This window comes from Crassostrea angulata, chromosome 1 (genome assembly GCF_025612915.1).
Source record: "Crassostrea angulata isolate pt1a10 chromosome 1, ASM2561291v2, whole genome shotgun sequence".
Classification (NCBI taxonomy): Eukaryota; Metazoa; Mollusca; class Bivalvia; order Ostreida; family Ostreidae; genus Magallana; species Magallana angulata.
Genome location: NC_069111.1, coordinates 8,114,022 through 8,396,737, shown reverse-complemented (window position 1 = coordinate 8,396,737; position 282,716 = coordinate 8,114,022). Strand labels below are relative to the sequence as shown.

Here is a 282,716-nt window from a genome sequence, read left to right as displayed (position 1 = left end):
GTTTCATCACAATTATATGTAATAGAAACATGTTCGAATACATTTGTGAACGATTTTTGATATATGCTGCAAATATTTTAGGGGGGGGGGGGTTACGGCAACGGAGCAAACTGTGTCTCACTGTATGACAACCGTCAATGAGGGTCCAAATTATCGAATACTAATTGTGTATCAAGAAAGGCAACTTACATGTACTTGGACAATGGACTACCATGCTGTAAGTTATGAAAGACAGGTTCTTGTGGGTTGAATGAGGCTGTTATCAATGTTTGGGCTGTAAACCTTGATCTTGTGGATTTGGAAAGGTAACGGAAGGGAGAACGTGATCACGAATTCAAAGCGTAAGGATTTTTTCATACGTTTCATTAAACAAGGAAGAAGTGTTCAATATTTTTAAACGAAATGTCTGCATGACATTCGTTTTTACATGTACAGAACCTAAAACAAAAAATTAACCCCCCCCCCCAAACAAGCAAACAAACAACCCCCCCCCCCCCCCCCGTCCAACCCCCCCCCCAACCCCCCCCCCCCCCCCCCGGTGATATAGTACGTACGTTTACAATGAACTATGATTTTTTTTTTCTTTAAGTATCAAATTTGTTTCACAATTACAAAGGGTTAAATAATGTCACACGGCATACAATACATGTAATTAACAAAACATGCACAGTTCAATAGGTTTTAACATGCCGTCGCGCCAACTCCTCTTCGCACAACATATGCCTCATCTTCGCTAGCCAAGGGTTTTCGGTCCACTAGTACTCCGCCATGGAGCGGAGTTGACCAAAACCCCTTAGCTATAGCGAAGATGAACAGGCCTACATTTACGTTTTTTTTAAAAGATAACGTGTTTTGCGACAGCGCGACGACGAGTTTAGTTGTGTTAGGATGACTCTGAACCTGTATTGTGTGACAATGCGACAGCTTGGCGATTTCCCCCTTAACCTTTGGCAAATTTATGGCCCTATCTAGACACCATAGCATGTTAAACACTTGTTCTTAAGTGGACTTTATTTGATGATAGAAGTTTGAATTATATACATGTAGAAGAAAGCTCCAGTTGACACATATACATATGTAAGGTACATTTACAAGCATATATTCCACTTATGAAGCATGGTATGCATATGGCGTTTTTTTTAAAATTATAGTCTATTCAAGTTTAGAGTTGTTGTAAAAACTAATTAAATTTATACGCACTGGCGTCGGAAGCAAATTGAAAGTGGGGGGGCTAGACTAATCCTCAGAAATATTGATATTAAAGTAATTCCCAAAATCATGCAAATCCTAATCCGTGGGGGGGGGGGGGGGGGGGGGGGGTATACCTATACTTCCAAAAGAAAAAAAAATTACTTTATACCCTAAATTTTTTTTTTAAAATCATGCAATTCCTAATCCGTGAGGGGGGGGGGGGGGTAGTATGCTTCTGAATCCAACTTCTCAATCTTTCAAGGTAAATTTAGGAACAATAATCTTCTCCTGCAAGAAAAAGTGTGTGGGGGGGGGGGGGCTGAACCCTCGATCATGCTATGTTTCTAATGGTAAGGTATAACTTTGAAAAAAAAAGTGAGGGGGCTTAGCCCCCCCTAGCCCCCCCCCCCCCCCCCCCCCGGTTCCGACGCCTATGATACGTAATCAGAAGAAACCGGGGGTAGGGGGTGGAGGAGGATTGCGGGGTTGTTTTAATATTGCCTGTTAGCAAACAAGGCAACAATTTATCCTCCCCTAAAATGTAAAAAAAAATCCTGTATGTCTCTATAGTAAAACACCCATTTATTTATTTATTTATTCTTAGAATTTTTGGACCCCCTTTCATCAAATGTGATAGAGTGCCATTTTTTTCTCATAGTTTAAACATTTCGAACTACTGTTGTTTCATGCATGATAGCGCTCTCTCTCTCTCTCTCTCTCTCTCTCTCTCTCTCTCTCTCTCTCTCGTGCGTAGTTTCACATACGATCTGCTGTGTTGGCTTTTTCTTCAGGGGTTGGTGTGATATCTTATGTGCCTCTATATGTACAATGACAGCATTTTGTAAATGAAATGTACCTGTTTATTTTATAAGTCAGTTTCATATAATCACATCTTTTCGGATTAAATTAAATAAATGTATATAAATAAAACATCAAGGTAATAAATAAAACAAAAGGAGATAACACACGATAAAGAAACATGTTAGGTTGTACTTTTTATTCTATTATTAAACAGAGGTACATAAAGACGTCTTGATCTTTTATAACACGTATAGAAATTTGTTATGAATTAGAATTTTTTTTTTATTTTAAACATAGAAAGTAAGGGAACAGTCTGAATTGTAAACCGAATATTACATATTCTGACGCACATCAGTCTTCAAGTTTTGTACAAGATAAAAGCCCTAATGAAAACATTGACGATACCCTAAATGCAACGGTTCTACATGTAAATATTTCTGCAAATGTACGACGATGCACCATTAGATAATAACAACAGAGCAGCAGGCATGTTCACGAAGCTATCTTAGGACTATGGTATGTCCTAAGTACATCTTAGGATACGTCTTAGTCTTAAATCTGTTTCCCGAAGCTCTCCTAAATTTAGGAACCGCCATAACTTTGTCCTAACTTTAAGACATCACCTACCTTGTCCTAGCGCTAAGACCATCCTAAAGCTATAAAATCACGTTTTTAGGTATATGGGGATGTTGTGAAGCCTTTTCTAAGATCGGTAGAATAAGGCAATATTTTCCACAGTTCCAGCATTTTCGACAAACACCAAATTCCTAATCCGGGAGGGGGGGGGGGGGGGCATAGTCAATTATTCTATCATGTATGTTCATTTTAACAAAATGATGTGGAGGGGGGCCCCGAACTTTCACCACTTCCCCGTTGCTACATGCCTGCCTTGGAGCTGACAAATTAAGATTTTTTTTTTTGCAAATACTATCTCTGTTTGACGAATGAAAGTTATTCACTTATTTTTTTTTTATCTACATTGTACACTAAATGAGTTACATTCATTGTTTTGATTATAATAATTTTGGATAAAAATTATTTAAATGTCCTTTTCTATAAAAAGTAAATTTACATCGGGTTACATATACCATGCATGATCATTCCTAATTTTTATCACTTTAGTCTGAAAAATATAATCTTTAAAACATTTGTAATGTTGAATGAACTGTATTTAAATATTTTCGAAATATATTACAACTTATTTCTTATTTAACATGTTCGTGTATTTATATATTGCAGATTAAAGGGAAATTGGTTGTGTTTGTACGAGTACATGTGTTTCCTCATGTAACGTTTCAAATTCTATGAAAATCGCGTGTTTATGTATTACATATACTTGAATGACAAGATTCTCAAATGTTAATTATGAATTGACAATACAGACGTCTTGTTTACATAAATATCTACTTGTAAGCCAATTATTTCCTGACAAATATATTTTTTTAAAGAACAGTTATTTGAATTTTTTGGGGCTTGTAATATTTTTAGTTTGTTTTTCTTTAAATGGCCCCCATTTAAAGAAAAACAAACTAAATTGTTATTGGTAACTGATATATATTTAGGTAAATGTAAAATTATTAAAATGCATACATTAAAATTACTGGTTTTAGTCCTTTTGTGTTAACTACCGAGACGTACAATTTTCTCTGGCAAAATGTTTAATGATTTATCCCTACACAAGTCTCTCAAATTCGATCTGAATGAATAATTGTGAAAAATAAGAATGGTTGTAGAAGGTTAGGATATCCTAACTTAAGATGTTTCTAAGCAACTGTCGAGCTACATCTTAAGACGTGTCCTAAGTTGATCTTAGGATGTTCCTAACTTTTTTCCTAAGTCATATCTTAGGAACACACTTATAGGTCATATCTTAGGAAAGTTTCGTGAACATGCCAGCAGGTACATATATTGATCTGCAAAGAATATTTTTCATGGATTACTTTCATTTGAACGGACTTGAGCTATGATTTTAAATACGTTAAAAATATCCAAAACAGTGTGATATCAAATTCAGCGTATCATGTGGCCTTTATTTTGTTATGCTTTGGTAAAATGCACGAGGGTTGTGTTAGCTGTTCTTGAATAATTAATACCTCTAAATGCAACCAGAGACATAAATAACATGTTAATTATGTCTCTGATGCAACTTCTTGGAGTTGACTGTGTTTGAAGATTTTATATCGTGCATGTGCGGCACTCATTTTCACCTGTATGCATATTATTAACAAGGTTAATGTTTCTTTATGTATAAAATAGAAAGTAAATCTATTCAGGCGTATAGGAGGGGTAAGCTCCCATCCCGGACCCCCCCCCCCCCCTTTTTTTGGGGGGGGGGGATTGACAAAATCTAAATGAATGAATGAATCAATGATTTTAATTTAATTTCACCACTACGTACTTTATTTCGGAAACAATGAACATTGACAGTAGCTTTCTAAAACCACATATACGTTTAGACCCCCCCCCCCCCCCGGCCCCTTCTGAATTAGGATTTTGAGGGTTTAACCTCTTTTTCCGCCAAGATTTCGGCATTAAATTCACACAGTAATATAACCGAAAATAGACCTCAGCGATTATCATTTGGAACCTTCCCCGAACAATTTCCTGGATCTTCTAATGCGAAGAGTAATTTCCCAAACAAGTTTTTCTTGTAAAGAATTAAAATTCCGGAAAAATTCATACCGGTATTTGTTTTAAAATTACTATTTAATGGTATCCGGTCTGTCCAGGAAACTTGAAGTTGAAAACCAAATTAGTGTTTCTCCGACTGTAGAATTGATCATTTTAATTGTCATTGAAGGTATTAGAATTTATGCATTAGAACTTTTATGTACATATTAGAGGTTTAGGCATTGGCCATGTTTACGCTACCCTGTACATGCTGTACTGAACAGCGAAAAACATGGCCATGGGGGCTTGTCATGAACTTTTACTTTATGATTAATTATTTAAATTACATTCCTGTTAATTTTTATGAAGGAGCCTTTTATAATTTTAAATGTGTTATCAAAATGGATAATTCATTCCTAATCTGAAACTGCAGACAAGTTTTAATTAAAAGACTTTATGTAACTTTTTAAAGGCTGTAAAGTACACAATAGAACATTTAATCCAATGCCCTGTAAATTTTTTGCCACAAAATAATCATAATGAAATCAATTTTGATTTCAATCTAAAGCAGAACTTAAAGTTGTCCCAGTCAGATATTAGTTTATACAAAAAGAGACTGTCCAAAAGAAGTTTTATATATGCAAAATTGCATGAGACAATTTGAAACATACGTGTTAAGGAAAGTTTGAGAGACATAACAAGAAAGTGAAATTAGTTAGGGCGATGGGAAAGACATAAATACAAGATTATCATTTGATGTATCTCCCCAAAACAATGTTCAATTTTGGAGTTAGTTGACTTGTCTCTAAAGAATCATAGGATTAGTAAAAGAAAACTAGTGCCAGAAAATATTGTAATAATGAGTATGATTTTTGACTGAAATTATTCAATATTGGATGGATGGAAATTGTTTTTTTTTCATTTTTTCTTTCCACTAGACATAAAAGACATGCATGCAAAAAATAAAACCTTTTCTACAATACAATTCTCTTATATTTTCTACCGTAACAGTATACTTAATGAGAGAAAATATGCAAATATCTGAATGCTGTGTTATGCTTTACAACTGATTACCTAAATTTGAATACATCAAGTTAAATTAGAATTAGGTTGCCTTTGTTCAAAAGTCTACTTTGAGCCGTGTAAGGACCAAAATATATGCATTAACCAAACAGTTGGGTTCAACTTTCTGGTAAATAAAAAAAATATGTAGAAAATGCACATTGTAAAGGTCTGCATGTACATTATTTCTTGTTCAACAGACTAAGGCAAAAGGATGGAAATGTAGCTGTGTCAGTAGACTGCAATTTTAGAAATGTTATTTATAGACCTCTTTGGACGTGTAAAGTAAAATAAATAAATAAGATAAATAAATTCTGCACATATTAAAATAATCCCATATAATCCAATTTTTTCGTCAATATTGCAGAAAAGCCACAGAACCCAGGATGAGTTACCAGAAGGTTTACATGAACCAGATTTACTCGAGCTCCATCATGAGGCAGGTGGCTCAGATGTGGAAAAACCAGCTGCTGTGTGACGCAGTCATCAAGACAGGAAACATTCAAACAAAGGTAAGTACACCATCTTATGATTGTTACTTTAAAGCTGAACACCACTCATAAATAGGCACCAGCACAGGGTTTACATAATCATTCAATTTTGTAAACTATTATATGTGTAGTATTCCTTACCTTGTCTGAGATTTTGCACATTTGTTCCTAGTTTTATGTGCATTTTTTGTTTGTAAATAATGTATTGACAAGATTTTCTGTTAATTTTCTGCTGGCTTTGAAATAAGTGCATAATATTTAATAAATCATTGCAACAGAGTAACATGGCAATGTAGTCTGTAAGTCCATACATATGAGACATGTACAGTTCAGTACTGGTACTTTTGTTTCTAGTTCTGCATTACACCATGGAATGTAATTAATTCCATTTGAATATGTTTTGTTATTTATTTCATTGCAGGCTCATAGACTGGTGTTAATTGCTGCCTGTCCAATGTTACAAGACAGAGAGAATGCTTCCGTGGGTTCACATTTAGAGGTGCGTCTTAATTCAGACATCAGTGAGGCAGCAGTGAATACTTTTTTGCAGTATCTCTATGAAGGATACATGATGTTAACAGAAGAAAACTGCAGAGAAGTGGAGAAAATTGCAAAGATGCTTCATGTGGATAGTGTAACAAAATGTTGTTCTGACTTTCAAAAATGCATGAATGCAAAGAGAGGTTACAGCTCATACCAAGGACTCAACTTTGATTTACAAGACAGTGTCGATTTTCGATTTGTCTATACAACAGATTTGCAAAAAATGGCTCCAGATTCTCACAACAAGAGACAGTTTGATGATGTGAACATGACAGGTCCTGCCTCAAAACGACCTAGATCACAACCTTTTTCCAGTCTTGTAGCAAATCGACCAGATGATCACATGTCTATGAATGACAGCTACAGTAGATCACATGACCAAGGTGCTGCTAGAGGTCAGAATGAAGGAGTGATTGACATTAGTGAAGAAAGTGTGGAGCTTGTGAACGTTGGACCAGCAGCTCGAGATCCAGATGGATGGCCTGTTAATACAGACTTGCCACCACTGAAAACAAGCTCTTCTGTGTCAGTGGCCCATCAGCAGGGAGGTAACTCTGACATACAGATCATTGATGTACAGTCAATTAGGAGAGACCAGCAGAATACATTTGGCAGAATGGAGGACTCTAGAAGTGACACTCTGGGGGCGGGGACCTCCTCGGGTTTATCAGAGAGACATAGTCATATACCAAGTACTGTGAGGCATATGGAAGATTCCAACAAGTACATGTCATCAACCACTGCCAGAGAAAACATTGTCAGATCATCACCATTAAGCTCTAGTCCACCAAAAAGTGTTCAGAAACAGCGAATAGGAACAGAAGATATACACAGATCATTTGCTTTAGGTTCAGCAGTGGCAGCAGCATCTGATCATGGGCCTTTTTCCATACCATCTAGCTCAAGTTATAAATCTGCAGATATTGCTCACAATTTGTATGAAAAGACACATAACTCTGATACAAATAGCACCAACAGAGTCAGTTCAAATAAGTCTGCAGAGGAACAAAGGTTTGTTATGATGTTTTTTCAGTAAACAATTCAATTACATTAAAAACATGATGTTCAAAATTACTTATTTGTACCTCATGCAGTTGAGAAGATTTTATTAGAAAGGTAAATGAATTAAATTGGTTTTTGATCATTTGATAGTTGGTGTGTGATGGTAAATGTAAAAGTATTAATGCCCTTTTCAGAATTTATATTTTGATTATTAAATGCTTTTGATGTAGCAGACCTGCACCATCTCCAGAGCCCATTATTGTGAAGTTGGAAGATGAGACCACAGAATCAGAAAGCATTGAACTTTATATCCAGAATCCATCCAATGATTCCTTTAGCCAAGATCCAGGCGGGGATAGCCTTGGAGAATTCGATCCGGATCTATCCAACGATGACAGCATGAGTATGGAGCATGGACAGCCTAATTTTACAATGGATGACCAATCACAAGGTGAGGATTTATAGCTCTCCACAGAGAGGACCAAGTTACTGCAAACACTTCCAGTAATCTCCATCCTTGTTAAAAATGATGTTAAGTTTAAGATTTTACAGAACTGTCTGTTTCTTGGGCATCAAACCTGAAAACATATTTGAATTTATTTTCTGTCATATTTATAGTATACACATATTTACAATACACAATTGTTAATAGGAAGGATGAGCATGATAGAAGCATTTTTTGATCAAACTATTCATCCATCTGAATCATCATTGAATTCCAAAAGATGTTCTTGTTGCATTTGTTCTGTACTTGTCATTAATTTGGTTGGTCAGTCTGTTGTTTAGCCAGGGATGGGGTAATGGTCATTTGTAATGGTAATTGAGTGTAATTAATTATAAATTATGATGTAATTGAAAGTAATGTGTAATATTGACGTATTTTTGAAATACACGTAATGGTAAATTAATCAATTACTTTCAAAAAGACATGTAATTCAAATAATTATTCAATTACTTTCATGTCAATCTGCTTATGTTCAATATATGTATTTTTCTTAAATGTAATGTGTAATTGAATTAATTACACTTGCAAAGTAATTGTAATTTAATTAATTACATTAGAAAATCCTTGTTAAGGTAAAAGTAATTTAATTGAAGGTTTAAAGCAAGTGATTGTAATTTAATAATTACTTTTGAATGTAATTGACCCCATTTCTGTTATGTTACCAGTATTCTCTGATCAAAACATGGTATTAAGATCTTTGCTCAAGGTGGTATTATACATAATTGTCGATATTAACTGGGATAAAAGTTAATCATTAATAAACAAAATACTTTCACCAGTTTAGAATTTTCAATTTTTAAAGTTTTTGACCACAAAATGTTTTAAAATTTTTAGAATAGTTAAAAAATGTAAAAGCCCCAGCAGGATTCGAACTTATGACTTACAGATTACATTTATTTAGTATTTTATGCTCTAAACCATTGTGCTACAGTGTGCAGTGACAATTTTTGGAAAGAAAATAGTAATAAAATTAAACTTGATTTTATTTTGTTGATTTCGATAGGAAATACGTCACAAAATGGAGGTGTCCTGTACCACCTTAACAGACATCAAAATTGTACATTTATACCCCATATTGAGGACATATAAATTACCTATTTGTTGAAAGGTCACAAGAAAAAAAGTTGAAGTGTCAAAATACTCTGGTCATTGACTTTAGATCAAGAGATTTCTGCTCAATATTTTGAGAAACCCTTTGCTTTATATACAGACATCTAATTTTGTACATTTATACCCCATATTGAGGACATGTAAATGACTTCTATTGTTGCAAGGTCACAAGAACAAAGGTTGAAGTGTCAAAATACTCTGGTCATTGACTTTATATCAAGAGATTCCTGCTCAATATTTTGAGAATCCTTTGCTTTACAGACAACAAACTTAACCCACACGTTCCACTGTACCACAAAAACAATGGTGACTTTTGGTTCTCATATCAGAAGGTGAAAGGTCAAACTACTCTTGGCATAAGATGATATCATCCACTTAATTTTTTGGGAACCCTTTGCTTGTCAGACCTCAAACTTGATACACCCCTAAGACATTAATGATACCTATATATGTGAAAGGTCAATGGGTTAAACTATTCTATATATTCAAATGTGTTCTGTTCATATCAATCAGATGTGTTCTTTATCATATGTCCAGTGGTAACCTTATAAAACACCAGGTATTAACAAGCTGGAGTGAAAAAAAATTGTCTAGAAAACATAATAGTAACATTGCAAGGTGTTTGACTTTTTGTATGAATAGGTACTACAATTACTTGAACCTGTAAATGAAGGATATTGTTAATATAATTTGAAAATAAATCAAAACAGACCATGACTTGATATCTACAGAAGATAGTGGTTGTGTTTGCAGCAACTTTCCTGCTATTATTGAAACAGTAATGTTTGTAACTTCAGAATGACAGATAATATTCAGTCATTCATCTGGTTTCAAACTAAAGTGTTTTATATATCATAGGTTATGTACTACATGTATATATAGTATATTAAATAGTGCTGAAACGAATACCATAAATAAGTATTCGAATATTCGCGAGTGCTATTCGATTCGTATTCGAATATTCGTAGATGTCAAAGACAAGGTATTAAGTTTGTGTTACTAAGTGGGTGTATGTGTAGACTGCTAAAACACGTCAGTTCGAAGTTGACACTAAATGCATGAGTATCCATTAAATTGGTTGTGCATTTATTTTTTAGCTCACCGAGACGTTGTAATATAATACTATATTGTATTATATTTTATGATATTGTATTATGTGATCAAATACAATAAGGTATAACACAATACAATGTCATATCATATGTTACAATATCATATCTCATTATTGTTTATTACGGTGTTTTATTGTATTATATGATATATATTATAAATATGACATGATGCAATATTTAATTTTATATCATTGTATTGATTAACATATGAACATATGATTATCATAAAAAAAATTTATCAGATGATATACGATATTTTGTCAAAACAGAATCCATGAATATCCAAGATCATAAAGTATGATTTTCATATAAAACGATAAAGGTGGTCTTATGAAGGTAATGTCTCATAAGGGTGATGCTCCGTCTCGGTGAGCTTAGTAATCTATGATTACCTATGTTTAAGCAAATAATATACCGATATTTTTTTTTAATTTCTTTTAAATACAATCAAAAGATTTATTACTTCTTCAATAATATACTGCAGTCCTGACTCCTGTGTGAGACGATATAGTATTAAAAAGAAAACTGATAACGCTCATAGTTCCGGAAATGTTCTGTTTATTTAAAAAAACAAAAACAAATTATATCGAGGTATCTTTTTAAAAAAAACTTTCGATATTAACTCTCCGTAGCTCACACACGTCCAAACATTTAAGCAAATTATTTCTTTAGCGTATATTATGAATTGATAAATCCAGAATGTTTGTCTCCGTTTGATGTAAACCCTGCTTTTACTTTCAAGGTAAACAAGCATGGCGGAAGAGTCTATTACTGTGTTAAGTAATAGATTCTACCAAGCATGGCAGTCATAGATGGCTTGTCTTTTCTTTCGTTCAGATTGAAATTTTCCAGCTTCTCCTTTCCATTGTAACTAAATAACACGATACTGCTTAGTTTACAATGCTTAATATGGGTGTTAAACATGTGATCAAATATTCAAATGCTAAATATACATTCGAATATTATAAATTAACTATTCATTTGCGAATATTCGGACATTTGTTTCAGCACTAATATTAAACGTAGCAGCACTATTATATTATAATTTTCTGTTTTGATGCAATTTGAAAATTCATGATTATAAAATCATGAGGATTTTCATAAATTAATGTGGTACAGCAATAGTTCAACCTCCACGTTTTCACATATTTCAAGTACTGGTAACTTCAAGGTTAATTTGTGTATTGTAGAAATGTAATACATATACAACTTAAATAGGTGTCCCTAACTTTCTGTGTAACTTGAGGACAAACATAATGATCCGAGTCCATTTGGTCTTTTTTCTCACTCATTACGAGTGACTTTCAGTAAGGTTGGTTAGTCTGTGAACATCTTAAAACAGTTTTCATTCAATTCTTTCCATTGGTACACAGAGAACCAAATTATTTATATTTCTATGTGTATTTTCATGTAACTTTATTTTGTGATCTAGCTTTTACTCCATTGGCATTGATATGTCACGTTGTGTTTACCAAATATTGTTTTGCATTCACATAGGTTAGGAAGCCTTTTTCATGTTTTTTGTTTGAGAATATAAGCATTAACTTATTTGGGAGTTCATCTGATTGATCATTACAAAGTGAGATTGTTTTGAATATGAAAAGTCTTTCTGTTTAAAACATTGGGCATCCTGTCTTTCTCACTCAGATACACTGAAGGCAAAATTCACCATCTAAATTAAATTTTTTGACATGACAGATTTCAAAAAACCCTTCAAATACATAAAATATTATGAATTAATAACCATGATCCATTTGTTATTAATTGAAAAAACATAAATTCAACATGTTCAAATTGTCTTAATCAAATCCTTCAAATTTGCATGTGTCCAATTACAACTGAACCAGACTCAGTCTGATGAAAAAAATATATGTTTACCTGTTGAATCTTTTTTTGAAAGTCTGAATTAATATCAAACAAATTTGTGCAGGAAGACATACAAAGAGTACTGCTTCAATATTAAAATTCAAAATTCATAAGCCAATTATGATCCTTATTATTTCTAAGTATGTCAACTACCAAGGGAATTTGTTGTGCTTTAGACCCTGCATATCGATCAACAAGACACATCACTGAAGAGAAAAGAAAAGAAGGAAATCAGGCATGCAAGCAGAGCTGTGAGTCTAAGGGACAAAACAGAAGTTATTATGATGCTGATAATGAAATAAGAAAGCTATCATCTAGTATGAATGGTCTCAACAACAGATTTTCCCAGCTATGTGAAAGCAGTGCTTCGATACAGTATATGGTTGAAGAGCTTGTTGACAGTTCCAATACTATAGAAAAATTGTTAATAAACATGACACCAGGTTTAAGTGATGAACCTGAAATGGAAGGAGAAGATACTATAGTACTGGGAAATGAAACGGCAGTTAGAGAAAGCAACACTAATGAATCAGTATCATTAGGCAAAGAACTCACCAAAGAAAACAGAAAAACAACTCCCACTGAAATGGAAAGTTTCATTGCTATGGCAGCAGAATCTTGTAAAGTACAAGCAGCAACTAAGACCAAAGACAGTTTTTCTGATATTCCAAAGACCTACAGAATTTCCTATGCAACCCTTAGAGAGCTAAAAGCAGGCTCAAAGAATGCAGCAGTTTTTGCAGGAAATATAATAAAGAAATTGTTTCCAGAGCTGTTTGGACCTAGTGGGTTGAGATTTAAGTACTCTTTCTTTGGTGGAGGAAAACTGAAGAAAAATGAATTGGACCGTCAAAGGAAATCATACATGAGACGATATATTACAGCAATGTATTCTGAAATCTCTTCAGAGGGAGATTGGAAAGATATTGTAAACAGGGTAAATGAAATCTTGAGACGTCCAGCCCAATCAGTACCAAGAAATTCAAAAGGTTCTGCTGAAAAAGCCAATGAGTAGATACATCAGCAATGGAAGTAAGGACCACATCCTTCAGAATTGAAACAGACTGTATAACTAAACCAATCCCATAGCTTTATAAAACTGAGTGCTTCTCAAAACTCAATAAATAATTTTTTTGCTTTATTTCCTTGTGCCAAAAGAAAATTTATTCATTATAAAGAAGTGATAAATTGAAAATATAAGGTTTTTTTTAGCATAAATATTACATGTGGGTGGTTTCAAACAATTTTTTTTTCACGTACTCAAATACTCAACCAAAAAACTTTGATTTATAAAAAACGTAGTGAAACTGGCTTATCAATGTGCATGGCTGCACATATTTAAGCAGCTTTTTTGTTTCTTGATTAACATCATTTTCATTCCATGTATTGCGCTTGATCATGATATGTTTTTTTAACCTGATGCTGAAGCAAACAATTTGCTATTACTTGGTGACTTCAGGGTTTTCACAAACTTTAATTCAACCAAAATTCCCAATTTTTCCAAAGAAGTTGATGATGTAATGGAAATTATTTAAATTAGGTCTTGTCTTTAAAATATTTTAAAAGAACTATTTCATTTTTATTGACACTTTTGAATAAGCATTTTCAAGATTGCTTAACCCTAACCCCAACAAATAAAAGGGAACAGGAGTTCAAAGTGAACAAAACTGTTTACATAAAAATATCTGATAAAGAACGATAATGGGCTACAGCTTAAAAAGTTATAGAAGCATTCTGTCGAAAAAAAAAATTATTCTGTTTTTGGTATGACATCAAGACTCTGCAAGCGACTTTCCTGGGGTTAAAATAAATTTATATTAACTAGTCTACTACTCGTTTTGAACAACATGAAGGCTAGAAAACTGAAATCAATATGCAAATAAGATGGTGCAATGAAATAAGCTTTGTTGAATAAAGTTGTCAAGACAAATATACAATGCAGAATCACGTTGGTAAATATTATACATAAATTAATAAAGTAAATGGAATCCAAATTTGCATAGGAATGATTTGAAAATTAACCTTAATTGCATTACACTGTAATGTTTCCATAAAAATTATTTTTCATTTCGATTTTTAAATGCCTGTTTTACCGTTGGTATTCTGGCTCAGGCGAATGATGTCGTGATTTTGTCCTGGTGGGTTATTTTTAAATTTCATTATGATATAGTGTTGGGTACTAACACTGGTTTTTCTATTGGTAGGTATCCATAGTTCCTTGGTTGTTGTTACTCAGGAGGCCTCTGTTTTTCCGATAGGCATGCCTATCACCTCCAATAAAGCGAGTTCTTTCTATTGTAAGCATTGCAGTGAATGGTTTGACTGTGAGCTAGACTTAGTGCAACACCTTCAAGCAGTGGAGAGACTTAATGTTTGCCGTGTGTGTCGAGTCTGTGGCAAATATTTCAGGTCTGCTAACGGCCATAAGTATCACATGTTGATGAACCACAATACCAACAAAAGTAACTTTCGCTGTCAAATTTGTGGACGATTTTGTCAAGGTGCTAGCTTTTTGAGGAAACATATGAGAACTCATGACAAAGTAAAAGAGTGATAGTTTTCCGAACTCGTAGCTCTTAACTTCTCATTGTAATCTTTGCTGTATTTCGAGTTGTATGTACACTCCTTAGTACTTTTGTATATTTTGTACAAAGCTGTTCTCATAATTTCTTTTATGTTGCTTCATTTTATATATTGTTTACACAATAAATACATCTCTCCACTAAATTTATTGATATTCGTAGTATTTATTTTTTTCATTTTCAAAAATTTGCTTGTCGCCATAGACCTTAATGTAATCTTCATTTATTAATTATTCCTCAGGAAATAACATTTTTTAAAAATTTTCTCTTGGTAAATCCTTTTCTATTCAAAAATGCTTCGAATTAATATCAGACTATAAAATATATGATATATATTCAGGGTTAGAAATTTATGTCCTAATATGGATTGAGTACCTCAAGAAAATTACAATCTCAAACGCCTTGTCTTATTTTAAGTTTTCCTGTCATTAAGGAATGTCTTACACTTACTAAAAATACGATGCAAACGCGTATAGTATCATTCTTTAAAAAGCATGTTAGATAAATGCGCAAACCATTACGTTACCGTCTTTGATGTTTAAATTTAGATTAGAGCGATTTCTCTTTTCTCTTTTTATCTCAAGAATTTTCTCTCTTCATAGGGATGAAGGGGAGAAGAGAAGTCAGATCGCCTTTTAAACAGTATTGTGCCTCATTCCAGTGTAAAAAATGCGGCAATTCTTTCTCCAACGCCGAGTCGCTTGTAAAACATCTTAGAGAAGTCGAAAAGAAAAGATATGTTAAAGTCTGCAACTGTGGAGAGGTCTTTTTCTTGATGAGAACTTATCGGTATCATTTGCAAGTCAAACACGGAGTTGTCACAAGCTGTCCCCAATGTTCAATTTGTGGGAGTTATTTTCAAGACAATTACAATCTCAACCGTCATATGATGACCCATCGCTCTGCTTTCATGTGTAATAATTGTGGTGAGATGTGCAAGAATCAAACGGGTCTTGCTCTCCACCTAAGATATTGCAAATCTCAGACTCAGGACGATACCAGTAGTGACTGTGCAGACAGAAAGTTACAATAACATTGGTGGTCATATTGTTTAAATACTAATGTGAGATTCAATTTAAATTTGCAGACGTATCATCATGTGGACTGCAATGTCGTTTCTGCAAGAGAGTGTTCGAACAATTCGGCAAGCTTGTCCAACATCTACGGGTAGATGAAAATTACATTGACGTTATAGAATTGTGCACAATTTGTTGTGAAGTGTTCTACTCGTCCCAAGCGCACCAAGATCATTTGATAAGGTTTCACTTGGCGTCCAAAAACCAGTGCCCCATCTGTAGTGTTGTAGTGAAGCACGCGTGTAACTTCCGTCGACATGTGGCGAGTCACTCGATGGAGAGACCTTTTGTCTGCTCGCACTGTAAAAGCAGTTTCAAAAGAAAGGACCATCTAAAAGATCATCTCCTCAAGTGTAACAGACAGTGACATTAGTAAAACTATTATATTTGCTTAGTTTCTAATACCAATATTTGCAATATCTATGAATTTACATTATCATACAAAATTATGTTTTCCTGTGGAATTTAAAATAAAAGGAAAAGTTATTTTTGTCGAAAATTGTTTCAGTGCAAGGAATGGGATGTCTTCTTGATAAATGGATATTCGTTACATAAATGTTTTCTAATTTATTTACGGAATAAAAAAGGATTTTTTTTTTACGTTTTTTTTCATAAAATGCTCATTGTTATTCTTTAAATGTAAAGTCCTTTTCTTCGAAAATATTTTTATATAAAAATAATGCAGTTATTTGAAAAATTGCTTCATTGTTAAGTCTGTGAGAAAAAATCACTTCAAAGAAGCATTCTACCAAAATTTTAAAAATCTTTATGGAGTGACTATTGATTCAGCATCGGAGTTTCATGAGCTCATCTTAAAAAATCCAAAGAGCAGATCCGAATGTCTCATCTGTGGAACAAAGATAAAAAAATGAGGGCATCTTTTTCTGGCATATAGCCAGTCATTTTTTGGAATAAAAAACCTTCCAGTGCGGGAATTGCAGAATAGATTTCAATAGGAAAGAAAAGATAAATTGCCATGAGCGAAAATGCGCTCCTCGCTGAAAGGTAGCGCGCCGTCGTATTTTCTGTGTAAAGCCACGTGTTTATTTTATTTTTAAGAATATTATTGAAAATTATTAACTGGAACTCATCTACATATAACTTTTGAATTACAGTTTTATGCACAAATTAAAAAAAAAGATACTTACTGATCTCTAACCTGTAGTTTCATAAACAAACTAATTATGATATTTTGAAGTGCACCTGTCTAGTTGAAACTACAATGTATCATGCAGATAAAAATTATTGACATTTTTGTAAAGTGAATCTGAAGTATAATGCATGTTTTATAATTGTTTTATATCTTACGTAGCCATTTTTGATGAATTAAGATTAAGCCATTTACCTTTCCTCTTTATTTAAGGAATAAGGAATCATTCTTTGAGTATTATGAGGTGATAATTTTGGTCGGGGCGTGGTCAAATCCAATAAAGCCCGAAGGGCATTATAATAGATTTGACCACGCGTCGACCAAAATTATCACCTCATAATATTCAAAGAATTATTCCTTATTACTTATATTTACACTGTATATGACTTCCAATTTCTACACTTTCAAACAACATAAATTAAAGCCAATATTTTTTCATGAAGCACATGTTATGTATAACTACGCGGCGCAGGCAATACCGTTTTTCGGTTATGCTATAAGATATGCCCATTTTGTGTCACTCATCTTTTATGAAATTATAAGGTTTTAGGCTTCAAATTTGATTCGTAATTTTATCACAGACAAAAACAAATGAAAATGTAAATATTTCTCGAGAATTTCTCTCCTCATAGGGATGAAGGGGAGAAGAGAAGATACATAACATTTACTCAATATTCCATATTGAAATTCATTATTTTTTGAATAATTGAAATTATTCAGTATTGTGCCTCATTCCTGTGGATTCTTTTTCAAACACCGACCGACTTGTAAAAGAAAGATATATCAGTGAAAATTTGCAGCTGTGGAGAGGTCTTCATTTTTAAAGAGAACTTTGTCTATAAGTGGCGGGTCGCTTTATTGAGATACGTTTTGTCTGCTCGCACCGTTAAAGCAGTTAAACAAGAAAGGACCGCTTAGAAGGTCATCTTCAGGTATCCCACTCCTCAATTTTTTGTATCAAGAATTTCTTGAAAAGTATACCATTGAAACCTGTAGACAAAACATACTTAAAATATATAAAGATAATGGGAGGTCAGTGTTCATCCCTCTGAGTTATGGCCAATTTAATTTGACCTTTTTGCACCAAAAATGCCATTTCAGCTTGATTAGGATTTGTTGTCAGAATTTTTGACTCGGCAAACTTATTTCTTCTTATATTGTTTTTAATTATGCACAATGGTCGCGCTAAAAGGGGTTAGGAAAAAATTGTACGAAGCTCCAAAAATTTTTTGTGACCTTTTTGCACTTAGAATAGACAATTTTCATAATAGTTAAAATTTCATGGGGAATAAAATATTTTGAATATTAAGAATTTTATATGATTAATCCAGTTTGTCCAGATATGTATTCAGTATCATTTTCACATGATAGGGGTCAATGATGTCAAATTTTAGATATATGGCATCAAAGGTAAAATTCTCGCAAAATTTGGCTTAAAAAAATTCAGACATTTTCTATACATTTGCATGATTTATGCTAAACGTCTATCACTCTCTCATAATTTAACTTGGTACATTTCACTCAGGACCTATAGAACATGTCACAAACCTATCAAATGTTAGAAATGTGAATAATAAGTAAAGTAAAATAAAAATAAAAGTATATTGAACATTCATAAAATTGTTTCTTTCTGTCTTTTTGTTCTAAAAACCATCCGCAAGAAAAAAAATAGTTTCCCCAAAACTTGTTTGTTTTTTCAATTTAAATTGATTTTATTTATGAATGTTGTGTAATTATGATATAATAATCTTTCTGTGATGATGAAATTAATAAAATCACATCAATTTAAAATATAATGATCATCTGCGCGATGAAACCAAAACGTGAGGTGTGAGATACCTTAATTTTTCAAATATGAATTTACATGTAGTTGTTTTTTTTCCTTAATTATTTGTATTATTTAAAAATCTTCAAAAAAATGTTTTTAAATTAATTTCATCGCATAATGTTTCATGCGTAGATTCGTAAAGCACTGTCTTGATTTGTAGGTGTATGTTAAACAAAAGGTTTGATAATTTTATCTTGGCACCTAATCCTACCTCTATCTTTTTGAAGGTCTGTGTTGCTCTGCTTTGAATTTGTATTTGCAATTGGTTTTATGGAGTTTTGAGATGGTTGACAGTTTGTTATTGTCATTTTTCATCAAGGAATAAAAAAGGATGTTGTTTGTCTGTTTTTGGGAGTTGATTTTAATCAACTCTCCTATGCAGTTACTCTGGCAAACCGAAAGTGAAACAGTGTTTGGACATAGGCACAAATGCTGAGCATTGTTTTTCAAGGAAACTTAAACAGTTTGAAAATAGTCAGATTTTATATAATACGAACAATTTAGATATTTTTGTAGTCTCATGTATTCCTACGCCAGAGTTTAATATAGTCTTGTTCAACCAAACGCTTGGCTCTCTCCGTAAATCTCCGACAAACAGAGAGGCTCTCTTGCTTGTCAGAGATTAACGGAGACAACTGAGCGTCTGGTTGAACGAGACTGGAGTTCAATATCAATAGTGCTTGAATCCATACAATTTGTAGAATTGTTTCGATTACTAATACATAGTTTATAATCTATCTTTAAATATTATACAACATGATTTAAATAAAGAGTTTCTCTAAATTCTTGTCTGAAAAGTCTAATTAAAATTCATATTATAAAAAAAGTGCGTTATTTAAATACAGACTAGAAACTAATTGCAAGATAAGATGATTTTAAAATAATTGATAATCGATAAAATCATCTCCCGTCAGTACTTCAGTACTTTGATTCTTTTACAAAGCCCAAGATGTAACATTTGGGTCATTATATGCTCATTGATTGTTACATTAAATAATACATCTATGTTTTGTACTTTGAAAAAAAAACCTTCTAAATAATGCAGTTATTTGAATTTGTAGAGCACAATTCGGAAAATTGGCTTCGTTGTAAACTCTGCGAGAAAACGTTCAATTCGAAGACGGATTTTATTTGCCACATGTCACTGGAAAAGCACTCTAACGAAAGTTTTAAAATCTGCACGGAGTGTCAAGTGACCATTGACTCAGCCTCTGAATTCCTTGATCACGTCATCTCGAAACACCCAAATAATAGGTCGGAATGTCTCATCTGTGGAACAATAGTAAAAAACAAATGCAACTATTTCCGGCATATTGCCAGCCACTTTCCGGAAAAACCCTACAAGTGCGGTAATTGCGGGAAAGATTTCAAAAGGAAAGACAAGATGAAGAGTCATGAACGAAAATGCGCCCAACGTTGAAAGGTAGTTCGTCTTTTTAAGAGAAACCCACCCACCCCCCCCCCCCCCCCCCCCTCGAAAACAAACCATAAAAAACTGCTCTAAATATCAAAATATACTATTGACGGCACTCATTCTTTTTTTTAAGTTTTAGACACAAACTAAAAACAGCTTATAATTATTCATTCGCTCTCCTGTTCAATATTTTATTTATTCAGAGGAGATTTATTCTATTTGGGTGATAAGCTACGTGTAAATTTAAACGGACACGACATTGTATGCTTTTTGGAACACTATCTTTTTGGAATATTAAACAAAACTTACCTCAACTTGGAAGTCTTCGTGTGTGGATTCCTGCCTTACATGGACGCAATGGCACAGGAAGAATCAGGCACATAGCATCGTTTTTGAAAGTGGGGGGGGGGGGGCAGATTCATCCAAAACATCTTGACAGGGGGGGGGGGGTGGGGGGGGGTAGGGGTAGTAATATACCTTTAACTCCAATTTCACTTATTATTTCCTTATTTTCAATTCAACTCCATCTTAATTAAATTTCTTGTATATAAATTTCAGAAAAATCTTTGCTGTGCAAAAAATTGGGGGGGGGGGAGGGGCAGCCCCCCCCCCCCCCCTGCCCCCCTGATGCAACGTGCTTGAGAATACATTTCATGAGAATACATTTGTGATATTCAATAAAAATATATCTAGAATTTGCACATATGTACTCATTTAAGTCCAAGTATATGTTATACCGTCTGTAAAAATTGACACATCAGCTTCTTGGAAATAATATACATAAACTATGGATCGAAATATGTGTGCTTTGATTTTAAATTTCAAAAAGATTTCGTAAATGCTTCTTATCAAATACACAACTGTTTATGTTTAATATGTACATGCATGTAACGTTATTCAGAATGATTTCAAACATTTAGAATGTATTCATATTCATGTTAAATGTTTTGAGAATTTTGCAAATATTTCTACATTTGAATACTTTGTTTACTAATTATGCAGCTTTATGCATAATGTTGTGTTAGTTCAACATTTTCTATTCGTTATAAAATTATGTTTTTTTGAAAGAAAAATAACAAAAACAACAGAGCATTAACAACAACAACAACCCCCTTCTTAAAATAAACTTTGCATTGCCACTTCGATCTTAGCTTTGGCATGGCTTCTTTTTTGGTAATTTTGACGATATTCGTTGAGAACACACTCCTTTTAACTTTCAGTAATTGCAATAACCCGGGGACTACAGTGCAGGTATTGCCAACAGATGTTCAGTCAACTAGAAGAGCTGTCAAACCATTTACAACTAGATGAACGCTACCAAGGAAGCATCCAACACTGTACCTATTGTAACTTATGTTTCTACTCTACCAAAGTGTATCAAAGTCATATCTTTGCGAAACACTCAGAGAACAGAAACCAGTGTCCGATATGTGGTGTTGGGGTGAAACACACGTGCAACTTCCGCCGCCATGTGTTGAGTCATTTCGTAGAAAAGCCATACAGCTGCGATAAATGTGGTTGTTGTTTCACTAGAAAGGACAGTTTAAAGAAGCACTTGAAAAAACTACATTTCTCAAAAAAGGACAAGAGTTATATAAGAATATCGGTTGAATAGTGTCGTATATCGAAAGATGATTGGCAAAAAAGGTATCGAAGTGCTCCTTTTAAAGAAAACGAAGTGAAATTTAATTTATACAATTTTGTTTTCTTAATAACAATTTAAGACAAATGAGAAGTTAAATATTTGACATTTGTTTATACTCAGTTTAAATCAACGAACACGGAGCGGTAATATACATGTATTATACATATAGAAAAATATTTTGTACTTTTACCCAAGTTTGTAGTGTACACATTGCCTTGAGTAACTCGATTCTTTGAGCAGGAGTAAAATCTAAATTTCAGGAATAGAGATTGTTAACTTCATGTACTTTATTCAAAATACACGAACATGTAACTTAACTTCATGTACTTTCTTTCAAAATCAAAAATTAAATTAACTTGATGTACTTTGTATGATTTTATTAATTTCTCCCACTGATTTGATAGCACAATCACATAAAGTGTTCAACTTGGCTACTGAAGTGCACGCCTCAAAAGCGAAACCCGCTGGAATTGGTCTTTCATTGAAAAAAAAATATCGCAATTTATGGTAAAAATCGTATAACTTTAAAGAAAAATATAAAACGTGGATTATATATTTGACATGGTGTGCTTTCTGTCACTTATTTACATTAATGAATGTGTTTTTTATAGAGTTTTATTGAAATTATATTGACAATATTTTATTGATTATGATAAAAAGGAGAAGTTCAACACAAGATTGGTCTATATTTTCATTCCTTTGCTCGGTCGAAAGAGGAAACAATTTCTTTAAGATGGCCTACAGTTTTTTTTATCATATTTGTTTAATGAATAATTTTTTCGCCACATTCTTCCATATATTTTATGAATTATCTTAAATTGCTACTTATATTTGATACAACTTATCACAACAATATTTATGTAATTTAGACGTTCATACAGACCCGATGTAATTTTATTGAACAGTAATAATGCGCTAAATAGATGATTTACTATTACCTAGTGTTTTTTTTTTTTATCAGTATTAGAAAAGGTTTCGGAACAGGAAACATACATTTATACGTTGGATGACGCTTGTTTTTATGATACTCGCAAGACTTCATTCATTTAATATAATTATGACCAAAACTAGAATATGTTGACTAAGTGTTGCGCACCTATTGCTCTCTAACTCTACATTCTATACAATGTCTATTGCGTTCATTGCTCCATAATCCGATTTTAAAAAGTCAAAAATGATTAAAATGCATGCATAACAATTATTTTTTATTTTAAATTCAACAACAATATGGAAAATAAGGGAATATCATCAATTCATACTGCCATTTTATCAAAATAAAACTCATTGCTTAATATTATAAATACTTGCATCATTTTAAATATAACGTATTTTGGCCATCATAGACACCATCTCTTTTTGATGACAATTTATATACTCCGGCATTCATTACGTGAAAAGCGAAAGAAGACCTTATGTAACGGAATGCTATTAAATACGATTGTCTAATATATTGAACAATTAAAAAGGAAACACAAAACACTTGAGAGTAAGAATACATTATGTTTAGGATGTGTCTATTTGCTGTCGTATTCAGTAATGTAACTAGATGTTAGTGACTTCAAAGGACTGTGGCAAAATGTCAATTCTAATAACTTTTGTAAATTCCAATCATTTGAAGATTATCTTATATCTGTGCATATCATCAAAGTTCAGTAAAAGATTCTCAGTGGGATTCATCATTTATCTAATATGCACTTTGCATCGTAATAAACTAACTCTGGTTTAATTAAATCTAATTGAGCGGAATGGATTGATGGGCATACCAGCAGCACCGTTGGAACATTTTAGCTTAGTTCAACACTATAAAACCCGTGCGGATGTGTTCGGAATGTTTTCTTTATCGTTGCTAGGTATATAATAAATCCAGAGATGCTCGAATAAAAGTTCACGAGACTTCCCAGAGATTTGTTCAGTTCCTGTGAAAATTCGAGCGGAAGTATAAGTGTTCGGATAATATTGTCAAAATACGTAAGTACTGGTCGTTTTTCATATCACATCCTACTTTGATTTATGTTAAAACAGGAAAATCTATTAAGATATATGTCTTATTTCATCATCTAGTGGTGATTTTAACTAAACGATGATATTCAGAACAGAGTTATCGTTCGTGTTGAACCACTCTACACGTGGTTGAAAATATAATCATTGGGTTACTAAATAAATTCATAGCCATGTTTGTTGCTTTTGGTTTGCAATCCCATGCTTTTTAAAAAATAAATGGGTGTCTGTTTTGCATTACAGTTTCGTATATCGAGCCATTTTCAAGGAACACTGCATAAAATAGTATACATGTAGTCTATTTCACTATTGATGCTATTACTAGGTCAGGCGTGGATCGAAAAATAATCCTTACGGGGGATCGATACTAAGCATGTTAACTGTTCCAACAGCAGAAATTTTTTTCTACTGTCACATTTATTTCTAGAACTAATTTTATCCACCAATCAATGAAGATAAATTTGAAAAGCAATAAACGTCTTTATTTTATATCTGACTACAAGTACCTAGATTCTAGGAAATAGACTGTAAACACGAGGCAGGGTTTTAGCTGCGAAATGAAAGGGTCAAATAAAACCATGTGGTCTAAATTTAAATGACAATTATAACATTCGCAGGGGTGTATAAGGACGTCTTGCTTTTCATTACAAACAATTCTTGAAAAACAAAAGAAAAATTATCCTTTATGGAATACGCTTCCAACATTCCTTTTATTTACCAGTCACTGAATTATTTCTGTTATGTTTGAATTCATACCAATATCGAACTAAACAAAGCGTCGAAATAATGACTTTTTAACCATTTTGGTTTCAATGAAAACATCCGTCTTAATTATTCAACACCCGTAAATAAACACTTGTATTGCGGTTAGTATTAAATTCTGTAGTCAACTTAAATGCGTGTTTCCAATCATTTTTCGTGGACAGGATAAAAAAATTATCTGCAAGTCTGCTTTGGATTTTATTTTTAATATTGAGCAGCACCTACATATTTTGTTTATCTTACATGGAGGTAGAATCGAGTCTTCAAAAATCTCTTCTCAGTAACTACAACGTGAATGTTTGTCCAACGTTTAACGGAAGTGAAAAAACTGTTATTTACTACACCTTTTACATTAGAAGTATCTACAGTTTTATCGAGTCAACTGGCAAATTTTCAATCACAGGTCTTGTTTCCATAGTCTGGAGAGATCCAAGAATAACTTGGTCGACGTCAGTTTCACCTTACAAATTTTGTTCTAGGAAACGGTTTCGGACAAATCGTAAACTTGGTGCGGACGATAATTTGGTCTACTATAATTCTTCTGGAGTTGCCGAAATGTATATAGGAGATCTGTTTGAAACCACTTGTTTATCAGATGTGACTTTATATCCCTTTGATTCTCAGAAGTGTCACCTAGAAATTTTTCCCTGGAGCGTAGATGGTAACAATGTTAGATTTATTACCCCGACCTCACAAATTTCTCTTCAGTTTTACACAATGAATGGCATGTGGGAATTAGATGAAACATATACATTTACATCGAAAGGATCTGGTTTTTTAATAAATCATAATTACCTTTCACTTCCATCTTCGTGCCTTGTACCACGTGGCCTTGTCTGTAATCCCGCTGTGAGTACTGAGTTTGATATCGTCCCTGGTATTCCTTATTCCAGTGGAGACGGGAGAGCGTCTAGGCTTTCCCATTACCAGTTTATAGTCACTTCTTCTGTATCAGACTGCAATAGGCTCCAGATTTCCCGAGTCGTCCTTGCCAGGTCTATCCATACTGATTCTAAAGACATTCGCCGAATTTCTATTTGGGGTGTATTCTTCTTGTCATGACAGTTTTTGTCATTAGGTGGTATCATAATGATGAAACCAGAGCTGTACCAAAAGCCTTACTTGTACTTCATCGGATTGATTTGCGTGAAAACAAAACCATACATTTCGATGACAGCCAAGAGGTTGGAAGCAAACTAGACGTAAGTAGAAAGGAGACGGTGGATTGCAAGAAACAAGTCACCTGGCAAGACTTGTCGCGTAGTTTTGACCTATTCTGTATAGCATTTTCAACAGTAGCTTTTCTATGTATAAACTTGGCTTTTGTCATCAAATATTGCGTTTAATTCGTTAAAGATATACAAAGAACGGTAAAGAATATTAACGTAATGATAATTTTGAACAGTTGGGTTAGTTTTTGATCGTTTAATAGTATCAAGTGAAACTCTGATGATTTGGAAGAATGTTGTCATATTGAAACTGATGTATTTGAACTGAAATTTTTTTGTATAGAATATTTATTAAATTGCCTCATTAATATGCTTTGACAAGTTATTCCGGTTTGGATACATGGGTATCATACAGTGAAAACACTAGATAGTTTTTATATGTTTTTAGTTAGCATTGATGCGTGTATAAGTGAAAAATATCTATTTTAATTACAACCAATTTTTTTTTATACTACAGCGTAGTTTTAATTCTTTCAAATTAATAATCTGTTATAAATTTAAAGATAAGATATACTACGAGATGTATAAAGAGATGCATAAATAAGCATGTGCTACTGTAAAAATACTGCACAGAGGAAATAAGTTTTCATTTTTCAAAATTTAATTGAAGTATCTTTTACCTAACACTGCAGATAATGCAATTTATGCGTTGTATATAGTGCTGCTTTAGGATTTCACTGCTTTTGTCGTTTGCTGGTGGGATAAGAGCAGTTACATTCGTCATCCTAGCTATTTGCCAGACAGGTGGTCTTTGAAATTGCATATTATATATACGATTTATGTGTCATGTTTACAACTACTTTACATAAACCCACAAAATTTTAATCTTCACAATACTACACATTGCTGAGACAGATCAGTAATATTTATTCCAGAAGATAGTGATTACAATAAAAATCAAATACAAGTCCGACCGGTTTTTTTTTTATTTTTCGGCCGGAAGAGACCAGCTATATCTTGAGTGTGACCTAAAGTAGTTGGTTAAATAAGAATTTCTAAATCTAAGTCAGATCATCATCTCTAACGCCGTTCCATGCTCTTTATAAAAGTCCATTGAAAGTTAATATTTTATGTCACCTCATCTAAAACTTTTGCATCATATTGATTCTATTTATGTATATATATATATATATATATATATATATATATATATATATATATATATATATATATATATATATATATATATATATATTACAATGCCAAATAAATCATATTGAATAAAATGGTTAAAAGAAAATTATGTATTTACCGAGATAAGTAAGTGACTATATTTTGAGGCAGAAGGTTTTCAAGAAGAAAATGAATATTTTTTATAACTCAATAGTTTTAGAGTAATGTTACTTTAGCCTCCTAATTTTTAGCGCAAATTAAATTTCCAGATTGTTTGTGTATTACGATATATTAATATGCTATTCTGAGAAACGTTTTTGAACAATATTTTGATATTTTTATTGATATATTATCGCATATTTGGCTTATACTTCGTAGAAGTCAAGAAAAAATTAACTCCAATTTTTGCCTAAGAGTTAAGCTTATGTCACGCTATAACTCAATTTTATGAGATGTGACCCCTACTTTTTTTTACTTTTATATGAGACATAAAATGTATGTCTATTAGTATGCGAAATTTTGGAAGTTGGCATAATTATTATTTTTTTTATTTGCGTTAGAATTTGATTACTCCAAAATTTTGTAACAATCTTTACATTTACTATGTTATTCATTATGTACTGGCATTTGAAGCCACCATTTAAGCAAGTCTTTTTTTAAACTTTGACCTGGATATTACTTTAAATTTATAAACACTACATGTGTTCAACTTCATACTGTATTGAAATATGACTACAAATAGTTCAAATTATGAATATTTGTTTGATTTCTTCAAATAATCAATTTCCATGCCAAATTAAAGCAATAGTTTTTGGAAAAATATCCTTTCTGTTTGGTCCCCATATTTCCAAAAAATGGCATGTGACATACATGTAGGTAAAAAAAAATAATAATAAATGAACATCTTTGGTCCCCATCTTCATATCCAAGAAGTGTTTGAATGATTGACATAACTGGTATTTCAGGTACCAAACTCCTTAATTAGATATATTTAATTGCATAGTTGATCAACTTTTTAATTACTGCTGATAATTTAATTGTAATGCGCGACTATATAAGGTATTCATGCTTCCAATAGTTATTATTATTATTTTAGTGTTTGAACTTGTTAACAATGAATATTGTATTCTGTTTTTTGACATATTATGAAATGAATATTTTCATCTTTGGCAGTTGTACAAATTAGAGCTATTAAAAACAGAGGTTAGGGGTGGTTATCTTAATTCTAACCGAATAAATGCATTATATATATATATATATATATATATATATATATATATATATATATATATATATATATATATATATATATATATATATAATCCAAAATAAGTAAAGTTAATCCACACAAGTAATAAATAATAAAAAATAACAGAAAGCCGATTCAAAACTCTACCGGTTTCATTAAAATCTTCATTAAAATCTCCTGAAGATTTTAATGAAACCGGTAGAGTTTTGAATCGGCTTTCTGTTATTTTTTATTATATATATATATATATATATATATATATATATATATATATATATATATATATATATATATATATATATATATATAAAATATGTTTTGCAGTTAGTGTTGCTTTTTTTCTTTTATTATATATATAAATATATATATATATATATATATATATATATATATATATATATATATATATATATATATATATATATGTGCAGTCAGCTACAATGTTATTACAACAACATACCATTAATTGTCTACTATTGAAGAATTTGCATAATGAACTTATTTACTTTAAGCTTGAGTTCTCGTTTTTATATCGATAATAGAAAAGGTATAGTGAAAGCGAACATAACTGTACTTGGCGAATGCTTGCTTTATTATCATACATACTCTCAAGACTGCATTCGAGTAACTTATGTCGTAGTATTGCATTATCGATCTACAATCTTTATAATCAGTCGTGTTCATAATTGTACACACTTTCAAAATGTTTTAATCTTATTTTAAAAAATTAAAAATTATTAGCGAGCGCAGCTCGCCGGCCCGCAGCGCCGGAGCGAAGCGAGCTCTACCGGCAAGGCGTGGATGAATAGAAAGTTCGGACTAGTTGCACATTCATTCAACGGATTTTTTTCGCGTCAGTAAATCGGACCAGTAATGTATTGTTTTAATCGTCCCAGTAGTTCCCTGTAATCATGGCAATTTTTATCACTTCACACTCTCACGAGAATCAGCAAGACAATAAAAACAATTAAGATGCATGAGCCTACTATACGACATACAGTCAGTGCTACCTCTAAAGTTCACGTCAGTACACTCTCAATCAAAAATAATCGAGTGACGGCACAAACGTTTATACATTGATCCGATAGATTTTTTCGGCGTCAGTAAATTTTGACCCACAATTCATGGTTTCCAACCTTACGTTCTCGCGAGAATCAAAGTACAACTTTTGAGAAGCATATATAAGATGTGTAATTTTAAGAACATCATGCTTTTTAAGTAAATACAACAGTATACTTCGCGTACTTTTATTTTCAGGAAAGTTTTAAAGAGACAGGCGACACTGAACCAACGTCAGCTTTGACGTCACAATAAGCACTGATAAGGGGAAATTACTCTAATTGAAGTTATTGTAAATCTGCTGAAATGACCAAAATCCTCTAAAAATCTTGCAAAGGCTAGTAAGCTAAAGAACAGCTGAAGAATAAGGACATTTCTTCAGATACAGGAAACAGTTGTAAATTGCACTCATTTGGATGAATGCTCACATTCATTTTATTCACTATAAGTACGGTAAATTCCTGGAACGTACACGTAGCATCGCCTTTTTTTAAAAGGGATTGGGTGGGTGGATGGGTGGATGGCAGCCTCATCATCCAAAAAATCTTTGCAAGCAAAAAGAAAAAAAAATCATGAAAATTCTAATCCTTCAGCTCTTTAGCAGTCCAAAGTTTCTTTATTTTCAAATCCATTTATTCAAAGGAAGGGGGGGGGGGGTCACCATGTTCTTTTTATATGATAAGCAAATATTTTAGAGTGTAAATTAGAAAAATAATAATCAAACATTAATTTTTTTTTAAAAGTGGAGAGGGGAAAATCCATGATAAGTCGATTTTCTATGTGTAAATTGGAAAAAAAAAATGAAATATTATTCTTTTAACATGGGGGGGGGGGGGCTCTATGATGAGTCAAGTTTTATATGTAGGTTTAAGAAAAAATGTCTTCTGCCAAAAAGGGGGATGAACTGACGTTACAATCTCTTTAAAAGAGGAGATCCAGTGCAATGAATATTTATATATTAAAATCTTTATTATTCAACAACATTGTATCTGAGATTAAACTACTGTTCTACTTATAAATAAATAAATTATTATAACAAATCTTATAAACTATGAATAATGAAAATTTACTGAAAATAGGTATGTTTTAATTTTTTGCATTCAAATCTTACGTTGTGTATTTTATTTTTATTGATTTATTATAATTCATTGTTTGATCACATGCTGTGCTCGCCCCAACAGTCGCACCGTAAAACATATTAAAATGCAGACTTAACTATTTAAGATTAACAGGTTAGTTCTTAAGTTTTGATCGCTATTGGTAAATTGTAAATTAAAATGCATTCAACAACTCATACAATCCTCATCCTCAACATCAGTTCTCGTCAATGTTAGCTCTATAATAGTTGCAGTCATGTATACTAGGGCGAGAAATGAAGTATACCTTATGTAATGAAATTCTAAAGTACACACGATTTGTTTCTTTATTTTGGGTATATTCCACGCAAAAATGAAACAGACAAGTATGTAAGAGTAAGGAAATATTATGTTAAGAAGACATCTAATTGATGATTACCTTTTTTATAGATATTTCCTACCCTTGAAAATACAAAGAGTTAAATTATTTTTGTGAGGTTATTTTTACACCAACTCCTGTTCAGTGTATGTAATTGGCCGCTGCAAATGTAAAATGTAGCAAAGTAAACCTGTGCAGATAAATGAACCAGCCAACATAAAATATATAGTTCTTTTTCATAGATGAGAGGATTGTTTCTGTTATTCAGTAAAAGCATAGTTATAGATGTTTTAATTATATACACTTGCCAAGACTTCCTCTAGCGTATCCTTATTGAATGAGTAATTTGGAAACCACGAAATACAATTATTTCAATTTTTCAAAAGATTGTAAACGAAATGTCTTCGTAACAATAGTACAGATAAATAAAAAAAAATAGGTATTTTGCATCTTCAAGAGCTTTGTGTGTAATGTTTAAATATTAAAAGAACTAGAGCCGTTGGAATATTGGAGTTTGGATTGTAACAGTTCTCATTTTTAATTTATTGTTTATTTCATCCTCGACTTTGTTTCAAGTAGTTGACAATCTGCTTAAACATTTATTTTTAAACTTTTGCCTTTGCAATAAGTGGCATGTCTTTTTCAACAACAAGTCAGAAAAAATTCGTTTCGCAACCGGTCAAGAATGCTATTGATAGAATAATGACACATGTACGTACATGTAATTGCTTACATAGCAACTCATAATCAATGTTTAGTTGTAGCTCTGCATATACGTGTGTTCACCAAGGTAGGAAGAGGTTTACCTGAAAAAGGTCAATATATGTGTGGAATATAATAATTCAACCGACAAATTATATATTATCCAATAATCAAACCAGTCCGCAATTACTTTTTTATTTGACCTGTACCAACAAACACTTGATCGGCTTTGCTCAAAAGTTGGTCAAACAATAATCTTAAATAATCAACTCTCCCTACTTTGCTTTACGTATTGTGTGAATCATCTAGTATGATTCCATCAAAGCACGCATCAAATAGAGAAGTGGGAATCTTTCAATTGCATTAAAAGACTCTTAATGGAATAATATCGAACGGTCATTTATGTAAAATGCACTTTGCATCATGACAGCTCGTTAAAACAAACCAAATACTGTTTTTAAAAAATGTAATAGACCAGAACCGTTTGATTGGCCAACCAATCATACCATAGAAACATACAACAATTGGTTTTTGCCATGTTATAAAGCCCTACACTCAACGCTACTTGATTGTCATTACAAATACTTTGGAGTAATATATAATTACAATGAATTTTATACGATATGTCTTAAACCCTTGTTGTATATTTTACAAGTATTAAATGCGGATTTATTCTTTTAAGAACAACTTAACAAATTGTTCAAACAGTAATACTCAAACTAATGGGGATTTAGCTTCGTGATTATTAACACTGCCTTACACAAAAAATCTTTGTGCACGTACTGTTATGTGCTGTTATTATTTGTCATTCATATCTAATCGAAATGATGCGGAAAGTGTCTGAAAATCTGCTTTGGATTTTATTTTTAATGTTGAACAACTTTTACGTACTTTGTATGTCTTACATGGAGGCAGAATCGAGTCTTCAAAGTTCTCTTCTCAGTAGCTACAACGTGAATGTTCGTCCAACGTTTAACGGAAGTGAAAAAACTGATATTTACTACACCTTTTACATTAAGAGTATCCACAGCTTTACTGAGTCAACTGGCAAATTTTCAATCACAGGGCTTGTTGTTTTTATCTGGAGAGATCCAAGAATCTCTTGGTCGACGTCAGATCCGCCTTATGACGTCATTTCGTCAACTTCATTTAAAGCGCAAGAAGTATGGTCTCCAAATTTTGTTCTAGCAAACAGTTTTGGACAACTTCGTAAACTTGGGGCGGGCGATAATTTTGTTAACTTTAATTCGTCAGGGGGTGCCGAAATGTATATAGGAGATCTGTTTGAAACCACTTGTTTATCAGATGTGACTTTGTATCCCTTTGATTATCAGAAGTGTCACATGGAAATTGCTCCCTGGAGCGTAGAAGGTAGCAATATTAGATTTATTTCCCTGACCACACAAATTTCTCTTCAGGTTTTTACACTGAATGGCATGTGGGAGCTAGATGAAGCAATAACATATGTATCAAAAGACTATGGTTTTGAACAAATCGTTTTTACTCTGCACTTCCATCGCCGTGCCTTGTACCAAACGGTCTTGTTTGTGATCCCGCCGTGTGTACTGAGTTTGATACCGTCCCTGGTATTCTTTATTCCGGTTAAATCAGGAGAGCGTCTAGGTTTTTCCATCACCAGTCTATTGTCTCTTCTCCTGTATCAGACAGCTATAGCCTCCAGACTTCCCGAGTCGTCATTGCCCGGTCTATCTGTACTGATTCTGAAGACGTTTGCCGAATTTTTGTTGGGCTGCATTATCCTTGTTATGGCCGTTTTTGCCATCAGGTGGTATCATAATGATGAAACCAGAGCAATACCAAAAGGCTTGTTGTTAATTCATCGGATATTTTCCAGTAAAAACCAAAACATCAATATTGATGACAAAGAAGAAAATGGACGCGAACTCGGTGAAAGTCGAAAGGAGATTGCAGACCACAAGAAAAGGGTCAGCTGGCAGGATGCATCGCAAAGTTTTGATATTTTCTGTATATCATTTTCAACAGTGGCTTTTGTGTGTATTAACGTAGTGTTTGTTATCATTTTTTGCACTTAACTCACAAGAAAATCTTCTGAAGGGAGCTGAATTGAATGGCTCAATGCATATGTTTACTCTCAGTGTTTAGATTATTGTAAGTTTGGATGCAAATTAAAACCAAAATGATTATCTCTTAGTAATTAGATATCATATTGATCTAGTAATTCTAAAGAATGCTGTCATAATAAATCAGAACTTTTTCATTTTAACTATTTATTACAACGTAGTTAAATGTGTTTGCTAAGTATCACGGGTTGAATGTTTGCGCGTCATATATACCTTCAAGAAATTTTTGAAACTGAAGATTTCTCTTGTTTTGGCGTGTAAACAAATTTATTTGATTTGAACATATTTTATTATGCAAATATACATTTACATAAATGGATTAGGCAGCAGGCAATGCCTATGTTAGCCTTCTTCATAAACAAATTGATTTTTTAAAGTGGCTTTATAGAAGTATTTTTTAATATTTAAAACTTTTAAATGACTTGTATTGTATCAGCATGCAAATCCCATTGTGATTGTAGACGGTGTATTGGTTTAAGGGGTTCACTGTTTAATATCCCATATTGTTATATTGTTTGGCAAATTATGGATTTTCTCTTCAAAATAATGGTAGCTTTAGTGAGATCCGTCAGCATGGTCATAATGCATTTTAAATATACACTTATTGTCCACGCAATATTCTAACTGTTTCATGTCAGAAACAGTAGACAAATGACACACGATTTATATGAACTGTTATACAATCATGATAAAAATTTTAATAAATGAAGGAGCTTTAAAACAGTTGAAAGCGGATTGCAGAATACATACATACTGTATGAGATTAAAAAAAAATATTTAGAATTTTTGTTGGTGGTTAACTTTATTTTTTTTTCTTGAATAAGAGTTGTTTAGTGTTTGGTTAAATTTCAGTGTACAATATAGAGTTCCACAAATATTTTGTATTTTGTTTGATTCCAATGAGATGCATGTCAACGGTTTTTTATATGGCCATTTATCTTATACGTTTGGTGTATACTAACCGTGTGATAAACCTTTGCTTTAACAAACGGGTGATGCGGGTGTTTTTTCAAGTCTTCAGTAATTCCATATAAGTTATTAAACTCTACGAAAATAATATATTTTGATAAAAAACCTATTTCTTGGTTTATTTTAGTGCAACTTTACATTAAATCAGCTAAAATAATATTTATCTTCGAAATGACGCACTAAATTGCATTGCGCAAGCTCAACTTAACTGCATTAAACAACGTTGCATCATCGATTAGGTAAAACAAATAAGTTTGTTTCAGTAAAGGGGGTTGTCTTAAAAGCTTGATAATATGAATCAAATATGACGAGATAAATAAGAAATCTAATATTTGGTGTTTTTACGCATGTATTTGCTTTTCCCTACTCGTTAAAATGGTTAAATTCGCTTTACATTAGCCTCGCGAACATATTTGCCATTACAACTCCTTGGTGATTCAAGTATAAAATCACACAACATAGATATCCTATATATATACAGATATTGCCAAAGGTTTTAAGTTACTATAAAAATTTGTTAACTTTGATACTGAAAACTGTGAACATATCCAGGAGTAACTATCGTTGATACAGTAAATCTTAAATAGAGGTAATAAACAATAAATTAAGTAGAAATTCAAAGACGAAACTCCAAAATATAACTATAGGAAAGCTTTATGATTTATCGCTCGTCGTGGAACTCCATTGTAAAGTTCATTATAAATTATATATTAGGATATCTTATTATTTCCAATGGTATACTATCGATAGGCATCGAAACCGGGGGGGGGGGGGGGGGGGGGGGATACCCACTTTTTTTCAAATGTAATAAAACATAACCATAACCATTACCCCCCCCCCCCCCCTTTTTTTTTTGCTTGCCAGATTTCTGATAAATCTAGCCCTCCAACTACTTTTAATCTGCTTCTGACGCCACTGCTATCCCCAAATTTTGACGGGGGATAGGTAAAATTCAACGAATTTGGTAGATATCATATGCATCGCAAATCATAATATCATTTTTATCACATGTTTTACTCCATCTAGTTCATCATCGATCTTTTCTATTTGAATTATTGTAGTGAGCTGTACAACAGATTTACAACGAGATGCCAACAATATTACGCAACGAAATAGTTTAAGCAAAACACACAAGCATATCATTTTAAACAAGCTATTCAATGAGAGAAACTTTAATAACCAGCATTTATTTGTTTCACAATTTTATCTCAAGACTTTTCAAACTGTTTTATTCTATAAATTTCAATCAGAATCAATAATCCAGGTCGATGCCTAATTTGAATCAATTTGGGCATAAAGTACAAATTTCCACATAAATTGTTTACTAAGTTTTGGATCTACCCTATCATATTTATTAATGAAATCAAATTGGGTTTCTTTACAGGTGTAAAAATAAAATAATAACTTTTATGTGCTGATTAAATAAATAAATTTTTATAAATTATTAATATCATACTCATTTTCGATATAATTAGCATATGCGCGATGAAATCAACACGTGACGAGTGAGATACTTAACATGTGATACAATTATATGTTTTCAACCTTCAAGCATAATGAAAGAAATACCCTTTTTTGAAAAAAGACAATATCTTTACGCATTGGCATTGTAGTCAGTATAATATTTTGCAGAATTTGACTCGTTAAAACAAAGAATGATTCCATAGTCAAATAGCAATTCTTTTTTTTTATTATTATAATAGAGCATAATAACAGCAATTTATCCTTGGTACAAAGAGTTATGTATATCGATAAGCATCCATGTTACATTACAAACATTGAAATCACAAGTTTGTCCACTTTACAAATGATGATCGATACGGTGCAAAAAAGGCGTTGCAGTTCCTATAGGTGTTACTAAATTTCCTTAATGGAAGAATTAAGGTAACAGAATTCAATCGAAATATTTTTACATGCAGCATTATACGTACAACAATTTTGTATCATATTTGGAACCTCATATCAACTTTTACAAGACCATGAAATGAATTTTAAAATAGTTATACAGAAAAATGTAACAAATTCCAGGCTTTTAAAAAAGAAAAATCCTCATTGAGGTGAAAAACTGCCTCTTCAAAAAAAATAATAATAATTATAATTTGATGCTGACATTCTGTGTCAGATTTTTTGTGTGGAAAAACTGCCTTCTATAGTCTTCTATAGTCATTGCATAATAAATCAATTTATGGCACACAGGAGTTTCAATGTTGAAGCTCAAAGCATCTAAACGACATTTAATTGTACGCACATTACATCAATTGAATCATGGGACAGAAAATGATATAGCGGGATGATCGATACTCCTCAAATACGACTGGGGTCTTTCAATATAGGGATTGTTACAGCCATTACAATATCGAAACCAATAACAGCCAATGCGCTAACCACCACAGACATGAATCTATTGGATAGAACCGCTCCGACCTTGCCTGAAATAAAAAGAGTTGCCAACTAACAGAACTGATTTAACTACGTGAAACTAAACTTTTATTGATTATTATTGAATTTGAGATTTCCAAGATTGAAATAAAAATTTCTAAGACAAAAGTTGGATCTGCCAACAAAGAATTATATATTTTTTTTTGTAAGAAATTTTAAGATTTTTAAGATTACGTTTGTAATTTTTACTTTGATTTTGGAATTTTTAACTCACCTGAGCTGAAAGCTCAATTGAGCTATTCTGATCGCATTTTGTCCGTCGTCCGTCTGTAGAATTTTTAGATTTTGAACTTCTTCTCTAAAACCGCTTGGCCAATTTCAACCAAATTTGGCACAAAGCATCCTTATGGTAAGGCAAATATAAATTGCAAAAATGAAAGACCGATCTTTATTCAAAATGAAGAAAACCTCAAAACTGTAGAAAAAGGGGTTCGTCGTGTTTTTTATTGTTATTTGCTTCTGTGCATACCTGTATTTGTTTTGCAAAAATCATTAATAATATCATTAAAAGCAGAGACAGCAACAACTTTCTTCTCATGATCGACCGGAATTAAGAGGAATTAAGAAATGAAGATAATAATTTTTCTATTGATCGACGTATCAAAGAAAAAATTGACCGGAAAACTTCATCAATGCGCGTAGCGCGTTGATGAAAAAGTTTTCCGGTCAATTTTTTCTTTGATACGTCGATCAATAGAAAAATTATTATTTTCATTTCTTATCATTTAATAAAACATTTTCAAATAAAAAAATGTGAAGTGTCATTGATCAAAAATGTAGATAATGTAAATGAAGCGGCGCGTATGAATACAAAACAACAACAGCAACAATATTCAAAATGGATGCGCCTTCAGCTGATGCAGAGCTATTGAGCTGAATTTAATGGATTAAACACAAATAGTGAGTTAAAATCTGAACCGGCTGAATTGAAAACGAAAGGAAAATACATGCGATAGCTTGTGATATTATGCACTGTGCAGGAAAAACTCGTATTAAAACTAGTTTTCATGTGAGATCGCTGGAATATGCAACTGGACATAACCATCCAAGGAAAGGCGATCGTGGACGAAAATAGAGGATATGTCGACAAAGAATAGTATGTATAAGCGGCTTTTGTAAACGTTGTGGTAACTAGATAGCCAGTGATGTACTTAAATGGTATATCTGCCGCTTGGAATGCGCCGAAGGAGTTGATGCATTACTCATAGCTTGTCTTTACGACGCTATTTCTGATGACCGATCATGTACGGGTGTAAATTTAAAACTTATCGTTACCAAATTTGAACAGCAGCGTGAAAGTTTATAGGCGTATATGTTCGTTATAATATTCCTGGAAAAGGAACAGCCATCCTCGCTGTAAATGTTAATTGATCTCAAGCAGACGAAATCGTGAGAGGACGCTTAATTTTCTATTTCGTGAATCAAATAATGTGTTTTGTTCATTTTTTGAAGGTTAAACTTTCAAGTTTTTATATTCACAAGGTTGCATTTTCGTCGCTGACAATAAAACAGAGACAACTTTACATTTTGTTGAGTGTTTATCTTGGAAATACCCGTTCTATAAATAGTGTTAGACCAGAACAGTTCAGAAAAGTAGATCCGGCGAAAATTTTATTGATGCAGGTATCAAAGAAATTTTTCGACCAATCAGAAGCGCCGATATCTCATCAAACGAATAAATATTAAATGATTGATAAATGACTGTCAAAACATGCGACGTTTTGATGGTAGCTTATCAAAGTTCGATTGATAAATTCAAATATTTACACCTACTAAGTTTGATTCCCTCTTTTTCTTACGGAAATTTATACCTCCGTAGAATCTGACAGGATTGAAATCTACATACCCCTTTTATCGATTGTTTGAAACCTTTATCAACCTACATGTAAGAAAAATCACTACGAAATAATCATTCTGATCTCAGACTCAAATTCGGTTTATGTATTTTTTCTGCAATGTTGCCACTTTTATACCCGCATGAATCACCAAAGAAAGCGTTTTATGGTTTAATAAATTCCTTTACATTACATGTACATTTACATGTTGCAAGTTCTGAGATAGCAAGGAGATATAAACTAAAAGTGGCATAAATACATAACTAAGCATAGATTCAAATTGGCGTAAATGGTAGAACATATTAAATAAATATGAAACCTAATCAATGAGGAAAGGAGAAAACGTTGAGCAGATTTTTCATGGGCAACCTCGCGCATTTTATACCTTCTATTACTATATACAGTATAATATTGAGGAGTGAATCAACAAATATTTTTTTAAAATTGTGACCTCGCGCCAGTCATAACTTTTATCAATAAGAATAGAGCAGCAAACAATTTGGGTATTTTAGTAAATTGAAGCAGAAAAAGATTTGCGTGTACCTTCATCTCCGGAATGCGCGGATATTGGGTGTAGGTATATCCCGATGCTGCTGAGTATCAGATTTCTTATGAAATTATGAATTAAAATCTGATTGTTACTATACTATAAATAAATGCCTTTGCAATAATGAAATGTCACAAAATTTTATGTACTGTATATATATATATATATATATATATATATATATATATATATATATATATATATATATATATATATATATATATATATATATATATATATATATATATATATATATATATAGAACCGTAAATAAAACCGTAAACATACCTGCCACTCTATTGTCTCTAACAGGTATGAGTTTTGCATATACATGTATGAATGAACATGTACACTACATCCGACAAATGACAATATCATAATTGCTATCATAAATCCGGAAGTAGAGTCTGGTTCAATATGTGACTTGATTTGGTAGAGAAATGCAGCAATTCACTTGTTCCACCACCTTTGTCGAGACTTACAGATGACAAGAATGAAGTTCTTTTACTTTTGTTTATATTTTTTCAGAACACTTCACATCGTTTTTAAAATTATTTTTCGCAACATTTTACACTCAAATGATAGAAACCCCAGAATGAATTTGCTATTTGATGATACCAATTCAGAGAGAGAAAGAGAGAGAGAGAGAGAGAGAGAGAGAGAGAGAGAGAGAGAGAGAGAGAGAGAGAGATGGTTTATAAATTTACACATGGCATGCAATTCTTCTTAGGGATGTTAATAACAGGTAAAACATTATTCTCATTTTGGAATAAATTCATTTGTTAATCACTAAGTAATCGTTGCATGTGAACTAACACTGGATATTTTGATGTGGGATGTTTCAACCATCTTACATACTGTGGTTTCATTATTATTCAAGGTATCAATTTCATTATTATTCAAGGTATCAATTTTTGTAGATAAAGTGAAAATCACAGTTTCAAAGATACGTAAATTTGTGGCCACTGATAAAAAAAAACCAATATCTTAATAGAATTCGATGACAATTAAACGCGGATCAACTTAACAACGAAATCCACGGAAATTGGTATTCAACGAATATTGATGAAACCACAGTACATGTATATATACGAGGGTTGTCTCTTTACGCAATGTGTAGTGATCGAAATCCCATGCAATAGAAACCCCTCTTTGGACTTATGGTTCTTTGGCAACTACATGCCTTCTATCGTGTTTACATGTATTAAGCCAGTATTTGTTTCTGGGTTTTTCTTATTAACTAATGTCTCGTCACCATGTTTATGACTCATACATTTAAATGTATTTGTAACGAGATTTTACTTCCGGATTTATAATTATAGTTATGATATTGTGATTCGTCCGATTGTTTCGCAGTGTACAATCGTATATATATACGAAACTCAAACGCGTCACTAAAATGGCAGGTGTCTTTTTATATAATAAATCTATTCATAACGCATGATGGCGTTTACTTGTGCTCATACTCCGTGATCAAATTCGGTTGCCAATAGACTGTTTATAAAAATTGAACGTCATAGGTTTCCAATGCAAACATAAGGGGAAATATACTCTAAGTGTAAATATAAAATGTTGAATAGAAAACATATTAATGCTAAGTGGCCCTTTAATGATGTATTAAGTATATAATTAAAGGTTGAAAAAAAGCAGGAATATGAATAACTCATTTTTCACAAGACAGTGGTAAATACTAGGAAAAAAAGTACAACTCATACATGCACTTCATATTTTTAAAAGGATTTTATCATGTTTTCAAAATCACTTTAGAAATATTCCTTCATATATACATGTATAGTTTCTAAGATATTTTTGAAATAATCGTTTTGAGGCAGAATTATCACTTTTTTTAAGCATTGAAGTTTGAATTCCACGGTATGTAAATGAAATCGATAGTTGGGATGTAGACAGTACATGAAGCATGAATATTTAGCTATGATAATTTTATAAACCACTTGATTTGATTATAATTATAAGTTTTAGCTACAAAGTAATTCATTGGGAATGTATTGATTATAAATAATCAGAACACAGTTTATATATACAGCAGAATCATTTGTTAAATATGGGTGCAATCTGTAGAGTTGCCAAAAACTTAAACCAAAACGGTCCCAATCTGATTATAAATAAAATCAAATTGGAAAAATGGCTGCCATTTATTCAATAAGAATGCACAGTTTATACATGTACGTATTTTATATTCTTTGGAGTGGCATGTGAACATCATCTTTTATTTTTATTTATTTAATTACTTGAGATTGCATAGCACCGTGTACATTGTTGGCCTTACAGGTACATGTACACTGGAATAGATTGTGTGACGTCAAAATAAATTGTTTGGTTTTCAATACAAAAGAGTTCTACATCATGTCAGTATCCAGTAATTATATAGCAATATCTCTTATTTCACACGAACATAAAAGCTTAATATTGTATTTTATCTTCAAAACAGTATGACCAACTGTTATCGATTATAAACCATTTGATTAATTCAAATATAAACGCTTCATGACTTTTCTTCTCATTTCAGCTCTAATTGCGTGGACCCTGAGGTCCAATCAGAAAATATATAAGCGAGGTTAAACCGGATGCTATATATGGGAAAATTCAGCCTGCGCATGAGCTAGCCTGGTTCCTGTGCGTAATGGGTAGCTCAGGCTAGCAAACTTTTATCTGAATCGGGATCGGGATTCCGTGCCATATGTGTGCATAAGTTCAAAGGCGCTGTATTTGTAATGTTGTCGGTAAACAGTACAGAAACAAAGTATTCCTTTTAAAGAAATGATTGGCATGTGATATGAACTATCAGTAATTATGAAATATGTTAATGTTATCACGAAACTACAACACGCATCAAATAGCATAATTTGCAATGTTTTGTTGGTTTCCAAATACACATGTAACTTAACTTTACTTTTATAGTAGGCGAGGCTAGAGTCCTTCCCAGTTAAATTTTTTTAAGCATTTAAGTATGATTGAATAATTATGTCACTGTATAAAAGTTTAAATCTCAAGAAAAATGCATCAAAATATGAAATGTTTAATTTACACAACGCTGTCACTGCAGAATTAATAAAGTAGTGCGAATCGTAATGTGTGCGCAAATAGTAGAATTCACCGAATGCCTGATACTATACATGCAAACTTCATTCATAGATAGATCATAATTATTTTAAAAGCATGAACCCTTTAAATTCTGAGATAAAAAGTCAGGGCTATACATACATGTATACGTACATGTAATACAACGTACAAATTTAGTGGTTAAAAGCAGAGGGCTAGAGTCGGTGGAATATCTGATAATCTTAAGGCTTTCACGTTTTCGTAGGAAACACATGCAAATGGTCCACGTATTGTAGTCCTTTTTAAAGGACAGCAACTTGTTTCTTCAATATTCTGAATCCGTTTTACAACCATTTTTACAACAGTAGTCATTGACTGATTCTATTGAAATGACTATAAATAAGTGAATCAGCTGAAAAGTCGCACTGATTTGATAGATAAAGAACAAAGGTTCTAAAATTGCGTCATTGAGTTAACATTGATTACTAGTAAATACAGCTCAAGAATTCGTCCGGACGCAATTTGATGAATAGGTACCTCCATTTTACGCCAATCTCTATCTCTCTCTTGGGTGACCAGATATAATTGAAGAATAGTGCCCTGAAAGGACCCAGTAACACTGGCTTTATTCCTTTTTTACTTCAATGGTATAGTTGGTCAATATTTTATTTTTCATCTATTTCATGTGCATTTCTTTCACAGGTATGTGGTTTTTTTTATCGAAATTCTTCCAAATGTGTTGCATAAATATCTTGGGACATGCTATAAAACGATTCGCCTAGAAGTAACAGAGAACGAAAGGTCGTAATCAATGTTCATTACCAAAAAATATCCATACATGAATATCGATATGCATCCATACATACAAAACAAGTACTCAAACCACAAGTTAATCCATAGTACACAAAAAAATCAAATATCATTTAAATTATGGCACAGAGAATCATATCTTCATGATTGCATTACAGCAATCTCATCTTAATGAAGTTTTTTTTTAAAATGCACTGCATCGTATCTCAATTGAATCATGTGGCACAAAAATAAACAACAGGATTAAAGGAAATCATCGAGCACGATTGAGACTTGATATTATGGAGATTGTTACAGCCATTGCGATAACAAAACCAAGGATGGCCACTGTGCTGACCACCAGAGACATGAATTTATAGAACCTTCTCATTGGATAAAACCGCTCTGTCTTCGCCTGCCAAAATAACCACAGAAAGTAACAAAATTATTGACTTAACTATTACATTAATTTTCATTAAATATGGTTACAAAACATTTTGTGATAGGAAGATAGTAAATTGTTGAATATACCATGTAGGAGTAACAGACAGAGAACAGGCCGATTGGACAGTTGAGTATCAGGCTGGTAATGGAACAACACACTATCAGGTTACTGAGGACCTTGTTCTCCTGGAAATTGTCCAGGCCGCTTAACCCATTGCTAGCCTTCCAAGTAAAATTAATAACTTATTTTAGAATGTAAATAAAAGACACAAATAAACATAAGACTTAGTGTTAAAAATTATACATAAACATTTGTATGGCCATGATCTTAAAATGTCTTGAACCCTTTTGTAAACCTTAAATTCTTATAATTCAGTGAAATGAATATTTCACCACTATCCCTTCCACCCCGATGCATTATAGCAGGGACGCATATTTAAAATATAGTATGTACGTCCCTGATTATAGTAACACTAACCTGTTGGCCTGGGATTGCATACCCGTATCCGGGTACTCTTTCATACTGTTCACTTCCGGTTTGAACCCCATACAACTCGTCGTACTGGAGGTTTCCGGACAGTCCAGTATAGTTGTGTGGATAATCCCCCGAGTTCAAAGTATTGTATACGCCGGATGCTTGGGGTAATGGTGGCTGTGAATTTATGGGAGGAAGTTTCTGTTGGGCTCGTGGACTTCTGGTAACTGTTGGATTTTGAGACAAATATAATTCTGATATTTTCAAAACAACCGCATTAGTACATGTATTATATTAACCCAAAATTCATGTAATTAATATGGTTGCGCAGAGTTAAATTTCTGCTTTCAATAATACTTAATTAGAAAAAAAGTAGATATATAAGGATGTAGCAATTAAGTGGATGAATAATGTAGCAATTAAGTGGATGAATAATACCAGGAAATGTTTTTGTCATTAATTAACGTTTTCTCTTGAATGATTACTAGTATTTGTAGGTACTCTTTAAAACAAAAAATATAAGTTTTAACGATTGTCTGAATTGATCGAAATTGTGGTTCCCCCCTCCGAAGTTATTATTTCGTTTTTGAAGAGCTAGGGCGGTTGGTGCACAACATCTTTCTCAAACAGACCAGTATATAGCTGTCACCGTTTTAGTACATTTGGTTGGAATATTTCACTATGTACAGGCCGTTGACTGGCGCATTTATACTTTATGGTAATACATATTGAACAAGCTCCTATGCAAGAATATTCACTACCCTTAATTCCTCTCCCACATTTACAGGTAAATCAATCAATAGTGTCCCTTTATTAGAGACCGTTAACAGCTTGTGGCCAAAAACAGAATTTCTAGCCATCATTTACTGTACGTAAAAATATACCACTTTCGCTATTGGGTCTAAGTACATGTTGCGATCTCAGTGATAACATTTAAACAATAAAATGCTTTCTTTGGTGATTCATGCGAGACATAAAGATAACGACATTACTGACAAAATACATAACGCGCGTGACTGAGTTACATGTATGTTATTATTTTCTTCAATGATCGCTACCTTCATAACCCGCATCAATCATCAAAATAAACATTTTATTGTTTATATTTGCATCTTTCAACAACAACCTCTCGGGATCGGCCGGGATTAGGATGACTGAGTAAGTGCAGTACCGGAGAAATGATCTACATTTCATCAAAGTCTGATTGATGATAATTATTTAAAATATTAATTCTACATCCTATCCTTTGTATTGCTAAAAATGATAGACGTATTATTGAAGCTAAGAGTGAATCATCCTCTTTTTCAATGGCGACTTTGCACAAGTTATAACTTCTATCAATAAATCTGAACAGAAATCGTTTTGGTAAAAAGTTAATACAAAAAAGCAGAGAAATCACGTGTACCTGTATCTCCAGTATTGGTCGGTATTGGTTCTAGGTATCCTGATGCTGTTGAGTGTCGGATGCCGTCTGAAATAATGTATTATTAGACATCTTAATGTACATGTAACTACATTGTATACTATAATGCTTTGACAAAAATGTTCAGTACAACAAACTTTTATGTCTATTTCAATATATATTGACGTACATATACAGTACGATTTATCAAACCATAAACATACCTGCCATTCTATCATAAGTTTTTTTTAGACCACTATCCAGCAAATCACGGTATTATAAACAGGGGTGTGTGTATGTACAATAGGTCCTGTTCAGTCGAGGATGTTGTTTTTTCCTTTGTTTCTGTTCCATCAATAGTCACTGCGGTCAAGTAGGAGATGATTATCACCGGAAATTAATTTGTCATTGGTATCCAACTCTAAGACGTCGGACCTGATCAGACGGCAAGTCGAGTGTTCTAATATCCGGAAGTAGAGTGTTGTCCAATCTATAACGTCACTGATAGAAAAACGCAACAATTTACGTGTTCTATCAGCTGTGTCTAAACTTATACGATGACAAGAATGACGCTTAAATGTTTGTTAAACACTTTTTTAGAACACTTCACATCGCTTTGTTAAATGTTTTATTCATACTTTAATTCAATAGATACCCTGAATAAAGGAAAGGGGTGTTCAAGGCCGGGGCACTTGGAGCAATGAAGACGAACGTTTTCCATACAGTTAAAATATTAACAATTGGCTTGTTTGCAGTGTATTTGTACACTCCAAGTGCTGAGATTCACGATAAAGTAAAGCGGTTTTCTGCGCAGATGTAATTAAAACGTCACTTCCGACTCCGCTTCTACCTCAGGAGACGCAAAATTAAATTCGTCAGTGGATACAATGTTCCAGACCGAATTTTCGACGTAGTTATAAAAGTCGACCGGCGAGAGGTCTTACGTTTCTAGAGCTCCAGCTATGAAATGTGATGCTGCATTTTTGTTCGTCAATTGGGAAATACGTGATATCGATGAAACATTTACTCTCTAACACTTGAAAAGGAAGCCATGTAGCAACCTCTAATGATACAACGTCCACTAATGATATAATGTTGCATTAGTGGTCAGGATGTTGACCACTAATGATATAATTTTATCATTAACGAACAACCTAACCGTCCGCTAATGATATAATTTTAGATTTATATCATTAGCGGTCAAAAACCGTAACCTCTAATGATATGGAAAAAAAATGAGAAATAAGGACTACCTTGACCACTATTGATACACATTTGCACACATTTTTAATTGCATTAGTGGATGGATTTGCAACCTTTAATGATATAATATGATATAATTTAATATAAAATATATATATATATATATATATATATATATATATATATATATATATATATATATATATATATATATATATATATATATATATATGATTTGATTTTCATACGATACTGCATAAGAATTGGTTAATTTTTTTTTTTTTTGGTGGGGGGGGGGCGTTTTTTGATCATATACATGTATTTTGTCCTTTAAAATACACCATTCTGACATTACCCTGATATTTTGCCTTTTTACTTGAACTGAAATAGTCGCATACAGACAAAATACATACCATTTATGACTTCGTCTGTTTACTTGAAGATCCAAATTGATTATCATTAATCAAAAAGGAGTTGTGCTAAATATTTTTAGTTGAAGAAAGTTTGAAGAAAAGCAATTTTACGATATTAAAACATTATTGATAAACTTTTAGCGGGATTTTATTAACATGAAAAAGGTCCAATTCATAAGACTTATTCTGCCTGGTGCAGGCAGATAGCTAACCTTGCACAACGTAAACAAAAGTCACACGGGTTTCATATTTTATTTTGTGTGGAAACGTTGCCGTCATGAATAATATTGGTAAAAAAACTACAACAAATAGAAATTATAACAAATTACTAAATAGGAAAATATAGAATTTAACTTTATACCTTTAACTGTAAATTACTTTAAAGACCATAATGGTGTGCCATACTTTTAAGAATGTTTTATCTGTAAAATAAATTTCCATCTGTAACTAAACTTCAAAAATACAATTTAATACTAACAAATTTGAGCAATTACTTCAATAAAAAAGACTTACTTAGTGGTTCGAGGCACGCATCTAGCAAGATTGAAGACGATTGACAAAGTGAGACCGGACTGGTCAGTAAGGCTGACAGGAAGTGAGTGATTGACCAGATATAGTTAACTTGTACCAAAAATGATTACCGGGTATATTAAACTCAAAGTGGTTAGCTTGTAAAAAAAATATTTCTGAAGAATTTTAAAATTAAACCATAGACAACACAAGACTATTTGCTATTATGGTCTGTAGCACAATTGAATCACTAATTTATTGTTAAGTTGAATATGTGGGTTTTTTAATTATACCTTAGAACAACAAAGAATATGAAATAATGTTGGTTGAATTAAAACTACTTCAACAATGGTGATTATGTCGGTGTAACAAAAAATGTTAACCCGGGTTGAAAATTGACCCGGGTTTGATAAAATTATATCATTAGTGGTCAACATTCTGTCCACTAATGCAACATTATATCGTTAGTGGACAGTGTATCATTATATAAATAGTGCCTGTTTGGGAGGGTAACAGTTGAAATTGACACCCCGAGAGAACCATTGTCAACCGACGCAGAGCTAAATCAAGATAAGTAGCTTATTAATCATAATTTTGTTAATCTTGCAAGTTTAAGAAAAGTTATTGTTAAGTTGAATTAATTAAATAATCACTGATCGCGACTTGTCTGATAAAAATATGAAAACTGCTCATTATTATGCTGTCAGTTAATTATCATGACTTCTCAAAATAAATTAAAGTTGAAGCGATTTACCGGAAATATAACATAAACGGCCGGTATTGGTTTGACAATCTTAGCAAACCACGGTCAACATGAACGATCATGGTGGAGAGAGATATATATATAAACGGACACCGGACCATGGCTTGAGACGATGTTGTTTGACATATATTCCTTTTAGCTCTATCTACACAGTTTAACAACAAGAGACAGAGTTCTTAGTCTTAATAACAAACTGTTGCTATCGGGAAAAAAACCCCAAACAAAAACAAACAAAAGCAAAAATCCATATCGGCATGAATATCGGACAATATTAGGAATTAAAACATGGAGCTGAAATTTTTTATCAGATATAAAATAATTAGGTAGAGCAAGTTCCATTTCAGAGACAGTTCAAAAACCTGTAGTTGGTCAATTTTCAACGTGTGAGGTCATCAGAGATTAGAAAAAAAACCTTTTTTGAGCTGTTGAAAAATGACGTTTGGTCGCAGTTTTAACGTTAGAAAAGCCCCCGCCCCTCTCCCCCCCCCCCCCGCCCCCCAATATCCCAAATCAATAATCAATGTTGAAAAATGAAAACCGGAAATACATTTCACGACTTTTGGTTTCAGTTTTCAACGTTGAAAAAGCCCCCCCACCCCCTCCCCGAATCAATAATCAATGTTGAAAAATGAAACGCGGGCCAATCTTTAACTTGGACTAATATTCTTTGTTACAACGAGATGATCCCTATTGTTTTAATTTTAATTCAACCAACTTTTATTGATATACCTTGTTGTTCTAGTCTATAATTAACAAACCCATATATATATATATATATATATATATATATATATATATATATATATATATATATATATATATATATATATATATATATATAATCTTTTATCATGTTATATCATTAAAGGTTTCAAATCCATCCACTAATGCAATTGAAAATGTGTGCAAATGTATATCATTAGTGGTCAAGGTAGTACTTATTTCTCAGTTTTTTTCCATATCATTAGAGATTTCGGTTTTAGACCGCTAATGATACAAATCTGAAATTATATCATTAGCGGACGGTTAGGTTGTTCGTTAATGATAAAATTATATCATTAGTGGTCAACATCCTGACCACTAATGAAACATTATATCATTAGTGGACGTTGTATCATTAGAGGTTGCTACAAAGCCATGTTACTCAGCCTTCCGATGTTACTTGCAAATAGTAAAACTCTCCACCCAGCTGCAGGTCTGTAGCTCCCGGTCTGAAAAATTCGGATGGACTACCAGAGAGCTACAGTGCCTCCCATAGTAAAACTTTGTAATTTACGGCGCACAAAAATCTGCGCTAGTTTGGGATTGATTTATCTTATTTCCGAACACATTCTGTAAAAATATTTGATTTCGAATAATACTTGGACATTTTACTACAGATATTGTCATCATCACCAGTCCCGTAAAGTGAAGTGGTGCAGTTTGTTTACACGAAAAAATGGCGACTCTCGATCTCGACGTGAATTTAACATATTTCATTTTCCGAGGTCGATTAGCGTGTTTTGGGGAAAGTCTGGGGCAAGGAAAGAGACGATATCAGTAGGAAATTGCATGAAGAATTTAATGGTACTTATTTCTTTGACCCAGAATTTGTGTGTAAATAAGATCAATCAGTCCCAAACTAGCGCAGATTTTTGTTCGCCGTAAATTGCAGATTTTTACTATTGGAGGCACCATAGATCACAGGTCGTCCATCCGAATTTTTTCAGACCGGGAGCTACAGACCTGCAGCTTCTCTCCACCAAGTTCCTAAAAAGTTGCAACTCCATTTTTTAACACCACGTCCGGGGTCCAAATATCTTTCTGTTTAGTTAAACATATATAAGTGTTCTTAGTATTGTTCATGAACTGACTTCGAATCAAAGTCTGGTTGAAAAATACGACTAAAATGAAACATCAACGAGCACTAAGCATTTCAGACGACATGAAATTTCGCGTGAAGGTAGTGACATAGCAGAAACAATACATAACCCGCGTTAACGGGTTTTGTAAAAAAAAATTCTGCAATGATCGCTTCTTCATAACACGCATCAATCATGAAAGAAAGCATTTTATTGTTTATATTTACAATTTTTCTTTAAACAAATTAACAAATTGATTGTAAAAAGTAAGTAAAATTCACTTAATTACTATCAATATACATCAGTGCGTTAGCTATAAAAGAAACTGCCATATCATCTCCTCTGAGAATTGAAGTCTGACACGGAGTTTGACTTCGGACCCTGTAGGTGTCGACCAATCGATTAACGGGGCGTGTAGATTTCAGTCTAGCTGTTTCTCTACAGCTATGAATAAACTATAAGTTTCCGTAAGAAATAGAGGGAACTGTAAATATTATATAGTAAAACAATCCATAAATTTTACCTTTTAAATCTTCAATTAAATGTGTATTTTCTGTTTTTATATAGAGCCCTTTTCCTGTATACAATAACTATATATTTTTTCTGTTTGTAAATTTGTGGTTCATTGAAAATCAAGCCAGAAATGAATTAATGTTTACACACTTCGTAACTGTTTATAATACAACGTTTGAATATCGAATTCATCTTCATCTCACTGAAGAAACTCGTCGTCCCAGCTAAGTTCTAAGAACCCAGCCGCTGATTGACCGCATCTACCTCATTAATACCAGCCAGGTAGAACCCGGAGTAGACAAAGACAGTGTCGTCTTGATCCAGCAGGGGACGGACACTGGTGGAGTAGTTAGTCAGCAGGGTACTCTGGAGAAGTCTGTATTCCTCAACGGACGCTCCACTGGCAATGTCAATCAAGGCTGCACAGCAGCATAATATCACAGCAATTGGTGTGGTAACGATTGAAAAGTGACCCGGCATTGTCAAATATGAAAAAAAATACTGATCCGTCATACCGAAGAGACGACCGGTTCTGTTCTGGCTGGATGGACAATAAAGGATTATATTCTAACGCTGGAAATAGATATAACTGGGGCCCGTGGTCATTTTCTATAAGTGAACATTAATTGACGGGGAAAGAGATGGGGAGCAGATTGTCACACTTCTTTGTACATGTACACATGTGTGTTTTACAGTTACAAAGATTGATACAAATTAATTCTGAATTGTTAACTAAAATGTGTATCTTTTTCAATGGAAGAGGGATATTATTAAAATTTTTTACAAGTGCCATCAGTACCTCATTTTTTAAATACTACGCCGAATAAAGATTTAAACGACTTTAAGTGAACGATATTCGATCCTCATCCATTTTTGATAACTCTAAAATATGGCTGGCGATTTTATTTATTCGTACTACAAAGACAAATTTAACTGGTCTTCTAGTGTTAATATCATGAATAGTTATTCAACGAAATGATCGGAGATCTACTTAATATAGGTAAAGGTGTTCTAGCCCCGATGCACCGGTACAAACTAATTTTGTTTAAGGTCAGACGACACGTTCCTCAATTTTATATAACTTTTTCCAGAAATTTGTTAATGGTTTACTACTATTTTGACAAGCTTTCTTGCAAAAAATTAGGGTACCTTACCAGGCATTTCTGCAAAATACTAGAGCATGCAATTTCCTATATAATCTTTATGAAAATACACTTGAATTGCTGATATAAAAATAAATACATATACAGCACAATCACATATTCACTATATTAGAACTCGATCTCGGCCGGGGCGGGGCTTTGAACTTACGACCTCTAGAAAGTATACGCTTCTGGCAGTGAGCGGCCACGGTTCTTTCCACTCGGCCATCTAGACACAAAACCACAGCCAATTAAATTTTCATCATTTTTAAAATAATTATAAAATTAATATTTTTTATTGGCCCTTTATAACGAGGAGATACAAAAAAGATTCTCGGGGAACGTGTTGTCTGACCTTAATTTGAATATCATCTTGAATATATATTCTATTATATCCATCGTATGCAAATTTGTGATTACTTTGTAAAATGCATGAATACCAACACTAAATTTCTTTTCATTCCATTTACAAAGTTTAAAGGACATCTATTGTGACATAGATATGCCACCACTTGTCAGATCTTGATGTCGACTTGTCAGATAATTATGTTGACTTGTCAGTTCTTTAAGTCGACTTGTCACTTATTCACGTGTTTGAAAATTTAACACTCTAACCTTTCCACGCAGAATTTGTGCCATCCAGTTGAAATAAAATTTTCTGACAAGTCGACATAAGAATCTGACAAGTCGACGTAATTATTTGACAAGATGACATAACATCTGACAAGTCAACATCACTATCTGACAAGTCGACTTATAATATGAATGACAATTTTCTTTAACCTAGTGGCCATATTATTTTTTCTGTCAGATAATTATGTTAACTTGTCAGACTTTTATGTCGACTTGTCAAATAATTAAGTTAACTTGTCTGATCTTTATGTCGACCTTTCAGATATTATGATGCCAAGTAAATGGCAGTTAGTGGCACTAACAAGCTTTAACAACAAAATATTGAGTTTCTGGTCAATGTTGTTATTTTCTGACATGTCAACATAAAGATCTGACAAGTTGACTTAAATACCTGACAAGTCGACATAATCATCTGACAAGTCGACATAATCATCTGACAAGTGGTGGCAGATCCATGCCACCATAGACATATAACATTTTGATGATGAAAAAAAGTACTTTGAGCCTGAAGACCAGAGAACCTTGAAACGCACATCATAAAATCCACATTAGTTGGAGTTAAAATAGATGCTATCGACAATTATGAATAAATGACAATATCCCCTTTGCTTCTTTTAAAATGACCATAAATAATGTAAAGGGTAGGAATCTTCCTAATGAAGGTGAGGTGTGAAATCACTTGTTTCTAAAATTTATTTCAAACTTTTTCATAATTGTTTTGCCGTATGTTTAACACTATTCAGATTGTTATAGATAGTTTTAAGGTACATAATTGTAACTTTGCAACGGTGTAAACGATGTGGTCAGAGATAAATATATACAGTTACTTTACACAATTCTCGTGATTGCGATGAAACACTAAAATCTTTAAAGGCGGCGAAAATACAGTAGACGTGAAACACATGATATGAGTTTTTAAGTTTCAGTAAGTTTACGATCAGACAATTGTCCATGAAAATTACGAAACCATAAAGTGTGAACTGTGTATTTATTATAGTACTTAATTGCCCGAAAAATTAGATATAAACCACTAAAGCTTGTTGTTTATTTTCAAAATAGAGTAAATAAAACTGTCCTATCCCCCATAAGGCATGGGCCAATATTTATGTTGTATTCTCTTGCTTTTAATCCTAACCATCCATGCCTCTGTCGTGGTCAACGCTCTAAGTGTTATGATCTTTATCGCCTTCGGTTTTTGATGATATTTACATTAGTTTTAAATCAGTGACACTACATTCCCTATCATTTATATTGAACCTTAATTTTTTTTTGAGTATTTATGCAGGAATACCAACATTATTGAGAGAATATTGAATTAAATTTGAACGCTTCAATAGAGAAATAGAAAAGAATTTTTGAAGATTAAAACAACTCTTAGTTTAAAATATTAGTTGTAACTATCTTGTCCATTGTCAATTTTTTTAATCCAAAAAAGGAAAATGTCTAAGAATGTACATTTTGCTATATTCTGTATCATTGCATTTAGAAAACGTAACGTATCATCTGCTTTTGCAGGTTTAGTCTTTTTTTGCAACACCCGCTAAATTCATACCACATGAAACACCACCCAGCTGTAGTTATCATAATTTTAGCACGTGTGATTTAGAGAGTTTGCATAAGCCCTGCACAAATATCCATCAAAGCTAATATGAATAATATTGTTCTGGAAATGCACAATTTTGTCTTTAAGATATGTAGGTGACAAGAAAACAAAATAGTCTATTTGCGATAGTTATTTAAGTCCATAAATCGTTAAACATTTCACAAAACTGTAACTCTAGCTTTTGTTGAGCCCATTTGATATATCGAAATGGTGTTTTTTTTAACGCGCAGCACTGTTAATGCTTACTATGAAAATATCAGCGAATTTAAACGTTAATAAAACGAGGCATATTTTATTTCAAAATATTTATGTAAAGTTATTTTTTATTATACAAATGTGGTATTAAATAAAACAGTATAGTAAATGCTACTTTGTATGACACTTAGTGTGGTCTCCTGAATTGATAGTCACGTGGCATTTGTTGATAATTCTCCCGAATGAAGGTCATAAATTTCAATACTACAAAGGCATACCCTTATTTGAATTAAAATTTTTAATGATAATTAATTTCAACTTTTCTAATACATTCTGAAAAGTGCTGCTGTATAAAACTCATCTTTTATTAGAATAAATATCAAAGAAATGAGCTCCGGTTGGAACTTATATGACCTTCGCTTAATATTTTATGTATTTATTAATTCATTCTATGGATTTCATCGAAGCAGCAGCACTTTTTAATAAATTAAACATTCCCTTAATTTATATCCAAAAGATAACAATGATCTGTTTAGCGTATACCCTTGTAAAAAGCGGATTTAGATGGCTTCCCGGTGTCAAACACCTATAACTTGTACATTAAACACTCTAGAAAAGAAATAATACACGCTCTAAAAAATAATCAAATGCCGAATCAAAACAAGCATAATAGATAGGATTTAATAGTATAATAATTGTTTTAAGATTATGCTCTGTTAATTTATAAAATGCATTTTTCCATGTTAAAAAATGATTGATCCGCCTCTCTCTACACAAAATATGCGTCAAAATTAACTGTATGACGTCACATCGACAAGTGCACCGCGATCAGTCTGTTGTTGATATTTATCGTTGTTGGACTTATTTGACTACAAAATTGCATGCATTGGTAATTTTTAATTTTGTTTGATGTTTTCGCCCCGATAACAATCGAAAATTACATTTACTAGTATTTTTGACGACTTGTAGTTTTGTATGATGTCATAGTTAACATTTCCCGTACCTTCAGGTCAGCGCGACCACAAAGGAAACCTTGCGCGGTGTTTATTTGTTTTTTTTTTCATTTTGTTGATTACTTTTTTTAGTTGTGTTTTTTATAGTAACATTGCCTTCAGTCGGGACACTGCTTTTATCAAAGCCCGACAATAGGTAATATTGGTAAACAAGTTCAAAAGTATGTTTTTATTTTGTATGAAAGTAAGATTTCAATTATTATGAACTATATTTAAATGTTTCATTCATATTTATTATGAACTTAAGATGGAATGCTACTGTTGCTAAACCAAAATGTACCGTTTGAGTATCATTTCCAACGGATAGCATTGCTTCCCAGAGAAAAAAAAATGTTTTTATATTTTTAAGAAAAAAATGAAAAATTTTTTTTTGGTTTCAGGTGAGACACTGTAGTTAAAAAATGAGGTGAAATGTGGTGATAACGCGCAGAGCTCAATATGAATAGTCCAAAGGAAAAAATACCAAACAGATGCAAAACAGAAACATGGACCTCTGAAAAAAAATTGGTAGGTTTATGTGCCATGGAGGAGTGAGCATCATCTGCAGACCAGTCACACCCGCCGTGTGCTCTTTGTTGTGATCTAGAAAAACGGAAAGGCCTGTAGACAATTAGGTGATGAACTAGGTCTAACAATAACTTAAAGGATGAAAAACTTAAAGAGACAGTACGGCGCATCTTATAAAAAATCCGACTTGAAAAAATTTTCCGATCGGGTTTGGTATTTTTGTACTACTCATGAATGTATAAACTTTCAGAAAATTACAAAGTTCTTCGTGCAATAAATCTAATTATATCATTAAAATTAATAATTACGTATAACCTATCACATAAATACATTGCAACGTGTTCGGGGTTCAGCCTTCTATACTATTACGCATGCGTATTTACTGTAAACAAAACACATGCAGGGCTCGCGAAGAATCTCCTGGACAGGTTTGTTGATAAAAATATGTCTTTTTTACTTCTCATAGGTAAAAACCGTTCAAAGTTTTTAAAATAACCACAATTATTATTTTGTAAGCATGTATTTATCGTGTTTATCATAGGAGTTGCTACAACCTAAATCTATTTTTATAAATCAGGCCCATTGAGGGTTTTTTTTTTTTACATATATATGTATATTCATTTTAAAATGAACCTCAATTGGTAAACCATTTATAAATTATCGAGTAAGAAAGGATGTGTTTCATTTAGGGAATCGCTTTAACCCCGTTTTCCATGATGACCGTAGTGGGACGAAGATCTTGTAGTTTTCAGCACGTGTCAATTACTGTCAATCAAAGTCCACGTGGTACATATAAACGATATAAGATTATTCCGGTTTGTACGACCCTTGAATTTCCGGAAGCTCATAATTACGTTAATTAAGTATGTGAAAGGGATTTTCATGTATTTCAACTATTACAATCAACGTTATTTCTTATTTCCTAACTATACAATAGGTAAATCTGAAGTTATTCGCATATGTGTTTTCAGCTGTACTGTCTCTTTAATTCAGCATGCGACCAAGTGAACGACTTTATTTGCTAACAAAGTCGATGTATCGACAATAGAACTTACAAGAAAAAAGACATTAATCGAGTTTTTGATAGTCCTGTTTTATCAACTTGTTTATCAGTAGCTAGCCTCTCCCAAGAAGCTTTACATACTTATAGCATGTTTATGCTTATAAAAATAACTGAGCGACAAAAGTCCAGGTGATGAAGGTTTATTATTACATAATAAGGGGGAGTTGACTATAGAAAAATTAAAGTCATCATGTTTATCAAAAAAGTTTTGTTATTAGGTCACCATCAAATTGGCTTTCCAGTAAAATATTCAAATATGAAACAGATGACGCAGACTGTGTGGTATCATTTACATCAATTCCACTAGAATATAACGAGTCCACTTACAATTGTTTGTATTGATGTAACAATTGTTAACTGATAATATGTCGTCGATATATAATCTAAATGGCCGACACGGTCACTCCTAATAAGCCGCCACATTTGGTATGGGATCATTTTATTTCATCCCGATGAAAAGTCCTGTATGATTGCCCTCTAAAGAACGGATACCTGTCTAACGCGGTCAGTTGTCATCGTATTTTGATCCGAAACTGTACTTTTGCCATGCATTAGGCAACCCATGGGTTTTAAACATGGCTTGCATATGTCAGGTAACTAATGTACACATTAATTATAGAATCAACTGATGTAATTATATATTAGCAGTTCCGATACAGACGGAAAACAAGTAAATTGTTTAGACATGTATTTACAGTTGTTGCTTTTTAGATAAACTCCTAAAATAGGTGTTAAAATGTCCGCGACGATGCAAGAGAAAATCGTTCGATTTAATAATATAATTATGAGTTGTGATACGGTCGGTTAGGATATAAATTGTTGAACTGTATTAGCAGTGTTTGTTTTCTAAATAAACCCATGAAAATAAACCCGTAAAAAAATTCAGCATGAAAATTGCAGCTCATATTGCTTTAAATAAAACGAAGAAAACATAGAGTGGCTCTCCTTGTGTTGTTGTGCAACTTTTTAAATTAATTTTAAAATTTTTCGAAGAAATACAGTCATCAAAATTAATAGAATTATCGACTGAAAACCCCCATGAACAAACCATTTAAACCCTTTTATTTATTAATTGCCAGTCGTTTAATAATAGGTTTTTATCAACCTTAATATGTATTCATGTATTGAATCAAAGGTTATTTTGTTAGCTTGAAATTTACATTCACCCAATTAAATCATAACCTCCAATCAATGTTGCAATTATGATGGTCATAGCTGTAATTTCAAATACCAACATTGTCCAGAAAGAAACGAAATCAATTGCAGATGAAACGTCTCTCCAATTTATAATGCCGTCGTCACCATCATTGAGAGAAACTTCCATGTTTTTCTCACCAGAGACTTTTCGGGACTCGTTACATGTTGTACATCGCAGGAACCGCTCCACCTTGACGACCCCTCTGTAAAACACCCCGACCTTCCGCTCCGACTTTCGGTGGTGAAGCCTGAGTTGAAAAGAAGAAATCACTATAGTTCCTACCCCTATGATCATCTGAACTACGATATACACTCCCAGCAGTGAGGTTTTCTCGGAATTCGTCGGAAGATGCATACTGATGATGGACAGAAAAACAGCGAACGACAGAAACACAGCCATTGCAAATGACATTTTTTCTCCGGCGTCCGCGGGGATGACAAATACTAGAAGACGGACAACTCCCAGTAAAACAATTGGAGAGATGAGATTCACGATGAAGTAAAGCGGTTTTCTGCGGAGATGAAGTATAAACGTCACTTCCGATTCCACCTCTATCTCGGGAGACGCAAATGCGTCAGTGGATACAATGTTCCAGACCGAATTTTCGACGTAGTTATAAAAGTCGACCGGCGAGGGGTCGTCTACAAACAGGGTCACGTTGACCTCGTCCTTGCTGAAGCTCCAGCTATGGAATGTGATGCTGCATTTCTGGTCATCAAATGGGAAGTACGTGATATCGATGAAACATTTACTCTCTAACACTTGAAAAGGAAGCCATGTTACTCTGCCATCCGATGTTACTTGCAAATAGTAAAACTCTCCACCAAGCTCCTTAAAAGTTGTTATTCCATTTTTTAATACCACGTCCGGGGTCCAAATGTCTTTCTGTTTATGTAAACAAATATAAGCGTTCTTAGTATTGTTTATGAATTGACTTCGAATCAAGGCCTGTTTGAAAAACACGACTAAAATGAAACGACAACGAGCATAAAGCATTGCAGAGGACATGAAATTTCGCGCGTGAAGGTGGTGACATTGCAGAAAAATACATAACTCGCCTTTTCTGCAATGATCGCTACCTTCATAATATGTATCAAATATCAAAGAAAAAAATTTTTGTTCAATTTTACATCTTTCTTTTAAAGGGGATTTGTGGCCATTTTGTACATTTAAGGATAAGAATGTAAACTTTTCTTAAATTGGCTTGCTTCAGCCCGAAACTGGCCAAAATGTTGCCAAAAGATATAAAAGCAGTAGATATAAAGTCTTACACGCCATTTTGTTTGAAAATTATGCATACAAGAACAGGACAATGCCTTTTTAATCACTCAGAACAGCTGTCGAACTGCGCAGCTAAAGACTTATTTTGAAGATTTAAAAATCTGAAAAAATATGAAGGAGGTTCATAGGTGTCTTCTCTACGTGTAAGTGTAAGACTTTATATCTACTGCTTTTATATCTTTTGGCAACATTTTGACCAGTTTCGGGCTGAAGAAAACCAGTTCAAGAAATGTTTGCAATCTTATCCTCAAATGTACAAGATGGCCGCACATCCGTTAAACAAATTAATAAATTGATTGTAAAAAGAAAGTAAAATTCACTAAATAACTGTTAATATACATCAGTACGTTAGCTTTAAGAAACAGTCAAATCATATCCTATGGGAATTGGAGTCTGACATCATCATGATTTTTTCGTGCAGTCTATGATTTTTCTTCGGTCGCTGTAGGTTTCGACCAATTGATAAACGGGGCGTGTAGAATTTCAGTCTGGCTGTTTCTTTTAGAGCTATGAATTAACTCTTAGTTTCCGTAAGAGATACATGTAGAGGGAATCATACTCGGTAGATGTAAATATTATATAGTAAAAACACATTCATGTATTTTACCTTTAAAATCTTCTTTTAAATGTTATTTTCTATATAGAGCCCTTCTTCTAAAAATGATTACGCCCATCGATCCTTCTTAAGACAACCTATACTATTTTGTTGTCAAGTAAAAAGTTGCAAACATACGTTACTATCTCGGAAAAGAAATAAAAGGTTAACATTGAATTGATTAATAGAGAGATCTTGTACAGTCCCTTCCTTTGTTGTACCCAAGGAAATGCATCGTTGAGGGTATTTTATGAGTGCTTAATAACATCAGTCTACATATTTTGATATACAATAAATGTGGTTTTTCATGCGTGGGGGAAACTTACTTTTAGTCTAATTATGTGATAAGCATTAACATTACGTGCGTATGACTAAAATAGTCCAATTTTAGAGCGAAAAAAAAACCCACGCAAACGCGTATTTAATACACATGCGTTTTGAATGACCGTAGAAAACGCGTACTTAACCACCAGCGTAAATAACCACTTTTACGTGTTTACGGTATGAAAATATTTTGTAAATCCTGTTTTCGAGCAATTCCGGTCTTCGGGCGTTAGCAGTATGTTATTATTGAATCATACGAAGTCTAAAAAGCTCTGTTTCTGATTGAATAAAATAGCTTTGTTTTATTAATATGATACGATAAAATATAGGAGGACCGTTAAAAATCATGCAAGAACCTGCTACTATTCTTGCATAAATTAGCTAAATAAAATCGTCATTATTTAATTACAAGACACATGTAAAGGAATTTACGTGTAGATATCGGAATATACATTCAGCTAGCACGGTAGCACCATACTTTATACAAGGAAATATACAACCTCATTTTGTAACTTTCGTCCTCGAGCTCGTTGTCAATGTCTCAAATTATTTCTCATGAAACACAACTCTGTCTGGGCTATATAAGACGGGACGAAAGTGTTTGTAATTGCAAGAGTAGAAGGATAAATATTTCCATGTATACAGTAAATGTATGTTATTTTATTCTGTTGTTGAGTTTGTTGTTCTTTGAAAATCAAGCGAGAAATAATTGAATATTTACAATACCTCATACCTGTTTGAAATACAACGTTTGGATATCGAATTCATCTTCATCCCACTGAAGAAACTCGTCATCCCAGCTAAGTTCTAAGAACCCAGTAGTGATCAGCCGCTGATTGACCGCATCTACCTCATTAATACCAGCCAGGTAGAACCCGGAGTAGACGAAGACAGTGTCGTCTTGATCCAGCAGAGGACGGACACTGGTGGAGTAGTTAGTCAGCAGGGTACTCTGGAGGAGTGTGTATTCCTCAACAGACGCTCCACTGGTAATGTCAATGAAGGCTGCACAGCAACATAATATCACAGCAATTGGTGTGGTAACGATTGTAAAGTGACCCGGCATTGTCAAATATCAGGAAAATACTGATCTTTCGTACCGGAGAGACGGTCGGTTCGGTTCTGACTAAATGGACAATAAAATATTAACACTGGAAAAAGATGTAAATTTGGCCCGTGGTCATTTTGTGTTAGTGAACTTTAACTATAATGGACGGGGAAAGAGATGGGGAATAGATTGTCACACTTCTTTGTACATGCCCATACAAGTGTTGTACATGCACACAGAATGAGACTGAATTAATAAATACAAGGTGTATCATTTTCAATGGAAGAAGGATTATCTAAAATGGAGCTTTTGTATAGCCACCAGGGCCTTATTTTCTGAATGCTAGGCCAAATGAAAATATCAAAGTATTTTAAGTTTTTTAAAAAGCCACATCAAGTTTTGTGAGGGAAAGATAGCGTGTCCTCGATAATATATAACTATATATAAATTGATAAATTAATAACAAAAAACCTTCTTTTGAAACAGCCATAAGTCATAAAAAGGGTAAAGTGGAGTGTGAAATCACATTGTTTTTATAATTTTCAACATGTCCATTGATTGGCCATAGAATGGATCTCAAACGTTTTCGTAATAGTCTCAAACTCATGACATGCAGTTCACAAGCCGACGCTTTAAATACATGTAACTTTGCTAGACAATATTGTTGGGGATAAATATATACAGTAATACTTATACTAATCCTCGAGGTGGCACTGAAACACTTCAATTATTTAGGTGGTTGGTTACGAGAATAGTTAATTGCCGGATCAAATTGGATATAAACCACTTAAGCTAGTTGCTTATTTTCAAGATAGTTAATAAAGGTGTCCTATTCCCCCAGAAGGTTTAGGCCAATATTTGTGTCGTCCTTTTTGTGTACACATCTCTTCTTTTAAATCCTAACCAATCATGCGTTTATCGTCGTCAACGCTTTTAATGTTACAATCGTTATCGCCCTTGGTCTTCGATTAATTTTAGACCAGTAACACTACATGCCCCATCTTTCATGTTAAACTATATATTTATATATATATATATCAGGTTTGGGGTAATGCTAAATGTAATGGTAATGCATTGCAATGCATTACATGTTTTCAAAGTAATGCTAGTAATGTGTAATGCCTCAAAATTAGCATTACAAGTAATGCTAATGTAATGCATTACTTTCCAAAATCTAGTGTAATGCTGGCATTACATGGCATTACTTTGCATTACTTTGCATATTTATGCATGTTCACTTTTAAAAAATGTGATGAATAAATGAATAGTTGAAATTGAATTTGATTAAATTTATTTTTAAAGAAGAAAGAAACAATTCTAATTAAGTAAAAAATGTTTAAATTGTACATGTTTTATTAAAAAAGATTTTTTAAAATTCTTTTTTGAATTGTTTATATTACTAAAGATAACAGCACAATTTCATAACATTTTTAAGAGTGTTGTAAGTTATTAAGAGTTTTTAATCATTTAAACAATTTACTCCAATTAGTTTGCACTTCAATAAGAAATGTGTCAACAACACACTATGCCCCCAGGATAATCTAAGTATCAAAACAATCTATTGTTATAAGAAGTGCTAAACACCCCAATCCCCTTCCCTTCGCTATGTCACAATAGAATAGGAGACAGACATGCACCTTTAAAAGCAAAATGAATGCACTGTCCATCCATGATGAAAATAAATATCACTTCCAATATTATAACCCATTTGAAAATAATTTTACTTATTTTCTCTCTCTTTCTCTTTGTCTCTCTCTCCCTCTCTCTCTTGTATAATAATTACACTGTACATTAGTTTGGACTGATAAAAAATACAAGATTTATGTATTTAATCTATTATTGCACTTAATATATCCTAAGATAAAGATCGTCAAACAGTATTTTCCAGCCCAAGCTTTGACTGCTCCTGCAAAACATTTATTTAGTATAGCCCGGAAGATGGATGCATTTAAAAGATGAACCCTTTGAAACTTCGATCATAAGTGCAACAGCAATCTTTTGTCTTAAAGTGTCCTCCGTAAAAAGAAATACGATTAAAATATATTAAGAAATATAACTGGGAAAAATCATCTGTTTATAAATTAATAAAATTAAGTGTCCAAAATTATAAAGATTTGTGTAATCTGGGGATATATCTATATTTAGCTTTTAAAAACCGCAACATTATTTCATAAATTGTTTTTTGTTACGCATGTTATCCTGTGTCTCTATTTCATATCTCATATTGTATCATGCCAAATGTCTATATAAATATAATTTTACTTATGTTATATGTTGTTCATATTGCCACAATATGATTATATATTGAGCAAATAAAGAATGACTCTTGTTTATTCATTGAATCTGAACCTGATACTGAGCATGAAGCTGTAGAGATGTTAAAGAGTGTTGTATATTTGAAACATTTGCAAAAACTCTTTATTAGCTTTACTTAAAAAAAAAGTAATGGTAATGGTAATGCATTACTTTACTCATGTAATGGTAATGTAATGCATTACTTCAAGAAAATAAAGTAATGGTAATGGTAATTTAATGCCCAAATTCATGAAGTAATGGTAATGTAATGCATTACTTTACAATGTAGCCTGATATATATATATATATATATATATATATATATATATACACACACACACACACACACACACACACATATATATATATATATATATATATATATATATATATATATATATATATATATATATATATATATATATATATATATATATATATTTGTCTTGCCTAGATGTCCCAGTAGTTAGCGCAGTGGCCACTCACTGCTAGAAGAATGGGTTCCAGAGGTCGCGAGTTCAAGCCCCGGCCGGGTGGAGGTGGAGCTCCAAAAAGGTGAATTTCTCTGTGCTTTATGTATATCTTTATCATTCACTTTGGGCAGTTATATGTCAATTTGAGAGTTATTGCAATGTTTGTGCTTATTATACGTATATATCTATGCAATGTGTATTGTTCCGATCCTCTCAAATTGTCGATTAGCTGCATTCCACCTGTATCTCAAACGACCGTGTAGTGAGCGAAAACCATTGTAAACCTCCGCTTCGCGTCGGTTGACAATGGTTTTCTCGGGGTGTCAATTTCAACTGTTACCCTCCCAAACAGGCACTATTTATATAATGTTCTATGGTCGATACAACATTCTTGTCGGCAAATAGAAACTCCCACTGGGTCGCATGCTTACTGGCGTTTTTCATACTTATTGTTAGACCATAATCACACGATTGCCTACGTATTTTTTAAGTATGCAAGAAGAATGGAACTTATAAATTTTTAGATCATAACCACAAAAAACCCTAGAAAACAGGTGTGAAACAATTTTATACAAGTTTGTCTCAGAAGTGCCATCTCCTGATCATATATTAAAAGTTTTAAATTTGTTTTGTTGTTTATTCAACAGCACAGCATTATAAATCACACTGAAACATTAATGTTGTAAATTATAAAACTCAAGTACACACTTACCACCCCCGCTGTCCCTTTCCGTATTTTATACAGGTATAGGTTAGTTGCACCCTATGAATCAAATTTTTCTCATTCATACAATTTTATAATGATACGTATAACTGGTGTGAATAAACATTTTAACAAAATTTTAATAAAATTTGCAGCGTTTAATTATCTTATGAATGAAAATTAAAATCGTGATCTTATTCATTGTTATGTTTAAATTTCGCTCAAATAACGCCGAAAATGAAATGGGTCAGATGAAATGCAGCAGTACAAGGGCATACATTTACTGAAATAAATTGAAATTTTACATGTGATACCATTATATCCTGAAATAGAGCACAAAACACAAAAGCAGAAATGTCATGACTTTTATTATACCAATATTTTGATTAAGTAAACAAGTGTTTATGGTAAAATAGCACAAAAGGTTTATATAAGTGCAGTCGGACCTGGAAATAACAGTTTCTGACCGCAAATGTTTTACTGACAAATTGTGCTATACATCAATTCCTCATAACCAGGCTTCTTCTGAATTGAGTCATGACGATGGCTATTTTCTGCATATTTCTAGATCTGAAACATAAAAAGACACCAGCAGAAACATACATGTAGCATATGAAACAAACATGGTCGAAAATAGTAAAAATTCAAAGTTTGGGGTAGGGAAGGGTGGGTTTTGATATTTGATACAGCGGAAAAAGGAAGTAGATGAGTACGCGCAAGCGTATAACGGTTTGATAAATAAAAGTCAAAAACGGTTTGAAGGGACACAAAAATTCCGGATTTTAATCATTAAAAAAAAATCAAAGTCTTTCTAGATAACGTTGTTTATCTTGTAGGGATAAACTTGATTATTACGAAAGACTATTCCACATTATGGAATTAATTAGAATAAATACAAGTTTTAAAATTGAACATGAGCATTTTAAGAGGAAAAAAGTTTAGCATCTATATGCTAACCTTTATCCAAAAACTAACTGAAAAAAAGCACAAAAACATGGATGGCAGAAATGTTATGAGTTTTATTAGATACCAATATTTTGATTAAGTAAACAAGTGTTTATGGTAAAATAACACAAAGGTTTATATAAGTGCAGTCGGACCTGGAAATAACAGTATCCGACCGCAAATGTTTTACTGACTAATTGTGCCTAACGAATTTCTTGGAAATCCTACCGCCAACCGCATTTTGACAGGAATACCTCAATTGAATGGAGAAAATTACACTTCCTTAACTTGTTATATGCCATCTCTACAGAAATTTTCAAATTTGCCTCCAAAGCGGAGACCTGCCAAATCGGCAAAATCAAAATTGAATATTGCCTTTTAGATAGAATACTTGCTAACTCCGAATATTCCAGCATGATGAGAAATTATCAACTCAATAACTATGTGATTAACTAATTTTTTTAACTCGACTTAAGTTATTCCCTCTACTCCAAATCGACAACCTGCCCACTCTATGAAAAAATGCCAACTCAGCAACTACCGGGTATATGTTATCAAATAATATCAACTGACAGATTCTGATTACCTCTAAGAACTTCCCTCTAAATCAGAGGTCTGACGACTTGGTGTGTACGCATGAACAATAAAAATACCAACGTTGCAACAAATTCAATGACCATGCCATCGACAAACCAAATTTATGCATGATATTTATGCCTCAAGCAAAAAAAAAAATTACCACTCAAAGAAGTTTAACCAACTTGTGAAATGATATATTTATAGAGTTATAAACTACGGAATTTGTTTGAACCATATTGAATGAACTGTTTTAACGCACTATGTAATGTTGTTAAATAATGAAAATTGCCTAATTTTATAAGATACACCCCATCAGGCAAAATTAAGTTGGGGTGATAGGCTGAAATTTTTAGATATTTAATTGATGCCTCACCATGATGAAGCGCAAATGTAGCAATTCAGCTGTTAATGCGTTCTCACGAAATTTCTGCAGAGATGTTTGAGATAGCGTACCTCCAACAAGACCTAGGTAAAATTTGGGACCATACAATACGTGTGGTGGGGAAGATTTCAAAAATTTCTCTTAAGGTACGTTTCATGAACTTTTGCAGACCTGACAATGAAATATCTGCCATGTCATTCCCCCTCCCCAATGAATGACTAAAGGTTTTGGCACTGGGTTCTTAACTTGGGTTCTTAACTCTTAACTTCAAAAATTTTTTGTACATTCATGCTGACATAATAGGATCAGAGTAAAATGTCCCACCAAAATATATAAACAAAAGTAATTTATGTCTAACGGAAAGGGTAGCTAAAAGTCCAGACTGTGTCGTGTCCAGACTTAAACGTCGCACCGTTATTTGACTTTCAGGTATACCTGCCAAATACAAATGAGTTGCAGCACCTATTCTAAAAGAATGGGATTTGAATGTTTTTGTATCAACTTGTAAAAACTTCAAACACTTTTGTAAAATGTAAGAGTTAAGAAACTGAAAGCATACACTTGATTCTGGGGATTTTGTAATGGTGATAGTTGTACCACTGCCAAACTGATCAGTCTCGGAATATCATAAAAACAAGTGAATTTTATCTGAATAAAAGTATGTATCTGATAACTGCAGTATTTTCTCAACAGAACTGTATCGAGTTAGTGTTATCTTACCAACTCTGAACATACAAAAATTCTATGGAAAAAGGAGCACCAAACAAGTGACTTTCATACAACGATTTTGTCAAATTAGGTAAAGCGCTCAATATTTTACTCAACATTGATTATGTAATGCATGGGACTTTTGATAAATTGCGTAGGATTTTGCCGTCTAAAACCTGTCAACATTTTTCTAACAATAAAGGCCTTAACTGTATTCTGATATCAATGCAACTGCAAGAAGAAACTTAGGCCTGCCAAATATGACTTGGCAGTAGAATAACTTAATTTTTTTTGCAAAAAGATAGGCCAAAAAATTTATTAACTGATCAACTGTAGGTGGCCAAGTATGCTGCAAACTAAATTGTGCCCGAGACAACTGAAAAGCTGGAATTGTTTTTCATGTGCATTTGTAGTATTAGTTGATAAGCTTGATTGCACTAACTTTTCGACATGGTCGACAAAAGTTGGTAAAATTTTGTAGGAACTTCATAATAATAATGGTCTGCCCAAAGCGCAAGGTCTCGAAACTTCTTCCTCTGAAAACGAGAAAATGAGTCAGCAGTTTGATTTTTTGAACCAGGTACATGTTCGGCTCTAACCTGAATGTTAAACTGCAAGCAAATCAAAACGAGATATCTTACCAGCGACATCACTTTTTCATTCTTTGATGTCTTATTGTTGAGAACTAGTGCCAATATGCCAATGTGCAAAAACAGCTTCTGACTATGTACATGTAATGCTTTAGCCCAAATTTCTATGCCTTAAACAACTGGGACAAGTTTTAACAATGTAAAATTAGTGACCAATGTATTTACCAACTTTCAGGCCATTCGTAAAATCCCACACTGTCTTAAAGATTATGCCACAACCATGAGATGCTGAACTATCAGAAAAAAATTAACATTGATCTGATTGCCAGTTCAATGAAGGAAATGTTGTACTGTTAAATTCTTTAAAGAATGTTAGCCACATCTGCAAATCACATTGAGTTTTCCTAGACAACTTAATAAGATGATGAGGCTTAGATGCACCGTTTGAACCCTGAGGTATTTATAGACAATATAAACGACATGAAAAAGCCCTTCCAGCTGGCAACACCTTGGTGATAAAAGCTAGTGAACCAGCCAGAGACTGGAGTGTAGTTTTTATTCTTGTCTTGTACTTCCATAATATGTTCTTGAAGTTCTACGACCTTGTCAGATGGAACACAAATTGATTGGTTAACTGTATCTATGCCTAGTCCCAAAAAACTAAGATATGAAGCTTGCCCATCTGTTTTTTTCTTTTGATAAAGGAACACCCAGCAAATGGCATATTAAAATTGGTCCATTAGACACTGACAATTGGTTGAACCATGTGTGCTAGCAAACAAAAAATCATTTAAGTAAACAGAGCACATGATATAGAACAGACCATAGGCAGACAGTTATCAATGTAGTAATCGCCCATAAACTTAGTTCCCAACAGCCTAAAAAATTCTAAGGTTTAATAGGTAATAACCTAGAGGCATTGGACACATCAATTTTCCCATCAAAGCATTTGGGTCCATATTCTGTATCATTTGAACTACCTCATCAAACTTCTGCCAGCTGGGGATGAAAAGTTAATAATTATTCTCCGCTCCTCCCCCCCTGCTTTTTTTGGTACGACCCCAAAAGGACTACAATGAAGATTTGAAATGGGAGATTGTTTTAAAGGCCCCATGATACGACCTAATTGTATTTCTTTCTGTAATTTTGCTAAGATATGATTTTGAAGCTCAGTGGCCAATACCAAATTTTTACGAATAATGCAATGCGAGGACCAGTATACTGTAATGAAACCCATGTCTAAATCCATGTACCAAACAATTCATGCACAATCAATGGGTTGGGTTACAATGAAAGCCAGTATTGTAATTGGTCTAAATTGATTGGAGAGAGGCCTTATTCCCAAATACCAGGTAATTTATTGTCTATTTGGCCTGTAGAGTCTTGGGCAAAATGAATGAGAGGGAGTTGACGAATGGGCCAGTAGCATAGAGGGGACCTTGGATAATTGTTTTGAATGGCTTCCTTCATTTCAAGCACAGATGTAAAGACAATTTTTACTTGTGCAGCTGGCGTTTAAGTCAAAGCATTTTTTTTATAGGGACCTGGCTTAGTAATTTAATATAGGCCAGGTTTTTTAAAGACCTGTAGAGGAAGTGGGGGATGAATAGGTGTGTTACTTCTACATGTATATAATAACCAAAGTCCGCATCAATGTTACTCCAACTTAAGAGTGGGTTTGTAGCTCGCCTAAGGCGAAACAGAATATTAGTCTTTCCACCCCATATGCTGAATACGAGACGCCCCCAAACGAATTGAACTTAAATTCTTAAGCATTGCTTGGGTTTGTTCTGGGAATTTTTTCAAATAAATTGCTAAAAAAAATTAAAAATGCATCAGTCCATTCTGAGATATTCGTTATTTTCTTTCCTTTTGATTTAAGTTATACTTTAATTTGGCCATCCTCAAACACCAATTGGTGTTGATTCTCAACCGATGGATCGGTATGAAGCAGTTTTGCGAAATCAATGTAATAATTTGACCAAATGTTTTCTTTATTAGACAATAGTATGTTTGCCCCCAAATCATTTGCTACGCTAACTAAAGAACTAGTTGCATTTTCCTCCAAAACAGGTGTACCTTCTTGTTGCAGGGAGTTGCACTTCCGTAAAATGGTGTTCAGAACTAGAGCACTGACAACTGATTGATTAGATGGCCCTTGGTCCGACTGTCTGGCGTCCTCATAAGATATAACGATATCGCTTAACGTCCATCTTGTTGCTGGGCAAGTATTGGGGGGATTGGCTGTCCTAACTGCAGCGGTGGCCCTCGCAGCCGGGCGAGCGAAGGGTTATTTTGATTTCTGCTACGCTTTAGTCATGCTACCTGCCAATAACAATTCTTAGCGTATTTTTATCGACTAATTCTGGTGACGTCCGATCCCGATTGCATTGTATAATAGGATAAAAGGGCGCCTAGAGCTAGGAAGTGTGCCATCTTGCTGAGACCAGATCCTCGGGGGTACGGGTGTCCCCTGACGGAATCCCGGCACCAGGGCGCTGAGATATCCCTATCATACAGGTTCCAAACATTATTGTAGGGTCTCTAAACAGGGCACGTAGCGCCCAAACTAGGAAGTGTGCCATCAAGCTGAGACCGGATCCTTGGGGGGGGGGGGGGTAGGGTACGGGTGTCTCCTGACGGAATCCGATCTCAAAAGGGGACATACTCACCGATTCCCAGCGCCAGGGCGCTGAGTTGACCCTATCATACAGGTTCCATACATTATTGTAGGGTCTCTAAACAGGGCGCATAGCGCCCAAACTAGGAAGTGAGCCATTTAGCTTAGACCGGATCCTCGGGGGTACGGGTGTCTCCAGAAGGAATCCGGTCTCAAAAGGGGCCATACTAACACCGATTCCCGGCGCCAGGGTGCTGAGTTGACCCTATAATACAGGTTCCATACATTATTGTAGGGTCTCTAAACAGGGCGCCTAGCACCTAAACTAGGAAGTGTGCCATCTAGCTGAGACCGGATCCTCGGGGGTACGGGTGCCCCTGACGGAATCCGGTCTCAAAAGGGGCCAAATTGACACCGATTCCCGGCGCCAGGGCGCTGAGTTGAACCTATTATAGAGGTTCCATACATTATTGTAGGGTCTCTAAACAGGGCGCCTAGCGCCCAAACTAGGAAGTGTGCCATCTAGTTGAGACCGGATCTTCGGGGGTCTAGTGTCCCTTGACGGAATCCGGTCTCAAAAATGGCGTTATTGAAATTTCAGTTCTTAATTGGTGTAAAGAAAGTCTTTTAGCATCAAATTATGAAGAAAAAAAAAATTGAAATCGTATTTAACATTCTTTATACTGAATGTACATTTCAGCCAATTGCGTTATATAAGGATTAAGGAATCATTCTTTTAGTATTATGAGGTGATAATTTCGGTCGGGGCGTGAACAAATCCAATAAAGCCCTAAGGATCACACCCCGACCGAAATTATCATCTTATAATATTCAAAGAATGATTCCTTATTGCTTATATTTATTGCTTATATTTATATGATTTTAAGCTTTCGTACGATTATATATTTAAATATTAATAAGCAAACCCCGCTGGCGCCTCGATTTGGCGTCATTTGTATTATGGGTTATATAGTACAAAATCGATACGTAGTGTTATCACAGGCAAAGACAATGGAAAATATGAACATATAATATGAAATTTAACACTTAGTGATTTGACGGCTTTAATTCGAAAAGAAAAATATGAACTTTTCTTAAGAATCGCTTAGACAGGGATTTTGAAATATGTATCTATAAATGCAATATGAGCGAGGGCTATTTGTTTTTTTTTTAAAAAAAGGTTTTCTTAATAACCAAAAAAAATTAACGCAATATGAGATGCCTTATTGACATTTAAGTCTTTGTTAAAATTTAAGGTAGTCCTATACTCGGCACTAAATGGGCTCAATCATTAAAAGCTAAGCTTTAAATGATATATATACATTCTAGCAATACATATACAAAAGAAAATATGTATGTTTACATGCTAGTTTGTTTGTTATCACCTCTCAGACGGGTGTACCCCCTTGCGAAAAATATTGACAATTATGAAATTTGCCAGACGTCCGTTTTTTTCTAAAAATAATTACCAATTTTGGGAAAATTAGAACTGAACATACAAAATAGAGTATAAATATATATTTAAGCCATATTTCATCAATAATTTTGTGCAAATTTTTGTAAGTAAGTACGCTTTATGGACCTGATGTATCTAAATAGAATACAAAAAATGCAATGCTATTATCGCGTTTGGTAATTTTTTTTACTATTCTATGGATACAAACTTAAATTCATGGTGTTTATTATATAAATTGACATCTTAGAAAAAAGATTTGGTAAAATAAATTATATGTTGACGGATTACTTTTCACGCTATAAGCTCTAAACCAAGTAGACCCTGACGAAAAAATTCGTAAAAATCACATTTTGCTACAGTTTTCTGCCTAGATCTGTCAACAATGTTAGATATCATTTAAACATTAATTAATTGACGATTGATTAAATTCTAAATAGCTTCTGTCTCTAAATCTAAACCAGTTTTAGTAAAAGAAAAAGAAAAATTCGGGGGGGGGGGTCAAAACAAAGAAGATATAAGCATACCTGAGATCCTGGTTAATCAGAAACTTCTTTTTTCATTTTACTTTAACAGAATCGAGTTTCTCAACATTAATCATTTCTATCTCTCATAGAATACATATATTACCGTTCTAATTGCTTATTATTGCCATTGTTTACAACAGCGATGTGGAGCAAATTCAAAACCGGGTATCAAAAACGCTTTGTAAAAGTCGAACCAATATTGTAAAATCCGTATTATGACGTAGTGCGATACTCGGACTACTTTAAAGGAATTAATTTGATTTATAGTTAATGCTTTTAAAAAAATCGCATGTCTTTACGTAAATACTAGGTAATGAGTCACATTAAATTCAGAGTAGGTAAATAGCAAGTATCTATTCCTTGAGCCAGAAAAAGTATTAACTCGTAAATAAAAATAAATGAACTCTCGTCAGTACTTTCAGTACTTTGATTTTAAAATGTTGTCCCAATACTGTAATATTAATAGGCGAGACACTTAATTATTTGCACACAGTTTAAGATAACGATACATCATTTTTCAAATTATATACTAGACAATTTTTTTTATGAATTCTTTTAATATCAAGTTGGAATAAGATAAAGCTTGCATCTAACGTGCATTGTTTTTTTAATCGTTGTTGCCCTGCGGACATTTCCGGATTGTTTGATAGGGAAAACTGGTGAATGACAATTGAAAGAAAGGTGGATGGATGGATAAATGGATGGATGGATGTCTTGAACGTTATAACTTGAATTTATTTTACTACCAATTGTATCTTAAAGTTCAAGAAATCGACAATTTTTTTCCAAAGTGCGTTTATATCGTCAATGTTTACGGACTTAAAAAAAAATATTTTTTTTCAAAGTGCCTTAAGATGGTCCCAAATTTAACGCACTTGGAAAAAAAATCAAAGTGCGTTGTAACAGAGGGTGTATAAATGCACTATGTTTATGAAACAAAAATTACTGTTTGTTTGTTGTAACAAACTGCTAATAAAAAAATCAATATATATGGGAACACTGATGGTACATTTGTATTTTGTATAGATGGTGATATATTAACTAATCTTACTCAATCAAGAATTGCTCTCACTACTCTAATGAGAGATGCATGCTCTTTCTCTCTCTCTCTCTCTCTCTCTCTCTCTCTCTCTCTCTCTCTCTCTCTTTGTACATATTCTTTTCATATTTAGTGCTATTAAATGATAATGTATTTATGGCATTTTGTTTTTGTACCAGTATTTGTTATATTAGAATTTCAATAAAATTTTATACCCGATTATAACATGTTATATCTTTTTTTTCTTCTTTCGAAAAATTATCAATAATATTTGCTTTTATAGTTACAATTCTACATGTACAGTGTATTACAAAGATGAAACAAAGCGCAAAAACAAAAACTGAACGCATATTGATTTTCTCTCTCAGTTTCGTTTAACTGCTTCTATAATTCATTCTTATGACTGATATTATGCATGAAGTTTCAATAGCCTTTATTTGAGGATAAATTTGAGTTTGTAATAAAGTTCCAAGCACATGCTGAAATGATAACTATGAGACGAAAAAAAGTTTAACATATTTTAAAGGCTGATTGATAACCATAAAGCATAAATTATTGATCATAGTACATTGTTTGTGGCTTTAAGATGGCCGATTTCAGTTGTAATGTACATGCTTAAAGCGTCAATATCATCTTAGTATTTGGCTTTAAAGTGGCCGATTTTATTTTACAATGTGCATGATTTCGCCCATGTTTGTAAAAAAAAAAATCAGATATGACCATTTGAGGCGCTACCCCTGCGAGATGAAATTCATGATTTTAAGAACTTTAATGAACCGTTCATGAAGCTTCATGATGTATTCATGACTGCTTCATATCTGGTTCATAAAGGTGGTTCATGAATTTTATTCATGAATATATTCTTAAAATGTAATTCAGGAACAAATTATGAATATACAAGAAGGAGAATACCCGGTATTCAATAGTTCTAGGTATTGAACATTCATGAATTTTCAGGAAGTTCTAATTTATGAAATATATAATTAATTTCAATTCAGAACATTATCTTTTTATAAACAAATTTTACATCTTAAAATATTAATATTAAAACACAGTCTTCATGAACATTCATGAATATTCATGCAAACACCTATTTAAATGTGGCATCTTCAATTTTGAAAAAGAAAGATGTGATATACTTATAATACTTGCATTATTTATTCAATTCTAAAAAACATGTAAATTCATTGACAACAACGAAGGTCTTAGACATCATGATCAAATGGTCATTACTAGATCCTAAATTTGACGCTAAATTTCTTCATTGTTCAATTTATACCGAGCGCAGCGAAAGGCGGGCGAAGCCCGCCTCGCGAAGCGAGGATTGATGGTAACACGTATATATAAGAAAATCAGTGAAAAATGAAAGTTGAATCAGGGGTACTAAGGCCCAAAATAATTTCTTCCAGCCCTGGGCGCCGCCATATTGGCAGCCATTTTGTTTTTAAAAAGTTAGTTCGATCATTGATTGACTGGTACTTATCGATGTTTATTGCCCCTAAACTCAATTAAAATGTTCCAGTGTTTCAATAGAAGGTAATTTTAATTAAAAGAAATAAAAGAGGACACCAGATAAGTTCCAATAGTGCTTTAATCAAGAAACACGACTAGTTCTATGTATGTCTTATCAAATTATCAGATGGAAAATAAAAACATTAACATCAAGGAACTGATCTTTTAGATACTGAATAAAGTATTCAATTATATTACCGCGGCATATATATGAATTAAATCGATAAACAATGAAAGAAGAAGTTAAAAAAAGATCGGAATAATAAACGTAACTCTCTTCGGCTATTTCCGAAGACAAAACGTGTACGTTTTACGTCTGAAAAATGACGTCATAATGTAGACAGAGCACGCGACGTTTAGTAAACTTTGGCTAATGATTTGAGTAGGCAACCAGGCGGACCCTACTGTGTGCGTTTTATATAAATTTTATTTGTTCTACAAAAATCAAACTGCACAGTGTGAAATCTGCGCTCGGTCCAACGGTCACACCGTTTATATATTATCTTTAAAAAAAATGACATAATTTATCAGTGAATAATTAGTCTTTGCAGATGATACATTATGGCTGTTTTATGTTGTTAAAAATCTTGTTACTTAAACTGAAAAAGTGAAATAATTTAAAAATTTGCATATTTCTTTGGAAAAAAGATTTAGTATACGTTGAATTCCAACTTGTTTGAAGTACATTGTATATCAAGTTTATTAAAGACGTGGTAGGTTGTCACTCTATCATAGAAGGGGGTTGAAGTTTAACAGACACAACTTGTGTAAACCGAACGATATTAAATCGTACGTTTCTTCAATCTCTGAAAATAAAATAATAAAAACTTAAGCATTTTATAACTAATTTCATTTAAAGATATTTTTTGATTATTATTAACATATGTTAAAAAATTATTTAACCAAAACTACACAGTCAGTTGTTTTGATTCTATTACGTCACTTCCGCCCAGTGATTACGCATTTTGAATGAAAGCAGACGGATCTTCAACATGAGCAATGGATTAATTAAGCATGGAACATGCAAGAAGATAATGCAGCAGATGTTGTTCAAAGTAATGGTATTAAAGGTAATATAGTATGTATACATGTATATTGAAATAACTTTTATGAGGGAGTCAAAACGTAAGATTAAGTTTTGTTCATTTTTTCAAACATTTCAAAATGGCGGTTTTTAATTTGTAGTGAAATTCTTTTTTGACTAACTTAATTATAAGTTTTAACTACATAATTGATAATAAATTACACATTTGATATACCTAAATCGGTGCAATTACAAGGTAAAGTTATATGCTGATGTCATTTGAGTTAATACAATTTTTTTTTACTCTAGAATTATGCAGTGAAACCAGAATATTGGACAGCCCTAAAGATAGTGATCATTGAACATAAATTTCAGTAAGTAATAAATAAATGCTATTGCAAGTAATTGAAAATTTCTAATAGAATGGCCAGTATCATTTACAAATTTGAAAACAGTTATAGTTTCATTGTAATTAATTTAAGAAGTATTTTATTCAAGTATATAGATACATTGAAATGGATTGAACAGCAGGCATAATGCCTATTTATGTTTTAGGGTAGGCGCTCTCATTCTTAAGCTCTAGTGCAATTTCAGCATTATCATTTGATAAATAAAAATTAATTGAGATGATTGAATGATTAGTTGATGTTCCAAATGTTTTAAACGACATGTCATAATTATACTGCTATTTGTCATATTATTTTTGTACAGTACAGAGGTACAACTCTTCTGCCACCGAAGGGGCTATATGTGAAGCCTGAAGAATTGCCACCAAGAAGTATTGTCACCAAGACACTCTGGGTTTGTAGAAAATAATCATTTAAAGGATGGAGCATTTTACCTACCATGCAGTAAATGCACATTGCAATATATGAAATACAAGTGAAATCAACATGAGCAGAGGTATTTAGGAAGATGCAACAAAGGAAGATTTCATAAAGAACATATTGATAGTTATCAACTAGTATTCTAGTAATCATATTCTAATGTTGCTTATATTTCAAATCATTGCATATTGGTATGTCAATTCTAATATTGTAACATTCCTTTAAAGCTAATGAGTTAGTATTGATATCATTACCAGTTGTTTTTTAAAACAACTTTATTAAACTTGCTGATTATTTAAAGTGATAGTCAGTACATAAGAATTATGTGATACTTAAGATATTGTCTCATTATTCTTCAATTTATTATAATAAAGTATTTTATATTTGATTTTTTAGGAGATTTTACCTTTTTATATACAAAATGTAGAAGGTCATAATGATATTCATGAACAGTTCATGAAGATTCATTAAACTTATTCATGAACAGTTCATGAAGATCCGATGAACTTATTATTGGACATTCATCAAATGATGAAGCTTCATGAATATAACTGTTCATGAATTATTCATGAAAAAGTATGTTCATGAATATTCATCAACATTTTTTCATGAACAAAAATTCATGACTTTAAAATGTCCAATAATAAGTTCATGGGATCCTCAATATAATTCATGAATCATTCAAGGGAAAATCATGAATTGTTCATGATCAACTCGCAGGGGTAGGTGCACTTTCATAACCGTACCGAAGTTATTACTAAAAACTTGTGAAGATAGGCCACACCAATTTTATTTCTTGGTCATCAGATTCTAGGCAAATAAATATTGTGGCGAACGGGCGATTTATCAATTTTAAAATTAAAAATCTGTAATTTCAAAAATGTTTATGTGGCTTAAAAAAATTAAGGCGAGCGATTAAATTTTACTTTAAAATGGCATTTTCCCTCTCTCAAATATATATAAAAAGCAATAAAAAAAATTGGGGACTGTATTTGCCATGGTATCAGACGCCTCCTGATTGCTAAGTTTATCCACAAATACAGGTATTATTTACTTGTATACCTTAAATTGCTGACAATCTACCGGGGAAATTTTTGGTAAGATCAATTGAAAAAAAAGGTGCAATCATGACGAATAAACATACGAAAGAGCCAAAAATGGAGCGTTGTTTTGGAAAAGCCCTTAGGCAGGTGCGCGCGGATCCGGCGACCAAGAATTCAAATTGGTGTGACCTTTCACAGTAAATATATTACATTGGATATATTGGTCTTTATATATCAAATCATTTCTGTATTAATTTATGTTTGGTATATTGCAAGTTATTAGCATGATGCATGTTGGTGATCTGAGATGGCCTCCTGTTACAAAATGATAATTGTACATTTTTCATTATTGGTCAATTCGTCCGCTATCTATCGATCGATCGATCGACAACCAACGGAATGACGAACGAACAGGCAGGCACTTTTGCCGTTCAAGAAAATTTCCCTACAGAGATTTCAAAAATTACTGCCAAATAACTTGCTTCAAAAGTCCAAAACTCCAAAAGCTGGCTTTCTATATGAAATCCTCGAATAGGGGTTCTATGTCGTGCCGCAAGATTCACTCACAGCTCGGCTTTGCCTGTTCTTGAGAATCTGTAAAGGACAGACATATTGGTAATGGTCGATCAATTACGTCATCGATGTGGTTTAATACGTCATCGTTTAAACCCGTTATATATAAACGGATGCAGAAGACGATCTACCACATTTTGAATTGAATATGATTCACATTATCCGTTATACTGAGTTTTATTTCTAGAAAAAAAGACAACAAGCGCCCACAAGAAAATCGAGATAATAAAAATTTACTACGCTGTTCTTGGACGGGCTTTGAGAACATTTTGTACACCTTCTAATGATGATGATCTCAGAGAATGGCCCCTTAGGGCAATCAGCTAACTCTATAAGTTGTTCAAACTCGATGAAGAATTGAAAATATCTTAAGCTGATATGGGCCATTGTTACTGAAAAAGACCACTCGAAGGCAAACGGAAACGTCTGTCACTAAACAGACAGCCGATAGATATTTCGTCTGATGAAGCAGACGATTTAAGTCCATCAACAAGAAAGTTAAGAAATAATAATAAAGGTGATTTTTAATTTTTATTAAAAGGCAAGTCTGTGACCCCTGGTAGCTTCATTTTACAAAACATCAATTGCGCCGAAAAATCCATAGCTGAAATTGAGAAAGATAGTAGAGTTCTAGAAAAAGAAATATTGAGGTTTTCAGAAAGAAAGAACGGCTACAGATACAAATAATTATCTGAGAAATTCACGAGATGTCTTCTTTACTTGGACAAAATCAATGTATATAACCAGACAAAAGTAAGGTCATACAGAAAGAGAACAGTAGATTATGTCCATCGCCTCATAGAAAAGGTAGACAACGTTAACACAAACAACCAAGAAGAAAACGAAAGTAAGAACACATCCAAAGATGAAGTTTGTGAGTTGAAAAAAAATCTCTCATAGAAGGGATTCTGATTTATGCCCCAATATCAACGCTGATACAATTCTGATAACGAAAGAGTTCTCTGCTGTCTTAACACCACCCCATGGTTTGCAATCAGATTTCCTCCATCATGACTCTGATTCCTCAGTTCTTCTAGATCCTGACCTTCTAAATGATACGACATCAAAATCACAACATAACATAGATTTTGAGGTTCCTCTATCAACCTTGTTGCAGAGATCTGACATTGCTGATATACTCCACTGCGATATACCAGAGTATTTTAATTATAAGATTCCAGCTGAAACAGAATTTGTCATTTCAAATGATGACACTCATCATTTAAAATCCATACAAAATGGAAGAACGTATAGGAGAGGCCAATTGCAACATATTTTTGCAAAGGGCCTGAAAGATTCAAACAAACACTGCGTCTTATGTCACAGAATGAGCAGTGCTCATATACGACGGAAAAAGTATGATACACCTTTATTTCAGTGCCGAGCACATTGTAAATTCAGCGATTGTCCTGTTGAAGTTCAAATTAAAATGTTAGAGGAAGGCGTCGCCAAGGTACAATACAAAGAGCAAATAAAGCACAAAACGACCGAAGAACATGCACGCCCAATCAGGAAATCAGAAAGAAACTTCTTCAAAGAAAAATTTAGGAACGGGGCAAACCCTCTGAAACATTTCTTAGAAAATTTCCACTAAAAAAAAACCTGCTCAATTGCTTTCCGCTAATCTTGATGGATTTGGAAAAGATTACCATGTCTATCGGCAGATAGCAACAGAAGGTCGACATGTATGAAGAAAAGATGAGGGTGGACGATCAGATGAAAGAAGATCATGGTTTCATTCAAAAAATTTCGGCAAAACCTTAATACATTTTATTCTGGTCCGAGGAGCGTCTTCAGTTTTATCTTAAACTTGCCTCAAATTCTGCTTTATTTTGGGATGCGACTGGGAGTGTTGTAAGGCGGGAAAATGGTAAGCAGTATCTTTATTATGAACTCGCCAAACACCATCCCGTTCGAAGCAAAATGGGCCTTCCTTTAACTGCTATGATTACAGATGACCAAAGTCCTCCTTGTGTCCAAGACTGGATAGCAAGATTCAGACATGCTGAAAATTTTTTATTTGTCACAACAATTCATCAAGACCTCAAATGATAATAAGTGACGAGTCTTGGGTTTTTAGCACTTAAAGAATTCAACATAGAAACATTGTAAGAATTTTTAGAGCGGACTTGGAACTTTTGTTTTGGTAAACAAGTAGAGAAAACAAATTGTAACAAAACCATCGTCCATCTTTGCAAAAGCAATTTCATGAAAAGAGTACGCAGATTTTGTATGGTACATTATAAGCGTAATACAAAACTTGGTATGTATATGGTAAGGTTGCTGCTCAATTCAAAATCCATCGATGAAGCCACAGAAATTTTACATGACATAATCGTTACACTTCAATCAAGAACGATATCTAAGAGAAACCAAGGTTGTATTGATAGATTAATTGGAAAAGTAAATACTTTTGACACTTCAATTTTCAGTGAATTGTTGACTGATGAAGAGGGTATTTCGGCACAATTCGATCCAACCCGTGTACCCCCTGGAAGGTTTACCGAAGAAGAATTTTTAAACCTTGCCAATTTTTCTCCTTTCAAATCTTGGGGGCATAAAATTGCAAATACAGCCACCTGTACATCTGTTGAGGAAAACCACGGATAAAAAAAACCCCATATCACTCCGACGTCTTTTGCAACAAATTCTGAATAAATACATTCCTATTTTTCATCTATGGGGTAGTCTTCTTACATCCAATTCCACAGTCCCGGAATGCACAACCCAAGGAACAATAGAAAACAGGTTTAGTAGAATTCTAAAGTTCATAGGTTTAGACGGCAGGAAAAACCGACCGTTGGATGACTTCGCAAAAGAATTTAAAAGGCAAACAATAGAAATACAGCGATTGGCTGCCAAAGACTCTCTAAAGTATGTAGGAAAACTAAAGAGAAAAAGAAATAGTTCGACTGTTAGGGAAAATTGGTGCACGAAGAAGAAATCAGGCTTCTTGGATAATGTCGGCACCTTTCAAAAAGCACCATCACAACCTCTGTCTTCCCCTAAACCAACTGAAAGGGTGATACAGTCGGACAAAGATTCCGTCTGTCCAATCGACAATCTTGGTGCAACCTGCTGGTTTAATGCAACAATGCAGAGCCTTTGTGTAACAAACATGGCAAAAGGTATCCTCCGCTTGCTTGAACTGCCCCAATCAACTTAAGCAAAGACCAAAATGATAATATGAAAGAATCTATGCGAGATATTATTCAATACATTGCAGACAATACATTAACAGGAGAGAAGGTGCCCAGACAAATAGTTCAAGCCGCGTTACGAAATTTATGCCTTGTAGTTGGAAATCTAGGGAGACATCATGGAGAACAGCAAGATGCAAATGAATTTTATTTGCAGGCATTGTCACCATTAGCAAATGATCTTGATGAAAAACTCGAGGTCAGCCAAGTGTTTACCTGCACTGACTGTGGAAGACAATCCAACAAATATGTTTCCGATTTCCAGAACTTGTCTCTAACTATTCCTAAAAAGCCAGGTATCCAAATGTCTGTAAGTCAATTATTAAAAGACTATTTTGAACATGACATCATAGAAAAATGTTTATGGGGGGGGGGGGGGGAGGGGGGGTGCTTGATTTGCAGCAAATGTTGCTGGATGGTCCTAACACATTGGTGATAATAATAAATCGTTTCGAGTATGATCTAAAAAGGCACCACTGTAGAAAAACGCGGCTATGTTAAGGCTGTCCGATTAATTTCACAGCGATATGTAGAAAGTCTCTTGTCTATACTTCATAAGATATGACGTCATAGTTAACTTTGACGTCATGATCTGCATTCCTTTCGATCGTTTTTAGGGAATGTATCGTAACGTTATAAGTGATATTCATTGTGCATAATAAAACTTCATTCCAGTGATACTAAATTCAATATCACCGATATGGAGTACATGTATAAAAAATCAACAGTTTTAAAGCTTCGTAATAGGTAAATAACTATTCATAAACTAATGAATTGTGATATGTATGTGCATATAAAAAACGGCTTGGCGCAATGGAAAGATAAAAGCAATCTTAGTATATTTTACGTGAAATTGGGAGAGAAAATAAGTACCAATGTGAATCTTGCTGTGGGAAACCTACTGATTGGCCCGATTTTGTGTAAATCGAGCCTAAAAGGTAAAAATATGCCTAATTCCGATGGAAGTGCGAAATGTTTTGACAATACTTCAAATAAACGAAATATTTAGATGAACCCCCAGCAAGAACTGCAAAATACATTACTTATGGAAGGATTTTTCATAAAAATATTTTTGATTTAATGTCATTATTCACTTGCGCCGATGCGATTTTTATAGATTATTTACCGTGTTAGAATACACCCTTCACGTGCTTAAAAAAATATATGACGTCACAAAAATACATCAAATATAGTGTTGGATGTCACAGTGACTGTTAATATATGCGATAAAAGTTTAAAGAAACTCGCTCGGTTAAAGTATATTTTGATAATTAAAATAGGATCATTTTTCGATATATATTTAGCCTCGGACAGCGTTAACATAGCCGCGAAATGAATTATCAATTCAACCTGACAAATCAATTGATCTCACACCGTATACGGAAACACTACAGAACGTAAAATATGCTCTGCGGAGCGCCGTTTATCATCACGGTCGTTCTATTCACAGTGGACATTACACAGCTTTCGTACACAAGGACGGTCATTGTGCAAAGATAAGCAATACCAATTTAACATTAGGTTCCGAGTCTGAGCTGTCCAAAGGTTCCTATTTTCTATTTTATGACAGAATAGAGTCCCCGCTTCCTTTATACACAAATTCTGTTTTGCAATGCATAGGCAATACAAGGGGATTTCGTTCAGCTTTGGCGTCACTTGACAAGGTTACCTCCAAAAAATGCACAGTTATGATGGAAGGCATTAGATATGGTAAGACGTTAAACCATGAATCGCTCGACCCATTGAAGTGTACAATTGCACAAACATCCCACTGTCAGTCGTCAGATGTTCCAGAAAAGTTCATTAAACAACTTCTGGAAGGATTGTTTGAAAATGTTTCAAACAGTAACACATTTAGAATTGCATCGGAGATTGTTGTCAGTTGCAATTCATGCAAAAAGATAGGTGTTGTGCCCGAGACACAGTAATTATGCAGTATTAACCCCACCTTCTTTCTCATGTAATAATATAGCCATATCATTGTGTCTAAACCATCCTTGTCCTCTTTGTTCGTCTAAAAGAGTCGACTGCAAATCATACTTATCATGGCTTCCTGAGACAATGTGTATTGCTACAAACAAAATGACTACAACAAGAGTTCTGCAATTAGATTTTGATCTCGAGGGAATTCATTGATACGACTGTACCCCTGATAAGTTATAAGTCATAAGCTGCAAACTGTGCTTGCGCATGATAGTGGAGATCATTATTGTTTTTATGATATAGTACAAAAGCAGGTTTTGTTGAAGTCTATTCCCAAAAAGACTTTCAGTTTTTCTAAATTATCTATTCTGCATATTCCAGAGCTAAATGTTACCGAAAAACAGATAAAAAACTTCCAAGGGTGTTTTAACACGAAATATCATCTTGATAGATCTGCAATTCAGTCTATATCAAATGATATGTTTTGGCTCTCAAGTGATGATATAAATTGTTATATGGAGATGCTGTCTGCTAACACAATTAAAGATGCTCATACGGTAGATGCTGGGTGGTTCAGACATAAAGTTATTGACAGTGTATCCTCCACTTTTCTTAAATGCGACATGTTTCAGCTTCAGAGCAAAAGTGTCAACTGGTTTGAAAAATCTCACATAGTCATTCAAATAAACATTGAATTCGAAATATTCACTGGATTTTATTGATAGTTGATATTAAAGAGAAAACAATCTATTACTGTGATTCCAGCGGCAAACTTAATAGAATGATTCTCTTTCAGTTGTGTAGGAATCTAGCCTACGAATTCCTAAGAAGGAATGGCAAAACTTTGGATATTAGTCGGTGACAATATGTTGAATACTTCAAAGATTTAGAATTCCCTTTGCAAAAGGAAGGCACAATTAAGTTGTGGTGTTTACGTTTGTCTAATGGCTAAATTAATGGCTTAATGGCTAAAGTGATTTTGTCTGGAAAAAAGTTGCCTTTGATGAATCATCTTGCTCATTACATGTGAATGCATGTAACAATGGAGTTGTTGTTTAGAAGAAATTGGGATTGAGTTTTATGGTCAAATATACATGTTACGTCGAAAATAAAACATTAAATCTGCTTGGTTAGATTTTATATTAAATTTTGTGCACGTTTTAAACAGTGATTTGGTTAAGTATATGTATAATAATAGACATTGCAGTAGTTTTCCCAGTCAATTAAACCAAATTTCAAAGATAAAAATTATGTACAAAATTTACTAACAAAACAAACGACATAAAAAGGGTATCGCGTTATTTCGCCTCATATGAAAATTCACCCTGAAGCCAAGACTGGTATGGTTGTGTTACGACTTTGACATCGCTATAAATAAAGGAGGTAATGTTCAGGCAAATTGCAAATAAACTAATGTATGTTTTGTTCGCTAATATTTCTAAAGTTTCCTTTGTCTACAATCGATGCATAGCATGCGAGTTTAATAACCCCAATCATTCGGGGAAAGAAACCAAACGGTTTTCTTTTCTAAACATCCCATGATGCACTTTGGTTTGTTTTTTCGTTTGCCCAAAAGGGAATTATTTTTATTTACTTTGAATATTTCTAACTTTGAAAGGAGACCGATTCTGCTGGTGTAAATAGGAGAAAGTCCATAACTTTCTAAGATAAATGGTTTGTATGGAAAATTATTTGATACTTTAATTACAAAATAATCGGACCAAGCAGATTTAACTTTTCAATTAATTCCCATCTTGGCTTGATCCTGAAAGGAGCAATTGGTGGATATAAACGCCAAATCTCTAAGTTACCTTATATATTAAAATGACTAGGGTAGAGACAAAAGATTTCATACCAAGTCTAATGTAGTTGGCATAAAACAACAAAGAGGTCCCATTTATGTCATCTGATTTTCGGTTAATGGTGAGAAAATATCTCAGTCTATCAAAACCATGGTGAGTTGTACATATTTTTAATAAAGTCATTGGTTTGTAGTAGATATAGTGGCGAATGTTTTATTGATGCAAAGCAAGGTGATAATTGCCTTGGAAAAATTGCAACCAATTTTGATCTGAATCCGTAAAACCAGCTGGTGTTACGGCTTTGGAAGTGTGTATCGTTTTATAAACACTGTTTAAGCTGTGCTGTTTAAATCAAGATGAAACCATTAGGTCCACGCTTAGAATCCGCAAGATCTCGTCTCCTTCAAATTGTTCTATGGTGTGTTTGTTATATGATGAGAAATATTCTTTGGTCATCAAAATAATATATCATTATCAGTCATTAGTTGTACATATTTAGAAAATGAAAAACAATTTAAGTATGTTGCACGATCTTGTGTTTAACTTAATTGGACCATTGTTTTTGGTTCATGGCGAGGAAATATCTTTGGGGATCAAAATAATATATTATTATCATTGATGAGTTGTACAAATTTTTAAAAAACGGATACAGAGATGTTGTACATAACGCTATAGATATTTTGTTGATGTAAAATTAGGAGTTAATTTTCATCAAAAAGATTAAGTAACTACTGGCATTTAAACAGTGAAGTTATTCATATTCTGTTCTTTGAATTGGTTTCAATACGAGAAGATATCTCAGTATAACATAATTATTGATGAGTTGTAAATATTAAGAAAACTGCTCTACTAGTAAACTTGTACATATCGTGGGGGATATTTTGTTAGATGCAAAAAAAGATCAATTGGTGTAAATAAATTGTAAGAACTGATTTTGAAATGAATCCTTCATTATGATTCGTCTTTGAATTCCTTTTATAAAATACATTTATAACATATATTTAATATACCCCCAATACCGGTCTCAGCGATGGCACACTTCCTAGTTTGGGCGCTATCAACTCAGCGCCATGGCGCCAAGAATCGGTGTCAATGTGGCCCCTTTTGAGACCAGATTCCATCAGGGGACACCCGTACCCCCGGAGATCCGGTCTCAGCTAGGTGACACACTTTCTAGTTTGGGCGCTAGGCGCCCTCTTTAGAGACCCTATTATAATGTATAGAACCTGTATAATAGGGTCAACTCAGCGCCCTGGCGCCAAGAATCAGTGTCATTATGGCAACTTTTGAGACCGAATTCCGTCAGGGGACACCCGTATTCCCAAGGATCTGGTCTCAGCTTGATGGCATACTTCCTAGTTTGGGCGCTATGCGCCATGTATAGAGACCATATCTTAATGTATGGAACCTTTGAATGATATCGCCAAATGAGCGCCCTGGCTCCAAAAGTTGGTGTCAATATCGCGCCTTTTGAGACCGGATTCCGTTAGTGGACACCCGTCTTCTTGGGGATCTGGTCTCAGCAAGATGGTACAATTCCTAGTTTGGGCGCTAGGCGCCCTGTTTAGAGACCCTACAATAATGTAGGGAACATGTATGATAGGGTCAACTCGACGCCCTCGCGCCAAGAATCGGTGTCAATATGGCCCCTTTTGAGACTGAGTTCCGTCAGGGGACACCCGTACTACCGAGGATCCGGTCTCAGCAAGATGGCACACTTCCTATGCTTGGCGCTAAGCGCCCTGTTTAGAGACCCTACAATAATGTATTGAACCTGTATGATAGGGTCAACTCAGCGCCCTAGCGCCAGAAATCGGTGTCAATATCGCGCCTTTTGAGACCAGATTCCGTCAGGGGATACCCGTACCCCGAAGGATCCGGTCTGAGCAAGATGGCACACTTCCTAGGTTTGGCGCTAGGCGCCGTTTTAAATTTCTATAAAATGCAATCGGGTTCGAAAAGCTTCAGTTTATAGTAGGTATGAATACATGAAAATTTGGAAAAGGAAGTAGATGAGTATGCACAAGCGTATAACGGTTTTGATTAATAAAGGTCAAAAACGGGTTGAAAGGACACAAAAATTCCGGATTTTAATCATTAAAAAATCGAAGTTTTTCTACATTTCTACATTATCCTGTAGGGATAAACTTGATTATTAACATAACTAAAACTTTTTTTTAATTTAAATGGTACACTAAATACATGTATATGTCTAACCTGATCACAGAAATGTCAAAGCATGAAAATTTTCTTTTATATTCTACATCAATGCATTAACACTGTATTAAAAGTTAGAAAAAATGCATTTAATCTGCGTATGCGTTTTTATTCTTTTTTTGCAGTGCTTCCTACCCTCATACCAGCATAAAACAACAAAGAAAACATTTTTCTAAAATGATAGTATTAGATTACAATTACATACAATCCTGTTCACGAGTAACCGGACCACAGAAATTGAACACAGAATAAATTGTAACTGCTTGATTCGATAAAGCTTTGAAACTTATTTGGTCAACTTTTATACGTATTTAAAGAAAATGATTTAATTTTAACGACTCTCTCTCTCTCTCTCTCTCTCTCTCTCTCTCTCTCTCTCTCTTTAAGTTTCTCCCACAATATTTCTGGCATGGATTTATTTTCATTCGTTAAAGAACATGTGTTACGGCTGTTCAATCTAGTATCCATATCTCTAAAGAAACGTTCATCATAAATTTAAACTAAAAAACAAAAAGACGATGCATAAACATTTTGCAAATTATCATGAATTTATTATGAATAATAAATTATGAATTATAATTTTGTATTTCACAAAACACATGCTTGTATGATGAAATGATTAAGAGAAGAAAATAAGTGAAACGATTGAGATATTACAATAACGCTATAAAATATTTCTGAAATAAAAATAAGAACTCGTAGGTGTCGTAGACAACTCGCCGTTTAGATGACTATAATTTGCATTTTCAACAATAATTTAAATATGAACGTTTATGCAACAATTCGGCTATCTTAAAATGTAAATCGTCTTATCAATTTTCCCGCTACATGTAGTATCTTGTTTAACTTCACCTGGTAAGGACTAGATTTTTCGTATGGTGGTTTGGAAGGGCTAGATACATTTGAAAAATCCGATGTAATAGCCTAATCATTCGAACAAAGGATTTTAAAATCAAATGATTTTAATCAGTACATATTTGTTCGACGAAAGAAAGAGTGCGCCCGAAATAATAAAAAGATAAAATTCGTGAACAAATATTCCAGATGAACAGATATTCGTAGATATCTTATTTTTTCGGCTGTTCCACGCCGCCGTAATGTGGAGGTCATGCGTCTTTCTGTTGGTGGTGCAACACCGAGCTATGATATCGGTGTGAATAGGAACGTTCAGGTCATTCTCAATTTAAGATGGCGACTTTGTGGGTCTGGATAACCGGTTCGTTGGTAGCGATTGTGTGTTTCCTTCTGTTCTTTTATGTGTAAGTAACTGATTCAAATGGCTAGTAAATAATATACTACCACTCTGCGTGAGCTCATTCATGGCAAAATTTATGGAAGGAAATCACAGGTTTATTTTACATGTACTGGGGGTTGGGGATTGAGGTGGGGGTGGGGGCTCATTTAGCCAATTTATGTGCATGTTACATGTACATGTAACTTATGAAATATACACATTTGGTTCAAATTTACATGTTCGCGTGGTTATGAAATTTACTGGAAAATTAAAGAATGTTCTTCAATTTCCAGCAAAATTTTAACATTAATCACTGTGGACAGAACTATTTTATTATTGAAGATATCTTAAGCTTGTGTATGTCATATGTTGTGCATTTTGTTCGATTTAGCAAGGAAAGATCTAAAATTTGAATAAAGAACCCAAAAGGAATAAATACAATTATATAAAGGTACAAGATGTGTGTTCATGTCATAAAACACTGCATTTCCTCGATAATATTTAAGATTTAAGTTAGTACTTATTTTTTTCACATACATATAATTTATGTACAATTTTAATGCATAAGTAGTTACATACTATCATAACTTGTCCAAGAATTCACACTTCTGACGTGGTTCAGTATTCCTTTCTAGATACTCAACATGGAATTATGGGATCTTTAAGAAGATGGGAGTAAATGGCCCTCAACCCAGCTTCTTGTTTGGAAATCATATGGTCTTTGCCAAACACGTAAAGTATCAAAACTATGCTTCATTACGCAGCCGAAATTACAATTTCAAGCAATAGAGATTACACAAGAAATTGACGTGAAAAGGCATGATTTCTATAAAGCTGTTAAACTTCGCTTAATATAGAGACTGATTTTGTTATGAGTTTTCACCGCAAAAAATGTTTACTTTCAATTTTCACGTAGCTTTTTCTTTTTCCATTGTTGTCACTCTTTACATATATATGTATTGATATTTCCATTTGTATATATTGAAATTAAATATAACATCTTGAAGTAGGCCTACATATTCATTAAACGAAATAAAAATTTAAATGAAAATAAATAAGTAATGTTTTCAGGGATTCAAAAAAGCGGATATGATGTTGTGGAAGGAGTATGGAGACGTGTTTGGGTAAATTTTTGTTCATGTTTATAAAATGTAAATTTGAATCATACATTGAAGATACATGTAATTAATAAACATGAATAAAGTCGAATAACTTAAAATAGCGAAATGTCACGTTAACTTATGGATAGTAATATTATTATATTTAATTCGTAAATGATTAAAACAAAACAACGGGTATTTTTACTTTTACGTGTTTTACTTTTTTTTTTTAGCAATTATAACGTGCTTTTGTTCTTGTTAATGCTTTAATCGAAATTCTTTATAATTATTTTCTCTTTCATTCGGTTTGAAATGTAATGTTTATTGTACACCATCGTTTAATTTAAACAGATTTGTATTTTAAATGAAAAATATTTATAGTAATTCTTATCATTAAAATAACCATCGCATGTTAGAATCTCTATAACATAACAAATTTTTAATGACAATTTATGTTTCCTTCGATTTGTATTCGCATTAGATATAATTCATGCTAATGGAAAATAACAATTGTTAAAATAAATATCCAAAAGAAATACTAGCAACAAATTCGAACTTACAGTTGCGTCCATGTTTGTACCTACATGAAAATAAACAATTGCAAACGTGTAGAAATGCGTCATTACCAGAAACTGATAACGTACATGTATATCACATGTATATGAATTATCCCCCTCTACACGTACATCTACGCGAACACGTTGATTTGCTAAACCTCTTTAATAATTTACAATTTTTTTTAACGATATCTTTTATATCATACTATTTTACACGTGTTTGCATGTATCACCGCAGAAATTTTCATAGAATGTATAGAAGAAATATTCTATCTTAATTCGGATATATAAATGCTTTCGAACATTTGATATCAGACAATTGATGACAAAAGATATGACTATTTATATTTTTAATTATAATTATATATGATGATTTTGATAGATATTTCACGGGCAGAACACCTTCTATAGTGATAGCGGACACCGAGATACTTCAGGAGATTCTTGTCAAACAGTTTAACAATTTCACAGACAGAGCGGTAATTATAAGCTGAGCAGCGTTAAATTCCTGTACCGGGATAAGGAAACAAATAATATATAATTATTCAATAGAAGTTCCAGAATCATTGGGAGTCAACAGCTCGATTTCCAAAATTTTTCAATAAGACGCCAGGCTTGTTGAATTACACTCGAAAATCGATGAAAAAAATATATTTAGGAACAAGTGTTTCGGGATTTTTTTATGTCTTGGTCGTCCGAACCGTTATATACATGTTTTCTCTGTTAATGCTGCCCGGTCGTGCTGGGATTTTCGAGTTCAGATTTGTAAGACCATTTCCCAATTTTGTAGGTCCTTCGTGGTTTTAGTGGTGCCATGAATGAAAATTTGAGTGCCCAACAGGGGAAAGTTTGGAAAAGTTCCCGCTCAATATTATCCCCAACTTTTACAACAGGAAAGCTAAGAAAGGTAAATATCATTCACACATTCAACAAATAACTCATTTATATTTCGAGAGAAACTGTTGTACGAATGGCACTATATACAATATAATATTGGTTAGATGTTGGTATTTGCAATTTGTTGACAAAGAAAGATCATGCACAGACTAACAATTTTTTATTATGATTTGTCTATAATGTTTGAAGATGGACCCACTTATTAAAGAAGCCGCCGACTCACTAGTTCTGCACATTAAGAAACGAATAAATGAATGCAATGAAGTAGATTTTGCCTGGTAAGTTTTTATGTTTCAGGTACTATAGAGTATAGTATACTAAGTTTTAAAACGTTTATCTAATCTTTCTGTTGATGATTAGAATTTAGAAAACCGAGTTCTGTTTATAATAACAACATTAATGCTTCAGTATTATAATTATAAAGAGAGAGAGAGATTTGTTATATCATTTAAAATCACGATTCGTTAATTCTTTGACGTAAGTATTTTTCAAGGGACGTGAAATACCTTTTGTAGGCTTTTTGGGTGCTACACCCTTGATGTTATTGCCTCTACTGCTTTCGGAATCAAAGTCGATTCACAGAGAGACCCAAATGACAAATTTGTGCGAATGGCGTCCAAAATATTAGCCATTAAAGTGAATTCACCATATTTAACCTTAGCATGTAAGCATTACAATGTATTTTCAGGCCAAGTCAAACATATGACAGTTACATGTATTTCCGTATAAATATTTATCTACTCATTACAGTGACGAAGACAAAAGAAATCATTAAGTTTGTGTTCATAATAGAAATATAAAAAGGTTGAACAAGTGTCTCATTTATAGCGATCTCTAATAATTGCATCTTGATCCAAGCTATAGAAATATAATCTTATACTGCTAGAATTTAAGCTTTTAAAAATTATAGAACATATATTTTTCAAGGAATCTGAGCAAAAGAGTTTTGTGAAACAATATTAGTACGTTGCGGTTTTATGTGAAATAAGAGCAAAGTCAAGTCTATTGTTATCATTTAATGCAAGTGGTTTTTTTTATTCAGTTGTTCTTCCAATTCTGATGAGGCCGCTATCAAAACTGTTCAACATAACAGTCCTTGACAAAGAGGCTACGGAGTTTTTCACGAATGAAATTCTAAAAGTTCTCAATTCAAGTGAACCATCAATCCAAAAGGTGATGTTCAATCAACGGTCAAGACAAACCATTTAAAACTGGCTGAAAACAATGCATTTTGTTGGTTAAGCATTGAAAAATACCTAGGTTAAGCATTGTGTATCTTAAACATAAATATTTAAAACTTTGGAAAATATATTCTCTAGATCCAGTGTTTTAAAAAAATCCCGAATAACTGATGCCATCAAAAATCTAAACGTTACATATCCAGACTTCTCAAAAGATACAAAATTATATTTTGTAATGATAACGGGTTAAAACATACAACCTTTTAATAGCTCACCTGAGCTGAAAGCTCAAGTGAGCTTTTCTAATTAAAATTTGCCCGTTGTCTGTCGTCGTTGTTGTTGGCGTTGTCGGTCGTTGGCGTTGTTGTAAACTTTACACATTTTCATCTTCTTCTCCAGAACCACTGGGCAGATTTCAACAAAACTTGGTACAAAGCGTCACTGGGTGAAGGGAATTCAAGTTTATTCAAATGAAGGGCCACACCCTCTTTAAAGGGGAGATAATTCAGAATTAATGAAAATTTGTTGGCATTTTTCAAAAATCTTCTTCTCAAAAACTATTATGCCAGAAAAGCCGTAAATTGTATGGAAGTATCCTCTAGTAGTGTAGATTCAAGCTTGTTCAAATCATGCTCCCTGGGGCTAGGGTGGGCCACAATGAAAGGGGGGGGGTCAAGTTTTGCATAGGAATATATATATTTCTACATCATTAAAAATATTCTTTTGAAAAGTTATTAGGCCAGAAAAGATTAATCTTGTGTGGAACCATCATCAGACAATGTAGATTTCAATTAGTTCAAATCATTATCCCCAGGGGTAGAGCGGGGCTACAATCGGGGGGGGGATGAATTTTTAAATAGGAATATATAGAGAAAGTCTTTAAAAACTCTTCTTCTAAAAAACTATTAGGCCAGAAAAGCTCAAATATAAGTAGAGGAATCTTCAGTTACATAATAACTGTAGAAATCATGGTCCCTGAGGGTCGGGTGGGGCCACAACGGAGGTATCAAGTTTTACATAGGAATATATAGAGAAAATCTTTAATAATCGTCTTCTTAAAAACTATTAGACCAGGAAAGCTCAAATTTGAGTAGAAGCATCCTAAGATAGTGTAGATTCAAATTTGTTCAAATCATGGTACCCGGGGGTAGGTTGTAGCCACAATGGGGGTATCACGTTTTACATGGGAATATATAGAGAAAATCTTTAAAAATATTTTTCTCAAAAAGTATTAGGCCAGGAAAGCTCAAATTGGAGTGAAAGCATCCTCAGATTGTGTGATTCGTGTTTCTTCAAATCATGGTCCCCTGGGGTAGGGCAAGGCCACCATAAGGGATGAATTTTTACATAGGATTTTTTTTTAGAAAATCTTTAAAAATATTCTTGAAAAGTTTTTAGTCCAAAAAGCAGTAAATTGTGTGAAAGCACGAATCGTGCAGAATAAAATTTGATCAACTCATGATTCCCTTGAGAGAAGTAGGGCCATAAATTGTGTGTGTGTGGGGGGGGGGGGGGGGTATATAGGAATAGAGAAAAATCTTCTTACAGGTACAACTTCAAAAGCGGCTTGATATTTACCAAAAAAATATGTGGATGAAAATCGGCAGATTTTAAAAAAAAAACTTTTGAGCAAGATCTACTGTACTTAGTTGTCCAGGTATTTTGATTTTGATACTGTAATGCTAATTTGATCAGAGTTAATGCAATTGTTGATCAGGTGAGCGATGTGGCCCCTGGACCTTTTGTATTTTATACGACTAACTGTTACCGATAGCTGCTTTTGTAACCTGTTACCATTGATCCGACCGAGCAATTGGTTTTCCGGCTAGGGATCGCCGTCCCTATCTTTTGTAAAGATCAGTAGTTTTTCATTAGACCAGTGATTGGTTGAAATTATTTTTGATTTCGTAAAGTTAATTGAGTCAGAGTTAAGTAACTTAGCAATTGTTGATTGTGTGAGCGATATGCCCAAGTGGCCCCATATCTTTTCGTTTTCCTGACAAAATACTTCAGATAAAATTTTCGTGGATTGTTAATTCTGTTAGGGTTGCATGGAATGGAGTTGTAGTCATTTGGACAAATACTGCCTTTCAGAGTAAAACTTGGCGATAAACATGTAAATTCGTGAGTGGTGGTTTCTCACAAGGTCTACGGGTCATAGTAAACACGAATTCTAATTATTTCACTGTTCCTACAAAATAACCATGAAAAATGTTAACTAAAGATGAAAATTTTAAAATAATTGTTGCTCACTTAACTGATTCCCTGAAAGCTGAAAGTTTTCACATGTGTTTTTGTAATTGTCAGGACTACGTTGATTTCATTCATCTTATGATGGAGGCTCACAACGAAGACACGGATAACACTGATGAAAGAAGAGGTACATTGTACATCACTTTTCCAAACAAAACAAACCCAGTTCTCTCAATTATATCTTATTCAAAAATCATGCAAGTTACACCAATGTCGACCATTTTAATGGCAAAGCTCCGCGCAAAGCATAGTTTAAGAAGATGGGGAATAAAATGACGTAAGTGTCCATTGGTTTTACCGTAAAATACAGCGTCAAATTCATTCTTTCTCATTTAAATCATTTTGATACTTTATAAAACATGTATGTTACTATAAGTTTGCAAAGACAAACTTCTAAATAATTTTATTCAGTTTTGAATTATATCTTAACAAACGATAAGGGGGGGGGAGTATTTCAGTTACAACAAAGTGAGTTACATGTTATGTTTTTAATGTTTAGTGAATACTAGTACATGCACATGTATATAAATGAATTGCTGAAAATCAAAGACTTGAGAAATGCTTTTTGCTTGGAACTTATTTTCAAATGTAAGATAATTTTTGGGTTTTTATTTTTACTTCTTTATTGATTTCATACTTTAAATATTTTTTTTAATTCTGCAATTACACTTGTATGCATAATTTTCACTGTTGTTAACAGGTTTGACTTCAAAAGAAATTATCGCCAACTGCTTGCTGTTTTTCTTTGCTGGATACGAGACAACAGCCGCCTCCCTGTCATTCCTTGCCTACAATCTTGCTCTAAACCCCGATATCCAACAAAAGATGTATGAAGAAATCGTTTCCGTGCTGGGAGAGGTAGACAAACAAGGGGAAAAAACCTTGCATTGAATGGAGTGTACTTGTTACAGTAGTTGTAAATTGTTCTTAATGTACATAAATTCACTGGGGTTAAAATATATAGAAAAATTATAACATAAGAAATTATTATATTATACACCTCTTTGTCAATGCTGAATAGTATATGAATTTTGATTGGGGTTGAGGGCAATATTGATCATATTAGCCCCGTAGGGACGAAATATTGCCCGACGCGACGCCGTAGAATCTGAATAATATTCTTTATATATTATTCCTAGCTGGTCAATATTTAAAAAATATTGACCGGTCAATAATTTTCACATGTGCTAATATTAGAATTATTGCCTATTCGTCTAAATAGATCATATAATGAGAATGTAATATTGAAAACAACAATGCTGAAAATGAAAGCTCGTCGTTGTTAACTACAAAATCTACTTTTTACAGGAAGAACCCGGCTATGACAATACCGGAAAGCTCCAGTACATGGAAATGTGTATCCACGAGACTATGAGGATGTATCCGGCATCTCCAAGGTAACCTACGGAAGTGATTTACAACTACTAAGAACCTCCTTTTGATTACAGTAACTTGTTACGAGTAACAGTGACTCCCATTTTGTCATCACTTTAGCTTATGTTACCGATATTCTACATCTCCGCTATCAAGGGTGAAAGGAAAAGCGAATGTATTGTATTCCTGAGATATCTTACATTGATATTAAAATATTTAGTCATTTTTACCGATTTTTAAACCTTCGATTTTGCTTAGAAATCAAAATTTAATGCAGCTCTCTCGCGAACTTTGTTGTGATTTTTCAGGACAGACCGGATATGTGTTCGTGAAACGGAAGTGAAAGGATTGAAAATTCCTGAGGGCATGCAGATTGCAGTACCTATTTATATCTTGCATCATAACGAAAAACTATGGCAAGACCCAGAGAAATTTGATCCAGAAAGGTAATCTACTTAGTTTGTTAATGGCTGCTTCACTTTTTTTTCAAATGAATCTCAATACTGAATACGTAATAAGAATGTGATTGAAAGAAGAACACTTAATACTTGAATGTATAATCTTAGTTTTCACAGTGTTGTATAAACTTTTACCATGTTGTAGATTTTCAGCAGAAAATAAAGAAAAAATTAAGCCTTGTCAGTTTATGCCGTTTGGTTTTGGTCCTCGGATATGTATTGGGAAAAGACTGGCTATTACTGAAATGAAAATAGCCTTGGCAAAACTCCTTAGAGAATTTATTTTAGTGAAATGTGACAAAACAAAGGTAGGTACGAGAGAAGGGATTGGTAATTTAAAAAAAAAAAAAGAAAGAAGAATATGACCGGTAGAATAGAAACTTAGTCCATACTAGATGAATTTCAAAATCTGTCATAAAATGTTAGATTTTATCTTGTGTTTGATACCATGTCAAGCAATTATTATTTTTAGACGCATTATGGTAACATTTGGGTTAGATATTTCGCAAGATAAAACATTCATTTTACATGCATATTTATATATTTGAGTCAAAAAGTTCTTATATCATGTATATTTTGATTTGTTTAAAATTCAGATCCCTCCAAAAGAGCTCCAGACTGGTCTAATAAAACCTGAAGATATGTGGCTCAGAGTTCAATTACGGTCATCTGAGGAGTCCGATTAAGTCATACATATAACTTGTTACTATTGAGATCCAAATGTAGTAAAGATGCCCGCTGTAAAGCGTGAGACAGATTTAGTATGTGGAGTTCGGAATACAGCATTCAATGGTTCCGTCAGGACTCTGATTGTTAACAAACTCTGTATCTACGTCTACTGAGTACTTTAACCCTTGATTCTTAAGATATCCGACCGTGTTTATCTTGTTTCTTGCTACGTCTAATCACGATCTAAACATAACATCAACTTGTTTGAATTTGAATTTTTTAAACACGCATTCAATTGCATTCAAATTACTATGAAGTGTATAAGTGAAATACCAATAATAAATATGTTTAAATGTACATGTAATACGTTGTTTAATTGTATACCACGAGGTTAACTTTATCATGCGTGGATTTAATAATTACGGATTGTGGTTAACCGATCGTTCAGAAAACCTCAGCTGGTTACCTCGCCATAAACTTGAGCATCAATTGAAGGTGTTCGTACTGGCTGAGGTGTAATTACGGACTTTCCATACATTGAAGAATAAGCTTTTTTAAATATATATATATATATATATATATATATATATATATATATATATATATATATATATATATATATATATATATATATATATATAATATCGTCGTTTATTTATAATTATTCATAAAAAAATGTTTACAGTTCACAGATGCGTCTCTTACTGTGGGTTGGGGAGCAGTATCGGATTCTTTAACAATTACAGTTGTTTTAGAATTTCTCACCGAACGTTTTGATAGAGGATATTCCTATAGTACCATAAATTCAGCCAGTAGTTTTCTCAGTTCTATTTTACCATCTATCAACTGCCTGTCAGTGGGTTCAGCTCCGTTAACTAGGTGTCTTCATTGACTGTCCCAATTTACCGCGGTATACGGAGACCTGGGATGTGAGCATTGTCTTATATCTTTTATTCGCAGCATGGGCGATAATGAGGTGTTATCTCTGTTTAACTTGACGTTAAAGTTTGTCATGTTATTAGCATTACTAAATGGACAGAGAACTCAGACTTTATCATTTTTTAATTTGGATAATATGCATGTATACGAAGATAGAATAGTATTTTGTGTTCGGAACCTTGTAAAACAATCATTTGAAACCAGTAACTGTTCTAGCGCGCAGTTATAGTGATAAGATGTTATGCGTTGTGTCATGTTTAAAAGTGTATACATTGAAAACGGAACAATTTAGAAGTATTGACAGTAAGGAAACTATTTTTGACAACTCAAAAGCCGTTTCGAGAGGCATCCAAGGATAGTATTTCGCGTTGGATTAGAACTTTATTATCTAAAGCTGGCATTGATAGCAGCAATTTTTCTGGCAACAGCACTCGCGCTGCTGCAAGTGCCGCCGCACGTTCTGCGGGTTTATCAGTTGACAATATCTTGGCACATGTCGGATGATTAAATGAGAGTACCTTTGCCAAATGTTATGATAAAAACGTTTTTGATAATGAAATGCCCTTTCAATCTGCAATTTTGTCTGCATCGTGTAATGTAGATGATAGTTAGAATGTTCATTAAAAATGAGATTTATAGGAATGTTACGTACGTTTTATTTAATTCCTATAATATCAATATGTGAATATTGGCTTCAAACATCTCACGTGATACTCACGTGACTTGGTGGTGAAGGAGAATTAGAAAATTAAAGGAGGCTTACCTGTAAGGTGAACTTTAATGGAATTCTCCGAAGCACCAAGGAACGTTGGGTATTACGTGCCCACCCTTGAATCCCTCCCATGGGAATTAGGGTGATATTCATGAATAATATGTATTTCGAGTTTTATCATTACTTTGTAATTGACTATGAAATATTCACATATTGATTTAAATGCTGGTCTGGGAGTAGGCTTGCATATATCACGTAATACCCAACGTTCCTTGGTGCTTCGGAGAATTCCAATTTAAGTTCACCTTACAGGTAAACCTCCTTTAATTTTCTAATTAAGAATTACAACCCATAAATTTGGGTTATAGAAATGTAGCAAGAACGGTGTTGTTGTATTTTATGTTTTAGAGTTTGCAAAATAATGAATATCAATTAACCAATTTAGATTATTAATGTACAGTATGGACTTCAGAAAAATGCAAGTAACTGCTAAGAAGAAAGATATTCCATATGCATAGAAGAAAGATTTTTACACTATAATTTTTTCCATTTGATTTTTCTTGTTAAATTATTGCTTTCTCTTCTTCATCGATATTATAATGGTTTCGCACAAAATAAATTTTAGTTCGGGACACATTTTTCCAACCAATAATTTAAAATTATCATTTGCTCGATTCAGGATGTGTGCACGGCATGTTAAAACATTACAGGCCACTAAATGAGGGGTTTGAATTTAGCAAAATGCAGGAAATATGACTTTGAATCCAATTTTGATGTACCAGGGTTGTTGTGGGTCAATATCTCGCAATGTTTGATACAAACCCTCATGCTGTAGCTGTCTTGCATGTGAAGTATGCATGTGAAATAATCACGGTTATCAGACATATAATCTACCCTTCTCTAATTCAATGATCTACTCTGCTTTACCTTTTGTATCATTTAACAAAGCAAAAAATGAATAAATAGACAAAAACATGCTGATATTCCTTAAATAAATACTCCGTTTAGAGACCAATGTGGTCTCTTATATTTACATAAACTTAATTACATATTCTGAGCTAAAGATTAATTGTGATTTGTCAGTCTGTACCTTTGTACAATAAATGTATACTAGTATTTCGTTCATTATTGATAATGTTTTATCCCGCAAATATATGTTTAGTTTTCAGAATTTAATAACACGTTTGATGAAGAAAATTGTTCTTCTTTCGGAGAGCCACAGAACTCGCTGTTCTAACTCAATTCATTAGACATATCTAAGATACTAACACACCTTTTGCAGTGATGTTTTATTTTGTAAAGTTCAACAGATAAATCAAAGACGACAGCTTTTTTTCAATGTAGAGGAAGAGATATGCCAGAGTAACACCTTGGCTAGGACACCCGCCAGTTGTGGGATTGTTGGGATCCCGAGGATCAAATTATAATGATATAACACACTAGTGGACCTTCATATTATAGTGTAGTGTCGTTCACAATTTCTGGTGCTTTATTTATTATCCAATTTGCTGTTTAAGAATATATACTTTCAAATCCGAATCATGAGAAGTGTGTTTGTGTTAATTTTATGTTGATTTATTTTATCATAAAATGATGTCAAACATTCACTCAGTTTTCATGTCATACTTCTGGTCTGGGCTAGCTTTTGTCCTCAATTTTGGCAGATCTTCTTTTTGGTCTGGACAATATGTTGTTAAGCCAAAAATGTTGATATTAAAAGAATGTTCACTTTTTTTATTTTATTGATTTTTTTTCATATTTCTGTGTATTTCACACTCAAAACCTTTTACCCTTTTGAAAGAAATATACACCATTTTTTTTGTAGGTAAATTGTCTTTACTTTAAGCCAATTTTATTACCGTTTTCATTTGCATATGGGTATTGTTATATGCAATTCGAAACAAAATATTAGTATTATATCCATGTTGCGAAATAAAATTCTTAATATCATTTGCATTTGTGGTGCGTTCTTCTAAGCTTATATAAGCATTTTTGGTAGGTTCAATCCCCAGTTTTTGAGCGATAAATCCAAGAAACACGTCATCAAATGGCAGGTAAGGAATGAATTGCATTACTCTAACGAACTGTTCCACCGTGTATTTGTTTAGTAATATGCTACCACCGGCTATATAAGGCGGATAACAAGCAAATGGATACTGGGTCTTTGAAATAAAATGCTTGCTTTTGAGACAGCGATCTGGATAGGGCTCAGGAACAAGATGTCCACTGTAGAAATCTTCATCGGGACTAATGGCTTCTTGTAAAATAAAGCTTATTGTGTTTGGAATATTCACATACATATCATCGTCAACAATGAGAATGTATTTTGCTTGTTTGCAATACTCAGATATCCAGGATAACGCCATCTTGATTTTGTGCGTATTATTTACGTAGGAATCCTCGAAGTTCTGTTGAATAAGGTCCTCGTGGAGCCCATTTTCTATACCTACGATAGCGTCTTCAAATTTGCTAAAGCCTAAAAGAAAAGCAATTTTGAATCCTCTTTTTCTTGCGTCTTTACCCCATGTTTCTCTGATGTACTGCCTCTTCCTAAAATGTCCAACAGCAGACTTCACTAAAATCAGTAGAAGCACGTCAGAATTTGGTATACAGGTTTTATTGGCATTCCTGATGTACGTAAAATTTGGGTGCTCTAATTGTTGGGCTGTTCCTGAGATTATTTCTTCCAAAGATGCTTTTCCATACCCGAAATCCTCTTTGCACTCATAAGGCTGAGAATGAGAAGGGGGAGTACGATGGACGTTGTTGGTATACATTAGCGCAAAGACCATGAGTACTAAACACAAGGAATTCAGAACGACTAGCTGAACACGAATGTTCCACGCTGAAAGATTTCTGAAGCAGGAGTTGAACCTTTGAAATAAAAAAATCATTATGAAAAATTCTCCTACTTACTGCCTAAAAAAAAAACCCCAGAATGCTGCATTATTGTAGTAGATAAAGGTATTTTGTACAATATGTGCATTCATATTGACACCACACCAAAGAAATGATGGAAAATTACGAATGATTATTTTGAATAATTTTTTTTTTGGGGGGGGGGGGGGGGGGAGAGGCATTTTTTCACATGTTCCCTATTGCATGCCAATGTATCTTGCAAAATCTTCATGAAATTTACCAAATTTGGTGCATATTTTCAACAATAGATAAGATAAGAATTGTTACAAAGCTTGATGAAGGTACAACTTGCCATTTGAACTTTAGCGATGATCCGCTGTTCATGAGTGCTATCAATTCAAACAAGGAAATTATTTTATTAAAGTAGTATAAAATTGAAATACCGCTTAAAATGGTTTCATATTGAAATAGCAATGGAATTTAAATGATACAGTCACATGTATTGTTTTCTAATTTTTTGTTCAAATCAAAATAGTCTTATATGTTACTTATCAGCGGTAGCACACTTCATTATTTACATTTTAATGTAATCCATTACAGGCCAGTAAATCGGTGATATTCGAAAAATGTCTTATATGATTTCAAAGTAAGAAGAAAAAAGATCTACTAGTATTAGTTATTTTATTTAAGGCTCACAAGTGTTTGTAAAAAATACATACGTGAGAACAAAGACATCTATATAACTAAAAATATCTTACCTTTTCTTCATTACCTTTGAACGAAATATAATACAAAGTCATACTTTCAACAAAATTCTCAGTATTTTACAATTTGTGTTTTTTTTAAAATCAAAATAAGAACAGTTAGTATCATTTTGCAACTCAATATGTATTGAACGTCTTTGTCAATCTAACTTAAACTAGTTACATGTTATCACAATTACAGAATAAAAGTGGGCTATGTTAAAATTGTTTTGGATGTTTTTACTTTGGGTACAAAGTCAATGAAATGCGATAATCTTTATCGTTTTGTTTATAAAGGTTTCCTTCTGAGATGAAGTTTTAAAATATGTTTGAAATTAATTAGTGCAAAATTTATTGTATTTTTAAGTGAACCTTATACTTTGTTTTAAAGCAGTGTTTTATAACATATATCTAGCTACAATATCACTATTTCTTAATATGATAGTAATTTATTTACATTTAGATATATCTTTATGTGAAGCGTTTGATATATCAAAACTTTTAAATATTATAATGCATTTTAAACATTTTAAACATTACTGCAACTGCAAAAATATCGTATGTGAAAAGTTGGATATACTTTTGTAGTTAAACAAATTTCAATAACATATTAGAAAAAAGGAAGCTTGTGTTAAAGTTTTTTATAGTGTTAAATCACTCAATCTTCTGTAATTTAAATCTTTTTCCAATTTTCTCCCTTAGACAGAACGACTGCGTCATCACTTGACGATATTTAATAGCGTGTTGCACAATGATTTTTTTGCTGTTAAACTTGGTTTGGTTGAAATTTACTACGTAGTATCGACGAAGAAAAACAACGAGAGCGATGAAAATTTGTGATCAGAAAATTTATGTGGCTCAAGCAGGTAAAAAAAACCATAACACTGAAATATCAATTGAAGGAATGTGGGCTAGTTTAATGCGTTCATGGTTTGTAACTGCGTTGTAGCGATTTCTACTTTAGGGATTTCGAAATAGGGGATGAAAGATTAGAACCAGACCTACATTATGTAACATGTTAAACAAGCTCTATTGTTTAAATTAATTAAATCATGCATTTAGAACCTTGAACATTGGTTGTTTACCAGAAACGTTAGCATTTCAGCAGGAACGTGCTGACCCTAAACTTAATACAACAAAGGAGTTTGTCCCAAGGCTATACCATAAAAGCAATGCACTGCACAGCAATTAAAGGGATGCTAAGTATTTCAAAATTAATATACAGATTCTATCAGATAGCTTCATAATATTTTATTAAATCGAGATTTGAAAAAAAAAAACCTCACTGACAAATGTATCTGGGCATTCTTCAGATGAAAAAGTTTAAGATAAGCAAACCGGTTCTGGTTTTTTCGGGACAATACTTATGGTACTTGGTTCATGGATAGTAAGTTTAACTGTGCGAAGCACAGATTTAACAGATGTCGGTCAGGGTCTTGGAATATCTTCAGAATTACATTTTTCAAAAAAAAAAAAAAAATTTAAAAAACAAACAAAAACAATATGCAGAAGAGGCACTTCTCTACTCTGTAAGAATATAAATGCAATCTTAATAAAAACAGACCTTTCATCTCCCCCCTCTCATTATCTGATGTCGCCTTTCAAATGTATATAAAAAGCAAATACATGTAAATTATTTTATTTTAAAAAATAATTCTATTCGGTATTTTAGTCTCACGTCCTTAACATTTTAACTATTTTTTCAGAGAAAAACACCCCTTAACAATTCTAAACAAATTATGTATGTATAGCATTTATAGGAAAGGCGAAAAATTGGTTTGAAAATTTCTTTTCCCCGAGTTTCAGAGATTATTAAGTTTCAAATGGTTAAAACTGTAAAAATTGATAGAATTCGTAAAATCTATTTTTTTTTTCCTGGTCATCAGGCCGACTAAGAATTTTGTACAGATACAGGCAGAAAGCATCTAAAACAAATAGAAGTTGAACTCAAGGTCAGGGTTCTTGTTCCCATGCAAAATTTTTTATATCATGTAGCGAAAATCGTTCTTAGCTTTTACGTGACATATAAATTAAGGTAGCAAAACTACTAATTCAAAAACTGAGATTTCTATATACCAAATAATGACCCCTGGGTTCTGGTACATTCACTTTTTTACGGTTTACCGATCTACTAAATTTTTAGCAATGTTTAGGATGAGCAAGTAAAATTTTCATTACAGAATTTTGAAATCTATCATCCCTGATGCTAATACGGGTATCTAGGGTAAAATTGGGGGTAAACAAATTATTCTAACAATCCTCTCCACGGGTTCCTCATTCTTTTGTGAAACAGACATTGGTCTTAATACGGCAACCTGAACACGATTCAGGTAAAATACTTTAAACTCCATCAAATTCATTTTTATATTGATAAGCAGCGGCTGTATTTGAATAAAATGTTGAATAAATAATGAAGCACGCATAAAAGCAGCAGTGTCAATCGAGTTCATCTCTTAAATTAGTTTTTTAAAGAGGATCTTGCATGAATTTCAAATGAATACGACGCCGATGGAATTTTGAAACCTTGCACGGAGAACGATCGGTGTTGTGGATATGAAAGAATAATTTTACCTGAAAGGGATGTATTTAAGTTTAAACCCACAGAAAAATAAAAATTACCAAGTTTTGGGTGAAATTAAGATACTTTGGGTAAAACAACCTCTGCACAGTCTGAAAATGTTTTAGGTTAAAGAAAATTCATATTTGACCGACGATTTGGTATTGTTTTTTTCTTGAATAATTTTGAAAGACATTCAGATTGAGAAATATAGTAGCTATTGTGGTTTATTTCATGTATAATCTATACTTAAATCAAACGATTTCCGGTGCAAAAAAAACTGTTTTAATTGTTATAAAATTGATTTTAAAAATATATGTTTTGTTCAAAATAAACAGATAATGCTGCCTCAAATATCAGCTTTTTTGCGAATACGATATTACGTACTATTTGATTACGTTGTCCAAAACCTTTTCGTATGACTGACGAAAATACATGTAATTTTGATTGATTGATCAGATGAAAAAAATTTACTCAAATGTTACCGCACCTGAACCATGTTGGATCAAAACAAAGCTAAATATTCTAAATACAATTCAGTTTGATACAATTAATATAAAATGTTAATGAAGGAAGCATAATTTAATACTTACTACCCAATCAGAGAACACACTGTAATGGTCGACTTGAATTCATCGATGAATTCATCGATTGGCGGCTCATTTTATATGAACCATAGACTACGTGCATGAACCAGTCCGATTCATTGGCTAAAAAACACCAATATACCCGAATCATATCCTGCTATCCGTTCATCTTTGAAATTTACAAAAAGATTTGAGAAGTAATTATTCATTTTTTTCAGGTTGCATTGCGCAAGGAACGATTTCTTATCAAGAATTCATTAGCCTTGCATTTAAAGAGGAAGGATATTACGTAACCTTTTTCTAAACACGTTTAAACTGTAAACATGGCCGATTCAAGACAGGCACGTAATCGTCAGAGCAAGGAGTTTATTTTCCAGAAATTTCTTCAGGAGGCTGAATGGTCAACTTAACCATCAGATCTGCCTTACATTTTCGCAAATTATGTTTTAAGCTACACTTCTATTTGGTGATGAAAATTAACACACATTTTAGCTTTACAATTTGAATACTTTACTTTATTCTTATATAAGCGGGCATGTTAAGGCTTTCCGATTCATTTGACAGCGATGTGTCTGTAATTTATGCGATATGACGTCATAGTTAACTTTGACGTCACGATCTGCATTACTGTCGGTAGTTCTCAGGGAATGTATCTAACGTTAAAAGTGAATTATACCAAGCGCAGCGAGATGCGGGCAAAGCCCGCCTCGCGAAGCGAGGATTAATGGTAACACGTATGTATAAGAAAATCAGTGAAAATGAAAATTGAATCAGGGGTACTAAGGCCAAAAAAATTTTCTTCCAGCCCTGGGCGCCGCCATATTGGCAGCCATTTTGTTTTTTAAAAGTTAGTTCGATCATTGATTGACTGGTACTTATCGATGTTTATTGCCCCTAAATTCGAATAAAATTTTCCAGTGTTTCAAAAGAAGGTAATTTGAATTTAAAAAAATAAAAGAGGACACCACATAAGTTTCAATAGTGCTCCAATCAAAAAACACGACTTTGAGGGTAGCTGGGGACAGTTGTTTGGGTGCATGAAATTGCATAGCACTGTGTTGCGGGAAAAATATAATCTGGATCAAAATGATTTGTATCTACCTGTTTGACTTAAGGAGGGACATTAAGGTTTAAAATTTACCCAAAATGACACATCTTTTTCTGGTCAAATTAAATGTCTAATTGACCCTCCTGTGTAATGTCAAAAGTTTACCCATTTTGGCCCATTTTGACCCCACCCTACCGTATTCCCTGCAGAGAGATGACCCCGGGACAGGGTGCAACATGTAGTCTAACATGTTCCCTCCCCGCCATTCTGTACCGCCCCACTTTCCATCCATGTCGTTTTCACACTATTTCACTTACCGTCTGCCCTACTTTCATCTTGCATGAAAAGTGAGCACACCTGTCAACAGCCGCCGTATTAAAAAACTAATGGTTTGGAGACACTCCCTGCTACATGTAAACAATTGAATGTTTGTAAAAACTAGCTTGGCTCAGGTGATTTTCACGATCAACACAATTTTAGAATATTGTACGTAAAATTGGTAGAGAATACTAGTCCAATCCACACTTTGCAAAAGTTGTTTCCCTTTGCGGGGTCAACCCAAAGGTCAAAAGGGAAAAAACCAACTTTTTCCTTCTTTATGCAACCAAGTATTTTGGCGTCCTGTGATAAAACCTTTTGGAATTTAATTTATTCCTTCGATACGTGTTTTGCCCCATTTTGGGGCAATAAAAATACAGAACGGATACTGGATTTTTAATGTCAAATGTCAAAGTTACAGGTATAAACCTTTAAACTACAAAGGCTACTGTGAGAAATTAAAGAACTATATATGATAAGAGTTAAATTTGGCCCCCATAATTCGCCATTTTTTAATTGTGTCGGGTACAATAAAATGTTAACTAATTTTTTAGAAGAGTTGATATAGAATATAATTTCATCTATTTATTTGATTTATTTGCACTCACTGGCAGTATATGACGTCAGAAGTGACGCCATTTCTATAATTCAATCAAAATCAGCCAAAAATTGACATTTTTCTTTTCTATTTACGAATGGAAAATATAGAGCGCATGCTTGAACAAGGAAAATTTTTTTGTCACTTATTAGTCTTGGCTAGATACATCTCTGATTAAGATATTTTATTTGTTCAAGAATGCGCTCTATGTTTTCGGAAGGAAAAACTGCTTGAAAACAAGCTGTTTTACGCTAAAAATGCAAAAATGGCGGGAAAAGGTTGTCTTTACAATGTCATATTTCTAAATTGCGGGCACTTGAACCAAAATGAATATTATGTTAACACATCACATACATATCTGTACTAAGAAAACAAAGACTAATAGTAAAATGATGATGTACATTTTAGGGGGCCATTTTAGGCCCTTATCATATATAGTCCTTTATGGGTTTTTCTCCAATGATGGCGGCGAAGGGACATAACTTTTGAGAGGTGTGGATTGGTCTATATAAGTACCATTGTGAATCGTGCTTGGGAAACCTATGGATTTACCCCAATTTTTTTGTAAATCGCTTTTGATTAGTAAAAATGTGCATTATTTTGATGACTCTCTGGAATGTTTCAACAATATCTTTCATAAACGAAATATCTATTTCAAGTCAATCAAGAACTCCAAAGAATATATGACATAACAAAGGATTTATCTTAAAAATATTTATGATTTAATGTCATTAATAACCTGCGCCGATGCAAATTATTTAGAATTTGCGATATTAGGATTCGACTGTCACGTGATTAAAAGTACATATGACGTCACAAAAATGCATCAAATATAATGTTTAACATCGTTTTCAATAAATGTAACATAGAATTTAATCAATACTCCCGGTAAAAGTATTTTTGGGGTCTAATGACATTTCTCGTAACAATCATATGATACAAACTGTGCTTTACACATGTGAATCGGGTAAAATGCTAAAAAGTGACATGTGATATTATTAACAAAAAAACGACGCGGAATGTTAACAATCAAAATATTCTATTTTTTATAACATTTTTCTGAGCAAATACTTATCGTTATGATATACAGTTATGAATCGTTTTGTTTTAATTACAAAAAAACACCTCAAAACCTGAAATTTGTACAATTTCCAACAGAATTGTCATATAGCCCATAGTAAACATTGATATATAAAGCAGTTTAAAATTATTTAAAAAATTGTTTTTTGAAACTATTGGATGAAAAATAGATTTGTTACGTTTAGTATTTAAAAAACCCCATATGCAAAACATTACCCACAAAACAAGAGGCCCATGGGCCACATCGCTCACCTGAGGAACAATAGGTATGATAAAATCAGCTTAATGGAGTCATAATCCAAACTATCTGGACAATGTACAATAATACATGTAGATCCCGTATAAATAAAATCCATTTTTCCCTGGATATTCTTATGTTTATAATCATTAGTCCCTTTTCTAACAGGACGATTTTATAGTCATATCATATGTTGAGTATTGCAGTTCTCAAAAAGATCCTTAACAATTGTTTATATATGGGATATAAACGTACATAAACTCTGAACCTTCTTGTGAGGCCAAAGAATTGTCCTGGGGCCAAAGTCTTAACAATTATAAAGAATCATCTGGCTGATTAGTTTCTGAGAAGAAGATTTTTAAAGATTTACCATATATATTCCTTTGTTAAACTTTGAACCCCCATTGTGGCCCCACCCTACCCCTGGGGATCATGATTTTCACAACTTTGAATTTACACTACCTGAGGACGCTTCCACACAAGTTTAAGCTTTCCTAGCTGATTAGTTTCTGAGAAGAAGATTTTTAAAGATTTACCATATATATTCCTATGTAAAACTTTGACCTTCCATTGTGGCCCCACCCTACCCCCGGGGGTCATGATTTTCACAACTATGAATCTACACTACCTGATGATGCTTCCACACAAGTGTCAGCTTTACTGGCTGATTAGTTTCCGAGAAAAAGATTTTTAAAGATTTACTCTATATATTCCTATGTAAAACTTCGATCCCCCATTGTGGCCCCACCCTACCCCCGGGGGTCATGATTTTCACAACTTTGAATCTACACTACCTGAGGATGCTTCCACACAAGTGTCAGCTTTCCTGGCTGATTAGTTTCTGAGAAAAAGATTTTTAAAGATTTACTCTATATATTCCTATGTAATAAAACTTCGACACCTCATCGTGGCCCCACCCTACCCCTGGGGATCATGAATTTCACAACTATGAATTTACACTACCTGAGGATGCTTCCACACAAGTTTCAGCTTTCCTGGCTGATTAGTTTCTGAAAGGAAGATTTTTAAAGATTTACTCTATATATTCCTATGTTAAATTCGACACCCCATTGTGGCCCAACCCTACCCCCGGGGGTCATGATTTTCACAATTGTGAATTTACACTACCTGAGGATGCTTCCACACAAGTTTCAGCTTTCCTGTCTTATGGTTCATGAGAAGAAGATTTTTAAAGATTTACTCTATATATTCCTATGTTAAATTTCGACCCCCAATTGTGGCCCCACCCTACTCCTGGGGGTCATGATTTTCACAAACTATAATTTACACTACCTGAGGATGCTTCCACACAAGTTTCAGCTTTCCTGGTCTTATGGTTCAGGAGAAGAAGATTTTTAAAGATTTACTCTATATATTCCTATGTAAAACTTTGACCCCCCCATTGTGGCCCCACCCTACCCTCGAGGGTCATGATTTTCACAAATTAGAATTTACACTACCTGAGGATGCTTCCACTCAAGTTTCAGATTTCCTGGTCTTATGGTTCATGAGAAGAAGATTTTCAAAGATTTACTCTGTATATTCCTATGTAAAAATTCGACCCCCCATTGTGGCCCCACCCTACCCCCGGGGGTCATGATTTTCACAAATTAGAATCTACACTACCAGATGATGCTTCCACACAAGTGTCAGCTTTCCTGGTCTTATGGTTCATGAGAAGAAGATTTTTGAAAATTTCTCGAAAATTTTCATAAATTCCTAATTATCTCCCTTTGCAAAAGGGCTTGATCCTTAATTTTCACAAATTTAAATCCCCTTAGGCTAAGGATGCTTTGTGCCAAGTTTGGTTGAAATTGGCCCAGTGGTTCTTGAGAAGATGTTGAAAATGTGAAAAGTTTACAGACAGACGGACAGACGGACGGACAGACAGACAGACAGACGGACGACAGACAAAATGTGATCAGAATAGCTCACTTGAGCTTTCAGCTCGGTGAGCTAAAAAAACAACAAATCTATCTAATGGATACCATTCATATATCTTAAAAACCTCGGTTCATGTATCATGCGCTTGTAATGAATATAGCGACATAGCAAACTAAAAGCGAACAAATCCACAAGACAAAGTTTTTAAAATTCAAAATTCATGTCAATGAGAAATATTGTAGTTTATAAAAAGAATTGTGATTCAAGAAAACCAAAGAAACCAGAACGGTCTTTGACTTTAATGTGGATCATGTACTACTTCGGGGGTGATATTGCCAGACAAGCAAACGATTCCTAGGATATGTAGCCGAACATATCCGGAGTAGTTTGAGCTTTAAACTTTGACCCAATAGCGTTGAAGTAGGACATTGTTACTCTTTATTTGGCATCAATGCGACAGTACCTAAAGTGTGATGTCTGTCAAGGAAAGAATTCTCTCACCCTATCAAGTGGACAATATCTAGTCTTCCGACTGAGGTAAAAAGTAGCTTGACCCGTAATCTTGCGATTTCAAATCATTAATGATCGCCCACTTTCATTACAGTTTTATTGTGCAATGTTTGATGTCTATTAAAAGAGAACCCAGTTTTTTTATGGGCAATGCACAATTTGCAGTTTGATAATGGTTCCAGTTAAATAATCTAAACTCAATTTACTATTTTATCGGTAATCAACAACTGGCATTTGCGTTGAATCAGAATGAAACAAATTGACATTATTTACATAATTATAGTTAATGACTAATCAAAGGACCATTTTGTTAGTGTTGTTGGGAGATGTATTTAAAAGGGATAGAGCTCGAGGGTAGTGTTTGTAAACCAGAACCAGGATATGTTATTTAGTGTTGAAAACTGTATGCAGCTAAATTATTGGACTTGCAAAATATGACACAAGAACATTCAGTATTGTTCTTTGGAATGCATGAATCTGCATTCATTTATTTTTTTATCGAAGATTTCAACAGGATGTTTTTGACATTTTCTTTTTTCGCTGTCAGAAAACATCTGCGATTACGGAAAATGAAAAATATAGGGAAGTACAAAGTTTTGTGTTGTTTAAAAAATCCATTTTCAATTGTTTTACAGACCCTTGAATGCTTAATTGCACTTCTCTATATACCGTGGTTTTCAAATTATAGGCATTGCTCGAAGGTTCCCGATTGCCATGGTATCATGCACATACAATCTCAGCTTGTTTTACTTGCAATACATGATAAACTTTTTTCCATCATGAAACATATTGTATTGAGTATTTTAAAAGAATGCATCTACATCACATCTTAAGGTATATTATTCGTCACGTTTTAAGTTGATTTCACAAATGATCATTTTTTTTAAAAATAAGTATTATTATATTTAAGCAGCACCGAAAATTATCATTTAGAGAGTTTTTACCCGATAAAATCAAATCTTATTCAAACATTCAATCTAATTCATCACAAAGTGAAGGTTTTATGAAGAGATATCATAATACTACATTCAAGCAGACAAATATCAAGACCCCCAAACTCACCTACCATAGCTTGACAGAAAACCCCTCAACATTGTAAACAACTGTTGATTTAACGCTATTTTAAAATGTCGCCCATGAAAATGTAATTGTACAATAATGCAACACAGCATATTTATCAGAAAGTCAGCGAAACACAGACATTTTTTTTTCTTTCATAACAGATGTCGATGAAAAAATATAATGTTTAACATCATATGAATGATTTTTGTACGACTTTCTAGAGAACATATATTTGATTTATTGAGAGGTGAAAGTTTGAAAGTACGGTATTCAGTATGCATTCAAGCAAATTTGACCCCCCCCCCCAAAAAAAAAATAGAGAAAAAAAAGACATACGATAATTGATAAAAGGATTTTACACAGTGCAATTGGCTGCACACGGTATAAAATACAAAATGTGTATTAATAACATGCAAACATGTCTGCAGCTGCAAAATAATGCGTTAGATAAAGAGACGCTTGTTTAAAACGATCACTGATAAAGGGATATCATTTAAAACCCAAGCTAAAAGCGGTTATGCAACAATTTTTGCAATTGTCCTGTAAAGAAAGTCTAGAAAGATTTGGCTATGAGCACAACTAATTGCAATTGACGGGAACCCATTAAATGAAAATTTAACCACAATGAAATCCAACATTTCCATAGAATTTCAGGACATTACACATGCAATGTACTAACTTATTTTTGTTTACCTCAAAATATAAAAGGTATGTGTAAGTTACTGCTTCTATCTTTCCTAAATCTCGTCATGATTTTAGGGGAAGGTCCATCACTACTCCACCTTTTTGAAAATCTCTACTACGTGTCAGTAATTATTGATCTACTGAGATAAATTAATTGCTTACGAAATCACATGTGTCTGTTACAAAGCTGATGACAAAAATATGTTTAATTTGAAATTGTATTTATATTCATATATCTTTATTGATATCGATGTTTTCAAAGGTTGTTTACAAAATCATGACGTATCAATTCAAGAATACAAAGTTAAAAGTGTATTTTGTATGCTTTAAAATATTTAAACGTTTTAACAGTATTTGAATGAGTTTAATATCTTTTGTTTTCCTATTCTTGATTGTCGAGGTAAAGCTGAAAACTACAGTGCAAGATGATGAACAAACAAATTGAAAAAAATATTAGAACGCTTACATTCCAAAAACATATTAATGAGCTTCTGCATGAAGAAGCTGAAAAATCGATGATAAATTATTAACGTTTTCAAAATTGTGACTTTTTAAAACATATACAGCACTTTATTTTAATGTTTTTTCAACTGTTAATTAATTATTATATCATAACATTTTACATGTAATTGCTTTTATAGTTTAAAATTATCTTCAAATAATATAAATAAAAATGTTGAATAAAAATTTATTAAACATACATTCTAGATCTTTATATAGTTGAACTTAATAAGAACATTCAAAAGTAACAAAAAGATCTAGATTTGCAATGACCAATCAGGTTGAAGTTTTATACTTTTTAAAAACCCTTACATTTAAATCTCACTTTACCTTCAGCTAGCAGAAAGATGAATTCAATGCATCATCTATGACATTATGTTTGACATTAGAATGGAATACGATACCACCCATTTCTGTTGATCAGTTCAGGCACCTCTCACATATTGATTTTTGACAAGATTTAGATTGTTAGTAAAAGTTTATTTAAAGAATGTACATTTTTTTCAGGTATTGTGCATTAATAGTTCAATGACAATGTTATGATTAATACCCTTCCCGCAGACAAAAGATAACAAGCAATTGTTCTTAAACTAAATTTATCACAAAAGACTGACAATGACTTGTTAAAAACAGTAAATGAACTGAAAGATCTAGATAGTCTAGAAATAAAGACACAAAAACCTGTCGTAAAGGTGAAAGTCAGTGTGAAGAGTTTAAACTAGAATATGTGTCTTATGCCTAGATCACTTTTAAGCCGATGTTCCGGAGATATAATTTTCTCGTGTGGTCGGCTGAAGAAACATGATTTCTCGACACTGGTATCGGATGACGCGGAGCAGGCACATTAATTTCAAAGTATACCGATATCTTCGTAATAGTAAGATCATATGAAGATAAATCTTCGTCATGAAGAATGGGCGGAGCGGAGCGAAGCGAAGCGTAGCGCATTCTTGATGACGAAGATTTTTCTTCATATGATCTTACTGTCTTAGAACAAAACCCAGGCCAATCAAATCAAATATTTGAGGAAAATACACCGCCTCCTATTGTGTCCAAATTGCTGTGCCTTAAAGGGGCATGGTCACGATTTTGGTCAAATTCTATTTTTCTGTTTTTATTATTTGCAATGCTTTAGAAATGCAATTCTAATGATCAAATGACATTTGAGAGCCAGTCTTAAGTTTTAAGCAAGCTACAGAGCTCACAAATCTGTGTCATGTAAACAAGGCTTGTGCCCTGTTTTTGTTTACTAGGTTCAATATACCAATAAAAAACCTTTTTCAAGCAAATTTTTCTATCTTCTTATTCATTTCAAGCACAGATAAACAGTTCCTAACGTTTAACACATTCATTTTAGGTCTAGAATTGAAATTTTTACTTCAACATTCAAAATGTAAACAAAAGCTTTGTTTACATGGCAAAGAATTGTAAGCTCTGTAACTCGATTAAAACTCTAAACATTTTGGTTGCTTCTTAAGAATGCCTCACTGAAGCATTGTAAACATTAAAATCGGAAAAATAATTTTTGACCAAAATCGTGACCATGCATGCCCCTTTAATTGACATGTATGGAGCCCGGTGTATTTATTTACGTGAAAATCGAACACGCGTATTTTAACGTGGACTTTCAACCAAGTCATGTTAGAATGAGTATGACGTATGAGAGGATAATGATTTTAATTAAATGAGATATTGAAATTGTGTTAAGTTGTAAAATATATACATATGATTAAAAATATACTAGTTCCTTAAATCTGTAAAAGGTAATCAAATACATGTAAAATCCTCATCTCTTTTCAATAAATATCAATGCGTCGAAAACTATGCCCAAACAGTTTTTAAAACATAGCTAATACATGTACCTAATACAAGACAACAACTGTGTTTGAGAGAAGATGCAGGAAATTTATCATGTGAACATGTGAAGGTAACAAATAGTTGTGCAATTTAAAATGAAAAAAAAATTAAATGAGTGAATCTTGCAAAAATTCAGTGTGATTTTAAATAGTATATTTCATGAAAGCTTTTCTTTGATTTGTGTATGTGAAAGGGGGATATATATAAAGTCATGCAACGAAGAGGTTCCGAAACGCCCCTTTTCAAAGTTTCCCCAATCAAAAACTCTTCAGTGTTCGAGAAAAAGAAAAATTCTTCACCACGAAGACTGCATTCTTAGCGAGAATTCGGGATATTTGATTGGCTAAATAACTGAGTTATGTTCTAAAAATGTGCAAAAAAAAATGTTGGCCCGACGAAAAGAACAGAACAAGATCATCCAAGAATGATGAACCGCCAACTGTTGCCCGAATAATCCTATTATTGCCTCAAAAACCATCTACCGTTGATCGTTTTTTAGGAATGTGGTTGGGGTCTTACTATAAGGTATATATACATAACATAGCAAAAGTTATACAAAAGTTATCAATTAGCTTTCAACAACCACATTTTCTCTGTGGTACAACTCAACGTATTTGAATTGACTAAAGTTGTTTTAAATAAGGCAAATCCGGTTTTCTCCTGTATCTAGGGGTCATTAATGTAAGGGAAAATATCAGTAGTATAATCCATTATCGTTTTTATTGAAAATAAAGAAATATTTAATGCAAAAACGTCCAGATTTACTGTCAGAATTTTAAACAAAATCAAATTAACCCGGGAATCGGTCATAGGACTGTGAGATTTTCTCCTTAATGTTTAGAATCTGTATTAACCTTTTTTTTTCAATAAATAGACCACCCTCTTCTCTGGGTTTTTCTTATTACATTGTACTGTAGTTGTTGCATTAAAATTTTGAACTTTAACATTCATTAATCAAACATCCGTTTACTTTTACATACAAAAAGGAATGAAAATCTGCACAAGAATATACTTGAAAATCCAGTATCTTTAGAATCAGACAAAATAAAGCAATATTGGTTCTTCTGTTATCACCGTTAGAAAACATAGTCAAAAATTTATACAGCAATAACTAATGTCACTAAACAAAACAAAATTGTAAATTATTTTTAATTGTTGAGACTTATCATGTGGTGCATTACTTTGGAAAATACATTTTTTAAAAATCATCGAAACTCAAGTAGTTTTGATGTGAAAACCATATACATTATACATGTACAAATGTTTGCATGTACATGCATATCCAAAATCACTGTTCCGCTTAAAATTGTGGTTATACTCCTGCTTAATTAGTTTTAAAGTTATTCAATTCAGTTATATGAGATAATAGACATGATCTCGTTGCGAGAAACGAGGAGGTCTTCCGTTCGATTTTTAAAAGGTGAGATACGATCTTGACTTGACTTGAGAGTCAGTCTCGGTTTTTGGTACCAAATAAAAATTCTTTGTTCAACATTATATAATTAATAATGCCTGTTTGGGAGGTTAACAGTTGAAATTGACACCCCGAGAAAACCATTGGCAACCGACACGAAGCGGAGACTTCTAGCCCCTGAAAACTCCTTATTACGTAGCACATGAGAGAATCATTTTCTTGCAGGGACAGATATCTGGCAGATAAAAATATTTCTTCTATAATTTAATACCAAATATTCCTCAGTAGTTAATTTAGTGTAGAAATATATAAAGATCTTAAACACAGTCTTCGAATTTTTTATAGTGTGTCCTTCTTAATGAGGGTGAACACATCTCACCTACTCCAATAAAAACTTTAATATGCTATTTCAGGCCACAAACGTCCTTTTAGCAAGTAAGAAATCCATATATGTTAGCTATAAGTTTTTAAAATTTTCATTTATCTTTATAAGGAGCTCTCTGTTTCAAAACGGTTGTTATGGCCTAAAAATGAAATCATCCTCCAATAAAACTTAAAAAATTAAACAAAACTCCTAGAGGTACAAGGCCTCTGCCATGCCAAACAGATGATTGACAAAGAATATCATTAGATCATAGAATGAGATGCTTTGTTTACCTTTAGAGAAAAATGTTTAAAGTCCCATTTTCTACATAGAACCCAACTGCATATACATTACAACTTTGTGAACTTTTTTCCTATAAAATACTGCAACACTCCGTTAAATATGTACATTTAATATAAGAAAGATATTTGATACATTCGACACTCAAATTTGAACATCACATGTAAATACTTTTTTATTTTAACCAATCCTTATGTTATGCTATTTTAGTTTATATGCATAGATTTTGTATCGCATGTATTATTATATATGTTTTTAAAGTATATGTACTTGCAAGTATTCAATGAGTACTATGTTTCAATAATAGGTAATTAATCTGAAAAAAAACCCACTAGTAACATGTTTGTTTGAATATTAATACGACATATATCTATTTAAAAATAGATATACCTGAATTTTTTAAGTATTTCATACAAAATTATCACAGATTTGTACGTTATAAAGGCCTCAAAATTGTCATAAAGGTTTACTTACTCTCAAAAATCGTAACTAGTAACGCCTTTTATCTGTCAATTGTTAAGGTGTCTAGACGCGTTCGCCATTTATGCATATTGTTGGATTTTTTTTGTTTTGTTTTGTTATTTTTGTTTTTGTTGCTATGTCCTATAAATGTCCAAAACTCCCACCTTAAAAAGACACGATATCTTTTTTTTTAAAATTATCCTAATAGTATAGGTTACCAAAGTTTAATTATAGGTATCACTAAAGGTATGAAAATTGTATACATCTCGTAATAGACTGAGATACTAATAACTCGTGTGCATTGAACGACATGAAATACGACAGCTGACTTCAAAGACAAATTTTTTCAAACTTGAATGTTCATTAAATGTTGCTTTCAATACATAGATACCGTTGATGATTAATGAAGCTTCGACAAAGTTCTTTAGAATAATATGATATTTAATTACTGAGCGATCAAAAGGTAAAATCCATTGGCTTAACTCATGATAGATTTTATCAATACTAAGTATAATAGAATACGTTCGATTCACAAGGCTCCTTGTTCATTTTAAATAAGTTGGCCTTGAATAAATTAAATGACGTTATAATACGATCGTTTTAAATCAAAAAACCTCTATCTAACAGAATATGCTCCACTTAGGCTTAGCGTATTGATCCAATAATAATTTGTGCAGGAAAATAAAACAATTTTATTTAAAGTCTACCAGGTTAATATAGTTTGCCATTCTTTATAAGGGTATATGCATTGTTTTTCACCTCAACTAACATAGATGTTTGAGAGAATTTGAAATTGCACGTAATTGATGTATTTGCTTTATTTCAGTACTTCAAACAAGATACCTTAGATTTTTATTTTATAAAGGCTTTGAAAATGTCATAGAAAAATGAATACTTACTCGCATTATTCCTACCAGCAGAGAACCTAGATACTAGTAACTACATGCAGTTACACCTTTCGTCGGTGACTTGTTAAGGTGTTTAGACGCGTCTGTCTTTTTTGCATTTTTTATTGCTTTTTGGGGGGTTTCACATCGTTGTCGTTTTTTTCTTTAAATGCCATTAAAGCTCCCGCCGTAAAAAAGACACGGTATAACAATTCTAAATGCTCCTCTAGATAGGGTAACAGTGTTTCATTTTCTGTATTAATAGTAGTTAAAGCAGTGCATATATCTCGAAATAAAACATAACCAATCTTGTGTGACATTATATAAATTTAAGCATCCTGTTCGATTACTATTTTTTTTTATCAAACCAAATACCCATTGGCAATTTTTAATAGTAACCAAAGTTTACTCTGAAAAAGTTTTAAGAAACCATTGTTCTTGATCTATTTAATCTGAGTTTTAAAGAACTGCTTGATTGATAAATAATTTTAAGAAACAGTCAATTCTATATTTAATCACGGACCTTGTTTAGTTTTGATTACCATATATCAAAAACTTCAGTGGATAAATACACACATAACTACTGCATTCCTTTATATGACTAATGAGTACTCAATGGGGTGCCCAGATTACTAAGGTGTTGGACAAGCTCCGATAAGCGGTTACGTAATCTAGTAGATCATTAAAAGATAATTGCAAACGTATTTTTTAAGGTAATTTTGTGCTTTTTCCGCAAAAATGAAATATATGTTGCGTTGAATTACCAATTGTGTTACAGATAATCGTTTTAAAGCATCCAATCTATCCGAAAAATTCTAAATATCATACTGTATTTAGACCACAGGAGTCTCTTTAGCAAATAAAAAAATACAAATATTTCAGCTTTAAGATTTTGAAACTTTTCTTTATCTTTAAGGACTTTATCGTCTCAAGAAGAGTGCTAGAGTCTAAAATTGAACAACACATCATCCTCCATTGAAACTTTGTAAAGCAAACAAAGTCCAAGAGAAGAACATATATGCAGCCTCTGTCAAGTCAACCAGGTGCTTGAACAGAATATCATTACACTATAGAAAATGATGCTTTGTTGACTTTCGAAAAAACTTTCAAAGTAGCATTTTCTACCCAAAACCCAATTGCAAATTCATTACAACTTTCTTTACTTTTTTCATATAGAAATACTGCAACACTTCTTAAATTTTGTACATTTATAGTAGAGATAGTTGATAATTAGACTCTCCAATGTGATCATCACATGTAAATACTTTTTTATTTGTACTAATCCTGATCTTATTTTTATCTTAGTTTATATTTAGAGATTTTGTATCGAAACCACCATAATAGATGTTTGAGAGAATTTAAATTTGCACGTATTGACTAAGCAATCTGTTCCAACCATAGGTAATAAAACCAATTTTATTATTATGATTAATTTAAATAAATGCAATTTGCGTGTTTGATCATTAACACGAGGTTAATCCTCTAAATAATGTTTGATAACTTATACCGAATTTTACGAATAAGTATTTTCGGGGCCTTTATAGAATAAAATCTTAGATAATCTTGTATGAAATGCTAAACAATGCAAACACATCTACATGTATTTGTTAAAGCTGAACACCGCTCGTAAATAGGCACTGTCCGCCATATTTCTCTTTAATCACTGCTGTCCCTACAACCCTTATATAAGGGACAGACCTCTAAACAGTCAAAGTACTTCGCTGTAGAGGTCTCACCTGTGTGGACGTACATTTTGCCTCGCCGTGTTACCCGGTCGCGATGAAATTATCAAATTTTACGCACTTTTTGAAGCCAGGAGAATACTAACATCAAATAAATTGGTCAATGAATTATTTACAAACAGAAAATGAACATAAGATAAGAGAAAAATGCATAAAATCTAAAGACCACGAAAGGAATACTACATGTCGGCCACGAGGTTCAGGTGTGCAATCGGGTGTAACGAAATCGAAGGGTTTATATACCAGGTATCTCCGTGACAGTGCCTATTTACGAGCGGTGTTCAGCTTTAAAGATAATCTCAGATTTTAATTTTATAAAGGCATCTAAAAATGTTATATTTACTCGCATAATTCGGTAAATCACCAACATATTTACAAGTAACAAATGGTAACGCCTTTTGTTGGTCAATTGTTAAGATGTGTAGACGCGTCTGCCTTTTGTTTTCTCTTTCTTGTTTGTTGTTGCTAACTTTTACAAAATGTCCAAAGCTTCCGCCATAAAAAGACAAGATATCTTTTTAAATACTCCTTAAGTATAGGGTTCCAAATTCATTTACAGGTAATTGTATAAATAATTTAATATAATAGGATACTAATAACACTTATTGAATGACATGAATTACGACAAGCCGACGTTAATTAAAGCTGACATGAATTCATAAATACGCATTATTTCCCTTTTATCTCCGACTACCGCCATATTCGTTGTCGATTTCTATTGTTCTGCTCATCGCTACACACCCCCTATATAAGGCCGAAAGCACTATTCATGCTTCACCGCATTCAGGTATTTCATTCACCCGAACACGTTACCTTGGACGAAAAGACGTGTAGAAACGCGTTTTGAACAAAAATAATATGACAACCACTGCACTGGCAAGGAATATCCAATGAGCGACGAAACAAGACAAACTGAAATCCAGACACAGATACTTCAAAAATCCTCGATAATAGTAGACCGTTTTCCTGTGTATGTTATAACATTGCACATGTGCAATCACACACTGTGGCAGATCGAGCATTGTCAATGATCGCATGGATTTTTTTTTTTGTAGAAACCGATGGAAACGATTTTACGTTCAACTTGTTACTTTCTTGGATTTACTATCATTCATCTACTGTGTTAGATGGAGTGCCGCCGGGGTTTTCAAAAAGATGCAGACGTTATGCACTCTGTATGAACGACATACGTGTTCGATGTGCATGTGAAGTAAGGCAGCACTATTTGTGCAAAATAGTACGGATACCTTGGAAATTCTTTCAAAGAATAAATATACATGTTTTTTTTTTGTATTTTATTGACTGCTGTTTCCTTTATTATTTACTACAACGATTTTACTACAATATGTAGTTCATGCATTTAGAAGTCCGTGTAACCTGAATGCCTCGATCGGAAAGCAACCGACCGTAACTTTCTCGACCGGTATATATACCCCAGTGGTAGTAGAGGAGCGATCAAAACTAATATGGCGACCAGACACTTTTATGAGTTCATGTCAGCTTTAAAAACAAAAATTTCAAAAAAAACTTGCTTTGTGAATTCATTCTCGATAAAATGAATTAATCATTTCATAGATGCCATTAATGATTAGCGAAGCTCAAACTTCGGGAAAGTTCTACAGAATAATATAATATTTTATTATTAAACATTAAAAGTAAAATCCTTTTAGATTTCCTCATGATAGATGTTCTCATTGTTAAGCGTAATGGTATACGTTCGATTCACAAGGTTGTTTGTGCATTTTAATTAGATGGCATTAAATACATTCAATGAGGTCATAAAACGATCGTTTTAAATCAAATCATCTCTTTATTACAGGATAGACTACGTCACTGCTTAGCTAGCATTTTGATTTACTTCAAAAAAAAATTGAAGGCTTTGGTTCATTTTATATCCTCTAATAATTTACGAAGAAAATAAGACAACTCTATAAAGTATTCAAAGCTTGTTTAGTTTGCCCTAACATACAAATGTAACAATTGATGTTTTGAGAGAATTTGAACTTGCACATATTCACCGAGCAATCTGTTTTAATCATAGGCAATCAATCCAAAACAAATATTAGCAATAGGTTTGTTTGATTTTTTTAACACGATGTAAATCTATAGAAAAAATAGACGTACCTGCATTAATTTGGTGTTTCATGCTAGAGTATCTCAGACTTACTTTTATAAAGGCATCGGCAATGTCATAGAAATCTTTTCACTTTCTCTACTGGCCACCAGAACACTAACTAGTAGCTTTATACCTATTGTCGGTCAATTGTTAAGGTATATGGACGCGTTTGCCTTTTGTTCTTTTTTTTTCTTTTTGGTGTTGGTTTTTTTTTACGTCTGTTGTCACTATTTTTTTTAAATGCCACAAAGACTCCATCCATTTAAAGACACAGTATTAACAATTCTAATTGCTTCTCTATGATAACCAAGTTCTATTTATTGGTATTACTAGTAGTTAAAGAATTGTATATGTCTCCTAATAGATATAGATACTATTAAGCATAAACAACCTTGATTTAATAATATAAATTTGAGCATCCTATCTTTAGTCCTGTTTCTTCACCCACCACCCCTGATCTTAACTGTTTGTTTCGGAAGAATGTCTTTATTAAGTACGTGACATTAAAAAGATGCTTGAGTTTCTGATAGACAACAGTTATCTATGCAGTTTTTGGAAATAAATTCTTCCAATAATCTGTTGGAATTCCCATGGGCACCAGTTGTGCCCCATTGTTAACAGACTTTATTTTGTATTCTTATGTAGCAGAATTTATTCAAAAACTTGTACGTGAAAAAAATGAATCATTCGCTGTGGCCTTTAATTCAACTTTCAGGTGTATCGACGACGGATTATCAATTCACAATTGTTATTTCCATTTTTACGTCGACTCTATATATCCAAGTGAACTTAAAATAAGATACCACAGAGTCTGCGTCATCTGTTTCATATTTGGATATTTTACAGGAAATGGACATTGATGGTAACCTAACAACAAAACTTTATGATAAACGAGATGACTTCAATATTTCTATAGTCAACTTTCCCTACTAATGTAGCAATATACCTTCATCACCTGTATATGGTGTTTTTGTCTCAGTTAATTCGATACGCAAGGGCATGCTCTTCGTATGAACAGTTTTTAAGGCGAGGCAAGCTACTGACACAAGTTGATACAACAGGACTATCAATAGAATCGTTCAAAGTCATCTTTTCGTAAGTTCTATAGTCAATACAACGACCTTGTCAGCAAATACAATCTGTGTTTCGTTTTATGGATTTTTGAGATGGTCGGCGGTTTGTTATTGTCATTTTTTCATCATATGACTCAGCCCCCAACCGCCTTATTATGACCCACTGTGTTAAAAGCGATATAATCTTACTTTTTAGTATTATAACTTCTTTCAAATATATTTTCATAAATTAAAGCCTTTTGTTTCTGCAGAAGAATTATATGGGGTATTTTCTGCTTATTTTTTTAATACGACTTTGAACTCAAAGGGTCTTTTTTATGATCCCCTGGGGACAAGATTTGAACAAATTTAATTCAAAAATATATCGAAATGTAAAAATTTGGTTATTACGGGCTTTTGCTTCAGAATCAGAAGAAAAGTTTTATACTTCCTCATCATATTTTTAATATTTCTTGATTTTCTTCCTTCTAGGGGAAATTAGTCTTTTATTTAAACAAACTTGGTAGCTCTTCTCCGAGGATACGTTGTGCCAAGATTGGTTTAAATTAGCCTAATGGCTCTGGACAAGAAGATTTTAAAAACAACAAACCCTTTTTTCACTCTTTCTTGATTATTTACCATTTGAGGAGAAAATGCCCTTTCAGTTAAATAAATTTAAAATCTTTCCCCCCAATGATGCATTGTGCCAACTTGAGTTGAGATTAGCTCAGTGATTCTGGAGAAGAATATTTTTAAGACACTCCATCCCATTTTCACTCTTTTCAAAGTGATACCTTTTAAAAGTAAACTGACTCATTTTAATAAACTTAATAGTCTTTCCTTCAATGATGTTTACTTCTAAGTTTATTGGCCCAATGATTTCGGAAAAGATAAACATGTGGGAAGTTTACGCCGATGACAACAACAACGACAACGACGACAGACAACGAACAAATTATCTCATTTGAGCTTTTGGTTCAGGTGAGCTAATAAACAAAATATTTATTTCAAACAATATACTATTATGCAATATATCACATAAGCGGATGGGATAGAAGACATTGCCTATATAAATCCTCTCAACGAAATATTTTAAGTTATTTATCAAAATTGTTTGGGTCTTTCTCAGTAAGGTTTCTAATACACTTAAAATTCTTTTATCAACATGTTAAGCACAATTCACAAGTTTAACAAGTCAATCTTTTTAAAAATGTAGAGGTTATGCAGTGGCTCTCTTCGAGATTGAATCAAGCTGGAGTGTTGTAAAAATAGCCAAATCAAATGACTTGAAAACGACAACATTTAAAAATTCTTGCTTTGTGAATTCTTTCTCGATTAAATGGAACTATTATGTCATAGATTCCGTTGATGATTAGAGAGGTTCAAATTTCAGCAAAGTTCTCCTGAATCAATAAAACACTCGCTAAATTATTAGAAACATGGAAAATCAATAAAAATCTTATTTCATTAAATAAAAAGGGGGAAATTTATGATGTGTTTTTGATAATATATCGATTTTCTCAATGCTAAGTGTAATAGTATTTGTTCGATTCACCAAGCCATAATTACTTAGCCTCAAATAAATAAAAAACGAAACATGTTCTTTAAAATTAAGAAAAAACGCATATGCAGGAGATGAGGATGTGAAAATTTACGCCGACGATAACAACAATGACAACGACGATCTGTAACGGACAAATCAGCACACTTGAGTCTGATGCCATGAAAGTATATTCTATATAATAGAATAGGCTGCCTCTCAGCTTTGAATATTGATCAATTTGGGAAAAAAATTAAAACTTTGATCTTTATATCCTCTGATAATTAGTGCAGAAACATGACAACAATTCTATAAATCCTTTGAAGTTTATAAAGGTTGCTCTCTTAATGAGGATAGATGGTCAAAAAATGCCATCAGCCGAGAGGTTCTTGATGTTTTAGGCCATAAAAGTTTATTAAGCAAACAAGACATCCAAATATTTTAGTTTTAAGATTCATCTTTATGAGGATTTCTTCGTCTCAGATTAATATAGTATTGAAATAACCATCGTTATCCATCTCTCATAATATGTTATACGATTCACCACTACGATTCGTTACTAAGTAACGAAACGAAAGTCAATACACTGCATGCTTTTTGATGCAATTCCATTTGCATGAATTCAGGTTTGAACCTGATTTCACTTATCTACAGTGACGATTCTTATGATGTCTTAGAAAAAAGATCAAATGATCATGTATCCGATTGATCAAAAAGATAATATATATTGTAATATAAGTCAATGTAATGTTGTGAATATTTTTTTAAATCAATGTTACGAAAATGGAGAAACTTACCTACAAATAATTGAACAACAAATCCTCTTTCGATGCAACTTTCTAAAACAAACAAAAGATCAAGAGAAGAATATACATGCAACCTCTTTCAAGCCAAACAAATGATTTACAAAGAATATCATTATACATGTATCAAAGATTATTATGCTTTGCTACTCCTTTACTTTTAAACTTTTAAAGTGACATTTGCAACTCAAAACCCATTTGCAAATACGTTTTATTTTCGTTTACTTTAGCCATATGAAAATACTGCAACACTCAACGTAAAATTTGTGCATCTATAATAGAGATATTTGATACGGTTGACTCTCCAATGTGAACATCACATTCATGTAAATACTTTATTTATTTGGTACAATCCTGATTTTGTAAAATCTTAGTTTGTATGCGTAGATATTGTATCACATCTAACAAAATTGATTTGAACTTGCATGTATTCACTATAATTTCAATAATAAGTTCGATATAATTTTAATTATTTGAATAAAAGGTAAATACTCCGACAAAAATATCAGAATTTTTGTTATTTAATTATTAAACAAGGTAAATATATTTAAAAATATATGTATTTAATTTATTATAGCATTTTATAAGATAACTTCAGATTTTTTATTTTATAAAGGACTCGAAAATGTCAAAAAAAGACAAAAATATACTTACTTGCAAAAATCGGTAATTCACCAGTGTACTTTCTGGCCTGTTGTCAGTCAAATGTTAAAGTGTGTAGGCGCGTCTGTCTTTTATGCGTTTTTGTTTGGTTTTGTTTTGCTTTTTTTATTGATTGTTGATGCTATCTTCTACAAATGTCTTTGTGCATTTGACGAAAATATCATGTCACAGACACCTTTGATAATACGTTCAAATGTAGGCAAAATTCCCCTGAATCAGTCAAGAACACGTTAAATTGTTAAAAGCCTGCATATGGAAAATTGATGAATCATATTTTGTTATTTGAAAAGGGTAAAATCCATTTTGTGTTTATCATAATGATTTTTTCATTCCTGAGCGTTCCTGATTTTGCATTTCAAAATTAGATGACCTTGAAGTAGCACGTGTTTTACAAGTAGAGAGTGCAAGAACACCAATGTATTGGTGTGGAAGTTGGGACTAGTACAAGCTCAAAAACTTGATGAACACGCATTCCCAATGATATACTCTTATCCCAATGTTTCAATGGATGTGTTGTGTTTCAAGATCTAGATTATTTATGAACATAATTGCTAAAAATTGTTCACACAACGTCTTCATATTTGATTAACGCTAGACTTTTTCTATGAGCAAAACCGGGTAAAAGAGGCACTGTTTAAATATATCTCATGATATGAAGTTTACCAATTAACTTATTTATTCAAACAATTACTAATACCAAGGACCAATACTTATGGAAAAGTGATAAGTCAAAGACTGAGATCTCTGGAGATCCAAAGTTGACACTGGTAACGGGTTGTCTTGCTTTACAATCATCTATTTTCAAAGTGTCGTAGGCTTCTTTATCTATACCATTCCTTAACAAAATATTACATTATTGAGAATTAAATTTTTTGAGAAATTTCAATTTTAGGTAACCTACTTTTTAAGAAAAGAACATTGCATTAATCCTTTCTCTGTAGCTTCTAGGTGGGTCGTAAACTCGCCTTTTTGTTGCAAATTTCACATTATTTTTGTGCTTTTTTTTTAATTTCATCAGCATGCTGGCGGTCTGTAAACATTATAACAGAAAAACAAAAATAAAGTATGCTATTTTCAGTTTGATAAATGCTACAATGTAAATTCACTAATACGAAACGATGAAACTAGTATGCTGTCTCTTGATAAAATGTTCATGTAATTAGTCAGAGAAAGTGCACAATTTCAGAATCTGTAGACATGAATATGCATTGAAGAATAAAAGAATCTGAATAAACCCGCATATATGAATAATATACACAAGTATATATGATATAAGAACAAGAATTCTGAGAGCATTGCATATGCAATACACGTCCCTTACCAGTTACCGGTTTGTGAAAATTGTGAAAACAATGCACTGTACGCAGAATATCGAACCCGAACATTAAAAAATTTGAATATAAAAAAATAATTTTCTCGAATATATTCCGACCAGACGCTACAAAAGTGTAAACTTGATCTGTAGTTTGACATTTTGAAGCTGTTCAGCAAATTTCATATTATTCCTCAAACGCATAAAGAAAAAAAGTGTGGAAAACTGAAGTGGGACAGACAGACAGACAGACGGCCGGACAGACGTACCTACAGACAGACAGACGGACGCAGAGGAAAGCTATAGTCCCCTCCGGTGAAAACCGGTAGGAGACTAATAAGAATAAACCCGCTCATTCTTTTTGTTGCTACATGCCTGCACTAAACCCAATTTTTTTATCCTGTCGGTTCATTATTCTTAAACATCTCGCCACACATGACAGAGATAACACAAAAAAGACAGACAGCTTTACTTTGGTTATGCAATAGGTTGTGTTAAGACAATTTCTGAAGGCAATATTTATTAGCAACCAAAGTTAACTCTGAAGCAGTTTTAGAAATCTTTGTTACTGATCTATTTAATCTAAGTTTTAGAGCGCTGGTCAATTAAAAAATGATTTTAAAAAACGGTCAAATCTATATACAACCAAAGGCAGTGTTAGGTTTGCTTGTCGCCATATTATATCTCAGTGGATCTATACACACACGATGACTGCATTCCTGTATACGACAAATGAATATTAAATGGAATGTCCAGTGTTTGACAAGATACGGAGAATAATTTAGTAAATTAGTAGATCATTTAGAGATAACTGCAAACGTGTTTATTTTTCAAGGTAATTTTGTGCTTTTTCCTCAAAATATATGTTGACCGCTGTGTGTCCAATGTCTTGTGTTACAGATAAACTTAAACATAACACAAATAAAATCCCTTCATCGCTTGTAGTAGAGTTCAAGTCAGTTCAAGAAATGTTTACATTCTTATCCTCAAATGTACAAATGGCCGCACATCCCTCTTGAGCAATGTGTACCTTATTGCGTGAAATACGTTCTATAGAACTGCAGCTGTTGTTTAATATTATATAAATAGTGCCTGTTTGGGAGGGTAACAGTTGAAATTGACACCCCGAGAAAACCATTGTCAACCGACGCGAAGCGGAGGTTGACAATGGTTTTCGAGGGGTGTCAATTTCAACTGTTATCCTCCCAAACAGGCACTATTTATTTTGTTATACTGAATGTCTTTTTTAAAATTTTTAAGAAAATTTTACTGCTTTTATATAGGAATAACGTGAATTCTACAGCGAACCGTACGCGCATAATTTTCGCGCATGTAACATTTTTTAATGTTACCCGTTGCCAAGTGCGTTGCTAACGCTGAGGGTAATAGTAAATATTATTAACTGCGTCTTAACCAATCAGATTTCAGTATTTAACATGAAAGTATAACAATTACTTATAGCAAGCACATAGCACAATGACCTAGATATATCGGTCATATATAGCAATATTGTAAATTTACCTGTGGTAGCCGATTAAAAGTATTGAAATGTCATCTTGATTCTTCAACTGAAAAACAATGAATATGCAGTGTAATCAATGTGTTACAAGAAACAACATGAGGATTAATATGATATTATAGCAGCATGCAGACTAATTCGTAATAGGAACTGTATTCCATCTAGGTGCATTAATTAATTCATAGTATCTATTCAAAGACAAGCAGAAGAATGATCAGTAATAATGAAATACATAAATTAATGTAGTAATAAAAAAGTAAACCTCACAATGCTCAAAGCCCCTGTCTTCAATGCCTCGGTCATTGTACAGGGCGCAATCACTGAATAAAGGGAGCCAACTGTTTGCAAAATCTCGCAAGTTCCAAAAAGCAAATCCTCACGTTCAGCCAAATAGGTTGAGTTCAAGTCATTATACCGCCCATAAATAACAAGACGCTGGATTTGTTGTACAATGGAGGAATACTTCCTTAGAGGCCACGAATTCCATCACAGTTCACTTTACTTAATCCTCGAATCGACCTTGATATAATCAAAGCGATTTTCGTTTAATCCGCATACAAGTAGGCATACATTTAAATTTCACTCTTGACCCCTGTTCCCACCCTATTACAGTAATTGTGACCTTGTTCAGTTAGAGAAAATTACTGTGTACATAGTAGATTGTGAATTTTATAGAATTTTCTATCAACATTCATGTACAGAAATGGCACCAATAGTAGTTTAATAGGTTTTCGGTCGGCGTTGTTTCATTTTTTAATTAGAGTACACACTGTTTGGTAGGTGTATGTTTAATGTATTGAACAGCAAACTGTAACCGTGACTTTTCATGCCGCTTTTCGTTAGTATTCAAAGACACTAAGACAGTCTTGATTATGTCTCAAAGAAATACTAATATGGACATATAGTCTTAACAAACATTTTGACGTCAATAAATGAGATTGAAAAAGATGCTATAAAAGGGAATTCTGAAAAAACTAATTCAGATATCTGTTGTCTCCACTATGAAGGTATTGATCGTAGTTTGTTGTTGTTTGTCTCTGGCAGCATATGCGGATGCAGCGGCGAAATTCAAGCTTCCTTATGCAATAACAGTGGAAAAAGAGGCAAAGGACTTGGAGAACGTATTGCGCAGCCTCAACCTAGAGGTAAATTTGTTGTTAATTGCTTTTTATTGTATTGCATACGAAATTTTAACAAAGGTTTATCTCTAAATTGACTTTTCAGAATATGCATATGAAATTTGTAACATTGTTCTATAAAAACGCGTTCGTTGTAGTTTGGAAAACATCCGGAACATTTCGTATCTTTTGCCAATAGTCTAGAAAATGTGTTTTATTTTAATTAAACGGTGTATTGAAGTGTCCTCCATGTGAGATATCTATTTGATTCTGCTCGGTTCCTCTACAGATATCTAACCCAAATGGCCGGGTTAGAGTTGCCAGGGACACCAGACAGAAGCGACAGAGCACCTCTGCCCAGCAGGAATACCTGGACGCTCATAATGTAGCAAGATCTATTGTTGTACCGACCGCCGCTAATATGAAGAAAATGGTAACATATTTTCTCTAAACATCAAGACATGTAAAAACCATAGTATCTACGCTTCAAATATAATTCATATTTTAATTTTAAGAATATATGACATTTTTTTCTGATCAGCTGACAATAATCATTTATACTTATGTATGTAATCTATGCCGTTTAATAATGGCAATTATTGGCTAGTTTTGGTAATCCGCGTATGTATCGATGTTCTATTATTAATACGATTTATTTGTCATTCATGAAGAAATATATAGATAAGATCTGGATAGGTCCTCATAAACTACTCTGTGGTATACAGGCAAACGCATGTTCCTACATATGATATTGGCAACCGTGAGCGTTGTCTAACCAATAATCTAAAATTACTTTTAAAAAAGAATTGGACTTTAGAATTGGACTTTATTTTAACAATATTTTATTTCAAAATGAAATAGGATCGGACAATTCAATTCACGTCAAGAGTTTAACTTGAGCAAGAGGATGGCATTTTATTTTTGTTTTAATTTTTTTTAATAGAAATGGAGCAATGAGCTCGCTGAAGTAGCTCAGACTTATGCAAACAAATGTATTTGGGGGCATAACTCCGCAAGAACCACGGACACATCGGCCCTGACGTCACAGTTCAGCTATGTCGGCGAAAACCTTTACGTCACATCAAGAAGTAAAAAACTGACTTTATGAGAGTCTTAATTACAATTGAACTTAATTGAAATAATGTAGAAGAATATATTTTACTATAACAATATCTAGATCATTACCAGAACCAAAGGAAATTATACTAGGTCAAGATACCTAAAGTTTACCTATTCGAGTTTATAGAAGTGAAAAAATGTGATTTTCTCTTTTATGTGCAGGTACTGTAGATCCAAGTTCCGCAGTGGAGGCTTGGGATAGTGAAAAGAACGACTACACGTACAGCTCCCAGACCTGTTATGGGGTCTGTGGACATTACACACAGGTATAATACATGTACTAGCATATTGTCCATTTGTTCGATATGATAGTTATTTATACACTGCACATATGACGGTAATTTATATGTTAAAATGGCAGTATAAAACGAGTAACAAAAATCACACGCGCGCATTCGCCCAGGATCTTTCTTATCAGTTTGTCTCTTTTTAATAAATTTATCATATATAAATCCCAACCGGTTAATCGATTACTCGGTTGGACCGATGGTAACCGGTTACACAGTCAGTAATCGGTTCCTCGTATAAAATGTTCTGTCTTGTTCAGCTTTTTTTAAAATACATATTGAACCACTGACCGTTGAGTACCGCGTATATTATCATTGTCTTAGCTATTTTTAATGAGGTTTTTTTTTTGCCATTTCTTTTTTGGAAATTTAATTTTTAAAAACAAATGCATTTGCTTAAATTGGGCACATATATATTGGGCACATACATTTACATGTACATAATTTTACGATCCGAAAAGAAGATTACTTCAAATAAGGCTTCTAGAGATTGTCATATGAAAACTTTGATCACATTTTATTTGAGACATTGAACTGGTTACAAAATTGTGACATATGCATGTTTGCTCCTTCTTTTACATTTTTTTTTTTAATTTGTGATGAATATTTTTCATACTTTAAACAGAATATTTCTGTCGTGGTTGTCGTTGTGTATTTGGCAAATACAAATGAAGAATATAAAAAAATTGTGTAGTTTGATACAAGTAATCGGTTAATCCGTCGCAAAGAAATGCGATGAACCGATTAGCAGTTCTGCAATCGATTAACGTCACTAGTTATTAGTATGATTACAGTCATGTTATGTGCTACATTGTCCATTAATTGGTGTACAGGTGGCGTGGGCGGACTCTGAGTATGTGGGGTGTGCCAGTCAGACGTGTCCTTCTATAACGGGATTGTCTTCATTCAACGGTGGAACGATTGTCGTCTGCAACTACGGAAATGGGTAACGATTCCTGTCTTACTTAAGACTTGTTATATCTATTTCTCTCAACATTTGATAATTTATTTAATCAATTACAGTGGCAACTACAATGGGGAGAAGCCATATGTATCCGGAGCCTCGTGCAGTTCCTGCCCCGGGGGTTATTCCTGTTCAGATAACCTTTGTGTGGACGGAAGTGACAGTACAAGTTCCGGGTCTGGCACATCTTCCGGAAGCGGAAGTGGAGACTCTTCGTCCACCAACACAGAGACCACTAACACTGGATACGGGGATGTTCCTGGTAAAATAAACTCAGCAAATTGAATCTCTAAGAAAGCAACTCGTTTTACAATTATAGTAATCACTCTCAGATAAAGTAAGGTTCTAGTGTCTGGTACAGTATTCATTGTATTATCAAATAAGATGTAATTGATAAAACTTTAAACGTGTTTCCAGACGAGGACTGTTATACCGGGGACGGGTCGACATACCAGGGCTTTGTTAGTACTACCGTCAGTGGAAAGACCTGTCTAAATTGGTCTGGAGTGTATTCGTTTCTTCCCAGCAACAACTACTGCAGAAACTACTTTGCAAACTTTGGCTTCACAGAGCCCGTTTGTTACATGGTGCCCGGGACTTACTACGTAGAGTCTTGTGGAGTTCCGAAATGCGGTATAAAAAGTTATATTTCAACATTCTTTCCAATATCAAAGTCCGTAAAATCTAAGATTATGTCCAACATGTGCTTAAAATTTAGAAACCAATGTTGTCGTCTGACATGTAACGCGTTCAGATTTTAAAACTTTTTATTTAACATTAATTTTGTTTACTGATCTTGCAGGAAAGAAATAATGAATCGCATTGTTGGTGGTTTAATGGATCTGTACAGACCTACGCCCCTTGGATGTGACACTGGATCATTTTATATTCATGAATACTTGGCTCTCCTTGTCTTTCCTAAAGCTAAATGTTTAAGATAAATAATAACAGTTGTTTGTTATAAAAATATGTTCTTGTTTTGTGATTCATTTTTCAAGTTTCTAATAAAAACAAGCATCTATACTCTGGCTTTTTTCATACTTTTTTATTTAAAAAAAAATATGACACACTTAACAACGGTTCTATAAAGGAAACTTCACGATATCGATTTATGTATCCAGTGAAGGTCCTGAAGAGAAATAATAAATGTTGAGGGGGGTCGATGATTTCTTTTTGCGAATTTTCAAAAATGATTAAATACGCAATTACTGTTTCCTTTCGTAAATATTTCATTTGACAAATTCCTCAAAAGTTTTACCGAATTCAAGAACCGACCTTAAACAGACCATCTTTAATTTGGTAAGGATTAGGGTTTGGAACTGTTCCGTTCTTTAAAAAGCTCGAGCGGCTCCGAAACTTCTGTGCATGATATTGGATAGACGAATATAGTTGAATTGTTTTCAACTTCACCATCATTTCAGAGTTATTCAAAAACAATTTTATAGCAGCTTGAATGTTTTGTAGAATCATTTAGTGCTTTGCTACAAACAAGTTTAGTACGAACAAGGATATAGCGAAATCTCGTATATAGGAAGTGTTTTGAGGCCCTGTTAATATTCTTCATGGGGCGTGGTCACGATTTTGATCAAATTCTATATTTATGTTTTTATTATTTACAATGCTTATCTTTTAATGATCAAATAAAATTTGAGAGTCATTCGTAGAGTTATAAGCAAGATACAGGGCTCACAATTCTTTGTCATGTAAACAAGGCTCGTGCTCTGTTTTTGTTTACATAGGTTCAATATACCAGTAAAAAATCTTTTTCCAGCTTATTTGTCTATCTTTTTATTTATTCTAAGCATAGATAAACACTTCCTAACGTTTAAAACATTAGTTTTCGGTTTAAAACTGAAATTTTTACTTCAACGTTCAAAATGTAAACAAACGCTTTGTTTACATAGCGAAGAATTTCAAGCTCTTTTACTCGCTTATAACTCAACAAATGACAATCAAATTTTGGTTGCCTATTAAAAGTGCCTTTATGATTCATTGTAAATATTAAAATCGGAAAAATAATTTTTGACCAAAATCGTGACCTTTAACAAATCTTTACAAAATTTTACGGCAATAACGAATTCATATACATGTATAACGACTGACGGATATAGCGAACTGATTTTGAGTTCCATACAAGTGAATAATGACGAAATTTAAAATTTTTTTAACGAATTTATTTACTGTTTAAAAAGTTTGACTCCCATTTAACATAGTAGTTTAAATGATTTTATTTTCACATAAATTCTTCAATTAACAATCCGATTATGATTAGTGTTAAAAGAATGTAATTTCTTTCGAATCCTCAATTTGCAAAAATTGTGGTCTAATGAAAGAAAACATGTACACATATATAGTGAATTTGCTATTATAATAGTGATTATAACGAATTCGTGATAAGGATACATGTATGATGAATTACGGATTTTACGAAGAAAATTTATTGGATTGGTCCATAGGACTTCGCTATAACCGAGTTTTACTGTATTTAATTTAGATTTGATTATCAAACACTCCTGCATTTATTCATTAGAGATGGAAAACTACTACATTATACTAGACTAGTATTTGATTTAAGAAGCGATCGAGAATCTGACCTCATATTGATATCCATGTCAACTTTACATATAGATCATAGAGAAATTCAATAGCGTGTTAAGCATAGTATCTCAATAGTGTCGATAACAAAGTTTTAATTTATTTAACAAAATGTTTAATTGTAAAAACAAACGAGGACAAATCATATTAAACATATTAAAATTTATATTAACCTCACGTCTCTGTTAGAGAGAGAGAGAGAGAGAGAGAGAGAGAGAGAGAGAGAGAGAGAGAGAGAGAGAGAGAGAGAGAGAGAGAGAGAGAGAGAGAGAGAGAGAGAGAGGGGGGGAGGTAAAATAACGTCTACGGACGCAATGTTTCTGACATAATCTTGTTATTTTTCGTGGAGACCCCCCTCTTCATGTGTTTCTTCGTTGTCTAATTATTTTAGACAATTTTGGAGGTATGTAATATTGTTCCGTTCTCTTGATATGATATGCTATTAGAATATCATATTAAAGGGATTTGATGTCATAGTTTATGAATTGTTTATGAGTTGATGTCATCTACTTCTTTTTAATTAATTATCTTGTGTAGGACAGCAGTTAAAAACGTGATAACACAAGATTATTACCCCTCCCCCTTTCACAATATAAATTTTAAGCAGCTGAACAACCATTTGGAAAACTGAACGGCAGGTGATGTATCGGACATTTTAATTAAAGCTTCGTTTAAAATAAAGTTTATCTGTTTATAATAGGAAGAAATTTTGCAAAAGTCAATACAGTGTCGGACAAATTCTGACACGTATAGTAAATACAAATTATTCTGAACAGAGGAGATAATGATATAAAAGGACAGCTCCGTTTTTTGCTTCTATTATTTCCGAGTAAATTCAAAAGGATGCAGTTGACCATGTTTGTGGTGGTTCCACTCGTGCTTTTACTATCTGGTGTAGCTATTGAATCGGCAACTGTTAAACAAAAGATGCCATTCGAGGTTAGACTTCCTACAAAAACAGGTGCTAGAATCCTTCGGAGAGAGTTAGATCTGGAGGTAAGTTTACGTATACTTGAAAGTTGGCTATTTGTGAGAATATACAACTTTAAGGTATGATGTCATTTTTAACAAAATCTATTGTCAGATATCCAATCCAAAAGGAAAAATTAAAGAGGTCAAGGTTCTTCGCAGACGACGACAAACCACAACAGAGGAGCAGGAGTTTTTAGATGCTCACAATGAGGCGAGGTTTAATGTTGTTCCAAAGGCCGCCAACATGAAGAAAATTGTAAGTCAGTTGCAACTGTTTCACTGCAGTCTGTGCTATTGTTACAGATTAAAAGTTCAAAGAAAATGAATTACACTTGCTATTTTAACGTGTGGTCCAATTTGTTATTTGCTATCAAGAAAATTATTTCTTCGATTCTAAGTAATTGAAATATTTTGTACTGCTTTAGAAATGGAGTAATGAATTGGCACAAGTTGCGCGGAACTATGCGCAGCAATGTAACTGGGCCCACAACCCGGCTAGGACCACAGACACCAAGGCACTGACTTCCCAGTTCACCTATGTGGGCGAAAACCTGTATGCAACCTCCGTCAGTAAGTCTTTTAAATCATGCTCGTTTTCTTAACTTCCATCGACAATGATTTGCATTTTAGAGGTCTTTGTTTTTTTCAACTGTTTCTAATATATCTATTTCGTAATGCTTCATGCATATATAGTGTGATATGTACACACCCTTATGCCTGATCATACAATGTTGAATTTGGCATCGCAGTGATTGTTATAAACTAGGTTCGGTTGATCCTAAATCTGCTGTACAGTCCTGGGACAGCGAAAAATCTTCCTACAATTACACCAACCAGGCGTGTCTAGGAGTGTGCGGCCATTACACCCAGGTTAGAACCTTCTTCTGACTTTTGACACGATATTTTAATTTAATTACAATGCTCTGTTGTTTGATGTTATTAAATTGCAAACACGTATTTCTATATATACGTCAACCAAAAAAAAAAAAGGAAAAAGATACGAATCGTTGAAAAAAGTAGACGCAAAATATAGGCATTTCAATAAAATATTTTTGCCTATAGAATTTATTTTATTACTTTAACATGCATGCAATGTAATTCTTTTGAATATTTATTGTTGTTGCACTAAACAGTGGTCAGCATCCGTTTTATAAATGTTAAGTATGCTTGATTATTCACGACCATTCTTTCTATGTTTATTTCTAATACCTATCCACTCTACAGGTGGTTTGGGCGAACTCTGAGTACGTTGGATGTGCATCGCATACATGTCCGACTTTCACCGGATTGCCAACAAGTTTTAACGGCGGAACCATAGTGGTTTGCAACTACGGACAAGGGTACGTAATTATAGTTCAAGCGTATCTCCTCTAGAGTTCGCGCTTTTTTTCTACACTGTTCCTCTCTAATAATGGTGTTTCCACATCTTTTAAATATTTAGCGGCAATTACAACGGACAGCAGCCGTACATGACTGGGACACCGTGCACTTCTTGTCCAAGCGGTTACTCGTGTTCGAATGGCCTATGCGTCAGTGGAGGGGACAGCAATGGTTCACAAACCTCGTCCACGACAGGTACACAAGCCTGAAGCTCTAGTGAAATGATATAATATACTATAAAAGTTTTTATTTTACCTAAAATTATTTTTTCCGAAATGTAGTTCAACTCTCTTTATGTCAAAAAGCATAAGCGTCTGGTATTTATGAGTTTGGTGACGTACTCAGTATACGAAGTAATTTTGTTTAATCGGTGTTTTTGTTGTTTTTAGAAGATGGCGATTGTTTTGAAGGGGATGGATCAAACTATCAAGGACACGCAAGTACAACAGTTTCTGGGAAGACCTGTCTTGTGTGGTCCAGTGTGTACGATTTTCTGCCCTCAAATAACTACTGCAGGAACTACTTCTCCGCCTACGGCGTCACTGAACCCGTGTGTTACTATCAACCCGGCAGTTACTACGTGGAGCCGTGTGGCCTGCCCAAGTGTGGTAATATACACATACTTATTATAATTTTAAGTATTCTTAATATACAAAATTACATTAGTCTTTACCTAAGTATTGTTAATGTATATGAATATAGGAAACATAGTTTCATGAATAAAGTGTCTTTGGCGTATTAGATAAAAAAATGTTTTGATTTATAACAGTTGCTGCTTAAAAAACATCAAATAACAGCTTATTTAAAAAAAAAAAAAACCTTTAAATGTTTTGTTTATTATTAGGTTCAAAATAAGGAGGTGATTTGATGCCAGTACTGGTAAAAGAACTTTTGGTGAAATTGGACATTTGTGCTGATATCCCGGATACAATTATCATTAATAGTATAAATAGCATAATAATCAACTGCCCTCCAATAAATGTAAAATGCAAGTTTTATGGATTTCATGATTTTTAATTTCATGTAATGGTTGATCACAAAAGTAAATGCATGAGACATGTCTCATTTACGAAGCAAATAACAGACATAATCTCTCTCTCTCTCTCTCTCTCTCTCTCTCTCTCTCTCTCTCTCTCTCATCTTGCCACAAACCAATCCCAGAAAATTTTTCTTTGCATACAACTCTATATCTGTCACCGTGGCAGTTACTAAAAATATTGAATTGATAGTTGGAATGTTGAATTGATTAAAAGGACCTAGTTTGCACTTTAATTTTTTGGGGTGCTTTTATTATGAAATTTTCAATTAATGCATTTTTTAATATAATAATGCATACACAAGTAAAGTCTAGCACACTTAAAACCAAGTTCCTGCGAACTTTAAATTTTAATTTCAGGTCCCAATGATGTGTCAATTTGTTTTTGGCAAATATTAAAACGATTATCTCACGCCACTTCAGACCGTTTTAATCTACTCAAAATTTCAGAGTGTGCGTGTGAAACGTTAGCAAAACGCAGTTACGCAATCATATTAGCATTAACTATCATCTTTTTATGAAGGGAGATGTTTATGACCTCCCTTTCAAATCACACACAAAAAATCCATTATACTTCTTTTAGGTATGTGGTTAGTTTCGGGCTCCTACAACTGCAATTGGTATATTTGTAGTATGCAATTAATTGGACATCGGAGATCTTTGTGATCCAGTTCTAGCATGTTCGATTATCTAGGGAAAGGGGGGGGGGGGGCGGGTGCAGACGTATCCGAACGATAAAAATAAAAATAGAGATATTTATACCTAAAACTTGGATCATGCTTTATTTCATAATTTCCCTATCACTTTTTACAAGCTCGCGTAAAGGGGGCCGCTTCTTCAAAATTTAAATTTTCATAGGTAAATATAAGAAAAAAAGACTGTTGTAAGAAAAAAATTGGTGGGGGGGGGGGGGGGGGCTCCCTGCACTCCCAACCCGTGATGCAACGTGCCTGCAGCAAACATCGGCACCAAAACAGTTCGTTATCAACCAGGAAATTAAATAAGGAAAATGGGATAATTTGGAATAATAGAATATTTTATACTAGCATATTTTCATCTTGCTGACTATCAAGCACAAGCAGTCTTTATGAAACCTATGTACACATATTTTATAAAATCTTATATTATCTATTTACAAAAAAAATATTTTAAAAGTTGCAAATATAAGTGGTTTTATTCAAAATTCATCATAAAAATATTAAAATACCTTTTGTTCCGGAAAAAAGGGGGAGGGGTGAGACTTCTTTGATCTCTAAAGTAGCTACAAGTATATTTTGTAAATATATCGATATATTGTTTCGTATGATCATAAATAATATTTTACAAGTCCAAGAAATGAATTTTCAAGGGAGGAACGAGCGACAACTTACTCATCATAGAAGATTATACTAATGTAAATCCCTCTTATCAGGCGTGTAACAGGTCAGAAAACCGAGTTACCTCTCCTGGCGGCACGCAGTGGACATTTTGAAATCAAAACATGTGAATGCTGATTAAGCAACCACCACGCTGCAATTACAGACATAGTACCATACTTGCTCAACACATAATGTACCTGTTTTTCTTTTCTTTAAGAAAGAGTTTTGGAAAAGTGACAAAAGGTCACTAGAATGTCAAGTACATGTACATACAAGTATATTATAGTTTTTTTTTTAATTGAGCTAATTTGTTTAGCAACCTCTCAAATAAACAGATAAAAAAAAAATAGGTCTTGGTCGAAATTTGAATGGTTCTTTCTTTGAAGTTTGATAAGAAAATATATTTAGCTGTTTCTTTGAAACAGCCTAAACTGCAGCGTGTGACAAAACGTGCAGATAAACAGAAGACAGACATATCATAGTGGGACATAGAAATGACGCATGAACTAAAATGTTTATCATTTTATTGCATGAAGAATCCATTAAACATTTGATGACTCGATCGGTTTCACAGAAAACCCACAGACTAAATTTTCAAAGTAACTGTTAAAACATTCGCATTTTGAAACATTGCAACAAATAAAACAAAACTCCTGACATTCACAGAACATGATTTACAATGTAGCTCAAAAACAAAATCCAGAGGTACAATTCATCAACATCCCATTGGTTTTAATATTCTTCTCTAAAACCTTGTGTTGTTTGTTGTACAATATTTACATCAATATTCTAATAAAAATTGATCTCAAATGTAATATTACAATTGTGCATGAGGAATATAATATGCATTTTCCAGTAAATTATTTACTAGTATTGTTGCGATTCTTAATTTCAAATCCATTAACAAAGATAAAATAAATATAAAATAAGCCATTTTCACCTGAGATGACCCTCTCTCACATTAAACAATACAACATCATTGTACATTCATAAGAAATTTAATATACATTACAAATAAATTCTTCAGTGCATATACATTGAATTTACATTGATAATATAGAGGAGTAAATCCTGCAATATTGTCATCAAGATAACACACATGAATTTTTCTGGTCTGGGTTGTTTCCTTCTGCCCTCTCAATGGCCAGGATAATCTGGGTGAAAACTTCTGTCACACTCTGTAGAAATTAAAAGGTATTAACAAATAAATTCCTGCTTGTAATTGGGGGAAAACTAGCTGCACATCTGTAGCTCCTGGTCTAAAAAAATTTAAATGAACGACCTTGGAGCTACGGTACCTCCCATAGTAAAATGCTGCAAAAAATACGGCGCACAAAAAATTCCGTAAATTAGTAAAAACCAGGGTTTCAACTGAAATCATTTATAATAAAACTATTTAGGAAAGAAAATTATAAATACCAAGACTAATCTGTAAGTGTACATATACTTGTACATATCAAACCTACACGAGTTAAAATCTTTCACATGAATAAAAGTGCATATTATGTAAATAAAAACATAGACTTTTAAAAATGGTCTTGTTGATTTAGTTACAGTTAAGCTTCAAAATACCCTAATAGAACAGCTTTTGTCTCGCTTTTTTTTTTGCACAAATGCAAACATTTTATACATCTTAAGCTAAGCAATTGTCAGTAAAGACAATGAAGTGGGGAGGTGTTTGAAACCTATATTTGGAAATTCTGCAATGTAAATTCCAAAAATTTGAATTTTCCAAAGGATTAAGATGGTCTCCCCCACCTCTAGATTTGGCATGCTTTAAAATACTCTACCAAATCTTTATAAGAACAACACCTGCACAAAATGTGTAAAAGAAAATCTTACGTGATGCTCCTTCGCACAGGTCTCCAAAAAAGCCACCTTCCAGCTGTCAGCCAATCTCTTTCCCTCTTCAAATGGTACTTCTCTACGAAAACAAGAATTTAAGTGTCAATGTGCTAGAGCAAGATAAAAGCATTCCTACTATCTCTGGCTGGGGGGGTTGGGGTGGGGGGGAGGGGGGGGGGGGGTTAACTCTTTAACTCAATCGGTAGAGTGCTGGATTTGTATGACAGAGGACCTGAGTTCAAACCCCAGCAAAGACAATAAGTGTCTCTGTCACATCAATACAATAGCCAACATAGTAAGATACCTCTCTTCCACACTCATGTTTTAAATTTAAATTTGTAACCTGAAGTAATAATTGTATAATATATTTATATACTTTAAGAACTTTTGTCAATAAAAACATATACCAGATATAATTCATTACTTATTATACATGTAAATGTAAATAGAGTATTTGTATATAATAACTGAGGTAATGCTTCGTTTACATGACATGCATTGTTATATCATCAATAATTACCAAATAAAGTAATAATAAACAAAGATCAATTTAATATATATAGAGGATAACTATATTGTGCGATTTTATATTTGCTTTATCCAACGAGTTGAAATGGTGTATATATTTGCGAGGCTTGCCAAGCGAATATAACCATTTCAAAGAGTTAGATAAAGCAAATATAAAATCACACAATTATAGATGTTCTATTTATCTCATACAATTTGATTTATATTATGAAGCTTTTGAGACAGTCCCTTATATGACCCGAATTGATTTTTCAAAGATCAAAGATGCAACGTTGTGTTATGCGGTTATTGTGACCTTGCGCAATACAATTTAGTGCTTCATTTCTGATATAAATCTAACTGTTTTGATGTAAAGTTTCACTGAATTAAACCTTGAAATAATTTTTTAGCTCTAAATAATTTTTCTTAGAGCCTATTTACTTGATTAAGAAGAAATACTGATCAGAAGAATTGAATAATCAAGTTTGTTGACATACACAAAGTTGGGAATGCTTGTTAGTTTGAATAGACCCGAACGAGGAACAGTTGTTGATGGTTTATAAAACAAAGACTAGGCCTAGCCTAATGATTCGAAATTGAAAATAGTGAATAGGGATGCTTTCTGGTGGTGGAATAAACGTCTAATAAACATTATTTCGGTAAGTTCTTGTATATGAACACAACCTTCATCGTGATCGCGTCGTCAGGATGAACTCCTTGATAGTTAACGTAATTTGCAGTTTTATAAACTACACAAAGCAAACTGAATATTGGAAAGGGGCTAAACTTATATATAAAATCTTGACAAACAAGAAAAAAAGGGTCTTTTGGTTACGGTTATGTATAACTTTGCAAAGAAGTGGTTGGGGGTGGGGGGGGGGATTGCTAAGCCCCCCCCCCCCCCCCCCCCCCCCGGTTCCGACGCATGTGCTAAGCAGTTATGTGTTTTCCTTCATATTTAAATCTAAATTTTTGACAAAATCCATTTAATATTAATTTTTGTAGTAGATATAGTTATTTTGAAAGTACTAGCAAATCTTCGAAAATAGGTCACTGAAGCGTTGAGGCGAGGGGCTGTGTCAAAAATAGTTTGGACCGGAAGTATTTGATAAAGCATCACCCGTTTGATATAGCAAAAGTTTATCACACGGGTAATATACACCACACGTATGAGATAAATAACAGTAATTAACACCATATGTACAAGTACTCTTGTAGCTTTTCTACTAATGATTCGATAGCATCACTCAAAGCATTTTTTGATAAACCCTTGTAGAGGAGAAAAAACTGTGGATATGAACATAGTCCAATATACTTGCATACATGTGTTTTTGTTTACTTAATGTAACATACCTTTCTGTTGCCAGATCACATTTGTTTCCCACCAACACAACAGGTACTCCACTACAATGAGAATGAAATGCTTTTACTTCATATAGTATTGAACATTTCTCTGCACATTTATACTAGGTTTTTTGTTTTTGTTTTTATCAAAAATGAGTAGTACTTTTTCCTTAAAACACAGTAATTGCTAATTATTTGGGAGGTGACATGTAATTAATATATTACTTTCCACTATCAACAATGTATTTAAAAAAATGATATTCTACTAGTAAATGGTCATCATAATAATCCAATTATGTAGAACATATTAGTATAGATATGTATACATTGTACAATATACATGCATAGAGAATGTAAATATATTGTAAATAAAACATACTTGATAGTTCCTTTCATGTCCAGAAGTTTGTCATAAACAAATTTGACGACTTCGAAGCTGAAATTTGAATTAGAAAGATTTAGAAACATGGCTCGTGTAAAACAATACTTAATACTTAATACTACGCAAATATATGTAAAAAATTCTGATCTACAAATGAGTTTGTAAAGTTGTATGGAAAGATAAAATTAATGGTTGACATTTCATCTCAAACCTTGAAACCTTACCTTTTTCTTGAATTCACAGAATACACTAACACATATCCATCTATATTAACAAAATAGGACTGGGGCAAAATGGAATATTCATCCTACAAAACCAATAACATTTCATAAAATAATCCATCTTTACACTGCTTATCAATTGCACTTTACATATACATAAATATACAAAACTGTTTATCAAAATCCTCAGCTAAGAAATAAATCTTATGCAAAATTATAAAATTAAAATGGTCTTGACTTTTAAAAGATATATTTCACCAACTTCTGAAACAATTACATGTACAAAGAACTGTGAACGAATATATGTTTCAGAAGGACTATGAACAACAGTATTGATTTGATGCCTACTTCAGAGTTATTTTCATAAAAAAAATTCTAATTATAATATTTGATTTTACAGTGATGTATTATGTTTTCTGTGATTTTGAATACTATTATACTATCAATTAAGTACCTGGCCAGCTGTGTCAATCACTTGTAGAGAATATTCCTGTCCTCGGATTTTTAGGGTCTTCTGGAAAGCTTTATGAAAAATGTGTTTTTTAGAAAAGAAATGTAATAGCATCATTACCGACAATGTTCAGCAAAAGAAATAAAAGCAATGAAAAAACTTTTAAGAAGAAATTTAATTTGTTAATGATAGAACCAATGAGCCAAACTTTGAAAATTTCCCTTTGGTATTTAATACGTCATGTTTTCATATGATGCATTAGAAATGTCTTTTGAGGGCAAAATATAATATTAGAATCAATACAAAGTAAAACTTCCAATTGAATTTGTTCTTGAATTTCATACATACTATTTTCAATTGTAGGATCATAGGAGTCAACAAAATGATTCTCCACAAACTGAATTGTTACAGAAGATTTTCCTGTAAATAAAAAAGTAATAAATAACATTATTATGCATTAAAGTAGCTGCAGGTCTGTAGCTCCCAGTCTGAAAAAATTCCAATAGACAACCTGGGAGCTACAGTGCCCCCCATAGTAAAAATTTGCAATTTATGACGGCAGAAGCACAAAATTTTTTGCTAGTTTTGGACTAATAAAATCATTTTTGCACACATTCTATACAAATATCTAATTCCCAAAATTCCTCTGACATTTTACAACAGATATGAAAACTTAACTTGCCTCTGATATTCTTTAAAACACCATCACTTGCCCCATAAAATGAAGTGGTGCAGTTTGTTTACATGTAAAAATGGTGACTCTTGGCCTCAACATGAATTTAACATACTTCAACTTCCGAAATCAGTTAGCGTGTTCAAGAGAAAGTTTGAGGCAAGTAAAGTATCGATATCAGTAGTAAATTGACTAAAGAATTAATTGGTAATTTTTTTTCCACAAAATTTGTGTGAAAATAACTAAGGTTAATCAGTTCGAAGCTAGCACATTAAACTGGTTAAGCAGCTCTCTAGACTAATTTCACCACCTACATGAAGCATCTGGTTGAAGAAACAGCAACTTACAGCGCTTGACACATTCTGGTGAATGAATTCACTAAGTGGAACCCATTGGAGAATAATGATTGACAATCACACAATACAAAGGTACATGTAATTTGTATAAAAGACCAATTACAATTTTTAGTAAGCGTGTATGTGAAGACAAGTTAACAATAATGCATATTATACAGCTGTTATATAACTTGTCTCTTTTTAGGAGAATCTACAGACTACATGTAGTATTAAAAAAGAATATCCAAGAAAACTATAAAATCTTGTAGAATTTATTTTTACAAAATCAAATTATAGCTGTGAATCCAGAAGGTAACCCTGTTATTGACTAAATTACACAATAATAACAATGTGAGATTGTTTACAAACATTCATGCAACCATGCCTGAAAATAGAACCTCGTCAATGTAAAAAAAAAAATAGTTTCACCACTTACCAACCGATCTAAAGCCCATGAGAGCCACTCTCCTCTGTTTTGCTGGCATCTTGGTCCAGCCTTCGTGTCAATAAAATTGAATTAAGGTTAGAAAAACAAATTTACGTTTCGTTTCAAACCATAGTCATGGATTACTTCCCTTTAATACTATGACGGAGATTAGTAAGTCGATCGTCAAGTTATTCGATTGTCCGTAACTGAAACAGGATTATAGACTATATATTGATTTGTTTGTTTCTTTTGTTAGTTTTTTTTCCCGTACCTACCGACTTACATATAAAGCCTTTTTAAAAAAAAATATTTTTTTAACATTTTTGTAAACACTTTCTAAAATATAAAAATTTTATCAAATAAAAATTTTTAAATTTTATATTTCTAATGCTCTATACTAGATGGTTATAGATTCATTCTGTCATATACCTCTTGATTAACTCACTAATTAAAAGTGTTACACTAAAAGAAATTGTTCAAAGTACGACTGATTCAAGAAAATGGCAGAGCTAAATAAATTTCAATTTAGACTAGGCTTACATGCATTTTCCATTGGAATTTATTATATCAAACGAATCGCTTTACGTATCATATATTACAATATACTAAGTATCTAGAATTGTTATATAGATAGATAGAATAAGTTTGAAATGGGTGTAATCAACGTAGATGGATTTTTAAAATACAATAATCTATGGTAAATCTTCTTCTTTTTTTCATTTTTTTTGGGGGGGGGGGGCGGTAGATTTTGAATAGAATAACAATGCCGGAGGGACGTCACCTTATTTAAAAAAATCGACGCAGTTTTAAGCTTCAAACAATAGACCCGGCATTTTCGGTTGATGTATTCGTAGAAATTCAAAATATCTTATCTATAATTTTACCCGGTTGAGCAACAAAGACATAATTTTAAAACCATCCTATATCTTTACAAAAGAAGCTTGATTTTCTCATTTTTCCATGCATGACATGATAACGTTTACATCATTCCCAGAACAAAAGGGACATATACTTCAGTTTTTGAATGAGAAGTTACTTATTATACCGAGCGCAGCGAGAGGCGGGCGAAGCCCGCCTCGCGAAGCGAGGATTAATGGTAACACGTATATATAAGAAAATCAGTGAAAAATGAATGTTGAATCAGGGGTACTAAGGCCAAAAATAATTTCTTCCAGCCCTGGGCGCCGCCATATTGGCAGCCATTTTGTTTTTAAAAAGTTAGTTCGATCATTGATTGACTGGTACTTATCGATGTTTATTGCCCCTAAACTCGATTAAATAAGTTCCAGTGTTTCAATAGAAGTTAATTTGAATTAAAAGAAATTATAAAGGAAACCAGATACGTTTCAATAGTGCTTAAATCAAGAAACACGACTTGTTCTATGTATGTCTTATCAAATTATCAGATGGAAAATAAAAACATTTACGCCAAGAAACTGATCTTTTAGATACTGAACAAAATATGCAATTTTATTACAGCGGTATTCATATGAATTAAATTGAAGAACATTAAAAGAATAAATAAAAAAATTCGGAACTCTACGTAACTCTCTTCGGCTATTTCCGAAGACAAACTTGAACGTCTGAAATATGACGTCATAATGTAAACTGAGCACGCGACGTTTAGTTTAACTTTGACGAATGGTATGAGTAGGCAACCATGCAGGCGGATCCTACTGTGTGCGTTTTGAATAGATTTTATCATACAAAAATCAAACTGCATAATGTTAAATCTGCGCTCGGTCCAACGATCACACCGTTTACATATTAGTTTTTCATATAACATAAAAATATATCATTTTTTAAAAACTTGTCCACTTACACAAAAAATGTTTTGAATAACATTTTGTAAATTAGATTAAATTGAAAGTTTCCAAAATGATCGCACTTTCGATATATATTTTCAATGTATGTAAATTCAAGAGCTCTTGCTTTGAAGCAGATATTGAAATTAAGGCGACAACCCATGCACAAGCATGTATTGTTTTTAAGCCCGAAGAGTTGTGTTATGATACTACACGTTGACAATGTAATGAACAATACACACATGTACATGTACGTGTATATTGTATACATATGGATATTTATGTCCCCCACCCCGATATGATCAGATAATGAAGTCAGTCATATGCCATAAAGCATAATATAAAGAAATTAAAACAAAAATCAAATTGTCTTGAAATCAGTTCATTTGTATCGATCTAGCTAAACATTTTGGAAACCGTCCTATTTCTATTGTATTTAGATAATAAAAATGAAAAGGATTTCATATTACAATTTTGGCATGGGCTTTGTGTAAAGTCAAACAAAATTGATGTAGAGGAAATGACAGGTGTTTAAATCTCTGTTAATCTAGATCGACAGATATATTGTCTAAAGTTAATTAAGCGGAATGGTTTTTCCTTTGGGTTTTAACTTATTAAAACAATAGTTATATCACTTTAACAAATAGCAAGTTTTGAAGTGTTGAAGTTTATAGTGTTGAAGAAATTACGATGAATTCCGGTCATCTCTGGGCTTTTTTCATTATCCCCGTTATTTCTTACGCCCAAGCTTTAGAGGATTTAGGAGGTATGTCATAAATACATAATGAACAACAATTCTTTTTCATTATTTGTTTGAAATGGAATGATACATGTTTTTAACTTGCTATGATTTAGGAATAGTTTAAATACGTGTATGCTGCCTAATTAATAATAAGATAAGTATTTCAGTGGAGGGCATTCTCATTTATTCAAGACTTAATGATATTTCCAACGATGATACAAGTCATTTTTAATCATAATTTAATTGAATGAACTAGATTAATTTGTTATCAACATGAATTATCGATAATATTCAAGATAAATGAAAAACTACTGTGAATAAATATAGCCTATATATATGGATATCTTAACTAAGACGTATATTTCAACCATACCTGTACATGTGTATAAGACCAATTATGTGATCTGTTTATATAACAGCGTACCCACGATGCGGCACCACCACCCTGGGGGTCAGTCCCGGCTCCTACAGCTCCTCTGATTTCTCATCCAGCTCCACTCATCTAGGTAAGTGTCCATTGAGAAGAAAAGAAATGAAATTGGAAAAAAAATAAACGGAAAAATTAAAAAATGAATTTAAAATGAATTAATTAAATACAGCTATTTGTTCGTAGTACTTTAAGTATATCTTTATCATTCCTAATTAATGAAATTAAATAAATAAAAAAAAACACCCATACGCACACGAACGTTTGCAAAACGGCACATCATACAATGGACCCCACACACTTTATTAATAACAGTTTGCGTTCTTTTTAGGCACGTTGTGGATGATTGAGGCGGAACAGTTCACATCGTCTTGTTGTGGTCACATCAGTAGCTGGACCTTCCGCCCCAAGACGACAGGTGATATCAAGTTCGTCGTCTTCCATCGATTACCGGACGATACCTTCCTTGTAACGGGGGTCAGCGAACATCACGTCAGAACGGAGGACGTGGGTAATGTCTCAACTTCTTTTCTATAAAACCTAGCGGTTCAAAGTTAATATACGTTAACTTTATAAAACCAATACGATGACTAAAAAGATCTCTCTCTCTCTCTCTTTCTCTCTCTCTCTCTCTCTCTCTCTCTCTCTCTCTCTCTCTCTCTCTCTCTCTCTCTCTCTCTCTCTCTCTCTCTCTCTCTCTCTCTCTCTCTCTCTCTGAAAATAGTATCGTAATGATTGTATGACGAATTTCGTTTTCAAAATTTATTTCAGGAACAACTTTAACCAAAGCATCAAATCCAACACTGCAGATTCAAAATGGAGATTTCATTGGATGGTACAAAATATTTGATTATACGAGTATCGTAGTATCAAACTTTATAATTAAGCTGTGCTACCTATATGTAAAACTCAATTTAAAATACGCTAAAAAGGACTTATAAAAGTTTTCTTTATGCTGTAGATCTTTGAGATTTTTGCAGACTTTTTTGTTTTTCCTGTTTTCCTTGAATTACTTCTTACGATGCTTTCTGTTTTATAGGTATTTCAGCGGGTACCCTGTTTTTGGACACGGGACAGATTCCAGCTACATCATGGTGAAGTACATGACCGGGATATCGCAGGAAAACATCAAGAAAGGGAAGACTGTTGACTGGTCCGGCGTCACGGGAGCAGAGTACAACATCTTGTTTGGTGTCCAGGCGAATATTGTGGCAGGTTAGCGGAGATCCATTTTACACTATTTAAAACAGGTATCTTGCACAAGTAATGAAAAAATAATTCTAATTCAAAATATTGAAATACTATATTTTCAATGAATAACCAGGGACGACACCCGCCCTCACCTTCCCAGCTTCCGTTACGATCCTGGACTCCGCCCCCAGCGGAACCAAAGTCCTTGACCTGACCTTCTTCTACCTTGACCAAACCACTCTCAACACAGACCTATTCATTGAACAGAAGCTGTACTCCAGCCAATTCTTTACCCTGGATACTTCAACTCGTGAGATCAAATATTGATTTTGCTTTTGCCTGTGCTTCGATCTATATTCTGCAACTTAATGTTTCTTAACACTACTTGTCCGATTATCGTTTGTATTTAATGGATGGAAATCAAAATCCTCTTTAATGATCAGCAACAAATTTAAAGTTTTAAAATAAAATATTTAAGCTTTAAAAACGATATACTAGTAGACTAAGTTCGCTTGTGTGTGGTCAGTCAATCGACATTTGCATGTACATGTATGGTGGCATATTATTGCAAGTCCAAAAATGTCTATTTCTTTTAAAATAAATTCAACAAGAACCATTTTAACAAGAGCTTGAACTTTGAGTATTTGTGTCAAACAGCACTGTGACGTAGACATGTCTATTTCATTGCTGGCCACTCAGCAGTGGCTCTTTGACATCAACAAGTTCTGTTTGGCTTTTAAGCTAATACCACGAAATCTTTGTATATTTCACACGAAACCAGCGTCATTTTCAACTTTTTGATGCAAGAAATAGATAGTTACGTCCTACCGAAAGTCCAAGGTCTTATTAAAATGGTTCTATCTAACGACTGAGTTAACACTGTTTTTTTATGTAGTTGAAGTAAAAACGGCCACTGATGACATACCCGAGGGTACCTATACCATGGAGTTTTACATCATAAATGCCTGCATGCGCCAGTCTTCGCGAACACTGACCATCACTGTACAGAATGCGGTAAGGAACCATACAATAAGAATAATTTTAAAGCCTTTTCTCCATTTTTCCAAACAATTGATCCTGTGATCTTTTAAGTAAGAATCATAGATAAATGTAGTTTAAAATACTACTGCACAGTGATTCGACTTATATATACATGTAACTTTGCTAATTTGATAAGTTATGACACTGTTTCAGCCTATTTCCATTACGAACCTAGACGCCCAGTACAAGGACCTGCTTGAGGACACGGAGACCCAGCAGTCCCTGTACACCATAGTGACCAGTGACTCCTCAACCACTGACCCCGTGTACTGTGACATCGCTAACCCCAGCGAGGGCCCATTCCACTGTAGACAAACCTCGAATGCCGTCAAAAGTAAGACATCTTGTTTACATCTATAGAAAACTTTTCTCATGTATATAGATCATTGAAGAAATCCGGTTGTTTTCAAACAGAAGCTGACAAAACAGACATAACCAGTTTCAATAAATTTGTCCGCGTATAGACTTTTGCATTCCTAAAACTTTATATTTCTATTTTCCATCAGTTGGCTAGTCTGCGTGAGAATATATGTGTATATATATATACACTGTATGCATTCCTTGAAACTTTTCTTTCATATCTTACCGCAGCGTACGACATATTTGTGTATGACTGGCCCCAGCTGAGTTATTCCACAAAGCATACATATAATTTACAACTGGAGTGCTCGGACAATACTAATACAGCCACCGGGACCTACACAGTCAGCATCAAGCGGAACGAGAGCCCCCAGTTTCACAATACGTACTGTAAGTTATACAGAGTAATTCTTTTAATCTGCATGATGATAATGAGCCAAATGCTTATATATAACGGTAATAAATAAACGTATTCATGTACATGAGCATGTTCTCAGCTGAATATACAATCCATACTATTCTCATATGTAGGGCAAGTTACTGTGGATGCTGAAGAAGCCGGAATTGGCGACGTCATATTTACAGTGTCAACATCTGACCCAGAAAATGACGACCTCTGGCTGGCCATGTCCAGTTCTCCTTCTAACTCTCCGTTCCTCTTGTTAAACAGTAGGTTGTTTTTTATAACTTTATCGAGAATTATGGATGCTTGTATTAAACAGTAGAGGAGTGGTGAAAGTGAAAAGTAGTCGAAACTCGATCTACAAATATTACGATAACGATAGATATAGGAGAATATTGTTTTGCGTTACAGATGGGTTGTTGGTAGTAAATAGAAATCTACTACATAGCTCTAACAGTGCGTACTCGCTGGCCTTGACGCTGACAGATGGACACAACACAGTCACTGGCCAGACTATTGCGGTCACTATAGTCAGTACGTACATATGTACTTAAATAGTCATTATTAATGGGGTTGGTGATAAAATAAATCCTACTGTGAAAAACTGCACAATATTCATCTTCATCAAAATTAAATGTCACAATAATCTGAGGTAACTGAATTTGTTGTGTTGTTTCACTCAGACGTCAACAACAAACCCGTGTTAACAAATGTCAAGTCGCTGACTGTCATGGAGAACACGCCTCCTTCCACGTCTATTTATACATTTTCGGCCAGTGACCCTGACCCCCATGATACTTTGACCTTTGCGGCCTCTTTTAATCACGGAGAAGGCAGCAGTCTGTTTGAACTGGACAAAACAAGTAATTCTGGTTCTATGAAGTAGTAGTTATACTTGTATAATAGGAACACAAATTAAAAAATATCATTTAAAATTCATTTTTATTCATACAAAGTTGTTTTGTACTTTTCATTTTTTTCCCACAATATAAAGAAATATGACAAGATATAGCAATGTAAATAAATCTAAAAAAAAAAACAAAAAAAAAACTAGTTTATAATATATAATCAACAATTAAAATGATACAAGTAAGACTTAAAGTATTGATTTAAGCTTAAAGTTTTATCTTTTTTTAAGCTGGCGAGCTTAGGACCAGCTCATGGTTTACAATCGACAGAGAGCAGCTACAGGACGACAACAACAGGTACCGCATGGACCTCTCCGTGACGGACGGGAAGTACTACGACAAGGAGACTCTGTACATCGACATCACTAATGAGAACGAGAGTCCAGTGTTCCTACAGAAATACTACTCCGTCTCCACCACAGAAGGACCGGTAGGGAAGGGGGTCAATGGGGTGTTTATGGTTATTAATTCTGTGGGCTGGGTTTTAGAAATAACCTATTGTAACCCAATACGGTAATCTTAACGATTGGATTTCAGTAATAAATACAGAATTTAACATTTTTGAGCAATTTTGCTACGTTGGTTTTTTGTGTTTATGGTGATGATGATGATGATGATAATGATGACGGAAGCGATAGAATTAATCTTGAAGAAAGTTTTTTTTCAAATATTTTAAAGGCAGGTCAATCACTGCCTACGCCTCCGTGGAAGTACAGCGACCCGGATGAAGATTCTTTGACATTCCAATTCGACTGTGGAGCCGACACAGGTCGATTTTCATTTGGATCCTCAACAGGGTCCATTCAATTCAAAACTGTGTATGACTTGGACATCAGTGGGGTCCCAACGAATGTCATGTGTACAGTGTATATATCTGATGGAAGGCTGAGTGACTCAGCAGAATTGTCTATAAATGTAGAACATGAAAACGAGGGAGCTCCCACATTTCCCCAATCATCCATTTCTGTTTATGTGGAATGCGTTGCCGAGGTATGTTAATTACTAATTTTATTTTTCTTGGGTATTGCATCAGTTTATAAGTAAATCAGAGGTTGCATGGGTTCTCCAAAATTAAAAGTATGGCACAGCAATAAACCAAGTAACAGATACAAATGTACTAAGTAGTATGTATAAAGGAATTATATCAGGTAAATTACCACTTTGGTAAGGTATTCTCCCTTTCCTTCTCTAGGCACTGACAGAAGTAACCAAGGTCTCTGCATATGAAAGTGACGGAGCCAGTAATGACCATGGCTCCATCTACTACATACTGGACCAAAGTGGTCTCACAAAAGATTATTTTGGCATTAAAGAAAACGGCGTCATTTACACAAAAGATGTTTTGACCTCGATGTGCACTGGAGATACTCTTGTCTTCAATGTCGTCGCTTTGGACCGAGCAGGGAAGAATTCCACCCTCCAGGTCACGGTGAATGTTGTTCTGACTACAACAACTAGCACTACCACTACCACTGAGAAAATGGTGTCCACTTTTACAAATCCGGAAAACATGTATGTGGCCCTCCCCCTAGCGGTGGCCTCTGTGGTGTTTGTTTTGCTCATGTTTGGAATGATATTCAACTACTTACCAAGTGCGATCAAGTCTGTACTGACGTCAGTTGCAACTAAAGTTGGGTAAGTAGACAAAGCAGTGTATTCCAGTCGAACTACGTCTTAATGTTATTAACAATATTTAGCAAACGGAGCATATGGAGTTATTTGATGCTGATTTTTTTTTTTATAAAACATGCATAAAGCTTGAAAAAGAAGATTAACATTTTCTTTTGTAAATTGGATAAGAAAATGAGTTATTCCCCCTTTTCAATGTGCCAAAATTTAATCATTCAGTGTGGGAGCATGGCAACAAAACACGCATTTATAAATTTCTTATTTGCATTCGCTGATGCACAATTTCAGACTTACAATGTTGTGAAAAAATATTTCTGTAAAAGAAATTATGATCGTATATACTTTCATATTCCAAAGGAATGGGTTCAGCAGCATTGCTTCCAAATGCAGTAAAGTACCATCTAGTTCTCCAGATGAACCTGAATTCAAACAGCGAAAGCCGAGGTCGAAGCCAAATGCCCAAAGACCCCCAGAACAGTCAAGTATGTCACAATCCGATATATAACTTTAAAAAGTCATTCAATTTGAATTTATCTTTATGTAATAGGTTTATAAACCTTTTTATTGTAGTGCCCTCTCCAACAAACCGCAGTCCACCACCGGCGTACGATACTGTTCCGAACTTGTTTCGAGATTCGTACCGTAAGAAAATCTCTTTTAGAATAAATTGCCTTTTGGGAGTCCTTGTCTATAAAAAGGTTATATACTTATTCGATTGTGAATCTGGCATCTCCTCATTTCGTTTCAATTTGTTTTTTCAGAGTTTTGATTCCATGGATTTTATCAACAACATCTAAAACTATAGATAGAGACTATGTCCTTGGTTTTGTTTTGTGTGATACAGTATGAACTATTCAATGAAATTCACAATAAAACTTATCATTTGCACATGTTTTGATTGCACTCAACTTAGAATGTATCATGTCTTGCGATTTGTCATGTCTTATAACAACGACACATTTACATAAAATATTGCAATCTTTTCTTGTTTATTTAAAAATACAGTGAGTGTTTTTTACATACAGATATCATAATAGATTTTTGAAACATTACATTTGTTGTTGATTTTAATTTTCTTCAAACCCATGAACTTCTGGGTGTCTCAAGAAGTCGTATGGTTTTTTCATATTTACAATTTAAGAAGTTAATTAATGCAAAGTAGTCCCCCAGAAGAAAAGCTTTCAAGTATACATATGCTCAACGTATTTCGTATTATATCTGATTTAGAAAATTACCAAAACAATCAACATGAATTTTATTGCAACATTGTGTTGTAAATACATGTACATATTTGAACATATTTTCATTTTTAAGATATATTAAAAATATTAACAACCAAATGGTTGTCTTCGTTCAAATGTTAATAAACGACACTCTTTATCCCCAAAAAATATTTTACTATAACAATAAAAATATTTTATTAAAATGATGAAATATTTATTTCGTTAGAGTATGCAATTACTTACATTAAATTCAGAATCATTGTTGCACGTCTGTCATTTTAAGTGCAAAGGCATGTTAGTTTTGGCAGTATTATCTTTAAGATATAAATATATAATATACATGTACATGTACTTTGATTCACAGGCTGATGTTCAGTTGGATAAAGGAAACCCTTCAGGATCCTGTGGATGTTCTTCATCTACAAAGGATTTACAATAATTAATAATCATCTTAGTGATAAGGTATAGGCAGTAGTAACAGCGTTAATTCTTGATATATCAGAATTAATGCGTAAACTATGCACAACTGTGGGATATAACAATAATCTGTGATATCTTTGATTCATATAAGATTTGTGCCAATTTATCCCAATACTCCTTTGAAATTTATCAAATTATTGATTTTTTCGAATTTTCCCTGAAAAGAAAATTTGAAATCAAGTTGCATTCAAATAACGCATAACAATCGTATTAGAGCAAGTGGTTTATGACAGTTAATGATAAATGACTTTGAAAAATATTTTTAGCATGACTAATCTTTAATACAGTTCCACTCTTTACATATATTTGAAAAAAATCGCTATAAATTTATAATAACACATTTTTTATCTTTGAAATGTCAATTTTAAAACATACCAGTCGGAGGGTCTTTCAAAGTCATGTATTTGTAGACAAACACCTTGTACTTTTTATATGATCCTGCTGCTAGCCAGAGACGATGAGTGTTGGCATCATAACTCAGGCTGCTTGGTGCACCCAAGTCTTGTGATTTTGGTAATAGATATGACAAAAATTGACCGTTTTCATCTAACATATGCACTGTGCGGGATCTATTATCACACACTAGGATGTGGGACATTGCGTCAGTGCAGACACCACGGGGTTTTAGAGGTGACCCTGGTGGATGCCCTGTGTAGGAGAAACGATGTCTTCCTCCACGCTCTGTCACAACTACAGCATCAAAATCAGAGACCACGATATCTCCATTGTTGTTTTCTGTGATAATTTTAGGATCTTTATATATCTCTTGATCTGAGTTGTTGTGTTGCCTTGGTTGTGTCTGCTGCCCGGTTCGGTTATAGCGGGAAATCTTGCCAGTTTCAGGATTTGCTTTACCCAAACCAACCAGTAAGTCTCCACCAGACGGTGACCAGTACACACTCCGTGGTGTCCAGTTAGGGTCGTCTGTTTGCTTTGCAAATATAGTGATTGTGTTCAGATCATTTGATAGTTTTTTAATGTTATAATCCCTATCAATAAAAAACAATTCTCCTTCGCTGTTCACACTGTGTAATCCACTGAATGTATCGACAGGTATGTCGGTCAAGTGATGTTCAGTGCTGCCTGTTGTGTTTGTCAGTACAAGATTACAACTTTCACTTACCCAAACCAGGTCTAATTTAAAATAGGAAATGTGATAACAAGACTTAACATCTTTCACTGTGAATGATTGTTGTAACTCAGGGGAAGACATCAGTTGCAGCAGACACTCATGTCTGTCCTGCGGTGTCTCTGTTTCCTGGGTTGGGTTTTCATTTGGTGACTCCATAATAGTAGTGGTTTGATATTGATCTACAAAAATGATTAAAAAAAATTCACACTGAGTTTGTAAATACATTCACTAAAGTGACTAAGGAGAAGACGAAATTTAATGATTTGTTTTGGTATATGATTTTATCTAAGAATTTGATAGTTTCTACAAGTTGTATAAAATCATTTACTTACTAGTAACCATCACAAATCATAAAAGATTCTATTATTATATGTTATATCCGTATTCATATCTAATATAAATGCATTTTTCATAGTCTCATTGATGTTCTAGACTACCATAATTTTAACAGTATTGTGTCATTATCATCATTGTGTCAATTATTTGCAGGATTACGTGTTTGGTAATTTAAAAAAATATAGCCAATGGAAGAAGCCACTTGACCATACACTCTTAAACTGAGACAATACGATGGACATGTGAATTAAAATGATAGGTACGTGTATGATGAACTGATAACAAATGAGTTTATGATTTTTAGAGAGAAAAAGGAATGCATACTTATATCTTGTTACCTAATAATGACAAAGATATTAAGTAATCACAATAGACTTACCAATTACGGCGTCTTGTCGGGTAATATACTTGTAGACAAGAACCTTGTTAATATCCTCTGATCCAACCCAGAGACGATGAGTGGCGACATCATAGTTCAAATTGTGTGGTCTGATTATCCCTGGTGGTCTTATCAGTAGATGTAGCAAGAACTTACCATCTTTATCTAACAACTGTACTGTCTCGGTTTCATCATCACATACCAAGATGTGTGAAAGTGCATCCGTACAAATTCCACGTGGCTGTAGTTTTGATCCTGGTGGATGTCCTGTGTAAGAAAAACGATGCCTCCCTTCACGATCCGTCACCACTACAGCCGTAGACCAATCAGAAACTACAATATCTCCATTGTTGTTTTCTGTTATTTTGCATGGATATTTGAAGAGTTCAGATCCTGTGTCCCCACCATATATTATTTGTGTAAGTTTTCCGGTTTCATTGAACCGTGTTACACCGCCTGTCCATGTATAATCATGAATCTTCTCAGACTCTTCAGACAGTTCTACATATTCTATTTTCTTTTTACACATTCCGACAAGTAATTCATTAGTTGTCAGGGACCAGTATATACACTGAGGTCTCAGTTTAAGTTGTGCTCTTGTTAGAAACGTGGTCGTTGTTTTCAAATCCATTGATAGTTTTTTTATGTTATATTCTTTGTCGATATAAATCAATTCGTTTGAACTGTTCACTGTGTGTGCTCCATATCCACTGAGAAGATCAGAAGGTGTATCTAATAAATGATACAATGTGTCACCTGTAGTGTTTGACAAGATAATATTGTTATCGATATAACTGGCCCAAAACAAATTTGATGTCACACTAGTCATATGGAAACATCCGTGAGAATTTGGTAATGTGACAGATTGATGCAACTCGGGACCAGGCATTAGTTTTAACAGATGCTCATTTTCTATGCGTCCTTTCCCCTTCTCTGTGACTTGGATTTGAGTCAGCAAGTCTATCACACTTCTCTTTTCAAGTAACTCTTTCATGGCGAGTTGGCTTGTGTGGTGTGCAAGATGAATCTTTGGGAGGCATGTTCTCTTTTTGTTCAATAGAGAGTGTACCAGTCTGATTGCCGTCTGTTCATATGTGTCTTCATATATCTCAGCGCTAGAAAGATATCTCTTCATTTTTATCTTTTGATTTAAACATCTTTGCGTAAAATGAAAGCTACGCAACACCCTTCTAACGAGGTCCTTCAGTATCTGAGCGTTTGTTAACATATCTACATGATAGAAAGAGAAAATGTTTTGGCAGATGTTGACATCAATTTTGATGCTTTCCATAAGAACACCTCTATATAAGAGAGCTTCGTTTGTGATGATGTGAATTGAAGTTCTTTCTTTTTGATGCTTTATTTTATTTCTCATGGCATGTAATGAAATTTGTTCATGCTCTTTGCAATGGAAGCAATCAGTACGATCACACCATTTACAGATCTTTCTATAGAGATGGTCAGGATGTTTCAGACATATCTCTTGTACTGGTAAATATGTCTCATGGAACGATACAACACGATGGTCAATAGTTCCGAGATCTTGGACATGGTTCTCTTTACAATGGGGACACAGATCACACGGACACGATGCGCAAAGATACTCTAAATCATTAGGGCACACAGAACACCGGCGTACTCTATAATGGGTCATTGATGTGTCCATGGTGTTGATGGTTTTTGTCTCAAAATTTTAATCTGTTTAAATAAAAAAAAAGTTTGTTGGCATTGCAATAGAATACATAACCTGCATAAGAGTTTACACCAATAAATGGTGTTGAGTAATTGTATAAACGTTGAGATTTAGTGAAATTAACAGTGTAGTTTAAATTTCAAAAGAAATGTCTATTTTATATAAGGAATAATTGATTTAAACTTAATATGTATTTTTTTTCATAAACATATGAAACAAAATTGCATTTCTTAAGAAAAATAATATGAAAACTTCTTAGTGGAAATAACTGTCTGGAACTTGCAGTTGGTGTTATTATATTTTTCAGAATTTACCACAATATAATGGTAATTGTTTTGAAACTAAGCACATGTATCTTGTTACACTGGTGAGATGGATCACATGGACACGATATACAAATTTAAATATCTTATGTGTTTAATAAAAGGCAATAAAACCTGTATATATAGTTAACAATATGGCTAACTGTTTTAAGGAGGTTTAGAATTCAGCCATGGTTGCTATTCAAATTTATTTCTATTTACTTTCTGAAAACAGAGTAAAACTTTACAGAATATTCAATTTTTTTTCTTCGAGTCAAATGATTAGTCAACCTCAACGCACAGATAATAATTTAGAGTGGCTTTTCAATGGATCTGATAAATTTAAAGATCTCAAATAATACCGCCTTGGGCATAAAGAGTGCAATATTTACGTAATTCATTCACATGGCATAAATGGTGTATTTGTTAATGTTCAGCGAGAACACCATAGCTTAAAAAACAACGGTTTTTAATATTTTTGACAAATCAATAGAATGGCTATTAAAGATAATTGGTACAACATTTCTCAAGATGTCGATCGCAAATCCTTAGCTGATACCAAATTATCTTTGTATGCGTTCTACTAGACTTCTCAAGATTCTCGGGCTTAAATATAAACAGCATAACAATTTGTTTCTATTGTTTCTAACAATGGGTTGGTCTGAGATATAAATTATATAATCAATCAAAATGGAAACAAGACACGGAATCCACAACTTACTCTGTGCAGTTTTTGGAAATATGTTTTTACATGTAGATGTGTTAAAGAAAATGGTAAAATAAAGCTCAGACTTATGCTAAACTTTCTACAATTGATGAAACATTTGAGTAGGAGGATTTTAACACCGTTAAGAATAAAAACAGAAATGAAAGTACTTTTAATTCTAAAAGATTTAATGTTTAAACCAAGTTTCTACTAATAAGTTAAAACTAAAATTTGACATTTATATCTTGAGAACACAAGATGATTCGAGATATCACTTACTAAAAGGGTGACCCAAAATACAAAAGCAAAAAAGGCAATTCTTTTCATAAACCATTCACATGAAAACAAAACAAAGAAATCTAAGAGTAGGTTGTTTAGAATTATTGTCTGCTTACCTGTATAAAAGAGATATAACGGATATGAAAGTAAACACAACTCCTCTTCTGGACGTTTGTTAAAGCGTTATTAATAAAATCAAACCTAATATCACGTTTCTTGAATGTATCGGCATATTTAATTGGATTGAATCCGGGTGGATTCGCCCTGGTTGCATTTTCGCACCAAGAGGTTTGATCTCGAATGTTTGTTTATGCTTTGTATACGTAAGTATTTAGTAAAGAAACAAAACGTTGACGCGAAAGCGTGGTCGGCATGCTGGTAGCAGGCTAACGCACTCGTAAACAAAAGAAAAAAAAAGACATCTATTAGAAACTACTGTTTTGAGTCGAGTCATCCCAATAGTGGAAATACTGACGTTCTGGTTAATTTATTCTCTGATCAGGTGTAAATAAAATTGTTGGTCTATAGGTTTATTGATAATGGTAATATTTTCGTAGCGAAAATTTTGCAGTAATATTTTTTTGTCAACGTCAAATGAGTATTTTCAGTAAATAATTTTTTTAACAAACTTGCTGTCATTCCTCTTTCGCCATGCTGTTTCTTTCGATTACTTTTCCTGCAGTCATGCGCAGATTTACACTTAATTAAATCGTTTATCGATAAGCATCTGAACATTTTCGCTTCTGTCCTGACAGAAAATAGCCATAATTTTTAATTAGCACCAATGAATAACTCTTCCTTAATTTCACAGTGTTTTATTTTATACAGATCATTTAATTTGTGGTCAGGTATCCAACAAATAGCAAAAACAGCGTTAAAAATGACATTTATAGACTTTTAAGATGCTTAATATTTGCTTATATCACAATTCAAAATCCAGAGAAAGCCTATCCTTTTTTTAATAATTGTAGAATGAATAAATATTGATACGGTAACTCAAATATAAATATTAGATACTGTTTTGTTCCAAAAGAATAATACCATTGGTATCGCTCTGCAGTAAATAATGCGTCCTGGTATGTTTCTTATCAATGTCTGAATAAATACCCTGTCATAACTGTCAAAATGCATTATAATGATGTATACGATGCCAGATATCCCACTCTGTCAAAGGCCCTTCAAGAGGACGGGAAATTATTTGCAATGCTTATTTCAAGTTAAATGTTCTTGTGGGTTTTTTTTTAAAGAAACGATTCACTCATACAATGATATTATTTTTAATGAGTATATCTATTATATATATGAAACGTAATGCATACATTGTTCTCAAGTCGGATGGACAAAAAAGACGCATGAACATTGTGTTATGGACGTGCCCCAGTAATATTTGAATACATCGAATACATAAATGCATCTGCAAAATGCTAACTTTTGTTACAGTGTACATATTGTTTATTATAATATTATCTGCAAAACTAATGTAATTCTGTGGTGTTGTCTTTTTCTGAATGAATGTTCGATATCTGTGTCAATCAGACATATGCCCGGGAAGACACTTTTTTCGTGTGTTTTTTTTTTAAAAAGGTATCTTGAATGGATAACGTTTCTATTACAGTTAAATTTTAATAAATTGGATGCTTTGAAAAGTCTTTTTGGTGCTTTGATGATATTGATGAAAAAAATAATAAAAAGTTGTATAATAAAGAAATGACAATGAAAGGTAATTAGTGGTTCTATTTCGCAAAAAGACAATTAGAATATAATGTGTTGACATTCTTTATTTTAAGAACAGTAACATTGTGCATCATTACAAAGTTTACTGATAATATACACATAGAAAAAATTTATATATTATTTATATTTAGAAAGCTATACATATTCTTGAAAACAATGAATAATGATTATTATGATTTATAGTCTTGTCAGTTGAATCTACATATTTGAAAACCATTTCACAAATTCTGAAATGAAAACAATACTTATTATCATTTAATAAAGAACTATACATGAATTGTGTAGTTTGTTTCGTACAAAACATTTCAAATGTAATACGCTGACAAGATGAGTGAAAAAAAATTATCATACAGTATCTATCAATCTATAAATGCCAGGTCATACATGGAGGAGATACAAGTGCAGAATTTGAAATCAAAACAGGTGTACGACAAGGTTGCTTGCTCTCCCCCTTTTTGTTCCTTTTGGCCATTGACTGGATTATGAGAGAAACAACAGCAGGGAAAAGAAATGGAATCCAGTGGAACCTTATGAACGAACTTGAAGACCTAGATTTTGCCGATGACTTGGCTCTTTTATCCCATACGTACGACCAAATGCAAGAGAAAACATCAATCTTAGTCAAAAATGCATCAAAGACTGGGCTCCGAATCAACAAGGAAAAAACAAAGCTAATGAGAAACAAGAGGCCCATGGGCCACATCGCTCACCTGAGGAACAATAGGTATGATAAAGTCAGCTTAATGGAGTCATAATACAAACAATCTGGACAATGTACAATAATACATGTAGATCCTGTATAAATAAAATCCATTTTTTCCCCTTGGAACTCGGATAGCCCTGATTGCTGCCATTATTTACAAGAGCAGACTTTAATCACCGCTCCTGCACATATATAGGGACTCAACGTTATGCAGGCAGGGATGACCGCACACCTACGCAACTCAACAGGTACCAACGTTAATGCAAGCAGAGATAACGCAAGCAGGGATGACCTCACACTTGCGCCAACAGCTCAACCTAACGCAGGGAGTGCCGCACACTTGCACTAGAAAGGCCAGAACACCAGCTGGGATGACCATACACTAGTGCTCCGCCGCAACCACCACCAATACAAGCAGGTATGACCGCACACTTGTATCAATGCGATACAGGGCAGAAATGACCGCACATTCTGTATCGTTGGTTAGAAAAACACGAAAATTAGAAAGAGCAGGGATGTCAACACCCTCAATCTCTCCGTACCTGTTCAAGTTTAACCCCAAACAGTCACTCGTTGCAATGCAATAGACACTGTCCCTATATATGTGCCAGCCTAAAATAATTCATAGTATCTAAAAATTGGAAATCAAAAATAAACAAACTAATCCAGCCTAACCCAAAACTACTTATGCAGAACAACTTATATACATTGAATATTTATTATTGTATAAAAATAATCATCACATTAATTGGTTAACAGTGGATGCATTAATTAAAATAATCAAGAATCAATAAATCAAGGGCAATAACCCAAAACAGTAATACAAAATGATTCTAATGAAAAAATAGCTGCCTGCTTCAATTTTATAGTCATATCACATGTTGAGTATTGCAGTTCTCAAAAAGATCCTTTACAATTGTTTATATATGGGATATTTAGCTACATCAAACTCTGAACCTTCTTGTGAGGCCGAAGAATTGTCCTGGAGCCAAAGTCTTAACAATTAAAAAGAATCATCTTGCTGATTAGTTTCTGAGAAGAAGATTTTTAAAGATTTACTCTTTATTCCTATGTAAAACTTTAACACCCCCCCCCCCCCCATGTGGCCTCACCCTACACCCAGGGGTAATGATTTTCACAACTTTGAATCTACATTACCTGAGGATACTTCCACACAAGTTTCAGCTTTCCTGGCTGATTAGTTTCTGAGAAGAAGATTTTTAAAGATTTACTCTATATATTCCTATGTAAAATTTTAAACCCCCCCCCCCCAATGTGGCCTCACCCTACCCCCAGGGATCATGATTTTCACAACTTTGAATCTACACTACCTGAGGATGCTTCCACACAAGTTTCAGCATTCCTGGCTGATTAGTTACTGAGAAGAAGATTTTTAAAGATTTACTCTATATATTCCTATGTAAAACTTTGACCCCCCATTGTGGCCCCAACCTAACCCCAGGGGTTATGATTTTCACAACTTTGAATCTACACTACCTGAGGATGCTTCCACACAAGTTTCAGCTTTCCTGGCTGATTAGTTTCTGAGAAGAAGATTTTTAAAGATTTATTCTATATATTCCTATGTAAAACTTCGACCCCCCATTGTGGCCCCACCCTACCCCTGGGGGTCATGATTTTCACAACTTTGAATCTACACTACCTGAGGATGCTTCCACACAAGTTTCAGCTTTCCTGGCTGTTTAGTTTCTGAGAAGAAGATTTTTAAAGATTTACTCTATATATTCCTATGTAAAACTTCGACCCCCCATTGTGGCCCCAACCTAACCCCAGGGGTTATGATTTTCACAACTTTGAATCTACACTACCTGAGGATGCTTCCACACAAGTTTCAGCTTTCCTGGCTGATTAGTTTCTGAGAAGAAGATTTTTAAAGATTTATTCTATATATTCCTATGTAAAACTTCGACCCCCCATTGTGGCCCCACCCTACCCCTGGGGGTCATGATTTTCACAACTTTGAATCTACACTACCTGAGGATGCTTCCACACAAGTTTCAGCTTTCCTGGCTGTTTAGTTTCTGAGAAGAAGATTTTTAAAGATTTACTCTATATATTCCTATGTAAAACTTCGACCCCCATTGTGGCCCCAACCTAACCCCAGGGGTTATGATTTTCACAACTTTGAATCTACACTACCTGAGGATGCTTCCACACAAGTTTCAGCTTTCCTGGCTGATTAGTTTCTGAGAAGAAGATTTTTAAAGATTTATTCTATATATTCCTTTGTAAAACTTCGACCCCCCCCCCCCCATTGTGGCCCCACCCTACCCCCGGGGGTCATGATTTTCACAACTTTGAATCTACACTACCTGAGGATGCTTCCACACAAGTTTCAGCTTTCCTGGCTGATTAGTTTCTGAGAAGAAGATTTTTAAAGATTTACTCTATATATTCCTATGTAAAACTTCGACCCCCCATTGTGGCCCCAACTTAACCCCAGGGGTTATGATTTTCACAACTTTGAATCTACACTACCTGAGGATGCTTCCACACAAGTTTCAGCTTTCCTGGCTGTTTAGTTTCTGAGAAGAAGATTTTTAAAGATTTACTCTATATATTCCTATGTAAAACTTCGACCCCCCATTGTGGCCCCACCCTACCCCCGGGGGTCATGAATTTCACAACTTTGAATCTACACTACCTGAGGATGCTTCCACACAAGTTTCAGCTTTCCTGGCTTTCTGGTTCTTGAGAAGAAGATTTTTGAAAATTTCTCGAAATTTTTCATTAATTTCTAATTATCTCCCCTTGAAAACGGGTGTGGCCCTTAATTTTCACAACTTTGAATCCCCTTTGCCTAAGGATGATTTGTGCCAAGTTTTGTTGAAATTGGCCAAGTAGTTCTTTAGAAGATGTTGAAAATGTGAAAAGTTTACGGACAGACAGACGGACAGACGGACAGACGGACGGACAGACGGACGACAGACAAAATGTGATCAGAATAGCTCACTTGAGCTTTCAGCTCAGGTGAGCTAAAAACACAAACATCAACAGCATAGAAATTGATAACACTCAATTGGAAAATGTTACATCATTCACATATCTAGGAAGTGTTGTTAACCATAGTGGAGGAACAGAGGAAATGCATATACTGCATTTGGTATGCTAAGAAAAGTATGGAAGTCCAAGTACATAACAATCAAGACCAAACTCAGGATATTTAATAGCAACGTAAAATTAGTGCTACTTTACGGGTCGGAAACATGGGGCCTCACAATGGCGAACAGGAAAAAACTCCAATCCTTTGCAAACAGATGTCTGAGAAACATCCTTCAGATATGGTGGCCGAACAAAATAACTGATGAAGACCTTTGGAGAAGAACTAACCAAATCCCTATTCCACAAGAAATTAAAAAGAGAAAATGGAAATGGATTGGTCATACACTAAGGAAAGGCAGATCTAACATCACCTGTCAAGCCCTCCAATGGACACCACAAGGGAAGAGGAAAAGGTGAAGGCCAAGACTAACCTGGAGAAGAGTCCTTGAAAAAGAAATGGCCGAGAAAGGACACAAATGGAACACCATCCACCAACTAGCAAAGGACAGAGAGAAGTGGAGAAGAATTGTCTGTGGCCTATGCTCCACAAGGGAGTGAGAAAGGCTTAAGTCAAGTAAATCATCTATCAATTTGTTCGTTTGTCCGTCCATCTATCTATCTATCTATCTATCTATCTATCTATCTATCTATCTATCTATCTATCTATCTATCTATCTATCTATACACACATACCGTCATAGTCTATCTTGCCATCTTTATCGATATCAGCTTCTTCAAAATAACGTTGAACCTCTCCATCAGACATACGGGTTCCCATACCTTTGAGGCCACTCTTCAGCTCCTCAAAAGTGACGAAGCCATCGCCGTCCTTATCAAATTTCTTGAATGACTTCTTAAACAGATTATGTTCATAGTTCACCTCTTTAAGTTTCTTTTTCATGAACTGATCATAAGTGCTAAAGTCCATAGATTGCTTTTCTAATGCAAAAAGAATTTAATAAGGAAATAATAAGGCCATGTAAGAGAAAATATTATAAGAATAGTTGCATGTACATGTAGTTGCAGAACTGTTAAGATATACAAAAACTAACATGATATAGTGCTTTACTAAATTGCAATCTAAAGTGGTATCCAATCTTTCATGATTACGTTTGTTTTCGAACAAAAGTAGAAAAATAATAGAATACAAGAAAACTCATTATGATAACTAGATCTCGTTTATTTAAAAAAAAGTCGTTTAGACTATTGGTATTTGGTTTATAAGTACAAAAGTGTGACTGTGTATTGTATTATAATGAAATACCTAAGGCATTTAGGTCCGCAATTATCTTATCGACCTCCTTGCTAGTGGGCTTTAAACCCAGGATATGTATCCCACGAACAATGTCCTCCACTTGTATCAAACCATCCTTGTCCTCGTCAATGAAATCAAAGGACTCTTTTATTTCTGTCAACAAATACGGCGAACAATGAATGGAAACGAAGTCTTGATTATGTGATATAGTTTTTAACAAACATAAATATACTAGTACATATTTTAAAGTATGTTTTCTTCAAACTTCAAAGGAGAGAGTAATTTCATTCTTACCTAATGCTTCTTTTTCCTTCTTTGAAATTGTTGACATGTTTGGGGCTATTTTGTTGATAAATTTGGTATTGCTTTGGTAGAAAAAAAATGTTAAAGCGGGATTATGCAATGACCCCCCTCCCAAAAAAGTGAATCACATTATGCTACAAAACTGTATTTTTTTCTTTTCTTTTTTCACATACAATGTTAATGTAACAATAACAAATCAAAGACTCTTTAGAGTCACTAAATTGACCAACTTGGCAAATATACCTAGCAAAAATCATACAAAGCCTATAAAGATTAGATTATCGATATTTTGCATTTACATGTTGAAGAAAAAACCACGTACCTGCTTTTTTATGAGTAAATGTTTGTGACAGCAATACTCTGCCTTGTTGAATGATATACCTTCTTCTGTGATGCTACTGACGAGTACCCCTGTTCGTGTGATACTGCTTACAACACTTCAACAGAACACTTTAAATGCATACCTTAGTTTATTTCAAAACTCTTAATGAAGATAGAAGAAATCGTGTTAGTCAATCTTTGCGTTAGTTCTCAAAAAAGGACGGCGATTGAATATACAGTTGGTATACAAATTATACACAAAGATATGTATGGTTTTGTTTGTGATCTACAATGTATTTAACCCAAGCATGATTTTATCGTATTCTACACATGCACTGAAATGTTGCATTATCTTTAACAGGTGTCATCATTGTGAATAAAATTTTGATCAGAGACAGACATTTATAGATAAAGTCATAGACCGAACACATAACCAGGCGGTGTTCTTTATATAGTAATTGGAAAAAAATGTTTAGAGGTCCAATTATTTATGATTTCAAAAAACATTGAATAAATAAAAGGCACCGTCTGTGTGTGAAGAAGTTCTTAAATGTACCAAAGGTATGAGAGTATATTCCTTTTGAAAAATTGGTAATTAGTAAAATATCATATTTAAAGGACTCTCACCAAACTGCAGGCTGGAGTGGTCAAATTTGATTGTTTTTCGTCGATAAGTTCACCATATAAGACACTTGATGTTTTTTGTGTCAGTTAGATCTTTATTATATATATATATATATATATATATATATATATATATATATATATATATATATATATATATATATATATATATATATATATATATATATATCGCTCTTAAGATAACTAAGGATGGACAGGCAGTATGGCTGCATTATATATATTCCTTCGGAAAACTAATTAATGAAATGGTTGACACAAAATAATTGATTTTACTGCTGATTTAATTATTTTTACATGCCTCGGACTATCTAAATAGTAAGTATTTCAAATGTTCATCATAGCGGGTTTTTCTTTAGTAAAACTTGTAAATAATAAATGCAGCGTTTGGTTTTATGTAGTGTACTGTTTCTTTTTTTTTTTTTATCCTTTTTGGAAACTTTGTCCTTATTTTATGGTGTTTTTTTGTGTTGTTGTTCCTTTTGTTGGGTTTTTTAAAAATATTATTGTGCATTTTTCGATTTGTTCTTGTATTTATGCCCTTTAGTGTATTCCTGTACCTTGTATAATGAATCTAATATTTATTATTACATAATTCAAATTTTATTGTAGCTCAAATTATCTTTGCTTTAAACAGGCATCGTTTCCGAATGTGAGAAAGAACAACAATTGTCAACACAATTATAACCATAAAATCTACATATGTACCTTCATTTTTTTTCAAAAAGAAAAATTCCATTTTCTAATCTGTAGGATGAGGTAAGAGCTGGTCGACTATCGAACTTTTCCTAGTAATGATTTTACATTTTACATTGTATGTTATTATATTATATGAGAAAAAGTAAGTCTGCTTGTTGCTACGTGTCTGATAACTAGACACATGTGCGTTAACTTGACCGATGCTTGTTTATATAGTACTTGTCTGATGAAAAACAAAACATTTTAGGTTGTTTTTTTATTTCACAAAAATAAGCCCTGAGCAACCATTCATTTGGAAAACAGTAAAGCTTATACAGAAAATACATGTTTTTACCGCATCATCAACTGTTAAAGCTACAGAAATGCATTACTCTTCACGAGGTACTCTCCTGGTTTGGAATTTGGATTTATGATCCACAATTAAACTTTTTTTAACTGGTCTCTCGGATAATCTTCTTGAAAACTAATTTCATTGTAAATTAACTTACATATGAGGACAATGTCGACAATCATTTGGGAAACAATATTGAATAAATAATATTTTGGTTATGTCTTTTACGTACAGAGATGAATCTACATGGTTGAATCTACATGGTTGTAAACCATTTTACAAACTCTGAAATAAAAAGGAAAATAGATTTTTAAAGCGTAGTTCTACATGAACATGCAAGTCAGTTATATTTTGAGCAACTAGATGCTACACATTCATTCAGAAGAAACTACTCATATGGAATAATTAGGTTTTGTACCATTATATTGATGGGTCAGTCAGTCAGTCCGTCCGTTAATTAGTCGGACCATCTCTCTATCTCTCTCTCCTCTCTCTCTCTATCCATTAATTTGTACCTTTATAATCTATTTTGCCGTCTTTGTTGGAATCAGCTTCCTCAAAGAAATAATTGACGTCCTCGTCAGACATACGATCCCCCTTGCCACAGAGAGCTTTCTTTAGCTCCTCAAACGATACGTAGCCATTGTCATCTTTGTCAAATTTCTTAAAAGCATCTAACAACAGTTTTTGCTCATAGTCCATTTTCTTGAGTTCCTTTTTCATAAACTTTTCGTACTCTTCAAATTCCACGTAGCCATTCCCTGTACATAGAGTGTGCAGAAAATTTAGTTTTCGAAATTGTATCTGGCGAGTGTTAAAGACCACCAGAACAGTCCGTGCATTTTCTTTATTTTTCTGCTTAAATTAGGAATATTTTGCATTTTTATAAGCAACATTGGTTTTCCATTTTTTGTTTTAAAAGGTTTGCAATAAATCCCATTTCCATATACATGTACATGTAAATATTTGCGCACGTGGAAACAAAATCTTATATTATCAGGAGATAAGTGCAATCATTGTCGGGCAACTACACCAGGAAAGTTGCGATTGTATTTTGTAAAATGACATACCGCTGATGTCCATCTCTGCGATCATTTCGTCGGCTTCTTGGCCTGTGGGATTTAAGCCATGGATTTGTGTCCCTCGTACAACCTCTTGAACTGATATTCTCCCATCTTTATTTACATCAAGATAGTCAAAGGACCGTCTGATCTCTGTCAATGTCAATGGTACCGTGCCAAGATAATACAAGACAGGTACTGAGTGCCAAGCAATTAACTAGGCGCCGCAGAGAGAGAGAGAGAGAGAGAGAGAGAGAGAGAGAGAGAGAGAGAGAGAGAGATATTTCTTTACCTAATGCTTCTTTTTCCTCTGGGGAGAGGTCTGTCATGTTTAGCTCCTTCCTATTTATGTGTATTCACAGTCGTTGCTAAAACACAGTAATATTTAATTAGGAGCAAACTTGTTATTTCACATATGCAGAATTTAAATCTCTGTGTTAGTCTGTGAAAATATGTCACCGAGCAATTTAGAAGCTTTAAGTCACTTGACTCTCATCGAGAATAAATCGGGTGGTATAATTTATCCTATCCGTTAATACATGTATAGATCTTCGTTTGAAATATCAAACATTTACCGTATATAATCCCTGTGTAATATGTGATACGTTGATACATTGTATAGATCTTCGTTTGAAAAATCAAACATTTACAGTGCATGTATAATACCTGTGTAATATGTGTTCATGATCTCTAAACAATCACCTAACATTATGGTTTTAAAAATACGAGGTGAACTAAAATTGAACTGGGCCAACTCTAAAAATGTTTTGTCAAGGGATTAGTTAGATATTCCCGTGAATCAAACCTCCATGCTGTGATTTAAAAATACCAGCATACATTTATATAACTGGGGCTCGAACATTCATGGGTAATAATTTTCAGGTTAAAAAAGGATTTCATTGATAATATTCAATGATTAATGAATTCTTTTATATGTTTATAATAAAATGATATTAATTTCATTCTATTTCCATTTACTTGTAAATATTATGATATATCCTTTTTTTAAAATTGATTATAATAACGTTACTGTATATTTATCAAAATAGAAAATGTCCGCTTCTCATTTAGAATGTACAGAGAAGGTTTTGTTCTTTTCTATCAGCTTGCAGTGCTCCCACTGTAATCCAGAAAGTATATGGCTTCCAGAAGACGTTCAAATGTGGCTGGGTAGTTGGGAAGGCCAATTTTTCCATCCCCTAAGGATTCGGATGTGGGTGGGTGGGTATTTACATACATATATTTACATCCACCAAGTATTATTCCTTCTATTTCTTACGGAAACTTATAGTTAACTCATAGCTCTATAGCCAGACTGAAATCTACACGCCCTGTTAATCGATTGGTCGAAATCTACAGCGGCTGAAACTGACAAGAAAATGACAGGACAAATATTGACATGCTCTGTTTATCGATTGGCCCAAACCTACAACGACCTAGGAAAAATCACGGACTGCACGAAATAATCATGACGATGTCAGAATCAAAGTCTCACAGGAGACGATTTGGCTGTTTCTTTTAGCTAATGCACTTACGTACATTGACAGTAATTTAGTAAATTTTAATTACTTTTCATAATCAATTTATCAATTAGCTAAAAGAGAGATGCTAATATAAAGAATAAAAATGCTTTCTTTGATGATTCATTCGGGTTTTGAAGGTAGCGATCATTGCAGAAAAAAATGACATATTTTTTCTGCAATGTCGCTACCTTCATATCCCGAATGAATCACCAAAGAAAGCATTTTATTGTTTAAATGTCAGATACCTAAAAAAATAAACCACAAACATACCTGTTCTGTTGGATTTGGAATGGCTCGCCTGTGTCCCGGTTGCCCGGATTTCCCTGCGTTCTTCTTTAAAAATGACTTGGAGTGTAGACGTTCTTAATTCCTTGTAATCTGTGCGACTCCAATCAATCAACGGATATACCCCCCATCTTAATGCCTTAAGCGGTTAAACATAGCCCTAACGAAACTTAAATAATCTCTCCGTGGTTAATAACTTTATTTAAAGCGGACTAGAAATTACCATTTAATTGTAATTGCCAAAACAAAAGTGTTTTCTTACGAACGACATTGCATGTGCATGTATGTACATGTATATATAAAAAGTATACTATATATGCGTTTCCATTTCTGAAATGTAAAAAAAAAATATTCATCAATATCAATAAAATTTGTTTCAACTTAAAGACAAAAATGTTACTTGACACAGTAACACGGCTAGTAGACTGTTATTATATAAATAGTGCCTGTTTGGGAGGGTAACAGTTGAAATTGACACCCCGAGAAAACCATTGTGAACCGACGCGAAGCGGAGGTTGACAATGGTTTTCTCGGGGTGTCAATTTCAACTGTTATCCTCCCAAACAGGCACTATTTATTTTGTTATACTGAATGTCTTTTTTAAAATTTTTAAGAAAATTTTACTGCTTTTATATAGGAATAACGTGAATTCTACAGCGAACCGTACGCGCATAACTTTCGCGCATGTAACATTTTTTAATGTTACCCGTTGCCAAGTGCGTTGCTAACGCTGAGGGTAATAGTATACAAATATTGACTGGGGTTGAGGGCAACATTGATTATATTAGCCCCCGAGGGACGAAATATTGCCCGACGCGAAGCATTTGTTTTGTTATATGAAGAAACAAACCAAAATTTAAGAAATTAATTGAAAACAGATCGCCGTAATTTTCTCAGCTCAACAAAGAATTTACGAATTCAATTTTGTGCAAAGTTCATTTTCAAAATATCCTCCGCATTAAACGGTGACTGGTGATATTGTTATATTCAGTAGTATTTTCTCACTATATTACTCTATATAGACAATTAGTCAATAACTGTAATATTAGCTCGTCCGAAAAATATTGACCGGTCAATATTTTTTTGATATTGACCGGCTAGGAATAATATCTAGAGAACATTCCCTCTATTTCAAATAATCGCCTCTGATTTGTTGATTCGTAAACGATGACGTAAATAACTCTTCGCGACTCCAAAACAAGGTGACGTCATAATAGACAGTCAGACAAGGCAATTAACAACGGACGCGCAATGCGACGGTTTGCTATCATAACGGATTTAAGGATTTGCGAATTACTGTGAAGTAAAATCAGGTAGAACATTTGTACATGTATGTTAATTCTTACCGTTACGGTTGGCGGAATATCACCAGTCACCGTTTAATGCGGAGGATATTTTGAAAATGAACTTTGCACAAAATTGAATTCGTAAATTCTTTGTTGAGCTGAGAAAATTACGGCGATCTGTTTTCAATTAATTTCTTAAATTTTGGTTTGTTTCTTCATATAATAAAACAAATGCTTCGCGTCGGGCAATATTTCGTCCCTCGGGGGCTAATATAATCAATGTTGCCCTCAACCCCAGTCAATATTTGTATATTATTAACTGCGTCTTAACCAATCAGATTTCAGTATTTAACATGAAAGTATAACAATAAGAAATGTTTTAACTTCATTCAGGTGATGATATTGGGGAAAAAAATAAAATTACTATTATGAAGAACGGACATGTATAATAATTAACGATTATTATACATCGTTTTTATCTCATCAGAGATACACAGTACCTTTGGCTAGGACCTTATGAAACTATTTACATGTGTATATATAAATGCTTGATGGGAATTGATTTCATATTATAGAAACGAGCAATCCAACTACATTTTTCTATTTTAATGAAAGATTATATACGTACAATTTATGTACCAATCGCTGAGGACTTTAGGTTGGAAACGTATCAGGTCGGAAATGTCGCACGTCGAAATTTCGAGTGGGTCGAAACGTCTGGGGGGTCGGAGTGCTTGGCACTAATTTGTAACCTTCCCTATAAAAATGGCGTCGGCTAACTGGTTGCGAAAGTTACCGGAATTTTTCATTGCACGTTTTCCTTTTCTCAATGCAATAAGCTTGCTTCTTTTACTTGCAGAGCGTGCACAAAATGAAAGGTAACGTATCTTTAATGATGATCTGAGCAAATTGAAGTTGCTTCAGGAAATACGAATCTTATTCTGTTGTATTTTTTTGAGGAAATTCGGTTCGATAAGAACATAACGTAAATATTCTGACAAGATTAGCTGTAAAAAGCTAAGCAAGTCGGCTAGTGGAATATTAATATGTTTTACGGTGCTACCGTTCTGGCGAGCGCAGCAAGAATTGCACATACTGTACTTTGCATCATTGTCAACTTATAGTTTTATTTAGGTATCTACGAACGTCAAAGAATTTTTGAGAGAGTATTGCTCTACAATAAGTATGCCAAAGGTACTAATTTTAATGGTTATGATACAAACAGCGCAACCCCCTACCCAGAGAGAGAGAGAGAGAGAGAGAGAGAGAGACCTGTTTGTAGGTGTGTAATTTCCCACTTTTGGGAAACTACATGTATATGCAATATCTACATAATTTTTTTACCTGTTTATATTTTCATTTTATTCCTTTTTATTTAGTTCAAAATGTCCTATTGTTTATTTCCTCCCTACTCATATACTTACATGCATGCACAATTACTTTAAAAATGGATCGATGTGACAGTAAAGTATGGCTCTTGCTAGTATATATATATAAAATTTCTATATTAAAAAAAGATTAGAAACAAATCATATGTCAATGAGGCAGGTATCGCAGATTAAACTGAAATGGCCAGTACACTCATTACAGATGTTTGATCCACCTCTAAATTTATCGCGGGAAATATAGAGCGAGTGCACTGTGACCTCATCCATGACTTTGTTCGTCTTTGTTTACGTTTCTCGACTCAATACGAAGGTATGGAAGCATGTAACAAATATTTTGAGTCTCGCCAAAGCATATGCGGTACTCAAAACGTGTCTTCAAACTTTAAGTCACCGTAAATTACGAGTTATAAGTCGGCCATTTTTGGCATAGCACCACGGGTGAAAACATTAGAGAGCATTATGGGACGTAGACAAAAAAATTTGTTTGAGGAACTGTAGGTTTAACTCGTTCTTTTTCCCGCGCACACTGGTTCTTAGAGCTCGCTTCGCTAGCCGGCGCTGCGCGCCGGCGAGCTGTGCTCGCTATTATTTGGTGAGGAAATGCATAATCTTTTTGAATAAATATAGTTTCCAAAACAAGATTTTTCCTTTGAAATGCCCCCTCTAGCTTATAATCAGGTTTCAATACATGGCTAAAAATGTGATGTCTACTGGGATTATGTATTGCAACAGACCTGGACATATGACATGGATTATAACATTGAAATATTATGTGAGATATTCCGAGCGCTAATACTAAAACAAGTCCCACATAAGGCCCACGGCAAATGGAGAAAAGATGTCAACATTCCCCATTATAAATCTCCATAAGAAATCAGTTTCTATTCTTGTGAATTTTTCCAATTGATAAACGATAATGTGTGAATAAAATTTTCTTTGATATTTTCCCCTATTATCTATTTCAATTGCACTTCTTTCACAGGTATGTTTTATTTTTTATTAAAAATTGTCAAATTCTGCTGCATTCATATCTTTGGACTGACTATAATTTTTTGTTCCCTGTAGGTAAAACGTTTAATTATATAGAGTTTCACTATTTATGATAGCACACAGATTTTTCTTTATTTATAAGAATAAGATAATACAACTCTAGATGCTCTCTTTCATTGTAACTTTGTATAAATATCCCTCTGAATTCCCTTGTCACAGGCTTGTGGCAAACCACTGCATTCAATATAAACTTATATTTGTATGTGGAATTCTTACAATAGCTACAGCTGATACCAAAAGTCAGTTGCCAGACTGACAGTGTGCAGTTTGACCCAAAAACTGACCAGTTTTATAGCTTAATTTCCTCCCAGAATTCCAATCTACATGATCTCTGCAAGTGCATTGATGTTTTATCATATTCCTAACTGAAGTAAGAAAGAAATGAAATATTTTGCTATGTGCAGATAACCTAGTAGTTAGGCTTCATTTTCCTGAGCTGCTAAGTTTTTTGTCTATTTAAATTTTGCTATAGTTTGATATTTACATGTATTAATCAGTACATGAAAATGATCAATTGTATATGTTATGTAGTCAGTTTAAAAAAGTTCTATGAGTTTCATGGGTGTATCAGGCATTGAATGATGTGCATTTTAAATGCTTTAATTGTGAAGAAATATATTTTGTGTTGTGTTTTCATGTATACATGTTGCGTGTTGTTGGCATCTGTTTATTGTGATTTTTTATTCACTCACAGTTACCCACCAATTCAACCCAAAGTAATCTACACACACATTGGGATTTTTGTTGCCTGTGGATTTCTGTTGTCTTTCCGCTACAAATGCAAGGAGGTCTCACTAGTATACTGCGGACAAATGCTGTACCTGGTGTATACATTGTTTACCAACACACAGATGGACTACACCCAATGGCAAAAGGTGAGAGGGTTGGTCTTCATCTGGAGAACTGATGATATAATAATAAATAAATTAAAAATTATATAATATATAAAATTTTGAATTAAATTGTTTATTATTTTTCAGTGTCGGAAAGGTAGTGAGCTTTTCTCTTATTTTGTAACAATGGCTGTGTGAAAGTTGGCATTGCAGAATTAAACCAGTAGGGTTTGGTGTATTTCAAGTTTTAAAATGGTTTGTTTTGGTCATCTTATATAGCCAAGGGTGACAATCCACAGTGTTTCTCTGTTCATATTCATTGAATAGAGAAACACAGGGGATTGTCACCCTTGGCTAGCAAAGATGATGTAAAACCAATACAAGAAAAAATAATCATTTAATTTTTTGTTTAAAGTTGAGAATTTCCTTCCCACCTATTTGTTCATCATGATCTTTGATTTGATGACTAGGATGAATTTGTCAACAGTTTAAAACAAAAGGAAGCTGTAAAAGAAAACTAGGTTGTTGCATGTGCTGCAGTATTTGTTTTTCTTTGATTCAAGAACACATTTGTTTTACCTAAATTAATCTTCAGCTTCAGACACACACCCAGTAAAAGGTCATAAAACTTGGACAAAGTCTCTCTTGAAATTTCAGTCACATTTTAACAAAAAAGGAGTATATACAGGAAAAAAAGCAAGACTAAGAATCAATGAAAGCTAGACTTTGTTCTTTTTGTGGCCCCAGTGCTATATTCATTTTCAAGTTAAATAAATAATCTGTAGTCCTTAATACCAGTCAACTGCTGTATTTGTCCACAAGTTCATTTATATAATATCAGTAAAAATTCCACACTAGTCAGTCTAAAAAATGTAAAGACTTTTCCATGTCCCTGAATTATCTTTCTTCATACATGTGTAGGAAAATTAAGTTAAAATTTTTAGTTTTTAATAGTGTAGTATTCTTAATTTTTTTTTTTATCTGTCTGACTTCTGAAACTGTTTCCTTTTTGTCCCCAGATCAGGATGGCATCTCGTCACATTGGCTGTGTTGGTATTTTTCTCCTTTTCTCATCCATTTTTGAAAACTTGCCATCAAAACAATTGCAAAAGCTTGGAGAAACTGTCATAGGACTATTTCTGATGGCGTTTGTGTACATTCTCAACGACAGTGTGGAGGACAAGAAAGCCTTTTTGTACCACGTCCCGGGCGGTGACTGGAGTAGGTATTTCTTCACCCTTGTCTTGGCGGCCGGTGCCATTAGTTTTTTCTCGGGCCACTTTCTGAGAGACATGTCCATCTCGGTGATCGTGATGTTTGGAATCCTGACGATCCTCGTGGACTGTGACATTAATTACTGGGTAGAAGGCAACAGAATGCTATTCTGGAATCAAGTGCGGATTATCATTGATGACTTGTGTATATTACTTGGTTTTGCAATGATCGTTGTTCGGATTGACAATAGGGTAAAAGTCGAGTGATTAGGCAATCAAAGGACATAAGTCTTCTACTTTGATTCCTTGAACCGACTCAGAATTTAAAATAATCTTTAGTCACCTTTTTTGTGTTTTGAGTGATCTCAATTTGTTAGTGAGTTACATGTACCTACTAACTTACACAGATAGATTTCTGTTTCCAGAGTGCCAACCAATCCTAGCTTCCTTACACCATTAATTGTTGTTGAAATCAGTAGTGTCTTACACTGAGAGCCCTGAATGTAGTTTCATTTCAGAGCAACAATCTTTTTAATTACTTATATTTTCAAAAATTGACCTCAAAAGATTTGATACATATGACATTCTCAAGGTGATCAAATTATTTGAATACCGTGGTACATGTATGTTTATTTAACTTATGACTAAAAAAAACAAATTTTAAAACAATTACTGGTACTTCTTTTATAATATTTATTCATGTAATTTGTGCAATATTGATAGCCTTGTGCTCACATCTTTGATATTCTAAAACATATTGATATATTCATTAACTACAGCAAATGTATATTGTTATCTAAGATATATTGGAACTGATTATCATATAGTCCATCTCTATATGTAATATGCATTTATGAGATAATAGGAAATGTTGAAATTTAATCATACATGTACTTGTATTTCCTGTACTGTTGACCATACAAAGCTACATTCTAACTACATATTTATTTACAACGTAAATTAAAATCTAATGAAAAACCTGAACAATAAATACAGCAAAGTTAAAGAAAAAATAGCTTCAGTGCCTGTTTGATATGGCCTGTATAAAACAGAGTTATGAGTGTTTATTACATTTTATAACCATTGCATGGATCCCATAATGATTGATGTGGCCTATTTACCCTTGTACCACTAATTTGGTTTTGCTATTCTACCGTTTGTTTGTCTTTTGATATCTTGGAATGAGAAAACTGAAGAATTCAACCAATTGTTATTTATTAAAAGAGGAGAATAATTAAATTTATTATTAGTAATATATACATGTACGACACGTTTTTTCATGGATGTGTTTGGGTTTTTAAAACATTTATCATAATTAATGTTAACTAATAGTGCGATATGAATTCTGATAGTTTTTCGTTTGATTTTTAGAGGAAATAATTAGTGTTTGACACGTTTATTGAGAGAACGCCTTGTGAGGCTTGAATTCTGATAACATTTTGTGGTTTTTATTCATCATCTAACATCCAAAGTTTCAATTTAATGGGAGATCCATGTTAAATAAATAATTGATTAAGTTCTTTGAAGCATGAGTTAATTTGCTCCAAATTCTGATACACATGGTATGTAGTAAGGTCAGTTTTGTGAATCTATAAATTCTTATTTTGTTTCAACAAAGAGGAAGAAGAAAGTAATCAATTCATTTAAAAGGGAAACTGATAATTTATTATTCATTTGTTGATTTTCTACGACTGATAATTATTTTACATAAAATGCGTTATAAGAAATCAGTTTTAAGAATTTCAGACTCTTAACATCTTTTATGCAGCTAGTTTGATTATTACATGATGAATAGATTATTGTAGAAGCTGTAGATAATTTTTATGCAAGTAATTTTTGTATTGAGTCATTTTGAAATTTTAAGATATGGGGCATTTTTTCATTAGGTTTTTAAAGTCTGTTAGAATATTCATATCTTTTTCAGGTTGATTTTTACTTGTAGTGTTGCTTTTCATGTCAATTTAATTTGTTTAATGTTGGAGTTTTTAATACAAATGTTATGTAACTTTATGGGCGTATTGCATTTTAATGCTAATTTAAGCTGTTGACAATACATAGCACACACAAATCTAACGCATTTCATGTGGTTTAATAATCTGCTCAATATTAAAATTGTTGAATTCAAAATATGTGTTAATTAATTTGAAACACTCTTCTTGGTGAGTTTTTCAGAAAGAAACCAGTACAAACCCCTTAACATCCTGCAAATGAAATGCAAATAAAAGTGTCAAGTTTTGAAGAACAAGATGCACAAACATGACACAAGATTTGGAGAACATATGTAAAAATATAACAAAACACAGGTAGAAGACAAATGATTGCTTCACCGGGACAGTGATTTATTCAGGCTTAAGGAAGGTTAAACTTTGTCGTTCTCATTAGGTAGAATGGCTGGGGAGAACTTTTGCAGGAATCGGCTCAACTTCTTCCAAAATCATTGAACTCTGCAAAAGTGTATGGACTCCGTTCATTTGACATTCGGTGCTATTTAAGACGCTATAACATTGATCTCTTTGCGAAATGTTTTCTTTTACAATGGGAAAATATAACGATGTTAACACACAAACTCCTTCCCCCGTCCCAGCCTTTGTAACCTAAAATTATTTTTTACTATTGTTAGGATCATTAATCCTCCGACAAAGAGAAAATTCAATGGGTCCTTTTTGTTATTTTTTTTGTAAATAGGCGATTTCTGTCAAATTTTCCCAATAAGGTACATGTACTGCAGTATGCTAAAACTGCGAATTTCAATTGAGAATTTGGCTTCTTTTTGGAAAATTGTTTTCATTTGAGCAAAGCCTTGATATGAATGTGCCAAAAACAAAAAAAAACAAAAAAACAAAAAAGAACTCTCAATTTCATTTCACAGCAGTCACTGAGTGCTACATGTACCTATATCCTAGGAGAGACACAACCGGTTTTTCATGACGTGCCAGCAACATAAGATATATTTCCAAAAACCGTTTACCTTAATTTCACTTTTAATGAAGACAGCGTTAAGATTTACTCAACAACAATGTACACAAATTGTAGATTCTGTTTTTCAGTTTGATGTCTCAGATATTTTGAATTTTTCTTGACAGGTCTACAAGACTATTGAGAACTTTTGAATATATTTGAAAATAAGTATGAAATTCACACAGAAGATAATTAATTTTTTTTTCAAAAGGAGAGGATTATAAATATACATATATATGTTAATAACAAGATGCGGTTGTGGTCTTTTTGATTTGTGAACCCAAGGCACACTTTGGTGAAGTTCTTGTACTAATGACATTTCAGTTTAGCCGGTTGTACGGATTTTTGAAATTGAGGTTGATGTTAATTTGTCTTTTTCTTTTGGTTGAATTAAGGTGCGTTCTAAATTTAACATTTTGACGTTAGTAAATTGAAAATCAGTACTAAAGGTTAATACCTTTTGCGAAAATTAATTAAAAATGAATGCTAAGCCTATATGTGCTGTGATGTTAAGTTCCCTCAATAAAGGTTTGATATACTTGAAATATTTGAGAAAATTTGGTTCCAAAATAAGATCAATTTGATGAAATAAAATTTAATGCATTTGTTGCAAACAAAATATTTTTTACTGCGCAGTATTACAGCCTGTATTTACTTCCCAAAATAAGCAACTTAATTAAAACAAGATTTACAAAAATAATTGTAATGTTTTTATGAACAGTTAAGTTGTTTATAAGTTTCTTATTCGTCTATTTTTAAACTACATTTGTTGACTATCTGTTGACGTCATGTAATGTGTCATTCCTTTTTTTTTTTACTTTAGATTTTCTTTGAAAATTGATTAAAAAAAACCACGTTGCATTGCTCTCTTATAATGTACATATGAATCGTGCTAATGTAGTTTTGATAATGGCACGATTTCATTGATATTCTTTTACTTGACGAGCAAGTATTTAGTAAACATTATACATACTAGGAAAGATGGTGCATGTAACAGCTACATGATTAAAAGAAACCTAATTTTTATCTTACTTAATTCATTATGCGAATATCGTAGTTGTTAAACATATCTATTTAAGCAAATATGGACTGTTTGTAAACGGTTTTATTTTAAATCAGGATCGAGCGGGTACCGTGTAAAAAGTGCGTACACTGTACAGGACTGATATATAGATTTAATTGCGCATTAAAGTCATACAGAAAAAAGAGAGTATCATATAGTTTAATACAACACATGAGACAAGTAAAGGAAACAGTTTTCTCGGAACAAATACTTTGTATATTATTAATAATATTTCATATTCAAACTATCACAATGAAGTATAAAGTTAGTAATGTCAGACATAATCATGAACAGTTGCAGAGAAAACAGGAATGGACCAGCACTGTATTACGTAGCTCTTCTATTTTGCTGGAGTCCGGTTTGTTCGTCATTTAAATGTATGTTCATCCATATCTTCAGTCAAATCATGATTATTCGTAATAACTGTTATGACACATAACGGAAAGTTGTAATTTTCAACATATATGAGGTATATATACACACACTGTACAAATGAATGCAAGGAAACAGCTGCTTTTGGAGTAAATAGAAATGACAAAGCTCAGTTTATTTCTTGATCAAAGTGAGTAGGATTTCGTGACGATCAGAATATCCTGATGCACTTTGAATAAAGGCGCCCCGTGATTGATGTATGATGGTCTGCGCATGCTCAGTGTAGATAGGTGCCTTTTCCTCCTAGTGTGGATTTCTCGTCATAGTGGATGGAGAGTCTATCAAGAATACTTCATAGCTTTCTCTGGTTTACAGAGATAAATTTCAAGCTGTAAAGAAAAAAAATATTTCACTATTATATTTTATTAACATCAAGGTGTGTGGTACCTTAATATTTAAAATTCAACTACATGTATTATACATTACATACATGTATGGGTGATAAATTATTGATCAACAAAACGTTGGGCGGAATTTTATGACGAATGCGTCTTTAATGACAATTTCACCTACGATGTTATTTATGTTTGTTTTAATACTGCCTGTGTCCATTTATGTGTATGACCAACATAAAACACAAGACTTCTATTTATCGATTGTTACGGTTGATTGGTTTTACGGAAAACTACGCGCCAAACTACTGATTTTGATTGACAGTGTTGTCAATTCCAGTCATAACACAGTGTTTGTCGTGTCTATATACTACAAAGACAAATATTTCGGTGTTTGGCTATACAACAGCCACAATTGGACAGAAACGGACGAAAGGAAATTGAAGTGGCAATACATGTATGTCTTTGATGAATAAACTATTATACCTGTGTGGTATTTTAATGCGCTTATGAATAATGCAGTATTTTGCATTAATTTTTTGTAATTTCAAACCGCATAGACAATATCCTAACATATTCTTCATCTTGAAAACAATTAAGATTTAATTATCAAGTACGTTTTGTAAAGATATATAAATCTTAAAAGAGTCCAATTTACAGATTATACCTACCAAAGATAAACGACCTCTAAAATTGTTATAGCCGTGTCCAAATCCTATTTGTACGGCACACTGCCTTGATTCTACAGATCCTGCAATGTTAGAAACATACATGAACATATTATTTGTCAGAAAAATCATGATTTTACAAGGTCAACCTATCAAAATAGCTAGGAAGGGTACACGTGAACAGATGACATACCCATTGACCATTTTGTTGCCTGAACTCCATTTAAGTAACCTTCAAACTTTCCGTCAGAGACTACATATTCCACATCTTTCCACTCCCCGTGCTGAAACAGAGAAGGAAACTCATTAGCATGAAATTCCCATAAAGAATAAAAAAGGGACAGCATATATTCAATAACTGTTTTTTCTAAATACTTACTGGTTTATGAATTTGTAATGAAACATGGCTAGGTTCTTTCGTAGTTTTCACGACATAGCCAATAGAATTTCTTTTCGTGAAAATCTGTATGGACCCAAAATCACCACAGTCACCATTGTTAACTAATGCCTGGGACTCGTTGAATTTCAACTTTTCTTCTTCCTTATACCGAAGGCGAATCACAAATGTTTTACCAAATTCAACGTTTGTGAATCTAGGAATCAGTAAGCGACTGTCTCCGTTGAATATTGCCTCTCCATTCTGTATCAAAACTCCTTGGTTGTTTACATACGTCCATTTACCGGAAGAATCTGTGACACCATTTTTAAAGTCTAATTTTACTTCCGGTCGGCAACCTTTAGAAAGTAAATATCAACAATATTTAAAATTCTAATACCCATCAAAATTGATACAAACAAGTATATTCTAAAATTGTGTATATTAGTATTCCATTGTTTATGCGATACACTAATGATTATCAATTATCTTACCAGCTGGTGGTTCTTGCACAAGTGGCTCCTTAAATGTTGGATAACTTGGCTCCTGGTCGGTACATGTGCACTTTCTCTCATTATAGTGGGTACCCTCTGCGCACGGCATTGTCACATACCCAGTTCCCGGTAGCAACTGCTGGTAGTGGCTCCTATCATTGGCGATTGGAATTTTATCACAAGATTGGGCTGGAGCTATGTTAAAATAAGTAAACAGATATTGATAATTTTGCGATTTATTTGTATTAAAATGTTATTATTCGAAACATGGTTGTTTAATTCATTCATTCAACTCCAAACATTTACCATTGTTATGCGAATAAAGATCCGTTGGCATTTCCATCGGACAGCTTTCTTTGCAAATGTTGTCGCTGTCCAGGACGCACCCTTCTCCTCTGACGTAGCGGTATCCATACCTACAACACCTCCCTCTGGAATGACCATTCGAACACTCCCAGTATGCGCGGCAGTTTTCTGAGGCTTCATAATCCCGGTCTTTTATGTAAGCACAGCGATCTATAAAAATAAAATCAAAGTATTCAGAAAATGAATTCCAAACGCTTGTTGCCACCGAGTTTTAACAAATGCAAGGTGTACTTACCCATTGGACAATAAGCTCTTTCAGAGTATTCACAGGATAATATTGTCTGATTCCAGAACTGTCCAAACGGACATTTCCTGATGATTGCTCGTAGTCCTAGTTCTCCGAAATAGCAATGGACGAATAAGTCGCATTCGTTGGGATGACTGTTGAATCCGGCTCCATTGATCATTTTGCAACCTTCACACAGTACTGCAGAAACAAACAAATATCTAGTTAAATCTGATTAATATATTAAGCTTTGTCAGAAAGAAAAGTGAATAAACCATGAAAAAACAAGAAAATACATGAAAGCGGTACCTTTCGCTTCTCTTGGACTGGGCTCCGACATGACATCCGTGGTTAACTTGGCGATTATTTTGGCTTTGGGTGTGGCCGTTTGGTGTGGAGGAGCGAGTGTTGGCGGAGTAAGATAATTATCTTCTACGTTACAGAACAGCTGCACGTACCCGGTCATTAGATACACCAGGTGAATATAGTTTTTGACCCGGATAACCTCGTTTTGACTTGAAGAAATCGTCTTCAGTTCTTCTTCATCCGTGTTGTATCCGACGCCGACAGTGAAGACGGAGATTCCACTTCTATGAAGACGCGCAGCCTCCATTCGGGTGTGATACTGGTATCTGGATTTTCCATTCACAATCATTATGGCGACTTTCGGAATCCCTTCTCTTCCTTCCCTTTCAAGGAGTTCACCCGCTGACTTCAATGCTGTAATAAAAACGAACCATTAACAATATATTTTTTTCAATACTATTTTAATATTAAAACAAATGAGATAAATTAAAAGGGGACCATTTCAATAGACAACATAAGCGTCAAATACAAAAATACAAAAAAGTACGCAACTTTGTAATTAAAATAATTATAAACCTGTACAAAGAAATGGTGAATATAAAATGCCAAAAATCCTATCTGTTGGTGACTAAAACATACCAATATCATATCTGTTGCTGTCTTCGGGTAATCCTAATCTTGCAACTTGATCTTCTAATTCTACCCGATTTCCACTAATGGGAATCTGCAATCCATCCGTGTTACCAAGCAACACGACTCCGACCTTGACCTTATCTTCCCCCATGATTAAACGATCCAAGAGCTGAACTATGGCCCCCTTTAGGTACCCAAAGTCTTTTTCGTTCCCGGTGCCATCTATTGCCAACACGATGTCAAATTTCCTGTCACAAACTGTAAACAAAGCAGGTTTATTTATTAGTTTCTACCGAAAATTATTTTTTAATGGATAATACATTGTAAACACTGCATACATTATCTTCATAACTAAAGGAAACATTATGTAAAACATTCTATGCACTTAACCGTTTCTATGTAATTGACAGTTATATCTTTTTGATGTTATTGAACTAAAATTGAAGACTTTTGCATATTTCATTTTACACGATCAATTAAATGCCGCGCCGTCAAATGACAGGCATACAAGAATTGATAGCTGTTGTAAACTTTTAATTGAACTGTAATTCCTGGTTTCCTATTTATTGGATCATCATTTAACGCTTTTCTACAAGAGCGCGCATGCGCAAATAAATATGGTCATGTCTATAAACCTGACTTATAAAACTACAGAGAAAAAAATTAAACACTATGAACTTTTTAATGTTTGTAAAACAAGTTCATTTCTACTACAGGCAAAAAAAGTATCATTTAGCTTTTCTAAGTCTTAAAGTTTTTTAGAATCGAGAGGAGAATCCAAATATCTCCATTTTCTTTATACCGTAAAACAAAAAATTATTTTCAGAAAATCACAATATACCCTCAAACAAAGCATTCAAATAAAAGAAATGCAAAATCATTCAACTTCATGCAGTTTGAGTCATGCCCTCATGCAATTACCAACTGCATTTTTTATTCGACATCGGGTCTTTCTGGTGAACGATCGAATGAAACGTCTTCCTGCAATATGAATGTTTGAAAACCTACTGAGATGATTTAAATTAGTTTACCTCGTTTCTTTGCAAGATACTCTGGGACGTGGGTAGTTCTGTCAACACCCTCTGGTTTTGGTGTCCAACGCACCGTTTTTGGACTGGGTGTTGTCAGCTCAAAATGAAATTCAGTGGTCAGTTTCTCGTTATTCTTTTTAAACCAATCAGGGGGAATATAAGGAATGTTCCAATGAGGAATGCTTCCGTTTGAGTTTGGATCATCTATCCAATCGGCTGGTTTCTCGAGGTTAATTTTGATATTGATCCACTCTTTCTGTTCCTGCCAATCAGGGGGCTTAGCGACATCAGGTGGCTCCCAGAACGAGGTTCTGGGAGTGAGGATATAATCGCGAGCAATTGGCTGCTCAACATACTCCCGTTTCGGTATGTAGTCTCTAAACCATTTTGGAACACTCTGATCTGTTATATCCTTTACGTTAGGCGGGTCCCCGCCGAGTGGTGGGGGCGTAGTCGTTAAATTAATGATATATGATTTTGCAGTCGTTGTAGATGGAGTAGATTTTGGTTGATATGACAGTCGATAGTTTGTCCGTAGACTAACATCGCCTCCTCCGGGACTGGAAGGGGTGTTCGGAGTATTCGAAGTTAATTTGTTCACAACATTGAAAAGGGTGTTGGTTTTGCTAGTAAAGAATCGGTGAATTGAAGTGGTGTACTCATTACGATCTGAAAGAGAGACCCATGCAATAAGGAAAGAACATTCCAAAGCTTTAACCATGTGTATATTTTACATGCAAACCATCCTAAATATATTATCATAAATGATAAATAACATCGTCATTCACATTCATAATCCCTACACCACGCATAGTCAATTCTATATGTATTTTTAGATATCATTGCTGACTGTTTTGTCTGTTGATCAAATATATTTCATACATCAAATTCTATTTGATTACCAATAATCAGACAATTTTCAAAGGTAAAAAGAAGACCAGATTAGACTCGTCTCTTACTTCTATCTAGACCGTTGCCGGTTCGTTGTTTATCATAGTCAGGGATATCCGGTTTGTCCGGTTCTTCCCTACTTTCGCTGCTGCTTTCGTGATCCTCACTGTCGTACGAGTCGTAATTACTCTCGTCACTGCTCGAGTCTCCTTGGTCTCCATAGTTACCTTCCCTCGACTTATCTTTGTCTCTATTTTCGCTTCCTGATCCACTGCTGCTACTCTGATCTTCACTACTGTCATCACTACTATCATCACTTCCAAAATCGCCTCCTTTACCATTTTTATTTTTCTTACATTTACAATTTTTCTTCTTCGTACCGCTTTCTCCGGAACTTTCGTCGGAATAAGAACTGTCCTCAGACGATGCTGAACCCTGAAGGTTATGATAGGTCTCTACATCTACGATATCATTTCCATCATCCTTACCATTCCCTCCTGATCCATTGTCGTCTGTTCCACTTGAGGAACTACCAGAATTTTCGCTTGAACTCTTGCTATCGCTATTTTTGGAATTACCATTATTACTATCACCACCGCCCGATTGTTTGGTTTCTCCAGAAGAAGACGAAGACCCGCTTCCACTGGTCTCTGTGCTATCTCCTCCGGCGCCATCTGACTGAGCCCCTTCAGCCACGCGACTTCCTTCGTTTGCCTCCATTTGAGTCGCTTCAGTACCGTAGTCCTTGTCATAAGCCCCTAGGTCATATGCTTCTTCTGAATCTTCGATAAAGTTAGGAGATTCTGTAACTTGCACTACGTTATTTGAAATTGTGTGAGAATCAGCGACATTGAAAGACTGAGTGGCTGATCTGTCGTCTGCTTGTGCAGCGTTTTGATTGTCGTCCGTATCTTGTTTGTTAAAATAATCTCCAAAGAGATACATATTATCATCCTCCTGATAGTCTGTATATTCACCACCGCCAACTGTTGTTTGGTATTGTCCAACCGGAGAGTCCGAAACAATTGGCGCATGTGTCATCACAGATTCAACATTTTCAGTTGCATCCTCGGTGTCACAATGGACAAAACCACAGCACAGCATGAAGATTATGCTAACAAATGGAAGACTTGTATGTAAGTCCATCTTTTCCTTTAAATCTGCAATAAGAAAAACAAGTTGATTTCTAAATACCTTTCATCAATGGGACTTTTTGAAATAAGTTGTGGCAAGTTGCAATGGGAAGAAGCGAATGAAATAAATTGATTACGATTTTTTATGTATTTTTTTTTTGATGTGACAAAATGGAAATTAGAGGCCAAAAGTCAAAACTGATTGGCAGGAAAGTGTCAAGGTGACTTTATTCATTTAAATATCAAAAGGGGATTGGTGTACTCTAGTATCACGTGTATTTCGCGCAAGTAAAGCAACATCTGGCACAAAATATCTCTAGCTTGAGTTCTTTTCCCATTATATAATCAATAGGAATTTAAGAAAGATTTTAGGAGTTGCGGGAGTCGGATATAGTTGATAGTTTGTAATTCGTAAAACTTTAGAGCATTAGGGTGCATATGATTGCAGAGCATAATTATGTTTGATAATTCCTCTCTCTCACATATTCATGCCTCGTTAGTTAGATAAATTCGTAAAATGATAATACTATATATTGTTCAATTGTTGAATTGGTTGATAATTGAAAAACGTTTATACAATGTTTAGAAGTTGTACAGGAATTCTGAATGACTTTGTAGATTTATGAAGGGAGAGGAAAGGCATTATTGTCGCTTGATCGTAAATAAATAGGCATATTTCTCTACCGAATCAATCAAATACATCATATATTTGCTCACTTATTTACCAGGTGTAAGGCGTTGGTGGCGCGAAAATGTCACAAAATAGTTGACGCCGCTGACCAACGTACATTAAGAAATCGACAATGTCATAGGTAGAATGCACTGCTGCCTTCGCTTCGATATTTAACTTTTCCCAAACATAACAATAGGAATATGTGCGTCAAACCAAAAATGACCCCATTATATCATCACGGCAAACGGGTCGAGTGCAAAAGCGAAAAAGAATGTCAGAATCTTATCCAAAACGAATATAATAGTCATATTTTTTAATGAATGTCCTATCAATTGAACGCAAGAACGCTCTTGATTAAAACACACTTAAAAAGTGTGGAGAGATCGGAATTCCATAGATTTTAATTAAAGTTGAAAGAATGAATTAAAAATCGTCCTTAAAGAACCTTTTTATGACTATAGATGAGGTCGAAATAAATATTCATTATACAGAAACTTTGTGATTGTGATAAAATTGAGTTTTTTTTTTTTTTTGACAATCGATTATTGATAACGTTTATATGATTGATTGTATCGATAATGAAAGAACATGGAAACCGCAGGTATACATGCCGTTCACCAACCGCGACAAAACCATGTATAGACTTATTACTGATGTAGCACAAGAACGAACAAAAATATGTCGCTATACATTGTATATGGTTTTATCTGCAGAACTTATACCAAATAGGGATGTAATATTTCAAAGTTTCTGATTTTCGATCAGGATTTAAGTTTTAAAAACGTTTTTGTGTCGCTTTACATTGTTTAACAACACTGTATGCAATGTATGTCATATCATAAATGGGAAACGTTGTAATTTCGATACGATTATAACACCGTTGTGGTAACGATAATGTTTAAAAACGCTGATGATATCGATCAAGAAAATTCAAATCATTCTCACAGATATTTTCTGATTCAATTAGCCTGCATTAGCATCTTACGACGATTTCTCCAGGAAATAAGAAACACATTTATAATCTGCAGGCAACGGAGGGTACGACCTTAATAATATATCAAAACCTGTATCAATATTTATCTTTATTTGTATCTTACTAATTTCAAAAAGAGTAATTAGTGCGGGAAAACTTTAGTAATTCTTCTCACGCAATGTGTTACGAGACAAAACCTTAACAAAGTGGGATTCGTCAGTTATAGAAATTAGGAAGCGTTATTGCCACGGTCAAAAATATAAGATATGCGGTTACCGATCCAATAATTAATTCATTAATTACCAAAGATAGTAGTTAATTAGAGCAAATGTTAACCAATAAAGTGATGGTTGGTTATTTTATTCGACACGCATACTTAAACTGTAAATTGTAAGATCAAAAGAAAATAATTACTAGTATACCATGCAAGACAACACACTTTGTCGTTTACTTTGGATTTCTCAATGCTATGCCAAACAATTAAACATTAATTTTACACCACATACACCTATAATATCTATACATGTGTGTCGAATATCAATCAGAATTTAAAAAAAATTAAATAGTTTTACGACTCGTTTTAAAACATTCTTTTAATTTGTCACCTAAAGGTAAAAACATTACTTTTCAAAACAAAACAAAAAAAAAGAAGAAAAAAAGAAACCCAAATAAACCAAAAGACAAAAAAAAAAATTAGCGATTTTTAGAACAGGACATCATCAATGTAATATAGTTTGAAAACTTTACAAGGTAATATTCATAATTCAATAAAATCTCCTTTAAAAAGGGAAACATTGAAACATACTTACGTATATTGAGAAAAAATATATATCAAAAAATGATAAATCCACTTTAGGAAGAAAAATAAGAAGCGAACACCATGACCCAGCTCTCACAAGGGCAAACACCTAAAGCAATGCGACAAGCGGAGGGAGCGTGAGATCTGATGAGCCGCGATGGGCCGCCCTGGGTTTTATTAATCAGACAGGGCCTACGTTATACCTATTACAATTCATAAGACAATCGGCGAGTGAAACAGCAGATTCAAACTACAAGACAAATTATCAAGGGATGACGGAACTTGCGTTTCTATATCAAGGTTTTCTGATGTCTCAGTAATATGTTGTTGTGTCAGAGTATGCAAAAGGCTGTTATTATGATACTGTATCTGCACCTGATGTAGATATAAAATTGTTTGATTTATATACATTGTCGAAAGAATCATAAATAAAATTGTCAAGTTAATTGATTTTAATTGATATGCGTCTCTGCGGATTCTAGCGCAAATAAATCAATCCAATGAAATAAAAAAAACTTGTGAAAAATTAATAAAAAATGAAAATTAGATTAGATCAGGTTATTTTCTTCTTTTTTGCAATTGAGTCATCTTTAAAGATTTTTTTTATCTGACACATACAGCGCATGTGCTAAAACGTGGTTTGTGTGATGTAACTCAGGTAGAAGAAAATGTCTTTGAAGTCAGCCTTGAGCTTTGCTTTATGCCCGCAAACTGCACAAATCAGATTTTATTAATTTCGTTAATGAGAATGAAAAACAGTCAGCAAATGGAATTTTTTCGGCAAGTTAAATGTGCATGATGTGAATCTTATGGACATTGATGACGTCATCATTTATCATCCCTGATATTGCACAATTGTGTGGTCAGCATGGAAAACCATCAAGAATTTAATTTTAAACTTCTTATGATTACTTATATCTTACACCGTTGCAATACGGTGACGGGAATATTGGAGGGAAATACTGTATGTTGTTTATGGTTGTTTAAATTTTAATTGTTATTTACAGTTTTGAGTTGACACTAATGTTTTGTTATGTTGATTCTGCGGACCCTGTTGGTGTTTTGATGAAGACGCGTTCGTCCAATCTACTCATATTTATTTATGAATTAAATTCATTAAATTGCATTCAGCAAGTAAAGCATTCCGAGAATATAGGATTGGCTTGTAGAGAAGCGCAAATTAATGTTGGCAAAATGACATGAAAGCAGAAACCGTACGTTTCAGCATTTGTAAATTGGTTGAAGTTTAATACAACTGAAATTGATATATACCATACACTGTATCTTTTAAACAAATGCACTCGAAATGTTTATGAAAGATTCAAATCAGTACTTCATATGTTTTAATATATTGATTGGTTGTGTTTGCTTATTTGGTGTTGTTGTTCTTTTTGTATATTTGTTGTTGTGGAAACGAAACATGACAACAGAACATTGATTAAGTCATTCACGGTGTCTACGAGTCGTATTTTTCTTGGTGACACAAGATTCTTCGATTTGCATTCAGTTCTATTTTGAATACGATAATTCAGCCGGCCTCACTAAATACCAACTATTGTCCTCCCTGAGTGACAATGTAGCGAGGTGTTATGATGCGATGGTTATGATATATGATGATTACTTGATGTATTTGCAAAATATCTATATTTATAGATGTTACTATAATTCTTTCCTCACCATTTGACTGAGGAAAAAGATTCAATTCGGAGTGTGTGTGAAATCCAAATACAGGAAAGAAATTTTAGGTCATAATTGACAAATCATTATATTGTTTGACTTTTAAATTTGTTATGTACTTGTATTTACACTGAATGTGTTTACAATAATTATATGTTTTAAACGGCATTTTAGATATATGGATGGGAACAGAGAATTTATATAAAAAATGAAAATTAGAATTAATGTTTTAGAATCGCTAAATAGGTCACTGAAATGATACATGGACATTTGAAAGGTGTAAACTTTCTAGAGGCAAAGGCTGTTGTAATACTTTATTACATACATGCAATACAAACTTAAGGATTTATACTTACACTGCATTTGCAGTTAATTGGATGAAAAAAACCCTGTTATAGTCAATATATCTTTGGGTAGTAACTTTTCTTAATCTAAATTATGAACGGTTACCATAAATTCTGTCATTTAAAGATTGTTAGACAAAATAATAAAAGTAAGCATGTCTGGTATTGTCTATGAAAATTGAAATGCTTTTAAACGCAGTACCTTTCGCAACGTGAATGTTATGTGAGAAGAACATCTTAAATGACCTGAATCGCTCTAATATACAGTAAACTCTTGTTTAAAAGAAAATAAATGTCTATTTGGACAATTAAGATATTGTAATGGCGGTCGGTGATGAATAAAAGATTTTAATGAAATTTCCCTGACTGTTATTTATGATAAACTTAATCCACGAAGCATATATTAAAGTTTATTCGACAAGTCAAAGGCAGTTTTAGTATAAAAGTATGGTAATTTAATTTATAAAACTTTTGTAAAATAGTTAGAGACAAATAAAATTCATGCAGGATTATCTTTGAAATGTCACACATAAATATATGTTATACTTATCAGAAATCGTTGTACAAAAAAAGGGAAGAACAAATTGTGCAAGTGTCTTTTTGACTGTTTTGGTTTTGACAGGTAGCCATTTGTTTCTTGTCGAAGTAAGTCAGAATATCTAACTGGAACAAAAACAGGAGTCAAGTCTAAACCAATGAGAATTTCTTTTCTTTTATTTAGACTTATCAAAAGATCTAGACTTTTAAAATCATCTCTTTTTTTTGGGGGGGGGGGGAAAGGTTTGATGATGTTTCAAAATAAAGAAAAAGGAAGGAAGGAAAGAAAGAAAGAAAGATAGATAGACAGAAAGAAAGAAATGTAAAAATATCACAACAACAATTTTTGAACAAAAATTGCCCTCTTTTGTTGACGTGGATAGATCGATCAATCATCGGCTGCCCTATATACTGTCAGTTATGTGGAGTGATATACACCGCACTGGTAGTTACTTATTGATAGGAAGTACTGAGAATAACAAAAACAGACTGTTCAGATCAAAATAGCATCAAACCAAATACTGCTTTCTTTAAAATATATGTTATAGTTATTTATTTATTTTAATATGTCGTTTAGATTTCAAATGTAAAAATCATAACAATTAAAACATGGACACAACGTTTTGGAAAAACGTTGAGCATAGAAGGTACCATCAATTGTTTGACATTGAAGACAAATGTGTCCCATTTTACTTCTCAATTATGACGCTGATAAAAAATGTTCTTTGAATATATTTATACACTCAAATATTCTAATACCTGATAATAAATATTTATGTATAGCTCAGAAATTTTGTGGTTTTAAATTAATTAAAAGTTATCAGATGTATCCCGGAAGCACACAATTCTACTAATCAGCAAAAGCCCTATTTATATAAACCAGCGGTCCTTATGTAATAATAAAATTGATATGTTTGTGCTCCAATTAAATAGCACATGCTAATTGTAATTTCAACACATTTTCTGTGTTTTCACTTCCCCGAGACATGTCAAATATTCTTGTACATCGTCGCTTTTAATTAGAATATGTTGTATTTGGAGATAAACATAAGCAAAGTACTATTATGTGTCTTTCCAATTACAGGTGTGTTCACGGTTATTAACACTTTTTATATGTTTAACACCAAAAAGTGCCCAGAGGGCTTGTCATTCAATTCAAAGAGCAACAAGGACAATCCAGAATATCAGTATTATGAAAGCTGATTTCGCATTCGTCAGTTTTTGAAATAGTTACAATGTCATATTTTTGAAAATTTCTTTGGCTAGAAAGGAAGTCATTTGAATTGATTTTATTTTTTGAAGAGTAAAAACATACTAGTGAATGAATTTGTTTATCCTTCCTTCTTTAGAGAATAGGATTTGCTCCATGACCGTGTTATTTTTTCTATCGACCAGAACAAAACTTTTCAAAGGCGATAGATCTCTGTTTTTTGGTCGTTAAGTATTGAGACAAGCTTTGGTGTATATGTTTGTACTGTTGACTGTTTACGCCCACCAACCGAGAAATATTCGGGGAATATATTGTCATTAATGTGTTCTTAAAGACAACAAATTTACTTGTTCGGTATCCGTTATGATTGACAAGCTGCACTATATTTTTTATTGCACAGTAAAATAATAAATTCTTGCCTTTTAAGCCTGAGATTATGATGATTTCACGGATACCTATATGGTCAACTGAATTTCTGCACTAAATCGTTCAAATTGAGCCCACACTCTTCATAAGCCCACTGGGATTTTTTTTCGCATAGATAAAAAACAAGTAATAGTCAATGAAAACACGAAGAGGAAATCTATCTTTATATTTGTCTGATCAGGGAGTACACAGATCTGCTCCAGGTATATTTTAGGTGGTCATTGTTTCAAGAACAAGTCATATATAGACGATGAGGGGCTTCGTATCAGCCGATCCAGTCCAACTTTTATTGCAGAGAATCATAAAAAGGGTAACATGTCTTTGCACCATTATCTGAATCTTTCTCTCGTAACACAATGTCTTGTTGTTTTCCTATGCCGTTGTTTCATCCCAATAAAAATGTTTGTTTAGTGTTTTATGTCAAAAAATAACCCCCACGAGCAGAATAAGGGACACACACAATTATTATCAATCGAATTGAACGAATATAACTTTTCCAGAAATGTTCATCATTGGTCTTTGAAATTTTATTTTTTATGAAACACGACGGTTGAGGGGGGAGGGGGGGGGGTGATAATGTAAAAATGAAAACTTACCTCTGTGTCAAAGATTGTTGTTTTCCTCTATGAGCGACGGAGCATGATATCAAAGCATAACTAAAAGTTAAAATTGTAGAAGATATGAAGTAAAAAACAAAACAGCACTCAATATTAATCCCGAAATGCCCGTGTGTTCTCGATAGCCCGTGAAACAAATGTGTCGAGTCGTTAACCCTTGGACCAGCTGCTAAATACTTATATCTCGCGACTCATTAGGGCGGAGAAAAAGAGAAACTGATTAATGGTTATGGAATAAACCTTGATTCTTTAAAATAATTTCAAAGACATTTTCCAAGCTAGTAACCAATAGAATAATTAATTTAATGATGTTGATTTCAAAGCTGGAGGCGGTCACGAATTACAGATTCAATTTACTAGTATCCGCTAACATAAATATCTTTGTCTAGCCCCAAAACAAATTATTACAAATAATATTTGGTTATGGAATGTATAATTAGTATTATGTTCGTAAAATTTCCATGTTATAATATATCTTTCTCTCGCCTGAAAGCTTACAGAAAGAATTTATTCGTAAAAGATATAAACACTCTCAAATACCGTTCCCCCATGTTTTAATTGTTTTCGTACGTTTGCAGGTGCCTTAAATAAAATACTCTTTCACTGGATCGAAAAACAAAATCACAATAATATGCATAAACAAACACTGAATAAAAGAAAAAAGAAATTGCTGTGATCAAAGACGATGATCGATGCTTTCGTACTGAGCCGTCACTTACCTACATGTTTTGAATTGTCTTCAATAATTATCATCGTTCGTTGGATAATTGAGGGGGTTCACGCAAAATTCACTTTATTACATAAAGAGCTTTAAGAACTCGATAATATATACCTGTATGTAAAAAAACAATATAGCCCATTGTCTCATTATTTATTCCTCATTTCCTCTTTCTGTTTAAATTGGTCAAAGCTCGTGAATGTTGTGATGCCAATTTTTATTCTTAAAAATTCTATTAATCTTCAATTTTATTCTTTGTTTTCTTATATTGCATACATCATACAGAAAATACATGAGCAATATTAAACAAGGTATACAAGGGAAGGATGTACCATTCTTATCAACGTATATAGCGTTTCCTCTCTGATCAATATTTTTACTAAATTCGGTAACATTATTGATGATGCCATCTTTTTACACAAAACAAGCTTTAATAACAAGCTTTAATAAAAGTCACTTGGTTGTCTAAGGTGTAATTATGTTAGTGATACTTAAGTATATATGTTTCAAGTAGGACTTATCAATATACAGTCAAACTTCATTATCACGAACTAGATTGGACTGTTAAAACACTTTGAAATATTTGAGTTTCGAGATATTGAGGATAAAATACTGTAAAAATAAGGGGTTGGGACTTACAAATCATTTCGACTCATCCATTGTATTCGAGATATCAATGTTCGAGATACAGTAGTTCAACTGTATATATAGTAGCATTCTTCTACATTCTTCTACATATTTTTTCTACATATACCATCAACGTTTCAACAAAATTTATGAACATGCAGAGCATGGCTAAAAAAAAGTATTTTACCAGCCGTTTTCTTTTAAAACATTACCGGATTTAGAGTGTTATACTATTAATTATAAAAAAAAAAATGTAGACATAACATGCCTAACACCGTCTCCAGAAAAGAAATTAAGATCTTTGTAAAATATGGGGGTCATGGCCTGTGCTATTTTTTTCTGTGATGGATAAAAGGAAAGTTAACAAAGCGCAGAGCAAATCGAAAGAAATAAACAAAAGGACAATAAATTGTGAACGATTGAAAATAAAATGATTCATTCACGAAACAGTGAGAAACTGCAGTCACACTGTGAATGCAATTAGTAGTGATACATGTACGTTGTTATGCATGTACATCAATCCTTTTTAAATCAACATATTGCAAATAAATATGTACTTAACTCTTATCTAGATATGCATATTCTATAAAAAGTGGAGGCACTTCTGAATAATTGATACATCATGTGTTTCCTTTTGTGTGAAAAAATTAACCCAAGAAATATGTCTTTGCATATTAATCTACTGTTTATCAAAGAATTATTTGATTTTTTTTTTAAACTTTGAAAATGAACAATTTTTATAATATTGCTTACTGGCATATACTAGTAATGGTTCTTTAAGAACTCGGCACCAGTTGTGACATAAATAGAAAGTGTAATGAAATTCGATTGATATAGCTTATGGCGGCTTGAATGTTTAAAATAATCATTCAATTTTCCCTCTCATATCTTAAGACAAATGAGAAACATTGGTTTTATGATTTTTAGACATTGACGACAAATGGATATAGCTTATTAACATGCTTAGATTCAAATGACGTCGCTCTAAAAGTGTCATTTCTTTACTAAATAGCTTTATTCTGATTGAACTTTGAACAAAGGGACATGCTACGACATATCTGCTCTAATTTATTTAAAATGCGGTATAAGGCTGATAAAGACATATTTTTCAGTGCAAGATTTAATATCAAACTATTATCTACTGCTTTTATTGAATGAAATGAATAGACTAAGTTTTAATTTGATTTTTCATATTTTTTTACTTTGTTCTTGATTTTATTTTCTAGATTTGAACATATTTTAAAACACCAATGAAATTCTGAAACATGGCATTTTTCAATATACATGTTCTGTCCAACAACAGCAAATAGGGCTTATAAAATTTGTATATGACTGAATACATTTGTTGAATGAAAATACCAGAATCTAAAATGTTAAAAATTAGAAAGAATCGACGAAGGTCAGAGAGAGAGATAAATTGAGATTTGTTTCTTTTCCTTTAAGTGTATAATTACTCTGCATGTATACTTATTAAGCTAAAAAATTCCAGAAGAGCATGCCATCGTACTTTAGATCATTTAATGTGACAATTTCAATGGATGTCAAGCCATTTCATTCGCTTACATTGAAGTCATGTGGCCCTCCGTGTGAGCGAGTTTGACAGTGCGTGTTAAAACAGACTTATGGTGATGTTTATGTACAAATGATAAAACATGTTTTTTCAAGAATTAAAATTCCATAATCCATTTGAAAGCATTAAAAGACTTTCACATCATTACCAATAAAACTGGATTGTATTTCTCGAAACATGCCCTTGGATACCAGTGTACCATAATTAATTAACACGTTTAAGACATCTTAACATAATCATATAAGTACCCAAGCTTTAATATCCACGATATGCAATACATATGCTGTTTCTGGAATAAAAGGGGTTTTTTTGTCGTTATTTGAAACATTAAAGAATTATAATATGTCTTACTTAGCGAAATAAAATCCTATTTTAAATTGTATACATTCGTCACGAATACTTTTCTTTGAACTTATTCTTCATAACCAGATGAAATGCAGATCAAGTAGATGCTTTAGATTGTTTTGTCATCTACTTACAATGTAAATGCATAGTTGGAAATAATTTTAGAACAAACAGAGTGGAAGATGATGATGATGATGATGATGATGATGATGATGGGAATGAACAACCCTTCTGTACAGAGAATACTGCATGGCTGCTTATGTCGACGATGGAGTGGGCATTTCCATGCCCGAGAAAATATACCAGTCTACTTTGTTGATGTCCGTTCTGTTTTTTCTGTTGTGCTGTTGAAGTTTCTATAATATTTTGTATTTACAGCGTTTTAACAATGTATGCATCTTACAAATAAACATTACAATTGTCTCTTGATTTAAACACACTTTATGATGTATATAAACATAGAAGGATTAAGCAGCAGACATTGTATAAGACATTTTATAAGTCTTCTTAATAAGATACAAGCTAAGCACAAAACATGTAATGTAATTATAAGTGCAACGTTTATTTGAGTACTACGTGTATTTCTAACACATGAATGTCATTTATTCTAAATTAGATAGCATAGCACAATAAATATAACTTCCTGTTGTCTCACCAAAGAAGGAATCAGTGCAGAAGTGTTTGTCTCAACATCTTATTTCAAAAAACTACACTCTTCAATTTTTAGTAGTCGACAATACATTATCATTGAATTCTTTGCAGCCAAAGATGATGTATTTTCCATGTTACTATTCCTGATAATAGACGAATTTTACCCATTTCGAATAGGTTAATCAACGTTTTGCAGACGGCACGGCGTTTATATTTATATCCTCATTCAGTAAAGGAGGTGTCCATCGAATAAATATTTATTGTGTCCATTATCGTGTTTTTAGGTATATTCGAATTCATGGTGTATTTTTTTTAAAGCAAAACCTTATATTTTACTCATTTGCAGTACTGTATTGTTTCAAATGTTTGCTTGCAATATTTTGAATGTCGTTGATTTTTAAAAAAAAAACCATCAATTTTTAAAAGAATTTTCGATAGATGACCGTTGTTGGTAACTTTTGACATTGTCTTCTTTATATGGTTTTTTTAAAAGCTTACAAAACAGTTATTATAGGTCACCATCTTTTTCTTGGTACGTGCTTCTGTCCCCTGTAAAAACCCCAGCTGAATGTCAAATACAGAATATTAACACCTATATATGTAATAAGAGCATTTCTTATTAACAAAACTAACAACCGTTTATGTTTCATATTATTGGTAAAAAGTAACGAATACTAGCTTATTTTATTATATTTTAATTAATCATATATATTTTCTAGATAAAATGTCAATTTAATTAATCATATAGATTTTGTAAATATTAATTTTTAACATAATTAAAAACCAATAACTTGTTACATATCTGTACTTTTCTTATTTCTTTTATAATCATTGAGAATGTTTCACTTTTTGATCCCAATGGGCAGCTCCTTGATTTTACTCATTAAGGTTCAAAAACAGAGGAAAACGGGATACTGTAAAGTACTTTAAGCGGAAGACTTTCCATGCCATTATCTTTCATAAAGGACCCGAACTTTTTCCTGAACGAGTTATGGGAGCAATTGCGAAGAATGTAATTATTGTACTTTTTAGGTATTTAAATTGTTATCATCGGTTTTGGCTGAGTAAATTATGGGGAAAATGTTCATTGTTTTATTAAAAAAAAACATAGAAATTAACGGAAATGTTCATAAAAATTCCCATTTGCTCTAAAATACACACAGGAAACGGTTATAAAATCAAATGTTATCTGATGTTGTGAGGTGAACATGCACATGTTTTGAAACGTGATATTAATCTACATACATATTGCAGCCGATTAATGTTAAGAGAATTTATGATATTTTCTAAGTGATTCTTGAAGTACTTTAAGTTTTTTCAATGAATATTAGTTTGATAATTATACAGAATTTAAGAGATTTCATAAATCTATGTATTACACAACAAAGCTGACATTTGAAATAATAAACCATTTATACATTACAAGAGAATTTACATGGTTTCGGTCAAACAACTTAATAAGAGTAAAAAGAGTTCAATAACCTTGTTGGTCTACAATCTATGGACATTAATAGCTTTTAAACTCGTTTATATCTCTACTTATCGATAGTTAAAGTCTTCATCTTCTAATTATATTTCAATAGATAATAGATAGTCCATTTATTTATGTGAACTTTTGAAACTCTATCGTTTCTTTAAAAAAATCATCTTGATTTAATGTTAAACACAGCTTTTATAGTTTATGATCAACACTAAAGAAAAAACAATAACTGGTACACAGAGAGCAATCTTTCTAAAATGACAATATCAATTTGCATTCAAATTGCTGACTTTTGTCTTCACAAATCAACAGACTGTTATATCATTTTCTTATTTAAATCAAAGTATTGTAAATTGTATTTATGATACCTTAATAAATATCCGTGATAACAAAGTGACACTTTGTATGTTGGTCTTCCAATCTACTTTTTCAGTGCTGGCTAGTATGACAATATATAAATCCCTGTTTTAGGTACAGAAAAGGTAAATGTGGTAAACTTTGAGTACACATTTCTTTTTCAGACTATAGTTCATCATTCATAAATGTAATCCAGAAACTAAATTTCTAACATTATTTTTTGTAGAGTTATCGTCATGAACATTGATGTACATGTACAGTACCTTGATATCACCTTTTGGTAAGACCTCTAATATAAAGAGTCTTGAAATGCTTCATGATACAAAACACCCCACATACAATCAACAACAATATTCTGTTTTAAAAGCGACATTAGACACTATTTAAAATACATTTTTCCCGCGACTTTGCCTTTGATGTACGAGTCAAATTGTCTTATTTTTCAATTATCTAACATTGACACGTTGCCTACAATTGTCGTGTTCAATAACATCACGTAGTCGCTCAATAAGCCAAATAAAAATTCTACCTCTTTTATATAAAAAGTGCATATACATGTAGAGGAGGTAATTTGTTTTATATTTAGCTTACTGAGCGACTGATTGATGGAAATTCAGGTTCCTGTGGTAATACACAGTCTGCATTACAAACTACACGTAATACTGACTTGATAAAATTGAATTAGTTGATTTCATGTTGTCATGATAAGAATTATGACAATGACAGATATGAATAAATTTAATTGATGAACGGGGCTTTTATGGTGTCAGTAAATGTTCACTTGGTTATCTATTCAATAAAAAGATCAGTTGTCTGTTTTCATTGAGCGGAAAAGAAAGAAAAATATTAAACTACATCATTTCGCCAACTGAAACAGTTCTATAATAGCCATAGGTACATGTACATGTAAGGTGAACACTATTCCTGCTTATCGTTTTGATAACACATTAAAAGGGTATCCATCAGGGAGTCTATCACTGTTCATGTTTACTGCAGCAATATTACAGTTCATTTAAAACAATGTTAGTTGCAATTGTTGATTTGTTTTTCAAGAAAATGGTATTTACTACTAAAATGACAGAAGATGTCATTATTAAAAATTTCTGTTACTTAATTTCTGTGGGAAAAGCCATTAAGAAGCCTTAATTGGAGCAAACCCGAATTATTCTCGTCCTGTACAAATATTGATCTGCTATATATTCCTTAATAGAGAAAGCTTTCATCTGACAAAAATTCATGATTTTTTAAAATCATATTTATCATGAAAGTTTAAGTTACATCCAAATTTCCAATACTAGCAGGGGGGTTTTTCAGCAAAATAAAATTTAAAAGAACTCATATTGCTTTATAAATAATACAGCCTGTAATAACACTATTATAAAACTTCAGTCGTGATTACATAGATTCATTGCATACCTCAATATGCGCATCAATCTAAATTGTCCTGTCAAATAAATGTAATTGACACTGTATTGATGGATTATGTACAAGACCTTTCGTAGGGCACTTGGTGAATTTGCTTTCACACTTCTTCGAAAACATTTTAGTACGTGTTTACGTGTCGTTCTTCCCTTGTCTATTATTAGAATTTTATTCTGTTGCCAGTTTTCAATATACCATCTCCAATGAAAATCTTATTCTTTTTATTGATATTTTTCTTGATTTGGATACATTCAAGTGGTTTTTTTTGTCAAAGTATAATACTTAAACTTGCATTAAACTTTCTACGCAGCCATTCAATTTCTGTTTGTAGACGTCTAATTTAATTTTATAAGAGGATGGTAATAGAAAGATAATTAATGCAAAAGTATTATAAAAAGACACACAACAAACGCAACCTACATATCATTTAATGCTAATAAACGATGAATAAAAGAAAACCGAACCTTTTCTGACAATCGCTTTGCAAATAACATGGAACCGCAGCTGAAATTTACATTACACTTTAGAATGTACGTATGTACAAAACCGTCATATATGATGCAAATTATTCAAATGCTATTATTTATACATAGGAAATAGGGAAGTGAATTATCCTATTGATAAAATATAAGTATTGGTGTCCTTGGCCTTTTCTACGTGGTTTGGACATTAACAGGTGCCGTCCATTGGGCGACAATAACATGACCAGTCCAAATTGGCTTTGAATAAATTGTCATATAAATTGTAGATAATACGAAAATTTACGCATTGACTATAACTAATATTTTTCAGTAAAGTGTTCTAAGATGATGCATGGGAAATTCACATTATAATTTGTTTTGTGATGATAAAGTATTTTATATGTTTAAATAAGACAGAATAAATGCGTTTTAAGGAATTTCAATGGGTGACTCAGAAAGAGGGGAACATATATATAAGACCTTTTAAAATGTACAGCTATAGTTTACTAACATGATAAACATGAGTGGGCCACATTGAAGACAATTTCCAATTGGTCTGCTGACCTTATATATGCTTTTAATCCACAAAATGCTATTAAATAGAAGTTTAAAATCAACAGACAATACATTTAGTACATACAAATGGTTTGAACCGATTCCCGAAAAAACAAAACAATATAATATATCAAGGAAGGACAACAGTTTAAAGTGCATGATTTTATCTTAAGGAATTTACATTGTACTTAAACTTCGGTTCATGTATTTTATACGTGTTTGTTCAGGTCAAATTTGAAAAAAACCTAACTTGTCATATATTGGTTTTTTAAAGCAAAATGATTTATGGGTTAGGGAATAAAAATGATAAATGAAAAAAAAAGGCGAAATAGTTTCTATTTTGTTTTAGTCTTAAGAATATCCAAGATTTTCAAAATATGTTTTTTCATGACAAATAAAATTTGTTATTTTATTTTATTTTATCTATTCAAGTCAATGAGATCAAACAAAGATTCCACCGAATACTTTTCCAAAAAATAACTTGACCTTCATTTCAAGATACATGTAACTGCTGATAAGTCATATTTAGTTAATTACATGTACACGTGTTATGTATATTTCTATTGTGTTAGTGATTGTCTCAATTAGGTTGTTGTGTTGCAGTGTCAGGTCGGTGCAACTTGTAAATTAACATGCAATCTTTTATATTTTATTTTTCCTTCCGATCTTAAAGTCTGATCGTGTACTGTAAATGTTGTTTAACTGGATTTTCAGGTTTTCTGCCTTTTTTGCATTTTTGTTTACCTTGGAATCTATTTATACATGACATGAAAATATTATGAGAATCCTAAAATTTACCCTAAAAAACACGATTCTCAACAATGGTCAAGAACTTTTTAAAATCCGAGAACTCCTCCTTTGTACCATTAATTTGGTTTCTGTGTGATTCAAATGTAATTTGATGGTTAATTATCATGATGGCAATTAGAATTCTAAGTTTAATTAGAATTTCAAGTTGAAAATTGTGTATTTTTATTCTTTAGTGCTCTTTTAACAGTTTAACACAAAGAAAATGTATGGATAAAGCGTGTAAAATGCCCATACACGGTCTGACAAGCTACTGAAAAATTAAAATATCAATAAATCTGATATTTTTTAAAAAATCATTTAAAACAATATACATTTTACATATCATTGATTTCTAACCTATAAACAATTTCAATACTTGGAATATGTTGACTCAAACAGGCGTATACCAATCAAAACCTTCAAATACCGTCATGTTTTAGAACTTCAGAGCATTTTCTTTTATTGAGTGGGTCTGTGCTCCATATTTTTCTCATAGTCTAAATAAGGTCTATTGGAAAACAAACCGATTTCTATCAACAAAAACGTGGAGAGATGACCCACAATACATTTAAAATATCATTTTGTATCCCAGCAATTGAACGTTTTGAAAAAATAATACAAGTCCGTAAATTCATGGTCAAAAAAGTCACACATAATATTTAAACAGCATACTTTGTTGTGTCTGAAATGGCTCAGTGGTTAGAGTAGCTGACATAACCTAAAAAAAGAGTACCTGACATAGGCTAACATTATATGTCTAGGGTTTTTATGTTATGGGTTCGATACCGCAAAATATTCTGGCAATATGTTTTTTTCTTATCTTTTGTTAAATATATTAAATACTGATTATAGTTAGAAATTGTGATTTTGCAAACTTGTATTATAATATATTTGAATAGATTTAATTGGGAAAAAATAAATTCAAAATTGTATTTCACTACTAAACCGAATGGGCATTTGCGCCATCTTATTCCCCCATCTTCTTTAACTTTTCATTTTTTAAAATTACATTTCGTCTAAGCAAAAGTACTAATAACTGTATAAAATCCTGGTTTGAACAAAATATATAGATGGTTTGAACATAAGTTTTTACAATTTACGAAGTTCTTATCATGTATAACAATTTACAATCGTCTGTGTAATAGGAAAAATAAAGTCCATAAAAGATCATTTCCTTTGTTTCAATGTATAAATGCGAGGAATGAATGTGTGGTATCTTTGATAACAGTGTTTTTCTTTAAGTTCTTTAATGTTTGCGGGATAAGAATTGGTGTACATTTAACGATTACTAGTATGAACTAAGGCATATGTTTCCTGACTTTGCAGTTATAGAGCAAATCCAAATATGATATGAAATATTGTATAGTACTTTATATAAAACAACATAGCGTGTGACAAGAATTGTTTGCTCTATGATTTGCACAATGCAGTTAAAGATCCTGTTTTCTTTTCTTTCTTTCAATTTTTTTTCATTTTATGTAGAAAAACCCCATATGTTTGAATTCTCCTATTCTACCTGTAAAGAATAGGGAAAGGAAAAAAATAGACCATGCCTGCTGTCCGATCCTATTTCATTTTGAAATAAAATAATGTTTAAACTAAATGTAAAGAATCATATATGTTTAGACACAAGAAAACCGTTATTTAGAATGTCATAACATTCTAAAATAACTAAAACTCTGATATATTATATCTATTTATGACAGAAAATATGGAAAATACAATGTTCTCATTATTTTATTGTATTATAGTCGTAACGCTAACATGATGTCGTCACGAAAAATATACATTTTTTTTTATTTTAGTACAAGGAAAAATTTGTTTTACGAGTTTGTATCATGATCAATTTAATAAAGACCTAAATAGAAATAAAACTCATATTATGAGATAATTAGTGTGTGGTTGTTCGTGTGTGTTGATAGTAAAGGTATTCAATGCACAGCGTTTTATCGCTGACAAAAAAACCACACGTAACGGAACTAGCCCAAATGAAGTGACTCCATGATGGATTGTCTTGTCACAATGTCAAGTTTCAGTGAGAAAAAAAGTCAAACTCTACTGGCAGAGAAATAAAGTTAATGCTTTGACACAATTAATTATAACTAGATTAATATACTACAATACCTATAACGAGATTATATCGTAGTCGTCGTATCATTATAATCATCTGCCAGATTTTCTTAGGTCTAAAAATTTGCTTTGAAAGACAACAAAAAATGTCAACAAAATATTAAACTTCAGACTTTAAGTATACTAATTCTAATATATTGTGACTTTAATTTCTACACAAGCTATGCGATTAGACCTATTTTATAGTCATTAGGGGACATAAATATCTTAGCCTTCAGAAACAACCACTAGCACAGAGAAAAGCTTTTTAAATTGGCCACAAATGCAATAAGTTAATCCAATTATCTTAAATAATGATGAATTTGCAATGCGTAACGGGAATAAAAAATACATAAATATGATTGATAATCCTTTATTAATATTTTAAACACTTTAACATTTTTAAAAAAAATTATTGCAATTTTAAGCCCAATTATTGTAGGTGACGTATGTATAGTTCAAAGACCAGAAGTCCTCGATAACGAAGTGAGGACGAAAAGTGCACTCTTTTGACTTTAAATGAAAACCGAATTCCATAGTGCAGTGCATTGTAGTGAGATCATACCAGTTCATATTTACACATTCATTTTATCGCATATAATTGTGAAGTCAAACAAATTTAGCTATTGATATATAAAAATGGATATTGTATAATTAATCCAAAATCTAACATGCATAACATATATTAAAAAAATGTATGTACACAAACTTCCTATGAATGTTATCTTTAAAATAGTTATATTATGTTTGCTTTAAATAAAATAGTACCTTTGAATATTAAGGTAATGTAGCAAAAATAATGAGCCGATGTGCAAGTTGACCGCTTCATAATTAATTTGTTCAAAGAATGTTATTAATATTCCCTTCATCGTGTTTTCCTTCTAAAGTAAATGCTTTTGAGCACAATAATTAGATTGTAAAATGATTGGCGCTGAAAATAACAAATTCCTCCATCAATACACATTTCGTTGATACGTATCATTACCGCTTTCAAAGCAGATGTGTTCATGTTCTAATTACCAAAAAAAAAAAAATAATGATTTTTTTGTTCTATAAATCATGCTTTTCTTTGAATTGTTTTTCATGCAGATCCGACTTTTGTCTTTAATAGGGTGTAGTTTATTTATTGGATCTTCCTTCATTAAATAACTTAAATTTATTGAGCAGTGTTCACTGCGTAAATCTTATCAAATTGAAATTGATTTCTGATCATAATAATCGTAATATTCATGAGAAGTGGTTATTACGTATTTTTGTCACAAACAGCAATTAATAGGTAACATATAACATATCTAACAAGCATTGAACATTTACCATATTCCAATAATCATCAACTATTTCTAACCAATGTTTATGTTTTGAAATAACGCAATTAAAGAAACAAAGAAACCACATTTTAAAAAAAAAATGGATTGATTAAAGTTTTGTGGGCCTCACAGACTGGTGTGACCGACTACACCTCCCATTCTCACCGATATACAATTCTACTTTGTTTTTTGTGTTTTACATACTCGTAACTTTTTTTCATATTGGAGATCAGTAGTTTGCCATCTGCCCATCTGTTTGCCAAAACTTATTGTTGAATAGTTAGTTTTCTGGTCTGGTACACATACATGTACTATTATAGCCTTTCCCAGATTACCGATTTCATCGGTTGTTGATTTTTGTAATAGATACACATAGTAACAGAGAGGAACCGCAGGTCATGCACAAAATGCACAAAGCCACACGATAGGAATTGACAGCATGCCCTCTCCACTATTTGACCACGCTTGGGACATGAACATCAATATTTTTTGTTTGGTTAATCTAATCTTGAGTTGGCTCTCCTCATAACTGATTAACAGTAAATTTTCATAAATCTCTGTATAACCAGTCTATATCAATCTTTTAAAAAACCATCACATTTTAAATCACATCGTTTTTTACAGAACAGCTTGTGGAAATTTTTAAAGAGATATCTTAGACTTTTTTATATCGACTTAAAAGCTTAATATACATGTATGCAATTATAATATCTTTTGAAAGACGCAAGACCATTAATTTGGAACCTCCGACAATATCTATGTGACTTAAATTGCTTCTATTGTGATGGTTTTTTTATATTACTATGCACACGTATGTGGCTATCTTGAATTGTATAGAATGGTCCGGTAGAAATATGAAAAAAACATGCATACTTCCTTTGAAAAAGCTGTCGCTGTGATTGCAAATGCTTATTGTTCTTGGTTTCATATGAACTACGAACGTGCCGTATATCAATTTAAAAAAACCTTTTCTAAAACCCCTGTTGTAACATGGAATTCAAAGTTATTGTAATTACATCCAATGGCAACTTTTTGTAGTTATTTACTTCGTCGTAATCCAAGATGAATTTTTTTCAGGACATTTCGTTGTTTACAGCGAAGATTTATTTACGATTAACGCTTTATAATAGTCTAGTAGGAAACATTCTTTGTTTACGTTATATATGTTAGTAATCTTCATGGAACATTCGTAATAGCCAAATTTATGGCACATATAGAGAACAACACGCTGTCCAAAATAACAACACAAGGTAAATGGAAAAAAGTTATAATAATTCGAATATTTCAGCAATTATGCATATTATCTAATTTATACACAGAGTGTACCATTGGCTGCAAAAAATTCTGAATGCAAATTTTGACATTGAATTCGAAATAAGCTAGATAAATTAAACTTCACAAACAATATTAATCATTGCCTCTCTGAGTCAGGGGGACCCATTGACTAATAAGTGCATTCAATAAAAATCTAAATAACTTTTTATTCTAAAAATACACTCTTTGATAACCTCTAGAGCACCCCAAGAGCAAACATTCTTAGGGTACATAGTAACCCTTTCATACTATGCACATGATAACTTCAAGATAGCTTGCTCACCTGACTATTTGAATTTCTATACAACAGAAATAAATTGAAAACTAATTACAGGAGAGTTTAGATTAAACAAATTTCATCTTACCGGTAACCATACCCCCTATATAATAAGTAATTATTAAAATATACACCTCAAGAACAAACTGGAAACGCACCTGTACACCTTAGTATATCTAGTGCAAGAACATCTAGTTCAAAAGAAAACGCATGTCTGCAAGTTTCAGGTCAACCTTACCCCCCAAGAAACGTCCGGTTATTTATCTCAGAAGTTTACACTTCGCGACCCAATTTCCCAGTCAATTCGGGTCGCCTTTGGTGAGGTATGATAAGACCCTCTCTATAAAACGGAAAACGAGTCTGTTAACTCAGCAGCATAGCACATAGCACTAAGAAAATGGAGTCACTCTTTTACTTTGTTCTCGGAATTGGTAAGGATTATTTCTTTACATGTAAAATGATTTCATTTCAATGTCCTGATTTCTAAATCTGAAACTTTTAAAACAATATATTGACTAAAAAAGGTTTTTTTTTTAAAGACGAGGTGTATGTTCCGAAACGCTTAATGAAAAGGCAACTTTGCTTGGTCTTTATACGAACATTTTATTTCTTTGTTATTAGCGGCCCTAACAGGGACCTACGGTCAGGGAAACCTGTGTACCGATGTTCTCCCAGATTGTTCTGAGTATACCAAATCTGCTTGTCAGGCCCCTTATGAATCATGGGGAAGAAAAAATTGTGCTCGCTTCTGTGGCTTTTGTAGTGAGTACATTTTATTTTAATATTGATTGCTGCTTTTCCTTTAATTTCTTCAGCAACCTCGAAACGAGGATGGATCACATATGTATATTTGCAATGAATAACATTTAGTTCAATATACTGATTATCAAAACTATAGAGCATGGCCTGAAATCAAATAAAAATGGCGTCTTCTATCAAGGTAAAACATTTTTGCACTATAGTTCACTAGCAGTAATTTGTTGTAATCTTAAAGGAGGAAAGCTTATAATTATAATATACTAATATATTTGAGTTAAGGATGCAATAAAAATGCTCGATCCTATATATAAAAAAAATGATGCTATTTTGACTAATTTGAACAATGTAAAACTTAGAAAGTCGGATAGATTGAGGTTGGCGTGTAAAAGTAAAAATCTGTATATTCACCAGTCCATCTACCTGTATAAATCTCCTTGGCCTTCAGACAAGTTTGCCAAAACATGTACAAAATATTCCATTTGCCGCGTGGAGAACGTTCGTAACATTTTCAGTGTTAAAAAAGGCATGACTTCGATAGGACCAGAGTTCATTCGGGTACGCTCTGTAAATCTTTTAAACCATTTTTTTAAAGAATATTTTAATGAATGATTGTATTCCTTGTAATACAATTTTAATACGAATTGTGGGCTTAGATATGAGAATCTAAATCAAAGCAATATGTAATTGACAAAAAGTTAATATACAAACAAAATTTCTTAGCCAGTCAAATTACGTGTTAATGATTGAATTATTGTCGTTCAAACATATGTAATTATTTTTATTTTGTGATGAAGCCCCCGACTGTGCGGATGAGTTACCAGATTGTGCTGATTATGACCAGTCTGCCTGTGTGGCCCCCTATGATACGTGGGCAAGGAAAAACTGTGCTAAGACATGTAAATACTGTGGTAAGTGTCTGTCTGATGCATCGCAACTGATTTACATGATATTGAAACATGTACAATGTTTCATATGTTGACTCTTGTCGTAGGCGACAGCACCATCGCTCCCCCTGTAACCTCTACTGCTGCCGCACCAAAGACCGATTGTCTATACAGAGGGACAACCTACAAACTTGGAGATGTTTGGCAAGATGGCTGCCAATACAACTGCACGTGCGGTGCTGGGAGAGCATACCGGTGTTCTACCATGTAAGTGTTTCTAATTGGTTTTAGCGACAGCTCCTATTAGTTGATTAAAACCACTGCAATTTTCTGAAGCGTTTGCTTAGTTGATATACTTTATATCAATCGTAACTATGAAAAGCGACTTATTGTCTTTGACATGTAAAGTACTACATAAGAAATCTAAGAGTTGATTTCATCAATGCAGATGTCCCACATTCATCAATACCACAGCAAATTGTCACTATCAAGCCATTGATGGAGAGTGCTGTAGAAAACTCGTCTGTTCTGATAGTCCCAACAGTAAGATATTCGAAGAATCCAACTACTAAATGGGATCTAAATGCTAAAAAGCTGGTTCCTGGAAAACTTTATGGCAAAAGAATTAGAAAACTTTTGAATGGATATTATATAGCCAAAAAAAGTCCATACATGTTATTCGGGACTTTTTTCGATGGTTATTTTAACTGATGTATTTTACTAAAAATTTGTTTAAATATATAATGTATTATGATTAGCCAAACACTTAAGGTATGAATATATGAAACATGTGCATATTTTCTCTCCATAAAAAATTATTGTTCTTGTTGTGTTAGTTTAGATGTTACATGTACATGTCATATCAAATGACATTCTCAGAAATGCTGCTTAGTATCTAGTAAAAAAAAAAGACGAAATGCTCTCCTTTTCAGCACCGGTGCTGAGTGATACAGGGTGTATATACAACAGAAAGAAGTACCTTGAAGGCCAATCATGGAGTGATGGCTGTTCCATCAACTGTACTTGTGTAAACGGTCGCACAGGACAGTACAAATGTGAGGACACGTGAGTAATTATATACATGTACATGTATTTTAGAATGTTATATTAACGTATGTCTATTAACAATATGAAATTCTTAACTTCTGTATAAGACTTGGACAAATTTCAGAATCTATGATTTCCTCATTTTAAGAATTGTATCTTTAGATGTGCTCCAATCACGCCCAATGATGGCTGTGTTGTTGTGAAAAGAAACGGAAGCTGTTGTCCTCAGTCAGTTTGTAACCTTCCAAAGGCTGGTGAAACGCAAGGTATGCCGTAGTCTTTCAGCAGTGGTTCATCTACCTTTAAATGTAGACACAGGGACGTGCTCTGTTGGCATTCCCTGGGTATACCCCCCAAAATCGGTTTATAATTGATATTTTTATGGAATAGTTGTAATAACAACATGCGTGTGGATAAGGCCTAGTCGCCGCGAACCAGATCATTTCGGATAAATCGCGAAATAAAGTTGTCGTAAATAAACGTTGATATACAGTATATGGTAGATGGAGATACAGTACTATACCACTCTGATCGTCCTTTTTTATTGACTTTTTCACCATATATGGAAAACCGTTACGTAATGTCCTTAGCATAGCATTTTTAGTTACAACAATTTCAATACATGTTGAATATCAGCACTGCAAGATCACGCATGGATTTAAAAAGAATAAAGAATAAATTTTTAATAGATTTTAAAATATTTAAAATGCTAATCAATTAATCAATGACTATTGCAGCTGCCGGGTGTCGTTTCAATGGATTGGTCTACAGTGAAGGGGACGAATGGAATGATGGATGTAAAAGCACGATCAAATGCAAGGACGCCAGCATCGGCTACTACACCTCACAGCCCAGGTAAACACGCACTTCACCTCACAGCCCAGGTAAACACGCACTTCACCTCACAGCCCAGGTAAACACGCACTACACCTCACAACCTAGGTAAACACGCACTTCACCTCACAGCCCAGTTTAACATGCACTGCACCTCAAAACCCAGGTAAACACGCACTTCACCTCACAGCCCAGGTAAACATGCACTGCACCTCACAACCCAGGTAAACACGCACTACACCTCACAGCCCAGGTAAATATGCACTACACCTCACAACCCAGGTAAACACGCACTACACCTCACAACCCAGGTAAACACGCACTACACCTCACAGCCCAGGTAAACACGCACTACACCTCACAGCCCAGGTAAACACGCATTACACCTCACAGCCTATGTAAACATGCACTGCACCTCACAACCCAGGTAAGCACGCACTACTTCTCCTTATCTGTTCTAAACCGTCAGAAATATGTAAAACAGAAAAAATTAAATTTTTGGTCACTTGCAAAATATTCAATATTTTAAAAGCTTTTAAGTAATCTATCGCACACAAGTCTGTAAAACTTAATCTTGTAAATTTTAATAATAATTCTTTGATTATACTAAATATACAATGTTAATACCATGTGATACGATGAATGGCATGATATGGACAGTGTGTGATATCTGTACATGACGTCACGTCCTAACATAATTATGAAAATTCTTACAGGTGCTTGGACTTATTACTTCCTAAATTGTGTCATTTGGACCCCGCACCGGCTGGGAAATGCTGCCAAGTTCCGAACTGTCCACCTAACTATCCATACAACTACCCCCCAGGGTACATCCTCGAGTAATGGATACATACAAAAGAAACATTCTTACATTTTTTCTTCTGCAAGTGTTTAAAAAGACGATATTTGTTAAAGCATTAGTTGAAGTGTTATCATCTAAATTATTACAAGGGCGTTTGTTTTTATATCTGAGAGTCGTGTGTGCATAGTGTTATGCTGTCAGTTAACATATTTGATCAATTTTGTGAATAAACTATATGAAAATCACAACCAAGTTATTTTATATAATTGCAATGTGTACAATTAGATGGATGTAAACATACTTAAACATGCAGCAATATACCGGTATACAAAATCAACGCAGATTTTTAACACTGGCAAAGCTAGTAGTTCTTAAGTAAGTAATTCCTGTAAGTTTTGACGACACAGTTTTGTAAATACTATGTAGGCTGACTATTACTGATAAGAAAGTTCTCTCAGTGAAAAATTCCGATTGTGCTGTTCAGCACTGATAGAAAGATAAACTCAAAAAGAATGATTGCATTTTCAAGCATTGCGTTCGTTGTAGGTAAGTTTTCTCTACATCAATCACCTTTTTTTTTTAAATTGCACCCAAATAAAAAATATTTGTACTGTAACTGATGGAAATGAGACATACGTATTGCATTTGTTAGCTATTATTCACACCTGCTACGGTACGTGTCGAGACCAGATTCCGGATTGTGCTGAATACACAAAAACTGCCTGTCAGGCACCCTACGACACGTGGGCCCGAACAAACTGCCCGCTCTTCTGTGGATTCTGTTGTAAGGTTTGATTTCAGTTTTCCTTTTCATATCCAAGAATGGATAAAACAAGAGTTCAATTATGACATTAAGTATAACATCAAGTATAACATTTATTGAAGTAAAGATGACCTAAATGTTTGGATGTTCTGAAGGTATTTTGAAAAAAGACCTAGTTAATCTACAAAAGTAAATCTTAACGTTTTTAATTTTCCTTTCCGTCCATGTACAATGGGATTTAAAGACAGAATAAACCTAGCCCCATTTCTTCCATTTTCATTGCAACTCAAACCAATAAAAGTCGTTGCTCTTTTCCCTATTTAAGAGGGTTCGATGGCCGTGGCCATTTTGTTGACTGTATTATTCTCCTTTAGAGGAACAGCTCTGATAAAGATGGAGGAAAATACTAAAACTACAAATAATATTGTTATTAATTTGCCGCATCCAGTAAACTGCCGCATCCTGGGCTGTTTTCTGTTCTATTTCCGCTCTATTTTTCGTATTTTAAATAGTTTAAATTTATAAATCAGAAAAAAAAATAATTTTATTATTTAATCGCTCACCCACTCGTACTCTTTTCATTGGATGTCGGATGAACAAAAAATTATATTGGTGTGGCCTTATGTGTTATATCTGATGGATAATTCTTTGACCACCTAGCCTCCTTAAATTCATACAAGGAGTATCTGCATTGTAACTATATATATATATACAGAATGCTAAAATTGAAGAGTAGATACTTGTAATTGATGATAAAGGATAAACAGCCGTTTTATAGAGTATGTAAGTTATCAATTTTTCACCTGATGTGATCCAAAACTTAACACACATCTTCCACTCAAATATTTCTGTTTCCGGTTTGTTTTGTTAAAAAATTTGCAATTCATGTCTGATAAAAAGAACTACCCTGAAAGATTGAATTTCATTTAGGTTTGAATGATAAAGATTTGCTTTTTTCCAAAAAATTTAATGATTAACAAGAAACTGATACTGTGGTTTCATCAATATTCGTTGAATACCAATTTTCGTTGATTTCGTTGTTAAGTTGGTCCACGAAATTTAATGTTCATTGAAGTGCAATATCTATTAATATTTTGTATTGATGTGGTCATTGGCAACGAATTTACATATCCTTGAAACTGTGATTTTCACTTTATCCACGAAAAATGATACCCTTGAAAATTAATGAAACCACAGTAGTAAAGAATAAATACATGTACCTTATTCGATTATATATAGGTGGCATTCATTAAAAAAGCACATCATCATGAACATATTTATATGATTTACATGAATATAACTAGAGTTAAATATACATGTCAACTTTATTACCACATCCTACATATTAGGAATATTTTCGTTTTAGCTCCCACTTGCAGTGACTCAATTTCTGACTGTTCGGAATATGGGAAGTCGGCTTGTGTGGCACCATATCTAACGTGGGCCAAGACCAACTGTGCCAGTTACTGTGGGCTTTGTAGTTCAAGTAGGAACTTTCTTCTTACAGACATTTCATAATTAATTCACATGTATGGATTTTTTTCAAGCAAAATGAAAACTTTATATAACCATGATCGGTGCGGTTGGGGGGATTCTAGATTAACCATTACCCCCTTTTCTTTGGAAATGCACGCTTGCCTATTTGATTTATGTGGTAAACTAACAAAAAAAGGCGCAAAAACACTCAAAACAAGCTAACACTCACCGCAACCTCATCCCTAAAATGATTACCGGGTCCGCATTTTGAAAGAATTTACAAAAAATACTGATAACAGGGTGATACAAAAATTATCTCAATGATTTCATATTTTAAAAAAAATGTTATATTGAATTGTGTATTGTATCTAAATAGCTGCGAACTCTGTCACTACAACGGAGGTCCCGACAACAACAACCACAGAGGCTAGCCTTACAGTTAAAGGTTGTGTTTATAAAGGACAACAACATTCTGTTGGTGAAACATGGCTGGATGGTTGTGACTATAGATGCACGTGCGCTAGTCCCGGTCTTACGCAATGCACACAACCGTAAGGCTAACTGGCATGTAATTCTTACATCCTACAGCAAGCAACATGCAGTAAATGTTAAAGATCATGTTTTAAAAAATCTCATTTACATGTCAAAGTTACAATGCTTTTTTTATGGTAGATGCGCCCAGTACTCTAATTTACCCTCCAATTGTCGCGAGGAGACGATACCTGGGGAATGCTGTAAACAGATCACGTGTGCTGTTAGTAAGTAACCACCCACAACCTGCAGTTGACACACCAGAATCATATAGCTCAAGTCGAAATCGAAAACACAGAGAAACACAATGAAATGTAACACCTGTTTATTTGCCATGGTATGATATTTCTGTAGACGGGACTTCGTCTGCTCCTGATATATCATTGGACAAGGGATGTCTGTACAAAAACAAGACCTATGCTAAGAGTCAGACTTGGATGGATGGATGTGATTACAGATGTACATGTGAGAGGAATGACATCGTGCAGTGCATCACACCGTAATGGATTTTTTTGTAATTTCAATAAAAATCAAACTTAGACTAGTTCTAATCAATTTAGACGTATAACGCACCATTGAATCTTATATCAAATTAATTCTTAAACACGAATTAATTCATCTGTGTGTTGAAATATCCAAGAAAGCGGCTTAAACATAATTATATCAATATTCAATCTGAACGTCTTCTAAATAAACGAGTTAATATTTATACAGGTGTTTGACCTACCTAAACCTCCCTTCCTCGTGTCATTACGAAACAGTTCCTGGAGATTGCTGCAAGAAGGTTGTATGTTCTGTAACAGGTAAATACTATTGGCATCCTCGCAATCAATATTACTCGTAAATAACAGCACTCTGCATTCTTGACACTCAAGAGTGCAGCGGACCAAAACACCATTGGCTATAAACAAAAGTTAAGCACCAATAGCTAACTAGTATTTGTAGGTGATGCCTTAACATTGCGATGTTACAGTACACATCTGATATTGTGTTTTCTAGTACTATTGATTTTTACTCTCCTGAACTAGGTAGACATTTTATAAAAGCCTTATTTTATTTCTTTTTTAACTCTCTTTCTAAGGAAACGAGATATCGGGAGGGATCAATAAGTGTGAGTACAAGAACAAGACGTACTCTGTGGGGGAGGTCTGGCAGGACGGGTGTGTCTACAACTGCACGTGTCTGGACGGACTGACCACGCACTGTGCATCGATGTAAGGATCATTCACTGACGTCACTCCCCCTGATGCCACATTAAATGTTCACTATGTCAACTGTGGATCCACCATCCATTGTGCAATATTGGTTTCCGTTGACCTTCAAAAGCAATATTTTGTCTTTGACCTCGCTGCCCACAGTTCGACATAGTGTGTTAAATTCTCTTTGTTCCTTACAACAGCACTACCTAAAATACGACAGTGCATATTCACTTTACCACTAACCTTAAAACTGGCCAATAACAAGATGACGGTGTATTTCTACCGCTCGTGTGACCTTCCTTACCCACTATGTGAGGTGATCCTTGTGATCTACAATTTTAACATCGTCACTTATTGATACGTGTGAACTTGATACGTAGTATTTAAATCAGTTTTGCCCTTAGAGACCTAAATGCAAACTACCATGCTAGGATATTTTGCATTAAGACCAGTATTTTAATTCAGTGCTTTACATTTACAGGTGTAATGAGTTCCAGCATCTCCCATCAAGCTGTCATTATGAAGTGGTTCCTGGGGAATGCTGCAGGAAGTTAGTTTGTGTCAACACTACAGCAAGTATGTTAAATCGAACACTGCTTTAACATTGTTTTGAAATCTCGACCTCATTCGTTACATTCAATCGAAAGAGTGCAACGTCATCCTATATGAAACTTATTATGATTATACCTCTTATCACTGGTTTTTCCTTGTAGATTCATTTATAGATCGCGGAGGCTGTACATACAGATCCCGGAAATACCAGTCAGGGGAGACTTGGCAAGACGGCTGCGCCATTACGTGCACGTGTCTAGACAGCAGATCGGGGCAGTATGACTGTAAAAGCACGTAAGTATGTTTTGATACTTTTACATAAAATATTTTTATTTTAGAATACTAGTATTCTAAATAAAAGTGTCAAAACAATGCACGTTAAGTGAAGCTTATTCGATAATGAGTTGAACGTTTGATGAAATGTGAGTATCTTCTAGAAAGAGGTTACATATTTTTATATTTAATACGCAGTGACTGTGGTCATTTTAAATTTGCGACGAACGACACTTGAAACGACTTAAAAACACCTGGGATGTTTCCGTGTATAGAAATGGGTTATAGCCTTGCTATATTAGCCAATCTGAAATGAATGTCAATAAAACTCTCAAAATAAGATATATGCTCTATTTTGGTGTAGCTAATAAAAATTACGAGTATAATGCACGCTATTATTAGTGTTTCACCCTTTATTATAAGCCCCGACTTCTCTTTAGGAATATAAAACCAAACTGTCATGGGTTGACCCTTAGAATGATTTAACTAGTAAGTTCTCGTGAAGGAGTTTGTTTCTTGAATGAAAATTGTTAACCTTTTTAATTTAGTTGACCTGTTGATAAAAATAAAGAAATTAAAAATTGATTTTAAAGAGGGCAATACTATTTTTACAGTGAATTTAGGAAAGTTATTTAAAGAAAAAGAAACCATCACCTTAGATGGAATTCTATTCATTAATCAAAGTACTAAAGTACTGACGGGGGGGGGGTTGATTTTATTTATTTTTTTTTTAAAGATATGTTTTCTTATATGCACATTTTTTGTAATACGAATTCACGGACTTCTCCGACAATAATTCCGAGAGAAACCCCGTATGAATCATGTTGTGTAATATTCAAAGATATAATTTTTAAATTCCATCAAACTAACGTTACGTATCAGTAATCGAAATAATTCAGAGAAATTATATGGATCCAAGCAATATTGAACTCTAGTCTCGTTCAACCAGACCATCGGATATCTCCGATAATCTCCGACAATCAAAAGAGAGACTCTCTCTGTTGACCGGAATTTTAGGCAGACAGCCGAGCGTCTGGTTGAACCAGACAATATTGAAGTCTGGCGTAGGAATACATACGACTACAAAAATATCTAAATTATTCTATCATTTAAAATCTTACTATTTTCAAGTTTTAAAAAAAATTATTTTATATAAGTTTCCATGAAAAACAATGCTTCAGAATACATTACATCGATTTTATCGATTATTTTCAAGAACCATTTTTTGTCAGCGGTGATGATTTGTGCTTAGGTCCAAACCCCGTTTCACCTCTGGTTTGCCAGAGTAACTGCATAGGAGAGTTGATTAAAATCAACTCCCCAAAAATTATATTCGTAAATTCTCAAACAGGAACCGGTCTCTCTCTCTCTCTCGCTCGCTCGCTCTCTCTCTCTCTCTCTCTCTCTCTCTCTCTCTCTCTCTCTCTCTCTCTCTCTCTCTCTCTCTCTCTCTCTCTCTCTCTCTCTCTCTCTCTCTCTCTAACGTTGTATCATTTTGAAAGATGCCCGAATATCCAGCTAGCTGATGGTTGTTCCCTGGTCAAGAGAGCCGGAAATTGCTGTCCAGAGTCTGTATGTGATTTGCCCAATGTTAATACGACGCATATCTTATCAAGTAAGTTAATAGTCATGATAGTCATTCGAGCTACACACCACATTATTATCATTACCATCACAACTATTTCATATTCTTAATTAGGTGACTTCCAAGGATGTGTTTACAAAGACGGGTCCATCTACCAGTTAAGGGATACGTGGTATGACGGTTGTCAATGGAAATGCTCCTGTGAGCGTAAGGCGTTCTACAACTGTGAAAGCAGGTAAGACAACTTCTTTCTTACGTTTCATGGATGGTGTCTTTATTGTTATTTTGTGCATAGTTAACGTTGGTATATGAAATTGGGTAATATTTAAAAAAAAAAGTTATCAATTGATTCCATGGTGATAGTTACAAAAAATGTGGAGAACTAATGTTGTTTCACTATTTTTTTGTTTCACATTTTAGATGCATGGGGTTCCACTTGCCGTCCCAGTGTACGCTAGAAGCCCCTCCCGCTGGAAAATGCTGCAAGGTTCCAAAATGTCCGCCAAACTACATCATCAATCTTCCGCCCGGATATGTACAAGAGTAGTAGGAGTATCCGCGTGACTCAAGTTTGAATGTTTATCAGTATACATGTACTAGAATATGTCTTTATAAAATTGTATAGTTAAGCAAAGGAGTATTTTAAAGTAAAATATCAAAAAACTTTTATATCAAATTTTGTCGTGTTCTTTTCGCAAGACTAGAATATTCAGTGGGATTATACAAGCGAAAAATTACAAGATGAAGCTGAACTACTTAGTCGACTAGTCCGTTCATATCCTGTTAGTGTATAGTATTAAATGATACTGTTTTGTTTCCCAATAATATTACATAGGAGTTCAAGAAGTAACCAAGCCCGTCCTATTGTTTACTCTCTGTAGAGTTTATTTCTTCCGTTTACTGTGAAATCAGAAACTACTGCAAAAATTTTACATATACATAACGGTGAGTCAAATAAATGCCTTCTACAGTAGTGAACCATGCCCACAGCCAACAGCAAGCAAAGGGCAGCAACTCCAAGCAACGGAATGAACATTTCGTGCCTGTCTATATTTTTAAATGCTGGTTTATTAATATCTTCCGAACAAATACGTGAGTACAAAACTTAATAATTTCAGGAACATTAGACTGCAAGTGTGAACAACGTCAAAAGAAAATACTTACTAAAACAATGACAGGACTAGCAGTTTTTCAGCAGCGAAAGCAGAAAATGTAGTTTCCTCACTCAGTGCTTATTTTTGCAAAGAACTTCAAATAAAATAGATTGTGAAATGCAGAGAAATACGGGTCGTTTGATTGAGGTTAATAACCCTAACGATAAGTGCTTAATCATACATGTATACTTCTGTGTAACACTCATCGGAAGTCAAGAACATTTTAAAAACTTGCTGGACTTGACCCAAATAAATCAAACAGCTCTCCATAAAACGCGTCACGATTGCTGCAAGAGTGCTTTTTAAAGAATTGTCCTTTGATTTGTAAATAGTACAAATTTAAAAAAAAAATCACATACATGTACTTATACATGTATGTACTGTTGGTCTTTTTTGCAATTACTTTTATATCAAATTTAGTAATGATTTGTTATATATTTAAAAATTAAAATAAAAAAATTGATTTGGACTGCTGCATGCCTCACACTTCTTTCCTGTTATATCTCAACAAATTAACACAGGTAGTTGTCTCAATTATTTATTGATTGAATCAATAATGATCGAAAAATGCATCGGCCGGAAGTAAAACCCAGGCCGGCAGGCGAGCAACACTGAGCCACCGATGCTCATAAAACGATTAGTTCCCCTTTATTTTCAGGATAACAAATTACATGTTTAATATACATTGAATTTTCTTTGTAAATAATAAAACAATATACAATAAAAATAACATCATTTTAGTGAATAAATTAAATTATCCCTATAGCCGAAATAATTAAAACCTTTGTTTGTTTGTTCGAAGTGAAATCGTTATAATATCAGGATGGATTATATTTGTCATCTATGTCAAAGATTTGTCCAGTTGTAATGAAGGTAGATTTATTTTGTCTCACTTTCAAATTTCGTAATGCAAGACTGAATCAAATTTCTATAACTGCATGGATCAGTGAAATATTACAAAGTCATCTACTCTAATTTATTTTGTTTAAATTCATCTATCAGATGAAAGCATTGGCGGAATCAGAGGGGGGGTCCAGGGGGTCGGAACCCCCCCCCCCTTTCTCTGGGACAGATAATTTTTTTTTGAAAACTTGTAATGCCTATTTAAAGGCAATTGTCCCCATTTATAATATAAATACTGCAATTATTTCAAATAAATGCTTTTAAAATTGCTAATTTAAAGAATTTTTTACAACGCACCGTATTTTACATGTACATGTATTTCTTATATGAAAAACTCTAACGATTTTTTTTTTTATCAAAAAAGGTACTCCCCATCAGCATCCGGTGCTCACATCTGTGAGTAAACATGTGGAAAATTTAAAAAAAAAATTAACTAAGCAGTGTCGCTAAAAACACAGATTTATGATAACATGTATAATATCTACAATGCATTGTCTACTTTATTTCTTTAAAAAATCTATTATAGTTAATTTCATGCAAGTTATGCTATTTTTCTGGAATGCTAGCTATACCGTACCTTCATACCCACATGAAACACAAAAGAAAGTCCTTTTTTGTTTTGTTTCCAAGAATCGGATATTATGTTACAAAATACCGTGTAAGGGGTTTATATATAAACCATTATGAAAATGCACAACTTTTCAAAACTTTCCTGAATAAGATCGCATCTGTACTAGTGCCGGGTGATGTAGTGCACCCATTATACAGAGGTCACATCAGGTTCCCTGGGACGACTATTGCTTGTACAATTGTATTTCACATGTTCCATCTATTCAGCAGATAAACTATCCCCATTTTCGTCATTACCTATCATTTAGACCTTTATTTAAGAAGGCAACCGATAGAAATCAAAGTTAATAAATAGTTCAGAATTTAAACATAAAAGACATAATTTTTTTTTACCAAAAATTCATTTCTATAAAAGCTTGTCGTAATAAGTCTGAATTATTTTTGGTTTCTTAGTGTTTCTTTCTATTAAGCATAGCATAGACGCAAGTTCTCATTGCTGGAGACTTGGTTTTTTTTAAAAGCTGGAAATTATGCAAATCTTCCTTACCTAAACCAAAACGCTCAATAATGCAGTGCACTCTGATATTAAAATAGATGTGAAATAGATATTGACGAGATAAATGTCCATTAAATTTACGCACGGAAAACGTTCTAAAGGCCTTGTTTATTGACAAATAATGTATTTTGCATGTATTGGAACCCCCCCCCCCCCTTTTCAAAATTGCTGGATCCGCCTCTGGAAAGGTACTCCTTTGGAAGTTCAATTTTAATCTACATATTATACATGTACTTTCTTATCTGTCTTAAATAGCATATTGTGGAAAACACAATTTTATTCGGCGATTGATTTTGCAAGAAAAAAAAAATGTTAAAAACAGTCCTTGGCCGTTTGCATGACCTTAATCGTGTAAAGGATGAGAAAGTGAGTATTTTGCCATTTGCATTTGCTATAAAAATGGTTGCCTTGTTTAATTATATGGTTTCCGTCTTGAATTCAATGTTTTTAATGACTTGTTCACTTGACATCTTGGTAGGTAGCTGGTACAAGGTAACTCGCTGGCCTGTTTCAAAAAACGACACACAGTATACAGGGTTTGTCAAATAAACGTAAAACATCGAAATTCTACCCTTTATACTAACTTCTATTCTGTCAATTTAAGTTTAACATGAATTTTTCATAAAAAAAATCCAATTAATCAAATCAGTTCGACCTGTTGGTTTGGTGTAAAGCTGTGTAGTGTCCATTCGGGTCTTGGTAGTGTGTAGCATGGTCTAGTCCCGTGTAAATGCCGCTGTTTGGTGTCTCACTGACATAGTTGATGGATTCACTCCCTACCCCAGGCGTAATGAGTCCTGCTTTATGGTGAGGTGACTTCCATTTCCTGTGAAATCAGAAAAGGACACAACAGAAAATATATATTTTTAATTAATAAAAAGGTTTGAAATGTTCCAATTAACCCCAAATAAGTTACCTTCTGAAGTAGATAAGCAATGCCACAAGAACCAAAATGCAAAGAATGGCAACAACAAGCAACACAATGAGAACTACTGCAATGTAAAACAAAAATTACTATCAGAAAAATGTGTTTTACCAAAAAAAACCCATACATTTATAGACAAAGTTTCTAACCTTTTTTTATTCTTAACATTAGAATAAGGTTATCGTTACTCTCACAGATATTATATATAAGTAATAATATGTATTATAATACTGATTAACATATCGTACCACAAGAAGGTTGATATGCATCTGGTCTTCGTTCACTTTCAGATATGGACCGATTCCTGTCTGAAGAACGTATATCTTCGTCCACATTAACTGAAAGAAGTTCACTTTTGTCGTCTTTAAAATATGCTTTTGTTCATGGAAATTATCAGTGCTGGGCTTAGAGGGTAAATATATTATATCAACAATATTTTATAAATGTATGACGTAACGAATGACAAAAGTTCATTTACTTACTTTTTACAATCAATTTATTAATTTGTTTAAAGAAAGGTGTTAATATAAACAATAGAATGCTTTCTTTGATGATTAATGCGGGTTATTAAGGTAGCGATCATTGCAGAAAAAATAACGAAATTAATACATAACGCGAGTTATGTACATGTATTTTTTCTGCAAAGTCGCTACCTTCATAGCCCGTATGAATCACCAAAGAAAGCATTTTATTGTTTAGGTGTTACACAGAAGTTGCGTGCATTAGAAAAAATTCACAAGTTCTCCACATTAATTTATATTTCATTTGCACTTCCCTGCATGGTATGATATTACACACTGTATAGCCTTAACCATGCAAAAACTATGCCATTTCAAGCAAAGTCGAAACAAAATCATTTTTATACAACAGTAAAAACTTATTATAATAAATGTATCGGATTATCTTCAATCTTTCGAAGTTTTTAATTCAATTTTGCTTCAAATGTATACGTATTTCAAAGATATAAACTAAAGCAACGGTCTTATGCTAAATGGAATCCACTTGAAAATTTCACTTAAATCTGTTAAACGTGGAAAAATCATCTGAGGAAAAATTGGCTATGTACATTTACATGTACTTAATACTGTTGAACATGACAAGCATCTTGATGTTTAGAGGCCATACAGTACATGTAATGGAACCATTCTAACAAGACCTTGGACTTTCGGTAGGATGTAACTATCTTTTTCTTGCGTCAAAAGAAGTTTAAAATGACGCTAGTTCCAAGTGAAATATACACAGATTGTGTCAGTACATGCAGTCTTAGCCCAAAGGCCAGACAAATCTTGTTGATTTCAAAGTGCCATGGCTGAGTGGCTAACAATGAAAGAGACAGGCCTACGTCACATCGCTGTTTGCTACAACTACCCAAAGTCCAAGCTCCTGTTAAAATGGTTCTAAACATTTGTACTCCAACAAAATACAGTGTTGTACAAACAAGGATTATAACGGTGATCTTACCAGACTGCCCAGTCACGGAAGGATTCTTTTCTGTTCTCACGACCCACGCGTCAGTCGTCGCTTCATTTCCACAATTCAGTTCGAAAGGGAATGATGGATAAATGGCTTCAGAAAAGAGGGAGAATGTATTAATTATTTAATACATGCAACACTGGTTCATAAACCTCATTGTGATCCTTTACATTCTATTTTCTTTTCATTCTTATGTTTTAACTTAGTTTGAGATATGTTATAAGAATGAGAATAAAGGAATATATTCGTAGGCGATCTCAAAGTTTGATTTCTTTAATCTTTCTTTTGAAAATTGTTTAAGAAGAGAGTCAGTCATCGGCACAAAGAAAAAAGCCATGCAATGGATTTTTACCAAGGTAGGAAATCGTTAAACAAAATTTGGCGCTTGCTTCTGTATCAGTTGCCCCAGGATTAAGGAGCCTCACAGTTGATATTCCTTCCACGTCTGCCTCAATAATTGTAACCGTGTCATCACAAAATTGATATTGCTGGTGGTTGAAAAAGTCTTGGTAAAGAATCTCGCACATTATATCACATGCTCCATTATTCAAAAGTTTCACCGAATATGCGAATTTTCCTTTGAAATGGTGCAAAATTCTGCATTCGTTTCCACCCAAAATGATTCCAGATCCAAATGAGGCATTATAACCCCGTAATATGTTGGCATCGCAACTATACACGGATCTTGCATCTGAAAAACACAAATTAAGTGAGCATTTATTGCTGACTTCATATTGTACTTACCACGTAATTAGGTTACCAGAGACTAAACCAGCTACATATTACACCAATGTTTCGTTCGAATCCCAGACGGATCACAGAAATCGTTTGATAAAACCATAATAAATAGTCTATACCTTTATTTGTTCATGCATGCAAGTAGGGTGGAATGGGACATCTGTCGATATCAATGTTGATTAAAGTGCTACGATGATGGGTAACAATATTGGAAACTTAAAGAAACTGTTTATATAATTACACTTCGTTTTATTGTTTATTTCGATAAACAATACATGTACGCCACAACATGGAAGTGTCCCATACCACCTTAATATAAATGAACAACGTTAAAACTCTTACCAAAGACTACGCTGAGCCAAATTTCCAACAGTAAAAGCGGACGTAGTAGATTTGTGATCATCTTTTCAAAGCACGATAGAAAACAGTTGCGAAATGATGAGAGGTTCATATGTTGATGGCCGGAATTATCAACTTAGCTTTGTCGGGGTTGTTCATCACAAAGTCACAGAATGATAGGAGGTTAGTAAATTTTACAACATATTTTGATAAGTGGAACTTGCAACAATAATATAATAGACATATAGCCGCTCTTTATCTGATTGACAATGCAAGAAAATAAAAACTATCAAGACAATACGGGCTTCTCTGTAATAAGGAATAAATAGAAACTTATATTAGTCCACTGATCGACTGCATATAATATAGTTATTAGTAACAAAAGGTCTAGAAAAATATTGCGTCGGCCGGGAATCGAACCCGGGCCGCCCGCGTGGCAGGCGAGCATTCTACCACTGAACCACCGATGCGTGCCCTCACTTACGTGATGTTATATGGGTCATTATCAAAATATGCAGACTTTTGAAAAATGTAAAACATGAGAAAATTATTGCTGAAAAAATTACTTTGATTGCAAAAAACACATTTAACAAACAATGAAGTATAACATCTAAAAATTTGCAAACATTGGAATCTACCATTTAGCTGATAATTAGACTAAAATGTAATGATTTGTAAAAATTTGGTCAGTGGTGTAACAGGCATATAGTATAGGAAAAAATTCTTAAATAAAATAAAATAATTCTTTTAAAATGATGGACATAAAGTTTATATCAACAAACTTCATTTAAAGTTATCAGAATTAGATAACAGAAAATATTTGACACATTTACATAGTGACCAACATAACATTTGAGACAAAGTCTTGATGTTACTCAACAAATTTTTAATTTGAGCATTAAAAAGAACGCAACTGGATTTTTCTTTTAATGGAGCATAAAAAAGACATTACTATAAATGCACTGGTGTTTTCAAATATACATGTATCATTGCCAGTTAAATTTATTTGGAGAAAAATGTACATGTTACACCACTGATTATTATGTTTTACCACTGACTTAAAGTTACACCAATGACCTAGCGATAATAAATAAGAGATAAGCGCATTAAATTTTGTAAAATAAACTAATCTCTATTTTTGATTGCATTTAAAACATGATAAATTTGATCTTAAATAAAAGTTTTCGTACCTCATTCTTTCATAATCTGAAGAGAGATACACTGTTACACCACTTATAATCAATGTTACACCACTGACACAAAAACGGCATGTAGATGTTTTTTACACGAATTCACTCATTCTTTGATGTTATATTTCATACTGGCATCCACACACTTTTATCTACCTTGTATCGAGTTCGAACTTTTTTTGGCTCATCAATCTCACAAACAACATCGTCAATACTATACCAGCTCATATCAATCATACATTTTGGATAATAATATTGAAATTTCTCCAATTTTCTCCAAAATCTATGCATACAACTCGTATTCACTTCCTCTTTGTTTATATATGTTTTTGAAGCTCAGCTAGCATTTGTTACCTTTAAGAATTTGAAAGATTTTAGTATAACATAATAGGGAATGTGAAATGTCAGTGGAATAACATATCTTATAATACACTATAAGTCATTAAAAAGTTTGATTTTTTAATAAAAATAAAATGTGGATAATTTCATTTCTTTATTAGAATAAATTTGTTTTTACTTTTATCTTTTAATCAAGTATTTAAATGAGTAAAACATAATTAGAGCACACAAAATGTCAATGGTGTTTCAAATAATGTCAATGGTGTAACAGGTCCCATTTTCCAGATTAAGAAAACACAATTGCAATTAAATAGTCAAGCTTTCTTTATTGTGACAGTGTCTAACTTGTAAAATTGATAAATAACAATTGTTCAAAATGCTCAAAATATAAATGAAATGGAAGGAAAAGTAAAATAATTAAATAATGTCATGTGGTGTAACAGTTTTTTCAGTGGTGTAACAACAATTTTTGGTTACACCACTGACCGTTATACCACTGATGTATCCATAGTAAATGTAGCAGTATGACCCAAGTGAACAGATACTACACAAAGCTACATAGCCTATGTTATAATGTGATAAACATTCATCATTTATGTGAAAAACTTTTTTGTTCTTTCATATTAGAAAACCTTAAATAGCACGTTATCCCACTGACACAGTTTACATTGTATTTTTCGGAGTATACTAACATTTTCTGCTATATTTTCTATCACAATGATGTCATCACTGATACATTTATCTTTTTAGTAGCAGGGAAGGATGTCACTATGATGTGGGGGATTCCAACTGTAGTACAATATTATTAACTTGATGTATTTTAAGATATTTTTATATGATTTGCCTTGTAACACCAATGACAAAATTTTTTTGTACAAGCATATATCTCATCAAATTCATTGTTTTTAAAAGAGAACTTGTTAAGGAGCATAGCAGAAATTAAAATATGAATGTTGTTTTGAAAATTAACGGTGATTTTTGGAATAAAACATCAATATTATTGAAGATATTGTAGGGTAAAGACGTTGGAAAAATTTAATGACAACATAAATTCACTGAAATCTCATAACAAATAATATTTTTTTTTATACTTTAAGCAGTAAAATTGTCGATTAATTTGTTCATCAATATAGGTTTAAGTTTCTAAAATCCAATGGTACTGCATATATTCCCCAGAACATTATTTTTCCCCCTTTAAATTGACACTGACACAAAAGGCTGCATATTTTGAGAATGACCCATATGAATTCACAGGTGCTTGAGGACAGGACCGACATTTTCATATAAATTAACATCAATATGAGTACAAATATAAGCATTTAATGTTAAAGTAATAATACAAAGTGTCTAGTTTTAAGAACTATTTAAAATAACAGGCACCTGCGTTACGTGTATAGTTTTCTCAGAATTCGAAATCTGCTGCGGCCCTTTCCAGAAATTTTATAATGCATGTACATATATTTACATCTACCAAGTATTATTCCCTCTATTTCTTACGGAAACTTATAGTTAATTCATAGCTCTATAGAAACAGCCAGATTGAAATCTACACGCCCCGTTTATTGATTGGTCGAAATCTACAGCGGCTGAAACTGACAAGAAAGTGACAGGACCAAACTTGACACGCCCAGTTTATCGATTGGTCGAGACCTACAACTACCTAGGAAAAATCACGGACTGCACGAAATAATCATGACGACGTCAGACTCAGTCTCACAGGAGACGATTTGGCTGTTTCTTTTAGTTAACGTACTTACGTACATTAACAGTAATTTAGTGAATTTTACTTACTTTTCATAATCAATTTATCAATTGGCTAAAAGAAAGATGTTAATATAAACAATAAAATGCTTTCTTTGATGATTCATTCGGGTAATGAAGGTAGCGATCATTGCAGAAAAAATTTACATAACCCGCTAACGCGGGTTATGTATTTTTTCTGCAATGTCGCTACCTTCATATCCCAAATGAATCATCAAAGTGAGCATTTTATTGTTTAAGGAGGCCGACTTTAGTTTGCATTGCGCATGTTTTTGCGCATTCTAATATATCGCGATAATACAGTTGATTTATACTTCTTATGAATTTTTTTCGATATCATTTATAAAATTGAACACAATTAACAAAATACAGATAAAAATAATTAGATTTTTAAAGAAAATTTTTATCTTTAACACGATTTTTACGTTGTGCGGTAGGGGAGCATTGCCATTGCGCTTTTATGACGTTATGATAAAATTAAGCTTTGTAGGAGTACGTTATAAGAAATAACATAAAAGAAAAAGTAAAAATTGTACGCTGTTGAAATTTTATATACAGAATGATGCTATCCTCGAGGATATTTTCCTCATTTTTGGAATGAATCCATTACACTAATCATCATTCGTGATGATCCAAATATATAGCAAAATTTGGTGCATTTTAATATTTTGAGATGGCCCCCACTGAAAACTAGACGGTAGAATTTTGTGTTTTTTGCATATAAGGTAGGAAATGATATTACTTATCATATATAACAATTTGAGAAAAAAAACTTTTGTAGTATTTTTTAAAACTGCTTTGATGTGCGGAAAATGACAGTTTCCTATACATTCCTATTGTAAATGTACCTCTATTTTGAGATGGTCCCTAAAAAGAACCAGACGGTCGATTTTCATGAACCTACGCATATAATATAGAGTTGGTTTAAATTACATATGGTTAAAAAATAAAGAGTTTTGCTTTTGTAGTTTTTCCGCAAAAAAAACCAAATCGGCCTCCTTAAATGTATAGTATAACGAATAATCTCATAATATCCTTTCGTCCACATAATACTGTATTTGATGGTTTTCCATACCACATTGCTACTTATATTTTCGTAACGTTTACGAGAGGTGGATCATAAAGAAACGTCATTTGGGGGTATATTCCTAATTACTTTTTTACGATCGCCGCTTTTTACAACTCCCTTGGTATTCACAATAACGGTTGTATTAATAAAATTGTTTGCAATATTAAAAGGTTGTCTGGTATCCAAAGAAAAGAGATTATGACAGAAGATTAAACAGATTCGGGTCACAAAATATGTCTGTCCGTGAAGAATCGACTTTGCAAGGGGTTTCTTGTGACATCATCATTTTAGTGCATTGCGAGTTACAGAAGCTAACCGGCACAGAAAAGCCCGACCAAAAAAATTATTGAAAACGAATTAGTTCATACTACTTCCCTACAGCCTAAGAATAGTAAATATATTATGACATCATTGTCCCTGCTTCTGACTAATTTAGAATTATAATAACACCTCTAAGCATCCCCTGTACACGCTAGCTGTAGAAATGCAGGTGTAACGGGCAAAGAACAGTATTAATTCGTCTATTGTAGCCATAGATCATTTCAATAACATTGCTTTGCATAAACGAACAATATTCCCTTCCCACGCGTGTGTTGATCGGGTGGAGTCTCTGTTTACATGCGCGATTCCTAATAGAAAGCGGTTGCAAATGCAGCAATTGGGTATGCATTTGGTTTTTCTTTAAAAAAGAAATTAAAGAAAAAAGACGATTACAGTTCATGACAGCTTATAAAATTGCTGATTTATCAATGTATACGTACAGTTTGTCAATTTTTTTCAATTATTACTACAGCGTCAATGAGAAATGAACAGCATTTTCACAATGGACAAACAATGTCTCCATATTTGATTGCGGCTACATTAATTTAATCAAAAATCTTTTATGCACAATACACTTTATGCATTCTTTTCAAATTTTGACAAATAATTGTTGTCATTGAATTTTCTGAGTATATATGAATAGAATCATTCATCATTACGAGTGTGGGATAGTAAAATTCCAACTCGGGGATAAGACTCACGGTCTAGGACGAGGCTCTGACCATTCCTAGACTGCGAATCTTGGTCCCGAGGTTGGAATTTCACCACCCCACACGTGTATTTTTCTCGCATAATTAATATTAAAAAACGATGTCTGACAACTTTCCGTTATGACGTTCAAAGGATTACTTTCGGTTTATCCCTCCTCCTGCTTCAAATTGTGCAAGTCACCACAGTTTATTCAATAAAAATATGATAAATTGTAATTAAGCAAACCAATTGCTTATTAAATAATATCAATCCATCACTTTGCACTTCCCTACAGCAGACAACGTTTCTTCGCGTTTTAAAGCGGCGGCGTAGTACCGGTAATACACAGTGTAAGACAAGAAAAATCTCACACTGCTGTCTCACACTGGACAAATTGATCTAACACTGGTGATAAATAATGCGAGAAAAATGGATATGAACCTCTTCATTCAAACCAATTGCGTATCTGGAATTCTTTATCAACAATATATAAAGCAAATAATCATTCACGACACACATAACATTTTTTTTTATTTAAGAAACAATGTCAGCAAAACATACTTTAAAATATTCACATGAAGATATGTTTCCTAAAATGGTGAGATTATTTCATTTAAAAAATGCCAAAACACAGAGCACAATGAATGTTTGTGAAGTATAAAAGATGATGCCCCGTCTCTGACTCCTCCCTCAACACACGCGCACTACTCGTGGTCAGAGGGGGGACTGCGGGATCTCGACCCTGCCTTGGCATCCCCGCCCTCGTTGATTGGTGATCGGCTCTTTGAACGACTGATGGATCTGGAGCGACTGCGAGATTTTGATGCACTCCTTGAACGACTTCTGCGTCTATCTCCACTTGCTGATCTGGATCTGCAGGAGATAATAACGTAAATTAGCATTTCAGGCGTTATGATTAATCAATACAAATATCTGAGTAATTTTTTTCATTTAACCAAAAATTGCAAATTTAAACTTACAACATACAGAAATAAATGCACTACAATATGAATTTTGAATTCTAGACTTCTATGACAAAAAAAACAAGAGATATTCACAATTAATGTAAAAAATAAAAAGACTGCGACTGTAACTCACCGCCTCCTGTCCCTACTTCTGCTGCGACTTCTGGAGTAAGATCTTCGTCTTTTGTAAGGGGATCTAGATCGAGATCTGAAACACAATGATCAATCAATACATAACATATCATTACCATATCGTCCATTGAATTTGCCAATCTATACAAAATAAAAGTAATCAAAAAGACTTCAATTAATTTTTCCAAACCAACATAAACTCACAAAAAAATTTGCGTTCCAATATTTCACATTGCTTTTTGTGAATTTCTTCTTTTTTTTTTTTTTTTTTGGAAATGGATGCAAAATTTAAAAATTCTTCAAATAAGCCTCCTGTGCAGGTTTTCTCCCAAGGTTTTTTTTTTTTAACTTGAGTCCTAAGACTCAAGGTTTCTGAGGTTCAGTTCCAGCCAATTTTGAGTCCAAGTATAAAAGCCAAATTAAAGGAATTCATTTTAATAAAGAATCATAATCTTTCATTATTTTGTGTTAAGGCTACTTTACAAAATTTATATATAAACTTGATAAACATTAAGCTCTCCTACCTGCTTCTGCGGCGAGACCCATATCGTCCTCCTCCCCCTCCACTGCTGCCCCTACCCCCTCCCTCTCCTCCTCTGGAGCGACGGAAACCATAAGAGCTGTCATTGGGACAATCCCGTGCAAAGTGACCAGTTCTGTGGCAGCGGTAACACTCATCATACATACCACCTCCCTACACACAGAAGAATGTAGTTTAGTTACTACAGCTACTATGGTTTCATTAATAATTGTTGGCACCAATTTTAGACATTAAAGTGAAAATCACAAATTCAAGGATACATAAATTCATGGCCAATAATTCACATCAATACAAAATTTTAGTAGAAATTCCATTTCAATGAACATTTAATTTTATGGATAAACATAATATCGAAATCCACGAAAAATTGGTATTTAACAAATATAGATGAAACCATATTATTCATAATTTTGTTTACTTCATCAAACTTTACATTTTCAATAGTTCTAAACAAGAGGTCATATTAATGACACATAATAACCATCACCAACCCAGTTCCCATCTCAGTGGACTTATTAACATTGCTATAAATTTCTTTAGAAAAATGGTTCATGAGAACTTGGAGCCAACAATTTTTTTTTGAGATTTCCACACTGTCAGAATTACAAACTTACTCTATTTGATGATGCTGCATATGGTCTTCTTGGATTTCCTTTTGCCCATTCTACTCGAATACTGGACCCACAAATCTCGCGCCCATTTTCATATTTTAAAGCATCCTAAAACAAAATGTATACACGTTGTTAAAAGAACCACAGTAAAATTATCACTTTCTCATGCATAGGAGGGAGAGAAAAAGATAACCATATAGCCAAATTCATTACAGAGATCTTTGTTTAAATAGTCTAAAGATATTTGATATTGTTCTTTAAACATATATCCACTATACTCCAAAGAATAGATAGCTTTGAGAATACAAAGCTTGAAGATTTTACCCTGAATTTTGGCAATGGCAACTATGGCATATGGCAAACATGGCATATGGCAAACAGAACATGGCTCATAGGGCATGACTGAGAAGGAACTGGCTAATGGGGCTCCCTATGGGTGGGCAGGCATAGGAAAGCATGGAGCAAGAGAAACTCCGAATAATTAAGGTACCAGTTGACCTGATCAGCTGCCAGGGGCTACAACTCTAGTGGAAGCTCTAGAGGCTGCTACACCAGTTAATATTCGGTGATGGCAACATTGGGAAAAAACTTATTGTCCACATTCACAGGTTAGGTCATAGTGGTCGCACTGTTATTTTTATAGCAATCAATATTTTAATATATATTTCATAACATTAGACAACAAAACTTCTACCTGAGAAATCATTAGGAAATGTTTGCTGAAAGTTAGTAGTAATATAACTATTTCACCCCATTTGATAGTTTACCACATCTCATGATAAGTAATAAATATCATATATATATAATTTATATTTTGAGATGGGGGAACTGTTTATATATATATATTTTTTTTAATATAAACTGGTTATAGCTTTTCTTAAAATTAATTACAACATTGATCAATTTGAATACAACACTAGCAAACATTTTCAATGTAATAAATATTGTACGTAGACAAATCATTTGGGTTGTAACAACTCCAGGTAACATACAAAACTACCTTTCAACTGAAAACTTTGCCTAGAATTTAACAGATCTAAGGCCCATGGGCCACTATACTTACCTTTTTAGCATGCCATCCCTTTTCCTTCCCAACCCCAAAACACAAAGCAAAACTAAACCAACTGATTTCATTCATAACACACCATCATACCCTGATAGCCAGTGTTTCATTGTAACACATATCTCAACATGTTATTGTAATGTTTTGAAAAATACTTCTTATGTCTCAATATAAATGACTGCAATAAAAACATCTATTAAACATCATTTCTTTACATGGGTCATCAACAATTTTAGGAATGGAGTTCTTTTATGATTAGCTTAAAATTCATCTACAAATACCAAAATCTGTAAACACAAACTACAATCTTGCAAATAAACATTATTTACAGGACATACATTTTGTTTTATTCCCTATCAATTTCAATATTAGAAATTAATAAATAGTCTATACCTCTGCATCTCTTCTGTCCTCATAGTCAACAAAACCATAAGCTACAAAAAAACAAAGGAGACTTACACACAGTCATTCAGACTTGACAGTTTACCATGTTGGTCATAGATTGAAACATTTTCTCAGCCTTGAAAATATTTATAGACCCAGAGAAAAGAGTTATTTTTTGCAAACACTTGAATAGATTCAATGTTCAAGTACAAATTCACTTTGTCTTGAAGATTTTGCTTACCATAATGGAGAACAAAGATACTGATATTTAAGCAATGACACAGGACATCTAAAATCTAGGCATGAAAAATACTGTACATTGATTTTTTTGTATACGAGTTAACTTTCGGTTAGGTATACAGGAATTTTTTTGTATTCCAGTTGACTTTCGTCTTTTTATGCTGAAAATTTTGTATACGAGTTGGTCTGTGTACGACTTGACCAGACACCTTTGTGGTGAAAAATATTTTTTAAAATAAAAATTAAATGTCATTTCTGTAGATTTAAGTGTCACTGCAGAAATTTCAGGCGTCATTTCTGTAAATATTGTCATTTTGGTAATTCAGTTTACCCTGAAAAACACACCCTTCAACACTTGTTAATATCGAAAGATGTCTTTAGGCTAGCTGTTTTGGCCACAAAGTAATATTTGCAATCATTAATCATATAATTCAATTCAAGCAAATGTAAATGAGTTAAACAAGCCCGTTATTATGTATTATTCGAGTTCTTACCCATCTCTGCACCTGCAATAAAATTGAAATAAAAGATTAAAACATGACATTGCAAGTCAAAATTAAGAGTTAAAAAAATCGACGGAATCTAACTTGCCAAACAAGATGGCCGACATACGAATACCAAGCGTGCACAGTGCTATACACATGATACAGTATTCAATATCACAATAGGAAGCTTATTTAATGAAAACCAAATAAAAAGTTACCATATTTGACATCGCATCTTATTAATCGCCCATATGGCTCAAACACATCTTCTAAGTGTCGAGGTTGAGTATTTTTACTCAGCCTGCCAATGAATAAGCTGCCATCACCGCGTCGCGACATCTTGCTGGTGCCTAACTATTAGTTTCGAATTTGCCAAGTTTGGGAAATCAAAGTACTGACAAGTACAAAGGCGTTATTAAAAATTTTTCTTTGGCTGGGACCTATCTAAAGTAATTTTAAAATATTGTGTTTTTTAAAGTTTCAATTTCCTGAGGGGGTGTCCTCCGGACCCGCTCGATTATGACATGTCCCAAGTTGTTGTTTCCATCACTTTTTAATGATTTTTAATTTAAATACACATACCTGGGAAAGAAAATTAATACAGTTGAAATTGATAAAAGGGAAAATACCCAAGATTTCTTCATTGACAAATATTGTCACATTATCATTTTTCACTCATAAAAGTTCACGGGAACAAAAAAACATTACTTACGGAAATTTATAATGGGAATGTTAACATTTTTCGCCATTCGGAACTCACTCGGAATACCTTACACGATTTTTAAACGTTATCATCCGGGCTATTTCATGGCTGATGCAATGCAAAATCCCCGTTGACTTTCTATTTCGGGTTGTTTATTGAAACCTGAAGCGGTAGAGGGGGCGTTTCACAACACGGTCTAGACATTTTTCATATTTAATTGGTGGATGAACGTAGTTTTAGCACAAATTAAGGTATTTATAATTATCGAAATATCAAGCAAAAAATTGTGGAAGCCAAATCCAGGGACAGACTGAGAGTAATAGTTATCAGTTCAATGTTACTCATTTAAAACCGTAACGCACTAAAATGTTCAAGACAATACTTTCAGTGAGATTTTGTTTCCTCCAATACAAAATAGCAAATCAAAGTACTGAGCTAGGGGAGTTGATTTTATCGATTTTCATTTATTTTAAAATCAACTTATCTATCATGGCAATTAGTTTCTAGTCTGTATTTGAATTACGCACTTTTTTATTTTATGAATTTTTAGACTTTTCCGACAAGAATATTAATTTCGAGAAATTGCAACCCCATATGAATCAGGTTGTGTAATATTTAAAGATAGATTTAAAACTATGTATTAGTAATCGAAAAAATTCTAAAAATTGTATGGATCCAAGCACTATTGATTTCGAACTCTAGAATCGTTCAACCAGCTCGGCTTGGTTGAACGAGACTTTATTACACTCTGGCGTAGGAACACATGAGACTACAGAAATATCTAAATTCTTCGTATTAAATAAAATCTGACTTTTTTCAAAGTGTTTATAGATAAGTTTCCTTGAAAAACAATGCTTCAGCATACGTTACATCGACTTTTTCTATTATTTTCAAGAACTAAATCTTGTCAGCGGCGATGATTTGTGCTTAGGTCCAAACACTGTTTCACTTATGGTTTGCCAGAGTAACATCATAAGAGAGTTGATTAAGACCAATTCCCAAAAATATATATAGGCCTTTATAAATTCAAATGAATGGAAAAAATATTGTTGATCAAGATGTTTTGGCATTTTGATTAAAATGAGATCCTCGAGATCCTTACTACTACTAAAGGGTATCGATCTCATGTAGCCATGATATTGCTACTACACAAGTAATCCGGCGCTCACGGAGATCGCTACTAGTTAAAGAGATTGCTGACGTATCTATCGCTGCTACACAAAGTAGCAATTTACGTGAGCGGATCCAACACAGAAACTGATTGTTTTTTGGTGAATGGATTTTGTGAAGTCAGTTTAGAAACTATTTTTTATTTCTATTTTAACAATTCTGCAACTCTTTAAAAATATTAAATGCATTTAAAAGGTGTTTTAACCAAGTTTAAGAAATGAGTATCTTTACAATAAGAGAAATGCTTTATTTCAAGAAAAATTATTATAAATTCTGATCAGTTATACAGTAGTTGTATGAACATACATACGCCGTGTAATTGGAATGTTTATGAAACAAGAGGGGCCGGGCATGACATGTACATTTAAGTACAATAAAATATTGTCGTTTTTTTAAACAACGTTTCCAGATTGATTATAAAATCAAAAATTTCTACATTAATTAATTTTGGGAATAAATAAAGTGAATTCTAAGATAAATGTCGGGAATTCCTTAGAAATTAGATTTCAAAGTTTTAACATTGTTGAAAATGTCCACCTTTAATGTTGCATTTAATTTTTTTCACAAAATTGTACTATTTCTCTCTAGTATAATATAATATACACGTATAAAAAATGTTCATTTATGCTTTAACTTATTCATATTTTGCACCTTACTGGAATTTCCGTATTTATCCGAATAGTCAAGTTTTCAGATGGAGGGTTCGAAAATATGAAAACAGCTCTACTTGTGAAATAAGCATGCGCAAAGGCTGTGTACACGTTTGACAGATCACATCATTGATCATAAACTCATGATAAAGTTTAATATCATAAAGTCCTTTTAAGTTGCATTGCAGATATGGGTAAGTTAATACATGCAGAGCTTTAAATGAAATTATCATATTCAAATATTCCTCGTTATTATGAATCTAGCATAATAACCCCTCTCTCGATAATTTTGTTTGCACCCGAGTTTTCTCGGCAGACGAAATGTTTTGTAGCCAACGATTGTAACAATCGGTCAATCTTACACAGAACATGTATACATGCGTTGGATTACGTTTCTTATACTATTTATTCTTGTATAGAGAGTTTGTCATTATCACTGCTGGGATAACGGCGGAATAAACGTAGTGCCATATGTATAAACAATAAACTTGTATTACATTTATACATGTTGGGACCAATCTCCCAAATGGGATATAATACTCGTTTCGGATATAATAGCCCAAATGGGATATAAATTTAAAGTGGAAAAAATAAAACATTTTGATTTTAAAATTTTTGATATAAATCCGCATTAATGTGAATCAAATCCAACAACTTTTGGTTAAAAAGTTTTTCTATATGTCTATAGTTTGTAAATTTGATCCCCAAGAAGTTTTGAATATACTGAGGGATCAATCTCCGTAATAGTACAGCTACAGATAAGTTGTTTACCAAAAGTTGTTGTATTTCATCTATTTTAATGCGGATTTAGGCCTAAAAAAAAAAGTTGTGTGTTCGGGTAACCCGACCTAACCTACAAAAATGGCCCAATCCTACCATTTTTAGATGCCTGATTTCATCCGACTGTGAATTTTACTTTATTTCCAATAAAAAATATGTTTTTAAATATGAAACAAACAAACATTCTTAGGATTCAGGCAAAAAAAAAAGATAAAAAAAAAAAAAAAAATCACCACCTACCTAACCTAATTTTTTCATCAGTGTTACCCTAAACACACTATTTATTTTTTTTAGGCCTTATATAAAAATTTTCAAAATCAATTTTTTTTTTATTTTTGTCACTTAAAATTTATATCCCATTTGGGCAATAATATCCTAAACGGGCTATCATATCCCATTTGGGGGATTGGTCCCAACCTGTTATATAAGCTATCACCATTTAGCTTTGATTTTTTTTTTAATTAATGACACAGGGCTATACTTCAAATACAAAAAATGTTTTATAATGGCATGTTTGATAAATTTTACCTTTGGCGAAATGGGCTTAGGTCGAAAAAATCGGCTGCTGGAATGAGATAGATCATGATCTATATTGGACTGACGATTTCAATTAAGTTATCAGTCCAGACAAATTTTTACCGGCCTTGCCAACAGGACCGACGGTTTTCGACAACTTTGCTGTTGTCTCAAGAATTTTTTAATATTTTTTCATACAGTTATTCTGTCGTCATTCTGGTAAACAGTCCTTACCAGGGAGATTGCTTACAAATAGATTATATATCCGAGTCTCCTTTGTCACCCTGTATTCTGCTACATACTCTTTAGAGTAAAAATGGTGAAGCTTGTCACAAGACAGATGCATGCTTCATCAGAAATTTTTAAACGAACTTTGACCTCTGGACAAATCATCAGGAGGCTAGTTACATAAGGGTGAATAGACTGACAAGTACTGTTTGATGCAAGAAACAGTGGTCTAGATGAATAAATATTCTTAAACGTGAACTTATAATTAAGAATAAGGTTTTATTTTGACAAAATACATTAAGTGTTTACTCATACACCTTGTATATTAATAACATGCGATTTGGGCAGTCATACTTCTGCTGTATCCAGAAACACACTCTGTAAAAATGGGTCAAAGTTTTGTTGCTATTTAACACACACCCCCATTTAATATGACCAAATTTTACCTGAAAAAGTGTGTGCTATACACAAGACTGTGCTATACACAAGACTTTTCCATATTGAAAATCAGGATAAATGGGAAAGATTGTCATATTTCACATGAATTAAACATCTTTAAAACCCAGGGATGTATATACCAGCATTATAATTAGTATTTGTGTCCCTATATAACAGTAACAGCTTTACAGGAAAATATTTTCAAAATAAACACATTATTTTGCATATCATTTATACTGATAAGTGTGTGTGTCTTTTTTATGATCAATACATCTTGGCCTATAGTTTCAGAGGGTTTAGGACAGAATGTCCTATAGATTTTTTGGTAAATATGCTTAGTATCCTAAAGTTACTAATTTCAATATGAAATCCTGATCCACTGAAGACAGTTGTCTGAAATATTTGAGGGAGTTTAAAATATCATGAGCAGAGGCTTCAAGGCCTTATAACTTGCCCCCTTTTAATCTCAGTCTCATTATTTTACAGGTGGTATATGGAGCTATTTCTCTGGATTATTTGGATCAAGAGAAAGACGAATCTTGATATTGGGACTTGATGGAGCAGGAAAAACAACAATCCTATACAAATTACAAGTTGGAGAGGTTGTTACAACAATTCCAAGTATGTTGATAATTTAAGAGTTTTCAGTACATGTTACTTTTTCATGCCCTCTCACCCATCTTTACCATGTAAATATACCTGCTTGCCATAATCACCAATATCTTGTATGTTCCAGCGATTGGGTTCAATGTGGAAACTGTGCAGTACAAGAACCTTAAGTTTCAGGTGTGGGATTTAGGAGGACAAACCAGTATTAGGTAAGATCACAGTACAAGAACATGAAGTTTCAGGTTTGGGATTTAGGGGGTCAAACCAGTATTAGGTAAGATAATAGTGCCAGCTTGAGGGGCATCATTTTATCCCAACTGTGAACATGGTGAAATTTTTTTTCAGGCTTGATTTTTAAATCTCTCTAAACATGCTAAAAATGCTTTATTTTGAGTTGTCTTTCTTTATATCTGTTTTGCAATTTCAGACCTTACTGGCGGTGTTATTACTCAAATACAGATGCAATCATCTATGTAGTAGATAGTATGGATAGGGAGAGAATGGGAATTTCCAAACAGGAATTGTTCTCAATGTTAGAGGTAGGTTTCAGAAGGTACTACACAAATCATTAATTTAATGAAATCTAAAACATGATTTTTAGATTGGTGTGGCCTGCAGTGCAAGCTTCTTTTGACACTACTGTAACGCACTAGAAGTGGTCAAAACTTGCATCTATCAAATCTATCAAATTCTTTGATGGCTTTTATAACTGTTTTCCCTGTAATCAGAAACCTCTAAAGATAAATATGTATTATTCACTTTAATCAAATACTTTCTTTTTCCAGGAGGATGAGCTGAAGAAGGCTGTGTTAGTGATATTTGCCAATAAACAAGACATTGAGGGGGCTATGACTCCCAGTGAAGTGGCCAATGCTCTTGGTCTTACATCCATCACCACACATAAGTATCAGATCTTCAAAACATCAGCTATCAAAGGCACTGGACTAGAGGAGGCAATGGAATGGTGGGTACTCATCACCCACTCTTTTTTTTCCCCACAGACTATTACTGGAAATCAAGCATTGGTCCCCAGCTTTATCTCATTTCATGTACCTGCACCTGCAATGCTTCAGTTTGTTTGACTGTTTAATCCTAGATTTATTCTTTTCTGAAAGTCATGAAGGGTTAAACAATCTATTATGCTATTGGTGTTTTAAACATGCTTTGGAAAAAAGTCTCATATAAGGAAGAAGTCTTTAAGAAAGAGACCACCTGTCATGAAAGGTATTCTAATATGTCACTGCAATTTGAGGACCCATAGAAATAAAAAAAAAAAAATATATAATCCAAAACAATAACATAAAACACAACACGTAAAGATTGATCTTATGGCTATTTTCTCAGAAAAAGCCCCGATCAAACATTTTAAATAAAGAGAGAGCCAAAGGTTTAAATGATTATTTGAGGGATATAAATTGCTTGAATATTTATTGCATTCATTTTGTGGGTAGTGAAGCACATGTGAAAAAACCCCAGAGTGGGATTAGAACACATAATGCCACTAACTAGTGATTATTTTCATGGTTAGACATCAACCTGCATTTCTCATGTTTGTTTATGGCAGCTGCTTAGGGCTGGAAGCTAAAACAGAACAGTAAAATATTAAGATTGCCCCTGGCTTCGTGTTTGGGTATTAGATATAAGTTGTACATGATTTATTCTGAAATGTCTTCTCAAGAGTCAGGTTCACGTTTACTGTAAGTATATACAAATAAAAAATTTTAAGATCTGCCCTAAAATTAACTAATACATGCATGTGTATCTGGTTGAGATTTCCTCAACCATTAAGAAAACTATCCCCTACCACCTCAGTGATTATAAATTTTCCAGGGATCAATTTCTATTGAGTAAAGTCAGTGACCTCAATAAAGACAGCTTTTAATGCAGACCACTCTAACAGGAAAATGGTGGCCAGGAATAACCCTTCATCACTCAGTGATAAAAGGCGAATAGAGGCTCATTATAAGGGGAAAAAGTTCATTTAGATTCTCATTAGTGCAGAAGTAATCTTGCCTGTCAGAGGAAGTCTTGTTTTTGTTTAATGGTATATGATTGATTTTATTTAAACAATAAAATACTTTCCTAAAATGGTTCAGATGATATGATGAAAGTTGCTGGCATTGCAAAACAATGTTTGTTTCTTCTCCAGCTATGCTGTTAAACTTCATAGCTTGTATCAATCAATCCTGTTTTTAGTCCATACGATGTGTTGCTTAACTGTATCCATCAACTACAAAATACATGTAGTCTTTTATTAAGTAGGAACCAGGAGTAATTCTTGTTCAGTTCTATAACATGTATAAAAATGCTTCCTTTACGTGCCTTTACAAAAGTCACTGAGCTGTTTAGGCCTTTGTTAAGCATTAAATGTTTGCCTCTTGTACCAACATTAACCTTATTTGTTTCTCACTATTTGCAGGCTTGCCAACACTTTGACACAGCAAAAGTAGAAAATCTTTGAGAGAGAAAAAAGACTGTCCTATTTTCTTGCTATGATGAACAACTTTTATAGGACACTACAAACACAAGAGAACCGAGTTCATTCCTCAGACTTTACTTTTTCTTTGTGTACTGTATATTGATGACATGTTAAAGTGCAGCTTTGGTAATGTTGTGACCTTATGTGAGAAACCGGAGTAGATCAGTGACAGACCATCTTATTACACATGTATTTTGGGGACTACTGCATCATAGGAGTAAGCAATACAAATTGTGTGTGGCTGAGATGGGCGTAAACTGAAATCCATTCCCAGAGTCTGAAGGATGAGTGGACTTATGTTACTGGTCATCACATTATGAACTGCATTATATCACATCTTGTTCATATTTATTAGCATGAGTGAAGTGTGAATGGAATATACATGTATGTAGTATGTATATGTTGAATTAAAATGCTTACGAATTACTGAAAAAATTAAAACCTTTATGAAAATTAGCTCTTTTTTAAAATATTAAAAGGTAAAGACCGGAAAAGACCGATATAAATACATTTTTATTCTGTTTTTTTGAAAGATTTCTTGAACATTCCAATCGTGGGACATAATACTGACACATCATTGCTCGTCATAGGTTTATTTCTGTTGGGCCACAATTGTACACAATGATGTAAATAATTATGATCTTCGTGTATCTTTCCATTGTTGAGAAAATTAAACTGAGGATACCCGTTAAACTAATAGCATACACATGTACAACAAGTCACAAATTTAACTGTTTAACCAGTGTCGGGGGCAAGTTGCGATTCACGGAATGGAAATCCCAATGTCACAGGACAAGTTTATTCTCTAATTTACAAGTAAATTATCATTTCACATAGTGTATTGTTTATATGACGAGTCATCAGAACAAATAGGGTTTCTTTATTGTAGCATCATAATATGCATGTACCCTAAGTAGCACCGCCACGAATTGGGAAGGATATAATGTCTTTGGCCCGTCCGTCTGTCAGCGCAACTCGAATTTCATAAAACTTGGAAGTCAGTAAGCTGTGCTTATTCACAAGAAATTTAATGTCTTCAGGAAATTTAGCCCCCTTTTAACTTGGAACTTTGGCCAATATTGGATAAACGGTTATACCATGTACTGCTCGAACAGTTCGTCAGCTGAACACGGTCAGAGTTTCTTAAAACTTTGTATTTAATTCATAATGTGCCTGTGTAGGAAATTCTGATTTAACTTAATTTTTTTAGTCATTCAGCCATTTGAACAAAGAATTGAAATTAAGCCAATATTGAATATACTACTCAAACGTAGTCTAAATCGGACTAAATGGGACTTAAATTATCCTGAAATAAGGTACAAGTGTGCAATAGTACATAAATACTTCTGTAACCGTCACAGAAACAGGAAGATAGAAACAGTGGAAGAGAATGACATCTTACTCAAAATGACGCCATCCTGATTGTATAGTACAACTTCTAACTGCCGGGTACAAACAGCGTCAGTAATTAACAAAATAAACAGGGCCTGGAAGACGTCGTGGTTAAATATGCAATGCAATTTACTTCGTTTTCAGATTTTAGTAATCCCTATAGTTTAGGCTTTTGAAAAGAATTGAGAAATGGCTTTTATTCGTACCACCGGTAAAAGGAACCAGTTGGAAACATTTGATTGATCCTCGGTGGGATTTCCCTTATTAATTAAAAAAGGTGTTTTGTTGCACTCGGTGCGGTGCTTAATTATCTAACGCTTCCGATCCCTATTTGGCTGAAATGATAATGGAAAGGAACAATTAATCTCTATATTCAGATGAGAATAATTCTTTACGTTATTGAAAGTTTGGAAAATTGAAAAAAAAAACCTATGCTTTTTCAAAACCAGTTATTGCATAGCGTATAATTACACGCATATATAAAAAGTTATCAATACGTCCAGGCAGAATCAGAATATTTTTGTAAGTGATATCAATCTTGACTTGGCTTTTTATCGGTTTGGATTTTATTTTCATAAGAAGGCGCAGTTTTATCTAAGTTTTTTTTTAATTTATAAGAAGGCACAATCCTCTCTGAGTTTCTCTCTCTCCCAGGCCCTCCAACAAGACAGATTAATTGATAATCAATACTCGCCGGTCTCGTGCACACATCACAAAAATGGCGAACGCCACTCACAAAACTTTATAACATTCATGTATGATCAATTCAGTTGGATATAAAATGACAAACATGAAATTGTACATACCGTACTGAACAAAAAAATATTCACAATCTTATTCAATTTATTATTCAATACATGTACACGTAAAACTAAATAAAAATTGGATAAATTGCAAATTATGTGATACAGTAGGGTGCAAAAGTGATCATAGTGATCTTTTATTATCTGAATTGTAAAATCAAATGAAAAATTTAGATGACTTTTACAACAGTTAACAATAGATCAGTTATCAATTGTTACAAATACTATTTGCATATGAAAAACTTCGATCTCTTGAATAGTAGCATTTGATATACAATAAAGCATTGATATTTCAATATCAACATTAGTTATAATTTATAATATTTCAATATCAACTAGTTATAAACTTATAATACTATTTTCATATTTTCCGAACACGTAATTTATACATAAGTGCATGACATTTGAACCCTTATTCGCTCTATGTTAAAGCATCAATTTCACTTTCACTCTGTATGACCTCACTCTTTAAATGTAGAGATATCACTGTCGCCCACTCTATAAGTGTAGAGATATCCTTGACGCCCCACTCTATAAGTGTAGAAATATCCCTGTTCCCTACTCTATGAGTGTAGAGATATCACTATCGCCCACTCTATAAGTGTAGAGATATCCTTGACGCCCCACTTTATAAGTGTAGAAATATCCCTGTTCCCCACTCTATGAGTGTAGAGATATCACTGTCGCCCACTCTATAAGTGTAGAAATATCCCTGTTCCCCACTCTATAAGTGCAGAGATATCACTGTCGCCCACTCTATAAGTGTAGATATATCCTTGACGGCCCACTCTATAAGTGTAGAAATATCCCTGTTCCCCACTCTATGAGTGTAGAGATATCACTGTCGCCCAACTCTGTAAGTGTAGAAATATCCCTGTTCCCAACTCTATGAGTGTAGAGATATCACTGTCGCCCATTCTATAAGTGTAGAGATATCCTTGACGCCCCACTTTATAAGTGTAGAAATATCCCTGTTTCCCACTCTATGAGTGTAGAGATATCACTGTCGCCCACTCTATAAGTGTAGAGATATCCTTGACGCCCCACTTTATAAGTGTAGAAATATCCCTGTTCCCCACTCTATGAGTGTAGAGATATCACTGTCGCCCACTCTATAAGTGTAGAAATATCCCTGTTCCCCACTCTATGAGTGTAGAGATATCACTGTCGCCCATTCTATAAGTGTAGAGATATCCTTGACGCCCCACTCTATAAGTGTAGAAATATCCCTGTTCCCCACTCTATGAGTGTAGAGATATCACTGTCGCCCACTCTATGAGTGTAGAGATATCCTTGACGCCCCACTCTATAAGTGTAGAAATATTCCTGTTCCCCACTCTATGAGTGTAGAGATATCACTGTCGCCCAACTCTATAAGTGTAAAGATATCGACGCCTGTCGCACCTCTATGAATGAAGAGATATCCCTATCGCCCCCTCTCTGAGTTTTTCGCCAAAATTATAGGTTTTACAGTTCTTTTTGAAAGACTTCAGGCAGGGAGGTGGTCGTCATTACAAATTTATATTTTTTATTTTTCTACTCCAGAATGAAACCTAATTAATTAAATGCATATATGAGACTCCTCGACAAGTATTTGTATGGGTTATATGCTACTCAGGTGATCGTTACATATGTAAGGCCAATTGGCCTCTTGTTTCTGTACTTGTAGATGTATTTTAGGTTCAATGTATTTTTTCACCCAAAGCAGCTACAATATTAGTGCCAAGTATATTTACGAACATACTTAACTCAAATTACCAATGCATTATAAATTTCAGATGAGTGAATTGATGTTTTTCTCCAAAAGATATGGTTTTAGTTGATTGTTTCACACAAAGCGCACTAAATCTTACAACTTAAGATGGATAATAACTGCTGTGACGTATGATTTTTGCACGTAGTTGAGAATTGCGTGTAATTTTTTGTGCTTTAAGTTTCTATTTTTGTTTCAGTTCAACGTTCGAAATCCTAAGAATTAATTGAATTCAAAATGTGACACTTTTATAGCATCGCATATATAAGGCTGCCATATGATTTGTTTATATTGCTTGTCTTATGTGGGGATACGCATCCCTTTGTAAAATAATGTTGCATCTTACGGTTAAGTTTTCATTCGACAGTAATGTACTGTAATGCACAGTAATAAAAAGATGTGTAGTCCATCCAATAACACACAAAAATAACATCCTCTGCTTGATTTTCAGGAAAAGCATCGACATTTTGATTGATGGCGTCAAAAACAATTTTGAACGGCTCTTTGGGCATCAATCATTCCTGCTTTTTTCTATACGCAAAGAACGAGAATTAACCATTATTACATAGCAATCAAGCAGGTCGTGCGAGAAAAATGTGCGTTTTTTTAACATTAACTTGGCATGGTTTGATGTAAATATTGAATTCTTATCCTGTTATTACAACATTAATTAAGTTAATCATCAGTGTCATCATGGCGAATTGCCGGGGAGTCCGGAAGTCCCAAATTGTGCTGTAGAAAAGTCATTTATTTCCAGAGTGGAAGGGTTTGTGTGAAACAAAAGCAAAAACAATAGAGCTTTCGTGCATTGTCAATTGAAGACAATCACCAAGGTTTTGAAGAAATCAACGCTGTGTGTTATGCAGTTATGTAGGTTTAATACAATTTTCTGTTTCTGTAACGATCAAAAGTACGACAAGCCATGCATTGAGTAATTCATCGGGCATGAAGATACACATATAATTATAATTTTATACTGACATCTTACGCTAGTATATTAAGAAAAAGAAAATCTCATCAAAATGTAAGTTAAATGGGTAATTTTAATAGAGACAAAAATGGATCCCATTGCTAGTATTGGATACTATCCTTACTGACCATAATCTTCTTTAATTTTCTTACGTTTCGTGAATGTTATACATTTATGAATGATTGAAAGGGAAATATGAAGATTTACTCCCCCATGGAAAATCATATTTCCCGAAGATAACGCCCAAGGGAAATATGATTTTTCTGGAGGAACAAATTTTTATATTTTCCGAACGTTCATGCAATTAATTGTTTATTATACCGAAAGACTGGTGATACATGTAGCTTAGAATACGCCGGGATCTAATCGTTTTTCGTAACGTAGCTAATGTTTATCGGGTTCTTTCTTATGTCATTTTTTCTGATATAAAAAGGATTTAAAAGGATTTAAAATTTTTAATAGAATTACATGTGTATTTTTAAAATTACATAAAATAAACATAGTGAGGTATGATAAAGCCGCGTAAGCGCCCTAATCGGATTAGGTCCATCACACTTTTATGATGGAACTTTAGCTTACTAATTGTACATTGTGATATCAAAATAATTTCCGATGCAAGGTTTCACTTTTAACAGTGTTTATCAAAAAGTGCAAGAATCTTTACTTATTTAAGCTATACGTACGATATTGGAAAAACGAGCCACGTCAGATCTTGTACTGATGCTGATATTTCTGTCAGACATTTATCTTATACGGCTTCTCATTATTGCTTTAATTCTGAAATTCTGTAAAAAACATCAGTTCATTATATAAATGCTCCATCTCTGACTTGAATAACACAGTCATGTACTTGTATGGTAGCGCTATCAGTTCTGAATTTCCCAGCAATCGAAGATATTTTTTTTAATTTTGGGGATCTGCGTCATAAAAGTACACAGAGATGTTGCAGCAAATAATACCCCCTCTCTCTCTCTCCCCCTCTCTCTCTCTCTCATCCATAGAAAAAGCACAAATAACTATATTAACTATTAAAGCCATTACCCAATAACCTATATTTACGAGTAATGAATCATGCACCCCTTTTTACTCTAGGGTGGTTTGAATGTTCGATTATCAAAGTATCTAAATATAGCATATGGAAATTTTATGTTAAATTACACTTCTTCAAAAGATTCACATCTTTTTACCAATATATTGGATGTAGTGCGCGACATTTATAGATATGTGATATGAATTACGATATTACTTATAGGCTTTGAAGAATGAACTGATAATATCAACGTCCACGGAACACTTAGTTTGTCACCAAATCCAGCCTCAAACCAATCATAAATTCTCCAACTAAATAGCACATTTTATGTTTAATACTTTTTGCTACAATATGATATCAAGTGTTTAATTTACGGAGTTCGTTTTATTATTTGTGATGAAGAGCTTAAGGTATATATACGATATATGCCACGAGCTTTCATTTTTTTAAGTCACAGTATGATTCACCTATTATGAACTTATATATCCTTAAAGCAAAGTTTTTTTTTTGTCAACCAAGACCAGATAATGCTACAGTAACAGCGATTTAACGATACATGTACTTGTCTTTTAATGATACCTCATTAATGGTTGAATTTACTAAAGGATGATCAAAGATTTGACTGCTGAATGAACATGTCGCTGAGCTTGGTAATGGATGTTAGTACTGATCTTTTATGTAGAATAACATAACAACAAATCTTAAAGTTGTACAACCTAACTATAAAAAATACGAAATCTTTGTAAAACCTGACTATTAACGGATATCTATTTATTTTTTTAAATAAATTCTACTTCTAAAAGTCTAAAAGGGATTGTCTAAAGTATATATGTTAAAAAAAGATTTTAGATTTAAAATAAAATCTATCAATTTGTTTGTGATGAGTTAACCAATTATCTTAAGATATCTCTCTTTGAAAACGAGACTGTACATCCTCAATAAAAGAGTTTCAGGATAGAAACTCATGCCCGTTTAATGTATTTTGAAAATCAGTCATGTATCCTTAATGAGCAAGATGTCCTTCCGGTAATTCTTTTTCCAGTTTGACTTTACCACTGTATATACCCTTTATTGTATCGATTGTACGCGTTTAGTACATATCTGTTTAAAGAAATGTCATTCAAGTAATCGTAGTTGCCTTTATATTAAGTAATACTATATTTACATTTCTTCATTGCTTCTCTGTGGTTTACACATCACTGAGAAATTTGTTGTTAACTTTTAGGTGATATTAATAATTCCATCGTAATAGGCATTTCAAAAATAATGTTTGCTATTACAATGTACAAGCTTAAGGTATCAAACATTTAATGTCACTAAATAAAAATAGATTACATATATGTCTCATGCATGCTTTCGAACACGTTTAACTTAATGGTTATTGTACATACTTACAACAGGTTCAGCAACAAAACAGGAATCACCGGAATACAATATGAAATGTTGCATGAAATTTCTAGACACATGGTTTTTTTTTCATGATTGCAAATAGGCCTTAAACACCAGGCACACAGTTTGTGCAATGATGGTTTTTCAATATTTTTTGAAAAAAAAAAAAAAGAATTCCAAAAGAATTCACTTTGCATGATGACAATTTGTTTCAAGTCCTATCTTGACTACTGTCATCTTGGTCATAATGACATGAAACAGATCCAGCTAATAATGAATTCTAGAAGTGAAATCAATTTCGATTAATTCGTCAGAGGTGATTTAATTGAGTGTTGAGGTGACTTTGATAATGTTGTCATACTACCTTGGTACCAATTATTCTTATTTTCTCATTCCATATGTGATGTTCAAGAAACATTCTATGTACGACTTACTGAGTAAACATTTTGAGTTTCACATGTCGGCTGGAGCCGAGCTGTTTTGCTACAGAGCATTATGTCGTTTTGTGTGAAGTGTGCAGTGCCATAGTGTAAGTGTATGTTTATCGCATTGTATATGTATCTTTCCAGAGTTTTTAGTGAAATTCTAGTATGCATAAGCTTGCATTTTCATGATAGTTGAGTATTTCTCTCCAATGTCTATCGGCCGACATGACCTACTTTCTGCATAGTGCGCAGATTCATATTTTGCATAGCATGCAATTGTTTCATTGTATAAGCATACAATATAAGTCTGTATTTTATCATACAGTATAAGTTCTTGGCAGATTTACGGTGTATAAGTAAATGTTAATGTTGTAATTTTGGAAGGTTTTGCAAAACACGTGGTTGCTGATGAAACTTAAATCTATGGAAAGCAGTTCTAGTCAATAATACATTTGTATACAGAAATGTATGGAGTCGCATTATTGTCATAGTTATTATCTTTGTAAATGTATGTGTATTGTAACAACAATTCATTTGTTTTTTGTAGCTTTTTACTAATAAAGTATGGAGACAAGTATGCATTCTTAATCCAGAACAGTAAAAAGACTGGCTCTACAAGCACACATGGCAACCATGAATCCAACAGAAGAGGACACAAGTGGTCGTCCCAGAAGGAAGATCGTTTTGACAGAGACAGGAAGAGCTCTCTTCGAACAGTCTGTTTCAAAATTTTGGACAAAACTGAGAACTGTGCGTAGGAAGTTAGAAGCAGAGATGAAAGAAATGGCTACAGACTCTAAGGAATCTTACCATCTCCAACGAGATAGACTGATCAACCTCGCTAAAGAGTACTGTGGAGTTCAGGAAGAATTGTTGGCCTTTCTGGAACGCTCTAATACAAAGGAGAGTGAGAGAGAGAAAGCATCACAGAACGTAGTGACAGACTTACTCATGGACAAAGTAAGTGAGTTTGTGCGCGGGCTAGACTCAGAAATGTCGTCCTTTGTGATGAGTCCCAAGCCTGTGACAATGAGGAGCCCCAATCCTGTCCAAGTGAAGACTCCGAAGCCTATACAGGTAAAGGCGGAGCCTCGGGATTCCCCAAAGCCTGCGGAACATGAAGACAGAAAGTCTATTCGATCAAGGAGAAGCGCTGGGTCTCATCGATCTGCTGCCTCTTCCATCTCCTTGGCACAGCAGCGTCTTGAAGCGGAGGAGACCAAGGCTAAACTGCAGTACGCACGGAAGGAAGCCAAACTACGTAAAGAGCAGGCATCTATTCAAGTGGACCTGGAAGTCCTTGACGCCGAAAGAGATGCTGCTGTGGCAGAAGCGAAGCTACGTGCTCTTGAGAGCATGGAACCGGACTACATTTCTGTTTCCTCCGAATCAGTGGCCGAACCTGTCGTAGAAGTCGAGGATCCGATTGAACGGGCAAGAAACTTTGTCGAAGGGATTAGTCTACAGCCAGTAGAGACAACCTTAAAGGAACCTCTGACAGAATTGTTGAACGAGGAATCCCACAAAGCAACAGAGAAACTTAACAGCGAGTCAGTCAACCCAGTTACGAGAATATCTACACCTGTTCCCAAGGGATTGGAATCATCCAAGAACACTGTGTTTGATATTTCAAGCTTTCTACTTAAGAAAGAACTCATGATCAATAAGCTGGTCAATTTTGACGATAAACCTGAGAACTTTGTACCCTGGAAGACCAGTTTTAAGTCAGTTATTCAGGAGGCATCAGTTTCGCCCTCAGAAGAACTCGATCTCCTCATCAGATGGTTGGGCCCTAGCTCTAAGGAACACGCTAAAAGCATCCGAGCAGCATCAATAGGAAATCCTACACAAGGCTGTGAGACCTTATGGACTAGACTGGAGGAAAGATACGGCTCACCTGAACTGATCGAAACAGCAATTAAGACCAAGCTTGCGAATTTCCACCGACTCAGTGCGAACGAACCAAGACGGTTGTATGAACTTTCAGATATTTTGAGCGAAACACTGGCGTTAAAGGAAAATCCAAAATACAATCAACAATTCAGTTATTTTGACTCATCAGTAGGAGTGCTTCCCATTGTTCAGAAGTTAACATCTGGTTTGCAGAATAAGTGGACTTCTAAAGCCTCGAAGTACAAACAGACTCATGGAGTTACTTACCCTCCATTTACTATATTCTGTGAATTTGTGAAGGAAATGTCAACCATGATGAATGACCCTGGCTTACAAGTGACTCAGGCTTTTGTCAAAGAGACACCAAGATACAACCAGCAGAACTTCAAACCTGCAAAATCAGTGAATGTCAAGAAGACTGATTTTAAAGACTCTGGAAGAGACTTTAAGACCACAGGGAAGAGATGCCCTATCCACGATGCTGAGCATACCTTGAATGAGTGCAGGGCTTTCAGGAAGAAATCCGTTCGTGACCGGAAATTATTCCTCAGAGAACATAACTTGTGTTACAGATGTTGCGGATCAGACACGCATACGTTCAAGACCTGCCGCGCAGATATAAGATGTGAGGAATGTGAAAGTTCACAGCACCCTACAGCTCTTCATCCACCTGAAAGCCAGAGACAGAATGGCGGGGAGGGAGCAAACATCCTCTCTAAGTGCACGGCGGTGTGTGGTGAACAGTTTACTGGACGTTCGTGTGCAAAGGCTGTACTTGTGGACGTATATCCGAAAGGAACCCCTTCACAACGTTTACGCATCTATGCTCTGATTGATGACCAGAGCAACACAACACTCGCAAGATCAGAACTGTTTGACTTTATGAATGTGCCTCACTTACAGACACATTTCTTTACACTTACCTCATGTGCGGGTCGCATACAGACGAGTGGTCGTAGGATATCAGGTCTGATGGTAGCAACGACTGATGGTTCTGTTGTGATGGAACTGCCTACCATTACAGAATGTAATGAAATTCCCAATGAGAAACATGAAATACCGACCCTTGATGTAGTGAAACATCACCCACATCTTCAAGACCTACCTTTAGCTCCTATGAATCCACAAGCGGAAATTCTACTACTCATAGGACGTGACCTACTGGAGGCCCATTATGTGCTGTCTCAGAGACTTGGACCTAAGAACTCACCCTTTGCGTTGCAGCTGAAACTAGGTTGGGTCGTCATTGGAGATGTATGTATCAACAAGTCGCATAAACCATCGACTATCAATGTGCTCAAGACTAACATAGTTACCTGTGAACGTCAGTCGATTTTTCAACCCTGTCCTAACAGTTTCCATCTAAAGGAGGACATCGCATCCTGTCGAGACGATGTTGGGTTCCACATTTTCGAGCGGAACAGGGATGATGACGAAGTTGGGATCTCTGTCGAAGATCGCCAGTTCCTCAGGATTATGGACAATGAGTTTGTGAAAGATGAAGACGGGAGATGGAAAGCTCCACTCCCTTTTAAGCTTCGTAGACCGCAGTTAGGGAACAACAGAAGTCAAGCGTTAAAGCGTGCGCTGATGCTAGACAGGGATTTGAAGCGGAACCCTATAAAGAGGGAGCACATGATCACGTTTATGAAATCAATCACAGAAAGCGACGCTTTAGAGATTGCACCACCTGTTCCTCCAGGAAAAGAGTGCTGGTTTTTACCTCTTTTTGGAGTGTATCATCCACGAAAACCAGACAAAATACGTGGAGTTTTCGACTCATCAGTGAGTTATGAAGGTCTCTCTCTCAATAGTGTCTTACTGTCAGGACCTAATCTAACGAATGACTTGCTTGGTATACTGTTACGTTTCCGTATGGACAAAGTAGCCATCATGGCGGACATCCAGCAGATGTTTTACTCATTCCTTGTTAGTGAAGAGGACAGAGACTTTTTGAGGTTCCTCTGGTACAAGAATAACGACTCGGATGAAGAACTTATTGAGTACCGAATGAAGGTTCACGTGTTTGGGAACACACCTTCACCGGCAGTGGCCACTTATGGTCTACGGAAAACAGTAGAGAACGAAGATAGTGATGTAAGGAATTACGTGATGAAGAACTTTTATGTGGATGATGGTCTTATCTCCTTGCCCTCTAGTGCAGAAGCCATTAGATTGCTAAAGAAGACTCAGGTTGCGTTGAACAATGCAAGAATCAGACTCCATAAGATTGTGTCAAACGATGTGGAAGTCATGGAAGCTTTTCCATCTGAGGACTTGGAAAAGAACTTAATGTCACTGGACATTGGATCTGATGATTTGCCTGTCCAGCACAGTCTAGGCCTGTCATGGGACATTAACTCGGACAGCTTCACATACAGCACACGCATTCTAGAGAAACCCTTCACAAAGAGAGGACTTCTTTCTGTTGTCAACAGCTTGTTCGACCCTTTGGGTTTTATTGCACCCATAGTGATACATGGCAGAATTCTGTATAGAGAAGTGGGTGAGTGCAACAGTAGTTGGGATGATCCTTTACCTAGTGACCGAGAGGAAGAGTGGACAAGATGGAAGGACTCCCTCAGCTCTCTAGAAGACTTGCACATTCCAAGAATGTTTACGCAGCTTTCCTTAAGCCGTACTCACATGAGGGAAATACATATATTCTCGGACGCTTCTGAGAAAGCAATCTCAGCAGTGGTGTACCTGCGTACAATCAGCAACTCTGGTGATGTCCACGTTGGATTCGTCATTGGGAAATCTAAGATAGCCCCACTTCAGACTACAACTATCCCGCGTCTTGAACTTTGTGCAGCAGTCTTGGGCACACAGTTGGCTCAGACAGTGTTCAAACACTTGGATATCGACCCAGATGCAGCGACGTACTACACAGATAGTAAGGTAGTACTAGGTTACCTGAACAACCAAACTCGCAGATTTTATAACTATGTCTCGAACCGAGTGGCTGTCATCCACAGACGCTCTAAGCCTTTACAGTGGAAATTTGTACCAACTGCGCAGAATCCAGCAGACATAGGGACTAGATGTTTGACATCGGTAGAAGAGCTAGCAGAGAGTGACTGGCTTAGAGGACCACTTTTACTCAGATCTCCTCATAGTAAAGAAGAAGTTCTTACCTTTCCTTTGGTCTCTCCTGAAGAAGACAATAATGTACGTCCAGAAGTAAAAGTAAAGAAAACGGAAATAAACACACCATTTGTGGCAAGATTTGAAAACTTTTCAACTTGGAAAAGTTTGGTGCGTGCTGTTTATAATCTGAAGAAGATTTGCCGATTGAAAAGAGGAGCTGCAGTTTCAGCAGCATTCGATGTTGAGGTCATGCAAGAAGCTGAGCATTTCATCCTGCAGGAAGTACAAGCTTTCTTTTATAAGGAAGAGATCAGATCTTTGAAAGACGGTAAACCTGTACCCCCTTCAAGCTGCATTGTAACTTTGAACCCATTTATGGACAAACGGGGCACGGTACGTGTTGGCGGACGTCTCAACCAATCTAACCTTCCTGTTGATGAGAAGAACCCAATAATCATCCCTGGAAAATCTCATGTTGCAAGAATTCTTGTGTCCCATTTCCACAGCAAAGTTTATCACCAAGGAAGACTTATCTCAGAAGGTGCAGTGAGGTCCGGTGGGTTCTGGATCACTGGCTGTAAGACACTTGTGAACTCAGTTATACACAAGTGCGTTACCTGCAGGAAACTCCGAGGAAAACTGGAACACCAGCGCATGAGTGACTTACCTGCAGACAGACTGATGCCTGGTCCTCCTTTCTCAGCAGTAGGTGTCGACGTGTTTGGCCCGTGGACTGTAGCCGCGCGCAAGACCAGAGGAGGATTATCTCACAACAAAAGATGGGCGGTACTTTTTACATGTTTGACTTCAAGGGCCATTCACATAGAAGTCATAGAAGAGATGAGCTCTTCATCATTCATAAATGCACTGCGACGTTTTGTGTCTCTGCGTGGCCCAGTGAAGGAGATGCGTTCGGACCGAGGGACCAACTTCTTAGGCGCCCTGGACGCGATTCAAGCGGATGCCGTTTATACAGAGAAACGACCTATTAGAGATTACCTTCGCAACAACAGGATAACATGGACCTTTAATCCACCCCATGCATCACACAGAGGAGGATCATGGGAGAGGATGATTGGGATCTCTCGCAAGATACTAGACGCCATGTTGTTGAACCCAGATGCGAAACAGTTGTCCCATGAAGTCTTGTGCACATTCATGTGTGAAGTGTGTGCAATCGTGAACTCCCGTCCTATTTGTTCACTGTCATGTGATCCTGACAGTCCTTATGTCATCAGTCCGTCAATGCTACTTACCCAGAAAGGTTTCACAGACATTCCTCCACAGATTTGTGGCAACATAAAGGATATCTACAAAGCTCAGTGGAAACATGTACAACACCTTTCCGATACCTTTTGGAAGCGTTGGAAGGATGGATACTTACAGAATCTCCAAGCAAGAAGGAAATGGTGTGAGGAACGTCCTGACGTGAAGGAAGGTGACGTGGTCCTATTACGTGACAAGGAGTTGCACCGTGGACAGTGGCCGATGGGTTTGATTGTGAAGACTTTCGAAAGCGACGATCAGAAAGTGAGAACAGTTGAAGTTCGGGTGATCAAAGACGGCAAGGACACAACCTACATTCGACCAATAACGGAATTGGTGCTACTGATTGACTAACTTGTTCAGTTTATTAGTGTGCTTTAGTTTGCTCACATACTGTTTAGATTTTTGTGTATATGATTTATAATTTTGTATAATTGTAATATCCTTGGGATATTAGGCGGGGAGTGTGATGTTCAAGAAACATTCTATGTACGACTTACTGAGTAAACATTTTGAGTTTCACATGTCGGCTGGAGCCGAGCTGTTTTGCTACAGAGCATTATGTCGTTTTGTGTGAAGTGTGCAGTGCCATAGTGTAAGTGTATGTTTATCGCATTGTATATGTATCTTTCCAGAGTTTTTAGTGAAATTCTAGTATGCATAAGCTTGCATTTTCATGATAGTTGAGTATTTCTCTCCAATGTCTATCGGCCGACATGACCTACTTTCTGCATAGTGCGCAGATTCATATTTTGCATAGCATGCAATTGTTTCATTGTATAAGCATACAATATAAGTCTGTATTTTATCATACAGTATAAGTTCTTGGCAGATTTACGGTGTATAAGTAAATGTTAATGTTGTAATTTTGGAAGGTTTTGCAAAACACGTGGTTGCTGATGAAACTTAAATCTATGGAAAGCAGTTCTAGTCAATAATACATTTGTATACAGAAATGTATGGAGTCGCATTATTGTCATAGTTATTATCTTTGTAAATGTATGTGTATTGTAACAACAATTCATTTGTTTTTTGTAGCTTTTTACTAATAAAGTATGGAGACAAGTATGCATTCTTAATCCAGAACACCATATGCAATAAAATGACTTTAATTTAATGTAAATTGCAGCTTTTATGATCCAAGTGCTATGCTTTAATTTGTGAGATTTTATTCATGTACATATTTAAGACATAAGAACCACAATGCCCGAAATAATTTCTTCATAAAAGTCGGAGTAATCAAGCGATAGAAAACACCCGATCATTTGATATTCAAGATATGCCACCTTTCTTTTTCCTTGCATTTATTCCCTCGAAGAAGTCTAACATCCGGTTCAAAGAACCCATGTATCTGGAAATTTCTACAACTATTGATTTTAATTTCACGACTTCTTAATTAAATACTAGTAGCTGAATAAGATTATGAAAGCTTTGCATTTTCTTTTCCTTTTTGCTTTTCATGAATTATTAATTACACAAAAAATCACCAAAAATCAGCGAATATGAACTGCAATACTGAGGTTTTTTTTTTATGTCGAGTCGAATAAAACACATCCATAGATATATTCTCATGGCGATTATTAATTTCTACATTTAAGATATTGAAATAACTTTAAAATTCTATAAAAATTTTGTAAAACCTCTAAATTTTTGATTTATGATAAACCATACCACTTTATTTCTTGCCCTGACTGACGGAAAATCGACTGTTTAAAACACTCTGAAAGAATCTTTCTCTTCATTTACCAAGGCATGCTCGACACTCATTGAATTTGATGAATTGTACCGTGGTTTCATCAATATCACTGAAAATAAATAATATCATGGTGGCATGGTTCGATTTTTTATTTATAACAGTATCAAATGATTAGATTTATCCAACCCGCATGTTATGCATCGATTGTAAACAAAGCAAACTTCAGAAATATTACTGAACAAAATTTAAACGTCAAGTTTATTTTTGATTTGCCAAAATATAATGACCTTTATTTATAGCGATGTCAAAGACGTTATACAACCATAGTCGCCTCAACGGCAAGGGTCGAATTTTAAATATGAGGCTAAATAAGCCGATACCCTATAGTGTTGCTTGTTTTTAAAACAAATTTTGCACATCATTTTCATTGAAATACGGCTTATTTGATCGGGAAAACTACTACAATGTCTTTATTTATACACATACTTAGCATAACCATCGTTAAAAAGCGGTCACAAACTTTGATGGAAAATCGGACCAAGCAGCATTCACGCATCTGGAAACTGTACTAAATCCTATGAAGAAATTGATACCATAGAATATTAATTGAGCTTTACGTCAAGTAGAAATTCATTATCTGTATGAAGACGGCCCTAAGATATACACATGTAGATTCGAATCCCAACCTATCAAAGGCGCTCTGGGCCGATTAACAATGAATATTCTTTGTCGGGATAACATAAATGCATGATATTTATAATAGTGTTATGCATATAACTGTGATGCAATGCCTTATTTACCGTAGTCTAGAAACTCAATTACTGAATGCTATGCCAGACAATCCCAGTTCTGTTATAAACATTCGCCATTGCAAGAAATTAACCTTTTTTCTGGCAAATAAAAGAAATAGAATAATTCTTAACAATTCTCAAGGCAAAATTAAATTTAAAGAAATATAATCTTTTTGTAACAGTTACGCTAAAAATTCAAAACAAGAACCAATTTAAAGCATTATGAGCTTCATTAATTAGAAATGTATTTTGCTGCAAAAACCTGTTACGATGATTCCCCATAAATCTCTATCAAAGATAAAAATAAACCATTTGATTTTATCAGATGATGTTTCTCTTCTAGATAACGTATAGCAAGCAAGTTCTTGCGCAGGGCGACCGTTAAGTTGGTTTGTTCAATCATGGTATTTAAAGGGACATGGTCACGATTTTGGTCAAAAATTATTTTTCTAGTTTTAATATTTACAATGCTTCATAAAGGCATTTTTAATAGGCAACCGAAATTTGAGTGTCATTTGTTGAGTAATAAGCGAGTAACAGAGCTTGAAATTCTTCGCTATGTAAACAAAGCGTTTGTTTACATTTTGAACGTTGAAGTAAAAATTCCAGTTTAAAACCTAAAACGAATGTGTTAAACGTTAGGAATTGCTTATCTATGCTTAAAATTAATAAAGAGATAGACAAACTAGAGCAGAGCTCGTGGCAAAGCCACGAGTAGGTCTTCCGTTGTTGCGTATGTGTGAGAGAGAGAGAGAGAGAGAGAGAGAGAGAGAGAGAGAGAGAGAGAGAGAGAGCTAACTGGTTAATGGAGTAAATTATAGATGACGCAGATGAGTGAACTATCTATCAACAATAGTTATAGTATAAAGTGACAAATCACGGTCTATAGTATGTCCCAAGTTATTGCTTCCATCAATTTTTGATGATTTTTAATAAAAATACACATACCTATGAAAGAAACACAACTGATATTGATGAAAGGGAATATATCCAAGATATCTTCATTGAACAATTTTCACTCATAAAATTTCACAGGAACGAAAACAATTTTCTTACGGAGATTTATAATGGGAAATGTTTACATCTTTTCTCCATTCGGAAGTACTCGGGATACCTCGCGCAATTTTTTAACGTTATCATCTGGGCTTATTAATGGCTGATGCAATGCAAAATCCCTGTAGACTTTCAATATTGGGATGTGTATTGAAACCTGAAGTGGTATAGTGGTATATTTCAACACATATAATCTGGACATTTTTCATATAAGTGGATGAACGTAGTTTGAGCACAAAGGCATTTACTATTATTGAAATATCAAGCAAAAAGTGGTGGAAGAAAAAACTCGGGACATGGTATAGTATATTTTATAAATTTATGAAACTTTGAAGTGTTTTGAAATCCTTTAACCAGGGAACAACGATGTCTATATATAGATCAGAAATAGGATAAGGTAATGTCAACCATCGAAGACTGTACGAATATTTAAGAAACTGTTTTTATTACAAGTGTTACCGTTAATAATCAAATCAAAGTTTGCCGAATCTTCCTGGAATTAAACATAGGTTGTAAATTTATTTCATGGTTCTTAGACGTTTTACTTTTCCACTAAGCATCCGCCTTCGTTGCCTTTCCTTTACACTACATCTAAATTCATCATGTTCATAAGTGATCATTCGTTCGCATTTCAAAATATTTAATATCCGTATTCTCGGACTCCATGCTAGGAAATTTAGTTGGATATAAGCTACGTCATTCTTATCCATGTGCATGTTGTCGACGGCGTGCGGCCAAAGAAATTTTCACAATCGTTCTTTAAAACGCTTTAAAGTTATACAATATAGGATATACATGTAATTTTTCTATACAGACCTTAATTAATGTGTTTGCAAGTTTATAACTAATGATTATTCCGTTATCGGCACGCACCACTTATAATTTACTCAATTCTCTCTCTCTCTCTCTCTCTCTCTCTCTCTCTCTCTCTCTCTTCTTTCTCTCATTCAAGTCACGAGCGGCAATGTCTTAACTCCGCCCAGCTACGATCTGATTGGACAAAGGTCAGTCAAAACATTAGGTAGAAACTTTTCTGGAGTAAACCCCTATTAAATGCTTCAATGTACTTCGCTGTAACTTAAACGATCATGTTTTGATAAGCATATATATTTTTTTATTTATTTATATCGATAACTCTTACTGAGACCATTTGCCTTTGTACAAGCAGCACACATAACCTCGGACATCGGGTGTCTCCTGCACTTGGCTGAACCTGTCAATCAAACTCTGTGTATTTGTTTTCATTGGATGGTCAAGCGTCTCTTTTTTTTTTTGTCAATAGCCAATGGAAAATTAATGACTTCAATGTAATCGGAATCAGTATTTGATGAAGCATACAATTTAAATGACATAAAATTTACTAATTATATGAAAATTATTAAAACCACTGTTAACGGAAAACAAAGAGTCTTAGAAGTAATTAACACACAGGGATTTGCCTACAATGTACACAGTCATGCAATTACTAGTAATTATTATGGGAATCTTTACGCATGGTATTTAATTCGAACAGATTATAATAATCTATACACTGTACGCCGCTACACATGTACGAAGCGCCGGTAATATATACGAATACTGAGTCAAAAATTTAAATCATTTTTATTTCTTGTTAATTCTTTTCAATACAATGTGAAATTACTTTCAGAAAAAAATTCCGAAGTACTAATTACAACTTTCTTTTTTGTGTAATCATTTCGGTTTTTTCTGAGGTACATGTACATAACATGCTTATTTATGCGCGAATGATACGACATAGGAAAAAAATTATCGGTTGTTCGTAGAACATTTTTATCTTACGAATGTGACTAATTTAATTTTAAATATTTTTCAACATAATCAATGTAAATTATATCAGGTGTATTTACTGTTTGTGTTTTTACATCGTAATCTCTGAAACTAATAAAAATACTAATGTTAGCAGAAAAAACAAACCCCACCGAATACTGAAAAACCGATTTCAGTTTGCAATCATACGGATTTTATTTTTGGTATTGACTATTGAGTAACGGTAACTTTTTTTCTGGATGATTTTATTATTTATTATTTTATGTAAAAGCACCATTCCAACTGTTACTCAATTACATAACAATTGATGACCTGGGGCTATATATGTTCCGAGCTGTGTGCGTTGAAGCGCCACAAGATTCTCGGTCGCACGTGGCGATTGAATTTACACAGACTGACCGAATAAACAAACAGGTGGGAAAGTGAAACAAAATGTTACACATGAGAAGAAGCCACCAAATATGATTTTCGATAGATCTTGATATCGTTTTGACAATTAAAAACATTCAGCGCGAGCTCCTGTCAGCGGGGCGGGAGGGGGGGGGGGGGGCAGCAATGAGTTCGCTTCTACAAAGAAACGAACGACCATGTAGAAAAACTATACATAAGTGTTTAATATGTGACCGATAGAATCTAATCTAAAGTTGTTTAAAATTCATGTGAATTTTTTTTTTTAAATCATTGAATGCCTCAATTCAGGACATTTTTTTATCGTGCTAGCACCTACCGCAAACATGTTACATGGAACTTTGATTATAAATTGATTTTTAAACTACCTTGTACGCTATCTATATATCAATGCTTAATCAATTGTACAAGTTTAATGAATTTATCTTTTCATCTTAAACAAATATAATAGTTGAAAACATAGTAAAATATAGTTGTGTCCGTGCAAAATATGAAACATGAACGCGTGATAAGGTACATGTAGAAGAACACGAACCGACCGCGGATTACTTGTCCACTCGCGCCGGTTCTCCTCAGCCATGTGCGAGGGATGGTTTACTATTTGTGTGTGTGTTTGTGTGTGTGTGTGTGGGGGGGGGGGGGTTGATTAAAGACATTATTTGAGCAGTTTTTAAAATATTTTACATAAACAAACTAACCATTAATTTATGTCTTACGATGTTTACAATATGGAGTAATATCGATCATTAATATTCATTTACACTCAATTGTTCAATTAAATAAATACAAGATGGACAAACTTTTATAGCATTAAATTAAAACAGTTCCTGTTTTTACGGCTATATTAACTCAAACACGTTCATATGCATGTAAGTGTGCGTCGCGGTGTGAGAATCTTGTGTATTAAATAACCGCTTAATTACCGCTAGGTAGTGCAGCCGTGGCTGATCTCATCGGCCGTGGGCGAAGGGTATATTACGTAAAGCTCACAGCTCAGAACCCAGGAAGATTTGAAAAGTTTGCAGTATAATGACCATACTCTATCAAATAGAAGTTATTTATTTCAAACTTAAAACCCACAATTGATCTGTGTCTATTATTGCTTTAGATTGAGTATGACATTGCTTTTATTAATTAACTGAACGATTTCTTAATTGACACCCAATCGTTTAATCCATAAAAAAATTATGTGTAATCAAAACGAAACCAATTCTTGAGTTCGCGGCTAAATAAACTCGTACATGTATATGAGAGACACAGCTCTCGTGTATTAGATAACCGCTGACCGCTAGGTAGTCCAGCCGCGAGCATGGTGACCGAGTTTCTCGGCTGCGGGCGAGGGAGAGCTTACGTAATGGTACACACACACACAGCTCTGATTCAGGTAGATTTTAAATGCATGGAGTTAATAAATAAAATGTAATGCATAGAGTTTTTTTAATTCCATATTTTGTTGTTTAATAGAAAAGAAAAAGAATGTTTTGTTTTCCAATTGCCGTTTTTAATGATTGTGCACTATAAGAACTTAACAACAATGACTTAAACTCCTAAAAAAAAAAAGCATGTACTCCAACAATAAAAAAATTCTTATAAATTAATGCCTCCTGTATAAACCAGCATACTTTCTGTGGCAACTTTATGCCAGTTGTACGCACAAAGACTTTCGTTAACTTGTCAAATGAAAACAGGTACATGTCAACATGTAAAGCTTTTTACACTCATACTACACAAATCACTTACAAAAAAAATATTGTTACGACCTTTATGAGATCCCAACAAACAACTTTTCCAGCGACAGCCATATCAAAATCCTAACCGTTTTTGAGTTATCAAGCAAAAACTTTTAGGGGCTGTCGGCCCTTAATTTAAGGGGCCAGCCCTTTTTTATTGGTGTCAAATGAAAGCCCTTGATATTCTGCACAACTTTTATTCTACATGTTTTAACAAATTATTTTTTGTTTAAAAGATACAAAGGAAAATATGACTAAATTTTCGCACTCTTCCGAATCCTGTTTTTTAACCCCCTTACTTTTCCTAAATAAGGAACGAAATCCAAAAACAAAAACCGATGTATACAACTTCAATGTCTTTGCTATCCAAATTCGTTGGATTCCCATTCCCTGCTATCATAGTCTCGGAGCCTTTGTCTGGAAACCAAAGGCCCTAAAAACATTTAAAAGGGGAATAACTCGTTAACGTAAAGGGAATTCTAACTTTTATGAATTGATGAAGATAGTGTTTTGTAAAGTCCATTAGCCCTGAAAATTTGAGCAGAAACCGTTCAGAAATGAGCACGATATGAAGCCTCAAAGTTCGCGTCTAGGAAGAAAAAAAAAAAAAAGAAAAATAAGAATAATCTTAACCCGCACAATAATAGAAAGGTCTTCCGTTGGAAACGGAAGACCTTAATAAGCTGGAAAAAGATTTTTACTGGTATATTGAAGCTAGGTAAACAAAATCAGGGCACGAGTCTTGTTTACATGACAGAGAACTGTGAGCCCCGTATCTTGCTTATAACTCTACGAATGACTCTCAAATTTTATTTGATCATTAGAAATGCATTTCTAAAGCATTGTAAATACTAAAAACATATAAATAAAATTTGACCAAAATCGTGACCATGCCCCTTTAAATGGTTGTTCAAACTATAGAATGACTATATTTATAGTCTGTCCCAAGTTATTGCTTCCATCGCTTTTTGATGATTTTTAATAAAATTACACATACCTGTGAAAGAAATACAGTTGAAATCGTTAAAAGGGAATATATCCAAGATATTTTCATTGAACAATTATCCCTTTCCTCTCAGAAAAATTCACAGGAACGAAAACAGATTCCTTACGGAGATTTATAATGGGAAATGTTTACATCTTTTCCCCATTCGGAATACACTCGGAATACATCGCGCAATTTTTTAACGTTATCATCCGGGTTTATTAATGGCTCTTGCAATGCAGAATCTCCGTAGACTTTCAATTTCGGGATGTGTATTGAAACCTGAAGCGGTAGAGGGGGCGTTTCAAAACAGATAATCTGGACATTTTTTATATTAGTGGATGAACGTAGTTTGAGCACAAAGTTATTTACTATTATTGAAATATCAAGCAAAAAGTGGTGGAAGCAAAACCTCGGGACAGAGTATAGTCTATAAAATGTAATTTTTTTGTCATTTATTTTATTAGCAAATAGCAATTTCACAATAAAAAAAATCGACATAACATTGCAGATCACATTGCTTTTAAAAAATCAACCGATAAAAGAAGAATATTCATATGGAAAGTATACGTACAGAATGGATCAATTATCATAAAATTGGACAAATCTGAAGAATAATAAATTTTCATAAAAATATGATTATATGCGTTTTATTCCCCTCTAGAATATAACACTTACATATAATAATGTTGCATAACAAAACTTAAAATGCATCTATAAATCAACAATTGTTATAGATAAGTTTTATAATTCTTCAGTCTTATTTTATACATTTTACGTAACTTATAATTTTTGCACTCAGAATTTTTCGAAAATGTAGTGCTTGACATACCAAGCACTTATTTGAAATATTCAATATGATACAATAGTAAAGCCAATCGAACCAGCGAGTTATGGAATACTACATCAGACATCAGTGGTGATTAATAAAATTCCACGACAGCACAAACAGTAACGAGATAGCCAATGTGATGGCAGTGGTCTCTGACCACGTGACCGAGGAACGATTACAGTAGTCCGTATCACAAAAACAAAGGGTCGTGGTAAACCCAGCGATTTTCGTATGGTGACAACCATTTGTCTCGTTTGTTAAAAGTGTTCCCATCTCGTAACAGCTTCGAATAATTCCTTCCCAGTGACCTGTAAAAGTTAAAAACAAAACGTTATCCGTCACTGAAACTATGTAGATGTTGACTTTCAGAAGACGTTTCTATAAAGCTTTGTTTTTTTTCTAAAGATGTAGCTTAATCTATTTGGCGTACGTTTTGATATTTTATTATTACATGTTGTATGAATTGTCATGTAAATTTTGAATTTATTGGGTGGGTGAAAATGCAAAATATACAGTCATCTTGTAAATTTTGTACATTGTATTTACACTCACCCAGTAAATTCAAAATTTACAACATGACAGATGTTTTCTATATAAATTATAATGATCATTTTTAACCATTTTCGATTCTACACAGATTTTTAGTTCATAAGCTGAAAATAAAACGGGACAGAATCAGATAGAGAAAGAAATCCGGAAAAATCTATACGATGCCTTAAAACCTTTTCCACAGGCATTCATTTGTAATAAAATCTTGAGCAATAGTTATTGACAAATAGGATGCACACAGATTCTGAGGTGCCCTTGGCGTTCATTGTTTCATCCAAAAATGAGATCTCACTTACAGTCAGTTTTACAAGCTTTTGATGAATTCATATTACTTCTATCAATTCATTTAGATAAAAATAAAGTAGTTTAACCAACCAACCAACAAAAACACACTGTATGGATATAACGAATACGTAAGACAGCAAGATCTTAAGATCAGTTCTGTGTAAGGATCAATAATTTATAAAAGGGTCTGGCCACGCATAGTAACCAATTTTCTGTATATTTCATACATGGACAAACCTAGATGTAAAACGCAAAAAGACACAAATAGGTGGGTGCTGGGGGTAACCGTTGCCATGGTAACTGAGGCTAAGGATGGAAACATAGCAAAATTTACCTACTTTGAAGCCATATTAGAAGGTTTTGCCCACTAATGTAAAGTATCAAAGACATAAACCAATCTTTGCTCTATTGTCAATTCTTATTTCATAGAGGAAAACTGATGGAGAAACCAATACTTTTAAATGTTAGGATGGAAACCGTTAGAAATATTTGAAATTGGTCTTTTGTGTTTTTTAATAAGCTGAATTGGGAATTTTTTTTTAATTTTTTTTTATATATATTTTTATCAATGTCCACGCAATATACATTTTATTTATGAAAATTGACACCCGTTGCTATGACAACAAGGCCAAGAAATAGAAAAAAAAACCCTAAAAAATTGGAGATGATTTTAATATGCTGTAATTCCCGATTTTAGAAATTTTTAGCAACCAAGTGAGTATCGTATGTAGAAAAACATACATGTGAATCATGGTTATTATTTGCCACATGCATGGTTCACATGTGATGTCTTTTTTTTTTTATATATATATAAAACCAATAACATGATCCACATAATTATGATGCACATGATTATGTTATTCACAATGTGGCGAAGATTCCAATGAATAATTAAATACAATTTTTGAAGTATGAAAAAATGACAATACCAAACCGTCAACCATCTCAAAAATCCATAAAACAAAATACAAATTCAAAGCAGAGCAACACGGACCTCTAAAAATATAGAGGTAGGATCAGGTGCCATGGAGGAGTGAGCATCCTCTGCTGACCGGTCACACCCGCCGTGTGCTCTATGTCGTAATCAGGGGAAAAAAACCCGGCAAAGTCCGTAGACAATTAGGTGATTAATTATGGTCTAACAATTAGTATGAAAATCGTCAGTCACCATGCGACACAGTGGAAGATTGTATTTGCTGACAAGGTCGTTGTATCGACCATAGAACTTACGAAAACATGACTTCAAACAAGACTGTTGATAGTCCTGTTTTATAAACTTGTTTGTTAGTAGCTTGCCTCGCCTTAGAAACTGTTCATTCGAAGAACATGCCCTTGTGTATCGAATTAACTGACAGACAAAAACACCATATGCAGGTAATGATGGTATGTTGCTACATAAGTAAGGAAAGTTGATTAGAAAAATTGCGTTTATCATAAAGGATAAAAAGTCATGTAGTTTCATACATGTATGCATTTATGAATAAAGTTTTTAATTAAAACGATGCATGTAACCATACACTATGGCTGCTTTATCCGATACTACTTGTAGAGATGAAAACGTTGTGATGACGTCTTTACTGTTACTACTTATAATGATAAGAATTGTATTAAATTAACATATCTTATAGGACCTGAAAGGATTTTATTTTAATCTTTCAGAAACGTTTAAGCTATTATGTGTTTTGTGTTATATGCATATTCAAAACGTTGTCATTTGTAAGTAAAAAGAATTGTTTATGAAGAGACTGGTAACCATTGAGTGTCAAGACAAGTAATATTATTATAATTGTAATCTATTATTTTTTTGTTGGATAAATAAATCTTTTCTAAACTAACTGGTAACCTTCTAAAGTCAACACAAGTAAATAATCGACACCATCTTTTCTTTTCTGATTGATTCCTTAGTTATTCTTTAACGTGGGCTTTCAAATTGACTTCTAGTTACCTCTTCCTTTGGGGGGTTCCCTTTGAAGGACACATTTTGAGTTGTGACTGTGGCCGCTGCATGGCTGTGCCGTGAATTGGTAAGGCTTAAAATACATTCCACAGGCAGGGTTATCCAAGTTGTTACAGTGGTAACACTTTAAAGCCTCAACTGAATTGATAAATCAATCTCAAAGGTTAGTTTCTGATATAATTATGAAACTGTCATTATAGATTCATAAATCGTACTTGTTTCTGTAATGATAAAAGAAATTTTATTTCTATATAATGATTGTATAGATTTAATACTGAATATAAAATATACGCGTTGTTTGAAGAAATTTTATCTTTATTTAGAATCAATTTCGCCATTGAAAAACAACTGATAAGAGCCATTAAAATACAAAGGGCATAATTTTGTGTCCATCCAGTCGCTCATTTCCCTTTACGTAATGGTTTTGCAATTTCCCGTAAATATAGCTTCAGAAGCACATTCCCTAATGACAGTGTAATTTTATCTAAATTTGGACAGAAAAGAAAGATTTATTACTCAGTAGCAGGGAATAAAACATTGGGATATCGGTCTTTTTGGGCACCAGAGTGAATTCTCTTCGGAGAGGCTGAATGCGCTCCCCAAGAGACTGACGCACAGTTGGGCTACATGGTTGCCAAAGACTCCAAATCCTTACACTTTACCTTTTATTTTGAAAATTGAACTTTATTTTTCAATTTCAAACAAAGTGAAAGCTTTAAAAGAATCCGCATCCTTAAGCTTTACTTTTGTTTAAAAGTTTAACTGTAATTTTACATTTCATATAGATTGTAAGCTTACAAATTACATCGTAAACTTTTATATTAACGATAGTTCCTATCGGAACTTCAATCGAGACCCAGAGGTGTATTAGAAGCAAACAAAAACGTGTTAAGAACCAAAATCTACATCTGCCGAATGGGAAGATAATTAAGAGACATGAACATTCTACCAATAAATTTACAGTTTTACTGTGACATATATTGCCTCTATCTCTAGGTTTATTGTAGGTATAATTAGAAAATGATATTCTTTATTGTAACAGGCTCTCTGGATATTTATGGAGGCAGAACGGCTGACGTCGTGCTGTTAGAGAAGACACATTAATCCTAACCACTAGGAGTTTATGTGTTGTGTCTAATTTCATCGATCTCTGCGAACACACCGTGTACAATACGGAACAAACTTACACTGTAGTTTTTCAAACATTTTTCAGTCATTTCAATTGCTAGTATTAAAACGGGATCTGAGGGCAAACATTTTATGTATGTAAATTGCTTCCATTCCCCATCCGGCCTTTTAAGCTCGCAACAACACTAAGATACCCTTATTGACATGTAAACATTTGAGTGAAATTGAAAATGCCAAAGTTCACTAATGTCATTGGAAAATCAAATCAATATAATCCGTGTTAATTGATATTTTCTTATAGCAAGGCTTCATTCTATTAAATTAATTATTTTATCGTTGATAGTTCGTTGAGGTTGTTCATTTATGAGTTGTAATTAAATGCGGGAATACGTTGAGTTGAAAAGGATTGAATTAATTTTGTTTGTTAAATAAAGACTTGTTAGAATATGCTTAATAAAGGCACACAGGCAAAGCCTTCTAAGATTATATATATATCGGAGAAGAGAGGAGAATCTTCATTACTTGTTATATGAAGTGGAAATAAATCAATAGTTCAAAATTAACAACATGATAAATTTTGTATTTACTAACACCCGGTAGATTCAAAATTTAAGCATGACAAAAGAATGCAAGTGAAATTTACTGGGACAAGTCCACTGTGAATAATAAATTAACTTCATGTACATTATGTGTGTGTAAAGATAATTACAGGTTATTACAGAAGTTAATAGACACTGAGAACTACGGCCGACCAGCTGGATATATGTTAAAAAGAATACATTCATAACATTTCTATCTTTTATGAATGTATTGAAATTTGATTTTTGATTTCTTAATTTTAAAGGTGGTATGGGGCACTTTGAGATTTCGATGTGTGGGGCACTTTGAGATTTCGATGTGGACAAGAGTACATCATAATTATCAAAAAATATTTTTTTTCAATTTTATAAACAAAAATGCTTTTTGTATTGTCTTCTAAAGAAAAAAATTTGCAAATCACAAGTTCATTACATACCAGTTATTGATTAACTTACGCTACGCATTTGAACAACAAGACTGAGGACGAAAACAAACAAAAAGTATCTATCGAATGCTTATATGTTGTTTTTGTCAAAAGATTTCAACAAATAAAGGTGCTAAATATTATACAAATTAGAAACTTACCAAGTTTCATATGGACGCAAAAGAATAAACACAGTATCCCGGTGACAGTGCTCTGCATTTCACACGCAATTCAGAGTCTATTTCTGTTCATTATTTCAAAGACTTTCTGCAAAAAAGAAAGAAATTTAATTCTTGACACGTTCTAAATGGCTGAGGCTTTAACAGTCTTCTTCACAAAAAAATCAATTTGAACTACGACTCCGATCACCGTACTAAATTCGACATTGCTCTTTTGAACTGGTTGCAGTAGTACACCCATTTAACACTGTGGTTGTCCTTGAAGATTACTTGTGCTTTTCAATCAAATGAGGATAACGATACAATGAGAGATAAATATATCTAGTAAATTATCGTCAGAAATTTGATTTGTCATCTGAGAATACCGCCAAGTGAAATGAACGCAAAGAGCAGCAATACCATCCAATTGTTCCTACATCTCACCGTCGCATTGAAACATTAAAAGGACACTGAATATATATGGTTGGGCAATCATACTTTAAATATCATAACTGAAATAGCTCGACGACACCAGCGTTTCATCTCAGTTTTTTTCCCAATGGGTGCACCATTTCTCTCTGGTGACCAGATAAAACCTATATACCTAAATGATGATGGATGAGAGGATGTCAGTATTTTCTTGTAATGATGACACGGTTTGTTTCTAACTGACGCCCTTGTAACTGATAAAGAATCGTAAATTAGACATAATGTTATCCCTTAAAGTACCCGCAATGATGATGTGTCAGTCTGATATGGCGATGTGATTTATCATGTTGGTCAGGATTTAAGGAGATTGTTGGAATTTCAACTCCATTGTTGCATTTTGAATAAGTAAACATCCTGCGGATTGCTGTTTAGCAAAAAATAAAATCAGTTAAATCCTGTGATTTTGGCTAAAACAGCCGCCAGGTAACATGAAGACGATTGTAATAGCTTTGAATAACGTTACCAACAAATCTCTTAAATTCTTTGAGCGCAAACATACATGCAATAATTGTCCTCAATTGTAAGCATCCCAAGAAGGCAATGTATTTTTTTCAGGTAGTGAATAAGTTGCATTCAGCCTTTGTCTCTCGCTCGTGAGTTTGAAAACGGATCTCTCTCTCTCTCTCTCTCTCTCTCTCTCTCTCTCTCTCTCTCTCTCTCTCTCTCTCTCTCTCTCTCTCTCTCTCTCTCGTAAGAACTCTATTAAGCCAAATGGGTGAATTATTTGCAACCTATGCTTACACCATTCCAAAAATCTACGAAAGCGTTTATGAGAAATTTTATCGGAAAATTTAAAACATGTATACTGTTTTTGATTTAAAACAAAACTGCAGCAGTTGCCGGATGAGTAATATTAGTAATTTTTTCTTTGACGATGTTCTATAAAATGAGAGAGAGAGAGAGAGAGAGAGAGAGAGAGATAAATAAAATAGAGTAGACAAGAATATACTTGGCATTTTTACGACATTCATTTTATGTAAGAACAGCATCCTCTTCAGAGGAGGTAGTTGTTTCTTCGTTATTATATTATGTCAAAAAGCAATTCATGCAAAAACAGAAAAACAGTTGTCTTCGGAAGCAGCAGGTGCTTTGTGATAAATCTTTTCTCAAGTTTATTAAATCATAGGATACAGAATCATAGCAATATGTCATGTGCCGATCCGTTCTTTTATTTGTACTGGCAAGATATCCAAAATGTTTAACATGCATGGTTTGTAAATGTTGACGGTAATGGTGTTACATTAGAGGTTTGTAATTCAAAGAGATTAAGATTGTTATAGCCTTTGATTTTAAACTTCTAATGTAACAATATCCAAATTCATTGTGAAACACTGCTAAGATATTTTTTTTAAAGTATCCATCAAATTGGGCTGTTAAATGAGTACACAGAATACAAAAATCAAGTTCATTAATATAGAAATTCCATTTACCAGTAATTGGTACATCATTTACCGCCTTTTCGAATACTTGTAGTTATTATAATAATAGTTGTGTATTTCATGCATTGCCATAAAAAGTTTAATACTTTTGAGAATTGCCATATTTCGTTTCTGTTTAATATAAAAGAAAGAAAAGAAAAAAGAATAACCAACTTACCTACACAGACAGAAGTAATATTAATCCTTTTTTTTTAATCCGACACAATGCGTAAACTTAATCACAGCTTGGAATTCTTCTTCAGTCAGAAATAATTAACTAAGTTACCTAGGTCTCACCCTGCTTTCAATACCATTACAGCACATGCCAAAGTCAAAGGCAATGATCGATCAGAGGGGAAGGAACCAGATTTAGTACCAGTCTATGAGTGACGTCAGACATCCTGTCAAATGCAGGGTTGTAAAAACAACTTGTCTTAAATTGAAAACAACGATCTATCCTAGTTAGGTGTCTGGAACAGCCAGGAACCCAACGTTTATTTTGGTCTGTAACTGACAATTAATCATACTCATTGGGAAGGAAATGTGTTCAAATTTATATTTGAAAAATAAACCCCAAATAAACCCCAAAATGAAATTCTTTTTTTTAATCATCAAAATATACAAACATGGGATTTTTTTTATTTATCACTCGTAGAATATATTTTTGAAATATTTGAATAAAACTGTATTGAATATAATAGAATGAATCAGCAATAATACTCAATGTTAATGTAAAGGTACATTTGTAATAATTTAAAAATTAATTTTTCCATGATATCGAGTCATCAAAGTCAACGTTCTAAATCTATTTCATTTATGCATCTTTTTTTCCAAAGTGATGAAACTAATATTTATATAGGTAAATTAATCTCTGTTCAGTTGTTCTAAAGATCTTGTTTACCTCAGAAATATCAAACATACATATTGGAAAAGCTATTTCCTGCTTCATTTAATCTTTGACACTTTTAGTGTTAAAAAAGGTGCATATATGAAGGATAAATAACACAATGTGATATTCCTTATACCGCGTAGAAGAATGTGTTACATTTATAGATTGAACAAACACGTAATATGAGAATATTGACTGCATGTCTAGCGGCGTTTAAACACATCGGAGATATTATTAGTCACTTCATTTAAACATGTGTTTTATATATATAGATATATATATTCTTTGTCTAAAGAAGAAACCAATGCCTTAAAATCATTATCGAGTGATGAAAATATTGTAATTAAAGAGGCGGATAAAGGCGGAGCCGTGGTTATTTTGGACACAGTATATTATGAGCAAAAAATAATGGATATGCTTTCAAACACGGAATTTTATACTGAAATATCTGAAAACCAGGACAAAGCAATCCTACAAAAAATAAAAAAACTGCTACTCAAACATTCCTCTACTTTAACAGATAAGGAGAAAGAATTTGTCACTGAGTTTGAATATAAAGAAAGTTCCTTCTATGGGTTACCAAAAGTTCACAAATCAAAAACAATCAAAGAAGCTATACAAAAACAGAATTCTGAATACATTACTTGTGAACATCCCGCAGATTTAACATTCCGTCCTATTGTTGGAGGACCTGCAGCACCCACCCAACGACTCAGCAATTTATTGGATATCATTTTGAAACCACTATGTCAAAATGTAAAAAGTTTCATCCGGGATGACTTAGATTTTCTACGATATCTACCGGAACAAGTGGATCCTGATGCTGAACTAGTAAGCTTGGATGTAGTCAACTTATACACTAATATAAGCAGTACACTAGGACTTACAGCTTTGAATTTCTGGATTGATTATTGCAGAACGGACATTGATAACAGATTTACAAAGGAGTTTTTATTGGAGGCTACAGACTTGGTTTTAAAGAATAATGTATTTACGTTTAATGGCAAATACTTTCATCAAATCAAAGGTACAGCCATGGGAACTAAAATGGCCCCAACATACGCTACATTATGCCTAGGATTTTTAGAAGAAAGTCTGTATAAAAAGACAAAGGAGGAATTCGGTGAAGAATTCAGCCAGACTCTGAAAAAGAACTGGAAAAGATATCTAGATGATTGTTTCATCATATGGAATAAAGAAGACTCGGAATTACAAAGGTTGAAAAATATTCTTAATGATCTAGATCCAGATATTAAATTCACATTAGAAAAAAGTTCCACAAAAATTCCGTTTTTAGATGTTCTAGTCAAAAAGGAGAACGATAATATTTCTACAGATATCTTCTACAAGAGTACAGATACTCATCAATATTTGCATTTTGGATCGTCCCATCCACGACATATAAAGAGGGCCATCCCTTACAACCTTGCCAGGAGAATATGTACTATAGTCAGTGATGAGGAAACAAGAAATCAGCGTCTCAACGAATTAAAACAATTTTTAACTGACCAGCATTACCCTATCAACCTTATCAACGACGGAATAATGAAGGCCAAAGGAATAGATAGACAGGATCTTAATCCAATTTTACAGAACAACAAGGAAACCAAAATATTACCGCTTGTTACTACCCATAACCCTAGGAACCCGAATATAGCTCCAGTGGTCAATCGTCTCAACGGAGTTCTCAAAACAGATGAAGATATGGCTCGCGTTTTAACCAAACTCAAGTTTACTAACAGTAAAAGGCAACCAAAGAACCTTAAGAGAATACTCTGTCCATCTACAATTAATACGTCAATAAAAACGGTATCTAAATGTGGAGACATACGATGCGGCACGTGTCCGTTTTTAAAACAAGGCAGCTCGGTTGACTTCAGAGGAAAACAATTCCACATAAATTCGGACATGTCATGTCATTCCAAAAATTTAATATATACCATTATATGTGATGGTTGCAACAAATTTTATATCGGCGAAACTGGGACAACATTAAGAACAAGAATCCGGGTGCATAAACAGCAAATTAAAGACCCAGAGTACCGGAAAATAAAACTCAGCGAGCACATCGATGTATGCGGAGGCGGGCAATTTAAAGTGTTTCCATTATATAAACTTTTTACAGAGAGTGCAACGGAAAGAAGAGAAAAAGAAAAACATTTTATTCAAACTTTAAAACCTTGCCTCAACAGACTGCTATAATTTAACTTTTTTATGTATTGTGTATATATTTCATTGAATTACCCTATAGATTACGCGGAAATATCCCTCTACTACGTTAACTTTAACTATGACGTCATTGTATTGTAGACGTCACCAAGTAACGTAATTGTTATTTTAAAAACGTCTGAAGATTGAATGAAAGCGCTAACGTTTTACTCTGTGTTGTCTTTCGTTTTTCAAATTTTCTCTATATATATATATATATATATATATATATATATATACACACACACACACACTCACACACTCACTCTGTGAATTGCTTACGAAAATCGTAGACTCCGATTCAGATGAAAATTCTACTTTATTGCATAGAGAATTTATATTACACAAAATTAAACTCATATTTCACATAATTGAAAGGGTATATCACAATGTATTTTTTTTTACAAAGAGTGGTGCAATACATGTAAGATGTAAAGAACGTGGGGGAATAAGCCGTGGCATTAACCCACTTCAAATTTCCATTTCAAAAACCCAAATTTTTTTTCTTACAAATATTACTTTTTATTACATTTATTATGCATATGTAATCATTTGCATTCCGTACTGCCAAAATCTTCAAAAATTGACTTCAAATTCAATTGATATATTAAGATATCAAAATATACATGTATGTATATGCTAATTGAGCAACACTATGGTAATGAAATCGGATGTTCAGACTATAATGTTTTATAGAGTGGTTCATCATGCCATTTTTAAAGCGCTAAGCATAGCTGCAGCGCTTTTTTGTCGCCAGATATCTAAACCTACTTCCACTTTCGTTTTCGCGTTTCCTATATATCGCCACCTACTGGCGGATGCTGGAGAAGTCGCGTCATGGGGAAGTCGTACTCTGGAAAAATCACAACTATGCAGTAGAGAGATCTGAATTATTTTCAAGTTATCATGCATGCATATGCATTTGTTCTACCACTTATAAATTAACAATAAGTTTCATCTAAAATGTCATTATTATATATCAGTTTTAAGCATTTTTCAATATTTTTGTTGTGTATGCCATACGATTATCTAACCGAAAAAGCAAGATAAAACCAAAAGAAAATATGCCAAATAATGTTGACTAACAAATTAAATCTTAACTTTAAATATTATAGTACCACCAAAAATATTTGTGGAAAACAAAATCTGAAAAATTTAGTCCGAATTTCCTCTGTTTTGCTAAAAGTCAAACTTTGTAAGAGCCTAATTCCATAATTTAGAAAACATATCGATTTTTATGTCATTAATTATTCATTTCATAAATACTTTTTCCATTTAAAACAAATTTTACTCATGAAATTGAACTTTTTAACAATCCGGATTTGAGAACTCAAACCCTGAGTAAACAACGTCCTTAAAGATATTTATAAAGATATTATAAATATATTTAAATGAATTTGCGTATTATGTGATAAATGTACCCATTATATTGGTATAAATGAAATGAAACTTATTGCCAATTTAATATTCCTTGTAAACGTCGAAAATATACTAAAAGTTTTCTATCTGAGTTCAATTTTTCTAAAAGAACCCATACCCTATTACATGGCTACAAGTTTTCTTTAATACGACCTCTGATACGCTGGTAAAAACAGTTCTTCCATCCAATGGCAACTTCTCGGGCCTTTCCGGCAGACCTTGTATGTATTGAAGGTGTCACTGCAGTATTAAAGTTTACTATATATCCCTACCATAAATGCGCATCTTTAGATACAAGTTATGAATTTAAAACAAACTTAAAAGTAACAATCCATGCAAGGCAGCTCTGTAATGCGATTAGTATTATCTTACTTCTGTCAAAACTTTTTGGCTTTTTATTTTGCAATAATATTGGTATAGTAATTTGCCACTGTATTTTTTTTAGAGTTCATCAATTTTTTATTTTTATTTTTTTGGTTTGGAAGTTGTCAGATGTAAAAAAAAAAAGAAATGAGGAAAATTAGCAAATAAACATAAATAAATATTTATCATCATTTGATCGTTGTAATTGGCGACAATCTTATTTTACTTTATTTTCTTCACAAGAAGCATGCACTCTGTAGCTCTGCTTAACAGTAGCGAAATCTGTTTAAAACTAACAAGCATTATAGAAATACTACAAATGATCTCGATTTCTAGAAATTCTCAATGACGAACAATATAATTCTTTACATGTATTTTCATATCAATCGATATATTTTTAACACTTTCTTCCCGACTTAGCGCTTTTCAGTACTTTCAGTACTTTGATTTTAAGAACGTATACTGATAAACATGTAAATGTCTATCTTTTTCAATTTTCAAAAAAATGGTACCAAGACCCACTCTATAATAAAAGCAAGTTTTCTTCCTTCAATTTTCAAGTTGATCATCAAATGGCCAAGATCGAATTATGTTTGTGCAATACTGAATTGAGTTTGTTAGTTAAAATGGATATAACATGTGATTCTGTGGTAAAGCGGTTAGCGAGGAGTTCTTGGAACATAAGTATGTGGAAGCAGGTGTTTGATTCCAACGAATCGTGTTGTAAATTTTTTCATGTCTTTGTTTAAATTCGAAAAACTCATTTGACGCAAAGAGAGTAAAATAGCGTTATTTGAGTCTTTGATTATTATGAGGTGATAATTTTGGTCGGGGCGTGATCAAAACCAATAAAGCCCGCAGGGCTTTATGATATTGACCACGCCCCGACCGAAATTATCACCTCAAAATATTCAAAGATTGATTCCTTATTACGCATTTTATTAGAACACGGTGGGATGAATCGTTGTAT

The 282,716-nt window shown here is 33.6% G+C and overlaps 20 protein-coding genes, 1 non-coding gene and 1 pseudogene across 38 annotated transcripts; 9 read left to right on the top strand and 13 right to left on the bottom strand.

Moving 5' to 3' along the window:
* The first annotated feature begins 4,696 nt into the window (after positions 1-4,696).
* Positions 4,697-22,936, top strand: LOC128183581 (myoneurin-like). 6 transcript variants are annotated; one of them, XM_052852678.1, is made up of 6 exons: positions 4,697-4,792; positions 6,032-6,176; positions 6,577-7,709; positions 7,931-8,151; positions 12,470-13,325; positions 15,478-15,544. In XM_052852678.1, exons 2-5 carry the CDS (start codon positions 6,051-6,053, stop codon positions 13,306-13,308), a joined length of 2,319 nt encoding a protein of 772 aa, XP_052708638.1. In that variant the 5' UTR covers positions 4,697-4,792; positions 6,032-6,050; the 3' UTR covers positions 13,309-13,325; positions 15,478-15,544. The 6 variants fall into 6 exon arrangements, with proteins under 6 accessions (XP_052708638.1, XP_052708627.1, XP_052708662.1 ...); XM_052852667.1 differs by lacking the exon at positions 15,478-15,544 and adding an exon at positions 14,498-14,638; XM_052852702.1 differs by lacking the exons at positions 12,470-13,325; positions 15,478-15,544 and adding an exon at positions 21,564-22,936.
* A 19,932-nt stretch (positions 22,937-42,868) lies between these two features.
* Positions 42,869-46,189, bottom strand: LOC128189669 (uncharacterized). Its single transcript, XM_052861371.1, has 5 exons — positions 45,842-46,189; positions 45,621-45,686; positions 44,219-44,442; positions 43,828-43,962; positions 42,869-43,711 (listed from the first exon to the last, which is right to left on the bottom strand). The coding sequence occupies exons 1-5, from the start codon at positions 45,846-45,848 to the stop codon at positions 43,571-43,573; spliced, it is 573 nt and encodes a 190-aa protein (XP_052717331.1). The 5' UTR covers positions 45,849-46,189; the 3' UTR covers positions 42,869-43,570.
* A 161-nt stretch (positions 46,190-46,350) lies between these two features.
* Positions 46,351-51,448, bottom strand: LOC128177170 (neuronal acetylcholine receptor subunit alpha-6-like; annotated as a pseudogene).
* Positions 51,449-57,639: 6,191 nt separating this feature from the next.
* LOC128156455 (neuronal acetylcholine receptor subunit alpha-6-like) lies at positions 57,640-61,582 on the bottom strand. The gene is made up of 2 exons (XM_052818620.1): positions 61,148-61,582; positions 57,640-59,099 (listed from the first exon to the last, which is right to left on the bottom strand). Exons 1-2 carry the CDS (start codon positions 61,478-61,480, stop codon positions 58,179-58,181), a joined length of 1,254 nt encoding a protein of 417 aa, XP_052674580.1. The 5' UTR covers positions 61,481-61,582; the 3' UTR covers positions 57,640-58,178.
* A 27,403-nt stretch (positions 61,583-88,985) lies between these two features.
* On the top strand, positions 88,986-98,059 carry LOC128186881 (cytochrome P450 3A24-like). Its single transcript, XM_052856838.1, has 14 exons — positions 88,986-89,156; positions 89,767-89,863; positions 90,203-90,255; positions 91,171-91,267; positions 91,579-91,695; positions 91,875-91,963; positions 92,201-92,349; positions 92,728-92,858; positions 95,174-95,246; positions 95,820-95,977; positions 96,428-96,516; positions 96,802-96,939; positions 97,097-97,259; positions 97,548-98,059. Exons 1-14 carry the CDS (start codon positions 89,086-89,088, stop codon positions 97,635-97,637), a joined length of 1,515 nt encoding a protein of 504 aa, XP_052712798.1. The 5' UTR covers positions 88,986-89,085; the 3' UTR covers positions 97,638-98,059.
* Positions 98,060-100,995: 2,936 nt separating this feature from the next.
* On the bottom strand, positions 100,996-130,439 carry LOC128182086 (beta-1,3-galactosyltransferase 5-like). Of its 5 annotated transcripts, none has more exons than XM_052850703.1 (4): positions 130,239-130,439; positions 129,974-130,020; positions 126,472-126,513; positions 100,996-102,145 (listed from the first exon to the last, which is right to left on the bottom strand). In XM_052850703.1, the coding sequence occupies exons 1-4, from the start codon at positions 130,272-130,274 to the stop codon at positions 101,113-101,115; spliced, it is 1,158 nt and encodes a 385-aa protein (XP_052706663.1). In that variant the 5' UTR covers positions 130,275-130,439; the 3' UTR covers positions 100,996-101,112. The 5 variants fall into 5 exon arrangements, with proteins under 5 accessions (XP_052706663.1, XP_052706667.1, XP_052706681.1 ...); XM_052850707.1 differs by lacking the exon at positions 130,239-130,439 and adding an exon at positions 128,042-128,170; XM_052850721.1 differs by lacking the exons at positions 126,472-126,513; positions 129,974-130,020; positions 130,239-130,439 and adding exons at positions 102,889-102,902; positions 123,091-123,111.
* Positions 130,440-130,944: 505 nt separating this feature from the next.
* On the top strand, positions 130,945-134,482 carry LOC128156283 (peptidase inhibitor R3HDML-like). The gene is made up of 8 exons (XM_052818357.1): positions 130,945-131,116; positions 131,379-131,522; positions 132,033-132,177; positions 132,371-132,474; positions 133,329-133,441; positions 133,519-133,721; positions 133,877-134,092; positions 134,262-134,482. Exons 1-8 carry the CDS (start codon positions 130,973-130,975, stop codon positions 134,270-134,272), a joined length of 1,080 nt encoding a protein of 359 aa, XP_052674317.1. The 5' UTR covers positions 130,945-130,972; the 3' UTR covers positions 134,273-134,482.
* A 2,398-nt stretch (positions 134,483-136,880) lies between these two features.
* Positions 136,881-156,474, top strand: LOC128177108 (protocadherin-16-like). 2 transcript variants are annotated; one of them, XM_052843674.1, is made up of 21 exons: positions 136,881-137,050; positions 137,139-137,282; positions 137,452-137,596; positions 137,793-137,896; positions 138,251-138,366; positions 138,468-138,601; positions 138,796-139,014; positions 149,952-150,038; positions 150,291-150,470; positions 150,731-150,794; positions 150,999-151,174; positions 151,284-151,460; positions 152,046-152,164; positions 152,345-152,525; positions 152,783-152,941; positions 153,083-153,220; positions 153,366-153,488; positions 153,638-153,817; positions 154,093-154,292; positions 154,541-154,852; positions 155,055-155,501. In XM_052843674.1, exons 1-21 carry the CDS (start codon positions 136,898-136,900, stop codon positions 155,499-155,501), a joined length of 3,558 nt encoding a protein of 1,185 aa, XP_052699634.1. In that variant the 5' UTR covers positions 136,881-136,897. The 2 variants fall into 2 exon arrangements, with proteins under 2 accessions (XP_052699634.1, XP_052699624.1); XM_052843664.1 differs by lacking the exons at positions 136,881-137,050; positions 137,139-137,282; positions 137,452-137,596; ... (2 more) ...; positions 138,468-138,601; positions 138,796-139,014 and adding exons at positions 149,403-149,556; positions 155,849-155,973; positions 156,062-156,133; positions 156,253-156,474 and having other exon boundaries at positions 155,055-155,497.
* LOC128177136 (GTP-binding protein Rheb-like) lies at positions 141,308-147,151 on the bottom strand. The gene is made up of 8 exons (XM_052843712.1): positions 146,995-147,151; positions 145,899-145,970; positions 145,554-145,621; positions 145,103-145,185; positions 144,876-144,932; positions 144,506-144,556; positions 142,643-142,724; positions 141,308-141,978 (listed from the first exon to the last, which is right to left on the bottom strand). The coding sequence occupies exons 1-8, from the start codon at positions 147,041-147,043 to the stop codon at positions 141,886-141,888; spliced, it is 555 nt and encodes a 184-aa protein (XP_052699672.1). The 5' UTR covers positions 147,044-147,151; the 3' UTR covers positions 141,308-141,885.
* Positions 156,475-156,618: 144 nt separating the features above from the next.
* Positions 156,619-160,733, bottom strand: LOC128177119 (uncharacterized). Its single transcript, XM_052843686.1, has 3 exons — positions 159,042-160,733; positions 157,570-158,505; positions 156,619-157,133 (listed from the first exon to the last, which is right to left on the bottom strand). Exons 1-3 carry the CDS (start codon positions 160,705-160,707, stop codon positions 157,087-157,089), a joined length of 2,649 nt encoding a protein of 882 aa, XP_052699646.1. The 5' UTR covers positions 160,708-160,733; the 3' UTR covers positions 156,619-157,086.
* A 3,080-nt stretch (positions 160,734-163,813) lies between these two features.
* On the bottom strand, positions 163,814-169,439 carry LOC128177151 (calmodulin-beta-like). The gene is made up of 4 exons (XM_052843735.1): positions 169,071-169,439; positions 168,786-168,929; positions 168,215-168,460; positions 163,814-163,982 (listed from the first exon to the last, which is right to left on the bottom strand). The coding sequence occupies exons 1-4, from the start codon at positions 169,105-169,107 to the stop codon at positions 163,954-163,956; spliced, it is 456 nt and encodes a 151-aa protein (XP_052699695.1). The 5' UTR covers positions 169,108-169,439; the 3' UTR covers positions 163,814-163,953.
* Positions 169,440-170,982: 1,543 nt separating this feature from the next.
* Positions 170,983-174,078, bottom strand: LOC128177143 (calmodulin-like). Its single transcript, XM_052843725.1, has 5 exons — positions 173,927-174,078; positions 172,426-172,501; positions 172,143-172,286; positions 171,588-171,833; positions 170,983-171,357 (listed from the first exon to the last, which is right to left on the bottom strand). Exons 2-5 carry the CDS (start codon positions 172,460-172,462, stop codon positions 171,329-171,331), a joined length of 456 nt encoding a protein of 151 aa, XP_052699685.1. The 5' UTR covers positions 172,463-172,501; positions 173,927-174,078; the 3' UTR covers positions 170,983-171,328.
* A 1,882-nt stretch (positions 174,079-175,960) lies between these two features.
* Positions 175,961-181,839, top strand: LOC128177129 (transmembrane protein 101-like). The gene is made up of 3 exons (XM_052843699.1): positions 175,961-176,105; positions 178,360-178,540; positions 179,518-181,839. The coding sequence occupies exons 1-3, from the start codon at positions 175,993-175,995 to the stop codon at positions 179,977-179,979; spliced, it is 756 nt and encodes a 251-aa protein (XP_052699659.1). The 5' UTR covers positions 175,961-175,992; the 3' UTR covers positions 179,980-181,839.
* A 2,037-nt stretch (positions 181,840-183,876) lies between these two features.
* LOC128161377 (uncharacterized) lies at positions 183,877-193,217 on the bottom strand. Its single transcript, XM_052824662.1, has 12 exons — positions 193,077-193,217; positions 189,557-190,648; positions 188,598-189,266; positions 187,573-187,824; positions 186,937-187,347; positions 186,637-186,828; positions 186,342-186,551; positions 186,036-186,230; positions 185,545-185,900; positions 185,359-185,449; positions 185,169-185,248; positions 183,877-184,494 (listed from the first exon to the last, which is right to left on the bottom strand). The coding sequence occupies exons 2-12, from the start codon at positions 190,632-190,634 to the stop codon at positions 184,447-184,449; spliced, it is 3,582 nt and encodes a 1,193-aa protein (XP_052680622.1). The 5' UTR covers positions 190,635-190,648; positions 193,077-193,217; the 3' UTR covers positions 183,877-184,446.
* An 18,913-nt stretch (positions 193,218-212,130) lies between these two features.
* LOC128166819 (CCN family member 3-like) lies at positions 212,131-216,433 on the top strand. The gene is made up of 9 exons (XM_052832220.1): positions 212,131-212,290; positions 212,481-212,621; positions 213,413-213,526; positions 213,610-213,769; positions 213,951-214,045; positions 214,435-214,567; positions 214,712-214,815; positions 215,287-215,404; positions 216,100-216,433. The coding sequence occupies exons 1-9, from the start codon at positions 212,257-212,259 to the stop codon at positions 216,224-216,226; spliced, it is 1,026 nt and encodes a 341-aa protein (XP_052688180.1). The 5' UTR covers positions 212,131-212,256; the 3' UTR covers positions 216,227-216,433.
* A 177-nt stretch (positions 216,434-216,610) lies between these two features.
* Positions 216,611-223,231, top strand: LOC128166814 (BMP-binding endothelial regulator protein-like). Its single transcript, XM_052832206.1, has 13 exons — positions 216,611-216,731; positions 216,838-216,969; positions 218,315-218,434; positions 218,801-218,975; positions 219,097-219,182; positions 219,310-219,454; positions 219,670-219,758; positions 220,037-220,169; positions 220,636-220,730; positions 220,868-221,000; positions 222,482-222,594; positions 222,679-222,799; positions 222,985-223,231. Exons 1-13 carry the CDS (start codon positions 216,698-216,700, stop codon positions 223,109-223,111), a joined length of 1,503 nt encoding a protein of 500 aa, XP_052688166.1. The 5' UTR covers positions 216,611-216,697; the 3' UTR covers positions 223,112-223,231.
* A 1,017-nt stretch (positions 223,232-224,248) lies between these two features.
* Positions 224,249-229,371, bottom strand: LOC128157377 (uncharacterized). 4 transcript variants are annotated; one of them, XM_052820177.1, is made up of 7 exons: positions 229,226-229,371; positions 228,498-228,836; positions 228,134-228,238; positions 226,921-227,010; positions 226,664-226,739; positions 226,403-226,573; positions 224,249-226,252 (listed from the first exon to the last, which is right to left on the bottom strand). In XM_052820177.1, the coding sequence occupies exons 1-7, from the start codon at positions 229,332-229,334 to the stop codon at positions 226,207-226,209; spliced, it is 936 nt and encodes a 311-aa protein (XP_052676137.1). In that variant the 5' UTR covers positions 229,335-229,371; the 3' UTR covers positions 224,249-226,206. The 4 variants fall into 4 exon arrangements, with proteins under 4 accessions (XP_052676137.1, XP_052675891.1, XP_052675972.1 ...); XM_052819931.1 differs by having other exon boundaries at positions 226,664-226,736; XM_052820012.1 differs by having other exon boundaries at positions 226,921-226,980.
* A 250-nt stretch (positions 229,372-229,621) lies between these two features.
* Trnag-gcc (transfer RNA glycine (anticodon GCC)) lies at positions 229,622-229,692 on the bottom strand. Its single transcript has one exon. It is a non-coding gene; the product is annotated as a tRNA-Gly (tRNA).
* A 5,405-nt stretch (positions 229,693-235,097) lies between these two features.
* LOC128174717 (serine/arginine-rich splicing factor 6-like) lies at positions 235,098-239,378 on the bottom strand. 2 transcript variants are annotated; one of them, XM_052840208.1, is made up of 7 exons: positions 239,232-239,378; positions 239,023-239,034; positions 238,298-238,338; positions 236,845-236,949; positions 236,214-236,383; positions 235,691-235,765; positions 235,098-235,465 (listed from the first exon to the last, which is right to left on the bottom strand). In XM_052840208.1, exons 1-7 carry the CDS (start codon positions 239,350-239,352, stop codon positions 235,297-235,299), a joined length of 693 nt encoding a protein of 230 aa, XP_052696168.1. In that variant the 5' UTR covers positions 239,353-239,378; the 3' UTR covers positions 235,098-235,296. The 2 variants fall into 2 exon arrangements, with proteins under 2 accessions (XP_052696168.1, XP_052696160.1); XM_052840200.1 differs by having other exon boundaries at positions 239,023-239,039; positions 239,234-239,378.
* Positions 239,379-241,679: 2,301 nt separating this feature from the next.
* Positions 241,680-247,033, top strand: LOC128174735 (ADP-ribosylation factor-like protein 1). The gene is made up of 6 exons (XM_052840212.1): positions 241,680-241,730; positions 243,985-244,119; positions 244,235-244,316; positions 244,535-244,646; positions 244,893-245,071; positions 246,527-247,033. The coding sequence occupies exons 1-6, from the start codon at positions 241,727-241,729 to the stop codon at positions 246,555-246,557; spliced, it is 543 nt and encodes a 180-aa protein (XP_052696172.1). The 5' UTR covers positions 241,680-241,726; the 3' UTR covers positions 246,558-247,033.
* Positions 247,034-255,299: 8,266 nt separating this feature from the next.
* LOC128177161 (uncharacterized) lies at positions 255,300-260,951 on the top strand. The gene has a single exon (XM_052843747.1). The coding sequence runs from the start codon at positions 255,300-255,302 to the stop codon at positions 260,949-260,951; it is 5,652 nt and encodes a 1,883-aa protein (XP_052699707.1).
* An 8,731-nt stretch (positions 260,952-269,682) lies between these two features.
* On the bottom strand, positions 269,683-277,215 carry LOC128174756 (uncharacterized). 4 transcript variants are annotated; one of them, XM_052840225.1, is made up of 4 exons: positions 277,046-277,215; positions 274,964-275,069; positions 272,660-272,809; positions 269,683-270,188 (listed from the first exon to the last, which is right to left on the bottom strand). In XM_052840225.1, the coding sequence occupies exons 2-4, from the start codon at positions 275,019-275,021 to the stop codon at positions 269,962-269,964; spliced, it is 435 nt and encodes a 144-aa protein (XP_052696185.1). In that variant the 5' UTR covers positions 275,022-275,069; positions 277,046-277,215; the 3' UTR covers positions 269,683-269,961. The 4 variants fall into 4 exon arrangements, with proteins under 4 accessions (XP_052696185.1, XP_052696191.1, XP_052696197.1 ...); XM_052840231.1 differs by having other exon boundaries at positions 277,050-277,215; XM_052840237.1 differs by lacking the exon at positions 277,046-277,215 and adding an exon at positions 275,381-275,400.
* Positions 277,216-282,716: the final 5,501 nt, after the last annotated feature.

Bases quoted from the DNA above. Each gene is read 5' to 3' on its own strand.
- LOC128177143 (XM_052843725.1), bottom strand. From the start codon at position 172,462: ATGACAGACCTCTCCCCAGAGGAAAAAGAAGCATTAG. The intron at 172,287-172,425 runs GTAAAGAAATAT...TGACATTGACAG, and splicing joins AGAGGAAAAAGAAGCATTAG to AGATCAGACGGTCCTTTGAC. The intron at 171,834-172,142 runs GTATGTCATTTT...CTCTATGTACAG, and splicing joins CGCAGAGATGGACATCAGCG to GGAATGGCTACGTGGAATTT.
- LOC128189669 (XM_052861371.1), bottom strand. The intron at 44,443-45,620 runs GTACACGTGATT...AAAATCCAACAG, and splicing joins GACCAATACTGGAGATACAG to TTACCAGAAGTCCACGAGCC. The intron at 43,712-43,827 runs GTATATTCAACA...TTATTTTGGCAG, and splicing joins CTGTCTGTTACTCCTACATG to GCGAAGACAGAGCGGTTTTA.
- LOC128177129 (XM_052843699.1), top strand. From the start codon at position 175,993: ATGGCGTCGGCTAACTGGTTGCGAAAGTTACCGGAATTTTTCATTGCA. The intron at 176,106-178,359 runs GTAACGTATCTT...ATTCACTCACAG, and splicing joins GAGCGTGCACAAAATGAAAG to TTACCCACCAATTCAACCCA. The intron at 178,541-179,517 runs GTGAGAGGGTTG...TTTTGTCCCCAG, and splicing joins ACTACACCCAATGGCAAAAG to ATCAGGATGGCATCTCGTCA.
- LOC128156283 (XM_052818357.1), top strand. From the start codon at position 130,973: ATGAAGGTATTGATCGTAGTTTGTTGTTGTTTGTCTCTGGCAGCATAT. The intron at 131,117-131,378 runs GTAAATTTGTTG...GTTCCTCTACAG, and splicing joins TGCGCAGCCTCAACCTAGAG to ATATCTAACCCAAATGGCCG. The intron at 131,523-132,032 runs GTAACATATTTT...TTTTTTTAATAG, and splicing joins CCGCTAATATGAAGAAAATG to AAATGGAGCAATGAGCTCGC.
- LOC128174756 (XM_052840225.1), bottom strand. From the start codon at position 275,021: ATGCAGAGCACTGTCACCGGGATACTGTGTTTATTCTTTTGCGTCCAT. The intron at 272,810-274,963 runs GTAAGTTTCTAA...TTATCAATTCAG, and splicing joins TTGCGTCCATATGAAACTTG to TTGAGGCTTTAAAGTGTTAC. The intron at 270,189-272,659 runs GTAACTAGAAGT...TAACTTTTACAG, and splicing joins GGAACCCCCCAAAGGAAGAG to GTCACTGGGAAGGAATTATT.
- LOC128174735 (XM_052840212.1), top strand. The intron at 244,120-244,234 runs GTATGTTGATAA...TGTATGTTCCAG, and splicing joins GGTTGTTACAACAATTCCAA to CGATTGGGTTCAATGTGGAA. The intron at 244,317-244,534 runs GTAAGATCACAG...TTGCAATTTCAG, and splicing joins GGAGGACAAACCAGTATTAG to ACCTTACTGGCGGTGTTATT.
- LOC128177161 (XM_052843747.1), top strand. From the start codon at position 255,300: ATGGACAAAGTAAGTGAGTTTGTGCGCGGGCTAGACTCAGAAATGTCG.
- LOC128177151 (XM_052843735.1), bottom strand. From the start codon at position 169,107: ATGTCAACAATTTCAAAGAAGGAAAAAGAAGCATTAG. The intron at 168,930-169,070 runs GTAAGAATGAAA...ATTTGTTGACAG, and splicing joins GAAGGAAAAAGAAGCATTAG to AAATAAAAGAGTCCTTTGAT. The intron at 163,983-168,214 runs GTATGTGTGTAT...TTTTCATTTCAG, and splicing joins TGGCAAGATAGACTATGACG to AATTTGTGAAATGGTTTTCA.
- LOC128183581 (XM_052852678.1), top strand. From the start codon at position 6,051: ATGAGTTACCAGAAGGTTTACATGAACCAGATTTACTCGAGCTCCATC. The intron at 6,177-6,576 runs GTAAGTACACCA...ATTTCATTGCAG, and splicing joins CAGGAAACATTCAAACAAAG to GCTCATAGACTGGTGTTAAT. The intron at 8,152-12,469 runs GTGAGGATTTAT...GTTGTGCTTTAG, and splicing joins AATGGATGACCAATCACAAG to ACCCTGCATATCGATCAACA.
- LOC128161377 (XM_052824662.1), bottom strand. From the start codon at position 190,634: ATGGACTTACATACAAGTCTTCCATTTGTTAGCATAATCTTCATGCTG. The intron at 186,552-186,636 runs GTAAGTACACCT...TTATTTTTATAG, and splicing joins AAGAGCTTATTGTCCAATGG to ATCGCTGTGCTTACATAAAA. The intron at 185,901-186,035 runs GTAAGATAATTG...TACTTTCTAAAG, and splicing joins TGTGCAAGAACCACCAGCTG to GTTGCCGACCGGAAGTAAAA.
- LOC128182086 (XM_052850703.1), bottom strand. From the start codon at position 130,274: ATGACCGAGGCATTGAAGACAGGGGCTTTGAGCATT. The intron at 130,021-130,238 runs GTGAGGTTTACT...ATTGTTTTTCAG, and splicing joins AGACAGGGGCTTTGAGCATT to TTGAAGAATCAAGATGACAT. The intron at 102,146-126,471 runs GTAAGTTTCTCC...TTTATTTCAAAG, and splicing joins TGTTGTTCAATTATTTGTAG to GTTCAACTCCTGCTTCAGAA.
- LOC128166819 (XM_052832220.1), top strand. From the start codon at position 212,257: ATGGAGTCACTCTTTTACTTTGTTCTCGGAATTG. The intron at 213,527-213,609 runs GTAAGTGTCTGT...CTCTTGTCGTAG, and splicing joins TAAGACATGTAAATACTGTG to GCGACAGCACCATCGCTCCC. The intron at 214,568-214,711 runs GTGAGTAATTAT...TTGTATCTTTAG, and splicing joins CAGTACAAATGTGAGGACAC to ATGTGCTCCAATCACGCCCA.
- LOC128177108 (XM_052843674.1), top strand. From the start codon at position 136,898: ATGCAGTTGACCATGTTTGTGGTGGTTCCACTCGTGCTTTTACTATCT. The intron at 137,283-137,451 runs GTAAGTCAGTTG...GTACTGCTTTAG, and splicing joins CCGCCAACATGAAGAAAATT to AAATGGAGTAATGAATTGGC. The intron at 153,818-154,092 runs GTAATTCTGGTT...TCTTTTTTTAAG, and splicing joins GTTTGAACTGGACAAAACAA to CTGGCGAGCTTAGGACCAGC.
- LOC128177119 (XM_052843686.1), bottom strand. From the start codon at position 160,707: ATGGACACATCAATGACCCATTATAGAGTACGCCGGTGTTCTGTGTGC. The intron at 158,506-159,041 runs GTAAGTCTATTG...TCATTTTTGTAG, and splicing joins CCGACAAGACGCCGTAATTG to ATCAATATCAAACCACTACT. The intron at 157,134-157,569 runs GTATGTTTTAAA...AATCCTTTGTAG, and splicing joins TTTGAAAGACCCTCCGACTG to ATGAAGAACATCCACAGGAT.
- LOC128177136 (XM_052843712.1), bottom strand. From the start codon at position 147,043: ATGCCAGCAAAACAGAGGAGAGTGGCTCTCATGGGCTTTAGATCGGTT. The intron at 145,186-145,553 runs GTACTTAATTGA...TTGGTTTTGTAG, and splicing joins TGATTGACACAGCTGGCCAG to GATGAATATTCCATTTTGCC. The intron at 141,979-142,642 runs GTAAGATTTTCT...TAATTTCTACAG, and splicing joins CCTGTGCGAAGGAGCATCAC to AGTGTGACAGAAGTTTTCAC.
- LOC128156455 (XM_052818620.1), bottom strand. From the start codon at position 61,480: ATGCCGGGTCACTTTACAATCGTTACCACACCAATTGCTGTGATATTA. The intron at 59,100-61,147 runs GTATGAGGTATT...TTACATAAACAG, and splicing joins AAACGTTGTATTTCAAACAG to AAAGACATTTGGACCCCGGA.
- LOC128157377 (XM_052820177.1), bottom strand. From the start codon at position 229,334: ATGAACCTCTCATCATTTCGCAACTGTTTTCTATCGTGCTTTGAAAAG. The intron at 227,011-228,133 runs GTAAGATCACCG...AACTTCTTTCAG, and splicing joins TTCCGTGACTGGGCAGTCTG to TTAATGTGGACGAAGATATA. The intron at 226,740-226,920 runs GTACGATATGTT...TTTACATTGCAG, and splicing joins TGCATATCAACCTTCTTGTG to TAGTTCTCATTGTGTTGCTT.
- LOC128186881 (XM_052856838.1), top strand. From the start codon at position 89,086: ATGGCGACTTTGTGGGTCTGGATAACCGGTTCGTTGGTAGCGATTGTG. The intron at 90,256-91,170 runs GTAAATTTTTGT...TGATTTTGATAG, and splicing joins GAGTATGGAGACGTGTTTGG to ATATTTCACGGGCAGAACAC. The intron at 91,964-92,200 runs GTAAGTTTTTAT...TACCTTTTGTAG, and splicing joins AATGAAGTAGATTTTGCCTG to GCTTTTTGGGTGCTACACCC.
- LOC128174717 (XM_052840200.1), bottom strand. From the start codon at position 239,352: ATGTCGCGACGCGGTGATGGCAGCTTATTCATTGGCAGGCTGAGTAAA. The intron at 236,950-238,297 runs GTATAGACTATT...ATTTTGTTTTAG, and splicing joins AGGACAGAAGAGATGCAGAG to GATGCTTTAAAATATGAAAA. The intron at 236,384-236,844 runs GTAAGTTTGTAA...TTCTGTGTGTAG, and splicing joins ATGCAGCATCATCAAATAGA to GGAGGTGGTATGTATGATGA.
- LOC128166814 (XM_052832206.1), top strand. From the start codon at position 216,698: ATGATTGCATTTTCAAGCATTGCGTTCGTTGTAG. The intron at 219,455-219,669 runs GTAATGGATTTT...ATATTTATACAG, and splicing joins ATCGTGCAGTGCATCACACC to GTGTTTGACCTACCTAAACC. The intron at 219,759-220,036 runs GTAAATACTATT...TCTCTTTCTAAG, and splicing joins GGTTGTATGTTCTGTAACAG to GAAACGAGATATCGGGAGGG.